Genomic DNA, 272,388 nt, shown 5'->3' with positions numbered 1-272,388 from the left:
GCCTGACAATTAGGGTCACTGATGAATGGAAAGGAGGGGTGTTTAAACTCTTCCATGACTAGCTTTCCAACAGACTGAATCTTTAATCAATGAAACTGACAAGTAGGCTTGTAAATTAAATAGTGTAGGCTGGGAGTTGAGTCAGAGAACAAGAATCTGTCTGTGTTTCTATTTTTTTTGGTTGGTTGATTGAACCTACCAAAACCCAGCCAATGTATTGGTTTTATGTTTATATTTAAAGTCCAAGCATGCAGTCTGTATTCAAGAAAAAGTCAAAAGGGAATTTTGAAACAGCAAGAGTGGGCCCCTTAATTACTGATTTCATCAGCCCCTTCCTGCAGGAATGTTCCACATTGAATGAAAGGTCTGGATTTAGCCTCAATGTGATAAGCACAGGTGGGGGAGTTCAGCACATCTTTGTCTAAAGGTTCCCTGTCATCTATTTAAAATGAACTGTTTATGGGAGCAATGAACATCTTGTAAAAGGTATCAGTGATAAAAGTTTAAAGGGGCTCATACCATGAGCTCCTGTACTTGTAAATTCAGAGCGGGTGAGTAAACTAATAATTAGCCACTGTGACAATATTGATAGAGTCATAATGTTGATGATTACACTTTCACTGAGATTAATGAAAGTGAAATGGATTTATAATATTTGCTACAATCATTACTGTCTACTTCTAACACGTAGGGGCCGATCCAGTGCCCTTCTTAAGGTATACTTAAAAAATATTATGTATGCCAAAAGTAACCCACTTGTCAGATTTTTACTGGGTTGGACACCTTTTATTTGAATAATATACTAAGGGGTTCACATTGAAACTTACTGTATATAAAATTAAGGCAAAGAATATCAGTAGGACAGTAAACTTGGAAAAGCTGTAGAATAGCGTAATGCTGAGGGCCTAAATCATCCCAACTGAAGTCAATAGGGGTCTTTTCATTGACTTTAGGACATTGGATGAGGCTCTACTAATATTTTAGTTGTCAAGGACTTCCAACATAGAAAAAAAGGTATGCAACCTGACTATATAGTTGACAACATTTTATGCTGGGTGTTAATTTTGTAAACATATTTCAGAAATGCAGAGGATAAATATTGAGGAAGGTAACATGGCAACATCCTATGTCTTTCAAAAATAAAACAAAACAAAACCTCCATTGTACTTACATTGTTATTTATCTTTGATCTCAGTGTGTGGCAATAAAATGCATTTAGGTATAATTAAAAAGGCCTAAAAAAGGCATTAAGAAGGTTTTATGTCTCAAACACAGGATGTTATTTGTGTATTTGGCAGCCTTCTAAAATATTGCCTGGACATTTTAAAAGAACAATTAGCATCGTGCTTAGATGTTTTTAAGATATGCTTAGAAGCTTTTAGCTGTAAACTTTAAAACAAGCTGTTCCCTTTTGAGTTTAAAAAAAAAAAAAAAAAAAAAAAAAAAGGGATGATGATGCTTCCTTGTGGCAAACCTTGTCAGGAATCTACTGATCAATAAAAGTAAACTGGCGCCTTCAAGATCTGATTGAGCTGGAGAAAGTCTGAATAGGCTTCTCAGCCATTAACAATCCCCCAGGTAATGAGAAATGGAAGAATTACTCAGGTAAAATTATTAACATTGCAGTGGCATTTAAAAACATGCTCACAACAAGATAAGTAGGCAGCAAACCTGCTACCTCAGGGAGACTTAGTAGAATGTGTATACTCTGCTGTCTTTTTAAAGCTAAAGAGGGGAATGCAATTCATGTACAATGTCATTACCTTTGTAATTGCAATCACATTCCTAAGACATGCTCTGCATTGGATCTCCTTTGTTAAGGAGATCTGACAATGTTTACAATACCAATGGCTTTTATTTTTAAAAATCCCCATGATCCCAATCTTTTGTGACACATATTGGGAAGAGGGAGAGGACACCAAAACAAACTTCCAGCCACTAAATAACAAGCAAGGAAAGAAATTAGGGTCATTATGTCACTGCTTTGTTCCCCAACATGAAGCTGCAGTTGCCAAAGCAGCTTCCCTGTATCTGCTGGTAATTACAATCCTATCGGTTCTTCTGATCTGTTTGTTAATATGGACATTTAAAAATCATCATTTAATTAATAATTATATTGACAAAATGGTCATTGAAAACACTTCCTTAGAGCTGGAATTTGTCTGACTGACGAAAACCCATTATGCATTTAAGGCACAACACCACAAATAAAGTCCTCTTTCTTTATCGTGTCTTCCATTTACTTTGATCCCAGAGGGAGGGGAAGTGGATGCATGTTTCTTTTAAGACACAAGAGGGACATCTAGTGACCATTGGTGGTATTTTCCTTATTCCACCACCAGCTTAAACACTCCAGTCACTTTCAGTAAGGGCTGCAGCATTTTGTGGCTCATGGCATGTTGCCTTTCTCTGAAGCAACTCCTCCACGCTGCTTGTAGGGGATATTGGAAAAGAGATTTTTGTCTTTAAAATGCCAGACATGCCACTAAAATAGTGCTGATTGGCAAAGTGTTCCATTAAGCCTGTGACATTCCTTTCGCTTCACTGGGATTGATAAGGAACCTGTTGGAACCGTTTTAAGTAATGGCCCAGCATTATGGGGGGGAAAGCACACAGAGAGATGGGAAACCGATAAGTGAGAGAGCTCAGAGGACTTTCATTTGGAATTAGTGACATACATTTTTTAAGGACCTATATTCCCCCAGGACCCATGCTGCATAATGCAGCAACACCTCTGCTCCCCTCCCCCATCATTCCATCAAATCAGTTAGGATAACCTGGGGGGAGGAGGTGTTCTGGTTTTACATATTTCAGCAGCTCATTAACTTGCTGGATTATCATCTCTTAATGCATGTTTTTGGTCCCCTTTCTATTCCTAATAAATGAATTAGCCATGTTGTTTCTAGACAAGAATGAGCATGAAAATTTTCTTTTCCAACAGGAACCTTTACCTCCATTCAGCAAAAGCAGATTTACAAATGGGAAAGCCGACTGCCTTTGGACATCTGAACGTTTCTGTGGTATGGTGACCTATACACCCAACTATTAGCCTGACTCAGCCCTCACACGCCTGCTCTGTTCATCTCAACTCCATTCCAACTCTCTCCACATAAGCATCATCCACTGACTTTGAGTCCCCTTCAGCAGGGACGCCTGGTGGTCTTTTGGCCCTTCTTCTCCCAGTGTCTTCAGAGGCAGTCAGCCCCCTCTCCCATTTCCTGTATTCAGAAGACGGAGCAGATAAGTCTGCCTTTCCCAAGCCAACCAGGTGCTTTGAGGGTCTCCATCCTGCCTGCACTCCCATCCTACAGCAACAGGACCCCAAGACATATCCCAGGCTTGTGAAATGGGGAGAGGAAGACTACCCAGCTCCCAAAAGATGTTCTAGCAAATCTCTCCTTCCTAAGGATTGGCACAGGGAGCAGTCCAGCCAGCTATAAAATTAATATCAGCGGGACACCCCCAGCCCTGAAGATGGCTCAGAGTAAATGGTGGAGGGGAGCCCAGTGATTGCTTGGAAATTCACTGGGTTATTTTCTTCCCTTCCCCATCAGGCCAAGGGAGTGGAAGCCCGGCCTGTGGGGATGGGGACAGAGTGGAATCTTCACTCAAGGAAGGCCAGGGGGAGAGTGGTGGAAGGAGGTCCTCTTTTGCTACCCCTTCCCCAGCCTCAAAGGACGAGATCTTTGTTCCCCCTAACCTGGTCTCCAGGAAGAAGAGCTGTGAGTTATCATTGAGGCCAGAGAGAGAGGAGTCAGAGAAGGCAGATAGAATATCTCTGCAATCAGTAAAGCATTTAATACTGTGTCTCACACAATCTTACTTGAAAATTAATTCTGATCACTTGAATAGTGTCATGTGGATTCAAAACTGGCTGAAGGACCATAAACAAAGGGTAATTAGAAACAGGGGGAGGTGTTTATGGGGTACTGCTGGGATCTGGGTTAGATCTCCTCTCATTTAATACCTTCATTAATGACCTGGAAGAGGGAGTAAACAGCACGTTAATGAATTTGGCAGCTGATACTAAATTGGGAGGTGTTGTGAGCATCAGAGAGTACAGGGCATTAACACAAAAGGGCCTACAGAGATTAGAAACATGGGCAGGAAATAATAAAACGAGATGCATCTTGGACAAATGCAAGCTAGGGCAAAAACTCCAGCACAGCTATTCAATGGGAGGGAGAAAGCCGGGAAGGATAACTGTTGAGTGAGAGTTAGGGAACACTCCTACAGAACTCCCATTGAAGCCAGCTAGAGCACTGTGCAAGAACATTTAGGAGGATCAGGCCCTTAAATCCAATAATGGAGTGTAGATTAGACACACAAGTCTGCCATGCATTAAAGCAGCAAGGAAACAAACAAGCCACTGCAGTTTAGGGCTGTATCTCAAAATGCATCACCTCATAGTGCAATGAGGTTATAGTCTGTATGTGGCTCAGATGTGACCACACCTAAAATATTATGTTCCGTTTGGGGCCCCTCAGTACCAGTAAGGGACAGATAAATTGGAGAGTGTTCAGAGAGAAGCAATAAAAATGATCAAAGGGCTGGAGAGACTGGCTTATGAAAAAAGATTAAAAGAGTTAAATATATATGGAGAGAGCACTGAGCTAGGAGCTCTCTAGGAAGAGATGAAATTACACTCGTAACCAGATAATGGGAGGAACTACTGAGAAGGGAGGGGAACTATTTAGTCCAGTACAAGCGGGCATAACTAGAAGTAATGACATTCAACTGAGAAATGGAAAATGTAGGTTGACTCTCTAGCAGAACCCTCTTGCTGGGGAGAGCTCTGAGGCTGTGGAGAGGTCTTCTTAGGGAAGGGGTGGAAGGTCAGTTGCTTGGGATATATAAAACCAAGGGGACAAATCCCTACCAAACGTACAAACAGGGTCAGTGCATTGGCAGGGAGAGGGACTGGATGGGACCTAACACTAACTCTTTTTTCCTTGTTAAACATTTCTTCATTGAAATGAGCATAATTATAAAGAGTGATATCAATTATTATGTATATTACAACAGCACCTAAAGGCTCCAACTCAGATCAGGGCACCATAGAGGTAGGCACGGTACAGACGCACAGCGAGAGACAGCCCCTGCACTAAGAGTTTATATTCTAAATGGACCACACAAAGGGAGATGGGGTAAGAGGGAGGTAAAGTGACTGGCCCAAGGTCACAGAGCAGGTCAGTTGCAGAGCTACTGGTGCCCTGAGTCCCAGGCCACTGACCTAGCCCCTGGGCCACATGGCCTCTCCAAATTTCTGCTATCACTGGCAGGACCATCTTTGTCATCCATAATTTGTCTGGTCTGAGCCAGAGAAGCACTATTCAGCCCCGTGGGTGAGCAGAGAATCATACGGTAACATTCAGTCAGACAAATAGCACAAATATTCATGGCATTCAGCAAGGTTATTATTTTACACTCCCATCCCTAATTTTGGGTCCAACATTTTATTTACTAGAGGTATTGGCTGGATCCTTTAGCACTAAAAACACTTTACTTCCCAAAGCAGATTTAGTGGAGTCAATTCAAATCCCCACCCATTACATCTCCTGTCTCAGTGGAAGTCAGAAAGTGCTCTCAGCAAAATGGATTCATAATCCTATTATCAGTTCAGATAAACAAGGGGAGGAGAACACACCACATCCCAAATATTTCATAATGGGCTTTTCAATCTAGCATAGAAAGGTAAAACATGATCGAATGGCTGGAAGTTGACGCTAGACAAATTCAGATTGGAAACAAGGCATACATTTTTAACACTGAGCATAATTAACCAATGAAACAATTTATCAAGGATTGTGGTGGATTTTCCATCACTCGCAATTTTTATCAAGATCGGCTGTTTTGCTATAAGATCTGCTCTAGGAATTATTTTGGGGAAGTTCTATGGCCTGTGTTATACAGGAGGGTCAGACTCAATGATCACAATGATCCATGGTCCTCATGAAATCTATGAACTAAAGCATGCACATTAATGATGCCACATGTGGGCTTTGAAATTTAAGGGCCTCCATCCCTGCTCATTGCAACACAAGTAGCTTTGCCAAAGCCCAATACGAATCACATTGTACCTGACACTTTACTCATCATTAGGTCTTTTTAGCCTAGCCTGCTTTGGGGGATGGAGGGGGGGGGCAATACCTCCTTTGCTCTTCCTCATCCTGCTTGGATTTCAGTCACAGCTGACAGATGCCAAACTCCGTGCAACTACTTTCCAGCAGTAGCATCTGCAGTAGCAACCTGCTCAGGCAGTTGAGTGGGCATCTGTGGAGCTGCCGTTGGGCCTGTCATGGGGGAACAGAACCAGTTTCTTCAATCCCTCTTCTCTCGTGCCCTAATTAGAAGGCTCCTTCCACGCATCGACTCCCCATGAGATGCTCTTTTGCCTCCCATTTCTTTCTTTACTTTTCCGCCTCTGCTCCCAGACCTCTCAGCCAGCCCATAAGGTGTGGGCATCCCACACCTGGCCCCAGTTTTAAAGCTGCATTGCCATTGCACAGGCCAGAGACCATGTGATGTTGACCCCCTAGGGAGCCAAGCTCAACTGATCCTGAGGCACAGCAGCAGGTGCTGGAGGAACTGATTGTGTGCAGCCAGGATTCTGTCCAGGCTTTCCTGCACCAGGAAAAGGAGCCCAGCTTTCTCTTGGAGCCCAAGATCCAAGGCATCCTCCAGGCAACCATGTCATCCACAGGGCCAAGGAAGGAGCAGCCAGGCAACTGCTCAGTGCCCTATTGGACTGCTCCCCTCGCTCACCTACTTCCCCACGCAGGAACTGGACTGGCTAGGCTTCTCCAGCTGCTTGTACCACAGGCTCACCTGGGTAGAGGCGTATTTCCAGCCCAGTTTCAGGAAGTCCATCCAGAGCTGCAAGGAGACCGTGCTCAGGGCGATCCACCCCAAAAGGGAGGCGAGTCCCCTCCTGTCCACATCCCTAGGAGACCGAGGGGCTGCTGCACTGAGCCACACACCCTGCTTTTCTGTGGGCTGCAAACTGGATCATGGAAGCTGGTGTTGCATTAACACTGCCTGCGCACCCCTCTGGCTCTGGTCACCTAACTCCACAGTTTAGAGCTTAATCCTCACATTACTATTCATTTATTATTTTATTGCACAATTTTAAAAATACCCCTAACGTTTTTGCTCTTGCAAAACCTGTAACATCCATCAGTGAAGGTAAACAGCTACAGCCCAGTGCTTGTCTCTAAAGTGACGAGAGCTTGCAGAGTTTTCACCTTAAGTATGCTTTGAGTTCTCATTGTTTAGTTTAATTAAATGTTCCAGGCTATTTGCATGCTTGTACACAAAGCTATATTTCATAAAACAGTGTATTCAAGAAAAAATGTGACATCTCTCATCTCAAGGTGTCTTGTCCCTCATTTCACTGGGGCGCATTGCAGAGTCCAGGGGTTGGGTGGTGGCTCAGGAAAGGGGGAACCACATGCCGCGGGTACTATTTGTACTTCCCTGCCTGGTTCTGCCCAAAACATTATCCAAGACCATCATGAAAGGTCCCCGAGCTGCGGTACACTAATGAGCAATGGCAGAGTAATAGCGGTGATACTCACGAACTAGAGCTTTACAAACATTAACTGCTCAGTCTTCACAAAGGGCTCGAGCCAAAGCCCAACCGAACAAAACCAAACACCCTTGCCCCGCCCCTTCTCCTAGGCCGTGCCCACTCACTCCATCCCCCCCTCCCTCTGTCGCTCACTCTCCCCCACCCTCACTCACTCACTAATTTTCACCGGGCTGGGGAGGGTCCCTTTTTGACCAGGTTGAAAATCAGACCCCTGGCAACCCAAAGCCTCTTATCAGGAAGGACTCAAGAGTGGAGCAGGGAGGTTAAGACCACTGATTTTGGGTGCCCCCCCTCAAGATGCCTTAAAAGCAGAATCACATCTAAAATGGGGAACCTCCTGATGTGATTTTTACCAGACTGCCTTTCTGATTGTGCTGGCACTTACAAGAACCCGATGGCCATGAAGAAATGGCTACCTGTCAACTGGAATTACATTATCTGGGCTAGCACTAAGTATTTAGATGCCAAAGGCATGCTGGCTAGGCCGGCAGCACAACCCACAGCATTGCCAGGGCAACTGGAATTAGGCTGAAACAGTAAACTCTGAAAAGAAGGCAGAGAGAGCAGTACAGGGAGGGCACAGACAGCGGAGGTGACAGTAGTGGCAGAATATCAAGCCGGCAGGGAAGTCCTGCACCTTATTTTACAGTCCCATTTAGTCAGAACGTTTCAACTAGCTCCGTTTGGATCACTTAACTATCTAAGTACTGTACCTTCTTTGGCAACACAATCAGGTACTTAGGTGGCTAACTGATTTGAGAATATTTGTCGGTAAAAAACGGTGCCAGCTCTTAGCACGTAGCAAGGAGGCAGGAGTCAACTGTGTCAATCTGACCTTAAGACTATACACAGTGTCTCTGCGGTCCAAACCCTAACTGTAGCTGCATGAATATAAACAGTCAGTGGCATTGAGTAGATGTTACCAAGGGCAGAATCTGGCCCCTCTCTATTCCAGTAGGGGCTAGGGGTAGCAGAGAACACATATCTTAGCTCTATGGAATTAGGTAAACTCTGTATCACTCAATAGTTTAATTCAATTTTACTAATGCAGCAACGTTCATCAAAGATAACAGAATGCTGAATAATCAGGAAACATAAAGCCAGACAGGCAGATGTACTCAGATTTAAGGCCTATATACACAAATGACAGGGGGTTAGGGCTAATTCTCCTCATTCACACCAGCATCAATCCAGAGCCACTCCAGTGGAATTACTCCAGATTTACACCAGCAAAATATAGCCCCTTGGATTAGATACAAATCTCTGATGGATGCATCTGCGCCGCAGGAGGTCCGAGGGAACTCAGTGTGTGCTCTGTGGTGTGGCATTATACGAGGAGAAAAACTAGCAGCCCACAGAAGTGAATTTAATATGGGGAACATTCAATTGGTTCTAGGAGAAGGAAAGAAGAGAATGGGCAGCATGATAGCTTGAAATTGGATCTACCAGCACCTTCAGTTCAATTCCAGCCAAAGCATCAAAGGTAAATAGTAAACTCCTCAAATCAATGCCTCGTGAAGGGGGGAGTCAGCCAGGAGAGCTCACATGGGAGCACACAGGATCATATTTTTTCAAGCTACCTAACGAACGCGGCAGCTGCATTCTGTATGAACAAAGGATGATGCAGGGAAGCCTGCACAGCCCAGACAGAGCAGCAGTGTAATAGTCTAAATATGAGTGGATGAGGAATTCAACATACATTCGCTCTAACCAAGGGCACACTGGGCAATATTCATGCAAATGGAAGCAAGCTTGATTGCCCACTATGCTTACAGTACATTCTGTTAAGACACAGAGCATAACTGCTACACAATTCAGGGGAGTAGTAATGGGATATGCAGCCTTTCACCCCTGGGCTTATGGCTTAAATCCAGCCCAGGTTGGTAGCAAGTATCTATTATCTGATGGCTACTTGATGGCCTGTGTAAAATGAGCACGTTTGTTCTTGGGCCAGGTCCCAGGGGATACATTACAAAAAGCTCCTACTATAATTGGCATCTCAGTTGGGCTTCTCAGCAAAAAGGTTAAGGACTGAATGGGCCATGGAGTCTGAATGTCCCTTCAGACCCTTGAAAGGACCCAGTTAGGAAGGAGGCAGGGTAGGAAGTCTGCACTGCCTGGTCTGTGGATCCTCAAGTCTCCCGTCATCATGGCTGTCAATCCATGACCTAACACAAGCCATACACACACAATGGAAAAACCATGTGAAGCCACAGAACATTATCCAGACATATGTCCTGGCCTCAGACCACGTACAAATAACTGGGGGCAAATGGATCAATGCAAAGTCTGTAATTATCGAACCAGGAAAGGGGCAGAGTTAGAAAAGATTTGACTAAATCTATCCTGTGAAAACCTATTAGCTCCTCCCTTGTTTGATCTGTTCCCATCATATGAGAATTAGGGGCCACTCAATGAAATTAAAGGCCCGTAAATGGATAACTAATAAAAGAACATGGGCAAAATCCTGGCCCTACTGAAGTCAATAGCAAAACTCCCATTGAGTTCAGCGGGGCCAAGATTTCACCTCATATTATTAAATTAAACTTATAGCCAATCTGTGGAACTCACTGCTGCAACAGTAACATCAAGATAGAAAGTTTTATGACCACTTAACCTACATAACAACAAAGGTTGAGATAATGATAGAAGTGTGATCGAATCTCAGGAGAGAAGCAGAACTGAACACTTAAGGGCCCCAAAATAATTTCCATCCTAGGGACAGCATTGGGCAACTGGCTAAATGTACTGCAGAAGCAGAGATTGGAGGCTCTTTGGGCACCGACTATCTCTTATGATGTGTTTGTACAGCACTTAGCACAATGGCGCCCTGATCACTATTGGGCACTACGAAAATACAAATGTAAATAATGTAATAGAGGAAGGAGCTCTGCTTCCTGTGAAAGAACAGATACCAGCTACAATGGAGATAAGACACTGTACTACGAAGGAACACTAGTCTGATCTAGTATGCTGAGATGGGGTGTCCGCTCCAGATGAGGCCTGAGTAGGGAAAAGGAGCCAATTAACTTGATGACAGGCTGCACCTGGAGGAGATTCAAGGCCGATAAGGTCTAATGACGACGAAGCCCAGCTGGGCGGGGCAGGCTGAGCTGGTATAAAAGCAGGAGGTGGAAAGTAAAAAGGGGGCTGCAAGACGGAACTCTGTAGTCACTCACTAGAGAGGAGGGGAGTTGGTAAGAAACAAGGAGTCCAACAGGGGAATAGGCCCTGGGATCCTGCCTGGGAATACAGACTCTGAAAAGAACCCAAGAGAGGGCGAAATAACCACAGGGACCAGAGGAGGCTCCACTTGTAACCCAGGCATGGGCCAGAAAACAGATAAAGAAAGGTGGGAAAGAGCCCAGGGAAACAGTGACAGGGTCTGAGATTGGACCGACCGTGGTTGCTGGGGCACAGGGTTCCTGGAACCTGGGGTAACACATGGGCCCGGGTTCCTCTTCCAGCCATTGGGGAAGTGACAAAGTTTGGGCAGAGGATCGGAAAACAGCCTGAGACAATTTGTCCAGAGGGAGTCTGATATCCTGGAAGAGGAAAATTATGGTGACCTGGCCAGAGGGCCAAGCCACGAAGAGGGAGCAACTGTGTCCAGAGAGAGACACACCACAGGGCGAGCAACCAAAGGAGGGGGCACCCAATTGATGGAGAGCTAATCCCCAGATGAGTCACAAGGAGGTTGCCCCAGGAGTGAGTAGAGAACCCTGTGACATATGGCAATCTAAGAGAAAAGGACTGTGAATTTAAAGATGGTGAAAAGAAAACGAATGCAGTGTAAGCCGGACTGAAATGTCGATAAACGGCTGCTGCATATCCAGAGCGGTATGGCTCAAAATACAGCTTTAAAAAATAGAGGCCAAGAAAATGCCATTCTTACTTGAGCATTAGAGCCAAATATCCTCAACAGAGATTGACCATGGAGCACTCAACAGTTACATCAGTGGGTCAAAGGAAGAGGGTGAAAAGAAGCAAAGCCACATCTGCGAGGAATATTAGAAGTGTTGGCCAGAAATTTTCCATTTAAGGAAACCCACTATGCATACTTCTCAAACAGGAGAACCCTCCAACCAAAAATCACAGCATATAAGAGTGCTTAATATTATCTATGGCAGATACTGAGCTCTGTGGTTAACACAAGCCCCAAACACACAGCAAGATATGCTAACAGCGCTGCAACTGCACGCACCACAACTCTAGCAAATATAGAGGTAGTGAGACAGTAAAGGACTAACAGCAATGAAAATGTAGTCAGTGACATTTGTGTAGGTGCAACCGCAATGTCAGGACAGAGAACTACCGCAGTGCAGTTCAGTGCACAATTGTGTGTTTGGATTTCAGGATCACATATTGGATGCCAGCCTGGATTTACAAACTGTGTGAACAGTTACAAGCACAGGCAAAGAACAGACGGCCCCAGGGTTTGCAAGTCAGCAACACTATAGATGAATTAAGAGGAAACCATACTACTCACTGCAGGAGATCCACCTGCTGGCCAAGGTTATCCTAGGTCGTGAAGGAATCACTGTACCCTACCCACTCTCCCTGCATAAAGGATGCCTTTTCCTCTTCAGTCTCTCCAATGGAAAAATTATAGAGGTGTTCAGCAAGCAGGGACCTGGGAGATCTGCACTGATAGTGGAGAAACCTGGAGAGCATCTGGGCTTTGTCCAGTGATTCAGAGAAACAATCCAGGGCAACTGCTCTGGTATTATCCACGTGACAGGTAAGACAAGGAGGTTAGTGAATGTTGCAGATCAGCTAGAGAAGCAGCCATTACATCACTGGAAATGTGTCATTGGCATCTAAATGTAACACTAACCAAGTCACTTAATGTATATTTCCCCTCGCTCCCCAAGAACCCCTTTTATTTTAGCAGACTGGAGGGTGTGCTGCAGACCATACAGTCACAACAAGAGGAAGTCACTATACTGTTGTCAGCAGAAACTGTCACCTGATCCCAATCAGTCCAGCCTCCTCTGGGGAAGAGGCAGCTAACTATGCCCCAGGTGGGGCTGATTGAACTGGGCTGACTAGCCCCAGACCTCCTTGCCCTAAAAGGTGCAGGCCACCATGATACTCTGCCATCAAAGTGTCACGGTCTCTCTGGATTTAACAGTCAGTGAGGCGTACCCACAGGATGTTATGATTCAAATACTGTCCACCTGGATCCCAAAACACTCAATGCCAATTCCAGCTCCAGCACATTTGTCTCTCCTTCTCCCCTCCCCCCTCGCTATTTCTGCAATTACAGATGTGTGAAAACCACAGCGCACGGTATGTATACACATTAGAAACCCAGCTCTGTACCCTCCCTCTGTGTGTGTGGATCGTTCTCACCATCAAACTGAGTTTCACACTTTACTGAACCCCATCTGTTACAGACCCAATGTTCCCAAACAATAGCACGGGCTGCCTATTGGTGTGCTTGGGCAGCGCATTCTGAGAGACCGGAGTGTCAGGGGAAACCAATTTGTCACAAAACATTACCTACAAGAGAGGGGAGAAAAGGTTAGAAAAATGCTCAGCAATGGCTGTAATTATAGCTTCTTCAAATGGCTACATGATGTCAGACACAGAGCAGGGGGGAAGAGCTGGCATAGCTTAGGATGACTGAACCGAAGGTGGATCTTGTTCCAAGCCAATGATGAATTGTCTGTTAGGATTTATTTTGGCATCCCTGAATGTAGCATCTCTGAGAGATGCCAGATGGACAGCACTGGAGACAGAATTCCTCCAGTTACCACAGAACCAGGACAGCTCAGGTATTGGCAATGGATGATGCCAGAGCTGGCTGGGCCTTGCAGGCAGAACAGGTGTTCTAGGGCAGCACAGTCTTTAGCCCTTATTTGTGTGGGTATGTGCATGCTGGAAGGGGCAGTCACCTGCCAGAGTCCAAGGGCAATAGGACCCCTAGAGTTGGGGGATGTTACAAGCTTCCATGCGGCTCCCTGCAAAATATGCCTCAAACCTAACCTGGAGGATGGATGGGAGGTCTGCGGAGGCTCAAAGCCCATTTAATTCTTGGCCTCCCTCTTTCTGAAGTAGAGGATTATACAGCACAGCAAGGAAAAGGTTAAGTTGGTGCCCCCCATTTATCAATTCTATCTTCAAGTCAAATTGTGAGACGTGGAATTTAAAGTTGCACATCACTTCTAACAGAGTCAGAAGTTTCAGGTGCAAGATCTCCCTCCTATGGCAAAAGCCAATCTTTTTCTCCTTCAACAGACCCCATCAATGCTGGCACCACAGACTTTAATCCCACTGGCATTCAACCTGCATCAGTGGTGTGCGGCAGTCTGTCAGGAAGGAGAAGACATGAAGTTTGAACCTTACAGGGCCCATGGCTCACCACCAGCCACTCCACTGAGCACCCAAATCAGTGGACCATTTGAGGTGTTTTACCAAGGACAGACATCTGTCTCCTGGTGCAGAGAGGGTTTTCCTGCATGTATGGATCACACCATACTTGAGCCAATATATTATTCCATTCCAGACAGGATGCTAGAAACAATGTCCTGAAGATGAAGACACTGAATGGGGATGTAGCTCCAGTGGTATTGACAACATCAAATATTCACGTCCCAACTCTCTTGGGATGCAGCAGCCATTGATATTGGCTACCTACCTGATCAATCACAAACATCTCAGCCTCTATAGATTTCCAACAGGAGGTTAAGAACAAGCTGGGCCACAAGATTCATCATTTCCTAGGTTGAGGCAGACAGGGATTACTAATTCAGTGTTTTATTAACCATAATGGATAGCTGTGGTCAGTAAAATAAGTCATAACCCTGTTCAAAGATTCATCCCTGAATTGCACTGCATTACTGCCAATGCTGCAAACTTTACTCTCCCGGGGGCCGACCAAGTTCTTTCTTATATGCAATCGGGGCAGAGAATCAAAGAGCTTCACTCTGACAGAAGCACCATTTTTAAGAACTGGAGAAAGTATGACAGGTCATCTGTAGGGTCCTTCCATCCATCCATCCATCCGCACAGCGACCTCCCTGACTTTCCCTTCACCTCAGCTCAATCCATCAAACCTGCTATCCCAAATCACATTTACCCTGCCTGCCATGCCAGCTCCAGCTGGGGATCTTTAAAGGGGCACACTTTAAAGGGGTGTAAACTGTCGTCGCTCAATGGGAAGGAAGGGAGATATGACAACGTACACCACCAGCAGATCTGCCCCATCTACTGCTGTTTAGAGGTCATCTGTAATTTAAGGTTTTAAACAGCAACAGCTGTATCTGTTCCCTGGCTCCAAACTGTTACTGACTAGCTGATCCTGCTGGGCTTGTTTTCCCACTGGAGAGAGCACAGATAACGGACCCCTTTTCTGGACCATGGAATTTCACACTTTTCCAGGCAGCTAGGGCATTCGCTGTAGCTACAGTATTGCGGGTTCTCCACAGTGGAGAGGCTGGAAAAGGCCTCCAGAGAGATAATGGATCATATGTGACATGAGAGATGCCTTTCAAGCAAGACCTGCTCCAGACTGTTATGCGTTCCAGAGCAGCAAAGCATGCCCCATCGAGTTTGTCACCAGCTTTCCTAATGACAAGACATGCCACTGCCAATACTCCAGCTAAAAGCTTCTGAGCAGTGAACTGCAAAGATCAGATACAGTGTCTGAGCTTCAGAAACAGCAGCAGGGGGGAGACAATGATATGATGCGCAGAGCTGAGTATGAGAACCAAGACTGCAACGGAAGGCCTGAGTTCCTGTTTGCAGACCCTGACCAAAGACTGAAGGTGCAGCCAGGATGATCGGAGACAGACCTGGAAAAGCCTTGAATCAGTGAAATTCTAGCTTCAGGGCCATCTGAACTGATTGCACACATGGGGTCCCCTAAGCTGGGGAGAAGATACATGAGTCAGAAGCATCTAGGGCTGTGGTCTAGGAGACCTCAAGGTACATCAGAGTAGATCAGGTTGCAAACAAGAACTCAGGGGTTGGGGTGGGAAGTTAAAAAACATCTGTTACAGAGACTGTGCCAAAAGCCGTTCCATAGCAATGCTACACTATATCGTACTCTGTCTGGGCTGGAGAGAGAATCTGAATTAGAATCCTCCTCGTGCCATGAAATATCACTTAGGGCATGAACAAAGCTCCTCTGTCCTTGTCTATCCTGGGTTTCTTTACATGTCCTCTACAGGTATGTCTACACTGCAGCTGGAAGGTCTGAGTCCCAGGTGGGTAGACAGGCTTACAGAGGCTCAAACAGAGCGAGCACACTAAAATAGCCGTGTGGACATTGTTGCAAGGTGGTAGCTTGGACTAGCTGCTTGAGTCCGAGGCCACCTGGTCTCCTGTGACCAAGCTCAAGGTGGTTAACCTGAGCAACCATCCATGCTGCAATGTCCACACTGTTATTTTTTGCGCACTAGCTCGGCTCGAGCCAGTGCAAGTCTGTTTACCCGCAAAGGGCAGCTGTACCCCAAGTTGCTAAGTCCCACTCAGTGTACTGTTTGACAGAGGTATTCTTCCAGATGGCCTCTTTTACATGTTCATCCAGCTGCCCAAAGGCCTGCCTGCCCCTGGCAGATGCTCTGGCTTCATTCTTAACACACATCCCATATATTTCCACCTTCTTTTCTGGACAAGGCTGTGTATTTGCAACTTAGAGATCACTTCTATTCCCATTCTAGAACAGTGGTTCTCAGCCTTTTCCACACCATGTTATAACAGCAAACATTACCCCACCCGCCTCCCATCATAAGGTCCTGAGGGCAGGGACTGTCTTTGTGTTATGCATCTGTACAGCACTTAACACAGATGGGCCTTGGGCCACATTTGGGGCCGCTGGGTGCTACCACAATGCAAGTAATAGTAACAAGAAGTTTAAAACAAAGTTTACCTCCCACTTTAACTTTCCCTGTGGACAGAATACTCAGGCTATGTTCCAGACTAGGCCACTGGGGGAGCTGTTTGATGCGCCATATGAAAAGTGGAGGATGGGACTCAGTAGTTCCATTTCCTAGTAGGGATTAAAAAAAACTGAGCATATCATCACAATTTACACAATTAGAAGTCTCATCAGCCCGGGGGACAAAAATCGGCCTGTGCTGTGGAGAGCCCAAACTCTCCTCTCACCCCTAGAGGCAGGGTTGAGGCCTGTTGGCAGGGAAGCCCATTTCCACTGCCCATTCTACATCTATTCAGTCTCCAGTGCTGTGAAATGAGCGCTATCCCCACACCTTGTCCATATTTAACCTTGTGGGGCTGCAAGTTTGGGGGGTTTCTGATGTGCTGGGACGATGCAAACTACATTAGCCCTAGCAGAGAGCACTTCTGGCGATGCCGATCTTGGCAGAGGGGTTAATGCTTTCCTTCTGAAGCCATCCAGTGGAAAGCCTATTCAACCCGGAGGTGTGATTAGAGATCACATTTCAGGCACTGACTAATGGAAATGAAGCTAGTTGAAATTCCACATTCCTCCACAAACAAACAAAGGCTTTAGCGGGCTTCAATCTTAATCTCCGGGCCATTGCCGGGCAGCTTGGAATTTAGGCCCAGGGCTCCCCTTTGTAGAGCACCTGCCTTAGCTAATGGATTGTACCCTAGTATCAGAGAAGGGAAGCACTCCCTGAACCTCTGTCAGCTCACACTTTCTCCTCAGGCCAGCACAAAGCAAACCCTGGCTAAAAGCTCCTGCTTTATCTAAATGGGTTCTGGCCATGCCGCTGCTCAGCCTGCTGTAAACAACAAAATAAAATGAAATCAATAATAAATAGGTATCTTGCAATGCACACATGCCACTGGGGCTTTCTTCTTTAGTGCCTGCTGTTTCGTCCCCTGGGAGCAGCGCTCACACAGGCCTCTTTGAATTTTGTTTTCTTATGAGTCTATGGTTCTGGCTGCATCGCTGCTCTCTTTGACTAGCCCCTATCTAAGACCAGCAGCACATCTTCATTGTCTCCCCACCACTCTGTCTACTTCCAGATGCAGATATTCATTTGTGTGCATAGAAAACCCCACTCACTCATGTTCAGAAAAACTATATCCTTCCACTAAAAATATAAAATAAAGCATAGCCATCGACAGTAACCTATTCCATTTAAGTGACCTGGCAATTACCATTAGTACATGAGCGCTTGAGTGATTTATGGGATACCAGAGACCAGAGCGAGAATGGATAGCACTAGCAGAGTGTTTATAGCAAAAAATTTATTGGGCAAATTTAGCACCTTTTTCAGTTAATATTCAAACATGCTTGGATTTTTACAGGTGTATAGTTTTACTGGAATACCTTTCAGACTCTGGATTGTTTACAAACTATTCAAGTACGGTAAGTAAACTATTCAAGTATTGTAAGGAGAGTGGTCACTTTAGATAAGCTATTACCAGCAGGAGAGTGGGTTTGGGGGGGGGGGGGGGGGGGGGGGGGGGGGGGGGGGGGGTGGGGGGGGGGGGGGGGATGAAAAAACCTGGATTTGTGCTGGAAATGGCCCAACTTGATTATCATACACATTGTAAGGAGAGTGATCACTTTAGATAAGCTATTGCCAGCAGGAGAGTGGGGTGGAGGGAGGTATTTTTTCATGCTTTGCATGTATAAAAGATCTTCTACACTTTCCACAGTATGCATCCGATGAAGTGAGCTGTAGCTCACGAAAGCTTATGCTCAAATAAATTGGTTAGTCTCTAAGGTGCCACAAGTACTCCTTTTCTTTTTGCGAATAGAGACTAACACGGCTGTTACTCTGAAACCTATTCAAGTACTATATTTGCAAATCAATATTAGCAACGTGTGATTTGATCACTCAAGCAACATGGTACTGTTTCTGTGCCTTAATTGGATAATTCTTAAACCCATAAGTTATCTTCAATGGCCCCTGAACACTTCCAGCTTGAATACTTATGAATCCATATCCAGATAAGTTTTCACGGCCCTCCCTCTTTCTATCAGCATTCCTATAAACAAAACTTCAGTTGTGAAAATATTTCCTGGGAGTACATGAAAGGAATTTCAGATGGAGCCCACGTGCTCCTTGGTACTCACAAGTGGAGTCAGGGCGGACTGGAGTTATGTGGGGGTCTGTGCACATCTATCAGCATGACAAGGGACATTTGTTCAAATTAGCCAAAGATACATGGGGCCACGAGGGTCCCAGCAACTAAAATGCAGTGTGTGAATTTTAGCACAGCAGCTCAATAGTATTAGAGCTCATTATGGAAATCAGTGATTTCACAAAGCCTTTGGAGAAAGCTTAAAGGAAAACTCCCGCACATTCCTACCAAATATTGCATAGATTAGGAAGATGTGCACACAGGAGTTCACCAACCAGCAGCTCCCTGCAGGACTAGGGCCCTGAGATACGTCTCTCTTCCCTGCTTCTTCCACCCAACACTCTACCAGGAATATGGCTTCCTCTGGCAAATGGTAAGTTTAAAAAGGTCTTGGCTGACATGATAAGACAGGAGAAGTATGCTGAGACATATGACGCTAGTGGGAATTATGTATCTGAAGGGAGAGAAGAATATTGGTGTTAACATCAACACTGTGGATCTGAGAAGAAAACTCTGCCCTCAATGTTTAGCAGGGTTTCAAATTCTTTGGTCCTCTGCTCTAATATTCCGGCAACAATCCCAACAATTTCTGCACACTGAATATTCCAGACTCATTGTAAGAGATTTCTTTTATTTCAAAAACATTGCACAAGCCCAATTCATTTCAGGGTTTACATGGAAACAGGCAGGAAGGCAAGACCATTACAGGCCATAAAGAAATGCACATACCTCCTGATTGCGCGGCACTCTTCAACAGACCAGCTCTGTCTCTTGTACTTCCCTTTGTTTATCCTACTGGGCTTGGCTGAAATTAAAATTGACAATACCAATTTCTACAGATCAAGTATGAAAGATAATGAAGGTGGCTGCTGTATATGCTTTGCTGTAGAAACCTAGGGCTACTCCTGAGTTCTCATCTTGTTACTTGTATGGTAGCGCTGAAGTGTGTGGAAGTAAAGCACCCAGCTGCAGTGGGGAGATTCCCCTGCTAAAGCCCAGGAAAAAACAAAGATGGATCCAGCACAGAGATCCATCTTGCACATACTATGTCGAGAAGGAGATTTGTTGTATTTGTGATGAGGGTTTTTTCCATATGCAAATAGAAATGCAAAATAGTCTGCTTAATTAGAAAAACATATTTGGCTAAAATCTGAATAATTTTCCAATAAAGGAAAAAAAAAATTTCCCAAAGCCTTCTCCACCTGCAGAGCTGTCTCAGGCCAGGAACTACAGTGTCCTTTTCATGACTCGGCCCTCTGGCCGTACCCCCATCCATGCCTTCACCCTTCCGGGGTGGGGGGAAGGGGGTTAAGAATCTCCCAGTTCTATAGTTCAGTCAATTCCTCAATGGCAAGTGGGGGGACCCAGGCCCTCCCTCCACTCTGGGTCCCAACTCAGGGACCCTATAGGTAGCAACCTCCTGCTGCTGCGTCTCTTTAACGCAGCTCCATGCTGCTTCTCTTCCCTGGGCCCCTAGCACCTTCTTCGCCCTCTGCTCAGGGTTTCCAGTCCACAAGTCCTAGCAGTTAGTTAGGGGCTCTCTCTTATTCCCCTGGTCCCTGCCAGCAACTGCACTGTCCAAGGTGCTACCTTTCGGCAACTCGCTAGGAACACAGTCCTCTCTCCTTGAGCTCTCTGCAGCCACTGACTGTCTCTGGACAGTTTCTTTTATGTAAGCCCACTGGGCCCCAATTGGCTGCTCCGTGCAGCCACTCTCCCATTGGCTGCTCCCTGTGCAACCTCCACAGGTTGCTTTTAACCCCTTCCTTTCGGGTGTTTGATAAACACCCCATCAGACCATCCAATCCAGAATTCCTATATAGGTACAACTCCCATCAAATTCAATGAGATGTCTGCTTACATGAAGACTACAAGATAAGGCCCCTATTACACACACTTCACCCAGCACTTAAATGCAACCAACTGCCTATGGCATAATAAGGTGCAACTCAATGGGAGTAAGGATGTCAAAATCTACCCCTTAAGATGGAAGGCAGCAGCTATTTAAGGTCCCAAGTCAGCAAGTGCCTGTGCCCAGGGCCAGCTCTAGGCACCAGCAAAACAAGCAGGTGCTTGGGGTGGCACATTTCTAGGGGCGGCATTCCAGCGCCAGCCATGCCTTCCCTAGAAATGTGCCCCCAGCTCGCCTCAACTCCGCCTCCACCTGCTCCCCTCTGCACGCCGCAGCCACTCCGCTTCTCCTCCCTCCCTTCCTCCTTCCCTCCCAGGCTTGCCGCACGTAAAAGAGCTGTTTGGCGCAGCAAGCCTGGGAGGGAGGGAGGAGAAGCCGAGCGGCGGCGCTCAGGGGAGGGGGCGGTGGTGGAGCGGAGGTGATCCGGGGCGGGGAGAGGTTCCTCTACCCCACCCCATTACTTCCTGCGCTCCCCCCCACCTCGCTCACCTCCGCTCCGCCTGCTCCCCTGAACGCGCTGCTGCTCCCTTGCCTGAGAGGGAGGGGGGAGAAGCGGAGCGGCGGCGTGTTCAGGGGAGCAGGCGGAGCTGAGACAGAGGTGAAAGTAAGCCGGTATGCCTTGGTACGGTACGCCATACCGGGACCGGCTTTCCCAGACGGCAATTTAAAGCCCTGGGGTATCAGCGGCGGGGCTCCGGCGGGGATTTAAAGGGCCCTGGAGCTCCAGCCCCCGCTACCGCCCCAGGGCCCTTTAAATCCCCGCCGGAGCACTGCTGCCCGAGCCCTGGGGCGGTAGGGCTCCGGAGGGGATTTAAAGGGCCCCAGGGCAGTAGCGGTGGCTGGAGCCCTGGGGCCCTTTAAATCCCCTCCAGAGCCCCGCTGCCGCTACCCCAGGGCTCAGGCAGCAGGGCTCGGGGGCAATTTAAAGGGCTCAGGGCTCCAGCAGCCGCTACCACAGCAGAACTCCAGGCCCTTTAAAACTCTGCCAGAGCCCTGAGGTAGTGGTGGCAGCCGGGAGCCCCCAGGGCTCCTCAGTGATTTAAAGGGCCCGGGGCTCTGCTGCGGTAGCGGCAGCTGGAGCCCGGGGCCCTTTAAATCGCCCCCGAGCCCCGGAGCTCCCAGCCACCTCTGCAGCTGGTAGCTGGGGTGATTTAAAGGGCCCCGGCTCCCAGCCACCACTACCACAGCTGGAGCCCCAGGCCCTTTAAATCAAGATTTAAAGGCCCGGGGATTTAAGGCCCTGCCTCTTCCAGTTAAGGCCACGCCTCTTTCGGTTGAGGCCATGCCCCCTGCTCAGGACTCCGGCATACCAGTAAATCCTCTAACTTACTTTCACCCCTGAGCGGAGGTGAGCTAGGGTGGGCGGGTGCGGGGGAGCCGCAGGAAGCAAGGGGGGGGAATGTGGCACACCCGAGGGAGGAGGCGGAGCCGGGGATTTGGGGAAGGGGTTGGGAAGGGGCGGAGTTGGGGCGGAGCCGCGGGAGGCATGAAAAAAAGCAGGGGTGGCCAAAAAATTTTTTGCTTGGGGCAGCAAAAATCCTAGAGCCGGCCCTGCCTGTGCCTAATTTTAAGCACATTAGAGTCAATGAGACTACTCACGTGCTGAAAGTTAGGCCTGTGCTGATGTCCCTTGCTGAATCAGAGCCAAACAGTGAGATCACGTGTATATTCAGGCCCTGGAGCGCTGCACCGTTTGTTGAAAGCTGGGAGGAAATTGTGTAGTGCACAGTCACAGCGTGCAGTTCTTTAAAGACTTGGGACTTTGATATGTCTAAATCCAGTTTCTTCAGACGTGTTAATAGCACAGGGCCTCTTTTCTCCGAGACGCATGAGCAGAAGCACTAGTCCCCACTGAATTAAGCTGAGGGCAAGTTAGAAGTTTTTAAAGGAGATTTTGGGGGGGTTGGTTTTTTAAAGCTGAGAGCTCAAAAGGGCATCAGAAAAACATGAAGCTGTGGGAAATGCCATTTACCCCTGCTGGGATAACTCAAACAGCTGAATAAAACTGTACCACATGTTCCTAACAAATGTCCCCATAGGTCGAGAAAAGGCTGGAGACGTGCCGCCCCAGAAGAGTTTAAACTGTTTCTTTAAAAGTTATTAGCACCTGCCAAGAGAGGTTTTTAAACAAAAGTGCTTCTTGGAAGTGCGATACCTTCATATGGGGAAATGTACGGAAAACCTATGGCTGCACAAACAGGGGGGTTTGAATCATGCAGGTTACATGACCCTCATGGTTGGAGGACTGCTTTTTGGGGGCTGTGCTTGTTTGCTATGCAGCTAAGTTTCCCTGAAATCAGCCTCAGTTCTCTTCTCCATGTGTCAGCTGTACACAGCCAGCTTCCCATGCCCAGGGGACACCTACTTACCCATGATATCTTGGGCAGGGTGAGTAGCTTGACTTCTTTCCTCATTGCTGCCTTCTGGAGCTATTGGGCCTCTGCTCTAGAGTGTTCAGGACCTGCCAGCTTGCCGCTCCCGCATCTTTATGGGCTTCCCTGCGGGGTCACTGCTGTTTCCTAAATCTCCAGCAATGTCAGGAAATGGCCTGGATAATTCCCCTGCATCATCACACCACCGGGATAGCTAGCACCCCAGTGCCCTGGCTGCCCTTTCTGAAGACACTGGAGAACTCAGGACGTAGCAGGGTCATGTCGCCCCTGCCCTTCTCCCAACCAAAGATATGACTGTTGAGTAAGGAGAACCCTGGGGCCTGAGGAGAGGGAAAGTTGGAGAGGAGATGGGGAGTTCTATGTGGGAATCAGGGGCCTAGACCCAGACAGCGTAAGGTAGTTAGGTGCCTGCCTCCCATTGAAATCACCTAAATACTTTTGCGGATCTGGGCCCTGATCTCCACAAACTGCACTCAGGTTGGCTGAGCGTTTGCTGACCAGAGCAGACGTTTGCGGCTCTACTAAACATGCCCTTCTTTGATCTTGCTGAAGGGTTTTCGCAACCCAAATGAAAGGGCACAAACACCAAGATGAATAACTGGACTCATCATATCAATCCTTGAACAGAATTTAACTAAATAATAAGTCACTGCTAAAAATCAAAATCTTGCTTCTCCATAGGAAGATCAGGGCTTCACAAAGCTAGAGGGAGAGATACAGGATATTAACCAAAATGAATTAGACAGATGGGTACTTATACTAATTCTACATTAGGGGCTAGATGCTGATCTCACTTACAGTGGTGAGAATCTGGAGTAAAACCACTGAAGTCAGTACAGTTACCCTGGATCTATACCAGGGTAAATGAGATTAGAATCTGGATCAATTTCTGGATTTACATCAAGATAAATGAGATTAGAAGCTGGATGGATCTATTACACCTAGGTAAACAAGACTAAAATCTCTATCAATCTCTGGATTTACACTGGGACAAACAAGATTAGCATCTGTATCAATCTCTGTAATGATTTTATAACTTGTCACTGTATGTTAGGGAGAAAAATTCTGCATTCAGCTAAAGGGGGCTGCCCCAGCATAAATGAGTGGAGATGTCAGCTCTTTTGTGTTCAGTGTGTTCATCAGACATGTCATTCACATGATATATTTATTGTTTCCTATAATAATGTATTTAAAATTCTACCGCATGCTCCACCAGCATTAAAATAAAAATAGCTATACCCCCGGACATGTATTAAACATCAAAACAAAGTTTTAAGAACTGGAGTAAGAATTCACCCAACTCTTCATTTGTCTGCTGATAATGAGACTCCACAAATCATCACAACAAAAGCAGAGACCTTCCCTAGTAACCAGATGAATGTGCACATATGGAACAGTGCCAGAGGGGCCAGCAACACAGTTCACAACCTTCAAACTCTCCTAGTTAGACCAGAGCGGTTCAGATGGTGGAAACGGAGGGAACAGCATGCAGTCTGTTTTGTAAAGCAGGAGAGAAGAAAGCACATCATCGAAAGGCTCTTGGTATACAAAGAGAATTAGAAATGACTCGTGATGCCACTTGCTTGACAACTTCTGTAAGAATTGGCCAATGCGATATGACATTTTGGTGTCTGGTATGGGGGACGTGGCTTCTTTATCTAGACCTTGCTAAACTTTCCTGGGATTCTGAAGGGTCTGATGATAATAATTACTGATTGGTTTTGTGTGAGCTGCTTTTTATGCATTCCTGACTGTAAGTGCTAGGAAGAATCAAAGATTTAGTCAACCTTCTGGTGGCTTTAGGGATCTCAGTCCGCTGTAAGCAGGAAGGCTATGGGAGAGCTCTCTCATGCTGTCTGAAGTTTGCTCCTCCGTAGGGATTTGTGGCATGTGAAAAATTATTGCTGTAATATAAAAAGAAAAGGAGGACTTGTGGCACCTTAGAGACTAACCAATTTAGTTGAGCATAAGCTTTCGTGAACTACAGCTCACTTCATCACGAAAGCTTATGCTCAAATAAATTGGTTAGTCTCTAAGGTGCCACAAGTACTCCTTTTCTTTTTGCGAATACAGACTAACACGGCTGCTACTCTGAAACCTGCTGTAATATAGACACTGTATAATATTAGCAAATAAGGAGGTTACATGAAGCTAATGGAAACATGCTAACCCCTTTAGCAATGGTACAGTGTAGTGCCTGGGTAGTCAATAAGCAGTCCATGGGTCAAATTCAGACTGCCAGACACTTTTGAACAGACTCCAAAATTTTTATTTACTTTTTATCATCAATGTTGTTATTTTTATTCTTATTTTCTCTGGAGTCTGGACCTTGACTGTACCTTGACCAACGAAAATAACTGGGCTCCCCTGGTGTAGTCAATAAGCAGGACAGGATACTGACCTGCCAGTGGTCTGGGAGGGGTCTGAGCCCAGGACTAGGAGCAGGGACTCTGGTATTCTAATTCCAGCTCTGACCTGGACTTCCTCTGCATCCTTGGACAAGTCACTTTGCCTGTCTGTCTCATTTAGCCCATCTGAAAAAGAGGGACATTATGGTTGAAATTTTAAATACACAGATGATAAGAAGATATTCAGTTATGGCTTGTGTGGAGACCTCAGCTCATACCTTTGTGTACAGATAATATTTTAATTCTGAATTTGAGATTAATTTCTATACCCTCTGATGTGCAATGTTGCTGAGTTAGGCTGCATTGGGGCTGCAGTGATCATGACTTTTCTCTTTTGGGTCCTTCTCAACCAAAGGATCGAATCCTGCACTGACTTACCACCTGAATATTCCTGTTAAAGTCAGTGAGGTCACACGGGACATAGGGCAGCACAGAACTGGCCCATAATATTGCTTGTATGCCTGTAGAACTTCCTTTGTCTCCCAGATAAGACAGAAATTGGCCTGAGCCATGGAGTTTGGATCCCAATCTGCAAGTTAAGAGTGCTCAGCTCTGGGGCCTTGATTCAGCACATTACAGACACATGGGCCAGCTGAGTCCGGATCTGAACTCCTCCAAAGTCCTGGGGTGTTTGCATGGGCGGCGTGTGAACTGCCCGTTTGGGGAGGCGAGCCCCTAGCTCCACCCCTTCTGCTTAGGCCCCCGCCTCTCCCTCACCCCTTCCACCCCCTCCAGCCACCACCAGCCCTGGGCTGGCCAGCCAGAGTGCCCCCGATCCCCATGCTGGCCAGCCGGAGCACCCCCCCAGCCCTAGGCAGCCCCAGCGCCCCCAGCCCTGGAGCGCCGGGTAGCTTGAGTGCCAGGAGGCCCCAGCTGCTCCAAGTCCTGGGCTGCCAGCTGGCCCCCCCAGCCCCAGCCCCAGCCCCTGCATGTTTCAGGGAAGAGGAACAGCCTGGGCTGGGGCCACAGGGAAAGAGTAGGAGACAGGAAGGGACCTTGGGGTGGACCATGGACGGGGCCACACCTGGCTTTTTGGGGAGGTAGGCCAGGGGAGGCTAAGAGATACCCGCTGCCCATGGGTGTTTGTACTTCAGGGCTTGGTTTCGTTCATTGTATTGATCAGACAGCTTGCTAAATCTGGATCAGAACCAGGTTTTGATTTCAAAGAGCCTCAGAGTTTGAAGGTGTTTAGATTGAAGGGTTTGATTTAGATCAGTGTCCAGCAGGAATCTGCGAAACAAAAGGAAGAAAATGAAGGACTAAAGAGAGTACACTTCCTCTTAAATAAGGCAGAGAAACACTGTGTGGACGGTGTGAGGCCGGTAGCGGCCCCCGGCGCGCCGGGACTGGGTCTTCTTGGAGTTGGGTTGCTTGGGAATGCAGCCCAAAGCTGGTGGTAAACTCCATCTAAGGCTAAATACTGGCATGAGACCGATAGTCAACAAGTACTGGGGGAGGAGAATATTCAAAAACTATTTAACCCCTCTTGCTAACACTTGCAATACACACGCCATATGTGTCTCTCAGGAGATTAAAGGAATTGTTTGCCCTCTGTACAGGTGCCCACAGTGCTATGGGAACTAGATGCCTGCCCCTTGCAAAACATTCTGCATCAAACTGCCATCAGGTGGGCTGGGCTGGTTTTTTTGTACATTTGTTCATTGACAGCAGCTACGTTTGACACTATAGAATGTGTGAAGAAACTGGATTAAGTGAAACCGGTTTAGTGGACTAAGTAGGAAAAGAATTGACACTGTGGCTGCTCACCAAGATTGGTGTGTATTCATTGCAAACCTGTCCCAGCAGAAAGTGACCAAACTCCCCGATGGTGGCTGTGGCAAAGTGACATTCCAACTTGTGGCTGTGGCATCGCAGGGTCCCGCCACCCCGTTAGCAAGGTCCACTGGTGGTCCCCTTCGCCTTGTGACTTGACCCCCCAGCCAGCCAGTCACAGTTATTCTCACCATATTCAGAGTAAACCAGGGTTTTAACCAAATAGTCCCAAGACCTCAGACCCAGCTAGCTCTCTTCCCTGGCCCATTCTATGCCAAACACCGGGTCAGGGTGCAGGGACTGAATGGGCTCTAACCCTAGAGCTGGTTCTATGGGGCCCATTGACTGAATGGTGTGGAGAAGGTTCAATTACCATCGCTCATGCTCTACCCATTCTCCGGGTAGACTGAAGTAATCATTCTCAGGGCTGTCCAACCGGCACCATTGCTGACAACTAAATTAGCTTAATTCATGTAAAAGGAAGGTCAGAATGCTGCAATCGCCTATGCACGGCACTATCTCCCCTTCTACGTGACTTTACCTTTCATATTGTGGATCTAGGACAATCTGAGTTCCTTATAGCATTCTCCTGTCTGTCAAGTATCAATGTGGGCTGGTCCATCAGTGGCACTAAAGTGTAGGTGACAACTCCGCTGATGGCCCATCAACACACACCATCACTTTCAATAATTACAGCTCCTCTCAGCATTGAGTAAATGCGCTGCTAACAGAGCCAAATGCATCTCCCGCCAACAATCACAACTCGAGCACCTTTCAAGAACAACATCCATTTCCCCAGCAAACAATTCCTCACCTTAAAAGGTTCACTTAATAAAAATCAGGAAAGTGGCACAGGATAAATATGCCAAGGGGAACAGCGAGTATCCCACAGCAACGTTATTATACTGCCACTGCAGCTTGCTGTTAGAAAGTTCACCCCCCATTTCTTTCAGGTGAGGGGATGAAAGGATCAGGAAACCTGCTTGAATGCCCACAGGTCTATCGAGGGAGGGGCCCAGCTCTTAAGAAGCATCATGGCCCCTCCCTGCAGCTCTGGGGAAGATCGTCTGCATGGCTGGTCCACCAGGTTTTGGATGGGAGTGAACAAAAGCCAGCTGGGATTGGAAGGGCTCCAAGCCCTGGGAGTCATGCTGACCCTGTGGGTGTTTCTTATTTGGCTCAGGGCCCCATTGTGCTAGACGCTGTCTGAACACAGAGTAAGAAACAAACCCTCAAAGGGCTCACCATCCAAATAGAGGAGACAAGGGACAGAACTCAGGGCTTCGGCACGGGAGGGGGTGGAAGGGGTGAGGGAGAGGCGGGGGCCTAAGCAGAAGGGGTGGAGCTAGGGGCTTGCCTCCCCAAACGGGCAGTTCACACGCCGCCTATGCAAACACCCAAGGACTTTGGAGGAGTTCAGATCCGGACTCAGCTGGCCCATGTGTCTGTAATGTGCTGAATCAAGGCCCCAGAGCTGAGCACTCTTAACTTGCAGATCGGGATCCAAACTCCATGGCTCAGGCCAATTTCTGTCTTATCTGGGAGACAAAGGAAATTCTACAGGCATACAAGCAATATTATGGGCCAGTTCTGTGCTGCCCTATGTCCTGTGTGACCTCACTGACTTTAACAGGAATATTCAGGTGGTAAGTCAGTGCAGGATTCAATCCTGTGGTTGAGAAGGACCCAAAAGAGAAAAGTCATGATCACTGCAGCTCCAATGCAGCCTAACTCAGCAACATTAGAAAGATTATTATCCCCATTTTACAGCTGGGGAATGGAAGCATAGAAAGTTTAAATGACTCACGCAAGGTCACCCACGGAGCCTGTGGCAGAGGATTTGAACCCAGATCATCTCAGTACCAGTCCAGTGTCTGAACCACAAGAGCCTCCTGGGAGCCTCCATTTGTGCCTTTGAACCCTGTCAGAGGGATTTCTCATGGCCAGGCCTGTACAGAGATGAAAAAGCAGCATAGATCCACACTACAATGGGGAACAGGGTGTTCCAGTATAGGCCTGTCCCTCTGCAACAAGGCCCAGGCCCTCCACAAGGGAGACCACAGGACCTGTAAAAAGAAAAGAAGTACTTGTGGCACCTTAGAGACTAACCAATTTATTTGAACATAAGCTTTCGTGAGCTACAGCTCACTTCCCAGAGATCGTGGGATATCTGTGAGGTTGGACAGCCATGCCCCTTGTTCCCGGTTGGGGTTGTTATACGCCTCCCAGCAGAGGGGTTGGAGCAGAGGAAACCTGACACTTCTTACAAGCCGGCAGGGATCTGGCTTTTTTCTGTACAATGTTTTTTCACACAAACCATCGCCCAAAGCACCTGGCAGAGAGATTAAGAGGTGCAGGCGGAGGAGAGCAGGGATGTGTTCTGGGCAGACGGGAAGAGCGCTGGAGAGGGGAAGTGGAGGCTGTTTCAGAGGGCGAAGGGAGAAGATGCTCACACCAAATATGGTGAGATGGAGGAGAGACCCACACAGCAGGCCTGGTACGGCTTGCCACTTAAGGTGTTTCTCTATTCAAAAATTCACACCTGGGTAGTTCAATCAATTTTTAAATCACTCTAGTTACCCCAGATTAAGCTAAACCACTTTGAGTGCAATTTAAAACTGATTTAACTGTATTTACATTAGACATTTGCACCAGTGTAATTAGGTCAAGTGACACAGAGAAAACATGGGGAGCGGGAAGAGAGAGACAAGCCCCCCTGTTTCACCCCGACAGACGTTTAGAAGCTCTGCACAACCACAGCAGAGCCTGAAGCCAGCAGAGCCATGCTGCCTGCCAGGGGCTGGTCACCACCATGCCAGCTCTTAAGGAAAGTCTTTAAAGAGCGTAAAAGCTTCAAATCTGAAAAAGCCTCTCTCCCCATCTGTCCGAGAGGCAGAGAGAGCCACTGAAATTAGCTGTAACCTGGCCTCTAACCTCCTCTCATCCAGCTATATCTAATCAGGGCACAGCACAGCCAGTGATCAGAGTGACTGGGATCCAAACCCCAGTTCAGTGTTCCCAATTCTTGCAATTTTACTGTGAGTCTTGCAGTATTTGGTGTTTTCCTTAAATCCCCAGTTCCCGGAGAGAGGCGATTATGGGAGAATCTCAGCTGTCATTTAGACCAGGAGTCTCAAAGTTGCAGCCCGCAGGCCATCTGCAGCCCGTGAACCTCCCCAATGTGGCCTGCGGGGCTCCAGTAGTTTTGGGGCTGAGTCTCTCCCTTCGCTCCACCTGCCACCCCCGGGCGCTCCCCAGGCAATTTACAAAGGCCTGGGGCCCTGGCAGTGCAGCAGAGCTGAGCAGCGTCTGCCTGCTCGTTCCACATGTCTGCCGGCCCCTCCCTGCGGGCCTGGGTCAGGGCTGTGCCTCCGCGGGCTGTCCCCGCCCTGAGCGCCCCAGCGGCCAATGAGAAGCTGCGGGGGCGGTGCCTGGGGGCAGCAGCGCACAGAGGCCCCCTGGCCCGCCCCGCCTTGGAGCCCCAGGTATGCACCGCACCTCCCAACCCCCTCCCCAGAGCCTGCACCCCCACCCCCTCCCCACACGCCCCCTCCCACCTCACACGCCCCCTCCCTCCCAGAGGCTGCACCCTTTCCCCTTCCCACACACCCCCTCCCAGCCCCAAACTCCCTCCCAGTGTGACAGATTTATGTTACCAATTTGCCTGGGGCATTAGGTGATTAGGCTGAGGCCACAGGATTTTTAGGGGAGAAGATGAAGAAGCACACCAAGTGACTAAGTTTTAAAGCTTTATTAATAAAATAACAGCGGTGAGTGCCCACGTCACTCAGTGGAAGGAAGAAAGCGTTAGTGCCCAAGCCCTCACCCACTTTCATACTCACACACGCACAACCCCAGGCTGGCCAAGCCCAGGTGTAATGTAAGAAGAAGAGGGGAAAGGGTAGATGAGAGTTCTGTCCTGTGCACAGGCCGTCCAGGGTCCACTGTTGATTTCCGACTTGCTTGGCTCTTGAGAGGATTTTTAAGCCCTGGGTTCTTCTGGGGGCTTTTTGTTAGGGACCTTTGTCCCCTGTGCTCCTTGTACCAGTCCAAACCGGCTTTCTGTGGCTTCCTCAGCTTTCCCAAAACACACCGGCTTCAGGGACGCAAGACTGTTGTTTTCCCACTCGCTCACCTTCGCAGTCTCACTAGTTTTTACAGCCCCTGCAGTTCTGTTCAGCTTAATTGTCCTTTTTCATGGCTGGTCAGGGTTGGAATCCAGGCTTCCATCTTTCTTGGCATCAGAGAGTCTGCTTGTGTGCATTGGCCTTGGGCAACTGGAGTAAGCTTCTTATCTTCAGACCTAGTTGGATCATTGAGTTAACCCATTCCTTTCTCCCTTCCTCCCCCTTCGGCCTCTCTCAACCTGCAAAGGAATCTTTCCCTCCATACTCATGCCTTCAACCCCTCCCAAAATCCTTTCCCATGCATATGCATATAAAGGCGTTAGCGATATACAATGCTAGTGCTTACCCAGGGGACCCCATGGGGGGCAATTTTACTGTGATTGGGACATTCCCATGGGGCAATTTTACTGTGACTGTGACACAAGAGCCTGCACCCCTCCCCCCTCCTGCCTCCCAGAGTCTGCAACCCCACTCCCTCCTCCTGCACCCCCACCCCCTGCCCCAGCCCAGAGCCTGCACTCCAGACCCCCTCCCCCACCCAAACTCCCTCCCAGAGCCCAACCTCTCACCCCTTGTTTTTCTCAGAGTTTTGGGGGGGTGGAGTATTGGGGGGCGGGTTCTGGGCAGCATGAGTGACATTATTGGCCCGCTGGGAGGATTTGAGGACTGGCACTGGCCCTAAGGTAAACTGAGTTTGAGACCCCTGATTTAGACCTTTCTAGTCCTGGCGGTTGCAGAGAAACACTTGAAACCATGAGCCCAAAAGGGTCAAAAGCCAGACAGCACATAAAAAGAACCCGTTTATTATTTTTTAAATCTCATGACTGTGCTGTCACTTTGATGATTTTGAGGGTCCTGCTTTATGATTTTTGACTTCTCAGGGTTTGCAGTTTGTCCAGCAGAAAAGTTTCAGATACGTTGGTTTAGCTTCCTCGTGATTAACAGCACTATTCCGGTAGCGCGATTATGCTGTGCCATGGGAGGTATTCTGGGAGTTATTTCAGAGAGCTTTCTAGTGCGTTCCTGGTTGTCTCCCTCCCAGAGTCCTTTAGGGTGAAGAGTTAGAGCCACTTTCAAACAGCTACTCGGCCCGAGCCCTTGGGGGAAGGACAGAGAGGGGTGGGAGGGACAAGGTTGCTTTAAACCACCTTTGCATTCCCTGCATTCGGAGGTGATGGTGTAAGATAGAACAGCCCTAAGGTTGCGTTAACCTGCACTCGCCTTCCCATGGCCCCCCATGAGCCCTGGGAAGCAAAGAATAGCCATATAGTGCAGTGTATTCTGGCAACACCCCGAAAACATCTACAACCTGCCCCCTACAGCAGAGCCAGGGAAGCTGAGGGGCATTCTTAGGGACCTTTTCTGCCCCCTTTCAGACCAGAGCAAAATACAGAGGTCTAGGTGTAATGGAGACTCAGAGGTCCTCTGCTGCAGAGAGCCTGTATGAGCAGCAGAGTTTGGAGAGAGATCCTTCATGCTTTGGGAAAAGAGGAGATTAGCAAGGATGATTTCTCCTCTCTGTCATTAATCTGACATAATTTCTTTTCCACTGGTGGCTTCCAGGCTCAGCAGGTTTGTTACAAAATTCATTATCAGCTATTGCAATTGCAGTCACCTTTATTGGACTCTGCATTTACAATAATTAGACCAATAAACACTGATTTATAAAAATGACAAATGAGTGCCCAGTAAGTAGGAAGAATGGGGTTTCTTTATTGAACATTTTCTCATGGAAAAAAAGAAAGAAAAGAATATGCAGAAACCAATCATCTTAGTTTATGACAAAATTAAGCAGTTTTTCTTGGGAGCTTTCACTTGACCCCTCAAAAATAGAGACAGGCCTGGAAGAAAAATCCAGGAGCCAAATAACACAAAGCACAGTAGCATGATGGTCAAAGGGGTCCTGTGGGTTCCTAAGGTAGCCTTCTCTCTGACAGTAGGGGAGGACAAAGCTGATCTATTACAAGTTCTCACTGCTGTGAATGCTAGCATGCTGTGAACATTAAAATGCATGGGAGATTAGATAGACGGGGAAGCAGAGAGAGATAGAGTGATGGCTGAGCTAAACGTAGCTTGAGAACAATGGGTGATGCCAAGAAATAATGGTGGGTGAGGGTGCAGGAATGAGGGATGGAGGGGGGGAGAGTGAAAGGATGAGAAATGGACAGAGGGAAGGAAGAGTGTGGGGAGAAGTTACAAGAGAGACTGGCTGGGAATTAGGAATGAGAGACAGAAGGAATAAGAGAACAAGGAAGATGGCAGAGAGAAGGAAAAAGTGAGAGGAAGGAGAAATCAAGAGGACACGGGGGAAAGAAGGGGAGAAGCAACAGGGAAAGCAAGGGAACAAGAGAGAAGGATAGAAAGTCAAACTAGGGGAAACACTGAAAAAGATGGAGAAAAGATCCTGCAATATACAATAGAAGGAAGAAAGCTGAGTGGTAGAATGGAGTGGGGACGAGAAATAGAAGCAAGAGAAACAGAGAGTTTCAGGCCAAAGTTTTACAAAAAGACTAAAAGTACATACAAAATGGTTTGTTTACACAAATGCATTATAAACATAGTAATGCACATTGGAAAATAATAATCCCAACTATATATATAAAATGATGGGGTCTAAATTAGCTGTTACCACTCTAGAAGGGTTTCAGAGTAGCAGCTGTGTTAGTCTGTATTCGCAAAAAGAAAAGGAGTACTTGTGGCACCTTAGAGACTAACCAATTTATTTGAGCATAAGCTTTCGTGAGCTATGAAGTGAGCTGTAGCTCACAAAAGCTTATGCTCAAATAAATTGGTTAGTCTCTAAGGTGCCACTAGTACTCCTTTTCTTTTCACTCAAGAAAGAGATCTTGGAGTCATTGTGGACAGTGCTCTGAAAACATCCACTCAATGTGCAGCAGCAGTCAAAAAAGCAAACAGAATGCTGGGAATCATTAAGAAAGGGATAATGCACACACCTTGAACTCTATATAAATCCATGGTATGCCCACATCTTGAATACTGCATGCAGATGTGATCGCCTCATCTCAAAAAAGATATATTGGAATTCAAAAAGGTTCAGAAAAGGGCAACAAAAATTATTAGAGGTATGGAACAGCTTCCGTATGAGGAGACATTAATAAGACTGGGACTTTTCAGCTTGGAAAAGAGACGACTAAGGGGGGATATGATAGAGGTCTATAAAATCATGACTGCAGTGGAGAAGGTAAGTAAGGAAGTGTTATTTATTCCTTCTCATAATACAAGAACTAGGGGTCACCAAATGAAATTAATAGGGAGCAGGTTTAAAACAAATAAAAGGAAGTATTTCTTCACACAACGCACAGTCAACCTGTGGAACTCTTTGCCAGGGGATATTGTGAAGGCCAAAACTGTAACAGGGTTCAAAAAAGAATTAGATAAGTTCATGGAGGATAGGTCCAGCAATGGCTATTAGCCAGGATGGGCAGGGATGGTGTCCCAAGCCTCTGTTTACCAGAAGCGGAGAATAGGCGACAGGGATTGGATCACTTGATTATTACCTGTTCCATTCATTCCCTCTGGGGCATCTGGCATTGGCCACTATTGGAACACAGGATATTGGGCTAAATGGACCTTTGCTCTGACCGAGTATGGCCATTCTTATGTTCTTACACATTCTATGTACACATGCATATGCACATACTGAGTATGTAGAAAAGGGAGATTCTACAGTATCTAGATGTTTTGAGACACAGGCAAATCAACATAGCTCCACTGACTTTAATCAAGTGATATCAGCTGCAGATCTGGAACATAATGCATGTCTACAAATACACAAAGATACATATCCTGGATGTGGTGGTGAGAGTCATGCTACTATCAGTGCAGCAAGGTCTCACCTGGCTCGGGAACTCTGCAGGAGAGGGGATTCTAGGAGCCTGCTGAGAAAGGAAATCTCAAAGGTAGACCCTCTGAGCCAAGCTCTTGGGAAGGCAGAGCGAGAGGGAAGCGTCATAAATATAAAGGGCAGGGTAAATACCTTTAAATTCCTCCTGGCCAGAGGAAAAACCCTTTCACCTGTAAAGGGTTAAGAAGCTAGGATAACCTCGCTGGCACCTGACCAAAATAACCAATGAGGAGACAAGATACTTTCAAAAGCTGGGAGGAGGGAGAAAAACAAAGGGTCTGCGTCTGTCTGTGTGATGCTTTTGCCGGGGACAGAACAGGAATGGAGTCTTAGAACTTAGTAAGTAATCTAGCTAGATATGCTTTAGATTCTGTTTTGTTTAAATGGCTGAGAAATTAAGTTGTGCTGAATAGAATGGATATTCCTGTCTGTGTGCCTTTTTGTAACTTAAGGTTTTGCCTAGAGGGATTCTCTGTCTTTTGAATGTAATTACCCTGTAAGGTATTTACCATCCTGATTTTACAGAGGTGATTCTTTTACTTTTTCTTTAAATTCTCTTTCATTGTTCTTAAGATCCAAGGGTTTGGGACTTTGTTCACCTATGCAAATTGATTTTTATCAAGCCTTCCCCAGGAAAGGGGGTGTAGTGCTTGGGAGGATATTTTGGGGGGGAGATGTTTCCAAGTGGGCACTTCCCCTGTTCTTTGTGTAACACTTTGGTGGTGGCAGCGTTTAACCTAAGCTGAAAAATAAGCTTAGGGGGTCTTTCATGCAGGTTCCCACATCTGTACCCTAGAGTTCAGAGTGGGGAAGGAACCTTGACAGAGCTGTTGGAGGATCTCCTAAGGAGCACACTGGACGAGGCTTGGCTCCAGCGGAGTAGTAGCCAACATCTCCCTGTTGTGTATACCCTGTAGATAGGGGTTCAATGGCTGACACTTGGCTCTAGGTTCAGGTTTCAAACCTTGTCAGTGTTCAGGGCTCTCTGGATCCAAGGCTATGGTGCTGTAAGGGGAGGGGCCATTTGCGGAATTTGGCTGCAGAGCTGAGTTTGGGTTTTAGACACCTCCATAGTTCAAGTGTGCTGAAATCCAGCACTGCAGTTCTGTATAATCACACCCATAAACAGAGGGAAAAGACGTTAATCTGTTTTTATAATCGCTGTATGTTTCATAATACGTGGCTCTCTAAAGGTATCTATAGTGCCTATTGCTGCAGCAATGGTAGCGTGCTTTTGACATACCCCTGTGGGGTGTAACTTTTGTCTGGAATAAGCACGTTCCTTTTTCTTATTTTGTCTTTTCTCCTGGCAAAGCATCACCTTGGAGTGACTCGCATGCCATAGTAACAGGTACAAACCCACAGCCAGTTCTGGGCAGGGTGAGATCTTTAACAAGATCCCACTAGATGGCATCACTGGGCCAACAACTGATTCACCTTAGTCTCTTTAATTAATATTTGGTGCTTAGTGCCAGTTAGATGGGTGAGTATCATTGTCCCCATTTTTCAGATGGAAAAACAGAGACAAAGAGAGAGGGGAAGTGACTTTCCCAAAACTACACAGCAAGTTAATGGCAGAGCCAAACTCAGGAGCTCCTGAGAGTTAGCCCTACATCCAGTCCTCTTGTCAGGCTACCTCTCCATCCCACCCTCACCCCACTGGCCCTGCACAATTTTAATTCCCTTCTCGTTCTGTCAAATAGACAAAGGAGGAAGAAATCCTGTATATTCATGTAACCCCCTGGTCAGTGCATGTTCCATGCCCTCTCCTTACCAGATCCACTCGAACAGCACTCAGCTGGACACAGTCGCTGCTGAATTGGCCATGCTGGTCACACTTGCAGGCTGTGAACAGCTACAATGAAGGGAGGGTGAATTTGATCCAAGACCTTCTCATGGGGCATCTTTGAGAGGATCTTACAGCATGTCCTACACACTCTGCAAGCCGAGAAGCCTGATTTACACAGTACGATGGATCAATAGGTACCAATGACGTAGGGAAGGATAGGAGAGACATCCTGGAGGCCAAATTTAGGCTGCTAGAAAAGAGACTGAAATCCAGGACCTCTATGGTGGCATTCTCAGAAATGGTTCCAGTTCCACACGCAGGGCCAGGCAGAGCTTCAGAGTCTCAATGCGTGGATGAGACGATGGTGTAGAGAGGAAGGGTTTAGATTCATTAGGAACTGGGGAATCTTTGGGGATAGGGGGAACCTATACAGGAAGGATGGGCTCCATCTAAACCAAAGTGGATCCAGACGGCTGGCAGTTAACATTAAAAAGTTTGCAGAGCAATTTTTAAACTAAAGAGATGAGGGAAAGCCGATTGCTGCAGAGGTGCACGTGGATCAGACAGAGACTTCTCTTAGAGGAGAGTCTATTGATAGAGATTCTCTAGGGTTTAGTCAGGAGGAGAGGATGAAAGAGGACAAAGAATGGGCCAGATCAGACAAGAAACATTCACATAAAGAATCTGACACATCAGAAATGGGCAGACAAATAAACAGTGACAAGTTTTTAAAGTGCTTGTACACAAATGCTAGAAGTCTAAATAATAAGACGGATGAACCAGAGTGCCTTGTGTTAAAGGAGGAGATTGACATAATAGGCATCACAGAAACCTGGTGGAGTGGGGACAATCAATGGGACACAATCATTCCGGGGTACAAAATATATCGGAAGGACAAAACAGGTCGTGCGGGTGGCTGGGGTCAGGGAGTGGCACTATATGTGAAAGAAAATGTAGAACCAAATGAAATAAAAATCTTAAATGAATCCATGTGTTCCACAGAATCTCTATGGATAGTAATTCCATGCTCTAATAAGAATATAACAGTAGGGATCTATTATTGACCACCTGACCAGGACAGTGATAGTGACGATGAAATGCTAAGGGAGATTAGCAAGGCTATCAAAATAAAAAACTCAATAATAGTGGGGGATTTCAATTATCCCCATATTGACTGGATACATGTCACCTCAGGATGAAATGCAGAGACAAAATTTCTCGATAGTTTAAATGACTGCTTCTTGGAGCAGCTAGTACAGGAACGCACAAGGGGAGAAGCAACTATCGATCTAGTCCCGAGTGGAGCGCAGGATCTGGTCCAAGAGGTAACTATAACAGGACCACTTGGAAATAGTGACCATAATAAAATAACATTTAACATTCATGTGGCGGGAAGAACACCTCAACAGCCCAACACTGTGGCATTTAATTTCAGAAAGGGGAACTATGCAAAAATGAGGAGGTTAGTTAAACAGAAATTAAAAGGTACAGTGACTAGAGTGAAATCCCTGCAAGCTGCATGGACGCTTTTCAAAGACACCATAATAGAGGCTCAACTTAAATGTATACCCCAAATTAAAAAACACAGTAAAAGAACTAAAAAAGAGCCTCCGTGGCTTAACAACCATGTAAAAGAAGCAGTGAGAGATAAAAAGGCATCTTTTAAAAAGTGGAAGTCAAATCCTAGTGAGGTAAATAGAAAGGAGCATAAACACTGCCAAATTAAATGTAAAAACTTAATAAGAAAAGCCAAAAAGGAGTTTGAAGAACAGCTAGCCAAAAACTCAAAAGGTAATAACAAAATGTTTTTTAAGTACATCAGAAGCAGCAAGCCTGCTAAACCAGTGGGGCCCCTGGACGATCAAGATACAAAAGGAGCACTTAAAGATGATAAAGTCATCGCAGAGAAACTAAATGAATTCTTTGCTTCAGTCTTCACAGCTGAGGATGTTAGGGAGATTCCCCAACCTGAGACGTCTTTTGTAGGTGACAAATCTGAGGAATTGTCACAGATTAAAGTGACGGTAGAGGAGGTTTTGGAATTAATTGAGAAACTTAACAGTAACAAGTCACCGGGACCAGATGGCATTCACCCAAGAGTTCTGAAAGAACTCAGATGTGAAATTGAGGAACTATTAACTATGGTTTATAACCTGTCCTTTAAATCAGCTACTGTACCCAATGACTGGAAGATAGCTAATGTAACGCCAATATTTAAGAAGGGCTCTAGAGGTGATCCTGGCAATTACAGACCGGTAAGTCTAACGTCAGTACCGGGCAAATTAGTTGAAACAATAGTAAAGAATAAAATTATCAGACACATAGAAGAACATAAATTGTTGCCCAAAAGTCAACATGGTTTCTGTAAAGGGAGATCATGTCTTACTAATCTATTAGAGGTCTTTGAGGGGGTCAACAAACATGTGGACAAGGGGGACCCAGTGGACATAGTGTACTTAGATTTCCAGAAAGCCTTTGACAAGCTCCCTCACCAAAGGTTCCTATGTAAATTAAGTTGTCATGGGATAAGAGGGAAGATCCTTTCATAGATTGAGAACTGGTTAAAAGACAGGGAACAAAGGGTAGGAATAAATGGTAAATTTTCAGAATGGAGAGGGGTAACTAGTGGTGTTCCCCAAGGGTCAGTCCTAGGACCAATGCTATTCAACCTACTCATAAATGATCTGGAAAAAGGGGTAAACAGCAAGGTGGCAAAGTTTGCAGATGATACTAAACTGCTCAAGATAGTTAAGACCAAAGCAGACTGTGAAGCATTTCAAAAAGATCTCACAAAACTAAGTGACTGGGCAACAAAATGGCAAATGAAATTTAATGTGGATAAATGTAAAGTAATGCACATTGGAAAAGATAACCCCAATTATACATACAATATGATGGGGGCTAATTTAGCTACAACTAATCAATCAGAGAACTATCCACGATGACTCCAAGAAGACGTCCACGCAGTGTGCAGCGGCAGTCAAAAAAGCAAATGGGATGTTAGGAATCATCATCAAAAAAGGGATAGAGAATAAGACAGAGAATATCTTATTGCCCTTATATAAATCCATGGTACGCCCACATCTTGAATACTGCGTACAGATGTGGTCCCCTCATCTCAAAAAAGATTTACTGGCATTAGAAAAGGTTCAGAAAAGGGCAACTAAAATGATTAGGGGTTTGGAACGAGTCCCATGTGAGGAGAGATTAAAGAGGCTAGGACTTTTCAGCTTGGAAAAGAAGAGACTAAGGGGGGACATGATAGAAGTATATAAAATCATGAGTGGTGTGGAGAAAGTGAATAAGGAAAAGTTATTTACTTGTTCCCATAATATAAGAACTAGGGGCCATCAAATGAAATTAATGGGTAGCAGGTTTAAAACAAAAGGAAGTTCTTCTTCATTCAGTGCACAGTCAACCTGTGGAACTCCTTGCCTGAGGAGTTTGTGAAGGCTAGGACTATAACAGGATTTAAAAGAGAACTGGATAAATTCATGGAGGTTAAGTCCATTAATGGCTATTAGTCAGGATGGGTAAGGAATGGTGTCCCTAGCCTGTTTGTCAGAGGAGGAGATGGACGGCAGGAGAGAGATCACTAGCTCTTTACCTGTTAGGTTCACTCCCTCTGGGGCACCTGGCATTGGCCACTGTCAGTAGACAGGATACTGGGCTGGATGGACCTTTGGTCCTATGTTCTTATGTTCTTTATAGACGGGCTAATGCCAATGCTTTCTGACTCGCCTCCTCTCCTTTATTTGGGCCAAAGGCTGCTTAAGCGGCATAGCTGTTTGTCAGAAAGGACAAAGGAAAGACATGGATTAGGCCTAGCAAACAACATTGTCAAGTTCATCTCTACCAATGAACAAAAGAGGCCATGGAGAGACAACAAAAATAAAAGCCGCTGAACTCACATAGCACCTTTTACCCCAGCATCTCAGCGCCGGAATGGGGCGGCTCTGCAGGTTTGGAATGAGGCTTCAGGCTGGTCAGAATGCTTCTGAGAGACTACAGTGGAGAAGACAACAAACAGCACATTTACCCTTAGGAGTCGCTGAGCCAGGAACATCTGGGATCACTGCCTAAAGGTTTTGGGACCACTAGGGGAAAGGGTTTCCTCTCCATTGGGGGGTAAAAAACAGGCCCTAGGATGGGCCAAGTCACAACCCTCCTGCCCGAGACACACATACTTGGAGCCCTTCCTCCCCACCCCACACACACATGTGATCTTCTTCCCCTTCTGCTGCTTGCAGGTCCTTCTCTAGGCTGGGGGGCCACATGGGAGGCAGGTCACATGAGAAGCTCAGGCAACTTGAGGCAGAACCAGCAGAGCAACTCCATGCAGGGAGGGAAGAGGGCGAACCTAAGGCCATTAGCCCATGGGACACATGAGGATAGACATCAGGTTACTAGCATGGGCATGACTATGCTAGTTCCTGTCTTCAGTCTCTTAGCATGCCCAGTTGGAATTAGGGCTTCCAGAAGCCTGAGTAGACTCAGGCTGAGCCCAGAGCTCGTGCCATTAATAAAAATGTTGGCCTGCTCTCCTGAGTGCCTGTTAAATGTTGCAGGAGGAGCAGTGTGTCCTATAGCTGGGGGAGGGGGGACAGGGGGTCGGGCAGGGCTGGGGGGCCAGCTAGGAACAGGCTAGGTAACTGGGAGAGATCTCCTGTTTTGAGGGGAGGAGGAGGAAGACATGGCTCTTGCAAGGGGGAGGATGGAGGAGCTGGAGTACAGAAGAACCTGAGTAAGGCCAAATATCATGGTGCCTGTGCTTTTGTTTATCACCACATGAGGCCAACTGATGGGGGCAAACATCACACGAGCTCCTCCCAGTATCTAGCTCCTGGACAAGAGCAATGGCACACAGCAACGCAGCTCTCCACTTACTGATGCCACACAAATGTCTCCCGGAGAGGTCGTCCAAAGCCCTGGAAACACAAACCCAAGGACAGAAGCAGATTCCTTTACAGGTTCTCTTCAGCTCTCCAGCGCAGCTCTCCAAGAGGGGCTCGCACTCAGCATCCAGAGGGTTAAACTATGTCATTTCTAATCTCCCAGGGAATCCAAACAGATCCTGACCCCAGCACCCAATCCGGGCTCTCCACTTAGCTGTGGCAGTTTTGTTTGCTCTCCAGTGAATTTAGTGTTTTTGAATGCTGCTCAATCCACACTTCAGCAAGGAGATGAAATCCAGTTGAGAGCAGAGATGTGGCTTATAGGGAAGCAGCAGATAAATATCCCACTTGGCAGATAGCTTGGGAGAGGAGGTGAAGGCAGCCGGGCTGGGGAAGAGTGACACATGGCGGAAGTATATAAACACAATACGAAAGGCAAAGACTCACCGAGTCAAAGCGGAGAAGGAGATGAGCAGCGATCGCCCCGACATGTGGAAGAAGAGGAATCAGAACGACTCAACCTACATGCTGGGCTCCAGCTTGGCAGCATGGCCCACAAGGGAACCCAGTTAAAGAACTCCTAAAGAGATGTCTTCACCACACAGTTAACCCAGGCTCCTGCCTGCATTTGAGCTCCCATCTACACACAAAAACCCCTGACCTGGGTTTGGAGAGGCTTTAAACCTGGGCCTGCTTACCTGGCTCAGGTAAGGGGCGGCAGGTTTGTATAATTTTTCGTGGTGCCCAGTACGGGTCCAAGTCCCCCCCATACACACACTTGCCTTGTAAGATGATATATGTTTTTTAAAATAATGTAAAAATGGACTGGAAACAGCAAGCATTTAACAGTTTCCTTAGACTGCACAATGTGGGGGTGGGGGGGATGAGGGCTCTGGCTGGGGGTGAGGGCTCTGGGGTGGGGCTGGGGATTAGGGGTTGGGGTGTGGGAGGGGCTCAGGACTAGGGCAGAGGGTTAGGGTGTGGGGGGTGAGGGCTCTGGCTGGGGGTGAGGGCACTGGGGTGGGGCTGGGGATGAGGGGTTGGGGTGTGGGAGGGGCTCAGGACTAGGGCAGAGGGTTAGGGTGTGAGGGGTGAGGGCTCTGGCTGGGGGTGAGGGCTCTGGGGTGGGGCTGGGGATTAGGGGTTGGGGTGAGGGAGTGCAGCGCAGAGTAGCAGGGCAGTCGCCCGCTGCTCAGGGCGCAGTCAAGGACGCTCTGGGGGAGGCACGCGGGGGCGGTAGGTGGGTTCAGGGGAGAGACCCGGCCCCGAACATTGGTGGAGCCGGGCCCCAGGGCCCTGAATATTGCTGGAGCACTGGCACCACAGGCCCATATAACTCACCGCCCCTTATAGTGTAGAGCCTGGGCTTTGCTTTAACTCAGCCTGGAACCTACCCACTTTGCACTGAGGACACAGGCTAAATATTCAAGAGCTTGAAATCCTTCAATGCCTTCCCACAATTCCCCCAAAGGCCAGACAAGTTCTCCTGCAATTGACACACTTGACTGGGAAAGGATCCGAGAGTGTCTCAGCACTAAGAACCATGGGATATGCCTCCAGACATGCACAAGCAAGTGCAGAGACAGTGAGCTTTGCAGAGGGGATGCTCACACCTGTGTTAAGCTAACCCAGGTGCTCAAACCCAGATCACCTGGGCTACATCTGCAGTGAAGACACATCTGAGAAACATAGTGATAGGATAGGAAGTCATTTATGGGGGTAACATCTAAACCAAAGGACCCACATTGAATTGTCATATAAGATCCCCATCTCTTTCTCTATGCTGATGGAAGACCATTCAGAATTATCCTGATGGCCGCAAAACAGCAGCTGTCTCAGGACAAGCTGAACTCAAGAATTCAAACAACCATGTGTACTCACCGCACTCAGTGGGGCCCAATGCAATGTTCCTTCTGGTGTGTCTTCACTGCAGAGTTAGCTGGGTGATCAGCACCTGGCTCTGAGCAGCCACACTCGTGTTGCTGCATCCAGCACTTACCTGTGTGAGGTGGTAGGACCTCTAGGTGTATATCTCCTGGTTGTCAGCACTGCACTAAACTGCACCATGCTATGAATACTTTCACAGTGTATGGTGGGAGAACTGTCTGGCATTCTGGGTCCCTGGGCAGAAGCTCTCTTAGCCCCACTGCTAAACCACTTCCAGCTTGGCATGCTCTATACTTCTGTCTCTGGCCATCATTCCAAGGCATGGATCCAGCTCAAGACAATGACTGCTTCCAGCTGTTGGCATTAATGCCATGCCCATTTCCACAACCTGTATCAGAGAGCATGAGACATGGTGGAGGGCCATTTGGCAGCAGCTTATTGCTCTGAGAAGGCAATGATCTACCTTGCTCAGGGGATCACGTTGGCTGCATGCAGTCATGGAGATAGCAGACACAGGTTTAAAGGCCAGAGAATCCCCCTCTGGAAACAGGTGGTTCTGAGAACTTGTGGGACCACATACTCATGCAGACATGGGTCGACCAGCAGTGGGTCCAGAACTTCCACATGAGGAAAGCCACCTTCCTGGAGCTGCCGAGGAGCTTGTCCAGGCCCTTCAGCACCAAGGCCCTCAGATGAGGGAATCTGTACCAGTCCTGAAGCAGGTTATTATTCCACTTATGTCCCCAAATGATTGCAGGCCTTGTGCGAATGGGGTTCCAGAGCTGAGCTGGAGCCATCGATGGCACATGAGCCCATGGTCTGCCCCCCATCCTCCTACACAAGATGCACATATCAACCAGATAGGACTCCATCAATCTTGAGCGCCTTCAAAGCAAGGTTCATAGGTACCAACACGGGATGCACCAGCAGGGTGCACAACAGCAGGGCATTCCAAGAGGTCCAGCCATTTCAAATTTGGATAAGTTGGGACTTTCTTCCCACCCAGTGATATGAATGTCAATGGCGTATTATTTTGGGAGACCCATCCTATCCCGTACTGCCCTAGCTTAGGAAGCCCAACCCTGGTGTGAGAGTATCTGTTAGAAGAAGGTTGAAGAATATAATGAGCAACAGCAGCATGATGGTGGAATGGGCATTAGGCCAACTGAAGGCAAGATGGTGCGGCCAACAAATCCATTGGAACTGCAGCATGTATGATGCCACTAATTCATGAGACTGGGGTGAACTGTACTCTGCACAGCATAGGTGAAGGGAAGGAGAGTAGCTGGGCCAGAAGTAGGCCAATGCTTGTGTTGCTTTACAGGCTCAGAACAGACAGCGTGTCTCTAATAGCTGGGGCAGGGTTCAGGAGAGCCAGGGAAGTCAGGGAGGCCTGGTGTGCCCACATCCTTGCTTTGGAGGGGGAGATGTAATAATGTGACCATGATCACATATGAAGTGAGTACCACATGAGTGCACTGTATCAATTTACCAGTGAGAGAGAATAATGTATTGTTAATCTGAAACTTTACTTTGAACTTCCTGCCTCTCGTCCTTGTTTCCCAACCTCTCAGACACGCAGGGGTTGGACAGCAAAGTCAACAACACAGGCAGGCCAGCTGCCACAAACTCAAGAAAGTGCAGGCATAACCAAAGTGCAAAGAAAACAGGACATGAAGTCAATCAGTGTAATGTGCCATGGAATGGGACTGCACAGGGCGGAGCACACGACTGGGCACATCTGCTCACGTGTGCTGCAGGACATGGTTGTATGGAGGGGAAGCCATTGTAGCAGGCTGGAGCAGGACTTGGGGCTGGGCTGGCATGTTTTGCTGGACATTATGTCAGGCAGCCACCTGAACAGCTCCTTTTACTGCTGCCATTCTTCACATTGCAGCTGCATCACCTGGTTGTGCTCACTGCAGTCCATCATCATCCTTTCTCCATCTTCAGCATGGTCTGGGCTGCAGCCCGGATCAGGTGATCCTGCTCCAACATCTGCCTCAGCTGTTCCGGGCGCTAGTCTGACTGGCTAGCAAAGCTCTTCTGCATGACCCACAGCAGGTCATCCCTGGCCTTCTTTCTTCTCCCCCAGAGTTCAGACCCTCTGGCTAACAGTCAGTGCCCTCCTGGGCAGTTGCCTCCCCTGCACTGGGGTAGATGAATGAAACATTTCATTATACTTCTGTCCAGGGGGGAACAAAGTAAAGTTTCTTCTCTTTGACTTTCTGCCTCAAGCAAGGGAAAAGTTGTACCTTTTCTCTCCCAGGCCCATGTTCTCCGCCATCTCTGCCCTGCTCTGCTCTGATGCAACTACTTCCCCATTTCTCCACACCAAGACAATGGGAAGTGTTTTACATTAATTATTAAAAAAATTAAAAATTGGCTTTTGTGCGCTCGAATGTGTGGAGAGGACAGGTCAGGGACCTTTTACCAATGATGGTCTCGACATTATTTCAAGCTGTGGTGGCACTGGAAGATGGGAACTTGCTTCCGATCTCAGAACGGAACAGAGAACAGCTATTCCAGGCCTCTATTAGAAAACTATCCATCTGTGCCATGCAGCTCTTTCATCACCGGGTGTCTGATGGGCAGATTAGTAACTAGAGGGGACTAGTGAGCTACACAGAGAAGGGGAGGGGGGAGTTTGCTCTGCCTAGAAACCTGACAGACTGTTTAGAGTTCCTGCTTCATGAGACATTCTTCTGCATCATTACCCAGGAGTGAACTGAAGTTCAAGCCAATATAAACAAGATACTGAACGAGGCTGTGGCAGCATACAATCATCAGCACCACCACCAGATGTGCCTTTGCAACACCTCCCACTCCACCCATGGAAGGTGCAGGTTTCCATTGAGGATGAGGACTGAGAGGTCAGATATACAGTGATCGCCTTTCAAAAGACACGCCTGGAAGCGTAGGTTCATAACTTTGCTAGACACTTAAAATCATGGACTGAATAGAGACACTAGATGTATGGCTTGTTACAGTAATCTATAACCCACTAATCCCTCCCCCAGTTTTCCATCCCTCCATGACTGGAGAGGTGTTAACAAGCCACTTCACCTTGAACGGTTCCTTGAAATATGTGTTAACTACCTTTGCTGAACAATCTGTTCCACATTGTATTTAGCTGTGACACTTGGAGTACCTTTCCCAGACCTCTGTGGAAACTCAAAAGCTTGTCTCTCTCACCAATAGAAGTTGGTCCAGTAAAAGATATCACCTCCCCCACTTTGTTCCCCACCTTATTTCCACTTTGCAGTACACTTAATATATAAAAAGAAAAGGAGTACTTGTGGCACCTTAGAGACTAACAAATTTATTTGAGCATAAGCTTTCGTGAGCTACAGCTCACTTCATCGGATGCATTCAGTGGAAAAACATCCGATGAAGTGAGCTGTAGCTCACGAAAGCTTATGCTCAAATAAATTTGTTAGTCTCTAAGCCCTGGTCTACACTAGGACTTTAGGTCGAATTTAGCAGCGTTAAATTGATGTAAACCCGTACCTGTCCACACGATGAAGCCATTTATTTCGACTTAAAGGGCTCTTAAAATCGATTTCCTTACTCCACCCCTGACAAGTGGATTAGCGCTTAAATCGGCCTTGCCGGGTCGAATTTGGGGTACTGTGGACACAATTCGACGGTATTGGCCTCCGGGAGCTATCCCAGAGTGCTCCATTTTGACCGCTCTGGACAGCACTCTCAACTCAGATGCACTGGCCAGGTAGACAGGAAAAGAACCGCGAACTTTTGAATCTCATTTCCTGTTTGGCCAGCGTGGCAAGCTGCAGGTGACCATGCAGAGCTCATCAGCAGAGGTGACCATGATGGAGTCTCAGAATCACAAAAGAGCTCCAGCATGGACCGAACGGGAGGTACGGGATCTGATCGCTGTATGGGGAGAGGAATCCGTGCTATCAGAACTCCGTTCCAGTTTTCGAAATGCCAAAACCTTTGTCAAAATCTCCCAGAGCACGAAGGACAGAGGCCATAACAGGGACCCGAAGCAGTGCCGCGTGAAACTGAAGGAGCTGAGGCAAGCCTACCAGAAAACCAGAGAGGCGAACGGCCGCTCCGGGTCAGAGCCCCAAACATGCCGCTTCTATGATGAGCTGCATGCCATTTTAGGGGGTTCAGCCACCACTACCCCAGCCGTGTTGTTTGACTCCTTCAATGGAGATGGAGGCAATACGGAAGCAGGTTTTGGGGACGAAGAAGATGATGATGAGGAGGAGGTTGTAGATAGCTCACAGCAAGCAAGCGGAGAAACCGGTTTTCCCGACAGCCAGGAACTGTTTCTCACCCTGGACCTGGAGCCAGTACCCCCCGAACCCACCCAAGGCTGCCTCCTGGACCCAGCAGGCGGAGAAGGGACCTCCGGTGAGTGTACCTTTTAAAATACTATACATGGTGTAAAAGCAAGCATGTGAAAGGATTACTTTGCCCTGGCATTCGCGGCTCTCCTGGATATACTCCCAAAGCCTTTGCAAAAGGTTTCTGGGGAGGGCAGACTTATTGCGTCCTTCATGGTAGGACACTTTACCACTCCAGGCCAGTAACACGTACTCGGGAATCATTGTACAACAAAGCATTGCAGTGTATGTTTGCTGGCATTCAAGCAACATCCGTTCTTTATCTCTTAGTGTTATCCTCAGGAGAGTGAGATATAATCCATGGTCACCTGGTTGAAATAGGGTGCTTTTCTTCAGGGGACACTCAGAGGAGCCCATTCCTGCTGGGCTGTTTGCCTGCGGCTGAACAGAAATGTTCCCCGCTGTTAGCCACAGGGAGGGGGGAGGGTTGAGGGGGTAGCCACGCGGTGGGGGGAGGCAAAATGCGACCTTGTAACGAAAGCACATGTGCTATGTATGTAATGTTAACAGCAAGGTTTACCCTGAAAGAGTGTAGCCAGTGTTTTATAAAATGTGTCTTTTTAAATACCGCTGTCCCTTTTTTTTTCTCCACCAGCTGCATGTGTTTCAATGATCACAGGATCTTCTCCTTCCCAGAGGCTAGTGAAGATTAGAAAGAAAAAAAAACGCACTCGAGATGAAATGTTCTCCGAGCTGATGCTGTCCTCCCACACTGACAGAGCATAGACGAATGCGTGGAGGCAAATAATGTCAGACTGCAGGAAAGCACAAAATGACCGGGAGGAGAGGTGGCGGGCTGAAGAGAGTAAGTGGCGGGCTGAAGAGAGGGCTGAAGCTCGAATGTGGCGGCAGCGTGATGAGAGGAGGCAGGATTCAATGCTGAGGCTGCTGGAGGACCAAACCAGTATGCTCCAGTGTATGGTTGAGCTGCAGCAAAGGCAGCTGGAGAACAGACTGCCACTACAGCCCCTGTGTAACCAACCGCCCTCCTCCCCAAGTTCCATAGCCTCCACACCCAGACGCCCAAGAACGCGGTGGGGGGGCCTCCGGCCAACCAGCCACTCCACCACAGAGGATTGCCCAAAAAAAAGAAGGCTGTCATTCAATAAATTTTAAAGTTGTAAACTTTTAAAGTGCTGTGTGGCATTTTCCTTCCCTCCTCCACCACCCCTCCTGGGCTACCTTGGTAGTCATCCCCCTGTTTGTGTGATGAATGAATGAAGAATGCATGAATGTGAAGCAACAATGACTTTATTGCCTCTGCAAGCGGTGATCGAAGGGAGGATGGGAGGGTGATTAGCTTACAGGGAAGTAGAGTGAACCAAGAGGCGGCGGGTTTCATCAAGGAGAAACAAACAGAACTTTCACACCGTAGCCTGGCCAGTCATGAAACTGGTTTTCAAAGCCTCTCTGATGCGTACCGTGCCCTCCTGTGCTCTTCTAACCGCCCTGGTGTCTGGCTGCGTGTAACCAGCAGCCAGGCGATTTGCCTCAACCTCCCACCCCGCCATAAACGTCTCCCCCTTACTCTCACAGATATTGTGGAGCACACAGCAAGCAGTAATAACAGTGGGAATATTGGTTTCGCTGAGGTCTAAGCGAGTCAGTAAACTGCGCCAGCGCGCCTTTAAACGTCCAAATGCACATTCTACCACCATTCTGCACTTGCTCAGCCTGTAGTTGAACAGCTCCTGACTACTGTCCAGGCTGCCTGTGTATGGCTTCATGAGCCATGGCATTAAGGGGTCGGCTGGGTCCCCAAGGATACATATAGGCATTTCAACATCCCCAACAGTTATTTTCTGGTCTGGGAATAAAGTCCCTTCTTGCAGCTTTTGAAACAGACCAGAGTTCCTGAAGATGCGAGCGTCATGTACCTTTCCCGGCCATCCCACGTTGATGTTGGTGAAACGTCCCTTGTGATCCACCAGAGCTTGAAGCACTATTGAAAAGTACCCCTTGCGGTTTATGTACTCGCCGGCTTGGTGCTCCGGTGCCAAGATAGGGATATGGGTTCCGTCTATGGCCCCACCACAGTTAGGGAATCCCATTGCAGCAAAGCCATCCACTATGACCTGCACATTGCCCAGGGTCACTACCCTTGATATCAGCAGATCTTTGATTGCGTGGGCTACTTGCATCACAGCAGCCCCAACAGTAGATTTGCCCACTCCAAATTGATTCCCAACTGACCGGTAGCTGTCTGGCGTTGCAAGCTTCCACAGGGCTATCGCCACTCGCTTCTCAACTGTGAGGGCTGCTCTCATCTTGGTATTCATGCGCTTCAGGGCAGGGGAAAGCAAGTCACAGAGTTCCATGAAAGTGCCCTTACGCATGCGAAAGTTTCGCAGCCACTGGGAATCGTCCCAGACCTGCAAAACTATGCGGTCCCACCAGTCTGTGCTTGTTTCCCGAGCCCAGAATCGGCGTTCCACAGCATGAACCTGCCCCATTAGCACCATGATGCATGCATTGGCAGGGCCCATGCTTTCAGAGAAATCTGTGTCCATGTCCTGATCACTCACGTGACCGCGCTGACGTCGCCTCCTCGCCCGGTAGCGCTTTGCCAGGTTCTGGTGCTGCATATACTGCTGGATAATGCGTGTGGTGTTTAATGTGCTCCTAATTGCCAAAGTGAGCTGAGCGGACTCCATGCTTGCCTTGGTATGGCGTCCGCACAGAAAAAAGGCGCGGAATGATTGTCTGCCGTTGCTCTGACGGAGGGAGGGACGACTGACGACACAGCTTACAGGGTTGGCTTCAGGGAGCTAAAATCCACAAAGGGGGTGGCTTTAAATCAAGGAGTAGTTCAGGCAGGAGTTCATGGAGGGTTCCAATAAGAAATGGTGCACCTAAGTTATTGTTCTTATTGGAACAAGGAGGTTAGCCTGGCCTCTGATTGATACATGGCTAGATTTAGCTCGCTGCACCTTCTCTGTGAGTGACTGCAGTGTGACCTAGAGGAATGAGTCCCCTAGACAGGGGAAGAGGCAAATGAGTACAAAACAAATCTGGTCTATTTCTTGTTTTGATCCACTCCATCTATCTTTTACATCTTTGGCTGGCAGCAGACGGTGCAGAAGGACTGCATGCCATCCACATCTCATGGCTGCTCGGCAGAAGATGGTACAGTACGACTGCTAGCCATCCTCATCTCTTGCCTGCCTGGCAGAAGATGGTGCAATATGACTGCTAGCCATCCTCATCTCTTGCCTGCCTGGCAGAAGATGGTACAATACGACTGCTAGCAATCCGTATTGCCTGCCTGATCACCATAAGACGGTTCAATAGGACTGACTGCAGGACTAAAGAGAATGACCTGGTCAAGTCACCAAAAATTTAGTCCCTGCGCCCATGTCTGCCCAGGCGCTCCCAGCCGACGTGGCCAGGAGCACCTCGGACACGACGAGGACGGGTAACAGTCATACTGCACCGTCTGCTGCCAGAAGGCAATGGGTTGCTGCTACTGTGTAGCAATGCCGTACCGCGTCTGCCAGCACCCAGGAGACATACGGTGACGGTTACCTGAGCGGGCTCCATGCTTGCGGTGGTATGGCGTCCGCACAGGTAACTCAGGAAAAAAGGCGCGAAACGATTGTCTGCCCTTGCCTTCACGGAGGGAGGGAGGGAACGGGGGCCGGACAATATGTACCCAGAACCACCCGCGACAATGTTTTAGCCCAATCAGAGTGCTCCATTGTGACTACTCTGGACAGCACTCTCAACTCAGATGCACGATTGTTTGCCGTTGCTCTGACGCAGGGAGGGGCGACTGAGGACACGGCTCACAGGGTTGACTTCACGGAGGGTTCCAATAAGAAATGGTGCACCTAAGTTATTGTTCTTATTGGAACAAGGAGGTTAGCCTGGCCTCTGATTGATACATGGCTAGATTTAGCTCGCTGCACCTTCTCTGTGAGTGACTGCAGTGTGACCTAGAGGAATGAGTCCCCTAGACAGGAGAGGAGGCAAATGAGTACAAAACAAATCTGGTCTATTTCTTGTTTTGATCCACTCCATCTATCTTTTACATCTTTGGCTGGCAGCAGACGGTGCAGAAGGACATATTGCCTACCTGCTCACCATAAGACGGTTCAATAGGACTGACTGCCGGACTTAAGAGAATGACCTGGTCAAGTCACCAAAAATTTAGTCCCTGCGCCCATGTCTGCCCAGGCGCTCCCAGCCGACGTGGCCAGGAGCACCTCGGACATGACGAGGACGGCTACCAGTCGTATTGTACCGTCTGCTGCCACAAGGCAAGGGGTTGCTGCTACTGTGTAGCAATGCAGAACCGCGTCTGCCAGCACCCAGGAGACATACGGTGACGGTTACCTGAGCGGGCTCCATGCTTGCGGTGGTATGGCGTCCGCACAGGTAACTCAGGAAAAAAGGCGCGAAACGATTGTCTGCCCTTGCTTTCACGGAGGAAGGGAGGGAGGGAAGGGGGGACTGACGATATGTACCCAGAACCACCCGCGACAATGTTTCAGCCCCATTAGGCATTGGGATCTCAACCCAGAATTCCAATGGGCAGCGGAGACTGCGGGAACTGTGGGATAGCTACCCACAGTGCAACGCTCCGGAAGTCGACTCTAGCCTCGGTACTGTGGAAGCACTCTGCCGAGTTAATGCACTTAATGCACTTCTGTGGGGACACACACACTCGAATATATAAAACCGATTTCTAAAAAACCGACTTCTATAAATTCGACCTTATTCCGTAGTGTAGACATACCCTAAGGTGCCACAAGTCCTCCTTCTCTTTTTGTAACAAGAGAGTGATCACTTAAGGTGCACGTTGGCGGAAGCACTCTATGTAGAAGTCCAATCTGTTGTTTCGAATTTTCAGGCTGAAATTGTGGAAAAGCAGCATCACTTGCCCCATAACCTCAGCCATGCAGAACACAATGCCATCCACAGCCTCAGAAACAACTCTGACATCATAATCAAAAAGGCTGATAAAGGATGTGCTGTCGTCACCATGAATAGGTCGGAATATGAAGAAGAGGCAGCTAGGCAGCTCTCCAACACCACTTTCTACAAGCCATTACCCTCTGATCCCACTGAGGGTTACCAAAAGAAACTACACCATTTGCTCAAGAAACTCCCTGAAAAAGCACAAGAACCAATCCGCACAGACACACCCCTGGAGCCCCGACCTGGGGTATTCTATCTGCTACCCAAGATCCATCAACCTGGAAATTCTGGACGCCCCATCATCTCAGGCATTGGCACCCTGACAGCAGGATTGTCTGGCTGTGTAGACTCCCTCCTCAGGCCCTACGCTACCAGCACTCCCAGCTATCTTCGAGACACCACTGACTTCCTGAGGAAACTACAATCCATCGGTGATCTTCCTGACAACACCATCCTGGCCACTATGGATGTAGAAGCCCTCTACACCAACATTCCACACTAAGATGGACTACAAGCCGTCAGGAACAGTATCCCCGATAATGTCACAGCAAACCTGGTGGCTGAGCTTTGTGACTTTGTCCTCACCCATAACTATTTCACATTTGGGGACAATGTATACCTTCAAATCAGCGGCACTGCTATGGGTACCCGCATGGCCCCACAGTATGCCAACATTTTTATGGCTGACTTAGAACAACGCTTCCTCAGCTCTCGTCCCCTAATGCCCCTACTCTACTTGCACTATACTGATGACATCTTCATCATCTGGACCCATGGAAAAGAAGCCCTTGAGGAATTCCACCATGATTTCAACAATTTCCATTCCACCATCAACCTCAGCCTGGACCAGTCCACACAAGAGATCCACTTCCTGGACACTACGGTGCTAATAAGCGATGGTCACATAAACACCACCCTATACCAGAAACCTACTGACCGCTATGCTTACCTACATGCCTCCAGCTTTCATCCAGACCACACCACATAATCCATTGTCTACAGCCAAGCTCTACGATACAACCGCATTTGCTCCAACCCCTCAGACAAAGACAAACACCTACAAGATCTCTATCAAGCATTCTTACAACTACAATACCCACCTGCGGAAGTGAAGAAACAGATTGACAGAGCCAGAAGAGTACCCAGAAGTCACCTACTACAGGACAGGCACAACAAAGAAAATAACAGAACGCCACTAGCCATCACCTTCAGCCCCAAACTAAAACCTCTCCAACGCATCATCAAACATCTACAACCTATCCTGAAGGACGACCCATCACTCTCACAGATCTTGGGAGACAGGCCAGTCCTTGCTTACAGACAGCCCCCCAACCTGAAGCAAATACTCACCATCAATCACACACCACACAACAGAACCACTAACCCAGGAACCGATCACTGCAACAAAGCCTGTTGCCAACTGTGTCCACATATCTATTCAGGGGACACCATCATAGGGCCTAATCACATCAGCCACACTATCAGAGGCTCCTTCACCTGCACATCTACCAATGTGATCTATGCCATCATGTGCCAGCAATGCCCCTCTGCCATGTACATTGGTCAAACTGGACAATCTCTACGTAAAAGAATAAATGGACACAAATCAGATATCAAGAATTATAACATTCAAAAATCAGTCGGAGGACATTTCAATCTCTTTGGTCACTCAATTACAGACCTAAAAGTTGCAATTTTTCAACAAAGAAACTTCAAAAACAGACTCCAATGAGAGACTGCTGAATTGGAATTAATTTGCAAACTGGATACAATTAACTTAGGCTTGAATAGAGAATGGGAGTGGATGGGTCATTACACAAAGTAAAATTATTTCCCCATGTTTATTCCCCCCCTCCATCCCCCCACTGTTCCTCAGACGTTTTTGTCAACTGCTGGAAATGGCCCACCTTGATTATCACTACAAAAGGTCCCCTGCCCCCCCACTCTCCTGCTGGTAATAGCTCACCTTAAGTGATCACTCTCTTGTTACAGTGTGTATGGTAACACCCATTGTTTCATGTTCTCTATGTATATAAATCTCCCCACTGTATTTTCCACTGAATGCATCCAATGAAGTGAGCCGTAGCTCACGAAAGCTTATGCTCAAATAAATTGGTTAGTCTCTAAGGTGCCACAAGTACTCCTTTTCTTTTCGCGGATACAGACTAACACGCTGCTACTCTGAAACTTAATATATAGGCTACCTCTGAAAATGCTCTAATGCTAATGCCAGTGTGGATGGATAGATAGATAGATAGATAATGTCACCCATGTGCGTGCGTTTGCAGGCATTGTTCGGCCGTACTAACAGCCCCTGCTTAGTACGCATGCAGAAGTGGCTGCCACAAGAAATGTTTATCATTGTTTCCCCCAATTTAGCCTCTATCTTGGATTGCATGTGCTGGGGGGGGACGGGGGGAAAGAGACGGAATGGAGGTTCTTCCACTCTCAGTTGAAACTTTGCACGAAAAGCCTCACCCACACACATAACAGCCCCCATCACAGTAATGAGACTGGCTAAGCCTTATGTTGCAATATCCTCCATAACAGTGACAAAGATGGAGGCTTGCATCTTACCCAGCTGCTGCAATGCTGGTTCCTCCCTGGTCCTTTCCCCCCTGTCTTCTCCCCGAAGAGGTGCTGGGACTCCAGCCCAAGGTCATCCTAGCTGTGCTCCATGCTCTCCAGTTCCAGTGCTCCCAGTGGCTGCTCCAAGTCCTCTCGTCCCCTCTGCCCCCAGTTGAGTACTAACACCATCCAGAGTCAAAAGCCCATCCAGCATGAAAGCAGGCACCATACTCGGGGCGTGAGAGTGCTCAGGGCCGGGGGAGGGTTCGGGGCACCCCATCCATCTCCATGTAGAACAGGCTCTGGTGTCAGCCTCTGGCCAGCTGGCAGCATGCTGGGGGGATGATTTATCAGATGCCATCTCTTTTCAGGTGCTGTGCAGCAGAAACATAGCAGAGGTTTGAATGCCAGGCCAGTATATAGAAACTGGTAGGTGATTTCTGGTGCAGGAGGGAGCAGACAGAGGGCAGGAAAATATGGCCAGGGGGAATTGTGGGAAAGCAACAAAGAACGATCAGCAGTTAACGTGATTAGCGTGTGTCCACAATGCCAAACGGGTGGGTTACCAGCCCGAGTGAAACCCTGCCTCAGATGCTAGCCTAGAGCTCCAGTCTGGCTAACTAGCCTGGGTTGAAAGCAACACTAAATTTGGGTCAGAGGGTTTTGTATTTGGGCAGAAGGAGGCTTAGGAGCATCACCCAAGTAAAAGGCTAGGTTGGCTGCAGTGTTGCAGCAAGACCCATGTATAACTTGCCCTCCCACCTGACTGGAATTGGGAGAGCCCACAACACAATGGCCTTCATTTTTCTTAATGTATCTGTTAATGTGGGGCACCCCATTTTGGGGTGCTCAAATTGAGACCTGTTGGAACTGATTTCCAGAGGTGCTGAGCAACCGCAGCTCCCGCAGAGCTCAGATGGAGTAACAGTGCTCAGCATCTCAGATGAATCAGGTTCTGGAGGTCGCACATTGAGCATCCCAAAAGGGAGGCACCCTTAATAAGTCGACACTTCTGAAAATTTAGGTCAACAAGTTTTACAATTATTCATATTCCTCCAGAGCTTTCCAACATTTTGTTCAAATTGGAACAGAGACAGGTTTCTTTTTGAACAACTTTTGTTTTTCTCAAAGCTCAAAAGGGTTCATGAAACCTAAAAACACTCCTCCAAATTCTCCAGGCCCTTTTTAGAATATTCCCAAGAACCCAACACATTATTATTACACTTGCATGTGTTTCATGAAAGGCCACTAGATGGCAGCATTGCACCTGTCAGGGTCCTTGTTTCTCACTACAGAAAAGGAGGACTTGTGGCACCTTAGAGACGAACAAATTTATTAGAGCATAAGCTGTAGCTCACGAAAGCTTATGCTCTAATAAATTTGTTCATCTCTAAGGTGCCACAAGTCCTCCTTTTCTTTTTACGGATACAGACTAACACGGCTGCTACTCTGAAATCTCCCACTACAGTAGAGGACAGCTTCAGACCCCATCATCATTTTGCTAAACATCGTAAAAAGAACAACTCAGAAGCTAAGTCTGTCACAGTGAAATCACAAAGTCACAGCTCTTCCTTACGTAGGGCAACATGGAGATCTGCAGGAAATAACCTCTGAACATTGGTGTGGGGGTGGGACAGGAACGACGACAATCCTTGGTACTTTTCATCTCAAATCACTTTACTAATTAATCCTCACCAATCCCTTGGGAGATGGGTAAGAGAATAGATCGTTATTCCCACTTACACACAGGGAAAATGAGGCAAAGTGGCAAAGTGATTTGCCCTAGGCTATGTACCAAGCTGGAATCATCACTCCGAGTTCTTGTCTCCCAGGTGTGTGCTCTCAGACCACACCTGTCGGCACTCAGGAATATCACCCGATCTTTGCTCAGTGGATGCTGCTCTCAGAGCATCCCCGGCTATGCCTCAGAAAGAGGCCAGCATGATACCTGAATAACCTAGAGACACAACGGATTAAGCAGAAGAGCATGTGGGGCAATGGGGGGAAGAACAGGGAAGGTTGATTGCTGTAGCTTCAATTTAGTGAAACTAGAGATGGATGGGAGGTGAAACTCCAGAGCCACCCACTACCCCAAGCCTTTGGGAAAGCAGGCTCTAGATCCAAATTTCATCGCTCAGGCCCATCTCTAAGCAGAAATCAATGGCTGGGTAGTGAGGTGTTAGCTTGAGAAAGAGGATCAAGCAGATGTCCCACCTGATGAGCTCTGAGAATGACTTAGAATGGCTGCAGAAACCACCAGACGGAGGAGGCCAGAAAAGTCTGCAGGACCTGCCCCTGCCAGAGAAGCAAATACCCTGAGCTGCTTCCTATCTGCTGTCCCCAGGGATGGGGCAAGACCAAAGACAGCCCAGACCAATCTCACAAAAGAAGAGGCTGCTAGGAAATATTGGTGGGGGCACCATCGACCCTACCTGGAGCCCAGACAAGCTGATCCGTTCAATCATGTCATAATCTGCTGCTGCTATGCCAAGTCAGAGAGCTGACTTCACTCAGCACAAGGCACTGGAACACAATCAGGTGCTGCAAGGACTCACGGACTCACCTATCGCTGGTTCATTAGCCATACCCGGGATGGAGTAGGGAGGCAGAGCTGTAGGGGTGAGATCTGTACTGAGCATGCAGAGTGGCCAGTGTTACTGGCCAGCAGCCTGGGCTCGGCTTGCCTGGCTGAGCCCCTGATGCCGTGCTGAACCGGGTACCTCCTGAGCCTCACCCTCCTCCAGTGACATTAATCACACTGCAGTCACCCAGAGATAAGGGAGCAAGCTCATTTTCATTGGATGCAATCTCCTTAACAAAGGCTTTCTCCCAAAATTGCATCCTTCTAGTAATGGGAAGCCATCCTGAGGGCCTATTAATATCTGCCTTACTGACCCCTGTCTCCGCAAAGATCATACTGCCGGTGTTCAAGCTTTTCATACTAGACCTTGGTATCTGTCAGCCTCCCAGAGCTCCACCTCCTGGCACAGTTTTGCCATGGAGCAGAGCACTGGGGCCTTACAGCTCAGTCTCTTACTCCGCTGGCTCTTATTCTGGCAGCATGAAGACAATGGGAGTTTGCCTGAGTGAGGACACCACGACTGGGCCCTTAGTTACCAATCTCCTATTGCTTTGCATTGGCTACTCCCGCCCTCGTTAAAGAGCAAAGAGGGGCTGGGGGGCTGTTTGCTAGATTTTAAAGCCCATGATAAAAGCCAACAGGATGCAGCGTTCCATGGTAAGCGGGGTGATTTAGTTACTGTCTGTGGAAGCACCCAGTCAATGTACTAGCCACATTAACATTACACCTCATTTTTAACTTTACTGCCTCCGTTGTTCTAATTTCGTGCCGCTCAGAGATGCTGCCGCTGACCGTAATGAGTTTTTTCATCAGAACAAAGAGCAACACATTCAGCACGACTCACTTTCTGCTGTAGGTTTCAGAGTAACAGCCGTGTTAGTCTGTATTCGCAAAAAAAAAAGGAGAACTTGTGGCACCTTAGAGACTAACCAATTTATTTGAGCATAAGCTTTCGTGAGCTACAGCTCACTTCATTGGATGTATACTGTGGAAAATACAGAAGATGTTTTTATACACACAGACCATGAAAAAATGGGTGTTTATCACTACAAAAGGTTTTCTCTCCCCCCACCCCATTCGCCTGCTGGTAATAGCTTATCTAAAGTGATCTCTCCCCCCACCCCCCAAAAGAGAGTGACCACTTTAGATAAGCTATTACCAACAGGAGAGTGGGTTTTGGGGGGGGGGGGCAGAAAACCTGGATTTGTGCTGGAAATGGCCCACCTTACACATTGTAAGGAGAGTGATCACTTTAGATAAGCTATTACCAACAGGAGAGTGGGGGGTTTTTTTGGGGGGGGGGGAGAGAAAACCTGGATTTGTGCTGGAAATGGCCCACCTTGATTATCATACACATTGTAAGGAGAGTGATCATTTTAGATAAGCTATTACTAGCAGGAGAGTGGGGTGGGAGGAGAGAAAACCTTTTGTAGTGATAAACGCCCATTTTTTCATGGTCTGTGTGTATAAAAACATCTTCTGTATTTTCCACAGTATGCATCCGATGAAGTGAGCTGTAGCTCATGAAAGCTTATGCTCAAATAAATTGGTTAGTCTCTAAGGTGCCAAAAGTACTCCTTTTCTTTCTGCTGTAGGTTGCTGCCCAGACCCTACTGCTTTGGGGGAGCTGCTTTTTATACAGAGTCTAGCGAGGGCCTGGATTGAATTTGTTGGTTAAAGTTTCCAGACACACAGATTTTACACAACTCCCATCAGATTTATTACTGGACTCAGAGAATGGGTTGCAGCAGCTGTCTAGATTATGGATGTGATAGGTTTTCCAGGGAAGATTAGAGTTGGCCTTTTATGGCGCAAGAGGCACAGAAAACCTTTGGAAGCACCAACCAACGGCAATAAGATGAGTCTCTTATTGCCCTATATGAAAATCAAAAGCCCTTTGACCACATGTGATGTTCTTCCAGGTACGGATTAGTCACACATTAATCTCAGAATTGCATCTTTTCTTTAGTTCAGACCAGACTAAATTCTCCTCTGTTATATGGGTTCATCCTCATTGGCTTCTAGGATAATTTGACTCATTTTCTATTTCCAGTGTTTATTGCTTCTTCAGCAGGGCTGTTTGAAATTTTTCCATCTAAACCGTTTTTTAATGGAAAATTGGATTTTCAGCAGAACACATTTTGTCATGAAAACTGTCAGCTTTTTGCAGAATATTTCAATTGTTTTGTCAAAAGCCTAAGTGCTGAAAACGGAAATATTTCAATCTGAATATGCAACGGCAGTGCCTCATGGGAGCTGTAGTTCATTTGCCTCATGTCCCCATTCTCCTCTATGATCTAGGGTCCCTTGGGGGTTGCTGCCAGTAGGGTTGTCTGTGGGTGGCACTTCCCGTGGTGCTCAGTGCCCTAGGATTTATAGTGCATGGACTACATCTATCCCGGTGCACCCCAGCCAGGGACTCCCATAATGTTCCTTCTCCCATTTTCAAGGGGGAGACCACCGTGCACCATGTCCAACCAGAGAGCCCGGCCTATAGAAGAGAATGGAAGGACAAGGTGCCCAAACTACAACTCCCATGAGGCACCAGATGACATGTCATGGTCCTTGTTTGTTTGTTTCCAGCCAAAAATGGTTGGTATTTCAATTTTCAACAAAAAATTGAAATTTTCCACAAGAAAATAAAACATTTTTCAGGATTTCTTCGTCCTTCCCTGCCCACAGGTGTCTCTCTTTCTCTGCATTAATTTTCCAGTTGACACACAGCACAATTTCCATGCACACAACTGTTGACATAAATACATTTTCTGGCCACACAGGGGGTTTTTTGTTCATAGAAACTCATAGTTCAGGACTGGCTATTAAAAAGCCTCCAACTTGCTGTTTACTTGGGAAGTCTCTTACTGGAGGGAGTCATTTTAGTGGCTATCTCTGAGCTCTGGGTTTCAAAATAGATTGTTTGTTCCAAACAGCAAGTGTTCCTTAGTCAGGGGAGTTCAAAGTCCTGAGCTGGGCTCATGGGGTTAGGAATTGTTCCTGAAGTCCACAAGCTCAGCATTCATTTCTCAGCCAGCATAAATCAGAACACAAGACATCCTGCCTGAGATCTCTTTGGCCTCCCAGCTGGTTTGACTCTCACAAATCAGTTTAAACCTCATGCCAACAGTCATACAGATTTCTTTCCAAAGGGTGTTTTTGGACACTGCCATTTGAGTAGTAAAAAGAGACTTCCCCAGGGAACTGTCTGTTGACACTCCCCAGTCCCTGTTTCTCCACCATGATGGCAGTTCTGAAGGGGCCCTGCTCACTTATGTCACTGACCCTGTGGGCCAGATCCTCAGCTGGTGTAAATCAGCATTGCTCCATTTACACACATGGGGCTCTGCTGATTTACCTCAGCTGAGGATCTGGCCCTGTCTCAGTCTCTAGAGAGCTGAATGTAAGCTGTGTGAGACTCCTACTGCTCACCTGTTGCTATGTGTTCACATGGCAAGTGGTCATACATTTTGCGCTCTGTGCAATCAGCTGGGTCCCATCACCCTGACTCAGATGCTGCCCGCTTTCCACCTTCACTGACCTCCCGATCACCAGCCAGTTTATTCCCAAGGGCTAGCACCTCGCCCTAAACCTCACCAAGAACTGACAGAAACTGAGTCCATTTATTATGCTTCATTAACTTCGATGCTTGTGAATCACTCACCTCTTGGTGCTAGTTCTGATGCTCAACTCATGCTGGAGCTACAGTGGTTGCCATGAAAATAAATGACATTTACCTTGTAACCATAATAAAATAATAACGCTTAATTCCCTTTATTGATGCTATTTGCTGTTCATTAATCAGAGTAAAGCAATGACAGCTTGTTCAATGGCACCCACTATACCTCCCTCCCAAATCAAAGTGCCCTTTTAATAGAGCCTCTCCAAAGTTTTTCACTGAAACGTTATATTTGACAAGGGGACAAAATGGCTTTTTGTCCAAAACAAACATTTGTGCAAAAAATTTCATTTTGATTGAAATTTTTCAGTTATTCAATGAAAAACAGAAAAAATCAAAATTTGGGGAGTACACATTTTCAATTTTCGGCACAATATTTAATGTTTTGATTCAGTTTTTGGTTTAAAAAAATCCACTGGTTATTGAAAAGTGAACATTTTTACCAAAAAGCATTTTTGAAAGCCAAAAAATGTGTGTTTTTTTACTAAAAATGTTTTTTTTCCCCAGTAAATTAATGTTTTCCCCAATGTTCCCTCAAAAATAAGTGGTACTGACCAGTTTAACTGGTTAACATCATCCCCTTTGGGTGCTGACCACTCTTTTCAGATAAAAAAACCGAGCCTACTAGGCCCTGAACTGACAGCCCTTGAAATTTAAGGAACACAGTTTCTATACTAGGCTGCACAGCCCATGGTTAAGTGTATATATGGTGAAGCCCACCTCCAGCCAGTAAGCCCTATTCCTAGATCTTCACTTAAAAATATAGAGCCAAGTTGTTACAATAAATAGCCTCCTATGAGCTTGTATATGCTAATACTCACGCCCACATAAACACTCACTCTCTCTGGTATTTTACAAGACAACCACTCTGTTCTGATTTATCTTCAGGGTGCTGTCATGCTCTCAATACCATGTTGAGATGATTTTACAGTTCTGGAAGAAATAAAGAGGGGAAGGATAATAAAATTATTAGGATGCAACCACATTCAAAACATTGTAGGGAGGGGGATAGGACCGAGGGTGAGAACCCATGAATGAGGCCCTGAAGCTACATTGAGGGGGGAGCACACAAGAGAATGGTTCAGATGTTCCCCGCCTAACCCCACTGAGAGGTTGCACTTATGAGTTAGGCTACTAAACTAAATGGACTTTAAACATTTTGGATGAGATTCACAGCACCCCTCCAGCCCCTTTATACCAAAGAAAGGAGTTGGAGCAGCATAAAGGGGCTTTACAAGCCCCATATCCTGCCGGGAAGAATTCCTCAGGACAAGCACTGCAGAAGATGGCTGCTAGCTGTCCTCCAAAACCCCTTCACAAGCCCTGCACACAGGGCATGGCTGTACATGGAAGGAAGATGTGTGGGCAGGGCTGGCCCACAGCACCTAATGGTGCGGAGATTTTGGGAAATGCTGCCACCTGTAGGGTGGCCCTGGTCTGAGATGCTGTGGTAACTTGCACAGGCCCCCAGGGCTGTGTTACGCCAGGGACCACTGCAGCTCCCCAGAACAGCCCAGATATGGGAAGGCACAAAGGTGGCTTAAAGCCTCCATAGCCCCCTCTCCCTCGGCTGTGATTTTTGTGCTATACCTCTTAGATGCCCAGCTACACGCTGTCAACACACACTGCCCTTCCCACCTCCAGTGTCTTCAGTGAGGCACTGCTCCGGCAGGAGAGAACAGCCCAGTGGCATTATGGGTACTTCATTGCCCCCTGGGAGCAGGAACAAAGCTCTCAACTAAAGAGCCAGCTAGAGTGGAGGAGGGGGCTGGCGAAGGGGACAGCAGGACATGGGTCAGTGGTGAGGAAGGGGATGTAAAGAAACAGGACATTGTTTTTTCTGGAAGTGACTAAATTTGTGCTCCCCTGACAAAGGATAGGGAAGAAAGAAGCAGACTCTCTTCTCCTTCCCAGGTGAGGTACGGCAGCAGGCATGGAGGATATGTCTACACAGCCTGCAGAAGTGAGCCTCCCAGCCCGGGTCACCAGATTTGGGCTATCATGGCTCATGCTAGCGCTCTGAAAATAGCCGTGTAGATAGTGCTTTGAAATTGTGGCTTCAGGCTGGAACTCAGGCTCTGAAGCCTAGGGAGAGAGGTGGGCATGCCCACATACAGGGCTCAGAAACACCACAGAACCATTGAATAGCTTCCCTAGCCTAGTCAGGCTCCTATACCAGACTCATCACCATGGTATCTGATTGCCTTCCAGCGGTGTGGTAAGCCAAGTAACCTGCCTCAACCAGGACGCGAGCGGTCTGGCCTTGCAGGTAGGACCAGGAGTCAGGCCTAGTGGTCAGATCAAGAGTAGGGCCTGGTGACTGGAGCAGGAGTCGGAGCCAGGCATCAGAGCCAGAGTCAGGGACTGAGGGGTCAAGCCAAGGATCAGAGCCAGAGAACAGAGCCAGAGTCCAAAGCAGGGAACAAGCACAGGGTCTGCTGTACCAACAGCCAAGGTACTGCCAGGTTACACAGATAGCGTCCTGGAAGTCCCTCCATTCATGAGTATTGCACCTGGACCAATCAGAGGTCATGGGGGTTATTGCCAATAGGGTCATCTGTGAGTGGAACTTCCTGTGGTGCCCAGTGCCCTGGGACTTATAGTGCATGGATTGCAGCTCTGCTGTGGCTGCCAGCATGGAAATATTCTGCAGCTGAAGCCCTGCAGACTTGGGTCCTAGTTCTCCTGACCCTTCCATGGCCCATCACCTGCAGTTCTTTCTCCTTTTCTCTCCCCGTCCCCGGTGCTCAGACTGCGTGTGGATTTTTTAAGGTAACTTTAATTAATGTACGATGCACTATAGGGTTTTATTAGTAAAAGCAAGTTGGAAAAGTGCTCTTGGGAAAGAAAGTGGAGAGGCTGGAGGTGGTTCTTAGCTGCTGGAGGAGAGAGATCCATAGCTTTGGATCAGAGCCCTAGGAAGGCTCTTTTTTTGCACATTGAGCCAAAACAGAGGAACTGTCAAAGGCAGGCGTGGTCCTGGCACATGGGGTGAACAATCCTAGAACCCAGAGCAATAACAGCCATGGCTACAGGGACACGGATCTTGAAGCTGACACACTCATCTATGTTGGGGTCCAATGGTTAGAGCAGTAGCCAAGATCTTGGGAGATCCCACCAATTCCCTCCTCCACCAAAGACTACCTGGGTAACCTTGGGAAGTGCCAGTCTCTCTGCCTCCCTTCTACACCTGTACAATGGGGATAACAGCATTTCTCTACCTCACAGGGGAGTTGTGAGGATAAATACATTAAAGAGTGTGAGGCACTCAGATTCTATGGTAACGGAGCCAGGTAAGTATATAAGGTAGATTGAATTTAGTGTGCAGAAAGCAAATTTGGTACCAAAGGATCTGCAGCTAACACACAAAGGATCCTGCAGTGCTCATGAACAGTAGCGGTTCACCCACTGGGGCATTGTCCCCTCCAGAATAATGGGGGAAATAAAGTCAAAGTAACATTAATTGATCTTTGTCCCAGTTCTGTAACAAGCATGTCTCCACCTAGTGGCCAATCCCAGGAACTAGAATAGCCCACTGCTTACTCAAAGCTAAGGCTACGATTTAGTCACAGAGGTCACAGCAGTCACGGAAGTCATGGATTCTGTGACTTTACTGGACCTCTGTGACATGTTCAGCTTCAGCTGTCAGCAGCTGGAGTCGTGGCAGGGGTGGGAGCCGGAGCTATGCTCCTCACATAGCCCCGTGGTGTGGGCCACAGCTGGCCGTGCACCCTTGCCCTGCGGCTTCCGCCGGGGCCATGCACCCCTTCCCCACGGTGGGGGCTGCAGCTGGGGCCATGCAACTCTGCCACGGCTTGTACTGTTATTTTTAGTAAAAGTCACGGACTCCGTGAATTTTTGTTTGTTGCCCGTGACCTGTCCGTGACCTTTACTAAAAATAACCGTGACAAAATCTTAGCCTTACTCATAGCTAAAAGAATTTCCTACAGTGCAAGTGACAAATATGCCTGTATTTGGGGCTGAAAGTCCTGTGCTCCCTCCCTGCTGAAGACTATGTATGTATTGTAGTATATGTAAGACTAGTTTGTGCCTTGAGTGTTTTGTACTCAGACCTTTGCAAAGTAGCTTCTGAATAAAGAGAGACATTGCAGGAGCTCAGGTGTGGTCTCCACGACGGATCTCTCTCCAGCCTCTGCAGTCAGGCATTATTAGCCACTCACACCCCTTGCATGGGCAGAAAGGTGAACAACAACACTACAATGAGTTAAAAGCACAGCGGACGTGTGTTTTAATAAACTTTTTAAAATTATTCCTTCCCTGCGGAAGCGTCTTGGCACCTCCTGCTTCACTGATGATATCCCAGAATGCATCCTGCTGTGAGATCACACCAAACACGGATTCAATAGGTCTGGTGGGGTACGTGAGGTCACATGCTGGGCCACATTCTGGGAAGCAGGACGTGTCAAGAAGATTTCACAGAGGAAGATACAACTTCAAAAAAGAGGTAGTTAAAACTTGTTTCTATACTGAATGCCCGAAGCTGAGGGACTTGGGGGGAGTGGGGCCATTGGTGCATTTTGCCAGGCTTACCTCCATTTTCATGTTTGCTTTACAGTTCAGCATTCAGTGCCTAGCCGAAGCAGGTGCCCTTTAAAGTCAATGGAGCTCCGTTTATTTACACCAGAGTTGAATTAGACCTAGTGCTTCCAGACGAAGGATCCAGGAGAGGCAGAGTGCTACTCTAGTGTCCTAGACGCTGTAGTCATTCCACTGGGGGGCTCCAAAGCAACCGGCAGCCAGATATCAGCGAGGGCACCCCCATTTCATCTCCCAGCTCCACAGCCGCAGCAAAGGACCAAGGGGCTGCTTCTGAAGTGCCCTTAATAAACACACATGCAGCTAGCAAGGGCTACGGTACCTCACCGCCAGCTCTGATCCAGAACCCCACCGGCTGGCCCTGACTGGTCTAGTTAAGCAGCTCACAGAAGACCCAGGTGTCAGGAGGGAGAGAGTTAGAACGGGGTGGGAGGGGCAACATTAGATTTACTGAAAAAGCTGATGTGAGGCACAGCTGGAAAGGTGAAACAAAGGGAGAAAGGGGGGGGGGTGATAGGGCAGAACTCTTTGGCTGCCCAGTTTTAGTAAGCGTATAAAATGCTTATCCACTGCCTCTGTAGGTACAGAGTGAAAGCTGTTGTATTATAGCTCACCCTCAGTCACTTTCCCAACCCACAGGGCAATCACTTGCACCCCGTACACCTCAACACCAGCACAGATGCAATAGGCACCCACACACATATACACACTTTGACTGGTGCATTATAGACTCCTGTCGTAAAGCAGGCTTCAGCATGACACATTGGAGTCATTGTAGCACAGAGTTTCTCCTCACTGGCATGTGCAGTCCTGATCATTTGTAACTCCACCTCAGCAGTGGTTTCTCCAACCTCTCTACACACACAGAGAGAGAAGGAAATTTTACTTCGAGATCATGGAAAAGAATTCTCAGGAGAGCCCCGAGGTCTGTCACTTTCTAGATGTAAGTTAATGATTTTCTTTACCATTGTAGAATTTCCCATGTGATATTTATTACCTAGAGCATAATAGCTGTCTGATATATATGTGTATTCAACACTCCTTGGAATGATAAGCAGACCACTGGATATTGCTGTTTTGTAATTAATTAGGCAGAAGCATCTAAGACAAGAAAGAAGATCTGCAAAAGATACAAGATCTGTGGATTGCTCTTCTGCGTACTGGTGATTTTTCTTATTCTGATATTTTTTGGTGTCAAATATTTCTGGAACCCGTCACCTAAAAAAGTAAGTAAATATTCACTGATCCAGTATTTTAGTGTGTCAATTCTACACAGTGAGATCAAGCAATCTTTCTACAATATTACATCTATCAATACTGCTAACTGCTCACTCTAAAAATCCATACAATATTGTGATAAACATTTCTTACACTACAGAATATTCATGCTGACCTTTTACTTTTCATTATTCAGATCTAGCCTTTAGTGTTTTTAGTGGAATATTTTCATAATTAATAATTGCACCAGATGGGATCTCAGCTATAAAGAGTTAAAATTACTTTATTTCACCAGCAGCAAATTTTATGACAAGTACAAAACTATTTTCCATTTTGTTTCAATTATCTTACCATAAACTGGTGGAAAAGTCATTATGCCATCACATAAAGAGGAGAGGAAGCTGGAATCCAGAATGATTGATTGTCATGATTTATATTTCTTACTTTAATGTGTTTGCAATGTTAAGGGACGATGAGACAGACTTGCTTTCAGAGGAGTTTCTGCTAACTGGATTGTGCTCATTTATTTTCAGTTCCTCAGCCTGTAGTCCTCTTATCCCCATTGTGCATATCTAGAGTAGCACAAGGTAGATTGAAATAAAACCACATCAAGGGCCAAAGTGTAACTCTGCTGACTCCACTACCTCAATATTTCTTGGTTCCTTGGGGGAATTCCACTTTTATAGGATCATTATCCTTAGACACATATTTCCTGTTTGATGAGATATTCAAATAGCAGCAATTAGAAAGGCATGTATTTTGGAGCCAATCTACATGTGATAGGCTGGGTACCTTCCCCTCCAAACCTGAACCTCCTCCCGCACCATCTTCCTACCCCACCAGTTAGGAGCATAACAACTAATACACCATCACAGGTCTCTGTGGTCCATAGAGTCCATTATCCTGTCTACAACAGTGGCCAATGCCAGGTGCTTTAGATGAAGATCTGCTTCATGGAGGACCCCAGATGGTGACCAGTTTATACCCTGAAGCACAAAGACTGCAGATCTTATAATTTTTTAATAATAATTTTATTAGTTTTACAATATGCAAAATACAAAACTATAGAGGCAGGAATGTTATTATATGTGTGCATTAGACACCTCTTTGAAGGAGAATTGCAACATGTTTGATGGGCATTAAGGTTTACAGTAAGGGGAAGTCCTTCTTTTTATTCTAGCCAGTCTATGGCCCCAATTCAGGCCTCTCACATCTTAAGCAAGATTGCTAACCTCTAAGCCAACAAGCTGTTTGTGCTTTATCCTTGCCCCCTTGTGGGGAGGAGTTTCTATATTAGGCATTCTCTCAAAATTGGATAGGTACCATAGCTTGCAAGACTGCTCCCCAGGCTCACTCACACCGAAAGCCGGACTCATACTTGGAACCACAAGCAGATGGGTGTCATGTGTCCCACTGAGAGGGGTCTGTCTGCCAGGCACAAGTCCTGACCTCAGACGTTGAAAAGATACCACTTATCACAACCCACGTAAACACCTAGCAGGGAATGTAAACCCTGAAGCAAGAACGTGGACCTCGGCACCAACAAGCCGCTTTGTGCCTGGTCCTTAGAATCATAGAATCATAGAATATCAGGGTTGGAAGGGACCTCAGGAGGTCATCTAGTCCAACCCCCTGCCCAAAGCAGGACCAATCCCCAATCAAATCAATCCCCTTGCCTTCCCCTGTCCTTTTGCCCCCTCCCACCAGGATTCTGTTTGCAGATAAAGTCCCAGTACAAACAGCCTGGGGTTGGAGCTCGCTGAACCAGCTATCAGGAGCTGCTGTCTTGAGCACAATGTGGGAAACCTGGGTCATGGGCTAGAAGCCCAGCTCTCTCAGACTCACCCTGTGGGCAAGATTCACCTCAGCACAGAGGGCCTGTGCAAGACCTAGGCACTGCTTGAGCCGCCCTTCAGTCCTTGCCCCAGGGCTGAAGGGGGATTGCAGTGGTACCTACACAGGCCTCGCATCCGCTGTGCAGGGCTGAATTTCTCTCTGCGCAGTAAGGGGTGGTGAGAGGAGGTTCAGTCGGGGGATGCAAGGGGCTTGATGGGAGGAACTCTTGTGATCTGGCTCTGGTGCTGCATGTGTGGGCACTTGCAATGCTTGTGTCAGCTCTGGGGCTGCCTGGAAGCCTGGTCTTGCCTCTGTTACTTTACTTGACTACATCTGTTTAAAATAAGCTGCTGTGATTCAGAGCCGACATCTGGTAGAGATATTTTCATTCCAATCATCTGCGGCCATAAGCCCATTGCCAAGCAGTAGGTTTGTAACCGAGTACGGCTGAGAGTCCTGCTATGACAGCATTTGTTTGGGCACAGAGCTCCTGCCTGGGGACATGTGGATCATACCTCGAACGCCATCGAATTGTCTGAGCTCGGGAAGAGCTAGCCTCGGCTGCTATGCTGACCTCCAGGGAGCTACCTAGCTAGCAGTGGGCAGTGAAAGGGACCCCGGCCTAGTCAGCCAACAATTGCCGTAGCAAAGAGCACTATGAACTCATTGTGACACAGACTCCAGCAGAGATATAGAGGGGGCAGGTTGCACCACCCTTAGTCAGGGGCCACTCCCTGCTGCAAGCTAGGGCTGCCCCGAGGATTGTCCTAATTTGTGCCCATATTTCAGGAGCCTTTGTGGGGCTTTGCAGAGGTGCATAATCACCGGGGTACTAGTCCTCCCCAGCCATGTCCCCTCCCACCACCAAATCTACCTCCTTCCTCTCCTGCCCTACCCACAACTTGCCTCCACCCTGGTCACAGCCACCCCACACACTCGGCGCTGCGGCAAGATGGCAAACCAACTTACACCTGTCCTAGGCCCAGAGGGGCCCAAGGGCAACAGTGAATCAGGCCCTTTGTCTAGCAGACGAAGGAGAGGATGAGGACTTCAATCACGTCACTCACCAAAGTTCCTGACATAGCAACTGATTTGGAGTGCAAGAGGCTCCAGGTCAAGCCCCAGCAGCAATAGATTAACCTCATCCTGACACTGATTTCCAGTGGCTTAGATGTGACAGTTCGGTGAAGTGCATAAAGGACTCCGTTAATCTTGTAAAGGCCTGGAGAACAATAGACCTACATGTGTCGTGGTACTAGAGGCCCCAACCCTGTAGATGCATGCCCAGTGCAGCTCTCTCTCCACAGGGATGGGTCTGGCTGACACAGGTCCAATAAAAGATATTACCTCACCCACCTGGTCTCTCCACAGATCCAAAAGGCATTGGTCAAGAAAAGACTCCCCTTTAAACACACCTAGCTTTACAGTGTGAAGACCATTTTTTCAAAGCACAATGCACTTTTAAACTGTCAAACAGTCCAGGCCCCAAGTGTGATCGTTCTATTCAGATAGGAAGTGTCCCACTTCCTGAAAGTTTATTTTCTTATCATCAAAAAGAAATAAAAGCCACACACACATCTCCAAGCTGCTGCTGGGACCTCACAGAGTCTCTACTGTTCCTCTAGTTACACAAAGCTTGCCAGCCACACAATGGGAGCACAAGCTGTTAACCCTTTCAGGAAAGGTCTTCACCACGCTTAAATGAAAGCTTACGGGGGATGGACTGCACAACATAAACATCACTACTGTATCTCACAGCTACCGCTGCACAGAGAGGCAGGGGTAAAGCAAAAGTAAGGGTGCAATGTTACCCAAATGCATAAAGGCCAAGCTGCCAGGGATGGAAATATTACTTACAAACATCTAGGAGACTAAATAATAAAAAATAAGGAAATTACAAAGTGCTCAGGAGGAGCCATTTAACATTACAGTGGAGAATCAAAAAGAAAACATTTTCTAGCAGGAAAGACAAAAGACCCCCGTCTTTTAATTATTAAAACAGAAGTGGCCAGCAAAGAAAAGGAATGTTGTGTGTGTGCCCTTTGGGCTTCATTGTAATGTAAAATGAAAGCCGGAAAAGTTTGGGGGGAGTTTCCTACTTGTTTGGGTTATTTTAATGTTAGAAGTATCAGCTCTTGATTTTGAGTTTGCTGGAGAACTTGAGACTAGTCCTCAATTGAAGGGGGATGCATTTTTTTATCTTTTGCAAAGAAAGATTTTTTTTCCCAATGATTTGGTAGATGTTGAAGTAACATGTGTGTTAACAAAAGCAAAGCAGATTTAAACAGCCTGACCAAACATCCTTTCTCCTCTCAACCGCTCTGATTCCAGTCGCTAGTGATCTCACGAGACAACTCTTTCTCCAGCAGTCCATCAAGCCTTCCTGGAAAATCAGGGTATGCAAGGGTTGAATTTCTAATGTTAAAAAAAAAAAAAAATCAAGAGTAACAAAACCCATCTGAAAAAACAAAAAAAAAAGCCCTTCTGAGTCTCTTCATGGGACTTTAAGAAGTAAAAAGTAGCAACAAACCAATTTTCCCCTTTGCAATTTTCCTTTGGAGCCATGCACTCCACCATCATACATTAACACTGAAATAACCTGAACCTGCCATTTAGTAGCATTACATGGACAAAACAAAGATGACAAGATAACAAACCGAAATGATTAACACAGTGTGGAGAGCTGGTTCCGCATACAAATTCTGAGATGACTCTCAAAACTATCAGTATCTCTTTAGCCCAATTAAAAATTTCACAACTCTCCAAATAATGTGCAGCGAAGCCAAGCCTCCGAATGGGTTACTTGGCCAAACTCACAGGAAAAATCATTCCCCTGAAACAGAAGGGGATTCTAAAGTAAGTCTACAGTATGGTTTCAGATTCTTTCGTGGATGATTTAAAGCACAGCCCATATTTTGTCTCTCTGAGAAGGCAGCACTCCAACATTTTCTAGCCTTTAACCTAATTTTTCCATACAGTGAAATCTAACAGCGGGTATATTTTAAAAAATTCTGAATCTAGCTATCGAGAGATGCTCATGATTGTCAGGGAGACACCGAACATTCTTAATGCATTTTAATTTTTAAAGTGAGAGGCAGTGCGGTTGGAGCATTGGACTGGGACTGAGGATAGCTGGGTTCTATTCCCTGCTCTGCCACTGATTGCCTGGGTGACCTTGGGCAGGTCATTTTAACTGCCTTGTGCCTCAGTTTCCCCATATGTAAAATGGCAATAATGATACTGACTACCTTTGTAAAGGGCTTTGACCCTACAGACAAAAAGCACAATATAAGAGTTAGGTGTTGTTATTAATAAAAGCCCTTTTCCTGCCTCTCCGAACAGTCAGGCTGCCCGGGCTTAGGATTTGGCTCCATGAGGATTGTTCCCTTGATAGCCCTGGAGACACAAGCTTCTGTTTATCCACAGAATGAGTACAACCCAGTGCAAGCTCCCATCATCCCCACCCAGTCTTTGGCCTCTGCTGAGAATGCCAACAGGATGCCAGATCCTCCCAGCTGTGTGTGGACACATTTCTCCTGGGAATTGGATGGAGACCCTCCAATCTCACTTCATACAGGCCACTGGCCAGCCACAGGGTGGTGAAGACTGGCTGCAACTTGTCAGTCTGTGGGGGAGGAGCTGTGCAGCCACCCACCAGACCCCTGAGCCAGCTTTCGGTCATTCATAAGAAAGGATAGAGAGCTCCAGAAAGGCACCTATAACAGCAGCCCTGGAGACGCAAGTGCTACTTTTATCCAGAGAGGACATTCCGCAGCGGCAGCAGTGAAAGCTCCTCGGATTCCACCCCATACCCCCTGTGCCACTGACCTGCCCTAGAAGGGCTTTCTGCAGGGATAAGAGGAGCGTTTGCCTCCCCAAACCATGCAGCCCTCCACCTTGCTGCTGAATTAGAGAACAGATTGCGTCCAGGCACCGGGAGTACTGTCTTTTCCCCTCTTGGCTCTTCAGGGGTTTCTGTGTGCTTTGCTTGAGGACTCTCTTTAGAGAGACACTGTTTTATCCTTGAAGGAGAATCTCGAAGACAACTCACCTACTTTAACTGCTCCAGGAGGATCATTTGTATGCTTCAAATAGCATCTTCTACTATTCAGCCCTTAAGAGTCAGACAACAACAGAGACAAGAGGGCTGCCAAAAGCTGGCAACAGCAGCAAGCAGGTACCTGTGAAGAGTAATACAGATTGTATCAGAGATACACGTCCGATGAGGTGAGCTATAGCTCACGAAAGCTTATGCTCAAATAAATTTGTTAGTCTCTAAGGTGCCACAAGTCCTCCTTTTATTTTATTAACTCTCTGTTCGCCCATTTCAGCACAGGGAGGGTACAAGGCATGTAACATATGGTTATGCTGGAAGGTGTTCATAACTGCCTTCTATAGACCATCACAGACCTTTCTACACCCTTCTTTCAGGCTAAAAGGAAAGAGCAATTAAGCCCCTTTATATGGAGTGATAACTGGAGACAATAGATATGACTGCCCATTGGGCTGTGGGGTTTCCACAGGACTAACTACAAACCCAAGGGCTAGGGGGTTGCTTTTGTGTGAGAGGCAAGAAGCCAGCAGACACAGCCAGAGATGCAGTGGTGAGCATGGCTCAGAAAGAGAGCAGAGACGGAGCTCCTTGGGGCACAGGACAGGCTTGAAAATTGTGAGAAAGGCAACTGCCTGCTGCAGTTTGCTCCTGATATGTTCAGGGCCACAGGACTGAGAGCATGTGCTCTGTAAATAAATAGGATTGCACCACAGAACATACCTGATGCATATCATCCATTTCTCCTTCTGACAGAAACAAACCCACAAGGCCCCAGTATTGGCTAACTGCTTGACCAAAGGGACAACAGTACAGTGCCCATTCCTCCAAACCTCACGCATGTCATTGGCCCTACTTATTAAGATTCTTGTACCCCATTATCTAGTGCACACCCTTAGCTATGGGATCACCACCATGACATCTCCGCCTAAGATTCCATTCCCACAGTGCCAGTGTTTCATCGTCTTCCTTATGGCTGGACAGAGGACAGACAGACACAACAGGAGCTGGCAAGGATTCTGCAGGCTTGGATGGAGCTTACACACCATTTAAAAAGGAACAAGATGAAAAGGACACCCTGCCCCTGTAAAGGCCAAGCACACACAGAGCAGGGCTTCCCTCAGCTAAAGTAATGGGGTAAGGTGGGACTGGCTATAGGCGAGTCTAAGGCAAAGGGCTAAGGTATAGCCAGCTTCAGGCACCTTCTGAGGAGAAGGAAGGAGCCTCAGGTCTGGCCTTCTTCCTAGAGATCTTTCTACTCTGACCTCTTCCCCCAGACTCACCCCCACTCCAGTCTGTCCTTCCTGTATAGCACTGCACCTCCCTCGTTTTCAGGGGTAGCTGAACCTCCATCCCAGCATACTGTGGGTAAGGGAGGGAGGTAAGCGGAAAGAGAGGATGAAATGATCTGGCCCAGCCCTGCTGTTCTGCAAATCCCTACACTCAGGGCAGGCAGCTGTGGTTAGGGTGACCAGATAGCAAGTGTGAAAAATCGGGACAGGGGGCGGGCGGTAATAGGTGCCTATATAAGAAAAAGCCCCCAAAATTGGGACTGTCCCTATAAAATCGGGACATCTGGTCACCCTAGCTGTGGTCCCGCCACCAGCCAGAGTGAAAGGGTCCCTGCCTACCTCCATGGCCGGTCACAAGGCATTTGCTGCTATTTAACAGTCTGCTGTCTGCAGTGGAAGGGCTCAGCTTTAACAGTTGGTCAGGGGGGAAAGAGGCTACTGAACTCCTGCTTCTGGGCCCACACCAGAGGGAACCTTCCTAGCACAGAGCTGAGCCCAAGGGTTGGGGAGGAGCATCTCCTGTTGCTTGGCATTGGCAGTGCCCCCTCTGATTGATACAGCATTGGTGTCAATGGGCCCTGGAGGAAGCTGTCGCAAGTCTTATTCAATCTGCATGATGCAGAACTTGAGGCACAGGTGAGCCACAGGTTCTCTCTGTGTGCAACCTCAGTTGTGCCAGGGGGATGGAGTCCCCTTGGGAGCACAGGGCCTGGACTGGCCAGTTTGCTAAATCATCCCTTAAACCACCACTGCCTTGAGAGTGAGAGGACTGAAGTGGAAAAGCGTGTGGGAAGATGAGGTTTTATCCCAGCTCCTAAACCCTGTCTACATTAGCACACCCATTGTCAGCCAGGAGTAGGCTATCGTGGCATAGAGTTGAGAACGGGTTAGACTTGTCTACACTAGCACCTGAACAGTCAACATCAGGTAAAGAATGTTGGGCTTGTCTACATTCAAATTGCAAGTGCTGCACCACTGTAGCGCTTCAGTGTAGACACGACCTACCCCCACGTGAGGGGTTCACCTATTGGCGTAGGTAATCCACCTCCACGAGAGGCACTAGCGAGGTCAACAGAAGAATTCGTCCATCCACCTAGCACTGTCTACACTGAGGGTTAGGTCAGCTTAACTATACTGCTCAGGGGTCTGGATTTTTCACACCCCTGAGCGATGTAGTGAAGCCAACTTTATTTTCTGGTGTAGACCAGGCCTGTGCTAGTGGAAACAGAGTTCTAGAAGGTGTAGGGAGTCCCCTAGTGGGGACTGGAGTGAATAATGAATCTAGCATTACACCAGGAGCCAGTGGGGACACCCTGGAATTACTTTAGCTATAGATAAAATCTGCCTGTCCCACAACATCATTATATAAAATACATGTGCAGCAACAGCAAACAGAACCAATATCAACAAGTCTTTCTTCACTCACCCAGCCCATTAACCTTCATCATTCCCCTCCCATTAATCTACTTACCTGACTTACCCATCTTCTCAGAGGCCCAGGAGAATAACTAGGCCTTGCCAGGTGCCTGCAGGTCACCTGATTCCAGCTGTGTTGGAAAAAGGTACATTCTAGAGCGAGATGCCTCTGACTGAAGGTGCGTGACAGAATGAAAAGGCTATTTCATGAGATCCTGTTTCACCCCTCTCATTATACAAGAAAAGGGTAACATTCAATCAAATTAAAAGGCTGCAGATTTAAAACTATTACACTAAATTTCTCTCTCAAACAGCGCAGAGTTGACCTGTGAAACTCACTGCCACAAGATCCTACTGAAGCCAAGAGCTTAGCAGGTTAAAAATACAATCATACACTGATACAAAGAATGAAAACATCCACTCTTACATGAGATAAAATTTACAAAATAAGAGATATAAACCCTTCAGACACAAGCCAACTGCTAACTAAGGGAGTTAGTGAGAAACTTTCCCTCTGGATAAGTTATTCTAAATTGTCCATTTGCACCTTTCTCCAAAGCAGCAGGTTCTGGCCTATTGTGAGTTAAAGGACACTAGACTAGTCAGTTCTGGCAGTTCCTAGTAACTTTGGAGAGCTTGAAATCCAGATCTGGATTCAGTTTTTGCAAGTAATCTTTATCTGTGTATTGGGCCAAACCAAAACCCGGGTCAACACTTTGTGGGATGATTACTTTTGAAGTACACCCATTACTAATACATGAATGGCCTGAGGGTCACAATCCTGGCTCATGTTAAAGGCCATCTATCTATCTTCAGTTTTTCTGTAACATCTGTCGCCACTGTATGCAAGCATGGAGGTTTAAGGTATTTTGCTGGGGGTGGAGTGTAGGACTGAGCCCAAGGTGAGCAGAGCAGCTGTAAAAGCAAGCAGCAGATACTTGAAAGCAGAGATAACCCCTGCTCCAAAGCTCTGGCCCTTTGGCATTGGTGCTTACGAACTTTTATAACCATCTGCAGAAATTGTGGTACAAAACCAGTGTAACACAACAGAGGGTTTTTTTTAATTGCTAAATCAACAAAAAATAAAACATTGGGATGGACCTGACTGCCTCTGCATATATTTCTTGTCCTCCCAGATATATGATCTGGAGCACACGTTCTTTAGCCATGGGGAGAAAAAGAAGATTCTGATGGAGATAGATCCTCTAACCAGAACAGAGACATTCAGATCTGGTAATGGCAGTGAGGAAATTTTAGAAATACATGACTTTAAAAATGTAAGTATGCCCGCTTTTCTAAACCTTCTACAACGAGGCAACCAGATGGTCATGACACAGTGGCGGTTTTATCTGTAAGCCCTCAGTGAGTGATTTAAGGGCATTATTACCATCAGATGGGTTTTCGGGGGCCTGCGGTTTCAGTCCAGTTTCTTGTAGGAAAGTGTCAATATCATAACTGGCACCACTGTTCATAGTCACAGCAAAGACGCCCAGTGTGGAGGGGGAAAACTTACTGCTATCTATGCTGAAGCCACTTCACACTGCGTATTTTCTTCTCTAATCAGTTCTCTTATGTTAAGCAAGGATAAGACTGGACAAATAGTTGGATAGGACACCTCCACAAATAAGAGCTGGGAGCTAGAGAATTTTCACTGAGGATCTCCAAGTATTTTGCAATAACTGAATAATAACCCCCAGAGGTAAATACAATTACCCCCATTAGACAAATAGGAAAACTGACGCATAGACAGGTTAAGTGACTTGTCCAACACTGCCCCGCATATCAGTGGCAAAGCCAGAAATAGAATCCAGATCTTCTGATTCCCACTTCTGCCTGTACTTTAACCACTAGACCATGCTCTCCCATATATTAACTATCACACCCTATCCAAATTCTTAGTCCTATTGTTCCACCCTTTTGAATTCCCTCTGCAGTTCCATTGCAGAGTTAGTGTTCACTTACCCTATGCAAGCTTGACTTCACTGTAGCTAATAATGTGCTTAAAATTAAGCACGTGATTAAGATCTTTGTTGGATTAGGACTCAGGGAGATCAAGTCCTAAAAGCTGTTGTGTGATGCTGCTCGAGTTAGCCCCATTTCATTGGCTGAGTGAGTGATGCCGCTCCACAGCGTACTTTGGAGATCCTTCATAAGGAAAGATGCTATTCTCCCATTCACTCTTAGGGGCATTTAATACTGGAGCTCTTCACCGTGGGGATGGTGATGTTCCATGAAAACAAGATCTAGTCATTGGATGTATCCTTGCAAATGAATGTGACTGTAGTAAATCTACAAAAAAATGGCATGTTTGTCTGTCAGGAGAGCATTAAAACCTCATGACAAGATAATAAGATCAATATGAAACCTAATTATAATTCCTAGGGAAATACTCCGTTCAGTGACATGTCCTGAAATCTTCATCTAATCATCTAGCAAGAGTTAAAGGCTGAAGATTCATATATTCAGAATGGCCAGATTATACTTTATTCATTTATTTGTGATGACTAAAGCATGTGATAGTTACAAAGAAATGGGTATCAGGACCGCGTTTTATTAATCCCTTCCTTTAGCTATTTGTAAATAGCACCATTCTCCAAACCCTTTAGGAGATCTTTTTAGTACATCTTAGCACCATTGCTGAAGAGAGTTTGCACAAAAACTAACAAAAAACATAACTAAACTGTGATCCAGTGAGATTCTCCTTGTGCTGCTATTTAAACTTTCACATATCACTTGCCTGGCTGTTGTTGCTTTTAGGGAATAACTGGCATCTTTTTTGGAGGACTTCAAAAATGCTTCATCAAAACTCAGATTAAAGTAATACCTGAAACTATGGAGGCTGAGATACAGGAACCTGAGGTATGTAAATAAAATAAAATAAAATAAAAATCTGCATAAACCACCCCATGTGAAGCTGACTTTGCTAGTTTCATCTAGGAATCAGAGCATGTTCTCACTGGAATTCCATCTGCTCCGTCCTTTACTGACAGTTTGCTATTATGGAAGAATGAGCGTTGCGATGGTTTCATAAAATTATCCTGTTTCAGAGGATTGTTGGTAAAAACGACAATTCAAAGAGACAGGATCAGACAGAAGACAGACAAAATCCAATCAGTACAATACCAAGAATCAAGAACAATAATCCTGTTGTAGTTAAAAGGCCACATGGCAGCTCAGGATTAGCAGACGCTAGCAGTCAGTCTAATGAGTTCTCCCAGAAAGATCTGCCTAGTGCTCTGTGAGAGAATTATGCAAAGGTCATTAAATAACAAGAGCAGCCACATTTAGGCAACAGTGAATCAGTAAGGCTGTGATTCAGGAAAGTACTTACGGATGTACTTAAATCCCATTGTAGCCAACAGAATTTAATCATGTGCTTAAAATTACACATGTGCAGAAGGGCTTTCCTGAATCAGGGCCTAAATTCTGGGTGGCATTCTCCCTTTGAGTTTTCAATCACAGATTCTTTGGATATTTCGTGAGAATCTAGTAGAGCTTTTGGGTCATCAAATAACTATGATTTTTTAATCTTTACCGAAACAGGATTTCCCAGGTTAGTGAAGAGAAAGGAAAAACCCAGTGTGATAAACTAAGATTTAAGATCTAGTAATTTCTTTCTGTGCATGGCTGCATAGCTAAGAAAAACACACACTTGGATACTCTGATCAGCAATCATTTCTCTCCTCCACCCAATATCCCAATAATAAATAGATGGTGGTTAAAGCAGATCAAAATCTGAAGGGGAGCTTAGCCCCTTTGAGGGCTGTTGTGATGGGTTTTGGTGTAGTTTAGCAATGGTAAATAATAAATAGCATGCCAGCATTCTGCATACATGTGGGCATTTAGTAAATAGCTTGGTGCAATCCAATGCAATACTCTTTTCTATAGCCTCGTTCATAAAATCTGCATGCCAAAATACAGTACAGAATAATGTAATAGGAGACACATCTGGTATAAATGACAGAAAACCGTTGTGCAAAGGCATCTTGTGAGGAATAAATGAAAGTGCTTGACCACAAAATCAGTAACAGAAGGAGAGAGAATTTAAGAGGAATGAACAAGGGAGAAAGGAGATGTTTTAATCTGAGATTTGAAAGGAGTTGAGAATTGAGGAATCAGGGAATACAGAAGGCTGTTCCAAATGGCAGTAGTTGCAGAGGAGAAGGCTCTTGAAGCAAGACTGGGTACGTCTACACTGCAATCAGAGGTGTGATGTGACTGCAGCACACGTAGACATACCCAAGTCAGCTTTGATCTACCAAGTTCTAATAACAACAACAGTGGATCTGCAGCAACACAAGCGGCAGCATGGGTTGTACGAGCCCATCTGGGACCCTGGGCATGGAGTGGCTAACCCATACTGCCATAGCTTTACTGCTAGTATCATTGGAGCAAGCTACCTCCAGGCTAGCTCGGGTATGTCTACATGTGCTGCAGTTTCACCTCTGGACTGCAGCGTAGACATACCCACTAAGTGACTGGAAAGAAAGGAGAACTAGTGTTAGGCTTAGTTCTGTTGGCTAGGAGCGTGAAAAAAACCACATCCCCTAGCCGACAGAGCTATGCTGGCAAAGCATTCGTGGCATAGGCAAGCCCTCAGATAAGCAAAGGAACTGCAGGAGGCATAGAAAGAGACAACGTCCCTGATTATTCTGCTGTCACGTCCACAGGTGTAAACCAAGAGTAACTCCATTAAAATCAATGGGGCTTACTCCATGGGGCCATGTCTACAGTACACATGCTACAGCTACGCAGCTGTAGTGTAGACGCTTCCTGCATTGACGGAAGGGGGTTTTCTGGAGATGCAGGTAATCCACCACCCCAAGCAGCAATAGGTAGGTTGATGGAAGAATTCTTCCAGCATCTACGCTGGGGGTTAGGTCAGTTTAACTATGGCACTCAGGGGTGTGAATTTTTCACACTCCTGAGCAACTCAGCTCAGTTGGTCATAACTTTAAGTGTACACCAGGGCTAGAGGTCAGAACTGGGGCCCTAAACTGTAAGGCAAAATCCATGGAGCTTTAAAAACAGGGAGTGTATGTTTTGCACTGTTTTAACAAGTCATGTCTTTAGCAAAGGAATCTGAGGAGGGGTAGAAGCCATGGAAGGTGGTAGGGTCTATGCCAGCACACCAGGGTAACACCTCATTCTTCTTTCAGGGAGATGAAGTGATGACAACCTACTTTGAGCAATCCATGGTCTGGATTCCAGAGGAAAAACCTATTGACAACAAAGAATTCCTAAAGAGCTCCAAAATTTTTGACATCTGCAAAAATGTGACCATACACTGGATCCACCCAACTCTGATCACAGGTAAAATTGCCTTTTCCCTCACTCCTGCAGACTCCCACAAGAGATGTCATGTGTTAACCAACCCGCATCTCCGGGAACAGCTTTGCAGTCAAACGAACAGTTCCCATCTTTCTCTCTGAAATCTTGTATGCTGCAAGCTGGCCCAGAACAAGTTTCCAAAGTGGAGTTATAAATCAGAGAAATGAATGTGGACAGATCCTTTACTACTACCACGAGAAAACAACCCATGTAATATAACTAGCTAGGCTTTTTCCCTGCAAAAAGTCAATCTGTCCTTCATTATCAGCCCTCAATCAGCCTGCCCTCTGTCACAGGAATAAAGAGAAACATTTCTTTGGCACCTGAAAGGAAGTCAACAGTGTCTAGAACAGATGAATGGAAACAAAGACAACTAAATTCTGTCACTGATTCACTGCGTGACCTCAGGCAAGTTACTTAGCCGCTTGGTGTCTCTTTCCCCATCCGTAAAGTGGTGATAACAACACTTACCTTTCTAAAGCAGTGTCGAGAGCCTGTGATGAGAGGTACTAGAGTAACGGCAAATACTGTTGTATTATTGAAAAGAGAACTGTGACTGTTGTGTTCGGAGTAATAATTGTCAAGAGTGTGGAGGTCAGTTAGAAAGACAACTGCTCTGTCGTGAAGCTCAGTTAAAGTGGAGGATCAGATAGTTGGAGTCTCCTGCTTTCACCAGAACTCCACCCTCAGGCAGGGGTGGTGGAACCAAAGTGCGCTTGGGGGGACAACAGTGGATGGATCACTCGATAAATTGCCCTGTTCTGTCCACTCCCTCTGAAGCATCAGGCACCAGTCAGAAGACAGGACACTGGGCTCAATGGACCATTGCTCTGACCCAACGTTCTTACAATGTTGGGCGTGGTTTAATGCTGTTTTGGGTTTAGTGGGGCCTTGTGCCATATTATGCTAGAGGTGAGCACGCCACCTGCAACTTGTGTCCCTGCAATCTCTCCAGGACAGTTGTTTGTAATGATTGTTTCCACTGTTCCTCTTAGCTCCTGAGCTGCATGACTTTGAAGATGGAGGGGAAGATGATGTCCAGTTCCTTGTGACCAAACAAGACGGGGCTGAAAGACAGAATGAGCACCATGTGGATAAGGATGCAAGGCCAGGAACCAAACGCCGGGCCCGGCAGCTAACTGAAGAGGATCTTCCCGTAAATGACTATGTGAGTCCTTGGGGAATAATTATTGGGCAACTGTCAATAATTCACTCTCAGGCTGAACTTCAACAGCAGGAACACTCTCAAGCTACATCATCTGGCCTACGTGATCACCTTTTTCTGACCTCTGTCTGCCCCTGACATGTGACTCTTACCCACCTTAGAGGGTATTAAAGCACTGCATTAAAACAAGAATCCCAATAAATGATGACATTAGAATGGCGTGAAACGGTCATGCCAATTAGGGGGTTTGTTTGAGCTAATGCCCATAGTGTCCCCAAAACATGGTTAACTCATAGCACAGCATAACAGCTGCAATCCTTCTTCATAATAGGAGAGGCCACGGTTCTTTGGTTGTAATGTCACATTTGACCTGCCTATGGAGAACTAGGGCAGATTCATAGATACTAAGGTCAGAAGGGACCATTATGATCATCTAGTCTGACCTTAATGGTCCCTTCTGACCTTAGTATCTATGATAGCATGGTCTAGTGGGCAGGGCACTGGCCTGGGACTCGGAAGACCTGGCTCAACCACAGACTCGCTGTGTGACCTTCGGGGAGTTCAGTAACCAACTTGTGCCTCAGTTTCCTGGCTCTACAATGAGGATATGCTTCCTTACCTCCCAGGGATGCCGTGAGGCTAAAACCCATTCATGACTGCAGAGTGCTCAGATATTAGTGATGAGGGGTGAGGAAGTACCAAACTCAACAGAAAATGGTGCACTACAAATGGCAATTTCAACCAATGCAAAGACTTGGTGGGCCACTCAAATTCCAGAATAGTCACCTCCAAATGTTCGCGTTGACTCTGTTAATTGTGTGCTGTGCTCATGCCCTCCTCTATGGAGCCATGTTATGACTATCCCCCCAGCAGCAGCATTACCACCTGCTCCTCTTCCCAAGAATTACCCAGTTCTGGTGAATAACTCAGGTAACCACTGGGTGACTTTACTAGATTCTCACTGGATCTTGTGTGGACAACAAAACCAATATAGCAATGTATAGCATCAAAGTGCTGTACACATATTAATTAATCCTCACTGCATCCCCATAAGTGAGGGAAATATTATTAGTCACATTTTGCAGCTGGGGAAACTGAGGCATGGAGCAGTTAAATGGTTTGCCCAGCGAGTTGGAGACAGGATTGCAGCTGAGAAATCCCTGGCTCTCAGTCTTGTGCTCAGACTATGAAGCAGCAGCATTTCTAAGACAAGCTGTCCATCTTGCTTTGGGTCCTGTTCCTTCTAGGGCCAAAGAGAACCAGATGAAATAAGAACTAATTCAAACCTCTATCCAAACCTGGAACCATGCCCAAAATGAACCTTCAGAAAACCCGGATTGTCATGGTCTCACCTGCCTGGAGAACCAGGGGAAAGGCTGTTCCTGCTGTGCTCCAGGCACTGGAATCCATGAGTGCTTTAGTCCAGAGGGGTTCGGTTAGCTCAGATCTAGCATCCGAACTTTGGGGTGCTGCCCCGAACCTCTGACCCAACACTAGTTCCATTGCCAGCCAGCAGACTGCTCAGAAATGCTGTCAGATCTCAGGGGTCTCCCAATATTCAGAGCCCCTCCCCTGAATTTAAGCACTACTGAATGGGCCCTCTTCCCCTTGTCACTCACGTACTATGACCATCCCAACCCACACTCTGCCCCCTTCCCCAGTCCCTCATGGCTCTGCCTCTCTTCCCATTCCCAAGCTCCCAAAGGTTCTGCTCCTCTCCTCACAGGATCGTCAGGGACTTAGTGGCTTTCCCCAGCCTGCTGCTTCTCTGCTATCCCTCCTGGTACCCTCTGCTGCTTCCCCACAGTAGGCCCATTGGAAAGAAGGGGCAGAAGCACTTCTTGGAGCATGGCCCCCTCTTGGAGGCAACAGGAGGACTGGGAAGGAAAGGGATGGGAGGAGGCTGGGGTGAACCACCAGCCAACAAGCAGAAAGTGAGGTCCAGGGTTCAGATTAGTCAGATGCCATCACGAGTGTCCAGGGGCTGAGCTCTGAGCTGGGAGAGATCTGGCTTGGCCTCCCAGCCCTGCTGCTCCTGGGGCCTGGCTGTGCTCCACTGGACTGGGGTATAGGTGCTGGGTTCATCTGACGGCGGCATTTATGGCAGCATAAGCATCCCCCAAGCGTTTGTGAGGGCTAGTACCCCGGCGGCGCAGCAGCAGCAGCTCCCCATAACTGCCCCCAGGTTTGTGCTCTGCCCCCGGCACTTTCTCCCTCCCACCCTCTCCTGGTTGTTTTCTCTTCCAGACGGAGAACGGACTTGAGTTCCACCCCTTGTGGGATGAACGAGGCTACTGCTGTGCTCAGTGTCGCCGCGCCAACCGATACTGCCAGCGGGTGTGCGAGCCTCTGCTGGGCTATTACCCATACCCCTACTGCTACCAGGGAGGAAGGGTTATCTGCAGAATCATCATGCCGTGCAACTGGTGGGTGGCACGCATGTTAGGGAGAGTGTAGGGCCACACAACTGCTGAAGCAATGGAACTATAACCAATGTATGCCCTGGCTGTATAGAGGGACCCTATTGCACGCTGCCGCTCAGCTAGCCTCCCTGTATTACAAGCCTGTAAAATGCAGGCTGTTAACTCCTTGATTCCTGCTGCGTGCTCCAGCCACTCCTGGCTGAGCACCCCGCCTGTCCTGCTGTTCTATTCTGTTCGATACCGCGCCGGTCCCTGCAGCACCTGAGCGCCTGCTGAGCCGGTGCGGCCTAATGCTTGCGGCCTAACACTTGCTTGCGGCGAAGTGTTCATGGACAGCATGCAAAGGATGAACGGACAGGATTGTATCTGTGTTTAGTCCTAAGAAATGAGCCAAACAATAAACGTTTTCTATGAGCAATTGCAAAGGAAAGTCATTTAGACTCAGTCTGTGCTGCTTAGTGGGTCTGACAAGGAAGCTCACTGTGCAGCTCCAGAGCCAGCTAACACGTGGAGCTCAGGTGGCAGGTCCCTCGCTGGGCTCAGCTAGCTACGGTCATACAAAGGCGAGTGAGGGTTACAGCACAGTATCCATATCACTGTTTGTGCGAGATCGCATACAGATTGACGACACTGAGCTGGCCATTCCCTCAGCACCTCTCTAGAGACAGAAACCCTCCCAGGACTCCCTAGGCACTTAGTTCATCAGAAATCCAGGTGCTGAGGGGGTCGCATGCTGGAACTCTTCCCTCCGAGTCAGCATCTCAGCGCAATGCTAGGGGCTGCGATAGATGCCTTCATCTGGCTGAGATACTGGAACAGGTATCCCATTTGTAGTCATTAAAATAGCCCATGACACTTCTCACAAGTCCTGGCCAGTTTCCTGCTTGTGCAATTGCATTCTGCCTTCTCACATTCGCCCTGCCTTTCCAGCTGAACACAGTAGTCTTCACTTCCATTCCTAAGGAAAAAACTGCCCCCACATGCAGGTTACTGCATATTTATCCACTATGGCGGCTGTACACTTTCCTCCAAAGCATCTGCTGCCTGCCACAGGTCATGAGGCTAGATGGACCATGGATCTGACCAGGATGTAAATTCCTACATTCTTACTTAAAAACTGTTGTGCAGCATCGCTGGTGCAGAATGACTGCCTCCCTCCACAGCCCAGGTGGCTGTGAGGCCTAGAAAGAGTGCAGGGTACAGATGCTACAGTAGCCATATCACTGGCCTAAACCACAAGCAGGTGCACAAGGAGGAATCACGCTGCATAGGGAAGCCAGACACAACCAACTAAGTGCTTTAAACAATCAGCAGCAGGTTAGATCTGCAGAACAACGATAGGGCATCTACATCTGCCAGGGCAATTACAAAGAGGGGTAACCTGAGTGCTGAGAGGTAAAGAAAAAACACTTGAAACTGCTGTCCCACCCTGAGCAGATTGTGGATGGGGGATCACGGAAGAGGCAGACAAACTTCCACACATCAGAGGCTGCAAGTTAGGCAGTACCTACTCCAAGGAAGCTCTCACTAAATGAGGGCATGGTAAGCCAATACACGGCCCCATTGTCCATGTAAAGAGAGGTCACCAAAGAATAATACTCAGTACTACATAGCACCTCCCATCAAGGAGCTCATCCCCTTTACAAACATCAAGGAATTCACCCTCCCAGCCCTGGGAGGCAGGGATGTATTGCCTGCTCCAGTGCTTTAAATCACAATGATACCACCTAGTTCTTAAATAACCCCAGAGATCACCAAGTAGTTTACCAGGGAAGTCAGTATCATTATCCCCATTTTACAGATGGGCAAACTGAGACACAGAGAGGTGATATGACTTGCCAAAGGGCACAGTTGGTTGGAACAGAACCACGTCTCCTGAGCTGCAGTCCAGGGCCCAATCCACTTGACCACCCTGCTTCTATAGGATCATCTCTCCTCTACACGCAGATTGCCTAGCAACTTGGATGTCCCCTCTACAGCCTTCAAAGGAACAAGGCCCTATAGATACAAAACCAAGTACCTTGGCCACCTTCCTCCCTGTCCCCATTGACTTCAAAGAAATAGATACAACTTTTAAGCTGTCAGGAATAACCACATACAAAATCCATTCGGCGTGTAGCAGTGGTATGGGTTAACAGTCAACAGCCCTTATTTTTTTTCTTCATTTGATTTTTTGTTTCACTCTTTAAAGCACTTGTTTTAGTAAAAGGAGGAGTGTTTTGACCACAGGACCGGTATGGTAGAGGATGGGTAAATGGGGATAGAGCAATACACCCTTATAAAGTAGGAGAGACTAGCATACACTCTCCCATGCTTCATTTTTTTGATATAAAACCTTGAAGCTACATTACCACTGTTCTTTTTCACAACAGTTACTGAATTTGCTACAACATAAAGTCTCACTTACTGCTGAGAAACCTTAAAAAGTCTAGTGGGTCCGTTCAAATGAGCCTCCAAACCCTCAGCTCCACATCTCTTAAGCTTCTCTAAATCTCTTTGGCCTACAGACTGGGCTGCAGGTGTCAAGAGATTTCCACTGAGCTAGAGTTTTATACCACTTTCATTTCCATGGCATCCAAGCACCTAATTCCTGGTCCCAGGTGGACCGGAAATTCCATGAGACTGGCCTCCACCATGGGCTTGGCCTAGACTTGGGACATTTACAAAGATGTCTTACACCATTGCTCAAACATTGCAGCTCCATCAGTGGTAACAAGGTTGGAAGCCCTACAGTAGCCAAGCAGCAGGAATGTTAAGCATCAGCTCGTCTATCCTCGTTCACAGCAGATCTTATCAAGTGTACTTCAAATGCTGGCAGTGGCAGCAGTCAGAAGCTCTTCCACACGAGGGCTCCCAACATTAATAACCTCAGGGGAGCTGAACCAGTGTCTATTACTGTTATCATTTGTATTGCATTAATGCCTAGGAAACCTAATTATGGACCATTGTGCCAGGCACTGTACAAACAGAACAAAAAGATGCCCCCTACCCCAAGGAACTTACAATGTAAGAGAGTGGGGCATTTTTGAAAAACAGTATAGCCAGAGATCTTTCAGAGTTTCATCTGTTTCTTAATTTAGTCGGGGACCAGAAGTGAAGAGGCACGTGCAAACAAAAGGGAAACAATTGCTAAACTTTTCCAAGCCTCAACAATGTTTCAGTTCAAGTTTGGAAGATGGTTAAATCAGTTTATATTACTTTTAGCCAGTTCACCCATCCATAGGCCTCATTTGGAGGCGTTTCTTTCAGATGAACAAAGACATGGAACTCATGCCAAGATGAACAAAGACATGGAATTCTGTCATCAGGCTGATTCTGTCTTGCATTCCCAGGACAGGCTGCGCTTCTCTCTTGGATTTTTCACCCCTGCCTTGCATAAAAGAAAGAAAGAAAAAGCCCTTTCATTGTATCATCATCATTGTGGACTCACAATCCCCTTGCAAGATTCTGAGTCATGGCAATGATCAGTCTCTAGCTCTCAGAGAATAAGCTGTTCTCTGTCTGGGCTGCTCAGAGCTATTTTGCACTGATTTATGCAACTCCCAAAAGAAAATCTATCCCAGAGCTTTGTGTCAGGCCCAGGGTCTGGCTGGACATAGAACTGCTACCTTGGCTCCTGCCATCTGAAGGGCAAATCTTAATGAGGTGTATCTGGGTGGTCTCTGTTCCAGTCACATTGTTCATGTCAGGGACTATGGGGATCCTTCTGTACCCTGGAGCAGAATTTCTTTATTCCTTTCTTTAAATTCTATTTATAAGCCTGTGTGGTGCTGTCAGACAAGTGTTTCCATCAAAGGAAACCCCAGGTATGCTGCTCACTGCTCTAAATCTCAAGGAAAGTCATATCACAGAGTTAAATCCAGAGAGCAGCTTGTTAACATCATCACTGGTGCCACACATCAAAGAGGGACGAGCAACGATAAACGGCCTCGCTGGAGCACTTACGTTAATAATCCAGTGCAATCCCACAATGCCTTCCCAACGTGACTTCAAGTAAGACATGATACTGCGCTTGAATCCTATTGAAAATTTTGGGGCTCACTGACATAGCTCGCTCCTGGGCACAGCACAGGCGCAGGAGACAAAGGTGACTCTGAGTCACCCTCCAGCTTCCCACAATCCTGGCTGTAGCCAGGGGCCAATCAAATTAGAGTGGCATGAAGGGTGCTCTAATTTATGTCAGCTTGTAGTCGGCTCCCCAAGGGACTCTTACGTCAATGAGGAATCTCAGCTGTCCCACTGGGGCTGCTTTCCAGCTAGTTCGCATTGCCCATGCAGCACAAAGCAGCCAGAAGTAGAGTGAGGATCTACCCGCTAATTATTTATTGCTGAATGAGCAACTCAGAATCTGGTGGATTCCTGAACAGAGCGGCCAAGCCAGAGCTCAGCTGTAAATTAAGTGAAAACGCACAAGGCTAGCACAGGCATTGAGGGGCATCAACAGGAAAACAAAAAACTGATGGGGAGTAGGGGGAGCAGAGAGAACACGTCTCCTTCAGACCTGCCAGGGCTGCACTTATGAACCAACTCTCATTTCGGAGACCAGCCTTCTACTGTGAAACCCTGCTCCATGCTCAGAGTGTGACCTTACCCCCTCTCTGTACCTTTTCCTTCATCTGGAAAATGGAATCCCCATCACCTCTGCAAAGTGCCTGGAGATCCTTGGAGGAACAAAATACAACATATTCCTTATTCTTCAGGTGCATAAAGTGCCTGCATTCTCCCTGCACCCCACCCTCCATCACATAAATCTAGTATGTTAGCAACACCTATTCAAAAATAAAGTCTTTCTGCTGTGGTACAAGTTGCCTTTAACACATTCTGAGTATTTGAGCGACGTTGGCCCCTGCTTAGATTATTAAGCTCCTGGAGGCAGGGACCACCTTTGTGATGTGTGTTTGTACAGCACCTGGCATGACGGGTCCTGCTCCACAGCTGGAGATCCTAGGAGCTATGATGATACAAAGAATAAATAATAATTGCCGCATTCAAGTCATCCATCCTGCTCTCATGCACTATGTTTCTATTACACATTTTAATGATTAGTCTAAGTATTTATACCACACTTGTTGGCCCGGCATCTGAGCACAGCATCCCTCGTTAGCAAACCCACAAGATGAGGAGGGGTGGCTGGGGTTTCCCCCTCTGGAGAGGATTCAGAAAGGAAAGTGGGAGAATTCCAGATGGACAGGCTCTGAAATCAATATGCTCTCTCGGTGCTGCTCTCTGCTGGCCATGGAGTGGAGCTGCAGCTATTTCAGAAACTGAATTCAGAAACCTTTCCTGACATATAAATATTGTATGGAAAAACATACCAGCATATACAGACCCTATATCCCCATCAGTTACACCCCATAACAGGAGAGCAAAGGAAAGACTGCGATTCAGAAGTCAGCCGGGGCAGGAGTTTGTGCAGGAGACTAGCCCTGTGATTTGCACAAACTCATGCTCAGGTGGCTCTCCCTGGAGTTGAAGTCAGAGCTGTTGCCAAAAGGCCAAGTATGCAGAGTAAGAGAAGACAGCAATGTCAGGGGAGAGTGCTCATGGCTTATTTATTGCAGCTACATTCAGGACAAAGGAACAACATGTGAAAGCCACCGTGGAGCGAGATAAGGGGCTCCTTCCTTTTTTAACTCACCTAAGCAGCATTAGCATACGCTCTCACCTGCAACAGCTGTTACAGCAGCTTCTCACTAGCGACCCTTGATTGCTACTCAACTCCTGCTGCTCCCTGCTTTGGACCCCGCAACAGAAGGTTTTAAAACAGGCAGGAATGTCGAGCATCCTTGTCGAGTCACAGCTTCCACAACCTACCTCAGTGCACATTTCTAATGCCCCCATCCCCAAAGGTGCTTGGCACTGTAAACTCATCAGTAGGATTTCTGAGCCAGCTGAAACCCACTGTGCATCAGCTGATTTATGACAGGTCACCAGCAGCATCCTAACAGAAGGAGGAGAAGCAAGGGTCCAGCATGGCGGGATCGGTTCTGATGGGTCCGGAGAGCGTGCTCCAGAGCTGGAACCCCAGCAGCTGACATTGCCTGTGCTCTTCCAGTGTGAACACAGGCACGGAGCCAGGCGAGAGGGGTATGTCACATTGATCCTATCACCAAAAGGAGGAAGTCTGGAAGGTCTCAGGTGAGTAACTTCAACAGGGCCAATTTTTTAACATGAAATGTGTTTGTGGAAAGTACCAGAATCCAGCAACACGGGGTGTGACACAGGTAGCACAAAGACACACCTCTGTAAAAACATACCTCAATGCTGGCCTTGAGAGACTGCCTCTAAAGCTTGTAGCAGGTCACACTCCACATTCCTGCAATCCTAAGTGTCTCTGCTGAGACTTTCCAACAAGAGGGCCGGTTAGTGCCGACTGTGGTGGTTTAATCATGTGGCCACCTGGCCTAAGTAAATCTAAGAACCACATCATCATCGAGGTAAGCCACAAACCAGCCGTCAGATCACAGTGAACGTCAATCAGCAGGAACTTTATGGCAAAGGATAGCATGAGGTGATTAGCACCAAATAGGATCCAGTGTGTGGCAGGACTTTAGATATAGCCCCCAAAGGGACCAAAATAACTTGCACCACTTGAGGGCTTGTCTCGCTGAATAGGTAAGGCGCAGCACGCTGGAGCGTGAATCTGCCCCACGTTAGCTAGTGGACACTGCTACTGCACACTAACACTTCCCTGATGCCTTTTGATCCACTCCACTTTGAAACGGAAGCAGACCAAAGTGCACCAGGGAACATTTTAGGCATGACAGCAGGGTCCACGTGGATAGTGAGTGCGCAACAGGCTAATGCACTGTCAATTTAACAAGCAGCAAGATGGGATGCAACTGTTCATCTACACAAACCTGTAGATTTTGAACCAGATTAAACTAGGGCTGCACTTATTGGCCTATATGGCACAGCACACAAGCCAGCTGAAAAGGAGTATGTGCAGGCTCATTTGTCTTTGCACAGGCTTTCCGATGGACACAGCTTCAGTTAGACACGTCCCTCCATTAGCATGTTTTTATCCAGCCTGTCCAGTCGTTAGCTGTAATTGGACAACGTCTATATTGTTACGTTAATGGTCAAAAGTGCTAATGCACTTTGCCTTGCCTTGAAAACCCTGGAAGCTTTTTAACAAAACCATCTGGGAACTGACATGCAAGAGTTTGATTTATTCTCTGACACTAAATGGGATATTAAGTTTTGTAGTCAGAAATGAAGCCAGTTTAATGGGCTACCGCTAACAAAAGAACTAAAGAGCTGCCATACCAGGTCAGACCATGGTATCCTGTCTCTGGCAGTGATCTGTAACAGAGCTTCAGGGGGTGTACAAAACAGGGCAATTATGTTCTGCTGGAACACTGATGTAGTTCTGCTCTTCCATTCAGGCTTTTGGGGCCAGGGCAGGCTGCCTCTCAGCAGCACTGGTTTTGGTGACAGGAAGGGCAGGTTAATGGTGTGAAAAGCACTCTCTGCATCAGGGTGGAGACCCTTTGTTATTGTCCAGTAGCTCAGCCAGCCCTTTCTAATCCCTCCTCTTTTCATGCTCCTACAGTGATTACTAGAACAGTGCTTGGCAGACTGTACCTCATCCCCCTCTCCGACTTTCCTGAGCATTAATTCCCAATCCAGTGCACAGCACTCGTCTGACAAACCCAACCGTGCACCAAGCTCAGGTGAAGGAGGAGGATGCTATTATGTCTTCAGGATAGAGGGCCTCACCTCCGTGTGCTCCGTTATTGGAGAAAGGTTGGGGACTGTCAATGGATTTGTTCACAGAAAGCCAAGACGACCAAATCCCCCTTCCTACAGGGGCAGAGTACCCTTTCCTCTGAAGGATCCCAAAGCACTTTACAGAACGTGCCAAATTCAGCAACAAAGATAGCAGAGGATGTACCTGCTTACAGGAGGAATGAACTTTGTCCTGCCTAAGGTTCACTCAGCAGAACTTCACCTGCAACATTCCATGCCAGGAGTTGGCGGTTCTCCATCAACAATGTTGCACGACAATTTTTAGAAAGAGAATACAAATAACTTCTCTAATTGAAATTGAGCCAACACACTGATGGATTAGAGAGCATATGTGCTGCTATGCTACAAGGGTTATGGGCCAGGCCAGAATGGGGACATGAGTGGCAAACAAATCTATGCCTCCGGTAGATTCCTGCACTGAAATCAAGGTGGAATTTCCTGGAGACAAAACCCAACCACGCTGATATTTTAGAGTAAAATATTTAATATTTATTGTGTTTCAAGACAAGAGGATTTCTATTTAATACAAAAAAAACAAGTTAAGGCAGAACATAATACTGATGATGAAATCATGCCCAACTTGGTGGAGGCATACCTACAAAGCTATCGACACAGACAGCTACACCACCGAACCTCATGCTACAACTTATGAAAATCACTACAACCTGATCAGGAGACAGGAACGAGGCCCTTTAAAAAATACAATTATAAAAAAAGTGATATAAAACCCTTGATTGGGAAGAGAGCCTGGAAACAGATGCTATTGAACACAGAGCCTCAGACAGACATGGCAATGCATCTGCATAACATGATAGGACCAGCCAGTTGCAACAGTAGGTGTTTCAATGGATCACTGACAGAGTGTGAAGTGAATAATATAATTTAAATGACCAAAGGCAGAAGAGAATGCAATGAGTGCTTCGTTCCTAATGCATACTATACACCTCCAAAATTAATGGTGCATTCCAGTTAAATAACTAGCAGAAAGTATAAGAATGACATAAGAGTACTGTCATATCATGCTACTTCATTGTGCAATCAAACTGAGGAGGTGGGGGCCTGGAGGAATGTAGTTATTATAACTACCTTGGGTACACTAATTACCCCATTCAGTGTTACAAAAGAGTAGTGTTTTGACAATTCCCTGACTGCGACAGAACAGCTGGTACACTCTATTCCGTGCGCTGATTCTGAAGAGGATCAGTCAGTTCAAACATGATTTCAGCAGGCTGGGACCAGGTGAAAACTGGAGGTCATGAAGTGCTCTCCAAAGGAGGGAGATCAGAGGAAATTTCCTAAAATTCAGAAAGCAAAGGGTTAATGAACATATTTCCCAGCTCTAGAGATCAGGATTCCCACAGAGCTGAAGTCACACAGTGGAAGCAAGTTTGTGGGTCGCATGCTACTCCACAGCAGATACTGGTCCTCACTGCGAAATGCACCACCATTCAACATCTTCACCCCTGCTCTGAAAGGCCCAATATGGGATTAGCGGGGGGGCTGCGGGTTAGATTGAGGTGCAGAAGCAGAGCAGTGTGGTGAACAAGAGGAGGAGAGGCAGTACTAGAATAGCAGGGGGCACTGCAAGCTAGAACTGTAATGCACTAAAAGAGCTGGGAAGAAGCAGAACTAGTACCATAGAGGGAGTGATGGGAAAGGTGGTCTAGGTCTAGGGTGATGGGAAGGAGGTCTAGGTAACTAACCAAGGTGCATGAACACACATGTGTAGGAGATTCAACAGCACCTGTCTGCTCTGTTCTTGCACATAGGTAGATCCATAAAGATTTTATTTCACTTTAAACTTTAAGTGTCAAAGAACTGCTGACTACAAAATGTGGGTTCTTCTCTCTGCTAGATGCTTATAGAAGAAACACAGATTTGAGCAGACCCTCGCACATCCCTGAGTGGGTGGACCTGCACATGGGTGCGCATGTTTCTCTGCTCAGACCTTCCTGTGCACATATGCACACAGCCTTATGAAAGCGCAAGCCTACAAAAGATCTCCCTCATCCCTAGATCTGCAGACAGGCACACCGTTCAGTGCACAGGTATATGAATACACACACACACACCCCTGGCACTGCAGGACAGACATACCTTAGTCAAAGGCTGGCTTGTTACACCATCTCGTACTGATTGTTTGTGATGTACCGGGAAAGGCAGCAGGCGAGAAAGATCCCAACCAACTGAAATGTGAAAAAATAAACTAAGTATAGGTCACCCAAAACCGGACATCCAAACTGTAATGATTTGGATACAATGCAACCGAGATCTGAAGCACTGGAGACTGTTTTGATTTTGTAAAAGCAAAATCTGGGCTCCTTTGCTTTAGCGTGGATAAAGCTGAGCGTCAGAGGATCCTGGCAGCCATCAATGAGAAGGCTCTCCCTGTGAGAGAAAGAGAACGTTGCTTCTTGTTAGAATTTGCTTTATGAACCATCTACTGTTTTATGGTAATTTCACAGAGATTATATGGCTCTCAGGAGCATCACAGCCCATTACACAACCAGTAGAAAATATCAACTGCCTCTCCCCACTGCAAGGACAATGATGGAATCAAGGTTGGTGTGTTTCTGATGTGAAAACACTGAAGGACACACATCAGTTATGACTGTTGTGTGGGCTCCAGGCAGCTGTTTTCTGTACCAAAGGCATTTAGGACCTGATCCTAAAAGCACTCATGCATGTAACTGGACTCACAGGAGGCAAAGTTGCAGAATTGGGCCTTTCACTTGCGTGACACAACAAAGTTCACTTGAGAATAAATCATGAAATGTTTATATGATTCTAAGCCCCAAACAATGACACGTTCCTCAATAACTGCAACCGCTACAATGCGGTTACCTGCCTAGAGCTGACGAAGGCACATGGGCCCACCTACTTATTCATCAAACTCCAGATGTCCTGTTTGGAATATAGATGTGGAAGCTGTAATAAGTAGAGTGTGATATGTACATCCCAGGAAGGAGGGAGGAAATGGATAGCAGCTGAAAGAGACCAACTGGCTCCAGCCCTAGGAAACTGACAACAAAATGCAATGAAGACAGTTTGCAAATGTACCAGCTGCAAGATAAAGGTCTGTGCTCCAACCTCTCCCAGTCCTTGCTGTGTGTGTCTGTTACAGGGAACAGCACAGTGACAAACGAATATCAGAATAAAACAGGCTGGCCGAGATTCTTCTCTCTGTGCTTGTGCTATTACATGTTAAACCTTGACTCGGACAAGATGTGCCTGTGTACCTCACAGGCAGCTTTCAGGCAATTTCCTTCAATGAAGAGTAAATTAAAGCTAAAATAAATCAAGCAATCAATACACAATCTCACTCTGCCAGTCTCTTCTCTGGTTTTGAGTCTGTGTACTCCTTTGCCTCAATCTCAAGCTGCTGTTTCTTCATACTCTTTACTCAAAAGCAAACACGCTTTAAAGAAAATAAGGAGTTCTGCCATTTGGAATTGATACAGAGATCTGTGACTCTGTGTTCGAGAATTTCAGAAAGAATGGAAGTCGCCTCGAAACAAGAGTCAAGTCAAGTAATGAGGCGTAGTTCATCTGTGTCTTTGTCTCTGTTGCCACCTTCCTTGCCGACTGCAAGGTGTTCGAATTCCTAGAAACAATCACAGCCAAACATCACAGAACACAGGCGATTTCAGCAAACCTAGCAGCTGCAGCAGAAAGACTAAGGGCTCAGACCACAACTGAGGCACTCAGCAAGACCTAGGCAGTACAGTAGATGATCTTACTTGACATACTATGCACACAGAAACTTGTTCAGATATCTGCCCTGTTACGTACCAATACACACTGATGTGCTGTCGCAGTATCAGCATTCTGGGAGAGCCCGTGGATAAGGAAGATCTGCACCAGCTATCTTTTAAATTCTCCCTAAGACGTAATACTCTGACACACACAAGAGTGAAAGATGACCCTACAGAGATGGTGAGAGCACATGCCCATGTGATAAAGCCATGAAAGAAACACATGCTAAGGGACACCATTTTGATCACCTTCTCAGATGACAGAGACTGAACCAAACGTGTCAGGAAGCTCCATCAGCCAGAGAGACCCTATATGAAGGCAAAACCTGCTAACCTTAGCCCACTAGGCAGGCTTTCAAGTGCTCAGGAACCAGAATTGAGGTCAAATTTTCCAAGCAGCTCAACTAAATATGGGCCAGATTTGCAAGAGTTCTCAGCACCAAGCAACTCCCACTGGGACACTTATGATCACATTTTCACAACTGCTCAGCACTCAACATGCACCCAATGTAGGGAGCTCTTCTGAAAGCCCACTTCAAAATGTTCCCCATGCACACAAGGAGCTCAGGCCAGAGGCCTCTTGCTTCCTACTGAGACAAGGTTGGTCAGATTAGGAGACACTAGTTCCGTTGCTGCTTGAGACATGATGCTTCTTCACCACCAGGATAAAACCTCAGGTTGAAGAATCAGAGGGAGAGGAAGAAACAGCAAGGGGAGAAGAGGGAGTCTGTAATATTATGCACGCTGTTCTGCAGTGTGGCTAACAGAAGATGGTGTCATTGTATTAACTGGGTCTGAATTTGAGAGAGGCATTTCAGGCTGTTTTAGGTCACCTACAAGCACTTTAAGTTAGTTAAACTATCATCCTGAAAGGGCAGCGGAAGCAAGGGTGACAGTTTGTGAGCTGGAAGCAGTAATTCAGACAGCTAACACTGCATCAGAACAAGAGAGGTTTGGTTGCACTGGCATCTCTTAGAAGTTGGCCGTTTCCAGAGTGAGCTGTTCTCAAGCCATACGCAGGCTTGCTGGGAGGAAGCTGGCATTTTCAACCCCAGTTTCGGAGATGGGTGACTGGGTGGCACTTAAGCAAAATGGCAGGAGAATCTGCAGAACGGTCGACCACTTCCTCCTCTCTGAAATATGCTGTGCCTTTACATATGTAAGAAAACATTAAAAGACATTAAATACAATTATGAATACAAAAACTAGACTCAGAGCTCCTCAAGGACCATAGAAGAACAGCAAGGGAGAGTTTACCTGGAAGCAAGCGATGCCAAAGGAGATACCAGCCACAATGCCCATTTTGGACTCCATAACTGTTGTTACCAGACTGAAACAACCCTGCAGAAAAAAAGAATTAGCATGAGAGTAGAGCATGGACAATTCCTGGCCGCCAGACACCAAGTGTACATCCTTCCAACCCACAGACACCACACAGGCAGCTAGAGGGGTGAACAAGCTCAGGAAGGAATCCAAGTAAAGGCCTGGGAGTCAAAACGTCCTGGGATGTGTGCTGAATTCAGCCATTTGACTTGCTGTTTGATCTTGGGCGAGTCATTTAAAGCTTTGTACTTTGCACCTTTCATCCTGGGCACTTTGCCAAGGTGAGCATTAGCCTTGTTTTATGAATGGGGATGTATAGGTACAGAAAGGCAGCATGATTCACTAAAGGTCACAAGCACGTCAGTGTCCGAGCCAGGAGCGGAACTCAGACTTCCTAGTCCCGGCTTAGCCACTAGGTAACACTATCTGCCTCGACATTTCTATTCATTCCCCTGTATACTTTCTTCACAAGGGAGCTGTGAGGATTAAGTGCTACAGGAACATAAAGCATTGTACAACAGTATCTCACACACAGGGCAAGTGATACACTGCAGGCAAGATGCAGACACAGATGCAGACACAGATCCTTTCCCACCAATAGGGAATAGCTGAGACTTCCAGATAACTTGAGAAAAAACACTGGAGATAGGGGAAAGATGTGTAGAGAAACTATCAGCAGCAACATGGCCTTCACCCCCATTACTGCATACAAGTTTCCTGTGGCCCAATAACCCTCTTTCTGGAGCTAAGTTCCTTCTCACCTACAGGACTTGACTCTCTACCAGGGAAAGAAGATCCAAGTATCCCAGCTCTCCCCTCCCCACGCCTGCTTCCAGGACACACAGAGGGATAGTCTCTGAGATTCACTTACATTGCCATACACCATAGCCTTGGCTTTATCCAGCTCCTTCAGATCACTTTCTGTGCAGTTTTGGAACTTGCAGCAGCTCAGAGGGATTCCCTTCTGTGCAAAGTAGGTAGTGTTCACCCAGTCAAAATAGTTCTGGACTCCACAGCAGTGTAACTGGGGAAATCAAGTTTTAGAACAGTAAGGAGTAGTGCATGAATCCCAAAGTACCACATCTCCAAGGCTACACCAATCACTGCAAGCTCCCCAAATTTTCCCCCCTTGGCCTCCCCCTACGTCCCTCCTCACTGCAACCCAACAGCCCTGTGTAGACACCTTCCCCCACCTCCTGCCCTTTACCTCTCACCTCCTCTGAACAGCGCATAGCAGCTATTTTTCTTCAAATGCAAATGCTTTCAGACAGTCTCAGGGATACAGATATATGCAGGACAAGGACAGTGTCTGTACAGGGACAAGCACACTCTAGGCACTCAGATAAGATCTGCATAGCACATACCCTGTAAGGCCGCCTGTGTGCACACAGCCGCCCTCTATGCTGTCCATCATAACGGCTGTCCCTCACATGCCTGAGAACTGGGAACATTAAGGCAATACTGCTCCCCAGTATTCTGAGCCAATCACATGGGGAATGAGGCAAGGGGAGGCTGCAGCACACTCTCCTTCTGAGGAACAGCTCTGGCAGTAGCAGAGAAGGCATCTAATGTTTAAGGCCTCCTGGTAAAACAGGGCCTTCCTTGCGTTGTACTTCGCCCGTGCATGGGAGTCCCAGCCTCAGCTGCTGCACAACACAAGTATCGGGGAGTCCTAAGCCATGCATCTGGAGGATACAGGCTTCCCCACCAGTTTCTTTAGACGGAACCAAATATGAGCACTCACAGTTCTCTGGATGGTATCCACCGCGTCGCTCTGGGGATCTATTGTTGCATTGTAGTTCCTCAGAGCAAGACTATAGTTGCTCTGAAAGTTGTTCTTAATCTGCAGAGAAGGGAAAGATTTTCATAAGCTAAGCCTCCGAAGGCTACAGGTCCCAAAGAGTTCCCTGTCACAAGAACTTCTTTGCCTTAAAAACACAGCTCCATCAGAAAGAGAACCAGGAATGGCTTAAACCATGTTAGAAAGTCATTCCTGTTACTATCCAGATGTGAGACTGGCTATGAAGATGAACTGGGGATTAGGGAAGGGAGCACTGCCCCAACTGCACCAAGCACTGGAACGTAATTCTTGCATTTACAGGCAAACCTAATCACTGTGACATCACAATAAAATCATGGTTTGTGTGGGCCATATTTATGGCCAAAGACACTTGCAAAATCAATCTGACTGGCACGTTTCAGATGAAGGATCAAACTCACAAATTAAAAAGTGTGTTTTTTATAAAAATGTGCATATCTGTCAAGCTTAGTAGGAACTAGGGAATGGTCTTGGTTTCCACTTTACAGTCCTTGAGGGAGATGTTCGAAGGCACAAATGGGAGGTAGGTGTCTAATAGCCATTTATGCCTTTGAACATCTCCCCCACCTCATTACAGTCAGGTTATTTCAAATCACTGAAATACTTTTCTACACGATTTAAGGCACTTTAAGGGATTAGTGACTAAAATTTCTCTTGGGCAGTATAATGCACCCATTGTGATTATTTCTAGGCACTCAACATATAGTCTCTCTAAATCCCCATTGATGTTAAATACTGGTTAACTTGGTAGATAGTGTTACAGTTGTATTTCACAAGTACTGAGTTCAAGTTTAACTTTAATTTTATCTTTGCTAATATTTTGATTAATCATCAGCAGTACAACTACAAATTCATTCTTGTGATTCAAATATTTCCATCCCAAACATGTCACATGTATACAAAAGTTAGAAAGAGGCCAGCTATGATTGGTTATGGTATGAGATTTGTGAAAAAACATAACCATGCTGGCAAATGGAGTAAAGCTAGTTATTTAAAGGTTGTATCCAAAAGAAAACAGTTCAGATTTAGTCCCCACTCCCAGTTCAGAACCCAAACATGTGGGTCCCCCAATGTTGGCCCTAAATTTCTCTCATTTAACTTGCCTGTTCAACTGATTAAACTTTTCTGATGTGGCTTTCTTTTTTTTAAAGCAGTTTTTACATCTTTATATGACAAAGATTTTTCTTATTCAGCTTTTTTGTGCGTATTGAACATCTGGAATCAGAAACTGAGCCAAATTCTGTTCTCAGCAACAACATTGTAAATCCAGAATACTTCAGTGAAGTCAAAAGGATTACTCCAGATTTATACCTGAATAAAAAGGAGCAGAATTTGGCCCTCAGTATGCAGCAACTAGGGGATTACACGAAGTAAGAGGAAACAACATGTAAGTGAGAACTCTGTCCTGAGCAGGGGCTGCAGCCAAGTTCTGGCCTCAGGCTGCCTCAGGAAGAGGAGGGAAGGGGTTAAAGTACCAGAGAGATAGGTCACACCTGGACTCACCTCATGTCTGAACACAAATCCTACAACAGCAGCCACCAGCACAATCAAGAAGATGAGAGACAAGAACATGGCATACTGTGGACAGAAAAGAAGAGAGAGTCAATGAAACCAAAATACATTCCAGGGCTAACACAGGTACACAGAAAAGAAGGCTGCAGGGAAAGAATCTATTAAGACACATCCTGGACTCAACCTCTTTGGCAAAGCTGATGTGCTCGGATTTGTGGCTACGTGAGAAAGTCAGCGAATATATGGTTCAGTACTTAGCACTGTACAAAGAGGGGAGAGAGTGTTTCTCGAGGCAGACACACATACACAGCACAGCACAAAGGAGGAGCACATGCAGACAGCTGGTGAAGTCCTGGGTTGTAGAAGCAGGTATTTGATTTATGAGCCTTCTGGTAGTCAACGCCCACTTACCAGTTTTAACATCCATGTGCTTCCCCGGCAGGTGGCGAAACAGCCAAAAGTGCCCAGAAGGATGACAACAGTACCTGTGCCAATGAGTACGTAGGGGACATTGGTGGCCTTCTCATTTAACAGGGAGAAATACACCTCTAGGCCCACCTTGCCCCAGATGCCAACTGCCAGGAGGATAATGCCAGAGATCTGGAGAAATCAGAATTGAGACTCAATCATCCTGACTCCACTTGTCACTTCAAAGCACTTTACTTAGCCATAGTCACTTAAACCCACACACTGAGAGACTAGGAGACACAAGATACTCTGGAAGTATGCAAAAAGACAGGGATCCCACGGGAGAGAAATGGGAGGCTAAGGACAGATAAACTGGGGATGGGAGGGCAGCGTGAGCAGAGGGGTTCCAGGAAAGACTGCCTGGCAGAAGTCCTTGAAAGTGGGCAGTAAAATCATTGATGTGAAATCATTTTTCAGAAAGGCAGTGCTGGGAATCTAGGAAGCACTTGTATAATCAGAGCATTTCATCTCTGAACTTCAGTCCCTCGGGCATTGTATAAACAGGAACTCAGATGAATCTGCCTTTGGGAATTAAATTTCCACAGGTAGAAATAGTTTGCTCTGTTACAAACATGCCCATGGGTGCCACATTCCAGACCCCGTCATGCACGCGCGCACACACAGAGGGGAGAGAGGCACAGAGAAGTAAATGGGGGGCAGACAGGCCGGCCCAACGCTAATGGATCGGACACACTCACCTGCCAGAGTAGCCTGGGGAGCAGTGAAAGGAAAGGGACAAGGTTACGGGGTGCACCCCACCCAGCACTGCTGTTCCCCCGAGGCTGCCATACCAATACTGGGCATGGACGGGCACGTCACCAGCCACACAGGTGCCCCTCGGGTCACACACGCCTGTGGACGTGCTACATGCAGGGCCATGACGCGGGGTGAGGGGAGCCCCGTGATGGGCACAGACTGCCGGGGGGGGGCACCTGGCCAGAGGGTCCCTACAGGCCGGACAGGCGACAGAGGAACCCCTCTGGAGCCTGGGCCCTGCCCCCGCACCCACCCCTGGAGGGGTCCAGCCAGCCCAGCCCCCCAAGGTCCTCTCGCCTCGGCCCCCACTCTCCTCGGGGCCCCGCCCCGCCTCCCTGGGGACCCCATTACCCGCCAGGGGTCCCCACTTCTCCCCAGGCCCCTGCCCCCGTGCCCCCAACAACCCCCGGGACCCCTCCCCCAGGTCCCCATTACCCACCAGGGCCCCCACCCCGACACCCCCGGGCCCGCCGCCCGCCGCCTCACCCAGAACACGAAGCTGTAGGTGAGCAGGACGCTCTTGAGGCAGGTGATCACCGGCTTCGTCTGCAGCCTGCGGGACGGGGGCGCCATGGCGGCCGGGCCACGCTCGGATCTCCGCCGCCAGCCCCGCCCCCGGGCGGCCCCGGCCGAGCCTGGCCGGAAAGCGCTGGGACGGGCCGGGCCGAGCCGGAAACGGCCGAGAACTACCAAGGCCTGAGCCCCCTCGCACGTCCCCTCCCCGGCCCGGCTCGCCGCGAGCCCGCCCCTCGCTCCCCCCCGGAGACCGGCTCGCCGCGAGCTCGCCCCTCCCACCCGTGCCCCCGAGACTAGGCAAAGCTCCCGTTGCTCCGCTGGGTCCCCCTCCCTGTGGGCGGTCGAATCACACAACTCCCGATTTCACAAACATCCCCAGAGGTTTGCAAACCCTCCCTGCAAGCTGCGCTCTTGCAAGGCTCCCCCGTGTGCCCGGGTGAGCCCCCGCCCCGGGGGCCCTTGGACCTGCTTTTGCACCCCCACCCCGCGCCTTAGGGAACTAGGCCCTGCCAGTGCCATCTTTCACGTCAAAGGCAGCCAGCTTCATAATCAAGTGGGAGGTGGTTGAAAAGAAGGGTTATTTATTGTGGCAAAGGATGGCTGGATGCAGCCCTCGCTATGGGCTAAAAACAGGTTTCAGAGTAGCATCCCTGTTAGTCTGTATTCTCAAAAAGAAAAGGAATGAATGCATCCGATGAAGTGAGCTGTAGCTCACGAAAGCTTATGCTCAAATAAATTTGTTAGTCTCTAAGGTGCCACAAGTCCTCCTTTTCTTTATGGGCTAAAAAGTCAGCCGTGGTGTGAGTTCAGCTTGGTTTATTTCAACTTTAGCCTGTGGTGAACTCCCCTTCCACCCCCCGGGTCCAGAAAATAACTCAACTTGACTAGCTGTTGTAGAGCAGACCATCACTTAATTATAAAAAGAAAAGGAGTACTTGTGGCACCTTAGAGACTAACCAATTTATTTGAGCATGAGCTTTCGTGAGCTACAGCTCTCACAAAAGCTCATGCTCAAATAAATTGGTTAGTCTCTAAGGTGCCACAAGTACTCCTTTTCTTTTTGCGAATACAGACTAACACGGCTGTTACTCTGAAACCATCACTTAATTATAACAGTTTCCAGTTGGGGCACAGAGACGAGAGGAGGAGGCAGAGAGGCTGCAGAGGAAGCGGTTGGCACCTACAGGTTCCTGGCTCACAGTACTATGCCCTGCTAGTGAGAACACGGTGAGGCAGCTTCCCTAAGCATCACCAGTGGGACAGGGAATTCCAGTGTCTCGTGGGGAGCTGGAGATGAAGAGGCCACCGTTAACTTGAACTAGTCTATGTAGAGCTCTCTCTGTTTCATCTGGTAAGCAAATGGCAGCGAGTCCAGCGCACATCAGCCTACCTCCTTCAGATGAGGGGGAGAGCCCCTCTGGACGAGCTGAAGTTTCCAAGGGACTTTCGTGTTTAAGCCTGTTGTTATAGTTCAGCTGAGAGGTCACAGTGGCATGGATGATTGAGGTGAGATCTGCATTTGAGAGGAGGGGGCACAGTGTCTTTGCTGGCTCTCAGTGAGACTGCTGTTCTGGTGACCAGTGCAATCATGGAGAAGCTAAGAGCAATGAAGGCTCTAGCAATAGCGTTGGACCACAGACCATCCCAGGTGTTGGAGTACCTATAGGCTTTGGTAGGTCCTCTAAATACTTGCCCTTGCTGATCAGCATCAGCTGTATCTTGTCTGGTTTAAACTGCAACCAGCTGGCTTTTCTGTACATCCTAGTTTCTGTCAGGCATTGGGTAAGTCTATCAATGATCATCATGAAAAGGAGACCTAGAAGTGACAATTATCACCAGCATAGGATGACACTGACACCAGCACTTTCCCACAGTCCCAATCAGTAGCTTTATGTAGATGTTGGAAAGGAGAGGTGACAGGTTTGTAACCTGTGGGTCCCCATAGTTGGGAGCCTTCAGAGAGGAGAAGCAGTCACCCATCACTTCCCCTCTGGGATCCTTTGGAAAGCATTGAGTGGAACCACTCTGCATGTACTCTTTCCACCCTGCCAGATCATTCAGCCATGTTAGCAATACCCGATGATTCAAGAGCACTGAAAAAAATCACGCCATGTCATAAAAGACCTGGCTTTTGACCACTGCCCTGAGGAGATCATCAACCACAGCAATTTCCCCTACTTTGTCTATGAGTTTGTTTATACCACACTCATCATGGTGGAATCTGAGCACCATTTCTGGGCTGTGGCCCACTCCTAAACTGAATTGGATAGGCTCTAAGGATCCTGGGGTTTTCAAATATTGTTTCAGTTGGCCTAGGGCAACCTTCTCTGAATTTTCCCAGCAAGGGAGGTCAGAGACTGGATGACGGCCGTTTAGTATACTAGTGTGCTCACAGTTGTTTTCTAGAGCACATCTAAACTGTAGCTTGTTTGAATGTTGCTGGCAGCTTGCTTTCTCTGAGAGGGACATTAATGAGTACTTTCAGTAAAGTACCCATACATTTCCTGCAGCCTTTCACCACATAGGATGAGCACAGGGCCTGATTACATACCACTTGCAGCACCACAACATCTGACTGGGACATTGTTTGAAATGCAGCCAGAGTCTGTGGCACTTCCACTTTGACTCTGTCACCCTCCAAATTCAATCAGCCTACTCTGTGAAGATTGCAGACTACTCACAGCTAGAAACTGTTACCTCCAGAGCCAGCTGGAGGCACTCTGAGCTAGTCAGCAGACTTCTACGTGGAGGAGTTCCATTGGTTAGGATTTGCAGAGGAGAAGAACATCTTACTGATCATGGCTATGAAATAATAGTATAGAAACTACTTATGCTGCAGGTGACTAGATTCATTTCTAGATATCTGCCAGCAGCCCGCTAGTCTCCTCTTCTCTCTCTTAATTTGCAGCAGTGTCATGCCCCTCTGAGAGTAGTTCAGGGGCCATCATATTAATGGTTGTGACTAGTAGACATTTGTAGTGTCCTGTCAGAGCGTCTGCCCTATGCCCTGGATTTATAAGAACCAGATTGATCAGATGTATTCAGCACAGTCTAGTGATCTGAGCACAGGACAGCTGGGAGCTTCTGAATTCCACTGATGCTCATGTCCTCCATGGCTTTGGGCAACTCTCTGAGGTTTGTCCATCTGTATAAATGGGGATAAAAATGATCAAAGTAACCTACCTTGGAAGGGCATGTGGGAAGTGTTTCGAAGCTGCTAAATCTTTAAATGGCTCCAATGAAAAAAGTCTTGGGGCCAGCTTTTCTGCTGGTGTAAACTGGCATCAATTTACACCTGCAAAGAATTTGGCCCCTAGTGTACAAAAGGTAAGCCGCAGCCCAAATGGTTACATGAAATGGGTTAGATCGCCCAACCCAATATCAGACACTCAATGCTTTGGAAGCCTGTGCTCCTTCCACCCTGATCCTTAGCTTTGGGCATGGATTTGAGAAGGGTGCAGCCAGAAGTAAAGTGGCTCCCATGTGGCTTTCCCTCTGTGGAGCCTATGAAGTGTTGCTCTGCTGTACCCTGGATTGCAGAGCCTGCTCATGCTGAGTCATGAAATCTGCAACCTTTAGTATTCCACATCCTAGACTCAGGCTTAGCTACAGTAGCTATTGCTCTATGGGCTGCAGGCCAAGGAGAGAGGCACCATCCTGCCCACATTTGGTCTTCAGTGGGTAGATTAGCTGCTTAGATCTCTGCATAGGGTGACAGCCCTTCAGCCATGATTCAGGGCCTCCTCCCTAGCCTTCTCTCTTTTCTCCCCCTCGTCTCTGGGGGACAGTACAGCTTTAAGGAAACGTCTGGCAGATGCAGACAGCAGAACATCTGGGCAGTGTTAGCTGAGTCTCGGAGGATGCAGGAACAAACCACACACTTTGGGAAAGTTAAAGCACAAGTTTCCTGAACAGGCTGAGAGGAGAGAGAAGGCAAGGAGAGGGAGCAGCAGTGAGGCAGGTAAGATCTGCTTTAACCAGCCATTTGACTTCTATCCACAAGGGAAAGGGACACAGGGAGTGTGGACACAGAAAGCTTTTCAACTAAGCTACACCGCCTATCAGGCTTCCCCTGGAGCTGAGGATAGACAGATGTTCCTGCATGCTGTGTGACAAGCCTCCCTCCAGGCACCTTCCTCCAGCAGAGGCAGGGGAAGGATCCCAGGAGTTGGCTGTAAGACTCTCACTAATATAGCAGGCGGAGACTTAGGGGACACTGAACTGTTACCAGTGACAGGACAGGCTCCTCTATATAGAGAAGGCTCCAGAGGGGCTCAGGTATTATGGTGATGAGCATGGTGGAAAACCCTAGAGCGATATGAGCTAGAGGGAGGACTTGGAACAATAGAAATGTGGGGGTGGGGAGTATACAGATCAGCATCACCAACAGGGAGCGGGAATTTCTATCTTGTTTTGTTTTTCTACTCAAAAGCTGCTTGTCAATCTGCTGCTCAGTCTGCCTGGCTACTTCTCTGTGTTTGTTAGAGGTTCCTCACCCAGCCAACCCCCAGTTTCTGAGTAAAGATCTCCTGGTAACCAATCAGTCTGTCTGTGTGTGTGTCTCTCCCCCATCTCATTCTCTTTCATTGTCTGCCCTCCTTCCCCTCCCTCTGTCCTATACCCCGGTTTTCCCTCCCACATGCATTTCCCTTGCACTTATTCTGTTGCAATAGCACTGACCTGAAGCCACAGTAAATAATGAACACATTTTTTTTCCCCCCATGCCTGTTCCAGTCAAGCCGTCTGTAAATAACATTTGCTCCTCTGTCTTGGCCCTAACACCTGCCCTCACTCACTGGATCTGCCTTCAGGCTTTGCACTGACTGAATCCTACTGAAAAGAAAAGGAGGACTTGTGGTATCTCTAACTCAGACAGCAAACAAACCTGGAGAGTCAGTCACAAAGAAACTCTCCCCACGCTGCCTGGAGCAAGGCCCTTCTCCAGAAAATCCCTTCTTTCGTGCTCTGGACAGATGTGTTACTAATCAGTATATTTAGCTGGCCTCTTCTCTTGAAGGTTTATCCTCCCCCCTCCCATACCCCACATTTTTCTGTCTGTTCATATGGGGCCTGATCCTTTGCCTGGTGCAGTCCTTCACACTAGCACCAAGCGGATGGATGTTAAACACTCACACTCTGTTCCAGTTGCCTTTCCACTCACTGCAATGGTGCAAATGATCACACAAGCTGTAGGGCAATGGTGAATTGGGTCCTTTGATTCCAATAAATAACATCTGCATGTGCTCTAGATTTTGGTGAATTTCAGCTAGAAATGGGCCCAGATTAGAGTCACTTATCAGAACCCTGGGGCCTGGTCTCAAACTACTCACTTTGGAGTTAGCAACAAGTTTTACTCCTTTCTAATTTCAGCATGAGTTTCCTCCACATTAAACAGCCCTTGACTCAGTGGAAAACAGTGTTGCCAATGCTCATGATTTTATCACGAGTCTCATGGTTCTGGGGGCATTTCTGAAAGCTTGGGGGATCCAATGAGAACTTTCCCTTTCATTTTTTTAAAAGGAAGTTTCTAGCCCTCCTGGTTGCAGAGAAAAGCTTGAAAACATGACTCCCTGGAGGCTCACAAACCCCAGAAGGCACAAAAAAGGGCCCAGAATTTATTTTTCAAAATCTCATGATTTTTAAGCGACTCATGTTTGCAAGGGATCTGACTCAGGATTTTTGCATGCTTAGGATGGACAATACTAGGGAAAAATCTGGATCTGACCAGCATGGACTGGAGAGCAAAGCTAGGGGAGAATACAAGAATGTGTGGGTCAATAACACACCAATGGCCAGGGGTTGTTCTGTTTTAAACCCACTTCCCTTTATTCTAGGTACCAATCTACAGTGCTGCCTGCTGGGCTCTCCGGGCTGCAGCCTGCCTGCTAACATCAGAGTGCACTACCAGGCAAGGTGCTAGCTCCTGTGGCCCAGGCCCACCCTACACGCTAGAATGGCACAAGGAGAAGCACCACTCCTGCTGCTTTTCCTCACCAGGCTGGTGTCATCAACATGGTATGAAGGTCAGTGTCTACCCAGCACAGGAGAGTTAGTCAACAGCAGCTGGTGCTACAAGGAAGTGAGGAATCAACAGGGGCGAGCAGGCCTCTCTCAGGGCACAGGAGAAGCTGCTTTTCTTCTTTGTGGTGTCTATGAGTAAATGAGTAGAGCACAGGGAAGCAGGTGCAGTTCATAGCTGGGAACACTAAGGGAGTTTGGTGAAGGGGGAAGGGAGCGTGGTGGGAAGCTCTGAGTTTGCTGGAATAAAGGATTGAGTTCAGCCTGGCAGCCAAATCCCAGGACCCCTTTTCCTCTAGGCACCCTGGGAAAGGTGACCCAGTTTAGAACAGGTTAAAGGCCTACTGATGCAGGCCAGAGGAACCTCAGCAAGGTGCGCTCTCTCTCCTTGTGAGGGTGGCAGGGAGAGTCAACTAAAGCATCACTTAACGTGGACCTGCCCTGAGGGCAGCGGTTTGCTGAGTGCCAGGGAGCAGGTTTGGGTTAGGAGACGAGGGAGGAGCTGGATAACAAAAGACAAACATACCCTGGGAGGTTGACATGATTGCTCAGAGAGGGCCCTGGCATCTCTCTGCAGGAGGTGGGGAAGGGAAGAGACAGACCCAGCGCTGGGGTTAGGAACATATCCAGAGAGGAGTACATAAACTTCTGCCATTCCAGCCACGGTGGCAGGAACTGAACTTTTCCACATGCCCTCAGCTCCTTCAGGAGCCTTTGGCAGGCGATTGTTTGTCTGGAACAGCTGCACAGACCAAAACCCAAGCTTCTTCCCATCCTTGGCTAACCTGCCCACTTACAACCCCTCACCTTGTTTGCTATAGAAACCAAACTCTCTCTCCCAGCATCCCAGCTACAAACCATTGCCAGGTTAGCATGGGAGGGGCTCTCAAGAGGCCCAGACCTCCCCCCCACCCCAACACTGTAAAGGCCTCTGCAGCCCCCTGGAGAACTTTGACCCCCCCAAATGCATTAGACTGGTCTCAGTTCCCACCCCGGCTCATCCTTGCACCGATAGATCCTCCCTGTTTTGTTGTCTCAGCCTCTGCTCTCTGCCTGATTCATACTGAGCCATGATATCACTGAATAAATACAGACTGGGGATTCATCACTCTCTCCTGGAGGGGATGGGTCTGTGGCCTCAGCATCAGGTTTATAATAACAAGACTCCCTGAAACCACACATTCAGATCCCAGCAGGGCTAAGTCAGCCCATCCTTCCTATGAGGTAGATATATTGAGTTCCACGCGCTTTGCTGTGTGTGAGCCTTAAAAACTGAGGTACTGGCTGCATAGGGTGGATGTCAAAGATCTCACAGCACTTTGCAGCATAGTAGGTGGTTTGTCTCAATGTTCTAGCCACTGTCTTCCCCTACGGAGGCTCCCTGCATGCTGGTTGGGTACCCAGAGATGGGTGCATTTCAGTGGCACTACATGTATGAAGTGGGTGAAGGGCTCTGTAGAAATGAGTGAGTCAGAGAAACAGGGCAGTTTAATTGGAGATCAGGAAGGGGTAGGGGGAGTTGTATTATTATGGTTCATAAAGTTTCCCCCAAAATGGAGGCTCTTCAGAGGGGCTGGTGGATGGAGTGCGCTGAGGTGACAACCCCTTTCCTTTCATCCCCCACCCATCAGCACTGCAGCAGGGGAGGGAGAGCAAAAGAGAAGGCAAGTCTCTGGATTGAGTGTGGGTCAGTGGAGGGTATGAGCGGATCTCAGTAAGACTTACCCTGCTCCCCTAGAGCCTGTAGAGCTCCTCTCCTGGAGGCCAAGGCAATGCACTCTCCCTGGTCACTCTGAGCTGGAGTTTCCTTTCCCCGCTCCTTCCTCACAGGATCCTGCATGCCGAACTTGTACATGTGGGATCCTGCTTAGCACAGACATTTGGTTTTGAGGCTAATACAGAAACGATGCATGGGGCACAGGCACTAAAAATAGGAGCAAAATCGAGCACGCTCACATGCAGTCACTGGAGTGGAGAGGGAAAGAGAGAGTCAGGAATGAGAGGAAATCCAGCTGAAAGGTGAGCTCACAGCTCAAGAATGCCACTAGTCAGCCCATTTCATTCACTGGGGCTCAAATGCATCCACTGCTGGCCATGGCTAAGAGGGAAGTTCGGTCTCTGTGTTCATTCAGCTCTGGATGTCTGCATGTGCCCCAGCCTGGCATGGTGGGGGCTCCCTTTGCTGAGTCGCACAGGAGTGGGGGCCCAATCCTGTTCTTCCCATCACTAGCCTTATAACTCCGTGGCAGGGGATGTGAGAGGGAAGCGATGGGAGGGACTTCCTGGAATTTTGTTCATGAAAGGACTGAGTTGTCCCCTGTTCAGCTGTGCTCTGCTCCGACACCCGCTTCCTGTCATTAATGAGCCTGGCACACCAGGCTGTTTAGTCTGCTGAACAGTGCCAGCCGCACAAACCACGTCACTGCCAGCTGAGGGCAGAGCTTTCTGCATAGATGTGCTCCCTCCTCAGCGTTTAGCTGGGGCCCTGTCTGTGGAGGAGCTGGGATAGGGACTGGGACAGAGCGAGAGAATCAAGTGTCAGCGAGAAAGGAGCACAACCCCCAAACTGCTCCAGCAGCCAATCCATGCAGGACTCTAGGCCTGCTGCTGATGCAGCCGTTTACCCATGCACGGTGGATGTAATACATGACCACTGTCATCTGATAGCACCCATGGCTGCGCACCCCTCAGACCTGATTGTCCCTGGCCCTGCACCTCAGGCAGTTGTTCACACCAGTGCAGAGTGGGTGTGAAGTGCTACCAGCTCTGAATGGCAGTATTTTACCTCCCTGGGCTGTGGCAATGCAGGCCTTCCTGCTCCTCCTCGCAGTCTAGTGTCTGCCTCAGCACACCATTCTCAGGTACCAAGGAACCTAAGAGGAGATGGGCATTTCAAGTTGCCAGGGGGATGGAGACAGTAACTTAACAAGGGCTGTGAATGCTGAGCAGGAAGCCAGGGTCCATAGATGTTTCCCCTGAGGGAGGCCCCACACTGGCAGGCATTGCTGTAGGAAGCAGATGTTGCCCAGGGAGCAAGTCTCTTTCCAGGAGTTCCAGAGAGGGATAATTCCCTAGAGCCCAACATCAATGCAGCTCCTATCACCATTTCTCTGCAGACCCCCAGCACCTCATATGCTACTCTGAGGGAGAGTCGGGGTGGGATGCAGAAGCACGACGCTCAGGTTGAGACCCCACCTCACCATTTTCTCCTCCCACTAGGTTCTGGCTACCATGCTACTGAGAGGTACAACAATGAAGTGTATGTGGAAGAGGCTCCCCAAGCTCCTGCCCTGGACTATCGAGGTAACAGTTGCACACTGACTTTCCACCAGGCCAGGGGAAGTCATCCCAAGCTTTCCCCATGGCTCCCCAGATGCCCATAGAAGGGTGCCCCTGACCACCGGGACTGATGCTGGGCTGCCCCTCATCTGGGCCTCATGCTGCCTCAAGACCCTGAAAGTGAGGCACAGTTTGCCCAGCTAGACTAGCCCATCTGAATATTTAGCAGCAACATCTCCCCTCCTTTCTCTGTCTCTCCTTAGTTCCCCAGTGGTGCTATCCATTAAACGTCCACCACGGAGAGGCGACCTGCTACTCCCCCAGGGGAGGGAATTACCGCAGCAGCCTGGGGACGCGCTGCGAACTCTCATGCGATCGAGGCTTCCGGCTAATAGGGCGGAGGTCAGTGCAGTGCTTGCCGAGCCGGCGCTGGTCTGGCACCGCCTACTGCAGACGTAAGTCCTGCATGGGAAGGGGGCGTGCATGAACGTTCCAGTGTGTGTGAGCATGCTGTCCTGATGGTGACTAATGCTGGGCTACACGACAGAGGCAACGGGGAGGGACTGTTTGGTGTCTGTGCTGGGTGCAGCACTTCATGTCCATTAGGACCTGATCTCTGCTCGCTGCCTGCTCTAGTCTCTTGCTTATTTGCTGCCCACCCCGGGGCTCTGGTGTTGCATCAGTTGCAATCGCATTTCATTTTACATCAAAGGAAGAGCCTGCTGAAGCGAGACATGAAGCATCTGCGCAGGGGGCAGGGTGAAGTAGGGCTTTTTAAAATTGCATTGGTCAAAACCAAAGCCTGGAAGCCCTAAAGGAGTCCTGACCTGAGCTGTCCTCAACAGGAAACTGCAGTGACAATGTCGCTGACTCTCATGATTTTATCACAAGTCTCCTGATGTTTGTCTTAAAGCCGCAGCTCCGGGACTCGTGTGACTAGGAGACACTCTCAGCTTTCATTAAAAACATAGGGTCCCAGCCCTCCTGGTTGGGGAGAAAAGCAGCAGAACGTGACCCAGGCACACTCTTAGGGCTCAGGAACCAGTAGCTATTATTCTTTTAAAAGCTCTCATGATTTCTAAGCCAGACTCATTTCTGAATGCTTGGGGTGGCAATACCGCATTGGAGACTGACAGATGGCACCTGCTGGGGCAGCAGCCCCTCTACCAGGCACCCAGAAAGGCTCCAAGCAACACCCTGGACCATACGCTGAGAACCACTGCAGTGCGCAGCTTGTAAAGCGCTTTGGGTTCTGTAGAACAGTGACTTAGTGGCCAGTGCACCCACTACATAGGTCTCTCCTTTGGCACTCCTGCGGTGCTCGGCTTCTTCTTGTGGCTTAGCCTCCCCCAGGTCCTGTTCTGGGTAACAGAGTCAGTGACAATAGTCCAGCGACCTTACAGCAGGCCTTCCGCCCTGACTCTGGGCTCAGTCTTTCCACCCCTTACCTCATGGGCTTTCACCCCACCTTCCTTGGTGGCTGGTAGGGGAACCTAGACCCTTCCTCTACTCTGGGTTCCAGCACAGGGATCCTGAAGCTGGCAGCTAAGCTTTGCTTCCTCAGCATCCTTGTTGCCTCCCTGGAACTTCTTACCTTGGCTTGGGTCTGGGCCCTGTCCTCACACCTTCCTGGGCTCTGGAGAGTTCTTTCTCCCTGGACCCCCAGCTCCCACCTGCCTCTCCCTAGGCTCTCTGTGTCCATGTCTCTTTCCACCAGAAACCTGACCCCAGGTCCTACCTCCTTGGGTCTGTGATGGTTCTCAGGGTGCCCAGGACTGGGAATCACCTTTTTACTCCCCCTGCCTGCATTGGGAGGGAAACGTGCTTGGGCTTAACTAGGTGCCATCTCCCTGTTACCACCAGCCTGTCAGCCATCCAAGCACTCTCCTCCAGGCTATACCAGCCCTTACTTTGCCTGGCAGGCTAACAATAGGTGTACCCCAGTCCTTGAACCCCTTTGAAGCATTCCCTTGTGGTGTCCAGCTCTTCCTCCACCGAACGCTCACAGAAATACCAGGTCTGCTGCCTCAAGGGAACAGTGCACACACTAGCTTGAATGATTCAGCTCAGGATCAGCTACTTGAGCAATACCCCAGCACTAAGATATATTGACAGTGCAAACAATGATAAGTTTACCATCACAGATTCAAGAGCCAAGAGATAGTGAGTGAGAATAGTGGAAACAAAAGGATTACATATAAAACAAAATCTTAACTCGATTTCTAGAGACTAAATTTAACTTAAACTTCTTTAGACAGAAGATTAGTGTGTTATCTCACCCTGAATGTTCTTTGCAGCCTTTCAGCCAACTTGGGTTTGGATCTAGTTTTCACAAATGTCATCATGCTGCCCATTACATCCTAGGTACAGGATCAAGGAGTGTCTTCCTTGCCTTCTCCTTATATCCCCAAAGTTCATTGTCTGTGCTAGAACCAGGATAATCCCAGTGGCTTGTTCTCCCACGTACTACCTCCCTGTTGATTTCACATCCCCCTCCTGCCCCCCCTTGACTTTGTATGTAAATAGCGCTTCCACTGTGGTGGCTGACAGTGTTTAATTCACATGTCTAACAGAAAGGCTGTTTGCCAACTCTGCCTTGATACAGGCTTTGAGAATGTATTTTCAGCCTATATAAGATATTTCACAACAAACTTAATGACCATCATGGCCCTGGCTATCGTTTAAGACCTGACCTGGCAGAAGGTACATACCAGAATCAGGAGATTCCTGTACACCCCCTTGCTAGCTGGGATGGAGGGGTTCCTGGGTCACAGAATCATGGAATATCAGGGTGGGAAGGGACCTCAGGAGGTCATCTAGTCCAACTCCCTGCTCAAAGCAGGACCAATCCCCAATTTTTGCCCCAGATCCCTAAATGGCCCTCTCAAGGATTGAACTCACAAGCCTGGGTTTAGCACAATGCTCAGACCACTGAGCTATCCCTCCCCAGTTTTGTCCAGGATCACTCCAGGAGCTTGCTCCTCTCCTGTGGCTTCCCACTGTCTCTCCTAACCCTCGGCTAGGCTCCCCTCTGCAGAAAGGGCCCCACTACTGTTCTTTCCCTGGTCTCCTGCCTTAAGCTTCTTTCTTTCTTTATTACCCAGCTCCTCTCAGCTGGGCCAGATGCAGCTGGAGCACTAATTGCTCTCTGGCTCCAGTTAACTCTTTCTTTGCCAGTGTGGGGATAGACATGCCATTACAGGCTCTTTCAAGATCACCCTACCTAAGTCCTACAACCATCACTAATGTCTGAGTGCCTGGATGGAAGGCCCTTCATTTCCATGTCCCGCTCTCCCTCCTGCAGCTTTCTCCTGGGGTTTATTACCCCACGTTAACAAAGTTGCATGAGGGCTGGAATGGAAGAAAAACTCAGGAGCCCTATAAGCCAAGCCACCCCAGGGCCCAGAGCAGCTGAGCTCAATGCCACCCTGGCTGGTTCTGTGTCATTCCAAACCCTCCCCAGTCCTGGTGCTGCAGTCCTGAAGCGTGTGCTACCCTGCCAGAGGGATTTCCACACTCCTGTGTCTGCTGAGCGGATCTGCTCGTTCTGTTACAGAGGTCCGATGCCATGTGCTGCCGGCAGTGATGAGCGGCTCCTACCAGTGTTCAGCTGGGGTGCTGCTGGACTCTCACTGTGATTACTCCTGCCTCCCCGGATACCACCTGGAGGGTGACCGCAGCCGGATGTGCATGGAGGATGGGCGGTGGAGCGGCAGCGAGCCAATCTGTGTAGGTAAATCTCACCCTGCTGTCCTTACCGCCAACCTGGCTCATCCTGCACACATGCCCTAGAGACTAGGATTGCCCAGAGTTTCTCCTCAGTGCCTGCTCTGTGAGGATATTACTGCCCTCATGGTTTATCCCTGGTCCCCTCACCCCCGGGGATTACAAACCCCAGCTAATCCTGAATACCTTCCACTGGGGACTGCTGTACCAAGATTACTTCCCATGGTTTACCCTGCTTACATCCCCCCACAGAGGGGCATTGTATTCCCCTTGGTTTAAGGTGATTGCTTGGCTCATGGAAGGAACGACTCATATCCCTATGCTTTGTTCTAGTTCCCTCACACTGGGCATGGCATCTCAGTGGGTTATTCTGGGTCTCTGCCCCAGGGGGCATTGCTGTCTGCATCGCTCACCCTGGCTAGCTTCCCTAGGGAGGGAACTATTGCATGTCTCTGTGCTTTCTCCTAGTTCCTTGCCCCGTGGGTTTTACTGCCTCCTCCCAGGGTTTATTGCTGAACCTCACCCTCCCTGTACTGTGGCCCTACCCCACGTGGTTCCCCTGGAGTTTCTCTCTGCTTTGCTTGGGCAGATATTGAGCCCCCCAAGATCCGATGCCCGGAGACACGAGAGAGGATGGCGGAGCCAGAGAAGCTGACGGCCACTGTGTACTGGGACCCACCCCATGTGAAGGACTCTGCTGATGGCATCATCAAACGGTGAGTGCTGAGAGCTGTAGGACCCCCATCCCAGACAGGGTCCGATGGCTTCGTTGCCCTGAAGTCACTTCGTAGGGATTAAAACAAAGGCCCAGCTGGGAGAAATGCACTTCACACTGAAGCAACTCTGTCTTTTGGGTCCAGAGTGACACTGCGCGGCCCAGAACCTGGGTCTGAGTTTTCAGAGGGGGAGCACGTTATCCGTTATATCGCCTACGACCAGTCCTACAACCGAGCCAGCTGCAAATTCATCGTCCGAGTCCAAGGTAAGGGACAGGTTGCCTGCTGCACCTGGGACCCCAGCTCCCTCACACCTTGGCTGGAGGAGCTGATTCTTCCCCTGTGTGGGCTCAGGAGCTGCGCTCACACCAAGGATGTGTGGGAACAAGTTTTGGTTCCTGCACATTGTCCCCCATGTGATCAGTGTCACCTACAGGTCCTGTGCTTCTGCCATCACCAGAACCCTGCTAAACCCAAGCCACTCCAGGACACCTGGCACTTTCTCCCACTCTCCCTAACCATCTCATGACCTCTGGCCATACCAGGACACAGGGTGCCACCTCCCCAATCCTGCATCCCTGGCTCTCTTGGACCTTGGAGCTATGGGCGCTCGGGTCATTCCTGGCCCGACTCCCCCTAGGGCCTCCAGGCACCTTGGCTAGCCCACTCCACACTCCTCCAGCACTACAGCCAGTGCTAGATCTAGGCGTCCCTTGTCCTTGACGTCTGCTCTCCCTTTCGCAGTGAGACGCTGCCCTGTTCTGAAGCCGCCGCAGCACGGCTACCTCAGCTGCACCTCTGAGGGCAATAACTACGGTGCCACATGCGAGTACTTATGTGACGGGGGCTATGAACGCCAAGGGATCCCCTCGCGCGTCTGCCAGTCCAGCCGCCACTGGTCGGGATCCCAGCCCATTTGTGTGCGTAAGTGTTACGGGGAGAGTCGCTGGCGCGGTTGCATGCATGCAGGCTGAGGCTATAGCCTGGAAACAACTCCTTGTGCTGAACTGGGTCTGTTGTGTCTCCAGTTCCCAGGAGCTCATCAAATCAAAGCCCTGATATTCTTCAGTGAGCATACGGCTTTCCTGGCAGCATCTGCACTGCCTGAGCATCCCCCAGCCAGCCTCCCAGCGAGAGACATCCCCCTCCATCCAGATGTGGAGCCTCCTCCCTTCTATGATGGAAAATCACTTATGGTGGAAACAAGAAATGGCAGTGCCGAGACTTGGGAGCCATTGGCAGACAGGGATGGCATCCCACAATGGTCCTCTTGGGTCTCTGGCCCAGCCGGTCTCACCTACTGCTGAGCATGTGACTCTGAGCCCCACTCTGGGCCTGATTCACAGAGGGGATGAGTCTGTGATTACCTCAGAGCTTGAGCTCAAGCTGTAGCTGCCTGTGCTTTTAGCTCTGGAGGTGTTCAGCCAGGATGGCAGCTGTCACACGTGTCTTCCCCATATGGGCAGTGGCAGGTTGAGCAGCTTGCCTCAGTCCAAGCAAACTCCCCGAGCCTTGTCCCAGCCCACCCCTCGCTTGCTGACAAACCTGGGATGGGATCATCCGAAAGGCCCTCTTCTCTGGTGGTTCTAACGCGCTAGTCAGGAACATGGAGGGGACGCCCCCTAGGCCATTACGCTCTCTGTGCATCACCTCCCCTCAGTGTAGCATGTGCTGCCTTTAGGGGCTGGTTGGATGTTCAGATGAATTAGATAAGAGAAAGGAAGGAGTACAGTGCAGCTGTCTCTAGCATCCCTCACAACTCCTCCATCAGAGCTGGATTTTCCCAGCAGCCCCTCACCTTGAGTTCACTCTTATTTTCTTTCTCTCTTTGTTGATATCACCCAGCCCTGTCCCTGAGATCACTTTGGTACTGGTTGTCAGGGAGCCTGCCTGGTGGCAGAGCTGGGGATGATGCTATTCTTACTGCCCTTGTCTCAGATACACACATGGGCCTGAACCTAACCCCCACCCCAACCCCCTTGCCCTTTGGGGAAGTTGGAATCCAGATCAAGACTTCGCAGCTGACCCCTCTCAGCGCCGTGTGCCAAACCAACCCCTGGCTCTGAACACCACCCGCTTCCAGGGCGGATTGGATCCAGATCTGAGCCTTGTGGTGTAGGCCCATGTCAGGTTGCACTGGAATCCCAACACCTGCGCTGCATAGAGAAAATCCCCCTCTCCTCTTCATAAGTACAATTTAAAAGCCAGGAGACCCATGGCCATGGGCATGGTACAGGAACTGAACCCTGAATCTGCTGCCCTCCTTAGACTGGGCTAGGCAAAGGCTCCCCTGCAGCACCCCCTTCATCTTGTGCATACCATTGTTTATAAAGCCCAAGATTTACCGCTCCTCTCATCCCAGGGCAAATCAGGGGTAGCGTCACAGAAGACACTGGAGTTCCCCAGCATAAGCCCGGGGAATGGGGAAGAGACTCAAAGCTGTCCTGTTTTCAGCCATTCATTAAAACAGTCACAAACACCATCCTTAGGTTATATCCCCTGGTTAGTCCCCATCTCCTGCTGACCACTCCTAGAGCAGTAATGCAACATAGCTGGCTAGGCTGCCACTGTGAAGTCCCCAACCACGTTCAATGCTGAGATGGAGGTCTGGTCTGCTGAGGCACTGGGTCCCTCCTTGATCTGTGTGGTCTGGGGCATTGTCTCTCTCAGGCTGATGAGATACAAGCCATGGGCTTCTGGCCACTTTCAGATGGGTGAGGCGCAGACTCCCTGGTTTATGTGACACTGGGGTGCGGCTCCCCTGGCATATTTGCTGCCCTCTGCTGGAGAAGCTGGTGAAATGGTTCCTGCTGATGGAAAACAGAGAGCCCCAATCCAGGCGAGACATATCAGCTTGCTGGGAGAAGGGGAGAGGCAGCTGACTTCTGGGGTAGGCCACACTAGGATTCTGCAGACAGAGTAGGGGTCAGAAGCCCCCACCAGCCACCTCCCTGTTTGTGCTCACGAGCTCACCTTCCCACCTCAGCCATGCAGATCAACGTGGACGTGAACTCGGCCGCTGGCCTCCTGGATCAGTTCTATGAGAAACGCCGGCTCCTGATCGTCTCTGCTCCCGACCCCTCCACTCGCTACTACAAGATGCAGATCACCATGCTGCAGGTGAGCGCCTCCCCCATGCCTCCTCCAGCCCCGATCCCAGCCAACAGCATCTGACTGGCTCTTCTCCTGTCTGCAGCAAGCCACCTGCGGGCTGGACCTGCGGCATGTCACCATCCTCGAGCTGGTGGGGCAGCCCCCCCATGAGGTGGGCCGCATCCGTGAACACCAGCTCTCGGCTGACATCATCGAGGAGCTCAGGTATCGGGGCAGTGGACAGCCACAATAGTTCACAGCAAGCGGGATCATGACCCCCAGATCAACCTGTGGGTGCGATACACTGCTAGGGGTGGGTGGCTGTCTCCCTCTTGGGGCAGCTCCTAGCAAGCGTAAGAGCCTGCTCCTTAGAGATCCTGTAGCTGCTACTCTAGCTCATGTAGTGGGGAGGCTTGTGCTTTTGGGGCTAAGTGTCCCAGCTGCAGGTCAGCTACGGAGTCACTGGAGACACCTGCTCGCAGGAAAGGCACCCATTCTCCTGAGTGCTGGCTGCTTGAATCCTGTCACAGGGGCAAATGACAAACCCTACTGCCTGTGCAAAGTGAATGCCAGCCCTGCCACCTGCCTGCAGCGGGCACGGAGCCATCCCCACAGAGCAGCAGGGTGGTGTCCATGTTGCTGCCATGCACAAAGCAAGCCAAAATCTACTGGGATGCCTAAATTATCCTGTACAGGCCTGTGGATAAGCCAGAGGGTCCCACAAAATCCAGCAGTCAGTAACCCAGCTCTCAGGGGTTGGAGTGCTGGCAGTGGGGAAGGGGCAGGCTGGGGCCCTGACTTCTGAACCAGCTGGGAGCTGGGCTGTATGCATGTAAATGACGAGGCAGCTTCCATATTAGAGAACAGAGGCGCAATGCTAGTAGCATGAGAGAGTCCTCCATCCCAGAGCTGCTCACTCAACTTGGGAATGGTGTGCACAAGCCCAAGGAGGCAGCCAGTGCAGGAGTGGGTGTGACAGGGTCTGTAAAGGGGAATTCAGCAAGGTGGGCCCAGCTGCTGCCAGTCTCTGTGGGCATAGCAGGCTCTCAACTACCCACTCATTGCTTCCACAGGCAATTCCTGCATGTCACCCGCTCCACTTTTAACATGGTGCTGATTGACAAGCAGGGCGTGGACCGTGAGCGCTACATCGAACCCGTCACCCCTGAGGAACTCTTCACCTTCATTGACACCTACTTGCTGAGCAGCCAGGAGGTCACCCAGCGAGCACAAAGCAGGGACATGTGCGAATGAGCGACTGCTGCACGGGTGGGGGCAGATCCCTGCAGCCCAGGAGCCAATGCTCCCACCCCTTTACATTCAGAACTCCACAGCCTCAGAGGACAGAGAATTCCCTTTCCGCATCGTCTTGGGCCAGCTGCGAGAGAGGAAACACTGTCAAAGGTCACAGACTTTCCGGTGGAGCCAGCTGGGCCAAGCCGATGTCACACCAGCCTTTCACTGCACCAGGCCAGCAGCAAGGTTAGGAGAAAAGAGGAGTTTGGGGGCATTATCTTTTTCCCCACCTTCCCCCCACCCTCAGCCTCTGCCCAGGCCCAAACAGTCACTAACAGACCAGCAGGGGGTGGCTGCAGGTCAGGAAGGATGGAGCACAAGCCCAGCAGTGTCTGAGCTTAGGTCACCCGCCTTGTTATTTCATTCCCCTCTCTTGTAAGAAACAAGCATCTTCTAACAGCAGTAGGGTTCTCAACCATGCAGTATGCCCCGCACTCCCCCAGGCCAGGTTTGCCAGGCAGCACTAGCACAGCATGCCCTGCCCGTTCTGCACTAGCCCACTGGCAGAGGACTCATGCCTCTAGCAATAGCACTCTTCCCCCGCACACCATACAGATCGTGCCAAACACATCAAGCACGTTTGCATAGCCACCGGAGGTGGAGCTGTGATGCTCTGGCAAAGGATGACAGGAGCTGCCCAGAGCAGTCTATGAATCCCTGCTGCATTAGGCTTGTTCCCAAGAGCTGGACGAGGGCTAGGCCGGCTGCAGCCCACCACCACAAAGCGCCTGACACAATTCTCCGGGGGAAGATGGCTTCTCTGAATGCCAGAGCAGGAACAGAAGATGTTTGAACGACACACTCAACTATAAAGGCTGGGCTTTGTTTAGACCCAAGCAGGCATGAGGTAAGAGTCGCAGAGTACAAAGCAAGCCACCCGGGGAGCAGGCCCAGTGCAACTACACAGGGTTCTAGGCAACCTGTCTCAGATAGGGCCTGAAGCTGGTGAAGGCCACTCCTTGTAACTTTCCTCAGACAACAGGATCTGGCCACCCAGGAAGTTTCTTTCCTATTTTAAAAACAAGGTGGGGAAGTGCTTGGTTCATTAAGAGCAAAACCACCCCAGCAGCCCAGAGCCCCCAGCTTCCCTGCACACTAGGGCCTGGCCAACAGTCTTAGGGCCACAAGCTTATTCTCCTGCCTCAGTACAGGAATCCACTAACCCTTACCTACTGGAGAAAGGCCACTAGTATAGGGGACAGGTTTGTAACCATAGTGTCTCTTGCCCCTATCCATCATTCCCCTTCTCCAAGGAACATGGGGATGGGTAGTGAGGTAAAACAAGGACAACACACAGGGCAGAGTGCAGGTAGCAGTGAAGGGTTGACGGAGCCTGCCCCTACTGTGCCGCTCAGCCAGTGGCGGAGATGGGCCCCTTAGCTCAGCAAACATCTAACTGCAAGTTTCAAAGTCTACCTCTTCCTTGGAGCAGCCCCTCGGGGACACACAGCTCCAGGCCATGCTGCCACAAAGCAGTGCTAAGACATAGCCTGACCACAAGCGGAGAAGACAACCACCTGCAGTGGAAGGCAGCCAGCCGGGGCAGACGAGATTCTATTCTCATCACAGTTAGGGACAGCAGCTTTTCCCTTGTCTCTATATGCAGCTCCCTGCCCTTCAGACCAAGCTCCAGGAACTCCCTCCCAGAAACAGGGATAAGTCAGTCGTCCCCCCCCCCGTCCCAACAGCCCCTGTGAATGACTACAGTCCTGACACCAACAGCAACAGCAAGAAAACCTTTATTAAAACAGATAGTCCTTTGTGGTGAGCCTTGACACAGTAACCAAGCAGGAATCACAGTGCATCTGCCAGTACAAAGACTGCCCTCCCAGACAGTTGTTTGATGTGGATTTTAACTCATGCCGTAGAATTTGCTTTTCCTTTCCTCCAAGAGGGGCTGTTGCCCTCTTGTTGGCCACCGTTTTGACCCCCACAACATTCTGTATTTTAAATGAATAAATCTGTGTAAGAGAGCTGGAGCAGGAGTGCTGGGAAGTTGGGAGGGCTTGGCGGGTGGGAGGGGAAGCAGCAACAGTAAGGACTGCTATCTCCACCACAAATTCTGAACAACCCCCAGCATAAGGGGAAAACAGACCACCGCCCCACCAGAGAAGTCCTGCAGCTCTGGCATGACTGATACCCAGCTAGCCTGCTCGTAAGAGGAGACAGCATGTGGATGTTTGTTTCAAAGCCACTTCCCCCAGCTGAGATCGGCACAGAGCTCTCCTAGCTGCTTTCCCTTCTGCCAGTGAAAAACACCCTACCCTAATCAGGGCACAGTACTCTAACAGGCATGGGCTTGTTTCTTCCTTCCCCCACCAGCCCATGTCTCAACAGCACTGGGTATTCTCACATTCTACATACCAAATATTGATTGCTTATGCCCATGCAGCTCTAGTTTGTAGTGTCTGATTCTATCTGCACCATCCCAGGAGGACAGAGGGAAGGGGAGACAACAGTGGAAGCTGTAGGTAGGGCAATCAAACAAACTACATGGGAGAGGGAGAGGTGAAAACGCTAAGAAAAACAAGTTTTAAAAGCACTTAGCCCCTACAAGGGGGGAGACCCTACGGAATTCAATTCCAGCCAAGTTAAGAGAAAAAAACCCTTTACATAAAATAAGCTGCTGCCAAGAACAGGCTGTTAGGCTGAGCCTGCTGAAGACACAATTAGCTTTATTACTACACAGGCGAAAGCCAGAGCCTGCTCCCACTCCATTAGATCCTACATGCGGCCCTTGCTGGTGCCGTGGTTTCAGTTCGGTTGCCTCCGCCTGGTGCTGCCTTGCTAAAGCTGGTTTCAGGCCCAGCGCCCAGGCTATGGCTATGGCTATGCTCTTGGCTTGGCCATGGTGGAGCGGAGCTGTAGTGTTCCTTCTGCCCAGGAGCCCGGGAACTGACGCATCTTCTGCCACAGGCTCACCTCCTCTCCTGTGGAGTCCATCCAGTCAACCACCTGGTCCTTACTCATACCTGAGGGAAGCGGGGCAACAGAGGTGAGTTTCTGCAGTGCACAGCCCTGTTCCCAAGCCCTGGGCACACAAGAGCAGCTTCCAGCCACACAGAAGGGTGCTGGGAAATGGAGCAGCGGTAGGTAATCATGGGGACTGCTGGATGTGACGGGGAGCATGGTGCCCAAGGGATTTCATCCTTCCTATTAGGCATCCAGCTTCACTGGATGGGGAATAGGGTACTCCAGGGCAAAGCTGGGATGGGGCGGGGAGAGAACTTGGGTGACCCAGCCCACCCATTACACTCTGCTACACCCCCCAGGAGAGCAGGGGCAGCCCCACCCAACAACTGAGACCAGGGAGCACCTCACCATTCCCAATTCCCAGCCTGACTCCTCCCAGGAAGTCATTGCTGGACAATGGCTCACGGTCCCAGACAGTCAGCTCCAGACAGATGTGCTGCAGGTCCTCTGGGCTGATGCCATTGTAGACAAAGGTGTGATTGTAGTGAGGATTCAGGGTCTTCTTCATCACAGGAGTCTTCCTCTTGGTGGCCTTGTTTCGGAGCGGCAGCAGGTAGCTGTGGGAGAGGCCCTCGTTAGCAACTCCCCCTCACAGTGCCCCCCTCCGACCTGAGCAGAGGAGAGACTGTGATGGCTCAAGAGACTGGGAATAGGCTGGGGATCTCAGACAGTGGGCCCACCAAGGCAGGGATCAGCTCTTCTCTAGAGCTGTAGAGGACCCAAACAACTGGTCCCAATTGGGGTTGGGGTCCCAGACTACAGTAAATACACCCAGTGCCAAAGGGTCAGCTTTGGATTTGTCCAAGTAATTTGCATCCAGTAGTCGTTCAGTGACCCTAGGGAAGAGGCTGTGTGATTTCAGTACAGCTCCAACACACGGGAGTCAGTTCTGGAGCGTGAACATAAGAACAGCCATAATGGATCAGACCAATGGTCCATGTAGTACCATATCCTGTCTTCCAACAGCAGCCAATGTCAGGTCCCCCGGAGGGAATGAACAGAACAGGGCAATCATCAAGTGATCCATCCACTGGGGTCCAGTCCCAGCATCTAGCAGTCAGAGACCTAACCATCTTGGCTACGAGCCATTGATGGACCTCTCTTCTATGAATTTATCTAATTCTCTGTTTGAATCCAGTTATACTTTTGGCCTTCACATCTCCTGGCAACAAGTTCCACAGATTAACTTCGTTGGGTGAAGAAGTGCTTCCTCATGTTTTAAACCTGCTATCTATTAATTTAATTGGGTGACCCTGGGTTCTCGTGTTATGAAAAAGGGTAAACAACACTTCCTTATTCACTTTCTCCACATCATTCATGATTTCATAGACCTCGATCATATCCCCGCCCCTTAGTCACCTCTTTTCCAAACTGAACAGTCTGTCTTTTTACTCTTCCCTCACATGGAAGCTGTTCCATACCCCAATCATTTTTGTTGCCCATCTCTGTACCTTTTCCATTTCTAATGTATCTTTTTAGAGATGGGCTGACAAGAACTGCATGCAGTACTTCAGGTAGGAGCATTATATTTGGTCTTACCTATCCCTTTCCTATTGTTCCTAATATTGTTAGCTTTTTTTTTTTTTTGGACTGCCACTGCACATTGAGCCAATGTTTTCAGAGAACTATCCAGAATGACTCCAACCTCGCTTTCTTGAGTGGTACCAGCTAATTTCAAGATCATCATTTTGTATGTATCGTTGGGATGTTTTCTGACATACATTACTTTGTCTTTATCAACAGTGAATTTCACCTACCTTTTTCTTACCCATTCACCCAGTTTTGCGAGATCTCTTTGTAACTCTTCACAGTCTGCTTTGGACTAAACTAACTTGAATAATTTTGTATGGTTTGCAAACTTTGCCATCTCACTGTTTACCCCTTTTTCCAGCACTGGCCCAAGGACAGATCCCTGGAGGACCCAGCTATTTACCTCTCTCCATTCTGAAAACTGACCATTTATTCCTATTCTTTGTTTCCTGTATTTTAACCAGTTACTAGTCCATGAGAGGACCTTCCCTCTTATCCCATGATAGCTTACTTTGCTTAAGAGCCTTTGGTGAGGCTTGTCAAAGGCTTTCTGAAAGTCCAAGTACACTGGGTCCACTCGATCACCCTTGTACAGATGCTTGTTGACCCCCCCCTCAAAGAATGCTAATAGAGTGGCACAAATCTATTGCCAATAGATTTTACAGTGTTGACTCTTTCCCAACAAATCATGTTCATCTATGTATCTAATAAGTCTGTTCTTTACTATGTTTTCAACCGATTTGCCTGATACTGAAGTGCGGCTTACCGGTCTGTAATTGCTAGGATGACTTCCAGTGGTGCTAGAGCTAGGGGTGCTGCTGCACCCTCTACCTGATTTCCATCAGCCCCCCCCACTATAAAAATTGTTCCAGCACCCCTAATCAACTCTGGAGCCTTTTTTAAAAACTGGTGTCACATAAGCTATCCTCCAGTCATCTAGTACAGAACTGATTTAAGTGATTGGTTACATACCACACTTTTAGTAGTTCTGCAATTTCATATTTGAGTTCCTTCAGAACTCTTGGGTGAATACCATCTGGTCGTGGTGACTTATTGCTGTTTAACATATCAATTTGTTCCAAAACCTCTTCTATTAACCCCTTGATGTGGGACAGTTCCTCAGATTTGTCACCTAAAAAGAATGGTCAGGTGTGGGAATATCCCTCATGTCCTCTACAGTGAAGATCAATGGAACGAATTCATTTTGCTTCCCCGCAATGACCTTGTCTTCCTTGAGTGTCCAGTGGCCCCACTGATTGTGTGGCAGGCTTCCTGCTTCTCATGAACTTATTTTTTGAGACTCTTCAAATTCTTTAGTGGCCTGACTAATTATACTTTTACACTTATTTTCCTCAGTAGGATTGGACTTCCAATTTTTAAAGGATGCCTTTGCCTCTGTCAGCTTCTTTTTTTGGTACTTTTACTATTTTTTAGTTTGCGGTATACATTTAATTAGAGCCTCTATTTTGGTGTTTTTAAAAGTTTCCATGCAGGTATTTCACTCTTGACTGTTGCTTTTAATTGCTGTTTAACTAGCTTCCTCATTTCTGTGTAGTTCCCCTTTCTTAAATTAAATGCTAATGTGATGGGCTTTATGGTATTTCCCCCCACCACACACACGGATGTTAAATTTATATTGTTCCACTATATTCACCTCTTGGACCAGATCCTGTGCTCCACTGAGGACTAAATCAAGAATTGCCTCTCCCCTTGTGAGTTCCAGAACTAGCTGCTCCAAGAAGCAGTCATTAATGGTGGCTAGACACTTTATCACTGCATCCCCTCCTCAGGTGACATGTTCCCAATCAATAGGGGGATAGCTGAAATCCCCCATTATTATTAAGCTATTTATTTTTAGTCTCTAATCTCCCTAAGCATTTCACATTCTGGTCAAGGGGTCGGTAGTATATTCCTACTATTATATTCTTATTCAAGCATGGAATTTCTATCCCTAGACATTCTATGATACAGTTTGACTCACTTCAGAATTTTACTATGCAGCAGAACCCCATTTATTCAACCCTCCATTATCTGCCTCTGTCTTAAATGAACCACCAACACACAGATCCAAAAGCAGGTGATCTCTTCTGTGGCTGCTAGATGGTGCTGCAGCCTTGCACTTTCCTATTCTCTGCATTATCCAAATTTTCGATCATCCGATCTGGCCTCAGTCCCAATCAGATCAGATCAACAGGATTCTGCTGTATTTGACTCTACGCTTTCTTTTGCGCATTGTGCCACTCCCCCACCAGCACAACATTCTGTCATTTCTATATATTTTGTACCCTGGTATTAGAGTCCCAGTGATTGTCATCATTCCACCAAGATTGTGATATTATATCGATAGCTTCATTTAAATACCAGGTGCGCACCAGTTCACCCATCTTAGCACTGAGACTTCTAGCACTTATAGAATTTGTCAGTTTTTAGTTGTCTGCCTGCACGTGATGTAACTGAATGGGACTGTTTCTCTTCAGTTCCTGCCTGCACTTCATCAACTTCCACCCTCTCCTCTTTACTACATATGGAGAATCCCCATTAATAGCTCCTCCCTCCCCCTTGAGAAGTCTGTGTGGTTATATTGGCTTGTGACTTCCATCCAAGCCCATGAGCTGGAACTCGCCGCTGCCTCTTCTAGAGGACCCCTCTGTGTCCAGGCACTGGGAGGAAGCTTGTGGACCATGCTGTGCTTCTCTTGGCGACAAACCAGATTTCAGCTGAGTTGTGGATGCTCAGCACTTCTGAAGCACGTAGGGCTGAGCTGCTCCAGACCCCTCCCATCAGCATTTAAGATCTTTCACCACAACAGGAGCACAAGCTCATCAGCATAAACACACCACCCCCAACGCCCATCCCAACAACAGGCAGCTGGGAGAGGGTTGGGGACAGAGAGGCACATTCATTCCCAGGCCCCTGGGTCACTCCACTGCAAAGCATTATCCAGGGCCATTGTAGTGGGGAGGGCTGTTCTGTAGGTGCCATCCATCTCCCCTGAAACTGGCATGTTCGACACACTCACCCCTTGACAAAGCTGTCAGAGGTCCCTCCAGATTTGGCAGCTATGAGGTTCTTGGCCTCTTTGATCCAGACCTGGAGTTCACCTCCTTCCTCCCGTTTGCCTGGAAGAGACAAAGTCTGAATCATACACGTTTTCAGCCACAGCTTTTCTCCAATCATGGGATGCGACCCCTCTTTGCACCCCTCCACTGGCATCAAACATAAGCCACTTGTCTTCGCTTGCAAGGCTTCAGCGTTAAGCTTTCATTTGCTATCGAGCCATCAATCCTCACCTGCGGCTGGACCATGTGCCAGCTTCCATCGCCCACTTGTTAAATCTGCAGACAAGCCCTTAAGTGCATTCTCCCATGCTGCCCCTCCTGCTTGGGAGGTGCTCTCTAAACATCTGCAAAGCTACTTCATTGTCCTCCTTCAAAACCTATCTTAAAACTTTCCTTTGCTGTGATGCCTACAGAAAACCTGACACTGTTTAGGCTACTAGTGTGCAAGGACCACTGGCTATTATGTGGACTCCTTGTACTCCAGCTATCTGTATCCATCTATTGTCCCTCGTCTTATACTTACATTGTCAATTCCTTGGGGCAGGGAGGGTTTGTGTTGTGTGTTTGTACAGCACCTAGCACAATGCAGGCCTGGTCCACAACTGGGGCTTCTAGGCACCAAGGTAATACAAATAAAAAGAACTGGTGGCTCACTGAGTCTCAGAGAGGCTGGCCCACAGACATCCTCATCTTTAGAGGTATAGGTCCCAGCATGCTGTGTTCTATTTGCCCTATCATGCTGTGTTCTGAATTGCCTGGCCCGATCCATGCTGGGTCCTGGATCTTGAGAGAACTGTCCCACAACACAAGACAAGGGCAGCTGATCTGCTCCAGAAGCAAACTGGATGCGGATTCCCAATGCAGCTCTCTGCTTGGCAGAGTTCCAGGAACACTGCTCTAGCTTGCCTCAAAGCTTTACTGCAATAGAAGCCCATTCCCACTCAAGCTGAATCTGCAGAGAAGAAAAGAGCAGCTAGCAGCACTGTTGAAATAACCATGGATCAGAGCCACATTTCAGAGCTGAAGGTTAAAATATTACAGCTGCTTGGTCCATTAATGGATTAGCTTCCTCCCGAAAACATGACAAGCGGTTCCTGTTCCCGGATGAGCTCTGGATGTTTGGAGACTGGGATTACATACTGGGCGCCAGTGTGGGTTAGCATCTGCGTCGGTTTTCACATATTACCTTATGAGCTGAGGTTCTGCAGCAGCTCAGACACTCACCCTTTTTCCCATTACCCGCCCCTGGGTGTTTGGAAGATGGGATGTACTTCATGGAAACCACCAACTCTCCTCTGTACTGCTGGGAGCCCGCAGAGTCAGCATCAGCCTGAAATTGGGTATCAGATTTTTAAGGCCACACTTACCTAGTAAATTTTAAATTATTACCACTGCAGTCTTGTCTATACATGAATGTGCCACAGTTCAAAGAGTTTGTTCTTTTAAAAACCAGTTTAGTTAAACCAGCGCAGATGTGTGTGGACTCAATATGATTTTTACCAGATTGATCATAAAGACAGACATCTAGCCGGTGCAAACCCCACAGAAACACTTCTTTTGTTTAACTATAGATAGGTTCCTTATATTGATAACCAGTGCAAGCTTGTGTGTAGACAAGGTCTTACTGAAGGTGTTGCCACTCAGACAAACATTCTCAGGGTGGGGCTCTCCCAAAGATCCCAGAGATCAAGGAGAATGGGACTCGTGCAGAATTCCAGACAGCTGGAAGCTCAGCCACCTCTACTGCTTGTGCAATCATGAGTTTGCCATGACGGCAGCTGTTGCACAGTGCCTTACAAATGGCACTCACTGGCCTGCAACAGGATTTGGATCGGGTCCTCAGAGGTCCATGGGAGAAAACAGTCTCAGAGCTTCCCAGCAGGAGAGAGGATGCCAGAGTGTTGGCACCCTGCAGTGGCAGGAATCCACACCACCTTATGCATGTTTATGGACTCCTCTGTTGTCACATAAGACAGGTGTACTACGCAGACCCAAAAAGCCAGACTCAGTCAGAAGGATTTTATATGACTATGGACATACTGATTGACTTGTTCAATAAGTCCAGATCTCTGAAGGTTTATGTGGCAAGTGTCTCACTTTATAAAATAACTAGGGTGTCCATCACCCTCATAGGAAGCAGACTGCCTGCTAACGTTCATGTCTATATACAGACTGATGGCCCAGGGTGCTAAGACCCCCTGAGTACGTAATCGGATGGCTACCTCATATGGCTGTCTGTGTCACTCCAGCTACACTGCTTTTTTTCCAGCGCTCTCTCGAGTGGAACTAGCACATGTATATCTATGCAAGCTGGACACCACCCCCAGTGAAGGATCTGTGTCTTTATGTTAGAGGAAAGAGAGCATCTCCCACAATAAAAGGCACTGGTCGGGGGAACTTCACATCTGCTCCAGAGCCACTTTCCTTACTGGGAGGAGCTGTGGTAGATTCCTAGGGTAAGTCAGATGCAAGAGCTACAGGGACCATACCTTGCCATGCAGGGGGACACGCTCTTCCAGCTGGCTCTCAAAGTTCCAGGAATCCATCGGGATCTCCACCTCCCCCAAGAAGGTGTTTCGGCCAAAGCGATCATGGTGCCAGACTGAGAACTGCAAGGTTCTTGTGAGCAGGAGGGACTTGCTGATCTCATACTGTGAAGAGACAGGACCATAGAGCCAGGTGAGTCAGTGGTGGCTTCCCAGAGCAGCTAGGACCATATCTGAAGCTTTCACTGTGAGATGGCAATGCCCCTCGGCACTCCTAGGAAGACTGAAGTCTTCCCACCTTCTCCTGAGAGCCTAACGGGTGTGTTTGACTATTGTCACATACTCCTTTTCTCTTCAGGGTTTCACGCGCTGTGAGGAAGGTACCAGGCAATGGCTGCCCAGCTGCACTCCAGGAGTCTAGCCACACAGAGGAGGCATGTACTCTGGGTCCACAGCAGGGACTCCAAAAGCTGCCCATAGAAAAGGGAGGGCAGATTCTGGGAAGCAGCCACAGGAGCTTAGAGGATTTTTATACCGAGACTCAAGTTTTCAGTAAGTCTCCAATATGTAGGACTAAGGTATGTGCACAGATGCAAGTGGGCTGGACATCTCACTACCTGCTTTGCCCAGGCAGCTTCAGGTGTGTACAATTGCTGTATGACCAATCTAAGACCCACGGAGGAGCTGGGCCTGCACACACCCATTCTAGGGACTCTCTGCACTGGGCAGCCCTGGCCTCCTGGGGGAGTGGGAAGCACCTTCAGGGTAGAGCTCTGGAAGCTGGGGAGCAAAGAGCTCTGCTCAGTCTGTCTCTGAGCACAGGCCTGGCCTCAGGCAGGCATAGTGGAATTGCTCACAGATTTGGGGATGAAGGTTACTGAAACAGGAGGGTCCAGAAACCACTGGAGCATTCTGGATTCCAAAGCTTTAATTGCCACCCTCCGTCCTTTGTGCTCCCTGCTTTTACAGCAGGGGAGGGGGGCTGCCCCTGGCATTTACTCATATGGCCGCAGCATGAACTCTGCAGTGGAAGCCAGTAAGCGAAGCATGCATCCGGCAGCATTCCCCCTGCTGGATCCATACGGCTTGGATTTAGCTGGCTCCCTGCTCGAGTGACTGTACTGCCTTCTGGTGACATCGCTGCGGCCAGGAGGGGCCACAGAAAGCAACGTTGCACTCTGAACAGGGCAACGCCCACCCTCCGGTGATGGCGGCAGGATGCTAGGCGAAGCAAGCAGAGCAGGAGAGCGATGTGTCTGCAGGGAGGTCATGACATCCCGAAACACAGTTCAGGGCTTTAGCTATGCCTGGCCCAGTCACCATGGCAACAAGGCTACAAAAAAAATGCAGTGACATCAGCAAGACAGCCCTGCATAGAGACGCTGTCAGTTATCCTGGCCCCTGACCCAGTGCTTGGAGCCTCCGGGAGGCACTGCACCTGCCTGCAGGATTTTCAGAGCTCTGACTCTGGTCTACAGGGGAGATCAGCGTCCCTCTCCCTCACGGCAGCCCCAGCCAAGGTACAAGGAGGAAGGGGCTGTTTTCACTCCACCAGTGAAGCAAAAGGATGAAGGAAGGGGACATCTGGCGGTGAAGCCTCCCTGCCCTGGGTCTTATGACTTGGGCCAAGCATCTGCCTCCCCAACTGAGCTTGTGATGGAGCTCTCTCTGGGGTGGGTTGGAGATGGCCAATAACCCCTGCCTCACGGCTCACCTTGAGCAGCTCATTGTACAGCGGGTTGACACTGTTGCGTTTGATGGTTGTCTTGCGTTTGCCTTGCCGGGATTTATCAGGCAGGAGGTAGGTCTTCACATATCTGGAGGAGGCAAGCAGGCAGTGTCACCCATTTCACAAGCGTCTCCCCAGACCTAGCACAGACTCCTGCTCTCTGCCCCATCCCCCACCACACCGCCGTTCCTGGATGGTAGCTGCCCATCTCAGACTCCTAGCACAGGAGCTTTCCTAATCAGTATGCCAGCACCTAGTGCAGGACAAGTCCAGCCCCCCCTCAGTAAGGTCAGCACCCGTGGCAGGCAGCCCCCATTCGCCCAGCCCCATGCCCATATCCCATGCCAGAGACAACTTGCTCAGCACTCACGGGTTGGAGCGCTTCTTGGCCTCGTCGGCATAGGCCAGCTGGCGACACTCCTTCACGTGGATGAACAGGGTCTGAGTCTTGTGCTCGTAGCTCAGAGAGAAGGCGATCTCTCCCGTGACAAAGACGTTGCCGAAGTCACCAGCCTCGCTGTAAATGCTGACCATGCTCCCCAGTGTGCTCTGTAACACACGGTCCTGGTAAGATTTACGCCCCAACTGTGCACAGAGAACTAGCATATCTCCACTTCCTCCCCCCATGTCTTCCCTCCTGACCACTGGACTGGAGTCCCCTTCCCCGAACCAGTTTGCCGTGGTAAGTACTCAGCACCTTTCACCCAAGGACCCAAAAGCCTCACACCCCCTTACGAGATCTATCAGAGAGAGAAGCTCAAGCTGCAAGTCCAAGACAGAGCTCGGCAGGGTACCTAGCTCTGCTAACCCTGTGCTGCCTTCCTGCTTCCTAACCCCAATCCTCACTCAAGCATTTCTTCCTGCAGGCCCAAGGGTGGTGGTGGTGGTGGTGGTGTGAGTAGCAGCAGAGCCAGAGGGGGGATTTGATAGCAGCCTTCAACTACCTGAGGGGGGTTCCAAAGAGGGTGGAGCTCGGCTGTTCTCAGTGGTGGCAGATGACAGAATAAGGAGCAATAATCTCAAGTTGCAGTGCGGGAGGTATAGGTTGGATATTAGGAAACACTATTTCACTACGAGGGTAGTGAAGCACTAGGATGGGTTACCTAGGGAGGTGGTGGAATCTCCATCCTTAGAGGTTTTTAAGGCCCGGCTTGACAAAGCCCTGGCTGGGATGAATTAATTAGTTGGTGTTGGTCCTGCTTTGAGCAGGGGGTTAGACGAGATGACCTCCTGAGGTCTCTTCCAACCCTGATATTCTATGACTCACCGAAGAGGTGCCGCTGTACATGCTGCTTCTGGCTGTCCTCCGGCGATGGATCTCCACCAGGTTGTCAATGTCTTCCTCCTCCTCATCCTGCAACGAGGGATATGGCCATCCGTACAGGCCAGAAAACCAAGGCAGCTAGATGCTCTGGCAGCAACCCTGCCAGGGAAGCAGCCCCAGCCACTACTGGTACACCTACACAGCAGTGAGTCCCAGAGCCTGGGTCAATTGACTCAGCTCCCGCTGCAGGGCTAAAGATAGCCATGTAGACATTTGGGCTCGGTCTGGTGAAACCCAGCAAGTGGGGAGGGTCTGAGCACCCAGGCTCTGGACCAACCCCCAACATCTACATGGCCATCTGTAGCCCCACAGTGCAAGCCCAAGTCAGTTAACCAAGGCTCTGAGATTTGCTGCTGCGGGGGGTGATTTTCTGTGTAGACATACCCGAAGGTTCCTTGCCCAACACCTGCTCCCTTCAGGTGTACTCGCCTTGGACTGGGGGAAGACGCCCTGAGCAGGCAGGCCAGCACAGAGGAGAGCGGTGACCTGACTAAGTTCCTCCCCCAGAGCCACGGACAGCTCATTCAGACAAGATGAGAGGCTATCGCTGGAGACGCGCAGATGTGCAATGGGGTCTGCGCTTCCTTGGGAGTTTAGGTAACAGCATGGTAGCCTGCAGCTGAACTGAAATGGAAGGAGGCTGGGTGGGGAGCAACTCCCCTTCAATCCCATGGGCCTCAGAGAAAGGCGGGGTGAAGGAGAAGCCTCCCTATGTTAAGCAAACAAGTTGATTCAATGCAGCTCGATAGGCTCTCACCACTTCAGTGTTGAGACCTGGAACCGACTTGCTTCTGTCTCCCATGGAGCCGCTTTCACTTCCTAGCTCCTCCGGGCGCAGATCAATCACTGACTTTGTGTAGTCTGTGTCGAAGACAGGAAGGTGAGATGCCTCCAATCCCAGCCGTTACTGCAGTGCTAGCAAGCTGTTACGGGTGTATCTAGCACTCACTCATCCACTGGTCAAGGTTGTTACGGAAGTGGGTAAGCATCGCTATTCCCCTTTTGTGGGTGGAGGAACTGAGGTGGGGTGAAGTGACTTGCCCAAGGTTGCCCAACAGGTCAGCAGCAGAGGCAGGACCAGAACCAAGGTATCCAGACTCAGCCCTGCGCTTTGTTTCCCAGAGCACAGCTGCCAGGGTCCCCAGAGGGCGACTCACCTGCAGGCCTCAGGGTTCTCCGGGGATTCTTCTTGAATATGGTTTCGTTCTCATCTGCGGACACTACACCATGGCTCCCCACACGAGCTTCCTTTGAAGGGAAAACAGACTGTTCAGAGAGGGGTAACTAGACTGTGTAACCCCCAACCCCAGAGCCCACACAGCAGGAGAACCCGATCACTGCAGCGGTGGTAGCGGACACATACACTTTCTGAGCTGGAGGGAGTAGTGTCTCCGGAGTGGGTGGGGATGGGGAGGGTGGATACATTGGAGCCCACGGGACCACGCCTTCGCTTCCCCTCTTGAAAAGTGACAGTTTTATCCAGGGAATTTCTCCTGCAGACAGTAGAGGAAAAAGTCAGACTTGCTTTGTATCCCTCCAGTATGAGAGCTCTTTGATTGGGGGGGCCGGGCAGGTGGTTGCTAGGCAGTCTCCCTGAGTTAGCTTACCTGACAGCCAATATTTTGACACTCTCAACAAGCACTGAAACAGCCTTCTGAGTGAGATTAGAGCGTCACAGTCTACCAGCACCATGTGCTAAAGGAATGAGCAGGGGAAGACATGGGGGAATCCTGCCTACCCAGTGTAAGATTTAAAGACAGTAAAAAAAAACCTTTTCCCCCAAATACTGCATTCTTATGCAGTTGCTACTCTGCCTGTCCTCTGCATCACAGCCAGCTCGGAGTTACCTACTGTTTAGGCAGCAGCAGCACTGCTCCCAGTTCTTCTCATGGCTCCAGGCCTCCTGTGGTGTATCAGGACTGTACAGGCAGCTGGGCACCAGGCTGTTCAGCACACAGATCGGAGCAGCCATGGGCTCAAAAGGGGCCAGGGCTTGGGAGACAGCTGTAGCTGTTGGAAGGGGAGGGGAGCAGCATCTGGAGCAGGTTAGGGCGCCATCTCCCCATCGGTGTCTCAGTTAAGCGTTCCTGGGAAGTGGAGACGGGGTCCCAGCTCACCTTCAGAAGCATCCCTAAAGCGTGCCCTTTTCCTCCTACTCCAAATCTTTAAAGGACCCTCCCACCTGCCTTTTGAACCGTTTACTTAAGGCAGGGGGAGAGGGAGAGGCAGGGAGAAGACAGCAACACAGGAAGCGGGAAGAGCCAAGTATCTGACCGCTTCTGTTGACTGTTTTGGGGCACAGGAATCAGTCCCTAACCTGGAGCTGACACCTGTGCCAGTGGCGTTGGGTCTGTACCCATCCAGACTCATGTTCTCCATGGACTCGGTATCACTCTTCCCATCTCGGGGGTCCAAGGCTTCAGGAGGCATTCTGGGAAAAGAAATAGATCTGTCCCTATGGTAGGAAGGGCAGTTCCAGACTGCAGTGCAGGAGGCCCAACCCCTCCTGAGAGACCAGGAGAACCAGGGTGTCAGCCACTCTGCTGTATGGCAACGGGCAGCACTTTGATTTTTGCCGCACAGGGCCTAGAGGAAGATACCAGCCCCTGAATGCAGCTGTTTTATTTACAAGGGCAGGAGATGGGTTTAAGATAAGCAGAGCCACATGGTGGATTTGTAGGTCAATAAAAGAAGAGTTTGATCAGATTAGACCTGCATCAGAACACCTCCACATTGATCATGGGAGAGCTGGATTGGCTGGGAAACCTACTGAAACTCTCTGGAAAACTCCACTGGAGGGTTGGGTTACACAACAGCAAATCCTCCTTATCTAACAGCATCAGGAAGGGGCCTGGAAAGGAGCATCAACAAGCTGAGGGAGCTTTAAAAAGGCCTGATCTATTTTAGCTGTACATGGTCTCCATAAGCCAAAGTGGCATTACCAGACAGCCACCGTAATTTACATTTTCATGCCATCACCCAGATGAGCCACTTTGGTGCCAGATATCAGTCGTTTTGGTGCCAGAAAGCATAATGGGCTGGGTTAACACCCATCTCCCATGGTTCCTCTTTCGGGACAAGAGATTCCAGCTCAGCACCCCGTGGCCAAAGGATGGTATCATTCCCACAGCAGGAGGACATTGTTGACCACATGAAATGATACAAGAGGCAGAATATCACACAAAGCCCATGGGACACAAGCACAGCCAGCTGATCAAGTGCCACCAACAAGCACCAAAGCATCCCACCAACAAGGGGAGGATATCATGCTGGGGGCCTTCTGGCTGAAGGAACGGGGCAGCAGCGACAGCACCGGTTTAGCCCTTCTGCAGTTCATGGCTCTTGGCCATTCTTACATCACATCTTGAAGTGATTTTCTAATATGCCCATCAGGCATAGTATCTGACCAAGTCTGTGTGAGAAAAACTGGAAGCTACAGACAGTCCTGGTCCTCTGCCCCAGGGCAGGGAGGGCAACTCAAGTCATCAAGTTTTAAGTGAGGAAGGGATCTTCCCCAATCTATTTGCCAAGGCCTAGAGATCCACAGTCATCTGCTGTAGCATCCGACAGCAAAACTCAGTCTGTGCCAGGGGTTCTCACAACAACTTTTTTTGAGGACCTCAGAGTGCAGCCACCAATTCTTGCTGGTGGCCACTCTGACAAACCTGTTTCTCTGTCCCTGCCTTCCACAGCCCTTCAGTGAGAGCCCACCCCGGGGAAGGTGGGTCGGGAACTCACCAGCTGCCTGCAGAGTTCCAGGCTCCCCATGCCCCAGCCTGGCAGGAACGGAGGAGCTGCCTAAGGGAGTGCCCCAGGGACCAAACGCCGCAGCCACCTCCAGTGCCATGCGCACTGACCTCATGTGTCTCCAGATGTGCTGCCCAGAGCCCCCAAGGAAGTTACGCGGTGCAGGGCACTGATCCCTGCTGGTGGCACCAGCACATACACCAAGGCAGCGCATCTAACTGCCCCTGGTGCCACCTATTCAGGAGCAACAGCTGGGCACTGCAGGGAGGGGTCACTGCTTTGCCCCCACCCCAATCTCCACCCATGGTTTGGAGGCTGTCATGGCCGCATTTGAGAAACACTGGTCTATGCTCTCCGCAACTACCAGCCCTCTTCCCATAAGAGAGCATATCTTCTCAAAGCCCATTGCTCTGCCCAATGCACATGCATTTCAGGTCATTGCTTCCCTGAGAGATCTGAGGTGAACGCAGGGAAGGTGGGATGTAGTTCCCTCTCTCTGCGGAGGCTCCAACAGAGGACACCTGCAGAATGGACTTAAGGCTCACCTGGGCTCCTTCTGTCGCTCCTGGAGACTCTTCTGCTTTGCCACGGGCAAGTCTTTTGGATCGTTCGGCTGTGCCTGCTGGAGAAGGGTTTGCCCCACTGTTTCCCTTTTGTTGGCTGGAAGAAAATTAAAAATAATGCTAAGGCAACCAAGATGGCAGGAGAGCAGCCCAGCAGGGGCAGCCTGCAGAGACCTCGGGCACCTTATTTCCCAATCCAAGTGCTAACTCTGGCATCTCCATGAGCAAGAAAACAAGTGCCTCCATCTGACCTGGAGGCCCCCCTAGGGGTGAATTGGGCCCTGTGTCCATGGCCTCTCCGCATGGAGGATGCCAACTAGGCTGCGACCCAGAGGTGGTTTTCTGGGATAGGGCCCCTCCCACCCAGAGCTTGGCTGGTCCTACCTTGAGGTTTGCGCCGAAGGGACATTCTCACTATGTCGATCCCCAGCTTGTTTGCAAAGCGATTGACTCTTTGGTCATAGAACCAGTCACCGGTTGTCTTCTTCAACTCTCTGCAGGGGAAAGAGGCAGTGAGAGGCCATTCTCACCCTGTGTAAGGTCAGTGCTCTCTGCTTCCTTTACTCTACCACCCTGCAGGAGGAAACACTGTTGGAGCAATGTAGATGAGCATGGCAATTTTAGGATGCAGATGCATAGAAAGACAAGATCCCAGCCCCAAAGAGCTGACAGGCTAGCCCCGGGCATGCAGTCTCAAGAAGGCCTGCACACACTGTCAGCAAGGAACAGACGCAGGGTGCCTGGTGCACAGGCAGCAGGAAGCTCTCCCGGTGTGAGCAGCAGTAGGAGAGACGCTGCGAAGCTACAAGTGGGAGAGGGACAAGGGACACACGTAAGGCAGGAGAGGAGAGAGGGGTCTGTTTTTTCACCACCGAAAGCTTGCATACTGCCAGCTTGGTGCACAGAGAGAATGGGACGAGGGGCGTTGGAGGTGAAGACTCATAGCAGAAGTGCTTGGAACAGACTGGGAGGGAAGAAGAAAGGCTGGACTCCAGGGTAAGTGGAGAGTGGAACAGCTGCAGCAGGAGATAACCAGGACAACCACCAGCAGCAATGGAGAAGGACGGATGGGTTTTAGAGATGCCAGAGGAAGCTGTGAGATCTTTGCAAGAGCCTTACTGTGTGTGGGAGCAGAGAAGAGCAGAGCAGGATGGCATCCAGATTGCAAGCCTGGTGACAGGGAGGATGAGGAAGGCAGCCATGGTCTGTGCAGAAAGAGACACTCAGCCTGAACTCTCCCCAGGGAAACACTCACGCTTCCTTGGTGCAGACTTTGCAGCGCCAGGTGCTGTTGATGCTGTAGGAGCGGCAGTCCCGACACACCAGGTGGTTGCAGCCACGGCAGGTGTTGGCCTTGGGGCTCACCCGGCCCAAGCTCTGCTGGCACCGGGCACACGTCCTCTCGCTGTAGCGCTGGCTGCCCCGCTTGGCCCCTTTGCGCCGGATCTCCAGCAGCTCATTCTTCAGTCGCCTGTTCAGATGCAAAACCCAAGAGCAGTGAAAACCCACACCAAGCCCTGAGTCGATGCTGCCTCTTAGAGCAAGTCAGGACAGGGCAGTGATGCCTGGGCAGCCACCACCACTTACCTCCCCATCCGGGAGGAACAGAGCACAATTCCAGCAAGGCAGCTAACTACAAGACCCATGTCCATCCCCACCCTGCCATTTACAGGCAAAACCCTACCGGCCATCAAGGAAGCAGATTGCAGTGGAAGACTTTGAAGGAAAAAAATCTCTCCCCCACCAAGGCTCTCACCTGACCCTTCTCTCCTCAGCCTTGCGGAGCTCTTCATCTCGCTGCAGGACTTGCAGGATCATATCCCTCTCCGCCTCCGACAGGAAAGACAGGTCCACAGCCTCCGACATGGTTTATCACAGGAATTGCCTGCTCTTTCCTGAAAGCAGCTGGATTCCTCAGAGCCGGAGGCAAGTTAGCAAGTTAGTACAGTCAAGTGCAACGCTCCTGGGTTCTTCTAAGCCCCTGTGCATTTGCATGAAGCAATAACTCATTGATTCTCCAGGTGGCCATCAATTGCCCCTGTATCTACTCTGTGCCTCACTGTACTTTGTTGGTCCCACCTCACAGCAAGGCTGTGGGGAGTCCCTGCATTAGTCACTAAAGCATGATCAGCTTCATCCCTGCGCCCGGCTTAAGAGCATGCTGCCTCTGCTGCCCTCATTACACACCCTGTTTAGAGAGAGTTCAATGTTTGGAAGCTCTTGGCTCCCTGGCCTGCATGTGGCCTTAATGAGCCTCCATGGGAACATCCAGTGGCTGAGTCATTCCACCAACACGCTTGGAGTTTCCTGCCTGCATCCAGCACTTGCAGACAGACCCAGCCTGGAAAGAGGTGGTGGTGAAGAGAACAAAAGGATGGACTGGAGTTCCGAGTTACAGCGCTGTGCCTCCCCTGCTGACACAGGCCCAAGTGTCCAAGTACAGCAATGGCCTTCTGAGCCGCAGACCTCCCCAACCCCAAGGAAGCAGGGCTACTGCAAGAACCTTGGAAGCACAGGGTATAGGATCTGGCCTACGAGGCTCCCCTCAGAGCCCAGAAGAGAGGAGAGCAAAAAGATTAGGCCCATCAGTAAGCTGCCATGAGCAGCTGCTTGTAGTATTTCTATAGAGCTTGGCCCATATCTAAGTCACTTCCTGTCCCAGCTCAGCCTATCGGGGTCAGGCACACCACAAAAAGAGCGCCAAGCGTCCCTCCCCCATCTCAGGAACAGGCTCCTCGGGGCTCTGAAGCACAGAACGGCAAGCATACGCTGCTATCAAAAGCAGCACTGCCCCTGCCTTGTTCACCCAGAGCCTTGCAGGTTCATTTCCTAGTCTGGACTGCGGCTTTCTCCAGGGATGCATTTTCCCCTACCGCCAGCAGGAAGTTCACACTCCCGCGATGCTGCCCCTGAATGACCATCCTGTCTTCTAGATGACATCACACTCCATTGTTATGGCTACAGATGTGCTGTTACTTCCCAGAACAGTGGGAATCAGGGATTCCCTAGGAGCAGGAGGCCAGGATTCCCAGAAGGAGGTCGAGAGTCTCATTGAGTTCTAGCTCAAATGTGTTCGGGGTTTTTTTTTTTTTAAAATACAAAAGAAAGCCAACCCGGTCCTTAGTATTTGCCTATGAATGAACTCAAGAGAGCACAGATCAAGACAGAGCAATATATTAACCCCTGTGCTATTTTCAAACTGAAGACACTAAGCAAAAATAAGTTGCACTATTGGAATTTACTGTACCCAGTGTGACAAACTTCTAAAACTTGTTTATATAGAGAAAAAACCTGCACCAAAGATCAACTCTGCATAAATAACCTCATCTTGTAAACCGCCTCTTTAGGGTACTTAGGTTCCAGGTTTTGTTCGACCGTTAGTTAAAGGGCCACCTCTACTAAGCAACTCATCTTTGCTGGTTCCTTAGTCCCATTATCAGTCTATTTAAGCAAGATTTTGTGTTCTTAAAAAAGGCACACCATTCCCATTGTGATGGGTGAAGTGTTAAAGACAAAAGGCCAAGGGATTTGGCCCCAATGCTTTGTTTCTTCATAAAAAAAGTATTTTCACAAGATTCTGAGATGACTAGAAATACCACCTGGAATGTTTAAAAAGCATCACCCTCTGTTTTATAGTACTGTGCTAATCCATGTAAGAACTGGAAAATGAAACTGATCAGCTGATCATTGTTCAAGCAGAATGACATGAAAAACCGTTAACATTAGATTTTTAATAACCCAAGATGTCCTTTATTTAGGTTGCTAAGAAAGGTAACATATGAATTTTAAACTGCCCATGTTCCTTTAAATGGCCTTGTTCTACAAACATGCAAGAAGGTAGAATCTGGATTCCAAAGAAATGGAAAAAAGAGTAGCAGTAAGAACAAAAGCAATGGGGAATATTAGTAGGCTGATTGAAATCACTTCCAGTACTTTATTCAGATCCTGTCTGAAACAGTTCCTCAGCCCCATGTCAAGGAGTGAGATGCATTTCTTACTTCATGACTTGCTGTAAGCTGGTTACAAGTCTTGTCTGGATACCACAGTAACCGGCACTTAGAAAGACCATCCAGGAGCAAACAAAGTAATGACAAGTCTCTCTGCCAGCACCCAGTTAACATGCTTATCTATGCCAATTCACTTCCTACTCAGTCACCATTATCAAGCCCTACCCAGAATATCTTCCTCAGACTCTTAGCCATAGAAATAGCTTTCCATTCCTAGCTCTCCCCATTCCTGGAGCTCCATGCTCCTGACACATTCCACTGAGTCTTTATCAGCTGCAGGGATTTTAGCTAAGAAGCAGGATGCAGATTTGAGACCTCTCTAGAATCACATCTGTATTGGCCACTTCCACATTTTCTGTAGCATAATGTTCTGGGGAAGAAGGGCTCACTAGGACTGGGTGAACATCTGGAAGAGACAATATCCTCAACTATTCCACCATCAGTAGGCTTTGGTGATGCCCTCATTTATTCTCTCCCCTTTTAACTTCACTGTAGCACTTTTCCTCACAAATAGGATCTGTTTAGATGGGTATCTAGAGTTCTAGGCCTGAAGAAGAAAATCAACAGTGAGCAGCTTCTAAGGTAGTTGGAGCACCAATCGGGCTGAGAGAAGAATGGAATTTGCTAAGATTCTGTTTGTTTAGAATTGGCTTTTCTAAATTGCCAGCCAAATGAATGCTTAGGCATCGTAAGGCTGGTCTGCAGAGGGACAAGCATCTTCCCTTTTAGTTCTGCATTCAGGAGTATCCATTTTGGACTCAATACTTAGAGGGACTGGTCAGGTCTTTTCTCAGACTAACTTTTAAGTTCTCAATCATGCATCCAGACAGATGAATGTTGAGACATTTCTTCTGAGAAGTTCGACAAGCTATCTCTTTAGTGCAGCCACTCTGGAAGGGGCTTTCGTTCCTGTAGGTAACACCTGAAAGCAGCCACTCCAGTGCACTCATTGTGCGGGCCTCCACAACCCAGGGGTTAGAGCAGGGAAGGGTTACCACTTGAAGATGGAGTGTCCACACTCAGTCTAGGGGAAGGACCCAGGACAGTGGAGGCTGTTCGCAGATGCAAGAAATATTAGCCCAGGAACTACATGCAAAGAGATCAGCTCCACTTTGCTTCTCCCTGTGCAATGTCCTCTTGCACCCAAGTGACCATGAAGAGAAAGAATGAAGCTGAACAGGTTGAGTAAGCTCTTGTTTCTGACAGAGTGAACTGGCCTCCCAAGGGAGCCTCACCTCGCCATGTTTTCTCTGATCACTGCACTTCCAACTCCCCCCCAAGGCTTTGCTCCTTTAGTGAAGTGGGGAGGGGCTGAAGACAAGGGAGCCAATCCTTCCTTAGGAACACTGCACCCTCCAGGACAGTGCCAGAGCAAGACTCAGACCCGTAAGTACCCACTCACTTCCACCTCCAAAGAGCCAAGAGCCCTGCGATCCCAATCCAGACTCGGAGGGCCACTGCTTTTTATTCTCTTGTAGAGAAATAGCCCTAAGGCTACAGGCTGGCTTCCTTCCAACCCAGGAGGAAGCTAACCAAGTATTTAGCAGTGCCTGACTTCCTCAAGGTCTGGGACTGTCTGGCTTTCCTGTATGTGTAACTGCATAGGAAAGGCTGCCAACAGGCACCCTGCAAGAACCCTTCCTGACCTAGCTATCACCTACCTGTATCTAAGAAGTGCATAAGCTCTGGACCAACTCTAGTTAATACAGAGTGAGTGCATACCTCATTAGATTACACCTTCTGCTAACCCACTCTGCGTTACACTAGCTGGACTCTAAAGTCTCATTTCCCAACATGTCACCCATATCCCTAAGAACATAAGAATAGACCATTGCTCTGACCCAGTATGGCCATGTAGCCCACCATCCTGTCTTCCAACAGCAGCCAATGCCAGATGCTTCAGAGGGAATGAACAAAATAAGGCAATTTATCAAGTGATCCATCCCATCATCCAGTCCCAGCTTCTAGCAATCAGAGGTTTAGGGCCACCCAGAGCATTGGGTTGTGCCCCGACCATCTTGGCTAATAGCCATTGATGGACCTTTCATTTTTGAACCCAGTTATACTTTTGGCCTTCACAACATCCCCTGGCAATGAGTTCCACAGGTTGACTTCCACAGTACTTCCTTTTGTTTTAAACCTGCTGCCTATTAATATCATTGGGTGACACCTGGTCCATGGGTGATGTGAAGGGATAAATAACACTTCCTTATTTACTTTCTCCACCCCAGTCATAATTTTATAGATCTCTCACATCCCTGCTTAGTTGTCCCAGTCTTCTTACTCTCTCCTCACATGGAAGCGGTTCCATCCCTCCACCTTCGCCCCCCATCCCCACTATCTCTGGATTGGGCCCCCAAATTAAAGCTGCCATGCCAAAGGTCAGAATAAAGGAGTTAGCACAGAAAGCAACTGCAGGGTGTGAACTGAAGCTACCACCGCCTTCTCTAATTTAGACCTTCTGGCCACACAGGTTACACCAACCACTCTCTCTCTCAACTGTACATGTTAACAAATCCACATTGCATTTTCTTACATAGTCTGGAACTGGCCTGTCTCCAGTGCTCCACGCACACAGGAGCACCTCTGTAAATGGAAGAGAAAGTATTTGCAAATGGATAAAGGCTTTAATTAGGAATAAGAAAAGGAGTACTTGTGGCACCTTAGAGACTAACCAATTTATTTGAGCATAAGCTTTCGTGAGCTACAGCTCACTTCATCGGATGCATCCGATGAAGTGAGCTGTAGCTCACGAAAGCTTATGCTCAAATAAATTAGTTAGTCTCTAAGGTGCCACAAGTACTCCTTTTCTTATTGTGAATACAGACTAACACGGCTGTTACTCTGAAACCTGTCATTAATTAGGAATGTGACTCACAGATGAAGGTTAGCAGGATCTAACAAGCGGAGAAGGTTTCAACACAACAGTCCCATAGCTATTATTCCACATGAACACCAAGCAACGTCCAAGCGTATAAGAGAAATACAGCCGCTACCTAGGTATAATATAATAGGTATTTATAAGTCCCCTTCCTTCATGACAGGAACAGCATGTGCGCCTCACCGAAGAAAACGACTGCATCCTCCCACCACCCAGATGAAGCAGGAAACTGAGTTATCAGAGTCCTGGTCCTTTCCTGTAGCAGGAAGCCTAGGACTGCTGTGCAAGGCACTAGAAGGCTCTTGAGCAGATCTGGAAACAAACTCTCCCTCCCCACCCAACACAAGCTGCAATCCTTCCTCTCTCCTCCTCACTGACCTGAGAGCTGGAGACTGAAGGCTCAGGAGTAGGAGCAGATTCCTGCCCAGCTTAAGCAGTGAACTGCCACAGCATCAGCCTGACCCAGACACCAAACCCCTCATGCCCGCCACATGACAAACACCAACCATGTACTACTATGCGGCACACCCCCAATCTACCCACCACCGCACAGCAACCCCAGAGCTTGCTTACCCCACACGCTCCAGAACTGGCATCTACACTCTGCCTGGGCTGTCCAAGCTGTGCCGCTGGATAGGAAACACGTCTGTAATACGCCAGGCTCTGCTATCCGAAAGACAAACCTCTCCAGGAATGCCAGGAAGTCGGGATCACAACCAGCAGCCCGTCCCAGCGAGCTGGCCGGGGGCCAGCACCCCAAACAACACACAACTCGGCGACGTCCGGGCTCCGCCGCAAGGTCAGGGATCGCTCAGCCCTGGAAAGCCCCTGGCAAGGCAAGGAGAGAGTCAGGCCACGGCCAAAGCAGCAGCCCCTTTCCCGCAGCCCCTGAACACCAGCGCTCCAGCAATTCCCCGATCACGCCGTCCGCGCCCCGGGCTGGGGGATGCCGCCGCTCCGGCACAGGGACCTGCCGGCACCCACGTGTCCCCGCTGCCCCCCAGGGCCGGGCAGCGCCAGGACCGGGTGCTGGGGCCCGAGACAGGAGTGTCCAGGCCGCCCCCTGCCCGGCAGCGCGGCTCCTCGGGCTTCACCGTCCCGTAGCCCCGGCCCCAGGCCCGCCCGCAAGGACCTGCCTGTAGACCCCGCCCCGATCCGCAGCTGCTCCCGGCACCGCCCACTCCCAGCAGCCGCAGGGAAGGGGGCTGGGCGGAGCCCGGAGCGATACCTGTAGCGTCTCCCGGCCCCGCGGCTGCACCAGGCTGAAACTTTCGCCGCGAGTGGGCGGGGCCGGCTCCTTAAAGGGGCCGCGCCCCCTCGCACCTGCTCCCGCCCTGAAAGGGACCGTGCCCAGCCGGGGAGGAACCGGGGAGCGCACGGGGCCCCTAGCATGGGGGAGGGGGACAGGACACCGCCCCTCCCAGGGGCCTCCCCATCCTGAGCCACCGCCTGCCCTGTTCCATCCTCCCAGCCCTAGTAACCCCCCTCCTGAGCCAATACCTGCCTTGTTCCAGCCTCCCCCCCCCCGCCCTAGTAACGGCCCCCCATCCTGGGCCAGCGCCTGCCCTGTTCCAGCCCCCCCATCCTCCTGAGCCAACACCTGCTGTTCCAGTCCCACCTCCAACTCAGCCAGTGCATCCGGCCATGACGATGCAGCATCCCCTGAGAGTTTCAGGGGTGACATCGCTTGGCATCAGACATCAACTTGGCATGGCTTTACATGAAGAGGTGACCATTCAGGTGCCCTATACCCCCCTAATGCAAGAACAAGGGGGCAGTCAATGAAATTGAAAAGCAGCAAATTTAAAACTGATGAAAGGAAATACATTTTTACATGATGCATAATAATCTGTGGAACTCACTGCTACAAGATAGTAAAGAGCTTAGCAGGGCTAAAAAAGGACTAGATATGGATGTGGAAAAGGAGAGTATCCAATTAGATGAAAGGATTAAATAAGTTAAGGGATATAACTGAAGACATAAACCAACAATTAACTCAGTTTGTTGGTGAGAAACTTCCCCTCTGGGAAGGCTATTCCAGAATTGTCCACTCTGGGGCTTCTTGCACCTTGCCCTGAAGAAGCTGGTGAGGCCAGTGTTGGTGATAGGCACTGGACAACATAGACCCCAGTCTGGCACTGCCCAGGGTTGTGTGTGGTGATTTCTGCAATGTTTCTAAGCACAAATGTTTCTACGCACATGCAAGGAACTATGTAACTAATTTTTCTTCATGGTCTGACCTGAGCCAGAGCTGGACCCCAGTCTCCAGAGGTGAAGAGCTGCCACATTAACACACTACGCAACCTGAAACTAACTCAGTCACACTGAGAAAGACTTGAATGTTGAGTCCCTGTTGGGATGTTCCCTCATCCTAGCAGTAATGAAAATGACTGTGCTGAGGACCCAATCCTGAGAGGTGCTGAGCACCTGCATCTGCTGGGGTTTGGAGGTACCCAGCACTTCTCCGGAGCAGGCCCTAACATGGCTGCTCAGTAAATGTTTGCTAAGGTGACATAGCAGAACTTCCCTCTCACATCTGTTCCCCTGAACACCCACCCTGCTGTGATGCAGCTGCCTGAACAGCCTTGCATGAGGTTGGCTCTGATGAGCTATAGGGCTTTGTGATGTTGAAGGAGCTTGACAAGCAGGACTTGTCTGGAGTCAGACATAAATCAGGCCAGCCAGGTGTCAGTTCTGACACACACACACACACAGCATTGCCAATGCACCTCGCTGCTGATCTCCAGTTACACTGTTAATCTAGTACTGGGGCCCGCCCACAGCTCTCTCAAACCATCTTAATCCTGACCTGCGGCGTGCTCCCACCTCGAGCCACAGTTGGGTAATCCAATGTAACAAACACAAGCCAATACTGCTAGCAGTGATACATTTTTCCATGTTGTGAAGTGAGCAAATGCTTCCACCATCCTAGTCGGAGAACATCAAACTCAATGCATGGGTGATCTGCATAGTGAATTCTAACCCTGGGAGGTGAAAAGGTAGTATGCTGACCCAATACATTTACTAATGTCCTATCTTGAAAATTTAGGACTTTTCCTTTTAGGAAAGGACATGCAGTTTAGTCCGTAAAGGAAGTTCAGGTTAGTGCACAGCCAGGGTGCAACCTAAACAAGACACAGTAAGTGGCTGAAACAAGCAGAAGTTTAACCGAGGAGACATTTCTAGTATTCGGAGCATTAAATCTACATGGGCTGAACCACTGCAGCCTAACAGGTCACACCCTGTAGGTAGCTGCCTGCTCCTTTATCTGGGGACTGCTGCCTGAGAGTCAGCACAATGGCTGCACTAATCAATCCCACACTGGCCTCGTTTCTCTCTGTGCCACCTCCACATAACACGCGAGTCGCAACATCACCGCCCAGCCCTCAAGCTTTGCACTGTCTTCTCTGAAACGTTTCACTCTCTCTCTCTTTGAAAAATCATAGGCAACTTTTCAGTGCTCATGCAGTCGGTGGCTGCTAGCAGTCACTACAGCCAGTTACAGTACACAGTATAGGTGGGTGACCATGCAAGCTGCATGCCTCTGACAATGCACTTGAATCCTGCTCTCACAGCATCACTGCAGTTGCAGGCCTGGGCCTACACACAGCTCTGCTGGCACATCTTACTTCTGACATGCAGCAGCCCAGAGAGTCCTGTGTTGACACCTACATACACAAGCGTCTGCATGCACAAACCAGTGCCCCCTGCAATCTCACACACCTGAATTCTGCTCTGCAGCCCCTTGGCTAGTGCTTGTAAATGTGCAGTCGGTGTGAAAGGGGAACACTAAAGGACTTAGGGATCATGGCAGAGAACAGAAGCTCCCCAAGTGATGTTATGGGTAAAAGGACTAATGCAATCCTTGACTGGGGGATTATCAAGTAGGAGTAGGGAGATGATACTGTATTCAAGTCTGATCACCACCCTTTGAAAAGGATGTTGAAACATTTGAAAAGGTCTAGAAAGAGCTACAAGAACAATTCATGGTCTGGAAAACCATCCTTTCAATGAGACACTTAAGAAGCTCATTTTATTTGGTTTATCAAAGAGAAGGTTGAGAGGTTACTTGCTCATAGTCTTAGAATTACTCACAAAGGAAGAAGACAGACAATACTAGATGGCTCTTTAATGTAGCAGACAAAGGCATAACAAGATCTAATCGCTGAATATTGATGTTAGAAATATTCAGTCTAGAAACAAGGCAGATATTTTTAACACAGAGGATAATTAGCCACTGGAACAGTTTACCCAAAGGATGTGGTAGATTCTCTGTTCTACTTGCACCACAAGTTATTTAGCCAGATGGAAGAATTACTGGGTGAAATTCTCTGTACAGGAGGTCAGACTAGATGATCCTACTGATCCCTTCTGACCCTAACATCTATGGGAGGGAAGGGACAGAACTCCTGGATTTGGTTCAGCTCAGAGGAGCAACCCTGTGTGAGCCAGATAATAGTTGCATGTGCAAATGAATTAGCAATCAGTTTGCAGGTTAGCTCTTGGCTGGCAGATTCTGTGATTTTTACATGGTGCGTGCAAGTGAGATGTGCAGAGATGAAACTGGCTCTCAGCCACTGCCCCACATTGCTAATGAATTCTGCTGCTGCTTCTTTTACTAGTAAAATTTAACAACAAAATGATCACAGCCAGTAAATAAAGATCAAAACACCAAGCAACACAAGGGGAAAAGAAACAGAAGACAAACCTTAATGGAATCAGTCCCTAGGATGTAGGGAAGAAACACAAAACATGATATTAAGCCACTGCTCACATTAAGACTTCCTTATACTTCCACCCAGTACGAAGGGCAGGGAACTATACAAATCCTTGTTTGTTATGATTCCAGTGACCACACTGTTAACGCAGTCAGCTGGCATCTGTATTTGCTCAATAAGATCCAATTTTACCCTCCAGTCAATTTCAGGTTTTACTTTATCCATGCCCATTGGTCATTCTGGGGTAAGTGTATTTTTGGCAGCATGCCAAGATCTATATCCAGGAGTTGTATTATGTCCTTAATGTACCTCAGCCCACTGAATGCCTCATCAAAGCATTTAAGAATGTCTTTTGCCTCTTATACTGTAGCCAAGTTAAACACCTCTTCGATCATCTGCATTTGCAGGTTGCTTTTCAACCCAAGGGCACATGGGATTTGTTCTTCTCTTTCAAACTCTTCTGAGTGGCATGTCCTTTTGCAGGCGTGTCACGATGCCTTAGCCACACGGACTCATTTTGAGCACAGGATATAAAACAAGCTGAGGCTTTGATTATAACAGGTGACATATGTTAAGGATATAATACAACTCCTTGATATAGTTTTGACAGGTGGTGGTTACTAATCTTGCTTGCTGTGATTACAGGCCACGCTACTGGCTAAAGTAATTCAGGCTATAGCACCACAGCAGACAGTCTTAGAAGAACCAACCACTCCTTTTTTTTATTTAGGAGGAGAATAAAATCCCAATTGTTTGTGTTGCTTCCCAGTGCTCAGAAGCTCATGGGAAGGCTCTTCAGAGGCTGCCCTTAAAGCGTGGGAATGAAAAGGGCAAGGAGACTCCATCCCCTCCTGTCTGAACACATCTGCATCGGTCACCAGCATTTCCTGAACATGCAGAGCTGACTGGGCCCCTTCCCCTTTCTCTGAACTACTCAAATATGCCCCATAAGTGCTTTATCTTGGATTCCCAGGATTGGTTTCTAGAAGGGCCCTGCATGCTAGATTTGGAGGTTGTTTTGCACTGGAAAAGGGCCTGAGCAGCACAATACATTTCTGGCTTTTGGAATTCTCAATAGTTGGGGTTGTTTGAGTCCAGGATGTTGGTTCAGCCCATTACAGAAACAGGGACCTGGTGTGAAACTCAGTTACAGATCCTGTTCAGGTCCAGTCTCCTTCCCCGCAAAGTGTGGGGGCAGTTAGACCCAAAGGTTTGGCTTAGGTCACTCTGTGCTTTGCCCTGGTCACCCAAGTGTGTTTTGCTATAGTAGAGCTTGTGGTTTATTTGCATGAAGGCTCCTGCAGCATGAGAGATGGGGAAGCCAGCTCCGCCCAGAGAGCACACACACAGAAACTGCTACAGTAGAAATTAATCTGGGTGGGGTCTGATTAGTTTGCAAAGCTCTCCCTCTGCAGAGGGAAACAACAGGAACATGCAGAACTTCTTGACTGAACCCTCAAAAACCATGCCAGCATCACCTGGGTAAATTCCTTCCCTCACCCTGACTGGCCCCCTCTGCTGCTCCCCAGAGCTCCCTAAAATGAATCCAATTGCTACTCTAAAGGCACTGCTCTAGATTCAGTGACATCCTGTGCTGTGGGGAGGTGGCTCATAGAATATACATGAGTCACCATCATTTACACTCCGCTCTATCTCTGTGTTATAAAGGAGAGCCCTAGGTGTGCACATAAAACCACCCTCTTGGGAGTTCTCAGCCTCTCTGCTATTGTCCTTCAGGGAATAGAGATCAGAGGCAGAGGGAAGCACATAAAGGCAATGCTGTATCTGGAACAAGCCAGAATTAAAAGCACAACGAGAGACTTCTTTCCACACACTCTCTTTCTTCCTCAACCAGATCTCAGGGCTGTAGGGTCACCCCAGCACAGATACACAGTAAGGGTAGTTTTCAGAGTAGCAGCCATGTTAGTCTGTATTCGCAAAAAGAAAAGGAGTACTTGTGGCACCTTAGAGACTAACAAATTTATCTGAGCATAAGCTTTTGTGAGCTACAGCTCACTTCATCGGATGCATTCAGTGGAAAATACAGTGGGGAGATTTATATACATAGAGAACATGAAACAATGGGTGTTACCATACACACTGTAAGGAGAGGGATCAGGTAAGGTGAGCTATTACCAGCAGGAAAGCGGGGGGAGGGAGGGGGGAAACCTTTTGTAGCGATAATCAAGGTGGGCCATTTCCAGCAGTTGACAAGAACGTCAAGTAAGGGTAGTGTGAATGGGACATGAGCTGGAGTTACAGGGACAGTACAGCAGGACTGGGGAGATCTGTGAGGACCTAAGACAGGAATAACAGAAGGACAAGGTGCATTCCCAAGACAGAAATAGCCCAAAGTGCTGTAGGCCAGAATTGAATTTGCACTGGCAGCAGTTTACTGATACATGCACTGCTGCATCTCAGGATCAAGCTTTGTTAGCAGAACTATTTGGTGCCCAAGACTGTGGTTATAGCGATGCTCTGAGGCCAGAATTCAGGTGCACTGTGCAGCAGGCGTCACACCCATCTGTCCTACCTAACGGAATTGGTTGTAGTCAGTGCTATCAGCCCCTCACTCACAAAGCATGAATAACTACTCCAGTTATTTTTAGAGAGAGAGATTGCCACATTTCAAAGAGGACAGTGAAAAGCTTTGGAGGCTGGCAGTGGTTGGTGGGTGGGTGTGTATGTAACACCTGGGCAACCCAGATCACGGCGCAGCATGGGTACACACAGAGGAGGAGACTGCAGCAGCTATTAGGCTATCTCCAGGGCAGCAACTCACAGACAGGCAAGAAGGCATCTAGCTGCCGGGTGTGACCTGTTGGGCTGGATTATTTGGCCCATGTGAATGTAATGCTCTAAGCTCCAAATAGTTCCTGCAGTTGTACACGTTTCAACCACTTCCCCGTCCAGCTGGGGTTGTTCATTGATTGTTCACTGTGGGAGAAACTTGTGTTATTGAATAAGTTGCGTATCAGGGACATGTTTCATAATTTCCTTTGTTTGCCTGCATCTACTTGAAATGAAAGGCTCTGCCATTTGGATGGCATGGTTCTCGTGACCAGGGACATGAAGGTGTGCAGTACAGCTTCGGGTCTGCAATCAGAATTCAAAGCCAAATACACCAACCAACTGCTCTGTTTCCTGCGCAAGGGCCAACCTCTACACAGAGTACCTGTGATCTTGGTATATTGCCAGTCACAAATAAGTACTGGGGCAAGGGAAGAGGAGCAGATGAGAATGAGGAGTAACATGTGATCTCTCAATTCCATGCATTTTCTGTGGGTACCAACTAGAAACTACCTAACAAAGAAGGGCAGCAGCTGTCTCTCAAGGGCATGGCCGTAATTTGTTTCCCATTCCTGACTGTCTACCTCCCATGGTGACACACCGGCTTGTGACACCATTGGGCTCCCCCATCAGCTTGCCTTCCCAAAACTATGTGCCTAGCCAACAAGATCCCAAGGTGTAGAGGGAGCAGCCCCTTCAAGCATAAGAACTCCACAAAGGAACAGCAAATGACATTTGGAGGAAAACACAGAGCTGACCTGGAGCAGCTAAGGTAGCTGATTCTTGCTGCCACTCTCCCCCTTTGCCAGGGCTCAGCGCACACAGCGACCATCTTTGATTTGGGCAGGTAACTCAGATGAATCGGGAAAGGAAAAAGCCACTCAGTCATACTTCTTATTCAACCACTCGCTCAGACACACAAGTTTGGTTACATTTGCAGGAGATAATGCTGCCCCCTTCTTGTTTACAATGTCACCTGAAAGTGAGAACAGGAGTTCCCATGGCACTGTTGTAGCCGGTGTCAGAAGATTAGCACATCTGGCATGTAAATAAGATTCAAATGTCCCTTCATGCTTCAACCACCATTCCCGGGGACATGCTTCCATGCTGATGATGGGTTCTGCTCAATAACGATCCAAAGCAGAGCAGACCCAATACATGTCCATTTTCATTATCTGAATCAGATGTCACCAGCAGAAGGTTGGTTTCTTTTTTGGTGGTTTGGGTTCTGTAGTTTCTGCATCGGAGTGTTGCTCTTTTAAGACTTCTGAAAGCATGCTCCATACCCCCATTCCTCTCAGATTTTGGAAGGCACTTCAGATTCTTAAACCTTGGGTTGAGTGCTGTAGCTATGTTTAGAAATCTCACATTGGTACCTTTTTTGCTTTTGTAAAATCTGCAGTGAAAGTGTTTTTAAAATGAACATGTGCTGGGTCATCATCCGAGACTGCTATAACATGAAATATATGGCAGGGGACATACAATTCTCCCCCAAGGAGTTCAGCACAAATTTAATTAACGCATTATTTTTTTTTAACAAGCATCATCAGCACGGACACGTCTTCTGGAATGGTGGCTGAAGCACGAAGGGGCAAACAAATGTTTAGTATATCTGGCACATAAATACCTTGCAATACCAGCTACAAAAGTGCCATGCGAACACCTGTTCTCACTTTCTGGTGACACTGTAAATAAGAAGAGGGCAGCATTATCTCCTGTAAATGTAAACAAACTTGTTTGTCTGAGAGATTGGCTGAACAAGAAGTAGGACTGAGTGGACTTGTAGGCTCTGAAGTTTTACATTGTTTTGTTTTTGAGCGCAGTTATGTAACAAAAAAAAATCTACACTTGTAAATTGCACTTTCACGACAAAGAGATTGTACTACAGAACTTGTATAAGGTGAATTGAAAAATACTATTTCTTTTGTTTATCATTTTTACAGTGCAAATATTTGTAATCAAAAATAAACACTTTGATTCCAATTACAACACAGAATACAATATATATGAAAATGTAGAAAAACATCCAAAATATTTAATAAATTTCAATTGGTATTCTATTGTTTAAGTGCGACTAAACCTGCGATTAATTGTGATTGATTTTTTTAATCGCGATTAATTTTTTTCGTTAATCGTGTGAGTTAACTGCAATTAATCAACAGCCCTAATCCGGAGCCTTTCACCTCTCAGTCACAGGCCTGACTGCAGCCTAGGTCAGTAGCAACTGGAAGAGAGATCCGGAGCCTTTCTCCTCTTAGTCACAGGCCTGACTGCAGTCTCGGTCAGCAGTAACTAGAAGTCATTGCCACTGCATGGCTGCTGAGCAGTAGGTTATGTGAAATCAATGTGGTGGTTCCAGTTCAGTTCCTAGTGAACACGTGGCCCCTTTGAAAAGCCCAACATCCCAAATAGCTTCCTATTTGGCAGTTTCTATATCAAGGCCAAGGATTAAATGGGCAGCTACCCTCCTAGCATTAATCACTGGAGAGGAGGTGGCAATGAATGGTATTGAGAAGGCAGGTCAGGAGCTTTTCTTCACCCTCTCTCACCGTAGAAGAACAAGGGGACACAAAATGAAAGCAAAAGGTGGTGAATTAAAAATTGATAAAAAGGAAATACTTTTTCCACACATTACACAATTCATCTGTGGAACTCACCGCCACAAGATCTCACTGACCTCAGCAAGGATTGGCATCACAAGTTAGAATGGTGAGGGTTACAAATAATGCAGAGATTTGGAAGGGATTTAAGACCTCCTGCTTCAGGGCACAAACCAGCCTCTAACATACAGGGATTAGGAAGCAATTATTATTGTGGGCAGGATATTTCATAACTGCTTTCTGCAGGGTTTCTTGCACCCTCCTCCGCAGCAGCTTGCATTGGCCACTGTTAGAGATGGGAGACTACAATACACCACTGGCGTGACCCAGTTTGGCAGTTCCTATGTTCCATCCAGGGCAGGAGTGAGGCAGAATTGCTGGGTGGGGAAATCTTGCACTGACTCTACACCTGTTCTGTGGGGAGAGGCTCTGGTCTCCAGGGATCTCAGTTTGGCACCTTTCAGTAGCACTACATTCATTCATTTCTCACTATTTTAAACAGAGACAGGCCAAAAATCCCAAGAAGTAGCAGAAGAACTGCTTGCCTGGGCTTCCTGAAACTTGTGGGCAAACATCATAGCAACTTCAGATCCAGGCTTGGAACAAAAGCATGAACATGCCCGCTTAGATGCTAAGAAACAGGAAAGTTCATACCTGTTGTGATAAAGTACATAGGGCCCGATCCCACAATTGGCTCCACACTGAGCCCCACTTATATCAGTGGGGATCTGCCTGTACGGGGGCTCACTGCAAGATCAGGACTGTAGTGCGGTAATTAGGAATAGACCAGGACAGCAGTGGAGGGAGCAAGGTCAGCTCACAGGGACTGCACTACATCCTGGAGCTCTTCACATGTCCACAACAGATGAATACCACGAGCAAAGCACTCAGCGTTTTCTGATTAGATCACAAAGGGCTCAGCCTAGGCCCTAGTGGTCACAGAGCCACAATTTGCCCACAGCCTGGCACCAGTGGCAGTCTCTGTGCAGGACTGAGATGCTCTCTGGCTCAACTGGTGAATCTGAACTCAGACATTCTGCTAAGTTTATATGCCCAGGTCTCTTGCTGGAATCAGTGGTGAGAACAGAGTTTGGAGCTGAGTGCTGGAGAACTCTGCCATCCCGCTGGGAAAAACAGCAAGACATGACCCATGCAGATAAAACTTACAACAAATGTTTTACCTGGTTGCAGGAAATGGAAATAGAGTGAAGATCACAAAGAGTAGGGAATGCACCAGCTGCAGGGAGCACCATGATGGTCAGGTCAAGCAGTTACACGCCAGTCTGGAGAGATGAGGGGTTCCAGGAGACAAAGGCAAAGACCAATGTCAGACTGAACCAGTTCACAGGGTGCCAGCTGGGAGCACTCAACTCTGTGTAGGCTTTGTGCACTTCTCAGGCTTGGGCCCGGAGTTTCCCCTGAGTGTTTGCTATCAGAGAGGGCGACATTCCTGGGGATCTCAAGGGTGCACTCCACTCTCCCCCTGTGAACTAAGAGAGGGGGCGGCACTCCAGATCCAGGACTATGTGATACACATGGGGTGCGTAGGATTTCACTGGCTCAATGTGCAGAATGTTTGTCCTCCAAGGCTTCCCATGCAGCTGCTGAAGCAGAACCCTGATTCGCGCTCCCGTGGTCTCTGCCCACCTCTGCCACTTGGCCCTGGTGGCAGCTGCCTGGGTCTCCCTCCCAGAATCCATGATGTCAGCATCCTTTGGGCTCCTGCGGTTCCTTTGGCCCATTCTGTCCTCCTGCCTGTTGGATACAGCTTGCTCTGGACATTGCTGCAGCTGCTGCTCCTCCAAGTGGCCACTGTGCAAATGAGCCTTCGCTGGGAAGGACTCCACGTTCTGGTGGATGTGGAGAATGCCCCCTGTGCCCTTCCGCAAAAGCTGGCAGGCGATAGGCCAGCCCTCCTCTGAGCTGGGGAGCAGCCCCAGATTCACCCTGTTGGCCACGTCCTGCAGCTCTAGCTGGAAATGACACGGGGAGGTGAGGAGGATGGCATGGTGAAAGGACATACACCACAGAGGGCCCCATGTCAGGGAGGGGAAAATACACCAAGCAAGGCACTGCAGACCATGGAAAGTTTCTCTTTCCCTCAGGGGAATATAACAGTATATAAAGGTTGCCACAGCTCTGTCTCTTGCCATCTACCATAGGAAGGGGGTGGGTGAAAGTGGGCACTGCTCTCATGCTCTTACTGTGAGTTGAGAGTAATATATAAAGTTTTCACCAGAACCATGAAGCTCCACCACTGCCCTTGTATCTCCTCAGAGCCACCTCCAGCCCCTGTCCTACCTGAGAATTAACTAGCATCATTGCTTCTGTAGGCTGAGCTCATTGCACATGCTCCTTCCATCCCTCCATTTTCCTCTACAAGCTCCCTGTGTGCCACCTTCCCATTCCCCTCTATTTCAGGGACTCCCTGCAACCCACCCCCACCTCCTCCCCCAAGTCCGGGGGCTCGGTGTGCCCCCCAGGTCCTTCTTTTCCCCCATTCCTGAGTCTCCCATTCTCCCCATGCCAGGGGCTCGTTGTGCCCCCCAGGCCCTCCTTCTCCCCTATTCCTGGGTCTCCCATTCTCCCCATGCCAGGGACTTGGTACCCCCCATGCCGTCCTTCTCCCCCATTCCCAGGTCTCCCATGCGGGGGGCTAAGCGCCCCCACATGCCCTCCTTCTCCCCACCATTCTCATTTTGTTGTGTCATTCTGACACATTTTAAACTGTATTGAAAGGCTGCACAGAGGTGAGCTGAGGATACTGGCTGCCATCAAATGGCTCTTTGATCTACAGACAATTACATTGAGGCTGAGAATATTCCCTGAAATTTGAACTGCTTGACTGCAGCATTCAAAAGTTATTGTGTTACGGACAGACAGAGAAAGGCATCAAGATGGATTGAAGGCTCTTTGTTTCAGGGACCATCTGTGTTTGTGCAGCAGTAGCACGTGGGGGCCCCAGTCCCTGGCTAGGGCTGCTAGGCACTAAGGTAACATAAATAATAATAATGAAGTTGAGTGTCGGGCCTGATGTGGCCAGAACAACTAGTAAGGATGTAGCGGGGTCTGATAACCAGAGGCAAGTGTCTGACATGTGAGAGTTATTTAGGACGCACATGGGGATGTCTCTGACAGCAATAGGATGAGCTGGGCCTGCTGGCTAACCATACAGGAGTCCTGACAGGAAGACAGATCTACAGTTTCCTAAGGGAAGGATGTGCAGCCCCATTGCTTGGGGCACTGGACACCGCCCAGGAACACTCTCCAAGCCCTCCAGGAGATGAGACCTATTAGGTTCTTCTCGTCTCTGAGCTCTAGAACTATCGAGTCAGTCTGACCAGACCTCAGTGCACCAGGTCCCTGTCTCCTACAGTGTGCAAACATAACAGAGCCCACCTCTCCCACACAGACTCTTTGGACCTTTGCTCCCATCTCTTGTACCATGGGGAAGAAACTCTGCCACATCAGAAAGAGGAGAGGATGGGGGGAGAAGAGCAGTTTCCTGGGAAAGGAATTCCTCTGACATCTAGAGCCGGCTTAGAGTTCAGAGGCACATCACCCCCCTTAGGGGGTCTCAGCAGCATGGGCTGTACCCTTGGAATTCCCCTCCCTAAGACTCCATTGTGCCCCCTCAGCTGCAGAAGGGTTGTTCTCTGCTCACCTGCCTGTTATCCCCTTGGTGGATTTGACACCGATCCTGCACGCCATTCAGCTCAAGGTTCTTTCTCAGGGCCTCCACAGCATGGGGATTCCACTCACAGGCATGGACAAAGGCAGCACCGGCATGAACCAGATACGGCACTGTGAAATAGCCAATCCCTGAGGGCACAGGAGACAGGCATCGCTGGCAGCACAGTCCCGAGGCATCCACAGTGCGGGAAAAAATGCTCAGGCTCAGGGTTAAGGCCTCATTCGCAGCAGCAGAGAACGACTGGATTGAGGCTGTTGGCAGAGCGTAGGGGGAGAGGGAGAAGGTTCCAGGGGCTGAAGCTGCTGTTAAGCACACAGCATTGGCTACTGGACAGATACTACAGCAAGCATGGGGTGGAGGATGCCACTGGATGGATAGTGCTGAGCAAATAATGAACATTGGGATGAACTGAATTCTTGTGATCAACAGGGCAGCCTATGTTATCTGGGGCCGGGGGTGGTTCCAGACAGGAGGATGGGGAGCAGTAATCCACGGCCCACAGGCTCTGTGGTCAGAGCCCCAGCAAACTCCTCAGAATTACAGAGAGGAGCATGATTCCCAAAACTCAGAGGAGGAAGCCAGCCCTTTCCCATGGCCCCAGAGACAGTTACCTGCATAGAGATCCACTAGCACTTCCCCGGCACATGGCAGCGATGCCGCCCGCAACTTCTCTGTGATGTTTCCAGGAGAGAACATGCACCTGGTCACATCGAACGTGTATCTGGGAAAACACCATAGGGCCAGTGAGAGCCACCAACATGGGGCTGGCCAGTGACCCCTTCCTAGGGGCATCTTGGCTCGACAGCCCCTTCCTGCTTCTTCCGCCCCTACCCCATCCCCCCCTTCTACCTGATTCCATTGTCCACATGCTCCACCCAGCCATCCTGCCCCAGCAACAGGGTCACTGTGGGGGATCGTACCCCATCTGGTGATATTCGCCCTTGTTTGGCTATGCGTCGGGCACCCAGAGCAGAAGCAACTGTTTCCCAGAGCTCCAGTCCTGGAAGAGAGCCCCAAGCAGGTGGATTAGAGGAGGCTGGTTCAGTGCATCTTGGAAGACAGAGCCACAGGTCTCTCTTACCCAGTTCCTTCCACAATGCAGCCCTGAAGCTATCCTTGCTCAGCAGGACAAGGTCTCCATGCCGCTGCCAGAAACGAGGGAGATCGTCCTCCAGCTCATCTGACCACCTGCCCCCAGAGTCTGACACTAAACGCTGCAGCTCCCTGCACAGCTTCCGGGCGGGCGACTGGACTCGTGCTGCCTTCGAGGGAAGGGGGTTCTGGGAAAGAAACACAAAGGAAAAAACTGATGCTGAGATAGGCTCTCTCCCTCCCTGCGCTGTGACAGGATATGTGTGGGAGGAATCTCCCTACCACAGCTGCTGTGCTGGATCATTTCCCTTTACCTCCCGCAGGGACTGGAAAGTCCAGCTTGCCGGGTGCGATTCTTCCACCATACTGGCTGCACTAACCCACAACAGACTGAAGGGGCTTCAGGACCCATGGGCCACATCCACCATCTCCAGATAAAGTCCCTCAGGCTGGAGCAGTTACTGTTCTCTAAATAAAGGCAATGAGTTACCCATCGCACTGGCAGCTCCTGGAGACTGTGATGGGCCTGGGGACCCTGCAACGAGGGCACAATCTCCTCCTTTTAAAGCAGAGAGATTTGTCTGCTTGTTTAATGCCGCAGGAATTTATTCCTTTTGGTGCTGGGTGTTTTCCCAGCCGGCTGTGGGGGAAGCACCTAGTAAGCCCTGTGCAAACAGACACGGGAAAGCAGCTAAAATGGAATATTACTGCTCCCTGCAATCCCATCTCCCACAGCACTAGAGTGAAAGTCTTTGCTCCATCAGTGACACATGAGGTCCCTGCCAAGGAGACCCTCAATTGAGACTTAGGAATTCAATCAAACCCTGCTAGGGAGGAGTAGAACTCAGGATTGCTGAACTCAGACAATCCCAGCACATGCTCCCAACCTCACAGGAAAAAGGGACCTGATCCTGAGGTTCCAGGAGCTTCCTGCAAGCTGCTGAACAGCCTCATCTCTCACTGATTTCCACAGGAATGGAGCACGCTCTGCAGCTGGCAGGACTGGGCTCTAAATAAAACACATAGGAACTGAATCAAACTATAAAGTGAAACTTGCTTTCTCTTCTACCTAGCCTCCATGCCCTCCAGAGCTCCCTGCCAGCGCCAGGCAAGGCTAAGATAGTCCCAGGGAATTTCAGTCAAATTCCCCTTAAGCTGATGGCAGAAGGGGACAGGAAAGAATTTCACTGTCTTCAAGTTATGTATTGTACAAATGGCTACGGTGCATTATGGGAGGGGTTGGCATGCCAATGACCCCTGAGGACGCAGCCATTCGCAGAGACAGGATATGGGGCACAAGAGCCTGGCACGGTAAATCCTACCCCTGATTCTACTGTGGGAGCCAGTGCTTTACTGACCTGGATGCATGTCAGTGTGCATGTCGTGTCAGGGGGCAGGCTCTCCCGCAGCTCCTGCAGGTGCTGCGCAGTGAGTTTCTCTCCCAGCACAGGCAATGCCACTGTGCCATCCAGGAGCTTTTGCACACGATGGCAGACATCCAGAATCCTCTCTCTCTCCAAATACCCCCTGCAAGTCCAAGGATGTATTCAGGTATTTATTCATCTGACATTATACCCTCTAGGTTTTCTGCAACCCTCTCATGTAAGCCTGAGCAGAGCAATGCTCTATACACATTGTTCAATCCTGGTCTGATTAAATCACCATCTCCTGGAGTAACAAACTGCATGGTCTAGTGTCAGGAGAGCTGAATCTATTCCCAGCTCTGTGAACGACTCACTGAGTGACCTCCGGCAAGTCACTGCATCCCTCGGTGCCTCAGTGTCCCCTCTGTAAAATGGGGATGATATCCACCCACCTTTGTAAAGGCTTTGAGATGTCATTGCTGACTTGAGCAACCATAGTACAGGCAAGTGCCAGCTGTGCAAGCTCTGTATCTCATTTCTGCCCTCATCACCCTGGCCTGACTATGAATGGGTACCAGCAATCATTCCAATTTACAGTATGTGCTAGTTTTGGGAAGTGGATCAATGCCCATTAAGGATTGGGCTGAGATCAATCAAATGGTCCATCATTTGTGAAAGTGAGAATTCCACTGCAGCCCCTAATGCTCTGAAGCTGGGGCTGTGTGTTGATATAAGCAGATTATTACTAGTAGTGATGCACTAGTCTGGAACTATGAGTTCTGCTCCCACTCAAGTGAGCCCAGATCCACAGGATAGTTTTTTTTATTCTATTTTGCCATGTTAATGACCATGTGTTCAGCTCAATACAGGTACAACAATGTCTTTCAGCTTTCTCCCTCCATCTGCATGTCCATACTGCACCTGAACCGCTGGGCAAACTGTGACTCAGTAATAAGTACAGAGATGGGACCAGAATTCAAATTCTTTGCATCCATCTTGCCAGAACCTAGAAGAGAAGAAAACATCACCACCCAGTTGTCTGGCTTGGCAGTAGGCAAAGCTACTCAAACCCATGTTTGGCAATTCCAAAGAGCTGCAGACTGAATGTCTCTCAGCACCCAAAAACTTCTCCCCAGAAGAGTCACTGAAGATGCAAACTGCTGCAACCTATAGTCCTGATCTCTCTGCTAAGGATGCCAATAACAGGACCGAGTGTGATGTGGACACTTATATACTAGGAGATAGATCAAGAGCAACGAACTCATTTCACACAGGCCACCAAATAGCCATCAGATCATGGTGACTTTTGATTACTATTGACATGGGCTGGATTTTTACCTTTATGGAGGCAGAAGTCTCCATATCCCCATTATCAAAGCCCTGCATAGCACTGCATGCTCTGGGTGTGCACCTCAAAGCTGCGTCGCAGGAGAGCACCACACACCAGCAACCCAATCAGTGCTGTGGGCGCAGCTTTATTAACATGACCTATGCCAGAAATGCCCAGAAGTCTCCCTTTGGAAAATGGGAGGTGGCAGAGAGAAATGCTGCTTGTTAGCACTACAGCACCTCTTGATCTGGATTTCACAGCCCATGTGGTAACCGGACTGGGCTTTGATGGATGTGTGGCCGGTGAGGCTGCCACCTCTGTGAGTGTGCTTGAAGGGCAACGTGAGGATGCTTCATGGCCCTGGAAGTGCTTCGCGGGCCAGCGACTGGCCACCCTGTTACAAGTGGGACAATCTGCAGAATCCCAGGAGAAGTGGCAACCCTAGAGGCGCATTTCCTGCCTCCCTCGAGGGCACGGAGAGTGGCAGTGCCAGCAGGATTAAGCAGGAGCAGCGACACCATTTATTTACAAATCACAGTGAATTCATAACCCTCTGCTCCAACCACCGCACAACATCCTACGCATCCGCCCCAGCACAACCTCCTACCCTCCCCACCGCCACGAGCCCCTGCCTCCCGCCCCTGCGCCCCACTGCCAGGTGCCCCCTGCCGCGCACCCTCGTACCCCACGGCCACGCGCCCCCTTCCTCCTGCCCCCTTACCCCACTGCCACGCGCCCCCCGGCCCCTCACTGCTTGGCTGCCCCGGCCCTTGGCTGGATGCGGCTCCCTGCCCCGCGAGGGAGACTCCGAGGCACAGACGTGCGCGGAACTACAGGGGCGGGGTTAGTGTTTCCCACCGGAACGGAGTCGTTGTTGTTGTTCGGTGCCTGCAGCCGCCATCTTTTCTGTGCACCGGTCGCCTGGTTACGGCGGCAGAGCTCGCTCTTGCCAGCGCCGCTAGACTCTGCCCGCTGTCCGGAAACACCCTGGAGCCTTGGCGGGGCTCGAGCGGAACGGAAGTGGCTGTGCTTGTTTCCAGCCGGAGCACGAGGGTGCCGGAAGCGGGGGGGGGACTGGAAGCGCTGCAGCGGCGGTGGGTGAAGGATGGCGGGGCTGGCGGTGCGGGACCCCGCGGTGGATCGCTCGCTGCGCTCCGTGTTCGGTGAGGAGGAGCCGGGGAGAGAAACCCCGCCGCCCCCGGGACAGAGACCCCAATACTCCCTCACCCAGCTACGTCACGGGGGGGGGGGGGCAGCGCCCGGGACCGCCATACCGGCTCCCTCCCTCTCCTGCCCGGCTCCTGGGACCCCTCCCCTCACCTGCGCTCTTATATCGGCTTCCCGGACCTCCCGCCCGAGATCCGCCCCGATCCCGGCTCTCCCGCCTCCACTCCCCAGAGCACGGAATCCCCCCGGAGCCTCCCTCTGCCAGGTTCCCCCCTTCCCTGGTGCCCTCCCACCCCCGCTAAGACCCACTGCTCTGGAACAGAGACACACACACACACACACCGGGCTTTCCCTCGACAGAGGCCTACAGAGTAGCCCTCCTACTCTGCTGGGTGCAGAGATCCTTCTCTGCCGCTTCCCCACAACCAGGGACACTTCACTCACAGAGGCCCACACTCTCTTTCTCTGTGACATCACAGCAGCTTGCTGCAGTGATCATGGTGATGTCACAATGCTGGTGTCAGAAATGGACCCCCAGAAATAAACAATACCTATTTCTGAGCAGAATGAGTTCTCAATAAAACACTTCTCAAACCTATGTTTGTGCTATCCGTGACTCACCAAATACAGGCTGGAGAGAGAGAATGCCCATAGCAATGTGATCTCCTGCCCCAAAGCCTTCCCTGGGGACTGTTGCAATAGGTGGGAGTAGCACATAAGAGACCATTGCCTTGGGCATCACATGAAAACTTAGGGCAGGCAGTAAAAGGGAAATGAAGCACACAGTGCAGCCTTGCAAAACAGACATGAAAGTCTACCAGCTCAGACACTAAAACTCACCTGTTCCTTTCTGTAAAGCTGACTTAGAAAGCTAGAGATGCTTTACTTACCCTGAGCAAGTGGTGACTAAAGTGTTGCAAGTGCATAAAGACGCTAAAGTGTCTATGATGCTTTTTTCTGCTGTACTACCTCTTGTGTACAGCTGGTAAAAATTTTACGATGAAAAATAATAGCCTTCTTATTCAGTTTCCAGGTTGTCTGCCTGGCAGGGAATTTGGGATCCCCTAAAAGCCAGGTAACCTAGCAGCCTGCCAGTTAGGCACACCAGGCAGCCAGCGATCCTAGGGAGCTGGGAAGCCAGCCCATCTATAAGGCAGGGAGCTTGGCAGTGGGAATGTTTCATTGTTTCCAAAACCATTTTTGGGGAATTTCAGTTCTTGTGAAAAACTTCAAGATTTTGACTTTTTGTTTTGAATTGGAATGAAAAAAACTTGGAAACTCTTAAATTTTTTGTGGGATGGAATTTCCATATTCCAGACAGCTCTGTACTTATGCATGTCACCTGCATGGTGATGTGTCATAAGCATCCCTCTATTGTGGGGTTGGTACAGACTGTCTGTGGGTATTATATCAAACTGTGGTGTGTTTTTATTTGATGTAGTGTATCGAGTTTGTATGGACCAAAGAGAGGCAAGGATGTTGATAAATTGGTATTGTATAAGCGGCTTATGCATATGGAAAGCTTTTAAAAGCTATGATTATTTAATCGGGACAAGGAAGAATTAGACAAGACTAGAAGGGGTTAGCGAAAATTACAGTACCTCCTTTGTCTTTCCCAATATAAAAGAATGGGTCACTCAAAGTCATAGCAGGTACTCTTGGAACAAACTAAAGAAAATGTCTTTCTGGTGCACAGAGTCAGCCTCTAGGATTTGCTGCTCCGGAGTGTCATGGAGTCACATTGTAGAGGAGTTTTAAAAGGGGCTGGATAATTGTAGGAGATATTGGTTGTTATACAGGCTGAGATGAAGTAATCACATCGCATACTTCAGGTCACAGAATAACTACCTGTAGGATTCCCCCTTCCCTCCCTCCAAGTGATGCGCAGAAGTGTGCAATCAGTCTGGTGTATAACAGGGTTCAGGAGTTGCATTCCTCCGAAGCATCAAGTACTGGCCAGTGATAGTGGAACTGATGGACCAGTGATCTGCTCCTCTATGAGAAATCCAATTTTTCTACTCACGGAGGGTGCAGGCTGTCTCTGAGCCTCTGCCATGTCATCCTCCTCAGAGCCTTTCTGTGTTTACATTCTTTGGACATTGATGTGATGAGTGGAGTTAAAAAGTATACACACCATTTATGACTATTCTGCACTGATTAAGGGCCCGAGCCAAAGTCAATAGACATCAGTAGATTTTGGATTGGGCCCTGGATGCAGAGGCACCTTGGTATGCGGTGGGAAATCATAGCACTGTCCCCTTCACCTTCCTCAGCATGGGCCCTTCATACTCCTCAGGCAAGTGGAAATGGAGTTAAGGAGCCACCAAACCTGATTAAACCAAATATTCCACCAATATTTTCACTAAAACAGATAGGAAAAGAGTGGCAGAAAAAACATGAAATGAGACCTGCCATCCCTCTAATAAAGGGTTAGGAAGGTGTCCCAGGCTCGCTGTAGTTCCTGTATTGTACATACCTATGTCCTGCACTGATTGATACCAGCATGGTAGTAAAAGTGGGGAGAAAGCAGGAACTTGAGCCAGTATTGCTCCACTATTCTGTGATTCACTGACCCAGTATGTGACCCACTCATCTAACAAATAAGGTCAGATCTTTTCACATGGTGATTTCTAATCTTTTCAGGCAGCTCTTCCTGTTTGGACTTCAGCTGTACTAGCCAATGCCTGCTATCTCCTATTGGATTATGCACAGTCTAAACACTCATGGAGCTCTTGGACTGCTCTTAATCCAACTCTCATGAGCACTTTACGCTCCATGGTGGGTTAGGGCAGTGCAACTGAAAGGGAGGCAGGCAGCTTTGGCATTCTGGAGACCAGAGGCTTATTATTAAGCTTGGGGTGGGGAAGAGCCTGGTGGAATAGTCCACAAAATCCTGAAACATAAGTGGTGGTATCCAGCCCATAATAGGGAACCATTATTTTAACAAACATTAATTTTATTATAACTGCCCACTTTCCTGCAATTCCTGACCTGTACCTCGGTTGAGGCACATTACCAGAGTCCTAAAATGTGCCCCAGCGTGGATTCCATACCAGCAATGGGACACTGCACCAACATGAGTATCAGGAGGAATGATATATACACAAAAGTCTGCAGCCCTGCAGCGGATTCCCAGAAACCTGTCTGTGTGTGTGTGTGTTCACACAGCCATCCCTGGGTTTTGCCATCCCTGGGTTCATTTTTGTTCTTTTGTTCTTTTGTTCTTTTCTGTCTCTTCTTTTCTGGAAAAATGTTCATGCCTGTGTTTTTTCCTGATACTCGATGTCTGTACTAATACGTTGCTCCCCTCCCCCATAGTGGGGAATATTCCATACGAAGCCACAGAGGAGCAGCTAAAGGACATTTTCTCAGAGGTCGGACCTGTCGTCAGTTTCAGGTGAGAACTGTTTCTCTTTTTGACATCTCCCATAAAAAGACAGGTGATCTTAGCTGTAGTCGATTCTGCACTCATCAGCACTCCAGCCACGAGCAGATGGGTCTCAGGCATACGTGGCAGACACAAAGCTTTGAATGATGTGGTCCTTCTTCCTGTTAGGGATTGAACGGAGGGTGTGGAGATGGTGTTACCAGTCTGGAAATGCTGTGGTATTGTGTAATACTCTCCCTGTGTGCCGTACTGCATCTAATGCCTGTGATTCTTTCTTCTCTGCTATCCAGGTTGGTGTATGACAGGGAGACAGGCAAACCAAAGGGATATGGCTTTTGTGAATACCAAGACCAGGAGACAGCACTCAGCGCCATGCGGAACCTGAATGGGCGTGAGTTCAGCGGGAGGGCATTGCGTGTGGACAACGCAGCCAGTGAGAAGAATAAGGAGGAGCTGAAGAGTGAGTCTGAACTTTGGGTTGAGGGGATTAATGCTACTATAATGTTTGGCCTACACAAGCCTTACAAATCTGTAACAAAAATCTACTAGCCAAGGCACAAAATCTAGTACAGTAACTCCTTGCTGAACGTTGTAGTTATGTTCCTGAAAAACGCAACTTTGAGCGAAACAATGTTAAGCGAATCCAATTTCCCCATAAGAATTAGTGTAAATGGGGTGGGTGAGGGAGGGGGTTAGGTTCCAGGGAAATTTTTTTCACCAGACAAAAGAGTATATTATATATATGTATACACAATATAAGTTTTAAACAAACAATTTAATACTGTACACCGCAATGATGATTGTGAAGCTTGGTTGAGGTGGTGGAGTCAGAGGGTGAGATATTTCCCAGGGAATGCCTTACTGCTAAATGTTGAACTAGAACTCAGCTGAGCCCTCAAGGGTTAACACATTGTTGTTAATGTAGCCTTATACTCTACAAGGCAGCATGAATAGAGGGAGGGGAGACAGCATGGCAGACAGAGGCACACACACTGTGTGTGTGTGTGTGTGTGTGTGTGTGTGTGTGTGTGTGTGTGAGAGAGAGAGACACGCACTGCCCCTTTAAGTACACTGACCCAGATCAGGACCCAGCTTCTGCCTGCAATTCCCTCCATCCAGAGCCCTGTCATGTCCTACCCCCTGCTCTATGGAGATAGGGTAAGCGGGTGGCTGGAACAGGGGGGAGGGGGACACCCTGATATTAGCGTCCCCCCCCCCAGCTCCCCCTCCCCCCCCCCCCCCCCCCCCCACACACACAGCAAGCAGGAGGCTCCTGGGAGCAGCTCCAAGGCAGAGGGCAGGAGCAGCACATGGCAGTGGGGGGAGGGACAGCTGAATTGCGGGCAATTGATAGCCTGCTGGGCCGCTGCCGCACAGGGAACTAAGGGGAGCAGGGAGCTGATGGGGGGCTGCCAGTCCACCCTGGTTCCAAGCCCCCACCAGCTAGCTGCAAAGGGCTCCTCTTTCTGCAAGCAGTGGACAAAGCAGGCAGCTGCCAAACAATGTTATAAGGGAGCATTGCGTTACTTTAAATGACCATGTTCCCTAATTGATCAGCAACGAAACAACGTTAACCGGGACGACTTTAAGTGAGGAGTTACTGTACCCCCACCCAAATCGGGGTGAGGTTGACAGTGAAAAGTTTACAGATAGCTGATGTGCTGCAGGTAAGATAGCAAGTAGAAGTTTTCAGGGGGATTGTAATTTCCTTGACCAGACAAACCCCTACCCTTACCTGCTTTTTTGTGACTAGTGAAGCTCCACATTTGACAAAGAGGTGTATGAAGAATGGCCACATGTATGGTCCTAGCTCATGTAGCTCACGTAGGAGACTGTATTACAGATCTGTGTGAAACAATCTTTCTAATGAACCATGGCACAGCCCTCAACTCCTAATTGACTTAGTAGGAATTCTGGGCATGTTTGGAGCCCAGACTTTTAGTCTGACCCATATACTCTCCAACTGCAGAATGGTGCTCCTGAATCTGTGTTTCAAAAGTACATTTCCCTCCCTCCTGCTTGTGAAGATGCAGCTGTGACTACATCATCCTTGACTTACTGGCCTTTCAGCTGAAGGGGTCAGTGTGAGAAAGCACCATCAATTGTGCTGGCGACTCCTGTGATGTGAAAAGAGACCGAGACCAGCAGCTTAGGGTTCCCAGGACACTTGTGTGTTTAACCTTTCCTCTTTGTCTTCCCTTCTCTATCCCTGCCAGGCCTGGGCACAGGTGCCCCTATCATAGAGTCACCATATGGAGACCCTATAAATCCTGAAGACGCCCCCGAGTCTATCAGCAGGGCAGTTGCCAGCCTGCCACCTGAGCAGATGTTTGAGCTGATGAAGCAGATGAAGGTGAGTGGGAGCGAAGTGGCTGGACCAAGTCACAAACTTGCAACCGTGGTTTTACAGTGCAGAATAACCGCACCCCCATCACACGAGAAACCGGGCAGCAGCAGTTCCTCACTCACAACTCTGTGACATTGTCTCTGCTGTTAATGCCGCGTATGTGCCACGGCTGCTGCAGGGTAGAGTGGTCCGGAGGGTTAATCAGTATCTTGGGTGCTGCCATGAGGAATATAAGCAAGTTGGACGAGGACGTGAGCTGGTCTAACAGCAGGACTCGCTGTTGTGGACAGTGAAAAGCAGGCAGGGACTTTGGGGGAACCACAGCTGCTCTGGGGCGGGGAGGTGGGTTATTTGTGTCCTACTGCCCTGTTAGCACTCCTGTGGTTTGGCTAATACTGTGGACCCTGGAGAAGAGGAGATGATCATGGACAATAGGATGCGGATCAGACACATTTTTATGAGCAGCCTGAGCTGTGTGATTTCATTATTAGCTGCCCTGTGTTTCAGACAGTCCACAGTATGGGTTTCTCAGGTGCATTATTGGTTGTTTTATTAACCATGCCAGCACTGTGTAACGTACCAGGCAAACGAAGCAAAACGCTCCTGCCCTTTGAGATGTTGCCATTCCTGCATTTCCAGGAACATTGCTGCCCCCATGGGATTGCAGCAACAGTTATCAGTGAAGGACTTAATACTGCGCAGCAGCAGCGAGGCCCACTGAGAGCTCTGATCTGTGTGTTGCTCTTTAGTTGTGTGTGCAGAACAGCCCTCAGGAGGCACGGAACATGCTGCTCCAGAACCCTCAGCTGGCATATGCCCTGCTGCAGGCCCAAGTGGTGATGAGGATCGTCGATCCAGAGATTGCTCTGGTATGTATGATCCCGCTCCTCAGTCTGGGATCGACGGGGGCACTTGTCTGGAGAGTTGGGGCTGTGGGTGGATTCCAGGAATGGCCGTTTCTAGTTGGTGCATGCACAACTTCTCTCTCCTCCCGCTTCTGCCCTTAGAAAATTCTGCATCGTCAGACCAGTGTTCCACCTCTGATTCCAGGCAACCCACAGCCAGTTCCTGGGCCTGGGCCTGGGCCTGGACCCGGGCCCGGGCCTGGTCCAGGTCCTAATGCACAGATGAACCAGCAGAATCCCCCATCGTCCCAGCCACAGCCCATAGTAAGAATTTGTTTGTTCAACCCACATTATTGAGATGGACATTAAGGGTGTGACGTCTCCGTGTGGAGGATGTAGGTGTGTGTTGTTGAGAAGGGTTCTCAGTGTGAAATCCTGGTGTGTGGGGGAGCGTTGTGTGTACATGTTGGTGAGGAGGGGTTCTCCACCTGCAACTCTGGTGCAGGGGACAATGCTTGTGTCTGTTGGTGAGAAGGGATTCTCCGCCTGCAACCCTGGTGCGGGGGACAATGCTTGTGTCTGTTGGTGAGGAGGGTTCTCACTGCGATTTCTTCCCTCTACAGGGTGGCATGCATGTAAATGGAGCTCCTCCTCTGATGCAGCCTCCTATGCAGGGTGGAGTGCCAGCCCCAGGACAGATGCCAGCCTCCGTAGCCGGCCCCGGCCCCTTGGCTCCTGGAGGTGAGCTCTGTGAGCGTGTCTGAACTGCAAACTGTAAAAGTTGCCCAAAGCTTCTGCAGGGACAACATACCCCATGAGTGCGGGGGTCTTGCAGGTTTTTAAGAGGGGCAGTTGCACATGTGGAAGATTTGAAGCCTAGGGAGTAACTCTTGGGTTAGCCAACTGGACGGGGTCACTCTGTCTCTACAGCCTGTTAGGCCAGGTGGAAATCTGTCTGTCAGTGGCAAGGTGGGGCATCTTTATAGGAGCAGAATAGTGAGGGCTTTGGGGACAGATAATCAGAAAGAGGGGTTGTGAGTTCTCTGCTCTCCCTCCCAGGTGGAATGCAGCCTCAGGTCGGGATGCCGGGAGGTGGACCAGTGCCCTTGGAACGTGGACAAGGTAAATCAGATGTCAGTTAATCTATGTTTGATGCAACGTGTCATAGGGATCCCTACTTCCAGGCCAGGACGTTGAGACTTTCAAGGCCACGTGCCAGGGGAGTTGTTGACAGATCAGGGAATTCCCCCCCCCAAGCTAACTGAATGTGTAAAAGTTTTCTCAGCCTGTCTGAGAGTCTGTGTGCACCTGTCCTTCTGTCTGAGTGTGTGTATAGTGAGCAGGGAGAGTGAGGCCTTCTCCAGTAACTCTCTTTCTGGTACTTAGCATGTCCAGGTGTGGGCGAGCAAGCCTGTTGCCTGCTATTGGTTACTATTGAGTCTCCTGTGCTTTTTTTTGTATGTCCAGGAGAGGGAGCAATAGCTTTTCTTTTGCACAGAATAGTGATGTGTGTAGAGTGGTGATCAAAGCAGAGAGTGTTTCTATGGAGATGTTTTGCGTAGTCCTCCCTCCATATGTGGAAGGCTGTACACCAGTGTCTTGGAATGATATTTAATGCAGTTAGACAGTTAAAGTTGGGGCATCTTATTGTCCAGTGGCCCCAGTTTATCACAACAAAGGGATCCCTGTTCTTTCATATTGTGGGATGTGAGGGGAGTGAATATCCTCCCTCAATCTTCTAGCAGAACATGGTAAATTCCTTTTGGGATCTCATATTTTTACATACCTTAAAAGCAGCTGAATCTGAGAGAGGCTTGTGATTTCACCTTTGGATCCTCCTCCCCCATGAACAGCCCTAGTGCCTCCCTGCTGCTCAGAGCTTTGCCAAGAAGCAACCACGTGAAATAGATACAATTCTTAGCAGCTTCCCTGCTCTCTGCCCGGCTTTGAATAGCAGTGATGAAACTGAACCAGATTTTTGTTAATTTCTGTGTCTGCTTGGGGAAGCTCTGAGCAGAGGCAATTGAGCTGTCTCTGTGCACTCAGGCACAACCTGACCCCCTCATGCTGCCACCCACTTACAGAAGGTTATTCTGAAACTGTAAGGCCTACAAATTTAATATATTTTAAATTAAAGTGTAAATGCATCAGAACTTGATGGTGTAGGTCCCCGTCCCCTGCGTGCCGCCCCCCACCCCCACCCACACACAGTGACCAGGCAAAATAGTGCCTAGGGGAGTGGATTTTTCAAGCCATGCAGAAGAGGCCATCCTCATCACAGGACTGGCATTGGATGGTCTCCGTCCAGTGTCATTATTGGGAAGATCTGATAAAGCCAGGCCTGAAAGATTGGTAGCATCTCTTTAAAATATGCAGTCTGATTCTGTGGGAGCCTGCCTTATGAGGAATGAGCTCACTCCATCGAGGGAAAGGAGTTGGTGCAGCACCGGTGGGTCTGTGGTATAGGCAGGCCTGTCTGTGAGTCTGTGCGTGCGTGTGTGCGCGGGCGCACGCTATTTATGTGTCTGCTCTTTTCCCTCTTTTCCTGCTGCGCACCCAGGAAACCTGCAGCTCTCGCCCGTGGGACCTGCCAGGCCTGCATCTATCGAGCGAGTTCAAGGTATCCATGACAGCTGCCAGCTCCCTTTGTCACGGGGCTCAGTGTGGAATGCATGGAAAAAGCCTGGACTTCAGCACTAGGGTTCCCTTCACTTGGGGCCGTGGGACTGTTCTGTGTAGTCTGCCCAGTGTGGAAGTGAGCACTTGTCAAAGGCAGAGCTGCCCCCTGAAGTAGGAGGAGAGACTAGCCTAGAGTTCTGCACAGAGGGTAGGAGATTAACCCAGCACATGAGGAAACAGACGGGAGAGAGGAGGCTCATGCTCAGCTTTTGGATCTTATGGAAGTGGGGTGACTGGGTTTGATCTGGGCTGTTTAGGCTCACAGCTGACCTTGTGACTCACGCTGGATGTGACCAGACTTGTTGGTAGTTATTGTGATCTTGGTTCTCGACTTTTGTCAACAAGCCACAGCAGTCGCTGTGGGGGACAGGAAGGGCTGAACTTAGCACTGAGGGCACCCGCTTCTGTGAGCTGCGGTGTTGTCTGTGGGAAGACTTCCTTCCTGTTTGTGGTGCATCACTTCCAGCCATATCATGGACAGCAGTGTGGACTCTGTCCAAAGCCAGTGTGTCTGTGAGCTACAGGGAGCACTGAGGATGGGGTTCAGTTGCATCTCACTGCCAGGGGCAACAGGAGTGGTGCTGTCTCACAGGAGGACTTTGGTGTGATTGTTCTTGCCAGTGCTTGACCTCAGTAATTTCCCTTGCTTGCCTCCCTGGCAGTGCCCATGCCAGACCCGAGGGCCCCTATGCAGCGTGGACCATTACCTGCTAGCGGCCCACCTCCCCGGGGCCTTCTGGGAGATGCTCCAAATGACCCACGTGGAGGGACCCTGCTCTCAGTCACTGGAGAAGTGGAGCCCAGGTGAGTGGTAGCAATTCATCCTCTGGTCCAATCTGAGCCTTTGAGGCTCTGACTCCCTGCCTCTTGTGGTCAGAGTGATCGTTAAGTGGCACTACCTGCCAGGTGAACTGCTGAGTCCCATGCTGGCTTCTCAGAGTGATGTGTGCTGGTGATCCAGGTACACACAGCTGTGCAACGGGAAGGGAGGATGGTATTTGTGGCCACTCAGACTGACTGGGCGAGGTGGAAACATTAGCATCCATCCCTATGTACCAAACTCCACCACTTTCTGTGCACCCGGCTTTGTGCGGTGGTCAAAATACTGTACCTGCTCGATGCCAAGCTTGTGTCTGATTCACACTCTCACCTTTCTCCTTCTGCTCTGTTTTTCCCCTCTCTCTACAGAGGTTACCTTGGGCCACCCCACCAAGGTCCACCCATGCACCATATGCCCGGCCATGACAATCGTGGTCCACCCCCACATGAAATGAGGGTAGGACCAATGGGAGAACCCAGGCCACTGATGGGAGAACCTAGAGGGCCTTTGATGGATGCTCGAGGTGAGAGGCCATAAATGAAACGTGAAATGACCAAGAGAGGAGCCGGTTAGCCAGGGATGTGAGGAAAACGTGAAGGTGGGACAGTGCAGCAGTGAAGTGAGATGCAGGGAAAGTTACACAGGATTGGAGGGAGACACTGGCAGGAGGGAGAGGTGTAGTTACACAGGGCAAGGGGAGGAGAAGTTCAGATTTGTCATTTACCAAAAGCAGGTGCCGTTCACACACCATCCCTGACCTGTCTTGGTTTTCTGCCAGTCATTAAACCAAAGGAGGCTTAACTTTCAAAAGTGGGTGTGTGTCCCCAATGTTCTCCGACACAGAATTCCCTTCCAGTGGTTTGCTTATGGCATGTTTTTTCTCTGCAGGTGGAAGAGATCCCAGGGGCATGGAGCCGAGAGGCATGGAGCCCAGGGGCATGGAGCCGAGAGGCATGGAGCCCAGGGGCATGGAGCCAAGAGGCATGGAGCCCAGGGGCATGGAGCCGAGAGGCATGGAGCCCAGGGGCATGGAACCGAGAGGCATGGAGCCCAGGGGCATGGAGCCCAGAGGGATGGAACCCAGAGGCATGGATGCCAGAGGAATGGAGCCCAGGGGCCCTGGCCCCAACCCAAGGGGCCCAATGCCTGGTGGAATTCAAGGACCTGGGCCACTTAACTTGGGAGCAAGTGGCCCTCAGGGACCTAGACAGGTACACACAGCGTCTTCTTCTCTAGTCTTAATCTGATAGATAACAAGCACTTAGTGGCAGGGTTCTAGGTGATGTCAATTCTTTAACAGCCTGCATCCCACTTGTAATGCTAACCAGCTGACCAGGCCTACCAGCAAACCTCAGGGAATTGATAGCATTCCCCCTCCCAAGGGATCCTAGGTCAGGGCATCCCCTGCTAGCTAGCACCATGGTATTACCATGTGGGCTGCAGGGACCTGAGGCTGCTGGCTCTTGTCCTAGCGATGACATGTGCCAACCTGCATCAGTCTCCTGACCTCTCTTGTGTGGGAATCCCAATACATATAAGTGAGGTTTGGAAAAAGCGTAGGGACCTCCAGGCCACCTCTGCCCCCCCAGCCTCTTCCTATGACTTACCCTCCCCTCTGCCAGGCCTAACCACGGTGCACTGGGTAGGGAGGCATGTTTTCTATTTTCCTCTTCTTGCTCTGCCCCTGCCATGCTTCCAGCTCTGCTAGCTTGAGAGAGCCAAGACATTTCTGCAGGGAGCAGTGCCTCTGGGGAGCAGACCAGCTCGCCTGCACTCCTCAGGCAATAGCAAGCGCCTCCCAGTTGTTGACAGATTTCTCCTCAAATCGCTGCTGTGAGGTAGGGGAATGCAGTCCCATTCCACAAAGAGAATTGAGGCACAGGGAGACTAAGGGCCAGATTTTAGAGGTGTTTAGGTCCTATTGATTTCAGTGGGAGTTAGATGCCTAAAGACCTGTACAAGTTAAAAAGCGACAAGTTTTTAAAGTGCTTTTTTCAGATGCTAGAAGTCATAATAATAATATGGAGGAACTAGAGTGCCTCATATTAAATGAGGATATTGATACAATAGGCATCACAGAAACTTGGAATGACGATAATCAATGGGACATAGTAATACCAAGGTACAAAATATATCGGAAGGACAGAATAGGTCGTGCTCGTGGGGGAGTGGCACTATATGTGAAAGAAAGCGTAGAATCAAATGAAGTAAAAATCTTAAATGAACCAAACTTTACTATAGAATCTCAGTGGATAGTAATTCCATGCTCTAATAATGAGAATATAGCAGTAGGGATATACTCCAACCACCTGACCAGGATGATGGTATGACTGTGAAATTCTCAGGGAGATTAGAGAGGCTATAAAAATAAAAAACTCAGTAATAACAATGGGGGATTTCAGCTATCCCCATATTGACTGGGTACATGTCACCTCAGGATGGGATGCAGAGATAAGGTTTCTTGACAGTTTAAGTCACTGCTTCTAGGAGCAGCTAGTCCTGGAACCCACAAGAAGAGAGGCAATTCTCAATTTAGTTCTAAGTGGAGCATAGGATTTGGTCCAAGAGGTGAATATAGCTGGACCATTTGGTAATAGTGACCATAATATAATTAAATTTAAAAATAAAAATAAAAAATCCCTGTGGTGGGGAAAACACCACAGCAGCCCAACACTTACTGTAGCATTTAATTTCAGAAAGCGGGAATATTCAAAAATGAGGAAGTTAGTTAAACAGAAATTAAAAGGTACATGCCAAAAGTGAAATCTCTGCAAGCTGCTTGGAAACTTTTTAAAGACACCATAATAGAGGCTCAACTTAAATGTGTACCTCAAAGTAACATAGAGGACCAAAAAAAACGCCACCCTGGCTAAACAACAAAGTAAAAGAGGCAGTGAGAGGCAAAAAGGCATCCTTTAAAAAGTGGAAGTTAAATCCTGGTGAGGAAAATAGAAAGGAGCACAGACTCTGGCAAATGAAGTGTAAAAATATTATTAGGAAGGCCAAAAAAGAATTTGAAGAACAGCTAGCCAAAGACTCAAAAAGTAATAGCAAAACATTGTTTAAGTACATTAGAAGCAGGAAGCCTGCTAAACAACCAGTGGGGCCACTGGACGATTGAGATGCTAACGGAGCACTCAAGGATGATAAGGCCATTGTGGAGAAACAAAATTAATTTTTTGCTTAGGTCTTCACAGCTGAGGATGTGAGGGAGATTCCCAAACCTGAGCCATTCTTTTTAGGTGACAAATCTGAGGAACTGTCCCAGATTGAGGTGTCTTTTGGGGAGGTTTTGGAACAAACTGATAAACTAAACAGTAATACGTCACCAGAACCAGATGGTAGTCACCCAAGAGTTCTGAAGGAACTCAAATGTGAAATTGCAGAACTACTAACTATAATTTGTTAACCTATCATTTAAATCAGCTTCTGTACCAATTGACTGTAGGATAGCTAATGTGATGCCAATTTTTAAAAAAGGGCTCCAGAGGTGACCCCAGCAATTACAGGCCGGTAAGCCTGACTTCAGTACCGGGCAAACTGGTTGAAACTATAGTAAAGAACAAAATTGTCAGACACATAGATGAACATAATTTATTGGGAAAGAGTCAACATGGTTTTTGTAAAGGGAAATCATGCCTCACCAATCTACTAGAATTCTTTGAGGGGACCAACACGCATGTGGACAAGGGGATCCAGTGGATATAGTGTACTTAGTTTTTCAGAAAGCCTTGGCAAGGTCCCTCACCAAAGGCTTTTAAGCAAAGTAAGCTGTCATGGGATAAGAGGGAAGGTCCTCTTACGGATTGGTAACTGGTTAAAAGATCAGAAACAAAGGGTGGGAATAAATGGTCAGTTTTCAGAATGGAGAGAGGTAAATAGTGGTGTCCCCCAGAGGTCTGTACTGAGACCACTCCTATTCAACTTATTCATAAATGATCTGGAAAAAGGGGTAAACAGTGAGGTGGCAAAATTTGTAGATGATACAAAATTACTAAAGATAGTTAAGTACCAGGCAAACTGTGAAGAGCTACAAAAGGATCTCTCAAAACTGGATGACTGGGCAACAAAATGGCAAATGAAATTCAGTGTTGATACGTGCTGGGATCTAAATTAGGTGTTACCATTCAAGAAAGAGATCTTGGAGTCATTGTGGATAGATCTCTGAAAACATTCACTCAATGTGCAGCAGCAGTAAAAAAAGCAAACAGAATGTTGGGCATCATTAAGAAGGGGATAGATAATAAGATAGAAAATATCATAGTGCCTCTATATAAATGCATGATACGCCCACATCTTGAATACTGCATGCAGATGTGGTCGCCCCATCTCAGAAAAGATATATTGGAATTGGAAAATGTTCAGAAAAGGGCAACAAAAATTATTAGGGGCGTGGAATGGCTGCCATATGAGGAGAGATTAATAAGATTGGGACTTTTCAGCTAGGAAAAGAAATGACTAAGGGTAGATATGATAGAGGTCTAGCAAAGTGTTATTTACTCCACATAACACAAGAACTAGGGGTCACCAAATGAAATTAATAGGCAGCAGGTTTAAAACAAACTAAAGGAAATATTTTTTCACACAAGGCACAGTCAACTAGTGGAACTCCTTGCCAGAGGATGTTGTGAAGGCCAGGACTATAACGGTTCAAAAAAGAACTAGATAAGTTAATGGAGGATAGGTCCATCAATGGCTATTAGCCAGGATGGGCAGGGATAGTGTCCCAAGCCTCTGTTTGTCAGAAGCTAGGAATGAGTGACAGGGGATGGATCACTTGATGATTACATGTTCTGTTCATTCCGTCTGGGGCACCTGGCATTGGCCATGGTCAGAAGACAGGCTACTGGGCTAGATGGACCTTTGGTCTGACCCAGTATGGCCATTCTTATGTTCAAGTCTGGCCCTAAATGACTTGCCTAAGATCACAAGGGTGCGGTGACAGAGCTCGGAACTGAACCGAACCACCCTTAGTTCAGTCCAGGGTGTTAGCCACAAGGCCGGTCTTCCTCCGGCCTTCTGCTGTTATTGCCGGGGTTACATGGACTAAGGTCTCTTGAATTTGGGGGGCCTATTTCCTTGTTCCTCATGGCACCCCACTCTCAGCCCCCATCTGGGCATAGGTATCAGTCTTTCATGGTGCCAGGGACTTGTTACCTGCTTTACATTCTAGTGGGTGCATTGTGCTTTCCATGACTGTTCAGACTATTCACAGTTCTACAAGAGCAGAGGGGCCCAGCTCATCCCATCTCTTTTTGTCCACAGGTTCCCAACATGCCAGGGGCAGGCATACAAGGAGGTGGCATGCCAGGGGCAGGCATACAAGCAGGAGGCATGCCAGGGGCGGTGGTACAAGGAGCTGGCCAGCCAGGTGGCTTTAGCCCTGGGCAGAACCAGGTCACTCCCCAAGATCATGAGAAGGTGAGTGAACAAAGGGCAACTCAGGGTTTGGAGGGAGGGGATGGAGGCTGGATACCCTATTGCTGTGGGAATGAACTCAGTGCTCCTTCTCTCTGGCACAGCAAGAGTCTCCAGCGTCTTGTAGTTTCTGTGCTGGGGCCAAGTCAGCCTGGGGAGTTAATGCTCCTGCAGCTTTCCAGGAGAATGTTCCTAAGCAGCAGCAAGGCAGGTGGTTTGAAACTTTTCCTATGGGTGTGGCCAGTGAGCCAGGTCCTTTCAGTTGATGAGAGTTTATACTGCTCCTGCGCTTTGCCTTCGTCCTGTCTCCTCCTTCCCTCCCTCCAGCAGCCTGGTCTCTGGATAACTTCCTCTTTACTGGCTTTTCTGTAACCCTTTGCTGCGCCCTTCCTCCTGGGAAATTGCTCGTGCACATGGTGTTGCAGATCCTCCCCTCTCTCCACAGGCTGCCCTGATCATGCAGGTTCTCCAGCTAACTGCAGACCAGATCGCCATGCTGCCTCCAGAGCAAAGGCAAAGCATCCTTATCCTAAAGGAGCAGATCCAGAAATCCACTGGGGCTCCATAACAGGTGAGATGGGTGGAGGCCGCATTACTACAGCCAGGGAGGGGCGAGGCTGAAGCCAGAAAGGCAATGGGACAGCTTGTATGAACTAAGGGGGTGGGGGGAAGTATGGAGAGCAGTGTGAAATGGAGAAGACCCCCTAACCATGCCATTGAATTTGATGCCCGATGGCCTGCCCTGGTTAGGTGCCACATGTTCTCCCATGCGTTGTAGCAGTGGTTCTCAACCAGGGGTACCCAGAGGTCTTCCGGGAGTACATCAACTCATCTAGGTATCTGCCTAGTTTTACAACAGGTTACATAAAAAGCACTAGCAAAGTCAGTACAAACTAAAATTTCATTCAGTGACTTGTTTATACTGTTCTATACACAGAAATGTAAGTACAAAATTTATACTCCAATTGATCTATAATTATATGGTAAAAATGAGAAAGTATGCAATTTTCCACTACTAGTGTGCTGTGACACTTGTATTTTAATGTCTAATTTTGTAAGCAAGTAGTTTTAAAGTGAGGTGAAACTTTGGGTATGCACGACAAATCAGACTCCTGCCAGGGGTACAGTAGTCTGGAAAGGTTAAGAGCCACTGCATTATAGGGTTGCCTAGTTAGGTGTGTTGTAGGGAGGGTCACTCCTCTCTCTGATGCATCTCCAGTGATTTCTGTGTCAGGCAGGTACCGGGCTAGGGCTGGTCTGTTCCCGTGTGGCCAGCCTTGTGGCACTGTAGCTAATCCAGCCCTGACCTTACAGCTTCCACAATAAACACGCATACTCCTGTAAGTGAGAGATGGGGCATGGCCTCGCTTTGCCTCTGACTCACTGTATGACCTGGGGCCAGTCACATCACGCTCTGTGCCTTAGTTTCCCCTCTGTAAAGCAGGGTGCTAGTTACACCCCCCTAGTATCACCCAATGAAAGCTGGTAGCAGGTGAAGCTGGAAGCTACTGCCAGCAGACTGGATATGCCGACTCTCAGGTAGCCCTGTGCTCTTTCACTCTCCCCGAGGTTCTTTGGGCCTCCCCAGACAGGCCAGGCTCAGCTTAGCCGTTACAGCTCTAGGGGACGGGCCCCAGTTAATCCTGCCCAGGGAAGTATATGGGCTTCACTCCCTGCTTGTGGCGGGAGGGGAGGCTCAGAGTGCTCCTGCAGCTGTTGGGTGGGAAGGACGCTTCTGTGTTGCATATCATATGGGAGGCTGAGGGCTAGACCAGGCAGTGGGATACGTGTGTGCATTGTTGGCCTGTATTCAGCTGTCCCGGAGAGAGCAGCAACAGTGGCCAGTGGTGCGCAGCAAAACCCTGCGTCTGCAGCCACTGCGCTAAATTTCTTTAAAGGACGGGCATCTCCTTTCACAAGGCTGTGGAAATGCAGGAGGGTTGGTCCTTGAGGAGCTGCCCTTTGTGGTGTAGGAAATTCCCATGGGCTGGGCCAAGGCCTTTAAGGACACACTCCGTTATTTCTCCTGGGAATCCAGAATGGCCTGGTGCCCTCTTGTGCACTCCCCTCAAGCATCCCTCTTTATTTTTGCATGGTTTAGAAGACACTTGGTGACCCTGGCAGCAACCCTGAAGATCCAGACCTGTGGGATGGAGGAGGCACCCAAGGCAGCAGCTTCACCTCATCACCATCTGACCTGGTGCAGCCATCAGGGGAAGGGTGCCCCCTTCTTCCCACTCAGCATAACCCCCGTACTTTTCATTCTGTGTTTTGTGTGTGTTTTACAGTATTTGAAATAAACTTGGAGGAGGATTTGAGTACAGGCCACGGCTCTACCTGAAACCGCCTCCAACGGGCACCTCTCTCTGTGCCTGACTCAGAAGCCCTAGAGATGGCAAAGGCCTCTGGGTCGCTTGTGTGAGCCCTTCACCTGGCCAGGCATGATGGCCTCTCTCCAGTATAGTCAGGGAATTCCTTCATCTGCTGCAGCATGTCCCGGCTCCAGGATTGATCATTAGTCACTTGGTTCCTGCAGACACTGAGCTCCATGTTTCCCAGCCTTGTTCCCTTAACCACACAGGAGGTTTCTAACAGGCTGATCTGTGCTCAACATGTCTCTTCCTAAAGGGGATGAAGGGAGAAAGAGATGGCCCCTCTAGGCAACTTGTTGCTATTTGCTGAACAGATGAGATGCTGCTGTTATTACTTGCAGTTTCTGGCAGGAGATACTCAGTAAACTGGCATGTCTGGAGAAGGCTGGTGCACTGAAATGGTAATTTGGGGAGTGTGACCAGGGTTAGTTAGGCCAGCCTGACCCCTGTGGTGGGACAAAGAGCTGGGTCTGTATTATGTTTGCTCTACTGAGTTTCATACATGTGGCCTTTGAGGAGAGAAAGGGGCAGGAGGTGAAGATGTCCTGTTACCAAGAATGTCCCAGTTGATCTGGACACCTTGCCAGGCACCAACTGGCCCCATTGAGAATGCCCACATCTGTGTCATTTTTCTTTCATTAACAACTGCGTGAGCTCGCTCCATCAGTGAGAGAAAAAACATTTCAAACAGTTCATAGCAACCCCCCATTTAAGCGGTAAGATCTTTTGTGATAGCAGGCAGGTGGGAACACTTGAGCCACAGGCACTTTGGCAAGATTTATGAGGCACCCTTGCCAAAGCACCTGTGATAAAAATGTATCGGCTGCACTTGTCTGATTGAAGTTTGTCTTGAGCCTTTCTTTCAGTGACTTGTGTGCTGGTGTAAGACAACTGAATTACAGCACTGGAGTGCTCTGCCCACAACTGCGTGCAGCATAGGAAGCTGTAGTGCAGCTGTTCCCACAACAGCCCTTACACTTGTGTACATCCTTCTGTGAAAGATCTCTTATAGGGCTGAAATGGGTAGCCCATCTTTCAGTCACTACCAATCCTGACATGAAAAATGTAATAGTGGATTGCTAAGCTCCCTTGCTCTCAGCTGGCAGATCAGCTGTGGCTGCTGTATCATTTAAGATATCTTCCATTCCTGGTAATATGTTTTTCTTCTTTTCTGGATATATTCAAGCAGGTTTTCTCTCTGTGAGTCACTCTGAATAGGGTTGTTAAACCTTTCTGCTGTGGCTACTGGATGACAGAATATTAAATGGTTCTGCTCACAGTGTCAACCAACAGAACTGCTGTGATGGGAGAGAAGGTGGCAATTTGACTTTACTACCCTTTGTTTTTTACAGTTAGTGCGGACAGAGCACAGGTTCAACAGACACAGTCAGGCACTAGGTAAATGCTGTGCAGTTGCATCTTAAATTCAACAGAATGGTTCACCTGGGTTGGGTTTTATCACAAGCTGTTTACAAGAGAAGCAAGTTTTGTTTATTTTAATATTCATTTACAGAAACATTTATTGGAGAATATTTCCCCTTTGTGATGGATCAGCTACAAACGACCTCTGTCCTTCTTCCCAGCAGATTTCCCCCAAGCCCATCATCCTGGAATTCCTCTATCTATGTCCAAAATCAAGTTTAATCATCAATCTCAGCCTTTGTCAGTCCCTTGTGCAGATGCCACAATCAAACTTTAAGTTCATGCTAATTGCACCAGAAAGTCCATTTCAACTCCCATCTGCATGTGAGATCACTGTTGACCTCTAGTGACGGAGACCAGTCCCCTCCCCTTCAAAGGAGATACAAGGTGGAAAACTCAAAAGAACACTTCCTTCAGAGGAATGCAGTGTTGTTTTGGAAGCTCACTACTTCCTCGTGTTTAATAGGTAGTAGACATGGTTTGAATGTCTGTAGTTCCCAGTAGTGTCAGTCAGCGCATCCTCAGCAGGGCCAGGTTGATTCAGTTTTAAAAGGAGCTGTAGAGGATCAGATAATTACTCTCTGGGAGGTTGTGGTGTCACACCGTGTAGTCACCATGTTCCTGCTGCTTAGAAGTTCTCCTTGTTGAAGTAAAATTTGACCTTCCTAGGGTCCAGGCTGGAGTACTGAAGGCAGCACTTCTGCAGGCTTTTTGCCAAAGCTTGAGGCCCACAGAGGAACACTCCCACCACAGACCTGCACAGAACAAAGGAGATGTTAGTGCTGGGGAGAAATAATCTGCCCTCCCCAGGCTCTGTCCAGGGCCCTTCACCATCTGTGGGCCTTCACTTGCCTCCATCTTCAGAACACACCCCCATCCTAGTCATTCATTGGTCCCTGCTGATGGGGCAGTGTATCAGATGAATTACATTGCATGTATTAGCCCGTAGCTCCAGAGACCACTTAACTCCTAACATCCCTTACGCCCATCACCCCTACCTCAGAGGAGACTCCAGTCCTCTTTACAGCGCTCCTTTTGAACAGCTGTGTGTGGAAGAGCCATGGAGAAGGATTTTGCTGTGCAGGGTATTTATGATCAGTGCAGGAAACCTTCAGTTCTTCCCAGTGCTTCCCTGAAGGAGACGCGTTGCCATCATCCTATAGCACAGCGGTTTTCACCCTGTGGTCTAACGTCATTCCAAAGGGGTCTGCACCTCCATTTGAAATTTGTTAGAGGTCCACAAATGTGAAAAGGTTTGAAAACCACTGCCATAGAAGGTCCTTGAATTTCTGGCCTTGGGCCCAGTTTTCATAGATGCTGTGCAGCCATGACTCCACCTGAAGTTAGTAGGAGCTGTAGGTGCTCTGCACCTCTGAAAAACCCAGGCCATTAGAATCCAATAATCTGAGAGCTCTTCAGTAATTAACCACTGGAACAATTGACTAAGAGTTATGGTGAATTCTCCATCACTGGCAATTTTTAAATCAAGATTGGCTGTTTTTCTAAAATATCTGCTCTAGGAATTATTTTGGCAAGTTCTCTGGCTTGTGTTATACAGGGGATCAGATGATTACAATAGTCCCTAACTTATGAATCCAATTGTTCTGGTGCTGTATCATATACAGCTCATTCTCAGTGTCCTTACTCGGCACCTGTGCTTACAGAAGCAGCACTAGACTTGCTGGGCATGCAGTCGGAGGAGGAAGAGGCCAGGCAGTTTGAAGAGGCATTTCCAGCTCTGGCAACCTGGTCTCCAGGACACTAGACACTCACCTGGGGTGGGCAGTTGCCACTACAGAGAACTCATTGCTCCACATGGGTCTCCCAAAGGAGGTTTTCTGTTTGAGACCTGTCACCACATCCGTGTCTTTATCAAAGTTGAAAGCTGCTTGGCCAGCCTAGAGTTACAGGAGATGAGGAGTGAGAACAGGCAGACGTCCTGCCAATGCCTGGAACCCAACAGACGGGCTGCAGGAGCCCTCATTCATGAGGCCTTGGCCTCAACTGTTGCCAAGCTCCCTGAGGGGTTAAATGGCAGAATCCCCACTCTGGTGCCTGTGTTCATCTTGTCTAGCTTTTAACATGGTGTTCTCCCCTCCTAGACTATGACACATCTCCTGCCATCAGGACCGTATAGTGTGCGTGACTCACAATGCTGTTGTCCCAGCCTGTGAGGAAGAGTCTGTAGTTCAGGAAACCTGCTTTGCCAGATTCTTCCATCTCTCGCTCTAGGGAGGCGAGCAGGTCATTGAACCAGGCAAACGCACCTGTATCCCGGCAGAGCCAGTAGAAGTAGATCTGGGATCCAACAGCACAAAGAGAAAGAGAGATGTTACTGACAATGGGAGAGCTGTGCACTGCAGTGAAGCAGAGGAGAGTCCCCATTACAATAAGGACAGATTCAGCAGGAAGGCTGTAGCTTCGCACTCTACGTTAGTGCTGGGGATGGTGGGAAGTTGCACTTTAAGGACACACGAGGTTCCTGGGAATGAACCAGGAATGAAGGTCAGACAGGCAGCTGTAGGGCCAGCCTTTCCCCCATTTCACTGGTTACCTTTTTGGTTTTGAGACGCTGGTCTGCATGCTGGAACTTGTACCAGATTGATTTCAGTACAGAGGCAAAGGGCGTGACCCCGATCCCTGCTCCCACCAGCATGGCAACCTCATACTGGAATACGTCTTCACTGGCTGTGCCAAAGGGGCCATCCACCTCTATCCTGGTAAAATAAGGCAGGACCCAGGTAAGAGGTCGAAGCCACCTCCCTGCATCACTTTGTATCACAAAACTCTTCCCAGGGGTTGAGTTCTATTGGCTTCCTGACTCTAATGCCACCCTGGCCTACCTGGGTGTCTTTGGTTTCTGCTGCTGAAAGGTATCAATTAGATTCTCTGTCCAGTCCCCTGCTGCCCGGATGTGGACGGAGAAAAAGTCTTCTTCTGGTGCAGAGGTCAGGGTGAAAGGATGCCACTCCAGGCATGAGACAGAGGGACAATTGATGAAAATATACTGGCCCACTTCCATGCTGAAGCCCTTCTTGTGCATCTGTAGTTCCAATACTTTTGATGGGTGCACGACAGCCTGTGGGAAAGGCACATCCACAAAGCATGAGTATGTCCCACCCAGCTGCCACTACAGCGTCACCACTACTTGGGCTGAGCCTGGAGTAGCTCGGAGCACCCCACACAGGGAGCCTACAGTGACTCCTGCTGGGAAAGAATGGGATTGGAGTGGCTAGGAGCTCCCATGGGCAGTGCTTCTATCCCATTGCCTACAGTGACTCCTGCTGGGAGAGGCTGCACTGGCTGTGCCGAGACACCCCTTACCTTTGTAACAACGACCCTCTGCTGAGAACGCCAAAAGCGTAATACCCGCTCAAAGACATAGAGAAGGATTGGGGCCAGCACCCACTGCCAGGACTGTGGAGACAGAAGTGAGTAATACATTGTGAGAGCCTTTCCATCTCTGGAGGAGCTGATGGGCACTGAGGGGAGGTCTGGCAGTATAGGACACTGATGTCCCTACAGGGTAATTCCCAGCTCAAACGTTCTCGCCTAATGTTTTGGGAAATGTCTTTATGACACAGGAGACATGGCTCCATGCTGGTGCAGGGTGACATGGGCGCACCAGGATTGGCATTAGTACCTTATACCTATAGAGTACTGTCCCACCCACTCTAATTCAGGTGGTCACATTGCTCCCATCACCAGGGCGTCTGGGCAGAGGGTGAGAGCCATTGCTCAGGATTTGTCCCTGCAATCCATGCCAGCTTGGCACAGAGCTCCCCTGGGTGATGCTCACTAGTGCAGTGTGGGTTACAGTGAGTGAGGGGAGGGTATTTCAGTCTAATGTCAATTCAGAGAGCAGGAGAAAAGCTGGGTTTCCAAGCCCCTCTGCAGAGGGCTGTGTATATTGTTCATGTCATCCCCTCTTCTTAACCTTTTCGAGAACTGTCTACTTCCCAGCTGGATGACACTGAGGGCTACCCCCAGAGCAGCAGGTTGGAGCTGCTCTTGCCTGATAGGAGCCTTTCCCTGTACTGTTGCCTGCTGCCATTTCTCACCCACCCTGTCAGGCTGGGAACCAGCAGGGAAGAGGTGGGTTGGCCAGGAGCATACATTGCGGGGGACGGGGCTCTCTTGGCAAGAAGCACCTGGAAAGTTGAACAGGGCTGAGGCAGGCTGTGAAGGGCCCCCTGTGGGATACTTGGCATGGAGAGGCTTTAGGGAGGTGGAAGGGAGCTTGTTCTATTGGGAGGCCTGAGTGACAGGAAGGGGAAGGAATTTGGAGAGTCAGAGAACTCCTCTCCCATCACACCATGGAAAATGAGATTGTGTCAGTGGCTGTGCTGCACCCTCCTGATGAGACAAGGGTGAGGTCTGTCAGTCAGCTCAGTGTGGTCTCCTGCCAGCTCATGTCTGCACTGGAAGGACTCACCTCAGCTGGGATGCTCCCAAACTCGGGCTCTTCACAGTGGGAGTGTTTGTTTTTTCTTCCCCAGTGTGTAGGGTCCTGCGCACAGTGCTCGGGGTTGTGCTTATTCAAGCTCTCTGCTGTCTGCCCACGAACAAGACCACTGGGAAAGGAGAGAAATGTCACCACAGCTCTCCTGATCCAAGCCTGCCTACCTCCCTGCTTCACCTTCATAACTGCTCAGCAAAGGAGGAAGGGGAGACGCAGGCTTAGAGATGGGGAGCATGTGATAGCAGGAGGTTCTGCTGGCAAATGGGGGAGGGTGGAACAGTCAGAGGAGGGGGTTGGGTAAAGGGAGGGTGAGACAGGCGCTTGGCTGGGAAGCGGGGAGGGTGACAGATGCTCCACGGTGCTAGGGATGTGGTGTGAGAGTCTCATGCCAGGGTAGGAAGTGGGGAGTGCAGGACAGATGGGGAGGTGGACAGGGCTTGCCAGTGAGATGCCATTTGGGAGTGACGTGTGGCTGCTGTGTGGTGCCTTACGCGATGCCATGGATGACAAGGCCAGCGAAGTAGATGATGAAGAGATGGTGCGTGTACCAGAAGACCTCGAAATAGCTCCTGCGGATGAACTCCATGGAGGAGGTAACCATGAGGATCAGCGCCACAGTGATGATCACGCCTGTCAGGCCCGGGATGGTAGTGAATGTCACGTACGCTGGAGTCTGCAAGAGAACACAGTGAGGAGATGGGGATGGTAACATAAAGTCAGCACAGAATGAAGCCATGGTGTCCTGTGGCAGCCACCCTGGGGCTCACATCCCCACAAGGCAGGCCCTGGGCACTCACCGTGCTGTTGGAGTGGATGGGGTTTAGCCACTTGTTACTCTCCTCATCTTGGTGCAGGTCGGAGAGAATGGAGGAGAGGCTCCCATCCGCAGCTTGCTGGCTGTCATTGTACCACTCAAAGTTACACAGGTGGGCGATGATATGAACAGCTGAACATCACAGACACAGAGAGAGAGAGATTGGAACCTACACCCTAGGAGTCCATCACCCAAGGCATATCTACATTGGAATAAAAGACCTGCAGCACAGCCATGGCTGGCCTAGCTTAGCTGACTTGGGCTGCGGGGCTAAAATTGCTGGGTAGACATTCGGGCTTGGGCTAGTGCCCAGGCTCTGGGACCCTCCCGCATTGTGGGGTCTCATAGCCTGGGATCCAGCCCGAGCCCAAATGCCTACACAGCAATTTTACAACCCTGCAGCCCTAGCCCTGGGAGCCCAAATCAGCTGACCTGGGCCAGGCGCAGGTATTTAATTGCTGTGTAGACGTACCCTCGGAGATCTGCTGCAAGCCAAGGCAGCACAGCCTGCGCTGAAAGGGGTAGCACCCCGCCCATTGCCCTCTTGGATATAGAATACATGCTTGCCACATGGAGACCGGGCTCAGACCCTGATCAACATCCTACTGGGGAAGGCCTGGGCATCTGCTCACTCTGCCCCCAGTAGGGTGCCAATTTTGGTAGGATGTATTCCTGGAGGTTTCATCACATGACATAATGTTTAATTCCTGGACACTCCAGGACAATCCTGGAGATTTAGCAACCCTAATCCGCAGGCCAGGGGGAACCTGAACCAGCGACTGCTGGCTGGTGCAGCATTTTCCTGTACTGGGTGACGGTTCATGTGCAGTGAGGTGTGTGCCTGAGTTACCTGTGAACAGGGCAATTGTGTAGGCCACAAGCTTGTGGAAGGTGAGGTTGTGATCCAGCTGCTTCCTCATTGTGCGCCTGCAGCACTGCAGGGAGGAGAGGAAATGGTCAGCAAATGGAGAGCTGCTTCCAGACTGTGGGGGCAAGAGGGGCAGGGCCAGCCCCTCTCTGTGTGGGGGTGGAGGGGGCTGGGGGCAGAGCAAGCCCCTCCCCATGTTGGGCAGGGGGAGGCTCTAGGGGCGGGCAGGCAGGTACATGGACACACAGGGTCAAGGGCCATGTTGTGCATTGCATCTAGCTGTAGCCAATGAGGGGACCTTGACCTCAGCTGGAGCCACTTGGGCATTGGTGTTAGCAACCCCACCCCTGTGATTAGCAGCTTTCCCCCTACGCTGCCTCCTGAGGAAAAGCAGCTGATCAGAGCTGCTGTAGGAGGCACATGGAGCCCTCCCCGCGTCCTCAGGATCCAGAACACCTTTTGGGTAAGGGAGGAGATGACACCATTCTCAGAGTAGGCAAGGGGGGAGGTGTCCCTTCTCTCCGCCAAGCCCTGGGTCAGTCTGTTCCCTGCCCCTCTTCCTCCATCCCTGCAAGATGCAGAAGGGGTGAAGAGCCCCTGAAGCTGCCCCTCTGGCCTAGGAAAGGGGAGGAGGGGACCGTGCTGCTGCCCCGCAGGTCCTGGAGAGGAGGCTGCAGAACCCCAGAAGCTGCAGGAGGAGCAGCTGCAGGGTGGGGGGTGGATAATTAATTGCTGGGCTGAGGGAGGGGCTGTGGGGGGACACAGAAGTAATTAATGGGAACTATGAGCACTGGGGAGATTGGCGGGAGACCTCACCCAACCCTACCCCATCGAGCAGCAGCAGTAAAACCTCCTCACACCGTACATGTGGAAGTGTTGGAAGCACTGATTTCACACACACACACACATAGCCTGAGCCAGGGGGCATGCAAAGGCCACATCACAAACACAGTAGTATTTGTAAATGATTTTGGGACTAATCTCCTGATGTTTTGATGTCTGGCTCATTCTGTCACTAGTGCATGACCCTGCTGGGTGTGACTGGCCAGGAGTGCCCGGTGAAGCCAGAATCAGTCCCGGTCCTGGGTGAGCGTTTGTGCGGTGGGATGAGGAGCGATGGTGGGGCAGGGCTGGTCACTCACCGAGCAAGTGCCCCTCAGGAAGGAGAGCAGGTTGCGACACACTGGTAACAGGATCAGCATGCTGTTAAAGTTCAGGCATTTTGCAGAGGCCCGGGCCCATGCCAGCGCAGACTGGGGAGGAGATGGGGATGTGCAAAGACTGGGTCAGTCTCACTTTGTGGGTGCCCACCAGTAACCAGCTATCACTGTATACACCACACTGCATTTGGCTTTAATGCAGGAGCCTGAGGCCCTTCACACACCCCAGGGAGCGGGGGATTTTTCCAGCCTCCCCGCACTGAACAGCAGTGGGTGCTACTGTATGTCAGTCACTACTGGCTAGTGTTCTGCCCCAGCCAGCACTAGGCTACTACTGTGATGAAAGCCCAAAGGGGTCACAGCCACAAACAGCCTCCCTGGTGTAGAACAGAACCAGCAGGAAATGGGGGGCAGGGAGAGTTTACACAGCTGATCCATCTCCAGCCTGAAGGGGGCTGTGATGGGAAAGGCTTCCTGTTTCTGAGATGGGAAACACTCCCAGCTGATAAGGTAAGTATTTGGCAAAAAGGGGGGCAGGGGAGAGAGAGAGGGGGAGACTGTCCTTACCCCAAGTAGCACTCTGGTGTAGTAGAACTTCTTATCCCTGTCAAACAGCAGGAAATAATATACAAACAGGAAAACATTCAGGCCCAACCAGGCTGCCTAGAGAGGGGGGAGAAAAGACAGTTAAATGGCAATTGAAAGACCCCACAATCAAACAGGGTGTTAGTGTGTCTAAGGGGAGGAGGCAACAACAAAAGAATTGTGTCTCCTTTATTTCAGTGAACCTTAAAGGGAAATGCTAGTGTACCATAAAATTCAGGAGGGCCAGATCCTCAGTTGCTGTAGCTCTACTGACTTTAGGGGAGTGAGTCCAATTTATACCAGCTCGGGATGTGGCCCACGGGCTGTAATCACTGCATCTAATTAGAAAGCAGAGTGATTACTTGCAACAGCACTTTCAGAGAGGCCCACTGATTTTGGTGCCCATTTTGAGACACTTTGTGCCTGATGTTCTGAGGTGCCAGGACACCCTTTGAGACCAGTAGAAGCTGTGAGAGCTCAGTACTGTGCTGGTGTTCCTGGGAGGAGTTGGCCCTGCAGCCCTAGAGGGTTAAGGCCTCATTTTCTGAAGTGAGAGCACCCACAGACGGCTCCTATTGAAGTCATGGGGAGCTGGATGCCCAGGAGGACGCAGAGCTTGCCACACTGAAGGAACTTCCATTCCCAAACGCTCCTTGTATTGGCAAACCTTAGCACGGCAGACGAGTTCTCAGCAAGAGTCCAGGGGAACTGTGGTGGAAATGAAAGGAGAATGTCCCTGCTACTCCCCATTATCTGAGGTTATTTGGCCTGTAGGTGATGAGGGAAGGACCAGACTAACAGAAAGTCCATCAGCTGGTTCTGTTTGTATCACTGTTCCCAAGGGTCTCACCTGTCATCTGGCTTTGGGGGGCTGTTCAGAGCCCGAGCTAGGACTACAGTAGTGCTGCTCAGTCACTCAGTGAGAGGGGTTAACATCTCCTCTTCCCCCCCCAGGAGCGTGATGCTGTTCATGGACAGTTTCCATTCAGCCCGTCGGATCAAGTCAGCAACATGGTCAGTGACAGGACAATGGGTATCTGAGGGCTGTGTCCTGGCCTAGGTTAGAGGAGTTGCTGGTTCTCAGTTTAGCTCCCAATGGAGAAGTGCCCATATTACAATCCCCTGGCATAGCTGGCACTCTGTCTCAGCAGAGAGGCCAAGGGCAATGCATAAAGTGATCTGAAAAAAGTGGCAGGACTACCATATTGTGGGAGCAGCAGCTTTGGTAAGACCATGTTTAAAATGCACCCCTCAGCAACCCAGGTCTGTGTTTATATATTTATTTAATATGTTGGGTCTGTGACTCCTTGCAAACGCAGCCTTTGCCCTCCCTCAGCACGCACACACACACTAAGCACTGGCTGAATGGGCCATGCAGACAGAATTCCCCTCTCATCCCTCACCTCTCCAGCCAGGGTAGCAGCTGTTGGGAGGAAGCCAGCCCTGCCAGTATCTAAACTGTCCGTGGTCTGTGGATAAGTAGAGGGCTTCCATCTCCAGGGCAGTCAGGCCAGCATCTTTCCCCAGCAGTAGCAGCACTTATCAAACGTCAAGAGAGCCAAAATTCCTCAAGCACGAATCCCACATCAGATCACTGTGCTTCTATGGTAGCTGTTGGCCACTGAGTTAGATTCTGATCCTGCCGCTGGCTCCATGCAGGCAAACCCCTGTGCCCAGCCCATGCAGAGTCCACTGATGCCAAAGCAGCAGGCATTGCAGATCTTCCAAGATATTTAGATGCCTAACTCCCTTTGAGCATTTGGGCCAAATTCCACTTTCAGTGACAAGGTGTAAATGCAGAGTAACTACTAACTTCTGTTCAGTGACTGGCTTTACACCCCTGTAACTGAGAGCAGGATCTGACCCCATTTCACTAGACACTGTAGATGATTTCTTTCATCTTACACCATAGGTTAGCTTACTTAGTAATTTAGTAGGTGTAGTCACACAGTAATCCTGGGATCAACATGGCTGCAACACCACTGCAAACAAAACTGTCCATGGAATTTAAAGTGTTCCCACTAAGTCAGTGTGTGCGAAGCTGTAACTCAAAGGGAAGCAGAAGGAGGCATTTAAATAATCTAGGAAATTCTTAGCAAAGCACGCAAAGTATTTACTATTGAATAGATGCTACCATGACACTAGCCAGCCAGAATCCTAATGGGAAATACGGAAAGAACATGCATTTATTGTTTTAGAATGATTTTTTTATCATTACAGTGTTTTTATTTAATTATGTTATTTGAACCAAATTCAGCAGTCCTTATCGAGCAAAAGTCCCATGGACTTTATTAGGAGGTAACTTGGGCACTTCAGACAGAGCTCAAAAAGGTACTTAAACTCGTGCCTAACTTAACTGTGGTATGTAACCAATGGCTTAAATCAGCCACTGTACCAGCTGACTGGTGGATAGCTAATGTGGTGCTGATTTTTTTTTTAAAAAGGCTCCTCAGGTGATCCTGGCAATTACAGGCTGGTAAGCTTAATTTGAGTACTGGCCAAATTGGTTGAAACTATAGTAAAGAACAGAATTATCAGACGTATAGATGAACATGGTGTATTGGGGAAGAGTCAACTCCCTTTTGCAAAGGGAAATCATGCCTCACCAATTTATTAGAATTCTTTGAGAGGGTCAACAAATATTTGGACGGGGGAAATCCAGTGAATATAGTTTACTTGGACTTTCAGAAAACTTTTGACAAGGTCCCTCACCAAAGGCTCTTAAGCAAAGAAAGGAGTCCTGGTTGAAAGATAGGAAACAAAGGGTAGGAATAAATGGTCAGTTTTGACAGCAGAAAGAGATAAACAGTGGGATCCCCCAAAGATCTGTATGAGAACTAATGCTGTTCAACATATCCATAAATGATCTGGAAAAGGGGATGAACAATGAGGTGGCAAAGTTTGCAGATGACACAAAATAACTCAAGATAGCTAAGTCAAAAGCAGACTAAAAGAGTTAGAAAGGGGGATCTCACAAAACTGGGTGACTGGGCAAAAAAATGGCAGGAGAAATTCAGTGCTGATAAATACAAAGTAATGCACATTTGAACACATAATCCCAGTTATACACACAAAATGATGGGGTTGAAATTAGCTGTTACTTCTCAAGAAAGAGAACTTGGAGTCATCATGGATAGTTCTCTGAAAACATCTGCTCAATGTGCATCAGCTGTCAAAAAAGCTAACGCAATGTTCGGAATCATTAGCAAAGGGATAGATAATAGGACAGAAGATATCATAGTGCTACTATATAAATCCATGGTCCTCCCATACCTTGAATATTGTGTGTAGTTCTGGTCACCCTTTCTCAAAAAAGATACGTTAGAATTGGAAAAGGTTCCCTTTTAATGATTAAGGGTATGGAACAGTTTTCATATGAGGATAAATTAAAAAGGCTGGTACTGTTCAGCTTGGAAAAGAGACAACGGAGGGGAATATGATCGAAGTCTATGAAATCATGAACGATGTGGAAAAAGTGAATAAGGAAGTTGTTTATTGCTTCACATAACACAGGAACCAGGCGTCACCCCGTGAAATTAATAGGCAGCAGTTTTAAAACACAAATAAGGGCACATGGCCGCCAGGTGAGGCTAACCCCGCACCCTCCCCTTCTGCCCCCCCTTCTTCCCCTTTAACCTCCCCCTCCCCTGCAGGAGCCCAAAACACCCCCACCACAGCCCCAGCCTCGGTGCGCTGCAGCCTCAGGTCCCACAGCCCCTGGGCGGTGCGTCCATAGTGCCTCCAGCCCTGGTGCTTCAGGAGGCCGGGCAGCACGGACGCCGTGTCCCCAGCCCTGGGTATCTGGGCAGCATGGTCACTGCAGCCCCCAGTCCAGTTGCTCAGGCGGCTGGGTGATGTGTTTGCCGCGCCCCCAGCCCCAGGGTTGGGTGGCCGGGCAGCGCGGTCGCCACACCTCCAGCCCCAATGCTCAGGCGGCACGGTCGCTGCACCCCCAGACCGGGGGCTCCGGGCGGCCCCCAGTTCCAGTGCTCAGGCGGCCAACCCCGGAGCGCCGAGCAGGCAGCATGGCCCAGCATCAGCGTCCCCGAGTCCCTGCAGGAGGCACACTGGCCTGGGGGTGGGGCCACGGTAGGCTGTCTGGGGAGGCAAAGTCTCTCCTTTCCTAGGATACCCACCACCCATGATAAGGAAGGTTTCAGAGTAGCAGCCGTGTTAGTCTGTATTCGCAAAAAGAAAAGGAGTACTTGTGGCACCTTAGAGACTAACCAATTTATTTGAGCATAAGCTTTCATGAGCTACAGCTCACTTCATCAGATGCATTCAGTGGAAAATACAATTCTGAATGCATCATTCGATGAAGTGAGCTGTAGCTCACAAAAGCTTATGCTCAAATAAATTGGTTAGTCTCTGAGGTGCCACAAGTCCTCCTTTTCTTTTCATGATAAGGAAGTTCTTCATCACACAACCTATAGAACTCATTGCCTGGGGATGTTGTGAAAGCCAAAAGTAAAACTGGGTTCAGAAAAGAATTAGACAAGTTAATGGAGAATAGATCCATCAATGGCTATTAGCCAGTAAGATCAGGGACACAACCCCATGCTCTGGGTGCCCCTAAACCTCCAATTGCTAGAAGCTGGTACTGGATGACAGGCGATGGATCACTCAGTACGTTGTTCTGTTCCATTCACTCACTCTGAAGCATCTGGCCACTGTCAGAATACAGAATACTGGACTAGATGGCCCATTGCTCTGACCAAGTATGGTCCTTCTTACTCTTTTATGTTTAAACATATGAGTCGTCTAATTAACATCAAGGGGACTACTCGCATGCTTAAAGTTAGGCACGTGTTTCAACACCTGTCTGAATCGGAGCCTTTATTATTTAAGTATTGCCAATCTGTATAACACAAGCAGATAGTCCTTGTCCTGAAGATCTTACTGTCTAAAATGGATTAACTATTTAGGCCTTGATACTATAACAAGCTTTGCACTGGTATAATATGGGCCCTGTGAAGGAAGAAGGGGTCCACGGGGTGTGTGACCCTAGTAAATCAGTAGAGCCCTGAGTGATACAAAATTTGTATCGGCATCCGATCCGCAAAAATGATCCAGATGCGGATATCTGTGGATATAAAGCAGATATCCGTGGATTTGCAGGGCTCTATAGATCAGTGCCTTAGGTACAATGCTGTCTTTCTATCACTTCCACTGTTTCTTTCTCACAAAGGTGATGAACTGGATTCCACAGCAAGCAACTATGATGTAATATATAAGAGATCATGACCTTAGGTTGGGACTAAGCAGGGGAGCAGATAAATTCTTAACAAAATTATGCTGTTGTCATTCCTTTAGCTATAAAGAATGAGGAAAGGGAAATAGAGAAAATGTTTGACATGGCAGCAGGGTTTTGTAGTTTTCTCTGAAGAAATCCTTAAATATAATAAAAGTTGAACTGACAGAATGGTGGGGGGGGGATCTGTGAATATTCATTCAAATTGAAAACCAGATTTTGATGTAACTGTGTTTGGCCCCATCTTTTGTTGCTTTTGCTTTCCATGAACATTTGAGCAGCCAGGTTTTACCAGTGCAAATATTCCCAAAAAACAAATTTGAAGCCTGAATATTTCCCAAAAGCAACATTTCAGATTGTGTATTCAATTACAATATTCAGCATTCTAAATGTGTGATGTGTTGGCTAGTTGCACCAGTTGTCCAGTCAGGAGATAGAAACAACACTTAAGGTGACTTAAGTGACTGAGGAACAGAGACTGAATTTTACATTTCGAATATCAAACATTTGCAACACCCTGATTCTGAGTAGAGCTGATTGCAGGTTTTCTTGCAAAATGATTTTTCAATGGGAAAAAAATACTTTCCACAAAATCAAAAATTTCCAGGGGACATGTTTAATTTTTGTTGAAATGTTTCAGTTTTCTGTCAGGAAAATCAAAATGAAATATTGAGTTTTGAGACAGTTTGACCCAGATTGAAACATTTAGGTTTGTTGAACAGAGTTGAAACATTTTGTTACACAAAGTAAAACTAAAAAGAAAAGGAGTACTTGTGGCACCTTAGAGACTAACAAATTTATTTGAGCATTTGTTGGTCTCTAAGGTGCCACAAGTACTCCTTTTCTTTTTGCGAATACAGACTAACACGGCTGCTACTCTGAAAAGTAAAACTATTTCCCCATGCTTATTTCCCTCCCCCGTGCCCCCTCCTCCGACTGTTACTCACACCTTCTTGTCAACTGTTGGAAATGGGCCATCCTGATTATCACTACAAAAGGTTTTTTTCTCCTGCTGATCACCTTAATTGATCACTCTCCTTATAGTGTGTATGGCAACACCCATTTTTTCATGTTCTCTGTGTATCTTCTTACTGTATTTTCCACTGCATGCATCCAACGAAGTGGGTTTTAGCCCACGAAAGCGTATGCTCAGATAAATTTGTTAGTCTCTAAGGTGCCACAAGTCCTCCTCGTTGTTGTTGCAACATGGAAGTGTCACAGTGCATCAGTGGAGTGGTAGTTTTGGGTGTTTCATGCCCCCTCCTCCCACATTCTATTCTATGGCCTGTCTTCTTGGCCTGAAGTACATCTCTTCTCATGACCAACAGTACATGGTGCATGGTGGGAGGTGCACTGCAGCTAGAGAGCCTGGGCCCTAAGGAAGAATGATGGCATGATGCACCTGAACTACAATTCCCATTGAGGCACTGCAGCACCATAGGCCAATGAAGTTTAATATCAAACTGGCTCAACACAAAAAATTTTGATTTGTTTCAACACACCAAAACGAAACACTTCCATTGTTTCTACTGAAAATATCAAAATGAAATGTTTCAAATCGAAATTTGCCAGCATTTTCATTCTGTGAAAAAATTCAGTATTTTGACTCTTTGTCCCAATGAGGGATGATAGCAAGTGTCAAAATATTGGAATTTCCCATGCAACGGAAATTCCAACTTTTGCTAAGCTCTGTTTGGGAGCTATTCACATTGGGGGTAATATTTCATGAAGAAAGTCACTAATCAATTTGGATAAAAATATCTGGCAATTTCACAATCTGATCATTAAGTTTTCTTTAATGGAAAAAGAGGGGAAATTCAAGGAATAAATTATTTGCTTAGTAATAAATACTTTAGATTTTAATCAGTTAGTTTGAACATAAAACAAAGATTTGAGTGATTATTTAAAAAAAAAATACAGATTTTCAAAAGACCTCAGGCCAAATGTATTCCTGGTGTGACTCATTCCAAGCCAACTGAATCATGCTATAGATTATTTTTTCCTTTCTCTTTCCTGTTTTAATACCTTGTCTAAGTAGCCAGCCTATTTATCCTCCTTCCAAGCAAGCCCCAGTTGTGGAGTTTTGTAAGGACCCGATTCAGGGCAGCATTTTAGCATGTTCTTAATGTGTGCTAAAATCCCTGTGCTTACAGGTAAGAATGTGCTGAGTTGGGGGCCTAAATCTTTTTAAGTTCATAAGTCTATTTCATTCAGGTTTATTCAGTAAAGCTACTGGTAGTTGTACAAAATGAACAGTATTTGCCATTTCTCCATGACCAACTAGTGCTAGATATCTTTTTTTTAAATGTGTCCCTCATGATCTAAAAAGAATCTCTAACTGGATATGAATAAAGAGTCACTTACGATCACCACAGCTGGAAACCAGTGGTTCACGACCCAGTTTCCCATTGGTGTTCTACAAGGCTCTGTGCTGTTGTCACTCTTCTCTGGCTGCCTGTGTGTCCAGATAGATTCGCCTTTTCTGTCTCTGTATCCCTCAGGATCTGTTTGTGATTCGGTGTGTCTCTCTTTTAACTTGTTTCACCTGTTTTATATGCTTGGCAGGAGATCTGGCCCATGACACTGGAACTGCAGGGGTTTTCCCTGCTGGACTTCCATTAAGGAAATGCTAAGCATTATTTTTTTTAAACTCTAACAGATTCTCTTAGAAAGGGCCTGACTGCTCTACTGAGAAACACCTATGGCAAAACACCAGCCTTGTCTATCCAGAATAATATTCATGAGCCTTTATTCATTTATTAAATGCACCCAGGCTAGGGCACACCCAAACCAGGGCGAGTTTCACAATACTTGGTGTTTTTCTGCAAGCCCCAGCTCCTGGAGTCAAGTGGTCTTGAGAGATTCTAGCCCACATGGTTGCAGAGAGCACCTGGAACATGTGACCTGCGTGATGGCTCAGAAACCAATGTTTGGGGCCGGGTCTCTCCCCCGGCTCCGCCTGCCGCCCCGCCCGCGCCTCCCCCAAGTGTCCCCCGGCCCCCACTTACTGCCCCCGCTCACCTCCCCTGGCCCCGGAGCCTGCAGCTCACGCTGACTCTGCTCTGCCGGCTCCCCGCATCAACTGCTGCCGCAGGGTCCTAGTGCCCCCTATTCCCCCATGGTAGGGCAGGCTGCCTTTACCCTGCCGTTCCGCCCTAGCCCTGAGCCTCTCCAACGCCCCAGGCCCCTCATCCCCCCTCACCCTAATCCTCTGTCCCAGCCCTGAGCCCCTCCCAAACCCCTCATCCCCAGCCCCACAGCCCTCACCCCTTCTATCCCCAAGCTCCCTCCCAGAGCCTGCACCCCCTCCCCCTTCCCACACACCCCTCCTGCCCCCAAACTCCCTCCCAGAGCCTGCACCCAAACTCCCTCCCAGAGCCTGCACCCCAGACCCCCTCCCCCACCCAAACTCTCTCCTAGAGCCTGCACCCCTCCTGCACCCTAATCCCCAGCCCAGGGCATGCACCCCAGACCTCCTCCCCCGACTCAAACTCCCTCCCAGAGCCTTAGGCAGGTGGGGGGCAGAGTTTGGGGGGGCAAGTTCTGGGCACCACCAAAATTTCTACGAACCTGCCACCCAGCCCTCCCCTATATTATTATTTTGAAAAATCTCATGATGTGCGAGGGCCTGACTCATGATATTTGAATTCCTGGGGCTGGCAATACTGGAGATGGATGTGTAGGGCTGGTGTCTGTGTGCATGTATCAGAAATGGGTGTGAACTAGGAAACTCAAATCCAGATTTGGATCCAGCTCAGAGGTGTATGGAATCAGAGTTCTGGTTTGGCCAGTCATAGAGATGGTCCTGAACAGGGGAGTTTGCAGCCAGCTTGAACTTCTCCAAAGATGAAGTGCTTGAGATCCATCTCCAGAGTGGTTTCAGAACTCTGCAGGGATAGATGGTGTTGTCCCAGTCAGCTGTTAGAAAGACAGGAGAAGAAGTATCAGGGGGACTAGATGGCTCAAGTGACTGTTAAATGGGATATGCTGCCTTTCTCTCTGGGACAGCTCAGGAGCGACAGAAGTGTGTTACAATCCGGTGGCTGTTTGGTGATCCATCCAGAATGTGTTTGGCCTTTGATTAGTTCTTAACTCACAAGTGTTTACATCACAAAAAAATGTTCCCTTGCTGAGTGAATTCATCTCTGTGTGGCGGGAAAAGGGGGAGTACTCTCCAAGGCTAACTGATCTTTGGGAGTGGAGCGTGTTCTCACATGAGTCCATTTCTGAGGGAAGTGGGAGAATGCGCTCCCTGCTCCGTGCAGAAAGGATTTCCCAGAATTGGCCAGGTGCTGCATGGGGCTTTTCACCGTCCTCCAAAGCAACGGATAACACTGGAGGCAGGCAGCAGATTCAGTAGTCTGGTTTGCTAGGCAAATCCTGTTCCCCATCTGCCTCCCCGCACAATCCCTGCCACAGGTGTTTTATGAGAAAAATGCAAAAGGGAGGGTATGACTGTACAGTTCAACTAGGTAAGTTGTAACAGTTTAATTTAAACGGTTTCAGCTTTGCTACTGAGGGAGCGGGGCTTGGAGTCAACCTGCAATCCTACTACCTAGGATAAGAATCAGGAAGCAGTGTCATCTAGGTCTGATTTGCACACCTGCTGAGCACCTGCAGTTCTCATTAACTTCTGCTGGAGCTAAGGGTGCTCAGCATTTCTCAGAAATCAGGCTGACCGTGATCAGGACAGTGGAAGATCAAGAAAGGGAATTAGTATGCGTAGGGTACCAAAGTTGGAATCAGGACACCTGGGTTCTATGCCTGCCTCTGTCACTGATTAGCTGGGTGACTTTGTACAAGTAATTTTTCCTTTCTGGGTCCCCACTGTCTATTTAGATTGTAAATTCTTTGATACAGGGACTGTCTTTTACTATGTACAGTAGAACCTCAAAGTTATGAATACCTCAGGAATGGAGGTTGTTCATAACTCTGAACAAAATGTTATGGTTGTTCTTTCAAAAGTTCACAATTGAACATTGACTTAATACAGTTTTGAAACTTTACTATCCAGAAGAAAAATGCTGTTTTAACCATCTTAATTTAAATGAAACTAGCACAGAAAGTTTCCTTACCTTGTCAATTTTTTTAAACTTTCCCTTTATTTTTAGTAGTTTAAATTTAACACAGTTCTGCCTGTATTTGCTTTTCTTTCTTTTCTTTTCTTTTTTTGGTCTCTGCTGCTGTCTGACTGCGTACTTCCGGTTCCAAATGAGGTGTGGTTGACTGGTCAGTTTGTAACTCTGGTGTTCGTAACTCTGAGGTTCTACTGTATATGTACAGGTTTCAGAGTGGTAGCCGTGTTAGTCTGTATTCGCAAAAAGAAAAGGAGTACTTGTGGCACCTTAGAGACTAACCAATTTATTTATATATGTACAGTTCCTAGCACAAATGGAGCCCTGATCCATGTTGGGGCCCCTTGGTGCTAACATAAAAAAACTAATAACAAAATCCAGGTGGATGTTACTGGATGTTGAGTGGGACAACAAAAGCTTCCCTGTAAAAAGGGAGCTCCCTGCAATGCTGCATGGTACTTGGCCAGTGTCCCTTTCACTCCAGCATGCGTGCGCACACACACACACACACTCACTCAGCAATCCCAAATCAGCTCAGAGCACTGCCTTGCCTGTGACACAGGTGCCAGCAAGTGCATAGCTGGGGCTGGAGCTGGCAGCTAGAAAACACTGTAAAGGGGCCATGGCCAGGGGTGAATATTGTTTTTCCCCAACGCTCCCTTTACTGTAGCATGCCCTTGCTCCTATTCTGTGAGGGGAGAATATGACAGAGAGGGGAGGAGAGGAGAGTATGATGGGCCCTGTTTCTTTTCTCTCTCCCTCTCAAGGGCAGTGCCCTCCTATTCCCACCCCTGCCTTACATCTCCCATGGAACTATCCCCCTCTGCCAGTCTGGCCTGCCTGTGTGGGAGGCAGCTGATAATCATGGGGCTGAGGTGGACTCACCAGCAACCACACAACAGAACCACTAACCCAGGAACCTATCCTTGCAACAAAGCCCATTGCCAACTGTGTGAAAATATCTATTCAGGGGACACCATCATAGGGCCTAATCACATCAGCCACACTATCAGAGGCTCGTTCACCTGCACATCTACCAATGTGATCTATGCCATCATGTGCCAGCAATGCCCCTCCGCCATGTACATTGGTCAAACTGGACAGTCTCTACATAAAAGAATAAATGGACACAAATCAGACGTCAAGAATTATAACATTCAAAAACCAGTCGGAGAACACTCCAATCTCTTTGGTCACTCGATTACAGACCTAAAAGTTGCAATTCTTCAAGAAAAAAACTTCAAAAACAAACTCCAACGAGAGACTGCTGAATTGGAATTAATTTGCAAACTGGATACAATTAGTTTAGGCTTGAATAGAGACTGGGAGTGGATGGGTCATTACACAAAGTAAACTATTTCTCCTATTTTCCACTAAATGCATCCGATGAAGTGAGCTATAGCTCACGAAAGCTTATGCTCAAATAAATTTGTTAGTCTCTAAGGTGCCACAAGTACTCCTTTTCTATTTCCCCATGTTTATTCCCCCCCTCCACTGTTCCTCAGATGTTCTTGTCAACTGCTGGAAATGGCCCACCTTGATTATCACTACAAAAAGTTTTTTCCCCCCCACTCTCCTGCTGGTAATAGCTCACCTGAAGTGATCACTCTGGTTACAGTGTGTATGGTAACACCCATTGTTTCATGTTCTCTATGTATATAAATCTCCCCACTGTATTTTCCACTGAATGCATCCAATGAAGTGAGCTGTAGCTCATGAAAGCTTATGCTCAGATAAATTTGTTAGTCTCTAAGGTGCCACAAGTACTCCTGTTCTTTTTGTGAATACAGACTAACACGGCTGCTACTCTGAAATCTGATCCCCAACACTTGTGTTTAGTGGCTCTAGGAAGCACAGGTCTCCTCTACACTGGGGATTAAACCATCAGGGACCACCTGATGATATAGCTGCACTGGCACAACCCCCCAGTGTAGACAGGCAGCACCCCTGTAAGAACAGGGAAGGCTGCACTGATGCATTTTCATAGCCAGTCAGCACTAGGGCTATTCACTAGTTCAGCCATGCTAGTGGCTAGACACCAATACCTGGGGCAAACCTCCACTGTGGACTGGGCCTTCGGCAGTAAGTGGGGTAGCATGCACCTCCCATGTGGGAGAGGACCTTAGAATGCACCTGAGTAGTGGAAGTTAACCCTTAGGATGCTGCAGCGCAGGAGGCTTATGCACATGCGCTGCCCTCTATCTCTGGGGACAAACTTGTCATTTTGTATTTGGTGCCCAGATGTTTAGGATTTATACCGCACCTTAGGGTAGGTAGGGACCATGGCGATGGGCGTATCAGAAACAGATGGATGAGTAACCTGCCTTCTACAAGAACCCAAACTCTCCAACCCACCTGCTGTCATCTGGGAATGAAAGGGTGGCCTAAGGTCTGTGCTTGGTGAATGTTTGTGATGCCATGAGGACTGATTCAGTAGGGAAGGGACTAGCCTGCAGGGTTCTGTTTCCTCAAGGGCCTTCCTTCCCCACTGTCACACCCACCTGCATTTCCCGGGTCTGACGTTCCAAGCACAGCAGCTCAGGGTTGGCTGTGGAAAATCCCCTGTATTTAATTAACTGCTCTAGCCTCTGGGAGAACTCCCACCATGCTTGCTAATCAGTCTTCTCCATGCTCAACTGATTTTGCTGGACCAAACTATGTTGCCCCCAAAGCTGAGACTCAACTTCTGTGAAATACAGATGACTAAGGCAGATAGTCTGTGCAGCACTCGGCTGCCTGTATAGGCTGCCAGCCTTTGTTTGTTTGGTGTCCCCATGCTCAAAAACTGGTTATGCAGGTTAGCAATTCCTCCACCCGCTTCTGTAGCAACACTTCCCTTCAGGGTTCCCTGCGTTAGGGCACTTTCAGGGAGAAACCTCCTTCTCTGGCTTAGATCTCCAGGTACTACCTGTATTTCCATCTGGTGGGAGTAATGTCCTGCCTGCACATGAGCCCCATCAGGAAAGCTTCTACCCCTGCCACAGCTGGTGCAGAACATGTTCACAGATAAGAGTTGGAGCCTGCTATCCCTTGTTCTCTCCTGGCTGTGCCTCTGGAGAGGCTAAGCAGGTTTGGGTTGCAAGGCTGGTTTTGTTTGCCTAGCCCTGCTTTCGACATTTCCTGCCCACCAGCTGTGAGGTCCAACTTGAGGGCCGATATTCATAATGCTAGGTGAGAGCATTCATAATGCTAGGCAGGAGTGGGGTGTACTCCTATCCTTCCTTTTCAGAGCTCTAGTGCAGTGGTTCTCAAACTGGGTCAGGACCCCAAAGTGGATCACAACCCCATTTTAATGGGGCTGCCAGAGCTGGTGTTAGACCTGCTGGGACCCGGGGCTGAAGCACAAGCCTCACCACCCAGGGCCAAAGCCGAAGTCTGAGCCCTACCGTCCAGGTGCAGAAGCTGAAGCCTGAGAGCTTCAGCCCTGGGTGGTGGGGCTTTAATTACAGGCCCCCCCTCATCCCCCATCCAGGGCTGAAGACCTTGGTTTCAGCTTTGATCCCCCAACCTAGGACAGTGGGCTTGGGCTTTGGCTCCGCCTGGGGAGTGGGGCTCAGGGATGCTCAGCCTTTGGTCCCCCCTCCTGGGGTCGTATAGTAATTTTTGTTGTCAGAAGGGGGTCACAGTGCAATGAAGTTTGGGAACTGCTGCTCTGGCCTCCAGGACAGCTGCTGTCTAAGCTCAGGGCTATACTGCCATGTATATTTAGACAAGACCCTCCATGCACCCAGATACTGGATGCTGTGCTCTGAGGTATGAGATGTGGTACTTCATCTAGACTCCCCTGCTGGGCCAGGGACAGAAATGTTAGCATTTGCAGTTATCTCCACTGCAAACATAAGACTGCATTCCCCACGTCTCCCTGGAGAGGGAGCTCTTCCCTCCAGAGATTTGTTTCACAAACAGCTAGAGGAGGGAAACTGGTGTTGCAGTTGGATGTGGGTGAGACTGAGGGAAGTTTGAAGCCAGACTAGAGTTCCCCAGAATTCAGGGGCCTATCAGGCTGACATCTTGGAGATGAGCCAAGCTGTTCAGATCTGGATCCAGGCTTTCCCAGAGGATGAAGGGGCAGGATCCAGTGTTCATTTTGGACTCAACTAGCATACACTACCACAAGCCACAGAGAGAGGAATAAACGCACACCTAACTGGGGCACTATTGAACAGTTAGGGCCCAAGAGCAGGGAGGAGGAAAATTCTCCGATCTCCACCCAGTGAGCATGAGTCGTTGGAGCTCTCAGCCTCTTCAAACCCAACTGCATGATGCTGCCCATGAAAAACCAGAAGAGACAAAAGCCAGACCCAAAATGGCATCAATTCCTTTAAAACACAGAACATTTCCCACCATGTCAACTTCAAGATTCATCCATTGTGAGTTCAACAAATGTACAGTAATAACCAGAGAGAGAACACCGGGAATGGGGAAGACAGGGCACAATCATGAACAATGTCCCTTCTGCTGAGGTACAGCTGAGAAGTGCAGTGCCAAGCAAAGGCACAGGGCAGCAGGGGTGTCCAGGGATGCCTGGACTTACTTGGAGACAGAAATCTCCTTTCATGGCAGAGAAGGGTGGCCCCTGCGGTCCAGGTTGTGGTGTGCAATTGATGCAGTGTATTGGTGGGGAATGGAGCTCTGGAAGAGCAGAGAGTCAGGGACTGGACTCCCCTCTGACCCCAAACAAGGGCTCTCCTGACAAAGTAGGAGGTGGGGGTGGGGACGAGTGCACACTTTACTCATGCAGTGTGGGTGTCATAATGAAGACTGAACTTGCCGCTCCTGCTGGACACTTCAGCATGGAGCAGCAAGGAGAGGTGGGATTCTCCTCTCCCATCCACAGCCTACAGGGGGTCCACAGGCACCAGACTCCCCCATGACATCAGAGTGCCGAGATCTGCAGTGTGGGCGGCACAGGAGAATTCTGGTCTTGGTACCTGTTCAGCTTAGACCTGCTTTGTGCTAGTGACTGGTGATGAGGCCCCTTGGGTCCAGCCTGGCTGCTCTCCTCTTCATAAATCACAGCTTTGCTGCCTGGCTGCCCCCCCAGTTCGGTCTGTAAACAGGCATGTGTCACAGCTAGACACCTGGCAAGAGCCAGGCAAGTGCTTTCGATCGGTCATTGACATCAGCAACTGCGTCACTTTGGATGTTTTGGACCTGCCCCCTCCCTCTGCTGTGTGCGTCAGACGATACTGTGCCTCACGCCAGACTCGCAGGGTGCATCGAGTTGTGTGGGCCTGACTGGTGCACACCGCTGGCAGCAGACGCACTGCAGGAAGTCAGAGACATTGTGCTGGAAGAGCTGGCGGCATGGGTGCAGGTACTGGAAGAAGAGGAGCATGAAGAAGATCGCCAGGCAGTAGCCCACCAGCAGCTGCAGCACCAGCAGTGGGGCACAGATGTAGTCAAACACATCTGTCTTGAAGAGGTACCAGAGGACAAGCAGGATAGCATTCTCCACCAGTCGCACAGCATAGTATGTGGTCAACCGGCCCCAGTTCTGTGCCTTGTCTATCAGGTCCCGGTCAGTCAGGTTCAGTTGCACGGCTGACCAGCAGAATATGTTGATGCCAGCATACAGGAGGGTGAAGGAGCACAGCACCACCACGGTGCCCACCCAGCTAAAGTTCTTCTCAACATTGTCAGGCAGCTGGGCACCGCTACGCCAAAATTGCACCCATGGCAAGAAGAAGAGGATCAGCAGGTTGGCGAGTATAATGGGGATGATCCAGTGCTTGAAGACGCTGCAGAAGAGCACCAAGACGGCCACACGAGTGGAGATCTCCAGGCTGCGCCACAGGACGATACAGATGAATGCCAGCGGCCGCAGCTGGACCTTGTAGTCATCGTATTTTATCTGGATGGCCAGGATGTTGCAGATCAGCGCCCCATAGGTGACTGATATCAGGCAGATGCCCATCAGTACTGCTGCACAGGAGGGAAGAAAGGTGGTGACCATGGGTGGTTAGAGGTTACACAGGGCAATGCACACATGCTGCTCTAGTCCATGCGTTCCCCTCTGCCCCACTCTCCAAGCAGACTCTGGGTCAGGCACAAAGGTCTCGGCGTGGACAGGGTACTGTGAAGGGACAACTCATGCCCAATTCAAGCAGGCATTTGGGAGGGATGACTCATGGAGGGTGGGAGCCGGAGTTTGGAACTGGCTCTGGGGCAGAATGGCTCACAGTGGTATGAAAAGGAGCTGAGAATGGGCAAGGGGCAGGGGAGGTATAGCTTGTGGCAGGCGGCATCAGGAGCCTTCAGCAGCTGCAGGTGAGGGACAGAAACAGTCTGGTTAGCTAGATCCCAAATGGGAAAGGACTGTCCCAACCAAGAACAGCCTGGTGAAGACAGTATGTCCTGCGTGCCCTAAATCAGCCCCAGCAAGCCGCTTTCTTGTTCCTGTATCTGTAAGTGTAGCCACCCAGGACCCTCTTCTGCCCAGAGTAAGTGGGAACATTTGCATTCCTTCTTTCCTGCTGGGTGAGTGGGTGCCCAGCAATAGGTTAATGTACCATCTACCCCTCACCCCACCTCACTAATTCAGACAGCTAACAAACCCCATGTCACTCCAGAAAGGAGATTCAATTGAGCCCAGATGCCAGCAGGCCCAGAATCATGGCTGCCCCTGTGTCAGCTAGGCCTGAATTTGGCTTAAGACCTCTGAGTTAGGGCAAAATTCTGCTCTTGGCTGGGGTTGTGCAGCTGTAACTGGGAAAGATCTGGTGGCCCATGTGCTCAAATACAATGGGGACTGGTGTGGTATAAGCACCTAGGTAGTTAGTGCAGTAGCAACGAGGGCAGGAGGCAGGACAGCCATGAATCCTGCTTGGCCCCATTCCCTGCTTCTGTCTCTACAACTGTAACCCACCCAGGCCCTATTGAAACTGAGGCTTGTAACTGCATTGGAATCAGTCATGAGACACAATTATGGCTGTGATAGTTTGCATCTGCACCTAACATAGCTATAAACTAAGCAAGAAAGTGGCCGCAGACTTGCCACGGGGCAATCTCTGACACAGATTCTGCTAGGAGAGTTATGTTTAAGCAAGTCTCTGTCCACCCGTATTTAGTGACTAATGTCCTATGAGCCATAGCAAGTCAATGCAGGACATACTTTGTCTCATGTTTCAGCAGTAGCCAGGCAAAGGATCAGATACTATGATATCAGCGTACTATAGTACATGTGGGAGGAGTGAGCTTTTGTCCTCTGTGTTACAAAGTCAGCCTTTATATACAGGAAACGTAGCTGGTCACTCTAGTTCAGCCTGGACTGGGAAATTGTGCTGCAGCCATAAAGGAAAATTGCTTCTGATCTCGCGTGTAGAGAGTAAATGATGTATTTACTACTGTGGCATGTAGATTCAAGATGTACAGACAAGCTCCCTCTGCAAATCCCTGAGCTAGGGTTACTTTCCTGCATCTATTGCTGAAATGGCCAGAGGTTTTATTTCAGAGCTTCTCAAACATTTTTGTAGCGTGGATCACACCTTAATGGAGACTTTCTAGGGGACCCTTTCCCTCACATTCATGATCACACAGCATCCCTGGGCAACTATGGCACTGGCTTATGTACAAAAGTAATACTAGGGGGAAAAGGTGCTTTTAGCTGTCCTGCAAGGAAGGCAGGCTAGTCGACTCTCCATGAACCACCAGCAAGTCCCCAGTAATGCATGGACCACAGTGTGCGACCCAGAGTGTTTTACAGTTACAGAGGGTACAGAGTGTGCAGGTAGACCCTGGAAGGGCCTCACGGAATGAAAAGGAGAGTTTCTTTCTGTGCTTTGTGAATAATCTCTTCTTTCCTAGAGACTAGTGCATTATTTGTGACCTGGAATACTGCTCATTGCACGAAACCTTAAATTGCACGTGAACATGAAGGTCAGTGGAAACTGGGTGTCATTCTCCTATTAATTCACGCCCCTTTGGGTATGTGCCATTCTCCTAATAATTCACGCCCCTTTGGGTGTGTAGGTCTTCACTACCCACCAGATCGGCAGGTAGTGATCGATCTATCATCTAGACACAATAAATCGATCCCCAAACACGCTCCCTATTGACTCTGGAACTCTAGCTCACAAGAGGGGAAGCGGAGTCACGGCCAGGTAAGTCGACCTAAGATACGCTATTTGCGTAGCTGAAATTGCGTATTTTAGGTCGACCACACCCCCCCCCCCCCCCCAGTGTAGACCAGGGCCAAGTGTTTAGCAGCTTAAGGCATATGTGAAATACATAGGAATGGAAATCTCCACTTTCTGAACTAGTAAACTTTTATGTAAACTAGTGATAAACACCAGTTTTTATATCCTAGTTATATAAGGACAGTGGTTCTCAATCAGAGGTATATGTACCCCTGGGGGGTAATGCAAAGGTCTTCCAGGGAGTACATCAACTCATCTAGATATTTGCCTAGTTTTATAATAGGCTACATAAAAAGCACTAGCAAACTCAGTACAAACTAAAATTTCATACAGACAATGACTTGTTTATACTGCTCTATATATACACACGGAAATGTAAGTACAATATTGATATTCCAATTCATTTATTTTATAATGCTATGGTAAAAATGAGAAAGTGAGTAATTTTTCAGCAATAGTGTGCTGTGACACTTTTGTATTCGTATGTCTGATTTTGTAAGCAAGTAGTTTTTAAGTGAGGTGAAACTTGGGATATGCAAGACAAATCAGATTCCTGAAAGGGGTACAGTAGCCTGGAAAGGTTGAGAGCCACTGCATCAGGAGGTTACATTACATACATGAGGAACTGGAAAGCTTGGTTTACACATTTACTGATTATATGCCCAATCCTGCTCCCAGTCAATGGAAAACCTCCCTTTGATTTTAACAATAGTAGGCTTAAATTGTACTAAATTAGATACAATACTAATACTTTGTGCTTCTAGAGCTTCTTCTATCTGCAGATCTCACAGCGCTTCACAAACATTAGTTAATCTAGCCTCGCCACACCTGCAGGAGGTAGGTACATGCTGTTATCTTCATTTTACAGATGGGGAAAACTGAGTCACAGGTTAGAGCTTACTCAAGGTCACAAAGAAAATGTGTGTCAGAGCCACACGAGGACCTAAGTCTCCTCCCTTCCTGGCCTGCACCTTACCCATGAGATCATCTTCCCTACCCAAATCCCATTTACTTTACCAGTCCTGGGCCAGGTCCATGCTTAACTTTACTCATGGGAGCAATCCAGTTGAAATGTATGGCCCCCATCCCTGGATAGTGAAATCAACAACGCTGCTAAATCAACGGGGCTACCATGAATTACACCAGCCAAGGATATGGACCTGTGGGACTCACTCTGCCTGAGATTCTGTGCTGTGCCTCTCAGAGGAGCAGCATGAACTTGCAGCCCAGGGGAAGGGGGACTATGGTGGTTTTAAGCCACTTTTGTGCCCTCCCTGTCCTTGGAGTAGACAGCCTCTCTTAGTCACCATAGCTTCCCCCAAATCTCCTCAGTGATGCAAGCTGTGGCCTCACCTCGGCACACCCCTCCTGCCCCAGCACAACCACTACACCACAACTTGCAAGGGGGTCCTAGGAGGTAACCTTATCTTCCACCGTGCCCCTTCCAGGGGAATCCTTCCATGCTGGAAGCAGGGCATTTAGGGCCTCTTTACACTGCTCCTGCCCTTTTATGTAGCATGAATGGCTTAAAGCACGAATGAGGCGCTCACCCTCTAATTCTATTAAATGAGACTGAGACAGTAGCTCTCAGGATTTTATAAGCAGAGAGTCACTAAACACAGCACTCATTGTACATTAGGAATAGCAACTGATTGGATAAAACCCAATTTCCTCATCATCATTTATACTATTAGCTTAAATTAAGGTTTATTTTGGTTTGGAGTCTGTTTCCTTGCCTGGATCCTAAGAGCTTTAGTGACTTTTTCCATGGACGTCATATGAACTTATCTAAGACGTGGCTGCACCAGCAAGACCAGACCATATGGGATGATTTAAACGTGACTACGAAAAATTCTTTTAAAATATACGTAACAGTAAGATGAGCTCTGGAATGGAAGCAGCTTCCAAAGGAGACAGAGGCAATAGTATCACATGAAGGGAGATGTTAGAGCCCTACCTCACTATGCCCCTAGAGGAGATGGGGATCTACGTTTATGGCCTTCAGCACCACGGTACCAGAGCACCTCACATTGGTTCATGGATTTTAGCCTCCCAACACCCCTATGGGGTAGGGAAGCATTATCCCCAATTGACTGTTGGGGAACTGAGGCACAGGGTAGATTGTGACTGTAAGGTCACACAGGCAGTCAGTGGCTGAGACAGGAATTGAACCCAGGTGTCCTGAGCCCCACTCCAGTGCCCTATCCACTAGGCCATCCTTCCCTCGCCTACAGGGGTTTACTCTATGAGAGAGAGAGAGTCCTGCATGGAAAAATAAGCCAGGGACTGAACTAGAGATATTTCTTTTCCACCCTTTTTGCGTGATACATCAAGTTTAGAAGACTCAGATCTTAGCTGTACGAGCCAGTGCCTAACACATCCTATTCAGTGGTGTGCTGACCTACTTGCCATGGAGCTTTTCTCTGGTATGAAACAGGCTTCACAAAGATTTTACCCACAAGTCTGAGTTTGCTACCTAAACATTCCCCTCTAGTGTCATTTGGATACTGCATTGCTCTTCACCTGCTCTCCCAAAGCACGGTGAAGCATTGCTATGTGCTATTAAACATCTGTCACCTTCCATTCCAGAGGTGGTTGAACTAGAGGACTAGCCTGTTCTTAGGAGACTTCAACTGTGCATTTGCAGACCTGACAGACTTGGATAAGCACTCAAATTTCTGGGCCTGCACCTTGAGCCTCATGGGTCACTATTCATGCTGCCCCATTCCTCCTTTACCTCTGGCAGTGGGGACATACATCTCAATGATGCTGATGTACAGCTGCAGTGTGAGCTGCGGGGTGGAGCCCAGGAAGGCCTGGATCACTGCTATGCGCTTGAAGGCATTGCGGTGTGTGACCAGCTTGCGGATCGAGTGGCCGACCTCCTGCTCCAGCTCCACCTCAGAGCCCTTCCTGAGCTTCTTCTTGCGTGTTATGGTAACGTATGGCTCCTCCTGCCGACCCGAGCAACAGTAAACCACCAGGGCCTCCACGCACCTGCACAGAAAAAGCAGCCCATCAGCTCAGCCAACCCCCTCACCAGGGACCCCGTCATGTTCCTCTGCAAGTCTCTCCTTGTCGGCATCCTCCCCAGCAGGAGGTTGTTGATTCCACTCAAGCAGTTTAGCAAGGAGGTGACCAGTGAAGGAGAGCTTGACAAGGCAAACAGCGCCCCTGTTCCCAAACCAGGGGCAGGGCACTATATTTGCATTGTGGAAAACATGCACCCCAAAACACACTTTGCTCTGCTGAAATGCTTGAAAAGAGCAGGAGAGAATGTGAGTGTGTGAGAGAGAGAGATTCCCTTCCTAACCTGTTGGCATGATAGCTCTAGCAGCATGGCCTTTTCCCCAAAGGGCAGCATCGTCCATGCATTTTGTTTGATTTACTTCAGCCCAGAGAGCAGATACCCTGAAGTCTTTGCCTTAGCCAGGTCCTCACTGGCCCCCTTAGAGTAAGTGAAGGGTTGGGGGAGTGGGGAGTCCTTCTACTTATGCTGTATGTTGTAGTTTATGGTTGGTTTTACCAACACTGGAGATCCTTCTTACGCCATCCATCTCTGAAATATTCCAGCACTTGGTTTTCTTTGGAAATCCCCATTAGGTTACTCTCAGCACTTGGACGGGTCAGTTCAGTATTTTGAACTCCAGCCCCTCCAAGTCCATTGAACCCTCCAAATCCATCAAAATCATTGGGGCAGGGTAAGTATGAGAGAAAGAGAAATGGTTTGCTGAAGAGAGGTAACACCTAAATGTGTTTAGCTTCAGCTTGGAAACCAATGCGCTCTGGGACCGATAGTGGAAAACTTTATTAGGACAATCAATGGTACAAGAGAAGTCACCATTTTTCAGACCAATTGGAATTAAATCTCTGCACCACTTCTCTTATGGGACCCGAGCCTCGCCTGGTTACATGTTGTGTTGTAAACTCTGAACTGAAACCACATTCATCCTAAAGGACCAGTTTCCAGTGAGCCCAGAGCCAGTGTATGACTCAGTGAAACCAGGTGAGATTCAGTGGTTTGGACTCCGGGGCTGCACCTGAAAGGGTTTGCAGACAAGTCTCTCTAGAACATTCCGAGGCTCCTCTCAGTACAGCCACGTGCTTGCAGACATCATAACAGAAGGCATTACAGACACTCTACATTTGGCCTCTTGCTGCTGAAATGGATGGGGGCCATTTGCAGCATCATCCCATTGTAGAGAGATCCGGCTGTGTGCTTTCACGCAAATAGAGTCTGCACAGCGAGATGAGTTAGCCATTTGGTGCAAGATGTGGGATCAGAGAGACCCTGCAGATGGCTTCTACTCACTGATACAATTTATGCTACTGTTAGAACTGGCAGTGGAAATTTAGCCCTAAAATAACTCTCTCATCCTGATCAAATGGCCTGATATAAGTCCCCCAAAACCTGGATATTCAGTCAAGGACAGCATTATCCCATTAGAGCTGAAGCACCACATGCTGATGGACACCCTGATACTCCTTCATTCTTTGCTTCCTGTCAGAGGATATAGCAGCTCTGAATCTCTGGGGGTTTGTGGTTTCCACATGAAGTGGAGGGCTCGGAGTTAGTTGTTTAGATGTCAGCTAGATACACCATATTGTCCTGCTCATCTCCTTCCCAAGAATTCTCCATGGAGACACCTGAACACCACCTGCATCCCAGGGCCACTGACACCCTCACAGGGGGGCAGGCTGGAAGGGACACACCTAGCCTGTTCCTCAGCCCAGCTGAAAACAGAAACTGGTTTTAAAAGCCTTATTATTTGTTTTAGCGAGCTCTGATGCAGCTAGTGTGGCTTTCCCACAACCTAGGTTTGTGAAAATAGGCTGTCTTGCTGGAGCAGACAGAGCTTACTTGGGGAGGGGTGCATTCCTGCCTGGAAGGAGGCATCACTGTCATTCTCTAGGAATGAGACCTAGGCTTCTTCCCTTCCTGTTTACTGCACCCAGCTCCTCCTCTCTCCCTTGGGCCTGCGGCTACAGCAGCCTGGGTGTCTCCCCACTCCTACGATTTTTCTGTTCCAAAACTCACCCATTTGCACCAATGCTCTTCCATTCCTTGTCCCATGTCTCCCCATCTCTTCCTTCCCACATCAAACCCAAGGTGACAGCTGCCTTCCCTCAGTCAGACACAGGACGCCCAGCCACACCTTATTCACATCTCAGCTCTGAAACAGCCCCAGCAAGAGAATTCACACACACACCCCTCCGTGCCCTACAGCTGCAACTACACAGACTTCATAAGCCAATTCCCTGTCTCTCTTGGCCAACTAACTCAGAGGGGACAAGAAGTGCAAAAAGCAATCATGAAAAAGGAGCCTTTGTTAGACAGCCTGGGTGCTGAGAACAGTTCACTGCAGACCTCCCCTTACGGAGAGGCAGTAAGCATTTAGTCTGGATGGGGCGGGGCAGGAAGCTGCCTGAGTAGGTTCCAGTGGCCACTGTCTTTGTGGGAGATGGCTGGGTAGGAAGCTCCTGTGGTTTATTTCCATTGGGGTTAGGAGGAGAAGAGGAAATCTCCAGGGCTTTATTCTTCTGAGCCTGTCCTTAGGTAAAGATGGGAGAGAGAAAACAGGAACTATTTTGAGATAATGAACTGTCTTAGCCTCATGAGGTTTTGCTAAGTTACAGAATCTATTTTTTTGTAAGGCAGCTGAATCCAAGCCTAAAACTGGTTTGTTTATCTGACCTTTCATAACTACTCTTGCCTTGCTGTAGGCAGGAGGAAACAGGTTGCAATCTCCTGTATAATGCAAAAGAGAACCAAATGCAGTATATCTGAGCTCCTAGCACCTATAGCTAGCATGTACCACAGGGAAGTATCTAGGAACTACCCAACAGTTCCTACACCTCTCCCCACAGGGACTGGGACAGCTAAGAACTTACCCAAAGCCAGAGCTGCTACTACACCACTCCCAAGAGAGCCTCTCTAGTAACAGTAATATTAGCCCTCATAATGCTTTCCACTGGCAAAGCACTATCCAAACAGTCACCCTTAGCAGGGTTGAACTGTAATGGTGGAGAGCTCTACCACAGCCAGTACTCCTGCATCATCCCCTACGAGAACTCTGTACAAGAAGCTTCCCTGGTCAACACAGTGTCCCTGGGACTGACTCAGTGTGCAGCTGGCTGACTCAGGGAACAGATCATCTCATTCCTAGTTCATTGGGGCTGGGGGGAGGGGTATGTATTACACTGGGGGTGGGGAGGTATTCATGCTGCTCACCTGATGACAGGCCCCAACTGTAGAATGTGCATCAATAACACCAGTGGCTTGTCACTGGTCAAATCCCTGTGGACAAAAATGAGGGTCAGCTGGACCATGATGGATGGATATAGCATGAAGAGAATGGTCATCGCAAGCCAGAAGTGATCATCAGAGTGACTGTAGGAGGAACATAGGAATCCAGCAGCCACGCACTCGCCACAGAAGAGAAGCGTGGAGAAGATGATACTGAATGGTGGCTTTGTCTTGGGGGATACAGGGGGTTCCCCGGTTTCTTCTTCAAGTGGGGGCTGGTCTGAACATTCCCCGATGGGACCCTCGCACATGCTGTCCATCCTTGGAACCCCAGCCCCTCCAGTCTTACCAGCTCGGAGCTATTCTCCCCTTCCTCGAGCCCCAGAAGTGTTTAATGCAGTGACGAGTTAACCCTGTTCAGCCCAGGAGCCTTTAAGAACCATCCTTTCTCAGTAGGCGCGCGCTCTCTGGGATGCAGCCTGGTACGAGGGGCAAGGTGTGGTGCGTGTTGAATCAGTCTACAAAAGAGCATCGGCTGTACAACTTCCTCCCTTTCAACCCAGAGCTAGGCGGCTTCTACCGGTCACACGGCAACTGCACCCTAGATAAGGACGACAGCGGTGGCTCCGAGCGAATGGTGAGCCGAGGCCAATGAGGATGGCCTGGAGAGAGCGGTCTTGAGTCTGTTAAAAAAAAAAAAAGTATCAAATTCAGGCAACTGAACTGGTGTCTCTTCCAAACGCGGGCAGGAGCCGCAGCCCGGGGAGGGGAGCTGCGGCGCAGGGACCGGCACATGGGCTCCCGCCGGCGCCGAGAAGTTGGGGAAGGCCGGTCCACGCGGGGAAGTTGCGGATCCGGGGAAGTTGCGGATCCGGGGAAGTTGCGGATCCGGGGAAGTTGCGGATCCAGGGCAGGGAGGTGCCCGTGCTAGACGGCGCCGTGCAGGTGCCCCTGTCCCGGCGCTGGGGGGCTCGGCACACAGCGGGCCCGGCTGGCAGGCTGCGCCCCGCTCGCAGCAGCGCCGGGCGGGCTGTCCGGGTCCATAGCGCGCTGCCCGCAGTCAGGGGCTCCGGGCGCCCCGGCGGGCGGCGGCGTCCTCACCGGAGACGGGCTGCGCTGGGCTCTGCGGAGCGGGAGAGACGGGCTGAGCGCTGGCGCGCACGGCAGGAGCCGCCCGCCGAGGGCTCCGCGTGGGCACGGGGCGGGGACCAGGCGCACGCGGGCACCTCGGGCGAGGCTGCCCGCTCTGCCCCCCTCGCGGGCTGGGCGCGCTCCACGGCCAGGGCAGCGTCCGCCGGGCCAGTTCCCGCTCCCCCACCCCGCGGGGCTCGCCCCAGCTGATGTGGCCGAGCAGGTGTGAGCGCTTCCGGGCGCCGGCCCCCCGGGTCCTAGCGCCCGTCCCGGTGCGGCGCGTGCTCAGCGCCTGGAGCCTGCTGCCGTTCGGACTGTGGAGCCCCACAACGAGTCCCCTCCCCAGAGGGTCTCCCAGTGGCGTTAACGGGGGTGGCACAGGCACAAAGTATCCCCCATCATCAGCCTCAGCGCTATTCTTTCAGTGCCTTGTTGCATATCCCCCTCCCCCACCAGGCAGAGAGGACCTACACTCGCCCTGGGACTAGTGCTCGTCCTGCTCTTTCTTCCTCCCCCTTTTCTGTTTCTCTCCCTCCCTCCTGCCTTTTCCCTCTGCTTTCTCTCCTCTGCTTTCGCTTTGCTGCACCAGCTCCGCATTCCACCTCCATGGGCTTCAAATCCCCCTACTAAAATGATCAGCAATGAAATAGTTAATGCCGATCTGTAAAATGTAAGCCTCTGAAGGCTTTAGTGTCAATCCCTAGTGAAATGGCTGAAGGATGGGGGAGTTCCCACCTTTCGGTCATTGTGTCAGGCTGTCTGCAGACCCAGGAAGTTCACGCTGCATTGGTTACGCTCCCTTTGTGTTTGGAAGGTTTTCTTTGGAATTGTGAGGGCTCGAAACTTTTTAAAATGAAAACTGAGATTCTGCAGAACCACCATAAACTGTGCAGGCCATATAAATGCATCAAGTAGCCTGGATATGGTCCCTGGGCCAGGTGTTTGGCACTGTTGTCCTAGACATTATGGACTAGATTTTCAATAAAGTTTAGCATGTTGGGTGCAAAAAGCTCCTTTCAAAATCTGGCTGTGATTATCGCTGCTGACTGAGTGACTCTCTCCAAGTGCATGCTGCTTTCCTTAGCTAACTGCCCCAGTGCTCCCCGGAAGACCCTACCTAGGCCCTTGAAGTTAGATTCCTCCTACTCTCTGCCATTCTCTGCACCCCTTCCTTTGCTTTGCAAAGGAGGAAGGAAGATAACAGTGATCTGCCCACAGAAGCTAACATGTGAGGGGAGCTCAGCAGATCACTCTCAGATCTTTGTTCCCACCCACCTAGGACCAGCCTGGGGGTGGGGAGGTTGCTTGCTGCCTAAGAAGCATAAATTGTGAGGCAGAAAAATGGGGATCCTTCCAATGCACAATGAGATCAGACCTATTTCCAGAGTTAGATTCTTGGTGAGGGGAAGGGTTAAGTGTTAAGTGTGTCTGGGCACAGCTTTTCTCTATGTAAGGGGAGGCTGTGTGGGAATAGATGTTACTGAGAAGTCATGGCTGCAGCCAGCATTTGGGTAAGTTGAGGTGGGCTAGAGCACCTGACCTCTGCAATGGCATGTGAATCCCTGTAGTAAACAAAGCAGGTATTTTCTTTTATTCTATAATCTAATGGGAAACATGGGAAATTGATGAGATTTTAAAACTCTTTTGTCCTGCACCCTTTCCTAGCTATTCCCATGAGCCCTAACTGAACCCCCTCCCCTAGCCTATTGATCAGGGTATTTTCCCTTGTATCTCCAGGGTCTTTATATGCCTGTGAGCTGGAGACAAGTGGGATGACTCCTCGTCTAACATAGGGGGATGAAGATTTGAACCAAGGAAACAGAATAGACCTTTCCGTCCATCCTGCAGGTCACAGGCCGCATATTCTTGCAGTCAGGGCTTGGAGCTATGGACACTTCACAACTGTGGATGTGGGAAAGACTTGGCGACCAGTCGGCATCCCTGAACAATTCCCCAATAACATCAATAACCAGCACTCCTGAAGCATCTGAAGAAGTAGGTTTTTACCCATGAAAGCTTATGCCCAAATAAATATGTTAGTCTTTAAGGTGCCACCGGACTCCTCGTTTCTACCAGCAACCCTGTCCCTGACCTCAGGCAGGGATCATTCCTTATGTTCCCAAATATCTAACCTCTTTCTGAATGCATGAGCACTGATACTGCCATGGGCTAGTCAATAACTGTCAACAGGTCCTCGGAGCCTGTATGGACTCTCATTGCCAGAATTCAATAGCTGTCTATGATCATATACTGACAGCACCTATTAGATGTGACGCAGCCATGGAATGCTTGTGATTGGCCAGTTTTTCCTATTTTAGGGAGACCCAGAAGCTATAGATAGCTTTAAAAGCTGCTTGCTAGACAGTCCCTTTGCAACTAGGCTGGCTTGAAAGGCGCTGATCCAAACTGTGCTGTGTCCACTGCTAATACTACCTCACCTCCTCTGTAGCAGCCTTCATCCAATAGCCTCCCTGTGCTTTGCAAACATGAACGCTTGCAACCCTTGTGAGGTGTGGGTCTTATCCCTGGTCTACAGAAGGGAAACTGAGACATAGGAAGGCTGCCAAGAGTCACTTAGCATATTAGTAGCAGAGCTGGGAATAGAATTTGGTTAGATGTTTGGGGCCTTTCTCTCCCAGCAGAGGCTTTCCCTCTGAAACACACAGAAACCAGAGTACTTCATTATTGTGCTCCTTTCTCAGGTGGTGTTCAGTAGGGCTGTGTAGTAAACAATTAGCAGTAAATATTGACTATTAGTGGTAAATATGCCCAGTGGCCTGTGATGGGATGTTAGATGAGGTGGGATCTGAGTTACTACAGAGAATTCTTTCCTGGGTCTCTGGCTGGTGAGTCTTGCCCACATGCTCAGGATTTAGCTGATCACCATATCTGGGGTCGGGAAGGAATTTTCCTCCAGGGCAGATTGGCAGAGGCCCTGGGGGTTTTTCGCCCTTCCTCTGCAATGTGGGGCACAGGTTACTTGCCGGAGGATTTTCTGCACCTTGAAATCTTTAAACCATGATTTGAAGACTTCACTAGCTCAGACATAGGTTAGGGGTTTGTTACAGGAGTGGGTGGTTGAGATTCTGTGGCCTGCATTTCTGACCAGTCGATCATAGACGATCATAGACGATCGTAATGGTCCCCTCTGACTTTAAAGTCTATGATTCTAAGTAATTATGCTTTCAGAAAGTGGTCAAATGTTTTCTCCTCTGCCCCTAGACAGTACTGTACCAGGCTGCTAATATGAGGTGCTATAAGCATGAGGATGTCAGAAGCCCCAGAAGGAACTATGTTCTATCTGAGAGAAGAAGAAAGGGAAGGCTGGATGGGACCGTTAGTGTCCTAGCTTGCAGCTGCAATGGTCTATAAGAGTAATAGTATGGGAAACTGCTGTAGCATCTGCGTATCTGCCTCTAGACCTTACTGGGTGACTCTGCTTTCCACAGGCCTCTGTAGGAAACAGGATAGCTACCACCTGCCTTCATTTTTGTGGGACAGTTAGTAGTGATAGATCTATTCTCCAAACAGAGCTGAAATATTTTCAGGGGCTGGTGCAGCATCACAGTACAATAGCATTCATGCCACATTGTGACATAACTCATTCATCCCCCAGCACAAAGCAGTAAATGTGCAAAGCACAGCTGGCGTCCTCTTCAACACACAGGTGCAGCCTGTGGACATGACTGGTCCCAGCATGCAATGCACCACCTTCATCTGAGCACTAAAGAAACATTGCATGCTGGGGCTAATCATGACCACACCTTTTCATTAACCATAAAAGCAACTTGTAGTCTGCTCTATTTATGTAAATTAAATGCAACCCTCTGGATTCTGGCAAGCTGCCAGTGCAGCCTGCCTTCAACTGAGCAATGCTTGAGCTCTCCTAATTCAACATAGTCATAGATTCTTAATTGTATCTTTCCATATTTACTGATAAATGAATTAAATATAATTTCTTAAGCACATAAGCACTCTAATGCTGCCTTCTGTACAAGGATCTCAAAGTATTTCACAGGAATTAACCATTTAAGCTGCATAACTCCCAATGTGAGGCTGGTATTATCATCCCCATTTTATAGGTGAGGCACAGAGAGTGATTAAGGAATTGCCCTAGTTCACATAGCAAGTCACTGGCAGAGCCAGGATCAGAATCTGCATCTGACTCTATCTTGTGCTTTAACAGACAGATCATAAAACAGCATTGTAACCCAGGATAAAATCTCAAGATGAATTCTGCTCTCAAATCCACTTAGCACTCCCATTAAAATCAATGGGATGGGCATGCATGTATCTGCTCAACTGGGCCTGAGGTTACTATGGAGAAGGCCTTGAACTCTCAGTTTATTGCAGAGCAGCAGTACAAAATAGGACAGAGGTAAGCAAGGAGTGACTGTGCAAGTAGAGGGAGGGAATAGAAATAAATCATTCTGTGTGAAGCAAGAGTTAGTTCCCATCTGGAAAGCTGTGTGCCATGTTAGTTGCCATGCCTCAAAAGTGGTCGCTGCCTCTAAGAAGATGAGCTTAGTGCCAGATGGCCTGAGGTAATGGAGCAGATGAGGGAGTCTCTTATTTCCCTGGAAAAGAGGTGACCAAAGTTTCCTAATAGAAATTACAAAATGATGATAAAGAAAGTTAGGACTAAAAACCAGGAATAACTTAGAATTGCTCTAAAGCAGCTAGGAGAGAATTATTTGTGGATGGTCTCTAGGAAAGCTTCCCATATTCTTTTCCAAAGACACTAATTATAACTTGTTTGTATCACAGTAGCACTTAGAGCCCTATTATGCTAGGCACTACGGGCCCATAGTGAAAGACAGGCCTTGCCTTGAAGAGGTTACCGTCTCAATAGATAAGACAGACAGCATTAGTTCCATTTTACAGACAGATGAAGTGGCTTGTCCAAGATCAAACACTGGAGTCTGCTGCAGAGCAGGAAACTGATCCTAGACCTGGTGAGTCCCAGTCTTGGGCCTGAACTACAAGGCCATCCTTCTTCTCCACCAGTGTTGCCAACTCTTTTTGATTTTCACAAATCTCACAATATTTGGCACTTTTCTTAAAGCCCCAGCTCTCTGAGTCCTGTGATCATGGGAGAATCTTGGCTTTTATTTTTTGGGAGGGAGAGGGGGGAGTTTCTAGCCCTTGTGGTTACCCAACATATATGTGTTCTGCTTTTTCCTCATGCTCTTTGGGCCCTGACTCATGATCTCAGAACATTTTGGGATGGCAATACTGCTCATCCTAAATATAAAATCCAAATACAGAATTCACTGTATGAACTTTACTTTCTCTCTATATAAAGTTTGGTGAAATGATTTTATGGGGGTGGGGGAGGAAGAAGAAGCTCCATGCTTCATGGGCTTCTCCTGTTCAAAATATTCCATGCCTAGCAGTTTAGCTTCTGTAAATGGAGAACAGAAACTGCTCTTAAAGAGCTAAAAGACCAGAGAGCTGAGCACATGCTGCTTGAAAACAAGTCTCTCTCCTTTTCTTTGGTGTCTGCCTGGAAACACTGTTGCATTAGGACCCTGAAGAAGGCATTACTGCTGGAGGAAATCACTGGGTCATGCCAAGAAACAAATTGCTTCCCAAATATAGTCATGCATGGGGGTAGAAGCAGCTGGGTCTCAGTGGAGAGACAGGCAGTTATGGTTCCCCATCCCCCGATTTGGATCAGGAATCTCTCTGCAAACAGAATTTGCATTGAGGAATGACTAAATATGTAGCTGTGGCCTGATGGAGGGATGTTTTAAAACCCTCTTTCCACTCCCTTAAAAGAAGCAAAATGCAGCTCAGAAGAAGGGAGCTGGATTAAATGGGAATCACCAAATATTAACAAATTAAACATTCAACAAACAAAGGAAACCAACATTTAAACTCTGGGTTCAGAACAATTACAGAGAATAGACCAGCTAAACTGGTGGCTAAAGGGATAATGTAGGTTCAAAATCATTTGCAAGTCAGAAACTCCTTACCCGTTTTGCAAAGCAACATAGTGTAGATAACTAAAACTGAACAATTATTTTTTAAAACCCAGACTGGATTTTTGTTGCTTTTGCATTTCAGCATAGATGTGTCAGTTTTACTTTTGCTTCCATTTGTTTTCAGCGTAAGGTTTCCCTGTGCTAAATAATGCTGTAATATTTGCAGTGCAAACACTTTTGGGGGGGTGGCTTTAGAAAAATGTTTTGATATGATTTTTCTTTCTGACTTCCTGGAGACTTTTGTATTGCTCTTTTTTGTCTTGTACAACATTAGGCCTCAATCCTGTCATCGGATCTGTGTTGGGCAGAACCCTGCACCTGCACGGAGTCCTGGGATCGGAGATTTGATGGATCTAACTGCAGCAGCTTTGGGCCTGCACTTATAAAAAGCAGCCTTTTGTGCCGAGTGTGGCACAAAATATTAGATACTGAGCAGATAACTTGGTACACACTTAGGTGATAGTATGTGGTCATCTGAGAGTTGGTAGTGTTGATGGGGATTTCCTTGCTTCTGTGGTAGTAAATCTCAAGCATTAGGAATGTTACTGCTGCTTGTTTGCTGAATTGCCTTTTAAAAGAAATCAAGAAATGTCTATTATTTTGGTGGATTTATTTAGTGTAATTCTTTCAAATTCTGTCTGAGTTGTGGCAATTCCCGTACACACAGCAGGTGACACTGTAACAATAAATCAGGTAGTAAGAGTTTGTCTCTTTAATTAAGAGATTCACCTGGTCCCTGGAGGTTTAACCTTATGTGGCCCTGTTAATGCACTGAGCCAGCCAGAGCGTGTCTGTAAGTGACCTGGCTGAACCAGGCAGGGGCAGGGCCACATCATCATGCTTACCATTGTTACTGCTGCAAGCAGCATGAGGAGGCTTCTAGGAATGGAGCCCAGGCCAGAGTGGAAGTTAACCCTCTCGTGCCCAGGAACCCTTCAGGTCCAGCACTGCTGTTCAGAATCTCTGTGATCAAAGGTTAAGAGAGGGATATGCCCCATGCCCAAATGGAGAGGCACTGTGGAATGGTGTCTAGTGTAGAGAAATTACATGCTAACTTCTCCCTGTGTGGGAAATGGGAAAGAAAGGGTAACAGACAAGCTAGAGGAAAGCATCTAGGCCTGTCTCTGTCATGGGCTTGCTGTCTTAATTGAGGCCAAGTGCCCCAGTGAAACCCAGCACAAAAACTGGGTAAAAAGCAAAGGTCTCCCAGAAAAGCAAGTGCTGCATCCAAGGTCAGCTTTCTTGTGAAATACACTACAAAACTCCTGGAATGGGAATGGCATGGGAAAACTGAAAGCCCCTGTCCCCTAGCAGCAAACTGCTATGCAAACTAGTCCAGTTACGCAATGGGAGGGATTGCAAGCTTTACAGAAGGCTGCTCTTTATGGACATTCTCTCCTCTCCTTGGAGCAAAGGTTGGAATTAATTCTCCTATTGCAACTGAAACTAGCTCAAACAAGTATCTATGTATGTCAATCACATAATAATCATTCCTGCATCCTCAGGGTGTGAAGCCCTAGTCCAGATGGGTGCATCACCCTAACCTGCCCCCCAGGAAATCCCAATGGAATAAAAGAGAAACAATCAGGCTCTTCCCTGTTGTCTGTTTCCCCATTCTGGGGACTGTTTGCCTTTCCTCTTTCAGGCCTGTCTGTTTTCTTACCCATCTCATCACTATGTGCTTAAATGTCTTTGTTGCATAAGAAATGAACAGGTGTTTGTGCAGTGTTTTTCAGATGTTGCATATGAATATACTCTGGGAAGCTGCTTATCTCTCTACACTTGATTTCACATCCCTGGTTTCCTTCATTCCATGGGGTTAAGAGAACTGTAGTGTGTGAGCTCAAAAGGAAAATTTAACTCTGCCCTCCCAAAATGTCTCAAAAAAGCTATTGACTGGAAAAGAGAGCTCTGTTAGCCCTGTTTGACAGCGTGCCAGTGCCAAGCTGGGGAACACACCAGGACAGGGTGCTGATATCCAACAGCAAGCTGAACTTTAGTTAGTGCCACGCACAAAGTACATATAGTTAGCAGGGGTTAGTGACAACATTCCTATTACAGCAGCCCTCAATCAGGCTTTTCCATGTCAACTAGCATCTGGCTGTTGAAGGCCCTTGATTCATCAGCATCTAATTTTCCTCAGAAAAGGCAGCAGTTATCTTGTGATTCCAGTCAGACCATGTGGTGTTTGTGTGTAATTAGTTCTCAGAGTCTAAAGCCCCCATTATCCGACTTATCATTAGCAGCCAGAGCTGTGCTGGAATTTAAAGGGACAGTGTGGTATTTAACCACACATGTTTGCCAAACAATTTTGCTTTGATTTGTTGGCATTTATTACAAGAGGTACTTCAAGAAAATAACACTCTCTCCCTCTGAATGTCACAGCTACCATCTACCTTGCCAGTATTGGAACCATAGGAGGCAATGATGCCCACCGCACAGCAAGCAGAGCTCATAGTGAGTAGATCCCACTACTCTCTACAGATCTTATGAAAGCATCAGATGGATCCCTTGAGAACAGATCTCCATTTTCCACTAAGCAAATTGGGACACAGTCACCCTTTCCTTTATGTTGTCTTCACTGACCTACCTGAATCTTAAGAAATTCTTAAGCAGTGCTGACTGTAATCATCACAAATTGGTGCCAAGTAATCCCAAGCCTCACTGATTTTAACTGCTAATCCTCATTAACCCTCCTTCCCAACTCTAGTCAATCCCATCTTGTTCTAGCAAATTCCCACCAAGTTGGGCTAGTCCTAGCCAGTTTTCATGGATCCCAGATAACAGCAAATCTAGCCCATCCTCGCTCATACTCACAGTTCTTAGGCAATCCCTGTAAGAGTGAATTGCCAGTGCCTCCCCATCCTCACGGCTCCTTTTCAGTTCTAAGGATGTCACAGCCGTCCTTGTTCACAGAACCTCAGGGAATGCAGCGATGTACACCAAGATTTTTAAAATATGTGCTGAGTCTTAAGGGACTTGTGGGCTGGGAGTTTAAACAGCTCCTGAAGTTTCCAATGCCAGCATGCTCCTTCGCCTGCCTCTGAATCTATCACACAGTTGGCAATGACAAGGGGGAGAAGCCCACGGGCAGCCACACTAGATTCTTGGTCACTGTGTAGCTTGTTAGCAGCCCTAATGGAGAATGTCTTCTGTTATCAACCTGGGGACTAAATTCTACCTCCCAGTCTCACCTGGCAACGGTAACCAGGGAAACCTGGAAGTGCTCCTACAATAGAAGAGAGTTGAAGCCCAGAGGCCTCTCTCTGGAGGCTGAGGGAGAGATTCAGCTCTCGCCCACTTCAAAGTAAATCGGGAATAACTTCACTGGCTTCCCTCCAGTTACTCCGGGCTTACGCTGGGGTAGCTGAGAGCAGAATCTGGTCACGAATAGCTACGCCCTGTTGAAACCAAAGCTGGGCTGAGGTGTTTATCCCAAGGCCAGGACGTTTGACTGTGTACCCTGACATAGACTGAAGCAATGAGCCGAATTCAGGCCAGTAACAAAATGCCCATTGACTTCAATGGATTAGGATTTGGCCCTGGAATTTTAGGGTCACTGATGCAGTTTTGCCAACTCTCTGATTTTTATTGTGAGTCTCGGAAAAATGCAGGGGGAGGAGTTAAGGGTTCCCGTGAATTGCTGGTATCTGCCTTCAATCTTGGGAAGGCTTGTCCTTATTAAATATGGCCACCATCTTCCATTACTCGACAGAAGCCACAGGCCGTTCTGAGGGGAAATGGTGGCCCTTTTGTCACTGTGTGTGGGTCTGGCAGGGGACAGGAGGACATAGAAGTGCTGGGAATGGGGCTCTGGGTACAGCAGGTGGGGCAAGAGTGCTGAGAAACAGGACAGTAAATAATGAGGGGACAAGTGGGTAGGGGGGATGCAAGTAGCAGACAGAGGGGAGCAGGAGGAGACTGTGATGGGCAGGAGACTGGAGGGGAACATGAATGTGGGGGACATGTTGTGGGGGCCTGCAGGAGAATGGGTGGGGCAGCTGCCTGTCTTGTCTCCTTGAAAAGGAGCTAGAGAGGGATAACATGGCAGGTCCCTGTGCCTATGGGATATGAGTGTGTAAGTGGTGTTCCCTCCAAGCAGCAGTCAGGGAGACCTGTGTATGTGTTTCTATGAGCATGTGAATGTATTTAAGGTTGCATTTTGATCCCGAGATGATCCCATGCAAACTGGGGATAGGCAGCAGTAGCTTCCCTGAAGGTAAAAAAAAGTCAAGAGATGGGTACAAAACAGTGTGCTTTATTTGGCTTTAAAAATCATGAGATTTTTAGAAGTCTGTCTCATTATTTTTGAGACGTCCTTGTGGCACCTTAGAGACTAACAAATTTATTTGGGCATAAGCTTTCGTGGGCTAAAACCCACTTCATCAGATGCATGGAGTGAAAAATACAGTAAGCAGTATATATATCACAGCACATGAAAAGATGGAAGTTGCTTTACCAAGTGGGGGGTCAGTGCTAACAAGGCCAGTTCAATTAAGGTGGAAGTGGTCTATTCTCAACAGTTGACAAGAAGGTGTGAGTATCAGCAGAGGGAAAATTACTTTTTGTAGTGACCCATCCACTCCCAGTCTTTATTCAGGCCTAATTTGATGGTGTCCAGTTTGCAAATTAATTCCGGTTCTGCAGTTTCTCGTTGAAGTCTGTTTTTGAAGTTTTTTTTTTTTGAAGAATTGCCACTTTTAAGTCTGTTTTTGAGTGTCCAGGAAGATTGAAGTGTTTTCCTACTGGTTTTTGAATGTTACAATTCTTGATGTCTGATTTGTGTCCATTTTTAGAATCATAGATATTTATTCTTTTGCGTAGAGACTGGCCGGTTTGGCCAATGTACATGGCAGGGGAGCATTGCTGGCACATGATGGCATATATCATATTGGTAGATGTGCTGCTGATATATGTGATATATGCCATCATGTGCCAGCAATGCCCCTCTGCCATGTACATTGGCCAAACTGGACAGTCTCTGTGGTCAATGGGAGCTCCTCTGACAACTCAGGCAAATGGGTTGTGTCTGTGGTTAGTTCCTATTGTGATTGGCTTCACCTTCCCTGGGTTACAGGTGGCTGTGGTTTGAGAGAGAGAGGCTAAGGGAATTAAAATAAAATGTTCTTGTAGTGGGTCACACCACCTATCACCAGCTCTATGGGAGGCTGCTGCTGCTGTGGGAGGTCTCCATTCACGATAAAAGTTTTGTTGGATTTTTAGATAATGTGGTCTGCCTTCTTTCCTTTGCACGCCTCTACTGTTACACTGTAAAGAGCACTATCTCTTGGCATACGACAGTCTGTACCAATATTTGTAAGTCTAGGTTAGGTAAAATTGTTAACACTGAAAAAGGCTGCCTGACCCAGAAGCGCTTAACACTTAGCCTGGGAGTTTGCAAGCAGGCCTATCTGGTGCTTCCCTGGCTGAAATCTTGACTGCTCTGTAGACAATACAGGAAGGGAGAGTGTTACTTAGTTCAATGAGTGTTTTGGGTGTTTTTTAAACATCTCCTTTGCCATAATTGCTCTGCTCTGTTTGGTTGCTGGTGGTCAGACACAAGAGCAAACTTAGCATATTACTGTTGAACCCCACTGTCGGGCTTGTGCTCAATTCAATGAACGTTGCAGCCAAGACACGCTGGCCCTTTGTGGTGTGTAGGAGGCTTATCCACCAAGTGAGCCAGAAGGGAGAGCCTGGAATGGTTCACCTCACATTATCTTGAGACAGAAGTGGTGTATTTTGCCATGAATTTCCCACTGCAGGCATGCATGTATGTGCACACTCCTACAAAAGCTTAGGGAGGCTTAGGCAAGTCGCCTGCAGCCACACTTTTAAAAGAAAAGGAGTACTTGTGGCACCTTAGAGACTAACAAATTTATTTGAGCATAAGCTTTTGAGAGCCACAGCTTTCTGTTGTGTGGTTGCTGGTGAGTATTTGCTTCAAGTTAGGGGGCTGTCTGTAAGCAAGGACTGGCCTGTCTCCCAAGATCTGTGAGAGTGATGGGTCGTCCTTCAGGATAGGTTGTAGATCCTTGATGATGTGTTGGAGAGGTTTCAGTTGGGGGCTGAAGGTGATGGCTAGTGGCGTTCTGTTATTTTCTTTGTTGGGCCTGTCCTGTAGTAGGTGACTTCTGGGTACTCTTCTGGCTCTGTCAATCTGTTTCTTAACTTCAGCAGGTGGGTATTGTAGTTGTAAGAATGCTTGATAGAGATCCTGTAGGTGTTTGTCTCTGTCTGAGGGGTTGGAGCAAATGCGGTTGTATCGTAGAGCTTGGCTGTAGACAATGGATCGTGTGGTGTGGTCTGGATGAAAGCTGGAGGCATGTAGGTAGGCATAGCGGTCAGTAGGTTTCCGGTATAGGGTGGTGTTTATGTGACCATTGCTTATTAGCACCGTAGTGTCCAGGAAGTGGATCTCTTGTGTGGACTGGTCCAGGCTGAGGTTGATGGTGGAATGGAAATTGTTGAAATCATGGTGGAATTCCTCAAGGGCTTCTTTTCCGTGGGTCCAGATGAAGATGTCATCAATGTAGCGCAAGTAGAGTAGGGACATTAGGGGACGAGAGCTGAGGAAGTGTTGTTCTAAGTGAGCCATAAAAATGTTGGCATACTGTGGGGCCATGCGGGTACCCATAGCAGTGCCTCTGATTTGAAGGTATACATTGTCCCCAAATGTGAAATAGTTATGGGTGAGGACAAAGTCACAAAGTTCAGCCACCAGGTTTGCCGTGACATTATCGGGGATACTGTTCCTGACGGCTTGTAACATTCAAAAACCAGTCGGAGAACACTTCAATCTCTTTGTTCACTCGATTACAGACCTAAAAGTTGCAATTCTTCAACAAAAAAACTTCAAAAACAGACTCCAATTAGAGACTGCTGAATTGGAATTAATTTGCAAACTGGATACAATTAACTTAGGCTTGAATAAAGACTGGCAGTGGATGGGTCATTACACAAAGTAAAACTATTTCCCCATGTTTATTCCCCCCCCCTCCCCCTGCACCGGCCACTGTTCCTCAGACCTTCTTGTCAATTGCTGGAAATGGTCCACCTTGATTATCACTACAAAAGATTTCCCCCCTCCCCCGCCACCCACCCCAGCTCTCCTGCTGGTAATAGCTCACCTTAAGTGATCAGTCTCATTACAGTGTGTACGGTAACACCCATCGTTTCATGTTCTCTATGTATATAAATCTCCCCACTGTATTTTCCACTGAATGCATCGGATGAAGTGAGCTGTAGCTCATGAAAGCTTATGCTCAAATAGATTTGTTAGTCTCTAAGGTGCCACAAGTCCTCCTTTTCTTTTGCGGATACAGACTAACACGGCTGCTACTCTGGAACTTTTAAAAGAGGCCACTAACGAGGTGCTTTGGTTTGATGGGGCCTAACTTGATACCTTCTGCCTGACTTTTAAAAACACTGCAAACCATGCACAGCACTTCATGTCAGTGGGAGTGGCAGGCACTCTCAGCCCCTTTGACAGTCAGACCCAAGCGGTCGCAAAACGAGGCACCTGAACTCAGTGGTAACTTCTGAAAATCAGGGTGCCAAGTTCTGTAGCCCCCTTTTCCCAAGAAGGTTCTACTCCTCCCTCTCGCCAAGCTGGTGTGAGGTGAGGCTAAATAGACAAACATCTGTAAAGCACGTTGCTGTCCTTGGAGAGAAGGGACTAGAGAAGGAGAAACTATTAATTATTTTGATCAGGGTTTTTATTCAGATAAACTATTTTAAAATGAGATCAGGGCTTTGATTCAGTTTAGTCCTCTCATCCTCCTGTGCTGGTGCACCTGTGGCGGTCCAGGCAGTCCAAAACAAGCCGTCTGTGCTAGCGAGAGGCCCACTGCTAGGAGAAGTTAAGTAATGGCAGCTGAACTTTGAATTCCATTTGGAAACTGCTTTTATGGACTTACCTGATCCGTAGTGTTAATTGAGGGGAGTCCAATGAACAGCTCAGGGAAAGTGGGAGGTTCTCCCTAGCATTGCTCACTCACCATCCTCCTGGCAGACCCGAGGAGAAGCAGTGAGGGGTTCAAACCTCCCTCTGCCCGAGAGGAGCACTGTGAAGTGGGGCTGTGTGAGGAAGGTCCTGAGGGCTGTCAGAGGGGCCTGGAGGATGCAGGCAAATGACAATATCCAGCACATTGGCTATACATCCTTGCAGCCAAGTCTTAGCCCTAAGTGATGGGTTATTGCCCTCTCAGAAGGGTAGTTCTCACAGTGGAAGTGCTGACACCACCTAGCCCATGAACTGTAGCGCAGCAGGCTTTCAGCCACAGCCTTATCCCCCCCTCTGGGCTGGAGCAGAGTCAACAAGTGGGGGAGGGCATCACATTTCCCCTGGTTGGTGACTACACTGTCCCTTCTCCAGGAGCTACATGAAAGAAGCAGCAGGAGTTTCTAGTGGATGTTTACTCAACCAAAGAGTGTGTGTATATGAGCGCTATTCAGCAGCAACATCCTGTTGGAAACTGCCTGTGTTCCTTATTAACCACCTACCCACTCACTACATGTACATGATCTAGACTCCTGACCCATTAAACAGGGGCGCACAGCAAGGTGTGTGAGAGGAAGGATGCTGGGGACCCTGCAACACACCCAATGTATAATGAGTTACATACAATTTGCAGATTAGTGGTCAAGGGATAAAGCTGACCATATGTAGCAAGCAAGAAACATATATCTGTTGAACAGGGGGGTTGTTTACAAAGGAACAATGCCTGTTCTGAGCTTTGATTAATAAGGGACAGGCTGAAATGTATTTCTTTGTGCAGAGGCCAGCTTGCTGAAAAGAGACTGAAGATAGGCCCCCAGCCTTCACCACTAATCCCTACTTAGTCCCATTATCACTTAGCCCCATTATCACTTACCTGCCCTGGTGGCCCTCCTGCACAATTTCCTAGAGTCCCTGTTCTGAGTCCCAAGTGTTGTCGTTTCCTCCCCAAAATCTGCTCTTCTCCCTCTAGAGCTGGTGAGTGTGTGTCACTGCCTCATATCTCTGGAAGTTTGTCCCAATTCCTGCAGTGCTTAAGAGAGTTTGTTAGAAATATGGAAACAACAAATCTCTAAACTCTTCAACTCTGGATTTCCACTGTGCTCCGTTAGCTGTGTCTGAGGTTCTTTATGTCCACGTTTTCTGTGCTGAATACAATGTTGGCATTAAATATTAATTAACAATAACTTTTTCTGTGCCTGCTCTGCTTGCCTCACTGATGTCAGACAATGCTACCTGGATCACTACTAGCAGTCTGAAATCTGTTCTCAGATTCTAGCTAGTCCTCTCCTTGTCCTTGCCTGCAGTCTGCTCATTAGTTCCAAAGCCATTCTACAGATTCCTCCCCAGGATCAGCCCTAAGGAAACAATGGAGTGAGGACTCCAATGGATCAGCCCACATGATCACAAACACTGATAATTTCCCAGAGCAGCTGTGACAGACTGATCATTTCCTCCCATATCCTGAATGAATTTTACCGAATTAAGTTAAACCTTATTGAATTAGGGTTAATACTTTTAGGGTCCATTTGTATTAAAAATGCGATTAGTGTATGTGTTTTGTATGTAACTTCTCTAGGAGGAGGGGGATGCTAATGTAATTCCTCTGGTTATCAGTCCTTTGAAGTCACCCATGGAAAGATACATGTATACTGGTTCAGAGGTGGAGGGAGTCCAGGGACCAACAGACAAAGCATTTTTGGATAAAGAACCTGGTTTTAAACTGGTTCTTCCTGATCCAGCAAATGGACAGGACCCCGGTCCACAGCGGGCCTCAATATTTAGTGAAGTGATGGAAAGATTGGGCCTACTGAGACCCCAAAAGACTGTGATTGTTCTGAGCTGAAGCGGAACTTGAAACTACAAGGATACTCTTTCAGTGGGGTGCTCCTGCCAGAACCCCTGTTTGGGTTGGGGTGATCTCTGGTAAGCTTATTAGCTGGTGTGCAGGTTCTTTTTCTGTTTTGGGTATGTTTTCTCTGTCGTGCTTTTTACCTTCAGAGAATAAAAGAGGCTTGCACAGGAAGTGTCGTATGGTAGGTAGCTATAACTGTGGGCAGCTGCACTGTTAAGTGTTTTGGAAGAGAAAGCAAGCACATCTGCTCAGATTGTCTTTTGCTGGGCTAACACAGTGAAGGCAGGGAACTCTGCAGCCTGGAAATACCAAGGTCAGAAAGGAGAGAGATTTGGGTCTCCACCCCAGAGAGGTGACGGCTGGGGAGCTGGAAGCCTGACAGAGGGTGTCATTGCTAGAGCACTGGGGGGAAATACTGGTGCAGTTGCCCTGAACTGTGATGTATTTCCCCTTTCCCCTGGTTCTGTTGGCCTATTTCTCATTTTAACCATCTGTTTTAGTAAGTAAACCCCTTAAGGCAGGGATCTTGCCTGGTTAGCGTCATGCACTGTGATGAGATCTTTGGATGAAAAGCAAAAACCCTAAGTGCTAAGAATTATTGGGCTATATCCTCAGCTGGAGTAAATCAGTGTTGCTCCATGGATTTCACTGGGGCTATGCTGATTACACCAGCTACAGATCTGGCCAATTGCTATTAATTTACCAATATCAGAGCAGCTTGAAAACCATCAAGGTATTCATAAGAGGCAAGAAGATAAGAGAGCTGGCAGGTGCCACAGGATGGGTTGCCCCCTGGAAATCAAAATTTGCATGCCATGGTGTACACGATGCATGCTCCTCACCGTCCATGCCCTCCACCTCTGCTGAACTCAGCAGTTCAAAATAGCATTGCTGTCTTTAAACCGCTTATGTGTATCATTCTGATCCCTTCCCTGCTCTCTACAAGATGACCCTTCTTCTATCCATCTGGTTTTTGGCAGATCTCTATCATTTACATCCCCCTAACCCTACACGTTCAGTGGCCCCTCTTTGGTCCCAGCAATATCCTCCCTAACACAAAATGGCACCAGGAATACTCATGATATTCCAGATGACAGTGGGGTCTTTGGTACTTCCCCATCGCCTCTAGACTCCCATAGCCCTGTATATCGTGCAGTCAGTCACATCTTGGGCTGAATGGCCTTCACATGATTTCTAATTAATATTGCCCCTCTCTCCGCAGTGCCCCTTCATGTCTCCTGCTCTGTGTTCTGCTTGATTCTATTTGTCCGCTTCCAGACGCTGCACTGTAGGAGCCATGTATCCAGCCCACAGATTAATCTGTCCAAATCCCTTTCAGTTTGCTCATGCTGTCCTCTCCCTTTGCTGCATCCTCATCCCTGGTGCCCTCCCTCCTGTCAAACAATTGAGCTACTGGGAAAATTGCAGCTTAGAGCCTTCTCTAGTCCTTTGTCTGTAGAGGGAATAATAGTTTTAGGGGCAGGAAGCAGGGCTGTGTGGCAAAAGGAAACCTGCTGGGGAGAAATAAGAGGCTGGGAGTTAGGAACAAGCAGCCCCTCCTGTTTATCACACCTGCCAGCCCCATCGCACTGTGCTTCCTATTCCTAGAAAACAGCTTTCAACCCACATCCTCCTGTGCTTTTAAATGCATTGTGAACAAGTCTGGTGCATAGGTGTGCAGTATCCCATGGAGCCTGAAGATCTGGTTACCCTCCATCTATGCAGTTAGTAATGTAGTCCAAGGATTGTAGCCAATTTAATGGGCTGATTGCCCCTAAACAGCCCTTTCCCTTCTCAGCACTTTCTTCCCACTTCCTGTGTCAGGTTTGCAGATCTGGATTCCCATCAGTGTTCCCTGGTTTCCTTCTGAAATGGGGGAACATCAGCTTCTCTTGCTGACCCTGCTGCACCTAGCTGGGTAGTAAATTGCTTTAATCATTTCAAAAAGCATCCAGTGGAAAGTGCCAGATCGGCGGTGGTACAGCCGGAAATAGTCCATTTATCCACAGAACACATGCAGGAAAAGTAACGGCTGCATAAGCCTCCCCGCACTGCACAGCCAAAGGGTCTCAGACATAGTTCAGGCTCCATGGCCATTCAATCGCTGGCCTCTGGTTGGGCACCAGATGAGGTTGCCAACTCGTGCCATCTATGATGGTGGTGTGACCCCTACACGCACCCAGTAAGAACTGCACTCCTACCTGCCAGGTTCATTTTACACAGGCCACTGAACAGCAGCAGCCAGATGGTAACAACTTTGGTCACACTCTCCTCCTTCCTGCAGCATTCAACTAAATCTAATCTGAATTTAAACTAGTCACTACATGTAGCCTTCTTAATCTCAGGATGGGTTCAGACCAGGCGGTCTGTGCATTATGGGAAACGTAGTTCTGAAGGCTTTGCCTCTCCCATTGCATTTTACAAGGCTGGAGGGAGAGTTGCTTTATCCACAAGGCCATGTGTATGACCACTGAATAAAGCAACAATCAGGTCCATCTCTGTTTTTAAATGGTCATTTCAAGCTTAGGCTGCTTATGACCTAGTTATCGCTCACCTGCACTATCCAGCCTCCTTCCCCCATCTGATTCCATCTAAGTAGCCATTTCTTCTTTGCCGCGGTGAGTTTGAACAGTTTCTCTCCAAGGTTTTATACTTACTGGCCTGCATGTTCCAACCATGTGATCAGCCTCACCCTATTCTCTGGGTGACACACTTTCGCTGGCTGCTTTCAGAACATGCTGTAAGGCCATGTGTTTTGGGTAGACTGGGTTCTACCATACAGCCTTTGCTGTATTTTGGGCTCCCTTCACTGATTAATACATAACCCATTTTCCTTAATTTTTTGATATCACTTGGGAACTGTTTCCTTGCATTTGCCTGTGGGCTCCTGGGTTTTCCCCTGTCCTGGGTCCTTTGCTTCTGGCTGGTGGTCTATTCGAGCTGGTAGATCTGAGTTGAGTAATATGTCTGACTTTATCATAGAGTGTTCAGATGTTGCCCAGTAGGTGCCTTATAAAGGTATTAAATAAAAGCAAATACTAGTGGATTCACAAGAGTCAGTTATAACTTATGTTTAAAAAGTGGGGGAGCAGCAAAGGCATCTCTCCCCAAGAAAGGATGCCACATGAGCAGTGAATGACTGTTGCTCTTTGCAGGTGCTACAGGGTATGAATAGTAATTGGGAGATTAGGCCAATGGGTGATCTGTTACAGCAGATACTATCTTTGTTGGAAAACTGTGGTGGCCAATCCGACTGCTCCATTTCTCCAAGCCATTTAAAAACAGAGATGGACCTGATTGTTGCTTTATTCAGTGGTCATACACATGGCCTTGTGGATAAAGCAACTCTCCCTCCAGCCTTGTAAAATGCAATGGGAGAGGCAAAGCCTTCAGAACTACGTTTCCCATAATGCACAGACCGCCTGGTCTGAACCCATCCTGAGATTAAGAAGGCAACATGTAGTGACTAGTTTAAATCCAGATTAGATTTAGTTGAATGCTGCAGGAAGGAGGAGAGTGTGACCAGCAGCCGGACAGCAGAGGCTAACTGGTGAGAGACTCTGACGTGCACTCCTTTATCATGAGATGGTCTTGTCTCCTGGCTGGAATTGGGGCTCAATTCTGAGGAATTCTTAGCTCAGGAATATTACATGGATTCTCAGGGTGCTGCTGAGAGGGGTGTTTTTTCTCTTCAGGCCTGGGTGGCTGTGCTGGGAGTCTGTAGTCATTCTTTGGGCATTGAAAGAAAGTTCAGGGAAAGATGGTGGCATTTGACTTCAGAAGTCTGGCTGAGGCAAAAGCCAGGGCTGGTTCTACCATACAAGAACAGGCAGTTGTTTAGGGAAGCATTGTGTTAGAGGTAGAAGTATTGTGACTGAGGGGTTGTTGGGGAATGGTTACACCTGTCTGTCCTCAAAAATCCCTAGATCCATCGCTTGAGGGGAGTGGAAAAGGTCAGCTATTATTTCTCCCCCCCAAAACAAGTTTCCTTTGTCTTTCTCTGCATCCTCATAGGGACCCAGGAGCAGATTTCAATGTCCTTACACCAAGTAGTACCGTTCTCCCTGAATACACCTAGTAATCTTGGTGGAGTGAGGGGTACTCGGGGTGTCTGAGGGTGCTAGAATCTGGTGGCTGAGGCTTCTTATCAGCAGGTCACTGAGAACTCCGTTCGGTGATGGGAATTACTCTGCGTCACAGCGAGTGGGTTGGGGGGGAGTGGCTTTGCTTCACTTGTGCTGCTTGCCATCTCCAATGAGAAATGTCTGATCAGCTGCTGTTTGTTAGGAAAGAAAAATAATGACACACAAAGCTGCAGTGGAGTTGTTGTTACTGTTATAGTAACTATTTAATATAATAGAAATTATAGTTAATATCATTATTAAGAAATGTCTGTATTATTTGTATTTGTATTGTGAAAGCACCTAGAAAGCCCACTCATTGGGCAGGGCCCTATTGTGCTAGGCACTGTACAAAGAGACTTGCAGCTAGTTCTGGTTATTTGGTTATTCTGTGCTCACAGGACATCAGTATCTGGTTATTCTGTGCTCACAGGACATCTTATTTAAAATTCTGCAATAGAGCAGGAGTTTAATTTTGACTTTCTTAGATGTTACCCTTCCCTCTTGCCCTTTCCTCTCCCCATTCTCCAGACCTCCCTGCTTGTCCCAGCATCCGGTCAGGTCAGCTCTTAAACTGGTGGAAATCAGTGATTGATTTTGGTGTGGTTATGCTGATTAACATCAGCTGAGAATCTGGCCCTGTGCTTAGAGGGCAGAATGGTAAGGGCAGCAGGAGAGGGTAGCATTATAGCCCTGGTCTACACTACGAGTTTAGGTCAAATTTAGCAGCGATAGATGGATTTAACCCTGCACCCATCCACATAACAAAGCCATTTTTATCAACTTAATGGGCTCTTAAAATTGATTTCTGTACTCCTCCCCGACGAGGGGATTAGAGCTGAAATCGACATCTCCAGGTCGAATTTGAGTTCATGTGGACACAATTCAACGGTATTGGCCTCCAGGAGCTATCCCACAGTGCTCCATTGTGACCGCTCTGGACAGCAGATGCACTGGCCCGGTAGACAGGAAAAGCCCTGCGAACTTTTGAATTTCATTTCCTGTTTGGCCAGTGTGGCGAGCTCATCAGCAGAGGTGACCATGGAGTCCCAGAATCACAAAAGAGCTCCAGCATGGACCGAACAGGAGGTACTGGATCTGATCACTGTATGGGGAGACGAATTTGTGCTATCAGAACTCCGTTCCAAAAGACGAAATGCCAAAATATTTGAAAAAATCTCCAAGGGCATGAAGGACAGAGGCTATCACAGGGACCTGCAGCAGTGCCACATGAAACTTAAGTAGCTTAGGCAAGCCTACCAAAAAACCCAAGAGGCAAACACCCGCTCAGGGTCAGAGCCCCAGACATGCCGCTTCTATGATGAGCTGCATGCAATTCTAGGGGGTGCCCCTACAGTTGCCCCACCCCTGTACGTGGACTCCTGCAAGGGGGGAGTCTCATGCAACAGGAATGAGGATTTTGGGGACTAGGAAGATAGTGCTCACCCAGGCTAGCGGAGATTCCGTTCTCCCCGACAGCCAGGAACTGTTTATCATCCTGGAGCCAATACCCTCCTAACCCGGGCTCCCACACCTTGAAGGTGGAGAAGGCAGCTTTGGTGAGGGTACCTTTGTAAATATAATACACGGTTTAAAAGCAAGTGTGTTTAATGATTAATTTACCCTGAAGACTTGGGATGCATTCGCGGCCAGTACAGCTACTGGAAAAGTCTGTTAACGTGTGTGGGGATGGGGTGGAAATCCTCCAGGGACATCTCAATGAAACTGTCCTGGAGGTACTCCCAAAGTCTTTGCAAAAGGTTTCTGGGGAGGGCAGCCTTATTGCGTCCTCCATGGTAGGACACTTTACCACAGCAGGCCAGTAGCACGTAGTCTGGAATCATTGCATAAGAAAGCATGGCAGCATGTGGTCCAGGTGTTTGCTGGCATTCAAGCAACATCCGTTCTTTCTCTCTCTGTCTTACCCTCAGGAGAGTGATATCATTCATAGATTCATAGATATTAAGGGACCATTATGATCATCTAGTCTGATGTCCTGCACAATACAGGCCACTGAATCTCACCCACCTACTCCTGCAATAAACCTCTCACCTATGTCTGAGCTATTGAAGTCCTCAAATCATGGTTTAAAGACTTCAAGGTGCAGAGAATCCTCCAGCAAGTGACCCGTGCCCCACGCTGAAGAGGAAGGCGCTTAGTGCATAGTGTGGGGACACACGCAATCAACTGTATAAAATCACTGTCTAAAAAATCGACTACTATAAATTCGACCTAATTTCGTAGTGTAGACATACCCTAAGAAAAACCCAGTCACAGATTTCCATTAACTGAAGAATTGGCTTAGAATATTGACTATCCTGTCTTCTCAGGTGGACACCCAGTGTGCGGTGGCTGGCTATAGACAAACTGCTGGTGGTTCAGTTCAGAGAAACATCCCAAAGTTTGGAGGCTGCTCTGAACCACTTGGGCCTGCAAAACCAGGCCAATTATTTATTACTTTTACATTGCAGTAGCATCTAGGGGGTCCACTCAAGTACCAGGAGCTGTACAACCGCACAACACAAAGATGATCCCTTCCTGAAAGAGCTTACAGACTATTTCTTGCGGCATTTTGACCCTTTTACACATGGCTGGAAACAGGAGATTTTAGGGAGAGTGAGGCTAACACGACTCTGCTACCCCACACATGAAAAGGGGAATTTCAGACCAGCATGACTCTTCCCAGAAGAGAGAGGGGAGCCCAGGCCTGTTTGTGTGCAGGAGACGGAAGGTTCTAGGGATCCTGAGAAATCCCAATAAAGCCTTATCTACAGCCCAATGGGTGGTCATTCTGGATAGATGAGCATTGCTATAGCTGGGAGGATGAAGCACAGCACAGTAGAACTGGAGTCTCTGGTGGTTCCGTCCTTGTATCAGTGACGACTCCTCCCTTGGTTGCTGTGCTGGCTGGCACAGCAGTAAGGAGGGCTTGCTGTTCACTTTCTCTGTTATTCCTAGGTACGGAGGCAAGGGGCTCTCCCCTCTCTACAGAGTATGTTCCAGCTCCTCTCCCACTGCTGGTCATGGCTGCAGGCAATACAGGAACCAATCAGGTAATCACCCAGGACCCAGTTGCCTCATGACATTTTGCATGTTAACTGCCAACAGCTTTGCATTAGAAATGAATCAGTGACTTCTCTGGATGGGGCGGGTGGGAAGTCTGACCCTTTGCTTTGTCTGGAACAGGGATCTGTATCGTGTCATGCACTCTGAGGAACTTTGTCCTGATGCTGGCCCTTTGTGTGATTGTTTAATAAACTCTTTTGGATGCCTGGTACCTGGGAGAGAGCCCCATTTCTCCAGCCCATAGGACTGTCCGTATTGTCAGAGACGGAGCATGCTGCATTGTTGTGTTTCCAAGCTCTTTGCTTTAACCATCAAAATAGTGTTAATGTTAAAATATGTTAAAATCTATAAAGAAAATGTTATTAAATTGAAAACCAGATGGGAAAAGATTTAAAGGTCCTATCTCACTCCTGAGCTGGACTGGCATGTTCCCTATGGTATGCATGCAGAGGACAGAAATTCCATTTCACAAAAGATTTCAAAATCTGGCGTTGTTTCAAATAGAAACAAACCTGAAAATTTTAAAATTCTCCACAGAGGAAAATTCTGAAGAATTTTCATTTCGGGTTGATTGACCTGTTTCATTTCAACCAAATCCAAAATGTGTCAATTTTGACTTTATTTTATAATATAAAATAAAAAAAATTCTAAACAAAGTAATTTAAAAATGTAAAATCAAAATGTTTAGTTTGGAAAATGAGAGAAAGGGATGTTTTGTCTTTGTTGGAACATTTTTTGTTTTCTCTCTGAAATGAAATTTTGGTGAACAGGACATGATTTCGTGAAGCGTTTTGATTTAGATGGAATTGAATCTTCTGATGGAAAATGGTTCTGTTGAAGTTTTTCTGACTAGTCTATTGTCCAGTGTTTTGTTTAGTTTTAGGCTAAAATGACCAAGCAATAAGGTTTTCACCATTTACACTGGGGAATAGCACCCCATAAGAAATAGACCTCAGTGCTGGCATATGTTCTCTGCTATTCAGCCTTTGCTCAATTTCATCCCATTACTTTTAATGGGAGCTGAATTCTGCATTTTGTGATAGTATTAGGAATTCTGGGATTCTTGCTTTTAAAAAAAAAAATGTATGCAATGATGTGCAACCAGTATTTTAATTCAGGGGTCCCACAAGTGTCCCTTTAGCCTGCGATGAACCCTGTATCCCCAGCCCCAGGAATACAATTCATTGTTTTTCCCATGTAAACAAAATCCCTGTCTCCTCGCCATGGAAGGAGACAGCTCCACTGGACCAACAAACTGGTTTGAAGCTGCACTTTGCTACAGCAGGGGTCACCAGGTAGCACGGTTACACATAGTCTTACACCTTTTTTTTTCTTAGCATGTGAGTAAATGTTCAGCCTCTGAAGAGATGTCATTGTTAGTTTTGTTGTTGCAGGTTCTTTAGGGGAGCTGTGGAGGCAGCAGGAGGCTTTGCCCTCTACCCTCATGTAACTAGGCAATTGTTGAGGCAGAGTTGCTCCCTGGGAACTAGGAATTGGGTCGTGGGCTGAGATTGCTGAAAGAAGGGATTGCCTGCATGCTGTTCATGAGCCCTTCTGTTCCAGAGCTGTCATATAGGTGTAAATAAAACCAGTTACACATAAAATATACTCAGACTCAACATCACTGCTTTCTCCTCCATGGGGAAGCCTATGTGCAAGGCCCCAGACATGCTACTGCTCAGCAGAGGGACAATTCTTTGGGCCGGATTCTCCTTTGTCTTACACCTTATCTAGTTATTTACACTTGTGCAAAGTGGATGTAAAATGCTCCCAAATCAGAATGTTTCCCTCTCACACATCAGCAGGAACAGTTTGTATGCAGCCTTGCAGAGGTGCAGATGCCAGCAGAAGATGCAGGGTCAGAAGAAGAAGGCCTTTGTCCCTAATACAATAATTGAATGTGGAGGGCTGGGGACTCCTTCCCGTAGGAATGTTTTTGAAAATATCTGTCATTTGGCACTATCTAGTGGGTCAGTAAGGAAAACACTGAGCTCCTCAACAGGATCTTTGAGCCCCAAGGATAAGTAATCTCTGTCAGGGGGCATTAGCAGTGTCAAGTGAAGGGGTGAGCTTGAGCAGAGGCAGGAGAATCGCCCAAACCTCCTTCAAAATTAGTGGCAGTACTAAAACAAGGAATCCCTTTGAGCCCCCTCCAGGTCATTGCTTGGTCATCATAGATCTTGGGAAATTTCTTGTCTGTTGGGACAATGGGTAAAGAAGAATAAAGCTCCCCAGCTTAGGCGGCTGTTGGCTCAGGTCTCAGCATCACGGGGCAAGGTGGCATTGATGCATCTTGGGGTTACAGCACAAGAGGAGAAGTGGATCTGACAGGCATTCCTGTGCCTAGGGTGCTGTGTGTGATGTATGTCTGGGGACAGAACTTTGTCAGGGCACAGCCCTGGTGGTCCTTACCCCCATTCCTATAAATGCCATTGTTTCAACTCTCTCAGGATGGATGGAGACTCTGCACTGGTGTAAGGGGAGGGTCCAGGAGAGAGGGGCTCTGTCACAGGGATTGGCCCTTTCAAGGGAGTCAGGGACCAGGTACCTGTGACAGGCCTGTAAGGGAGAACAAGCCAACCGAGACCCCTTGGCAGTAATTACATTCCTAGGTGGCTGGTTGGCAGCTGATTAGCTAATGAGCCAGATAAAGGGTTACCAGAGCTCAGATGAGGTGGTTTCTAGAGACAGGAACTTCCAGCAGAGTGCGGGCCGGCCTGGCAGGTGTGTGCCAAGGAACAGGGCACTCCCAGGCAGTGGCAGGAAGCCTTAGGCTGTCATGAGTCCCCAGAGGAGAGCTGCAGGAGGCAAACCCCTGGCTCTGGGGAAGGATTCTGTCCAGGTAGTGGCAAGAGGCCTTGCTCCAAGGAAGGAACCCAAGCCAAGAGAACCCTGCTGAAGGGGACAATCCTGGGCTGGCCCCTAGGGAACAGACTAGGGCAGGGGTGGGCAAACTTTTTGGCCCAGGGGCCACATTGGGGAATAGAAATTGTATGGCGGGCCATGAATGCTCACAAAATTGGTGTTGGGGTGCGGGAGAGGGTGCAGGCTCTGGGGTGGGGCTGGGGATGAGGAGTTTGGGGTGTAGGAGGGTGCTGTGGGCTGGGAGCAAGGGGTTCGGAGGGCGGGAGGGGGATCAGAGCTGAGGCAGGGGTGTGGGAAGGGGTGCAGGTTCCAGCTGGAGGTGCATGCTCTGGGGTGGGGCTGGGGATGAAAGGTTTGGGGTGCAGGAGGGTGCTCTGGGTTGGGATTGAGGGATTTGGAGAGCGGGAAGGGGATCAGGGCAGGGGGTTGGGGCATGGGGAGAGGCTCAGGGGGTGCAGGCTCTGAGCGGCGCTTACCTCAAGCGACTCCCGGAAGCAGTGGCATGTCCCTTCTCCGGGTCCTATGTGGAGGCACGGCCAGGCGGCTCTACACACTGCCCCATCCGCAGGCATCCCCCTGCAGCTCCCATTGGAGTGCATAGGAACTGGAGCGGGGCCATGCCGTGGCTTCTGGGAGCTGCGTGGTACAGCCCCCAACCCTGCACCCCTGCCGAAGCGCCGGAGTGGGGCCAAGCCACGTGGTGCAGCCCTGACCCAGCACCCCGGCTGGAGCACCAAAGCAGGGCTGAGCTGCTGGTCCAGTCCACCCCTTGACTAAGGGTATCTTTTCTGTGTTACTCTCTTACCCTGCCCTTGTCCTCAGTTATCCACTCTATGTCCACAAAGGGCCAGCTTCCTCCCTGCTCTAACCCCATGAATTCAGTGGAGTTATACCAGGGAGAACTAGACCCAATGAGCCCTTAGGATAATTGCTCACAAGATGGCTGTGATGACCATTTCAAGTCAGAGACCACAGTCCCATTGCTTGGAAGGGAGAATATCTCCTCGGTGCAGGCTAACTTTGTTTTTCTTCCTCATCAGGAAAGTGACCCTCCTTGTCATTGGCCTGGACAATACAGGGAAAACCTCCCTCATAATGGAGATACAGAGAGGTGAGGAGCCAGCTGTCTCCAGTTACTGCTGGAGTCTGGGGATATGTCTATGCTGCTGTCGGAGGCGAGAGCGGATGTGTTGACATATCCGAGCGAGCTTTGGTCTAGCTAGCTCCAATAACAGCAGCACTGAAGCCACGAGCAGCAGCATGGACTAGCAACTTGTGTACATAACCAGGGTCTCGGACAGGGCTGCACAGCCCGGGCTGCCACTTGCAGTAGCTCAGCTTTGCTGCTGTGTCTACCTGTGCTGCAGTCACACCCTGAGTCTCAGCTGAGCTGACAAGATGCCAGAGGCAAAGAGTTTATTGTTCTTTGCAAATAACTTCAAATCTCCCCATCGCTGAGGGGATAAATCTTTCCGTGCTTCCAATTATTCCACTCCATCCTCTGCAGGAGGCAGCATTGTAATAATCCTGTGAGGTCAAAATTGGATCATAATTGTGTCTTTATGCTCTGGCAGGGGGGTTTGACTTTCTCATGTCTGTTTGGTAACTTTATGTAGCTGACATTGTTTGTCCGAGTCCAGCATAGGGGATGTAGACTTGGACAGTCTATATCACTCACTCTCCTTGGGACTTGAGGACCAAGCCACTGCTGAGCATCAGAGATCTGAATTCACTGCATCAGGCTGTTACACAGGATGCAGGCATACAGCGTGATGCGTCTAGATTTGCAGAGTGTCTGGAATACAATGGCCCCTTCCGCAGAACTGGGATTTAGACGGCCAGGTGCAACAGAAATGTAGTACTGGGTAGCCACTCAGGTTAAACCTAGGGGATAAGATCGCCAGTGGGAAATATGGCTGGGATATCGACAGGCCTCAATCCCTGGGATTCCTGGCAAGCCATTTGGCTACTCTAAAACAATCAACAGAGTCATGATTGCTTTAAGAAATATACTGCTAGGATTAACCTAACCTGCCATTGCACAATAGGAAACAGGGTGGGGCTATTCCCCTCTCCCCCCACGCCAAACCTGCCAGGATTTAGGATAGATCTATGAACAGGGGTGTCACAGAGCAAGGAGTTTGTGCTGCAGTGGCCTAAAGTCATGATGCTGACCAAGACCCACTTAATCACCTACTTTAAGATAGGAATTGGATCTGAAACAGACACAGCCTACAGTGAACACAGTCCTAGGATTAACCTACCTACGGTATTTATCTGGCCCCCATCACTGTGCTATCTGAGCACCTTCCAATCTGTAATGCAGTTACCCTCTCAGTACTCGTGGGAGGTAGGGCCATCCTGTTATCCCCATTTTACTGGTGGGGAATGGAGGCAGAGAGGGACTAAATGACTCACCTGGGTCACACTAGCCATCTGTGGCAGAGTAAGGAATTGGACCTGGGTCTCCTGAGTCCCAGGCTAGCACCCTAACCACTGGACCACTCTGCTAGCTAAGGTCCTGCAATAACCCCCTGGAGCTGTCCATAGGGAATGTAATCCTGGCGTTTCCCAGAATTGCCAGTGTATCCCCTTAAATGAGAACAGGAATGTAGCTGAAGGGGGTTAATGCTAATACAGGGGATCCTTGCTATAAACCATAGCTGGGAACAAGGAAAAATAACGTTCAGTGTTTGTCTGGGGGCTGCGTGTGTGTTACTGTGGGTGCTGTTCTCTCTGCAGTGCTCTCGTGTGAGGTGCTCCCCACAACAAAGCCTAACCAAACAGAACTCAGAGTGGACCGGTTTGAAGTCTCCCTTGTCGACCTATCCGGGGGGCAGAGGTTGCGGGGCATATGGCGTAATCACTACGGTGACACTCACGGGATTATCTTTGTTCTGGACTCCAGCGATGTGCTGCGGATGGAAGAGGCCAGGAAGACCTTGGGCCGTGTTCTGGCTCACCCTAGGATTTCAGGGAAGCCCCTGTTACTGTAAGGCTGCCTTTCCCTTGCATTGAGATGCTCCTTGGCCATTCCAGTAAATGGGGTTGCTGCACATCCGGGCAGGAACCTCAAAGGCAATATTTGGGGATCCCAGTGCTGAAACAGCATGGGTGAGGGGAACCCAGGATTGGAACGAATGAGAAAGCTGAATTAAGAGAGGATTGTCCTTTTGGATTAGGGCTGGTGGGGTGATTAGAAAGAAGCACAGTGCAGGAGAGACTAGCATGGAGTGAAAGTAGGGTAGTTCTGCAGACCGCACTTCTCTTGTGTCCTCTGCAGCATAGAGCTGCGGGTGCCTTAGTGATGATCATTAGTTATGTTGCACAGAGATGTGCCTGGCACGTTGCAGGTGCATAAAGGAGAAGGTCCTTGCTCCATGGAGCTGTCAATCTAAACTGGGTGAAGAGAGAGTAGAGTAGAGGGGAGAGCGTTCTTGGGTTCCTACACAGAGCAGATAGTCCATCTGCTTAGTCTTGTTGGTTGCCATTGGGTCTCGTTAAGGTGTCTGAGTTTTTAACATGACTCAGCAGTTACTGAAGCATGATGGGTTATCTTCGGGAATGAGACAGGTGCAGCTTATCTGGGAGACTCTGCCAAACATTGAGGTGATGGGACGCTCACCATAGGACTCTCTGTGCTCTCAGTTTTAACTGGGCCTGGCTGACATGATGCAGAAAGAAAAGCCCAGCCACACGGTTCTGTTCACATCAGTTTGGAACCGTGGCTTAGTGTTCCCTCAGCTTAGCACATCCCGAACCACTCTGGAAATGGTGGTGGCAACATGTGAACTAATAGGCCCTTGTCACTGAGCCCCTCAGTCCCAACTCATAGTGTCTCCACCAGTCCCTTGTGTTCCACTGGCATGGTGTCTGCACTGCCGGGGTGGATGGGACAAGGCAGTTAGTCTGTGAAGCAGGGGGCTGTGGCAGAGCAGGACAGGGGGTTATAGGGAAAGGGTGAGGGCCCAGGCTCAGGGCTGGGGCCAGTGCTCAGGTGAAGGGGCCAGTCCTGATCCCACTGAGGTGAATGTAATTTTTGCCATTAACTCAAACAGGAGCAGGCCTGGGGTGAAGTGAATGTTAGGGATGAACAAAGCCTATCCCAAGTCACGGTTCTTCATTCGGAACCATGAGCCAGTTGGGGGTTCTCCTGTCCATGTGACAGAGGCTGTGGATTCCATCCCTCTGCTTCAGCGGTCCCAAACTTTCACATGGTCCCCTCCACTCTAGCAATAAGAAGCTTGTGTAACTAAAACCTGACCCTGCCAGGCTTCTAGGGAAACTTTTGGGGGCTTTTGCCAGACTCTGCCAAACTCAAAGTGAAGCTTCTTGCTGCCTCAGATTTGTCTGAGTTTCTGTGGCTGAGTTTGGTGGGTTTGTTTGATCCCATCCCAGAGCTCGGGACAGATGGTCACAGAGTGGTGGTCTAGGCTGAACCAGGCCCTTGCAAGCTCCCACAAGCTCATACGTGAATCTCGCTGGCTGTCTTTGGAATTTGCCATGTTGCCTTTGAATGAACCTCAAACTGCAGGGTTACCAAATCATGCCAACCACCCTGGACAAGCTCCCCACAGCACTAGCCTGGCTCCACCTCCCCACAGGAGTGAGGCTGAAGAAGGACAACACTGAGCTACTGTAGGAGCTCTGCTGGCCAGTGACGTCTTATTCTTTTTTCTCTTTCCTCCCTTCTCATTACTCCCAGGCTGGCCAATAAACAGGACAAGGTTGATGCCCTCCTCCCATGTGAGCTGATCGAATGTCTGTCCCTGGAGAAGCTTGTGAACGAAAACAAGTCACTGTGCCGCATCGTAAGTGTGAGAAGGGCTTGTCCAGCTTGATGTAGTTGGCACCATTCTCACCAGTCTCATAAGAACATAAGAATGGCCATACTGGGTCAGACCAAAGGTCCATCCAGCCCAGTATCCTATCTACCAACAGTGGCCAATGCCAGGTGCCCCAGAGGGAGTGAACCTAACAGGTAATGATCCAATGATCTCTCTCCTGCCATCCATCTCCACCCTCTGACAAACAGTGAGTAGGGACACCTTTCCTTACCCATCCTGGCTAATAGCCATTAATGGACTTAACCTTCATTAATTTATCCAGTTCTCTTTTAAATCCTGTTATAGTCCTAGCCTTCACAAACTCCTCAGGCAAGGAGTTCCACAGGTTGACTTTGCGCTGAGTGAAGAAGAACTTCCTTTTATTTGTTTTAAACCTGCTACCCATTAATTTCATTTGGTGGCCCCTAGTTCTTATATTATGGGAACAAGTAAATAACTTTTCCTTATTCACTTTCTTCACACCACTCATGATTTTATATACCTCTATCATATCCTTAGTCTCCTCTTTTCAAAGCTGAAAAGTCCTAGCCTCTTTAATCTCTCTTCATATGGGACTCGTTCCAAACCCCTAATCATTTTAGTTGCCCTTTTCTGAATCTTTTCTAATGCCGCTATATCTTTTTTGAGATGAGGAGACCACATCTGTACGCAGTATTCAAGATGTGGGCATACCATGGATTTATATAAGGGCAATAAGATATTCTCCGTCTTATTCTCTATCCCTTTTTTGATGATGATTCCTAACATCCTGTTTGCTTTTTTGACTGCCGCTGCATGCTGCATGGATGTCTTCAGAGGACTATCCACGATGACTCCAAGATCCTTCTCCTGATTAGTTGTAGCTAAATTAGCCCCCATCATATTGTATGTATAATTGGGGTTATTTTTTCCAATGTGCATTACTTTATATTTATCCACATTAAATTTCATTTACCATTTTGTTGCCCAGTCACTTAGTTTTGTGAGATCTTTTTGAAGTTCTTCACAGTCTGCTTTGGTCTTAACTATCTTGAGCAGTTTAGTATCATCTGCAAACTTTGCCACCTCGCTGTTTATCCCTTTTTCCAGATCATTTATGAATAGGTTGAATAGGATTGGTCCTAGGACTGACCCTTGGGGAGCACCACTAGTTACCCCTCTCCATTCTGAAAATTTACCATTTATTCCTACCCTTTGTTCCCTGTCTTTTAACCAGTTCTCAATCCATGAAAGGATCTTCCCTCTTATCCCATGACAACTTAATTTACATAGGAGCCTTTGGTGAGGGACCTTGTCAAAGGCTTTCTGGAAATCTAAGTAAACTATGTCCATTGGATCCCCCTTGTCCACATGTTTGTTGGCCCCCTCAAAGAACTCTAATAGAGTAGTAAGACATGATCTCCCTTTACAGAAACCATGCTGACTTTTGGGCAACAATTTGTGTTCTTCTATGTGTCTGACAATTTTATTCTTTACTATTGTTTCAACTAATTTGCCCGGTACTGACATTAGACTTACTGGTCTGTAATTGCCAGGATCACCTCTAGAGCCCTTCTTAAATATTGGCATTACATTAGCTATCTTCCAGTCACTGGGTACAGTAGCTGATTTAAAGGACAGGTTATAAACCATAGTTAATAGTTCCGCAATTTCACATTTGAGTTCTTTCAGAACTCTTGGGTGAATGCCATCTGGTCCCGGTGACTTGTTACTGTTAAGTTTCAGAGTAGCAGCCGTGTTAGTCTGTATCCACAAAAAGAAAAGGAGTACTTGTGGCACCTTAAAATTAATACATTTATTTGAGCATAAGCTTTCGTGAGCTACAGCTCACTTCATTGGATGCATGCAGTGGAAAATACAGTGGGGAGATTTTATATACACAGAGAACATGAAACAATGGATGTTACAATACACACTGTAATGAGAGTGATCAGGTAAGGTGAGCTATTACCAGCAGGAGAGGAAAAAAAACCTTTTGTAGTGATAATCAGTTCCTCAGATTTGTCACCTACAAAAGACGGTTCAGGTTTGGCAATCTCCCTAACATCCTCAGCTGTGAAGACTGGAAGCCGTGAAGCCGTCTCATTCATTTTCATACGTATACAGGAATCACGGTTCCTGGGAACGCATTAAGCTGTGGGTCTTTTGCCATCAGCGTCAAAGGGAATTATGTAGAGGGGAGAAAACATGGGCATGTAGAACATGCAGACCAGCGCTGTCAAAAATGCCCAGTGATTTTTTGGGATGGCTCATTTTCTGGGAGCCCAACTTGAGACACCGTGGGCCTGAGCACCTGTAGCTCCCACTGACTTGCACCCCCATACTAAGGGGGCATAAGCTGGGCTCCTGCCACACAAAATCAGTGGCCACTTTTGAAAATTTTGGCCACAGTATCTTTGGAGAGACCCTTCATGCAGAGCTTTATGATGAGTAGGGGGAGTGATGGGACCAGCTCCCAGGGCGTCTGGGAGTGCCAGGGGAGGAAGATGCGTGGCCCCATGAGCACCTCTGCATCAGTCCCAGCAGTCAGGAACTGGGCTGTGAATATGGGAGATACACAAGCAAAGGTTCCCTGGGAATTATAAACATTTCTCCTCATTTTATGCCACCACCTCAGCATTGGTGAGGACATTAAAGGACGTTATTTATTCGGTATCTAGTGTCCCATCACCAGTATTTAACAGGGAGCATCTGAGAAGCATTGGCCTATGGAAGGGGGTGTACTCACCATCTGTAGCATCCCCTTGTGTCAAGGCACAATGCTGCAAGGGGTCCTCATCCCCAGTGCCTCCTGCTGGATGCCTGCCTCTTGCCAGGTCTTGCGTGGCTCAGCCCTCCAGCCAAGTCAAAGTCCAAACCCTCCAGCGGCAACAAAAAGGTCCAAACAAAAGTCCTAACAAATCCAAAGTAGTAATTCCTCGGTCCCTCTTGGGCCAAACTAACATCTACCTCCTCTCCAACAGGATTCCCCATGCAGCCTCTCTTCCCCAGGGACTCTGGCAGGTTACCTCTGGGGTCTCCAAGTTACAAGCCCTGTCCCAGAACTCCTCTCACAGGGGTCAAACCAACCAGCTCCCCAAGAGTTTCTTCTAAACATTGTAGGCCCTAACTCAGGGCTTTGCCCAAGAGAGAGTCTGCTCTGCTCCCTGGGGGTTTCTTCTCTCTTATTCCCTTCCCAGAAGCCAGTGTTTACATGTAGACTCTCTGGTCGGGAGGCCAAGGCCGGCTCTTTTCCCAGAGCCTAACGACAGGAACTCCACCACTGTCTCCCTTCTCCAGGGCTCCTGATGGTTCTCTTGCAGCTGTCACTGTCAACGCTGAGCCCTCGTTCAGGGCTCGCCCCCACCCAGGGCTGCTCTACCTCCTGTGGGCTCCTCCCAGCCTGCAGCAGCTGCAGCACCTTGCTTGTGAGCACTTCTTTTTCTCTCCTTTCCTTCTCAGAACTTTTCCTTTACACTGTTCTAGCTCAGCTGCTCCATTGCTGATTAGCTAAAGGGGCAGCACCTGCCTGCTCTCAGGTGTAGCCCACAGGGTCATTGTGAGCCAATTAGGCCCTAATTCTCCTGAAGGGGCACTGGGCCCATGACAGCCTAATAAAAATAAGGCCCAAACCCTAATCCACACCACTCAGGCTGTCTTGAAGCTAGCAGACTGCTCAGTGTGAGGTTAAGATTAGGATTCCACTGGGTGGAAGGGGAATGTCATATACAGGCAGGTGTCTGTCCCCCGTGCCCTCTACTGGACCTGTTCAAGTGTGTGACCATGTTATCAGCTAGTGACCGGAGGTCCTCAGAGGATATAAACACTGCTACAGCTGAGATTGTCCTTTGGTTTACTTGGTGGCGGCCTGTGGTAGTTTTGGAGCAGGATTCCCCATGCTGCCTGTGAGTGGCTTGGCATGCTGGGATGGTGTCAGTCTCTCTGCACTTCTAGATCTTATGTGGGAGAGGAGAAACTTCTTCACATGCTTTGCAACCAGGTCGCTATTTCCTGCTAGCCCTCTCCTAGCCAGGCCATCTCACGTCAAAGGACTCGGTGTGTTTCCCCCAACTTGCCGATCAGGTGATTCTGTCTCAGATACAGAAATCTACAGTATGGCCCCAGGTCTGCAACCTGATGGCCAGACAGTAGAGCTGACTTAATCCTTAGCCTAATTGGGCAATCAGATGTGTGCCCTGTATGTTACTGCTAACCTTGATCTGGGACTCTTGTGAGTTGCTGTGCCAGTGAGCCATACAGGGACTTCCCCCGGTTGCAATAGTAGAAGCTGGGTGGCTGGCCTTCTCCCTGCGGTGAGCTGCTCTCTGCACTTGTTCAGGTACCTTTCCTCCTCGCTGCTTTGCTGTCAAGCTGCTGCAGATGCTGATTTGGGCTTTCTCTGCCCACAGGAGCCATCTTCAGCAACCAAAAGTCTCCATAAAAGCCAGTCCCGGACCATTCTGCAGGGACTCCGCTGGCTCCTGCACACCATTGCCATCAACTACAGTGTCCTGAGTGCCCGGGTGCAACAAGACAGCCCTGACCAGCCAGCCCCCGGAGAGCAAGAGGCTCCCAGGAGAGCAGCGCGGACCCGCAGCCAAACACGGAGGGAGAGGTTTGCTCTATGGAGAGTTAACGTTCTGGGCCATGCCCTGCCCTTGGTCTGACATCTGTGTATTTCCACTGTGGATCTGAGTGCAGACAGCCAGCCTAGAAGAGGGGGATTCATTCTTCAAAGCCAAAGACTGCCCTCCCCCCTCCCCCGAACTAGCACATTTCTCACTGTTCTCCTCTCCCTTACACCGGTGTAAGTCAGGAATAACTCCAGCGAAGCCCAAGGAGTTACACCAGTGAAAATGGGAGCAGAATCAGGCTCCAGGACGACACTGCACCACAACGAAAAGTGCTGCACGGAGCTCTGTAATTATAGCACTGCCCCCATCCAAGAGGGTCCTCACGATACGCAGTAACTAATGCCATTCCTCGTGATACTGGAGTAGCTGTGAACTTCCTCACGCACCTCTCAGCAGAGATGATGGGGGACGGATAGCTCAGTGGTTTGAGCATTGGCCTTCTAAACCCAGGGTTGTGAGCTCAATCCTTGAGGGGGCCATTTAGGGATCCGGGGCAAAAATTGGGGATTGGTCCTGCTTTGAGCAGGGGGTTGGACTAGATGACCTCGTGAGGTCCCTTCCAACCCTGATATTCTATGATTCTCTCTCTCCCAGCAGGGGCTGCGCCAGCATCTCCCCTGGTGTCTCAAGAGTTGGGCCTGTGTGTACAAACCAATGGGGGAGGGGTGGCTATATTCAAAACTGGGAGCATGAAAGACGTGGCCATTTTAGCTGGCATGGTGACAGTGGGGTGGGTGAGGTGCTTCCCTGGGACCAGATTGGGGGAGAGAACTTTGGGCAGGCCCCCCCTTCAACTAAACTACATGGGGCCTCTTGAAAAGTCCTCAGGGAACAAGAGTTGGTGTATGAGGTGTGGCTGCTGCAGGTCCGTGAGCAGGGGAAGTGATGGATGCCTGCTGGGATGTGACAGAAGCACCCTCAGGCATATAGGGAGCTCTTGGTTACATGCTCAGCAGAGGCCTGGGACTGGCTTCGTGGAACGGCTGACTGGAGAGGATGCTACAGAATGTTAAGGGCCTCCATCAGCATCCGGGAACCTGAGCCTCTGAGCTCCTCAACGGGGCAAGAGCCTGGGGACAGAATTTCGCTTGAGGCCTGCAGTTGAGAGGCATCCATGCTCTGGTTCTGAATTCCTGCTGTCTGGTGGTGTGCCCTTCCTTGCCACAGCCAGGCAGCAGGGGACACTGCAGCTAAGGGCTGTGGGAGGAAAAATACTGTGGGGAATGGGGAGTAAATTTGTTAATTTGTCTGTGCTTCCCTGTCGCTAGGGAGTTGCTGGCCAGAAGGGAGAGTTCCCAGGAAGGAAGCGCCAAGATAGGGGAGTACAAACCACTACAGCCCATCCAGAACATCCTCCCACAGGTAACCAGCCCCTCCACTCATTCCTCACCCCTTAATATTGCTGTTCCTGTGACTATCCCCACCAAACAGGGACTGACCTCTGGTAATGGACTTCCCCCACCTCTTCCCTGCACAGAAGGAGGAAGGCCCAAGGGTACCCAAGAGAAGGAAAAAGAAAATGAAGATGAAGAAGAAAGGGTTGGTGCAGTGTGGGAACATGGCTGATGAAGAGGAAGGGAAAGCTTGGGGAGGAGAGAACAGAGCAAGTGCTGCCGTTGGGCTCCTCCACAGCAACAGAGTTGGCCAGGAGAAACCACTCCCCCAGGGGACAATTCCTCTCCGAGCAGGTAACAATATTAGTAGGCACCAGACTGAAAGAAGGCTCTACCAGGGGAGCTGGAACAATTCATTTAGTGGGGGGTGCTGAGAGCCATTGAACCAAACTGTAGACCTACAGATGATGGATACCACTTCAAGTCAGGGGAATCGGAACAGCATATATTGCACATGTAAACACTAACTGTGTGAAAAGTTTAGCTGGAACCCAACACCCACCTCAGGTCAGGATGGGTCCAGCTTATAACCAACCTGCAGACAATCAGAGCAGGTCCATCCAGGGTGTTCCCATCACATGGGGCCCTCTGAATTTCACCTAGCATGTTTTTTTCAGATGGTGGGTCATGATGGTGGCCTGATTCCTGCCCTCTCCTGGGGTTTGTGACCTTCTCTACTAAGCCTGTCCCCCAAATCCTGCAGTGGTATCAAGAAGCACCTGTTCCCCATTCCCTCACCATGGAACTGGGAAATCCTTGTGCTGCAGCCACTAATATAAAACAGGTGGTAGCAGATCCCTATAAGGTTTTAGTGCCATAGCAAAGGAACTTGCTCAGGTTTTGTGGAAGTTGAACCTCCGAGTCAACCTGCATTGGGTGCCTTGGTGTAGGCCACCTGCCAATGAATCTGTCACTGTCTGGTCCATGTGACACAAACTCTACAGAACTTATTCTTCTCTAGTGAGTATTTAGTTACCCCCCCTGAATGCCACATGCTAAGCATAAAAACATAAGAACGGCCATAGAATCATAGACTGTTAGGGTTGGAAGAGACCTCAGGAGGTCATCTAGTCCAATCCCCTGCTCAAAGCAGGACCAATCCCCAACTAAATCATCCCAGCCAGGGCTTTGTCAAGCCGGGCCTTAAAAACCTTTAAGGATGGAGATTCCACCTCTTCCCTAGGTAACCCATTCCAGTGCTTCACCACCCTCCTAATGAAATAGTGTTTCCTAATATCTAACCTAGACCTCCTCCACTGCAACTTGAGACCATTGCTTCTTGTTCTGTCATCTGCCACCACTGAGAACAGCCTAGCTCCATCCTCTTTGGAACCCCCCTTCAGGTAATAGAAGGCTGCTATCAAATCCCCCCTCACCCTTCTCTCCTGCAGACTAAATAACCCCAGTTCCCTCAGCCTCTCCTTGTAAATCATGTGCCCCAGCCCCCTAATCATTTTTTTGCCTTCCGCTGGACTCTCTCCAATTTGTCCTTGTGTAGTTGGGGGACCAAAACTGGACACAATGCTCCAGGTGTGGCCTCACCAGTGCCAAATAGAGGGGAATAATCACTTCCCTCGCTCTGCTGGCAATGCTCCTACTAATACAGGGCAATATGCCGTTGGCCTTCTTGGCAACAAGGGCACACTGCTGACTCATATCCAGCTTCTTGTCCACTGTAATCCCCAGGTCCTTTTCTGCAGAACTGGTGCTTAGCCAGTCGGTCCCCAGCCTGTAGCGGTGCATGGGATTCTTCCTTCCTAAGTGCAGGACTCTGCACTTGTCCTTGTTGAACCTCATCAGATTTCTTTTAGTCCAATCCTCCAATTTGTCACTCTGGACCCTATCCCTACCCCCCCAGTGTATCTACCTCTCCCCCCTCCCCCAGCCATGTGTCATCTACGAACTTGCTGAGGGTGCAATTCATCCCATCATCCAGATCATTAATAAAGATGTTGAACAAAAGTGGTCAGACCAATGGTCCAGCTATCCCAGTATCCTGTCGTCCGACAGCCGCCAATGCCAGATGCTTTAGAGCGAGTGAACAGAACAGGGCAATTTATTGAGTGATCCATCCACTGTCATCCAGTCCGTTTCTAGCAGTCTGGGGTTTAGGGACACCCATAGCATGGGGTTGTGTCCCTGATCATCTTGGCTAATAGCCATTGATGGCCCTATCCTCCATGAACTTAACTAATTCATTTTTTGAATCCAGTTGTACTTTTGGCCTTCACAGCATCCCCTAGCAATGAGTGCCACAGGTTGACTGTGTATTATGGGAAGAAAGACTTCCTTTTGTTTGTTTTAAACCGGCTGCCTGTTCATTTTATTTGGTGACTCCTAGTGCTTGTGTTATGTGAAGGGGTAAATAACACTTTCTTGTACACTTTCTCCACCAATCATGATTTTATAGACCTCTATAACATCTCCCCCTTAGTTGTCTCTTTTCCAAGCTGAACAGCCCAAGTTTTTTTAAACCTCTCCTCATAGGGAAGCTGTTCCATATCCTTAATCATTTTTGTTGCCCTTCTCTGTACCGTTTCCAATTCTAATAGATCTTTTTTAGATGGGGCAACCAGAACTACATGCAATATTCAAGATGTGCGTGTATCATGGAGTTTTACAGTGGCATTATGATATTTACTGTCTTATTATTTATCCCTTTCCTAATGGTTCCTAACATTGTTACCTTTTTTGACTGCCTCTTCACATTTGAGCAGATGGTTTCTGAGAACTATCCATGATGACTCCATGATCTCTTTCTTGAGTGGTAACAGCTAACTTAGACCCCATCATTTTGTATGTATCATTGGTGTTACATTTTTCAAGGTGCATTACTTTGCATTTATCAGCACTGAGTGTCTGCCATTTTCTTTTGCAGTCACGCAGTTTTGTGAGATCCCTTTGTAACTCTTTGCAGTCTCCTTTGGACTTAACTATCTATAATAATTTTATATCATCTGCAAACTTTGCCACCTCATTGCTTATCCCTTTTTCCAGGTCATTTATGAATATGTTGTACAGCATTGGTTCTCGTACAGATCCTTGGGGGATCCTTCCATTTATCTCTCCACTGTGAAAACTGATCGCTTACTCCTACCCTTTGTTTCCTATTTTTAACCAGTTACTGATCCATGACAGGGCATTTCCACTTATCCCATGACTGCTTACTTTGCTCCTTTGCTTTGCTTTTGGTGAGGGACCTTATCAAAGGCTTTCTGAAAGTCCAAGTTCAAGCATAATCAGGGGTTAGCAGATTTCCTGAGCCACAGGACATTTCACAGCATGGTTAGACATCCTGCTACAGGGTCATGTGAGTGCCACTTCTCTGGAAGGTCATAGAAAACTTGATCTGTTCTTAAAAATAGTTACCCGAACCATCCCATTCCATATGCACTGCACAGTTTGCTTGTAGATCCACCCCACAAATGTCTTTTTGGTTAAGAGCATTTAAAAAACACAGGCCTGAAACCAGTACCCCCTGCTTTGTATTACAAGACATTTCCCTCAGGTGCGTTACTAACCCTTGAAGATAGGGAGTGGTAATAGAAATAAAGCTGGTAATAGAAATATAAGTTAGTTTTTTAACATAGAAAACTCTGGTGCCTTAATAAATCAACTCTCTCTGTAACTGGACACAGAAATGTCAGGTACTGCAGATCTAAACAGTGAGTTCTGAAATGTGGATAGTTTAGAGCACCTAACTGAAGTTTAGCTGCATGGGGCAGAGAGGATGGGAGGGGGGAAAGGAAGGGAAGACTTTGCAGAACATCTTTGCCATCCTTGGCAGGTGTTGCTGTGAGAATGAGGAGGAAAATGCTGATGTTCTCGGAAAGCTGTTAGGCAAAGTTTTCCCGGCTAGTGTAATGACCACACAAAATCCTTGTCCCAGTGTTAAATCTAACTTAATTTCATTTAATCCAGGGCAGAGCACAAAGAAGAAAAAGAAGAAAATTAAAAATAAAATCAAGTCCCAGGAGTCCTCACTGGAGCCACAGAACGAAGGCATCTCGGGTACCTTTGGTCAGTATTTCCCAGGTGAAGTGTGTATGCAGGAGGGGATGCTGTACATCTGCTGTCCATGCTCCTGCAAAGAGTGGGAAGGGTTCGATCTGCTATCATCCGTGTTTCTTGGATCAGGAAAGCTTGTGAAATGTTATGGCCCGTATTGCGTCAAGTTACTGCTGGATTTCAAACTGACCATGGGGAAGTATCTTCCCCCAACTTGCTGTTGGCCTGAGGAAGGGTTGGGAATGGTATGTTCAGTCAGCAAGAAGTTGTGAGCAGCATCGGTCTGATTTGTTTTGCAGCACAGCTTATAGCCTGGGAAGGTCCCAGACTGACCAGTGATGGTTATCTGGGTGGGTATTGGAAATCAAGGTTTAAAAGGGATAGCCAGATGTGCCCAGAGTATATATGTACTTATTGAGTGCATACAATGGTTCAAAGCAACTCTGATACTGTGACATACCATCATATAATCCAGACTAGTGGGTCGCTGTGTCATTCCTGTCTTGTAACCTGGGGTGCCTTGCTCCTGTAGCTTCCAACCTGGACTGCTCACAACCAGCCACCAGCAGGCAGGCCACTCCCAGATGTGATTGTGTAACTGCTGCCTGCCAATCATACTCTGGCTCTCACAGCCTGGTTATACTACAGGATGACCCCAACACACTCCCAGTCTTGGACTTTCCCCCAGAAATGTATGTCTTGTACTGCCCAGCCCTCTCTGGGACAGTCCGCAAATATTAAGTTCATTATCCTTTTAAGGAAATAATATACAGCAGCGTATCATGATAAATGAAGTTACCTAGACACTTTAAACACACTGGATTGGATGAAACAATAAAACAAGTTTATTAGCTACAAAGAGAGATTTGAAGTGAATACAAGTAATAAGGCATAAAAGTCAGAAATGGGTACAAGAAAGATAAAATGCTTACTAGTGCCTAATTTAACAAACTGTGTTAGGTTCTAGCAAAATTTCTCACCACATGCTTCCAGCAAGATTACTGACCAAACTCTTCAGGTCAGGAGCCACTCTCCAGAGTCCAATCCCTGTTTCCTTTTGTCTTCTGAGGTGCAGAGAATGTGATGAGCATGGAAAAAGGGGGTCCGTTGGGGGTGTTTGCTCCTCATTTTATAATTTCAGTCCCCCTCTTGAAAAACATTTCCAGCTAAGAACCAGGAAATAGTCTACGTAAAAGGATGTTCCCTGCTGGGGTTTTTTTCCCACCTGTTGGAGTTTTTCTTTGTTTTCCCTTTCCTTCCCTTCCTGATGACTCTGTTTACTACTTAAATGCAAATTAAGGCAAGCACACATTCCTTTGTTTAGGACAGACCTGTTTACTGACTTCTGCTTGGGCGGGGCTGTGCGGTTTGCAACAGGGAAATCTTGTAACTTCACATATGGTGTTGCCACACGTATGTTATCAGGACAATACTGACCAGTGAATTATGAGTTTTCAAACGATGCCTTACAAGGCATACCTTGTACATAGATTATTACAGTAGTGTGTCGGGTGTGAATACAGCGGTGTGTTCCATCACAGATGCCCTCTATTCCTTGGGGTGAAGTCTGATTTGAGGGCTTGAGAGTGAGGCTAAAAAGGAATGGGGATAGGGGACAGCCTGTCCAGAAAGGAGGGGAATACTTCAGATCTTTAGCTGGGACTGCTGTCCTGGGATTGTCAGACATCAAAGTTCATTTGATTTTCCAAAGTTATATCTCAAAAGTCTGCACCGGGTGGGTGACTCTACTCTCTCAGAGAACTTCTCCCCAAGAGAAGGCAGGTGTCTTGTTTTGATGGTGGTGGCTGGTGAATGATATAGATGTTTTTGCATACATTAGCTGAAGTTGATTGTTAATGCTGTTTGGCCTTTCCACATGAGGGATGGCAGAATATCTTTAAGGTTATTAGACTGGGTTTTGGAGGTTATTTTGGCTCAGATGGGCAGTTTTTGCTTAGATGAACAAAGGGCCCCTTTAGTCATCTTCTCGCTGGACTTAAGCTAGCTCTAAAGAAAGGGTAGTTTTATGTGTGGTTGAGCGGTGGCAGCGAGCCAAGCAGGAAGCTACCCCAGCCACTGATGCAGAATGAACTCCTTTTCTAAACCATTCTGCAACACTTGCTGGAAAGAGGAGGAGTTGCTGCTGCTCCTCTTTATTTGAAGAAGGCTGGAAAAAGGAGCGGATAGGGAGTTATGAATTAAGGGTAAGCTCCATTGTCTGGGAAACAAGCAAGGTCTGTGCTCAGCATTATCATTATGGGGGGGTCTCATGCTGTCATAGGGCCTGATCCAAAGCTTATCAATGTCAATGGGAGCCTTTCCATTGACTACATAGATTGTAAGGCCAGAAGGGATCATTGTGATCATCTAGTCTGTCTTCCTGCATAACACAGGCCAGAGAACCTCACCCCATAATTTCAGCATCAAGCCCAGAAATTCTGACCTAATGGGCTTTGAATTAGGCCCATAATATACTGCCCAAGAAAAGGAGTCCTGCATGCTGGTAATCAGTTTTGCCCCAAGAGGTTGGTTGGTTCTTATTGTCTTGCTCAGCAGCAGGATTTACAATCTTTCCTTTGTTATTAATGATAGGTCTTTATTTTCTCTCAGACTTGTATCGAAGGGCAATGCTGGCTCTGAAAATGAGGCAAGAGCGGAGGAAGCAGCCTTCTGCTGTCACTTCCTGAAGAAAAGCTCCATATTGTTGACCGCATAAATGTGGTCTCCACTAGGCATGAGGAGGTGATAGCAGATTGTTCTGTGCTGTTATTGCTGTTGGTGTGAGGTCTATGTTCCCCTCTACCAGTGCAATGTATCTGTGCTCCCACTCAGAACCTCCCAAGTCCCAAAGGGTAAGTGTCCACGAGCACGTGCAGTCAGTATCGGCTCCAGCAGTGAGATTGTCTAACCTAATGGAAACTCTGCTTGAGAGACAAGATTCTCAGGGCTCGTGGGCTACAAAGGTGGAGTCTCAAGCACAAGTCTTCAAAATGTAAAGACCAATTTCCTCATCCTGGGGACTGTGGGAATGTTTGGGATTCACACATGTAAGCTGAAGTGTCACAAGTGTAGCGAGTTCTGCCAACAAACTGGATGTAAACATCTGAATAAAACGAAATGGAACATTTCTACACCTGACTGGTTTTCTGTGTCTCTTCTTAATGTTCTCTCTCAAACTTTCTTACCCTGTGAGACACTTGGGGGTGGGATGTGGGGAACCAGACCAAGTCCCCATATCCAGTAGGCCAGGGAAGAGGGCTGTGCATGATGCAATCTGTCGACCCGGAAGAGGGCAGCTGGTGTCCATACAAGCTTATCCTCACAGAGCTGGGGCTGAGCTGGATAATCATTCAGTCTACATCAACAAACTGGAAGATATTTTTTTCCAGTGACAAGATTAGGAAGGGATTTTTGGATCCCCTGTGAGGGGGGCCTCACTGAGTGTTCAACCATGCCAATTGAGGCTTTGTTTCTGGAGTCCTCTCCCACAGGGGCCAGGTGGTGTAGGATAACTAAAGCTGTGTGTCATCTGCATATTGCTGGCACTTGAGTCCACGGTGTCTGATCAGTTCACCTAGTGGGGTGCCTGTCAATGTTGAGTAGGACTGGAGAGAGAATTGATTTTTGTGGGAATCCACAAGTGAAGGGGTCTGTTGGCAGAGGTGCACTTTACTCTGAGTCATCCCACAGAAATGAATGGGACTAGTCATGGAGTAATGCCTTACTCAACGTGAGCAAGAGTGGCAGAATCTGGCCCACAGTGTTTCCATGGATTAAATTCCTTGGCTAGATGGGATCATAACCCTGTCTAGCATAGCCAGCCGCTGTGCTCTGCAGATTCCAGTGTGTGTATCATCACACATCTTTTACCTGTTGTCTCCTTATGCATCCTGTAACATATTATTGCACATAAGAACAGCACGTATGATGGAGGGGGAAGGATACCTCAGTGGTTTGAGCATTGGCCTGCTAAACCCAGAGTTGTGAGTTCAATCCTTGAGGAGGCCATTTAGGGATCTGGGGCAAAAATTGGGGCTTGGTCCTGCTTTGAGCAGGGGGTTGGAATGGATGACCTCCTGAGGTCCCTTCCAACCCTGATATTCTATGTGATAACAAGCCAGGAGTGTGTGGCTGCATCCAAGACATGCTTGCATACACTATAAATGCATAATGGAGAGGAGTAGTTTTTTGTTTTTCAGCTGTTAGTGTTTCAAAGCTGTGTGTATATATATGCATGGCTCTGAAACCTCTGAAGCCACCACAGAGATGCAAATGCACCAGCTGGATGCTTTTGACATGAAATAGCAACAGCATATTGAAGGCGTATGGTGGTTCAATCATGTTGTGAACAAGGATGTGAGGCACTGGACCAACCAGCCACCAATATCTTCCCAAATGACAATGCTGGTTCAAGTGGCTTGGCCATCTGCTCAGTGTGCTGGAGTCCCTACCAACCCGCCAGCTTTATGGGGTTAATCCAACAAAAGCTGGTTGGCGAAGACCTTGAGGAAGGTCTTGAAAATGCTGGAGGGATGTCGTGGCTTCTGATCTCACCTGCCTCTGCCTTAACATAGACATAGCCATAACATTGGTAGGAGCCAGACTCTCTGGAAACAGGCGAACTGAATTGTGCACTCAGCGCTCCACGAGCAGGAGAGTTAATCAATGACTGCCCGTTAGAGTGTTTGTACAGTACGTTCACATGTTCACAGTTCCCACTGGTTTGTGATCAGCAAGAACTGCTGGGGCAATTCAAAGTGGCCTGTTAATTGGGAGATGAACAGGAGCATTATCTGCCCCCAGTTAAAAGAAAAGGGCTATTGAAGTTCCCTTTGGTCACATGATCTTAATCGTGTGCCTGAGGCGATGTGGGGTCCAAGAGACATTCTGGCAGGGCCTGCACCTCTGATAAATAGATGACATCAGGGCTATCTAACTGCTTATGGCTACAGCCTGGTTGTCTCTGGTACATGACACCAGGGCTCATCCTAACAAACACAGCTCTACCAACACCTGTCTCTCTGATGCAGAAGCCACAAAGCATTATGTTTACCAACATAGCTAAATGTGCTGCATTAGCACCTGGCGCAAGCCAGGGAAAGCAGGTAGTTCCTGGTACCTTATGTCGCTGAAGAATGGGAGCACTAAGTTTGCTGCTGCTCTGAAGGAGGGCACTGAGATGTCTGCTGGCCTCCATGACAGCACTCCCAGCTGTCCGTCAGGGTAGCAGGAGCTGGGCTGTAACATCTTCCACCTGTAAAAAGAATAACTCACTAGTCCTTTTGTTTAGGTTTCCCTGTGTTTGTCTCTCTCTTCTATTAGGGTTTGTTTGACTCCATGAGTTTTAATCTACAATTAATCACTAATGTAACTGACGAACACCCAAACCCAAAGAGCTGAATAAGCCATTTATTCTCTTTGACATACAAGTTCTGCATCTGGTATGAATTTTCTAAGGGGTCGATGGTGATGAAATGTCACTTGTGCTGCTGCATGACTGTGAGAAAACTGTGGATAGAACGCAAGGCACCTTCTTGGGCACTGAATCCCCTTGACTGGGAGTGGTGGACTCTGAAGCAGCCGGCTCTCCTGTGGAGGAAACAAAACAGGGGTATGACATGTCTATAAGAACCATATAAACTGTGCACTCTTGCACCATATTGGCAGCCAGGGAGGCCAGTAATAAACAATGGCCAAACTCTGTATAGACAACAGTGCACTAACTAGCAATTATAGATTTGATGAAATACTGTCGGGGAAAGGCTAGTCAGAGTAAGACGCACGGTCTAGTGGGTAGAACACTGGACTAGGCCTCAGGTAGGCCAGGAGTTCAATTCCTGGCTCAACCACAGACTGCCTGTGTGACCTTGGGCAAGTCATTTAACCCACCCTGTGCTTCAGTTCCCAGCCTGTCAAATAAGGATGATATGTCCCTACCTCGCTGGGGTTCTGAGAGTCTAAAAGCCATTAACAATTAGGATGCACTTAGATCAGACAGTGATGGGGGGTCATATAAGTACCTAGATACCTGTTTTCTCTTCTAATGAGGAGCCTTTATTTCCAGCATCTTCGCAGGGCAAGGCAAACTGCACCATGAGAAGAGTAAAGAGTCAGTGTATGATTCTGTCTCATTCATGCTCTTCAGGGCTATACAGCTACCAAATGAATAACAGGAAGCTCTTAACTGGGATTGTGGGGGGAGTTGTAATTCCAGCTGTGGTTCTGGTGATGTCAGGAATGACAGGAGTGAGGCTGGAGGCACTAGATATAATTATAGCCTCTTCAGCATGCCACAGTTTTCTAAGCAGCCTCTAACCCAAGCTGCTGGACAACAAAAGAGCCGACCTTCTAGCCCAGTGCCTGGATTACTTGATGAGCACACAGGGAGCTTGAAGAAGGGAGGCTGCCATCGGACAGGCAAAGAACAGCACCCTATTGATTTCCTTTAACAAATTCAATCCAAACCATTTCCTGGGGCCATGTAAATATCAGCCCTCCTCACTACTGAACCCATCCTTAAGTTAAGGTGACTACTCACATGAGCTACAGCTGTTGTATTGGCTCCAGTTTCCCCAGGCATTTGCCGCTTTAGCTTGGAGCTTGTGAATTGTTATGAATACCAGACAGGGGTGAAAGCAGCTGAGGGGGATGAAGATATTTTCACTGAAGGATGGGAAAAGTAACAATTGACTCATGTTTTCTACTTTTAGGGTACATTGGACCATGTCTCTGAAAATAACAAGACCTTGTTACTTGACTGTAAGTAATGGCCAGTGGCATGGATCCCTCTGAGTATGTGTGTTTGCACCCATCGGTCTGTGTGTTTGTCTCTTTTTAGGTAAATGAGACCTCAAGGCTGATCTCCACAAGGGCTGTTAATGCATAGTCAGGAGCAGACTGACCGTAAGTCCAAATCTTTCTCCTAGCTAGCAGAGACCTGCAGAGGGCAGAAAAACTGGGGCTACTGCTATTTATTGATTCTTTATGAAAAAGCCCTGAAAGAATTTTTCCAAAAAGATTTCGGTTCTTTTTTCACTTTAGAAATTCAGGCCTTGTCCACGCTGCTGGCAACTGCCAAACGAGAAAAATCATAGGAGTGAAAGTTTAGCAACAGGGAAGGGAAGGGATTTTTAGCCAGACTCAGACTGGTTTTTTTGTTTGTTTTGTTTTACACTTATTTGACTCCCGTGACTAACGAACACTTGGGAGACAGGGTGTTTTTGTTAGCGGTAGCACATCGCCACCCCGTCAGCTGAGGTGTAGAAGCTCATAATAGACATGGACGACCCCAACCAGTTCTGTAGCAAAATCAGAGAAGACCAGGCTAGACATGCCTAATATTTTTAAAGGTTAGAGAAAAGCAGGGGTGTTTATTTGTTTTTAAATAACTCATCCAAGTATTCTGCATCCAAGAGAAAGCAGCAGAAAAGGACACAATCCCAGTGTTTTAGAAAGTCCTTTGCAGCTCACCTTCAGTATAAAGAAAGACTCCAATATCTGGTTCTGTTGCCATTACTAGCCTGTGGAGCCATATCCCATAAGCATTATTGGCATAAGGGGACTTTTTCCTTTTAGTCAGCCCAGGTTTGTCTTATCAGTAGAGTGGAGGGGGGAGCAATCTGTGACCCAAGCTGGCCAAGGTTTATTGAAAAGATGTTACAAGCTTACAACTTGCTGAGCTAACAGCTGGTTGGTCACAAATCCTTCCCTTCTACTTTCTCTCTTCTGACCCCTTTGGATAGGCTTCTCGAATAGCTGTGTGTATTAGAAGATGATGCTGTTGTGCAGATGCATAAAATAAGGTGACTCGATTTTTTGATCACATTTGTTTGGGAGGCGGCACATACAGCCTGTACGGGTATGTCAACCATGTCATCACAGGGTGTGATGGCAGCTCGTGTATACATATCCACGCCAGCTTTAATTAGCTAGCTTGGATACTGGAGCAGCTGTGGTACCATGGACTTCTGCATGGGCTAGCCCCAGGAGTCATTGCCCAGGGTTCCAAGTGGGTTTGTATAGTGGCTTCGCTGGTCTGGGACCTAAGCTAGCTAGATCAAAGCTAGCTCGCGTATGTCAGCTCAAACTGCAATCACACCCCAAGGTTATTCTAGACCAATGGTTCTCACCCACAGGTCCAGGGCCCCCTGGGGTTTCAGGGGGTCTGCCAAGCTGGGCCAGCATTGGACTTGCTGGGGCCCAGGGCAGAAAGCTGAAGCCTTCCTCTCCACCCTGGCATGGGGCTGAAGCTGAAGCTGAGCAACTTAGCTTCATGGGGGCCCCTGTGGCGTAGGCCCCAGGCAGTTGTCCTGCTTGCTACCCCCTAACACTGGTCCTGGCTTTTATATGCAGAAAAACAGTTGTGGTGGCACAAGTGGGCCATGGAGTTTTTATAGCATGTTGGGGGGAAGCAGGGGCTCAGAAAGAGAAAGGTTGAGAACCCCTGTTCTAGACATACCCTACGATCCCTTCCTCCCAGCTGGCCAGTCCCAGTGAGACTCCAGTATTTTGGGGTTATTTTTTAAAAAGGCACAAGTAACACAGCTGCCTCCTTGTACAACTGACCTAGTATGTCAGTGTGACAGGAGTCCCGTCTCTGGCCCTTCACCTGACCGCACGGCTAGTGCTTGGTGGCCAGCACGGTCACAGCAGCACAAGCTGGGGCTTAGACAGTGAAGAAACATGCTTCCTAGAAGAGAGAGGAAGACGGCAGCAATCTGTCTGGGAAAGGTTCTGTCTGACACAGGAGGAAAGGGCTTGCTGATTGTACACCTTTCTGGGGGTTTAACTGCTCCTCTGCAGGTACAGAGAGTATAACAGGCAGCTGTGGGGCCACTGGGGGGAGGGGCTGTAATTCCATCCGGGTCCTGGTGATGTCAGGAATGACAAGAGGGAAGTCGCTAGATGGAATTTTAGCTCCTTTAACATTTAAATATCCATATTTTGACTAAACTGTGAATCCATCCACCTTTGGTGTGGGAACCTCAGCTCCACCCATTTTGTTCCCTCTACTACGTCCCTCTTTCTCAGAATATCCCCAGCTTCTCTGTGCTTCTCCCTTGTTTTCTCCAACTGTCCCCACTGTGCTTCCTTCCGGCCCTCTCCTGCTGGGCTTTCTAGCCTCTCTTGCCACTCCTGATTGGGTCCCCGGCTGCCTGCTCTACGATCATTGCCAAAAGCTGTATACAAGGAGTACCTCTCATGTAAAACTATTTTAAAACAGATTTACCTCAGAGGTCCTTAATGTGTCTTCAGTATTCTGAGCGTGGGGCGTGTTAACATACGGGTCTGTCAACAAGAACACAGACATCATTTGTTCAACCATCTCTAGTTTCTACTTCAAGTTCATATACACTGCATCACTCTTCTAGCATTACCAGAGAGCAGTATCTTGCATCTTTTCTGTCCTGGTGTGTGTGTGTGTGTGTGTGTGTGTGTGTGTGTGTGTGTAAATATAGTGGGGACTGTCTTTTACCTTTAGGAGCTTTGCTTACATTCAGGGGATTTGTTACTTTCGGGGCATGTTTTTACAGTGTCTAGGACAAAGGGGCCCTAGCCTGTAGGTGCTGCCATCATAAATAAGTAACGGTAACAATACATGAAATAAGATGAGGGAACAGAGAAGAATAAACCCATAAAGACCCACTCAGTTATAGTTTATGCTCCATTTCTGCAGGTCATTAGTGGATCTTAATCATAGAAATGATGTAATTGTTTCAAGGCCTGTATCCATTTCAGCAGCCTGTACTGGTGCACCACGCTTATCAAGCACTGTGTTCCAAGGAAGCCAAAACTAATCCCCAGAAGCAGGACGTGAAAAGGAGTTCTTACTCAAACACATGCTGCAGCCGATATGTTCCAAGCAACCCAAGTAAGACACTAGCCTTTGGGGATGATATCAGTCATTTCACTCCCCCCGACCTTTCCAGGTCCAGTCCTTGTACCCTCTGCATTCGATTCCTTCCTCCTTCACTCTGCCGAGGCCCAGCAATAAGGGCATCACAGAACAGGCAGGCTCTGTCTCAGTTAAGTAGGACAAGGAGCCTGGGGAGGTGTGGGGGGTGAAGATGGGAGACAGGCGGACAGGGGGGAAGACTAGAACTGGGAGTAGTCAGTGAATCTGGGACTGGCTGGCCAAGGAGACTGGAACTGGGAGCCAGAGAAAGAAATGCAGGGGAGGGGCTGGGAGCTGGTGGGTAGTTGGAGAGACTGAGATCAGCTGAGGAGCTGGGATGAGACTGAGACTGGCTGGGCAAAGGGACTGGAACTGGAAACCAGTGAGCAGTAAGGCGATGCGGGGAGGGGAGACAGTTCTGATGAAGAGCCAGGGTGCGGGCGAAGAACTGGGACTGACTGGCCAAAGGGACTGGGACAAGAAGATGGGGAGCTGAAGACTGAGACTGGATGAGGGACCTGGGAAGGGAGACTGAGACTGGGAGCTAGTGGGGATAAGGAGCACAGGTGTGAGGGTGATTGGAACTGGGGCAGGGGGAGAGAGACTGATCAGACAAGGAGCCAAGTATGAGGAACGGGGACTGGATGTGAAAGCAGTCTGGAGACAAGAAGCTGGAGATGGATGGTGAGGAAACTGTGAATGGCAAGCAAGGAGACTGGGTCTGGGAGCAGCAGGAAGATTGGGACTGGGTCCAGAGTGGGAGACTGGACCTGGTTGGGCAATGAGGGATGAGAGGTCTAAGGAGAAGAGACTGGGACTTGCTCCGTGAGGAGAATGGGACAGGGCTGAGGAGCCAGGGGTAGGGAAGAGACAGGGCTGGGACAGGGATAGATTGGACAAGAAGTGATAGATGAATCTGCCGGGTAAAGCACACTCCAGAGACTGGAATGGCACATAAGATTTCTGAGTCTCACCATTCCTCTGCTGTCAGCAAATATCTGTGAAATCCACTAGCAAAGTGTCTCCTCCTCCTCTAAGCTGGTCCACATAGAGTATAACCACCTACTATGGCAATTAGTTACTCAGTTAACTCAGGTGGCAAAGGTCTGAGCAGTGGACATAAAAGTTCTAACCCTGCTGATCACCCATGTGGGTGTCAATACGATGCCACATGACAGAATTTCTGTTTTTCCAGTTTGCTTTTTTTAAAAAACCTAGAAAACTCCACCCAAAAAGCTATATTTAAAGAATAGTACTAAGGAACAACCCCAGAGCGGGTCCGTCCCCAGGGATCTTGTGGAAAAAACAGTATTTGAACCTATAACTGAAGACTGTACCATGCATATGCACAAGGGGGGCTGAATTAAAGTCGCACAGGTAACCTTAATTCTGACATTTCCTAACTTTTGAGTGCTTGATTTTCCAACCTTATGTGCCATTCCAACCCACTTATGTGCCATTCCAACCTTAATAATGTTCTTTTAATGTAGTTTTTGTGTGTGCAATAGCATTTTATTGCATACAAAATATCAGTATTCAGATTAAGAAAAAGAAAAAACTTCAAACTCTCAAAAAAGTAAAAAATCAAACATTCACCTTTGTCCTGGGTCTCAGGAACTGGCAATGTTTCTTCAACACACTCACTGAAAAACAAAAGAAGACCATCATTTTGACTATAAATAAATAAATATTTGATACAGAGCTCAGTGCATCTCCATCAGTGCATAACAATTAAGCAATAGGCATTCACAGCACTTTACGCATGTTTTTTGCTCAGTCCTTCAGCCCTGACTCCAGTGAGTATTCCCACCCAAAGGAATCATGCAGTGGTGATCCAGGATTCCTGTGTTCTGTTCTCCACTCTACCCATGGCCTGCTCTGTGTCCGGGGGAGGGGGTCTCTTTGCCTTTCTGTGTTTCAGTTCTCCTATCTGCGTAAAGCACTTTGAGATGTGTGGCTGAAATGCACTGCATAAGAGTTATGTATTATTGGGTGGCTTTTCCAAAGCACCTAAGGAATAAAGTCCCATTGAAACTCACCAGGACTTCCGACTCAAGGAATATTTCCAACATACCTCTGAACAACATCCGACTCAAGGAATATTTCCAACATACCTCTGAACAACATAAGCTATTACCAGCAGGAGAGTGGGGTGGGGGAGGTATTTTTTCATGCTTTGTGTGTATAAAAAGATCTTCTACACTTTCCACAGTATGCATCCGATGAAGTGAGCTGTAGCTCACGAAAGCTTATGCTCAAATAGATTGGTTAGTCTCTAAGGTGCCACAAGTACTCCTTTTCTTTTTGCGAATACAGACTAACACGGCTGTTACTCTGAAACCTGTCACCAGGACTTTGATTCTTGAGCTGTTGACTTTCAATGAGACTTATGCTCCTATTTCACTTAGGTGCTTTAAAAAATGGCACCTCTTATTGCTGACTTCAGGGACACCTGACTGCAAGGTTGGGCATGTCAATTAATTATTGCCTGATAAGGAAGAAGCATGTAAAATTTGCATCAAACTCAGAATGAGGCAGGTGAACAGGAAGAAAACCCACACTCTTTTAAAAACACAGAAGGTTTTCTTTTTAAATTTCAGTTCTGCCCTGTATTTAGAGCCCAATCTGCTCCCTCTCAAGCCAATGGCAAATCTCCCACTGAAGTCAATGGGGGCAGGATCAACCCTTTGTCTACAGGGAGGGCGCTGCCTGGTTATGCTTGCAGAAATTTGCTTCATAAAATTAGTGTCACAAGCAACTGAAGGTGTCAGAGGGTCGCTCCCAGAACTTCCTTTTCATTCCTGCTTTGGGACACATCTAGGGCTCTCTTCTGCTCGGAAACACTGTAGGGGGGGAAAGAGCACTGGGCGTTTCTTTCGTCAACCTAGCAGCAGGACAGGGTTTCAAACACCAGGCTGGGTTGCCCAGCATGGTGCAGCCACTTTGTGCCACACCACTAGAGAATTCTGAATGTACAGCTGATGTATTGAGCCCCAGGAGGAATACCCCAGCACAAGAGGGAATACCCCAGCCTCCTATGCCAGCCCCCATTCTCCTTGCTGATAGCAAAGGAGGCATGGCCAGAGGAAAGGCAATATGCCCAGATTGCCCCTATGCACTGATCTCTAGCTGAGGTTTTGGCTGCTTATGCGTGCTGGAATCTGGTATAAGATAGAGCAGTACTAGAGACTGGTCCTGCAGTCAACAGCCCCTAGACTGGCAGAGCGCGAAGGTAAATTTTATGCTCCTCTACCAATGCTGTGTGCGGTTCAGCCAGACCCCAAAACCTGGCCTGTAATGTTAAACAGAGTTATATACTGAAACCAGCTAGTGCCACTGATAATTCACCATGACTGCAAAGGGGCATTGTCCGACAACTGGTGTAGTCTAGGCCCCTGCATCCTGTGTACCTCCTGAGAAGCGCAGACCCCCTCCCTTCCCCGTAAAGTCAGCTGCAGTTGAGGAAGTTCAGCACCTCACACGAGCAGCCCATGCTGCAGTCTGAAGCCTCTGCTGGAGGTGGGTGCAAGGTGCACCCACACCACGCATTCCAGCTTTGGCCACCATGAGCCATTTTGCCCTGGGAAGTGGGGTTAGGATGCGTGGAGAACATAGCAAAGAAACAGTTCTCAAAAATAATCACCCACAAGCTTTGTCCGTGAGTATTTTCAACGGTGAGCTCTGGCTGTGTATGTTTGTGTGGAGATGGGAAGACAGAAATGAAGGATATTTCTTTAGAATAAATTAACTTTGCCAAGGAACTTAGGAGTCATTGCCATGGAGTTTGGTCCTATTGTGTGGCAGAGTAGCCAGGGCTACTGGTCAGGGCTTCAGAGCTGGTCAGATGAAGAGAGAGTTGGATGGAGCCCTGTGTTACTTCAGAAAGAGCCCCATAAAATCTAGAGACAGCCCTGCCCAGGGACCTCTGGAAACCCCCACCCTCAAACATAGATCCCTCCTTTGTTTTTAGCACCAAAGTAGTTACCTTAAACATGGGATGCCCTTGCTTAGAGCAGACAGCACATCTATGTCTGAGGATAAGCTGGCCACACTCAGTTTCGATTTAGGGCCAGCCAAGTTAGTTGATATTGTTTGTTCCATAATCTGAAAAACAATTACATTTATTTCTCACAACATTCCAATTCCTGGCTCATTCATCTCACCTGCTTCTATTCCTTGCCTCTCTAAGGCCTCTTTTTGTTCCCTTCACGATAAGATCACCTGAATAGTACTGCCTCACAGAGGAAACTCAAGTCAATAAAGGGGAGGTGGATCCATGGGGAGTTCTAATGAAAAGCTAGAAAATAATTTAGGCAACACCTGGATTAAAAAATAATCCAAGGGACAAATAATGAAGTTAGGAATAAATGGTATAAGAGAGGGGAGTGAGATTCCATGTGGAACAAGAAGTCAGGCAAGAGTCCATACCATTTAAACATGTCCTGTATGTTTCCATTGTGTAATATGATGTTCAGCTATATTTGTTGGTCTGTATCAACTTTAAATTCAATTCTCTATTTTCTCCCTCTTCTGATCATGAAGAAGGATTTTAAACAAGACTGGACATAGCTCT

General features: G+C 48.4%; 9 protein-coding genes and 2 long non-coding RNA genes across 45 annotated transcripts; 4 read left to right on the top strand and 7 right to left on the bottom strand.

Moving 5' to 3' along the window:
* The first annotated feature begins 67,156 nt into the window (after nt 1-67,156).
* TNMD (tenomodulin) lies at nt 67,157-85,497 on the top strand. Its single transcript, XM_007063911.4, has 7 exons — nt 67,157-67,292; nt 67,441-67,575; nt 77,299-77,439; nt 78,920-79,021; nt 81,322-81,475; nt 82,489-82,661; nt 84,906-85,497. Exons 1-7 carry the CDS (start codon nt 67,245-67,247, stop codon nt 85,113-85,115), a joined length of 963 nt encoding a protein of 320 aa, XP_007063973.1. The 5' UTR covers nt 67,157-67,244; the 3' UTR covers nt 85,116-85,497.
* Nucleotides 85,498-93,299: 7,802 nt separating this feature from the next.
* Nucleotides 93,300-103,211, bottom strand: TSPAN6 (tetraspanin 6). 2 transcript variants are annotated; one of them, XR_005226781.2, is made up of 8 exons: nt 102,953-103,195; nt 101,654-101,842; nt 101,234-101,308; nt 99,656-99,754; nt 98,783-98,935; nt 97,846-97,929; nt 94,931-97,737; nt 93,300-94,128 (listed from the first exon to the last, which is right to left on the bottom strand). XR_005226781.2 is itself a non-coding variant. In XM_037909001.2 (8 exons), exons 1-7 carry the CDS (start codon nt 103,037-103,039, stop codon nt 94,951-94,953), a joined length of 756 nt encoding a protein of 251 aa, XP_037764929.1. In that variant the 5' UTR covers nt 103,040-103,211; the 3' UTR covers nt 93,300-94,128; nt 94,931-94,950. The 2 variants fall into 2 exon arrangements, 1 of the variants encoding a protein (XP_037764929.1); XM_037909001.2 differs by having other exon boundaries at nt 94,931-95,019; nt 102,953-103,211.
* A 335-nt stretch (nt 103,212-103,546) lies between these two features.
* On the bottom strand, nt 103,547-111,340 carry LOC122461634. The gene is made up of 2 exons (XR_006283668.1): nt 110,726-111,340; nt 103,547-106,127 (listed from the first exon to the last, which is right to left on the bottom strand). It is a non-coding gene; the product is annotated as an uncharacterized LOC122461634 (long non-coding RNA).
* On the top strand, nt 105,737-123,353 carry SRPX2 (sushi repeat containing protein X-linked 2). The gene is made up of 12 exons (XM_007063913.4): nt 105,737-105,821; nt 106,771-106,943; nt 108,817-109,005; nt 112,220-112,303; nt 112,543-112,734; nt 115,836-116,012; nt 116,595-116,721; nt 116,866-116,987; nt 117,466-117,645; nt 119,708-119,841; nt 119,918-120,039; nt 120,888-123,353. Exons 3-12 carry the CDS (start codon nt 108,936-108,938, stop codon nt 121,066-121,068), a joined length of 1,389 nt encoding a protein of 462 aa, XP_007063975.1. The 5' UTR covers nt 105,737-105,821; nt 106,771-106,943; nt 108,817-108,935; the 3' UTR covers nt 121,069-123,353.
* SYTL4 (synaptotagmin like 4) lies at nt 122,834-159,291 on the bottom strand. 11 transcript variants are annotated; one of them, XM_043522237.1, is made up of 18 exons: nt 156,699-156,924; nt 145,983-146,237; nt 140,278-140,434; nt 139,777-139,992; nt 138,906-139,015; nt 138,504-138,618; nt 136,529-136,660; nt 135,575-135,704; nt 135,369-135,459; nt 134,969-135,072; nt 134,155-134,241; nt 133,258-133,436; nt 132,873-132,975; nt 131,162-131,323; nt 129,897-130,002; nt 128,633-128,732; nt 124,432-124,640; nt 122,834-124,082 (listed from the first exon to the last, which is right to left on the bottom strand). In XM_043522237.1, the coding sequence occupies exons 3-18, from the start codon at nt 140,385-140,387 to the stop codon at nt 123,940-123,942; spliced, it is 2,097 nt and encodes a 698-aa protein (XP_043378172.1). In that variant the 5' UTR covers nt 140,388-140,434; nt 145,983-146,237; nt 156,699-156,924; the 3' UTR covers nt 122,834-123,939. The 11 variants fall into 11 exon arrangements, with proteins under 11 accessions (XP_043378172.1, XP_043378171.1, XP_043378173.1 ...); XM_043522236.1 differs by lacking the exon at nt 156,699-156,924 and adding an exon at nt 146,638-146,722 and having other exon boundaries at nt 140,278-140,426; XM_043522238.1 differs by lacking the exon at nt 156,699-156,924 and adding an exon at nt 145,065-145,114 and having other exon boundaries at nt 140,278-140,426; nt 145,983-146,070.
* TRMT12 (tRNA methyltransferase 12 homolog) lies at nt 153,491-163,993 on the bottom strand. Of its 2 annotated transcripts, none has more exons than XM_037909389.2 (8): nt 163,856-163,993; nt 162,589-162,673; nt 161,662-161,830; nt 160,293-160,491; nt 160,061-160,211; nt 159,823-159,932; nt 159,182-159,339; nt 153,491-157,490 (listed from the first exon to the last, which is right to left on the bottom strand). In XM_037909389.2, the coding sequence occupies exons 1-8, from the start codon at nt 163,896-163,898 to the stop codon at nt 157,008-157,010; spliced, it is 1,398 nt and encodes a 465-aa protein (XP_037765317.1). In that variant the 5' UTR covers nt 163,899-163,993; the 3' UTR covers nt 153,491-157,007. The 2 variants fall into 2 exon arrangements, with proteins under 2 accessions (XP_037765317.1, XP_043378181.1); XM_043522246.1 differs by lacking the exon at nt 163,856-163,993 and adding an exon at nt 163,719-163,838.
* Nucleotides 163,994-164,025: 32 nt separating this feature from the next.
* On the top strand, nt 164,026-181,979 carry CSTF2 (cleavage stimulation factor subunit 2). 7 transcript variants are annotated; one of them, XM_043522234.1, is made up of 16 exons: nt 164,026-164,160; nt 167,483-167,561; nt 167,843-168,012; nt 169,769-169,905; nt 170,649-170,768; nt 170,907-171,068; nt 171,368-171,485; nt 171,804-171,866; nt 173,305-173,364; nt 174,086-174,227; nt 174,612-174,766; nt 175,132-175,149; nt 175,225-175,454; nt 179,509-179,664; nt 180,107-180,232; nt 181,763-181,979. In XM_043522234.1, exons 1-15 carry the CDS (start codon nt 164,103-164,105, stop codon nt 180,227-180,229), a joined length of 1,791 nt encoding a protein of 596 aa, XP_043378169.1. In that variant the 5' UTR covers nt 164,026-164,102; the 3' UTR covers nt 180,230-180,232; nt 181,763-181,979. The 7 variants fall into 7 exon arrangements, 5 of the variants coding, with proteins under 5 accessions (XP_043378169.1, XP_037765315.1, XP_043378168.1 ...); XM_037909387.2 differs by having other exon boundaries at nt 175,195-175,454; XM_043522233.1 differs by having other exon boundaries at nt 175,132-175,179.
* A 1,522-nt stretch (nt 181,980-183,501) lies between these two features.
* NOX1 (NADPH oxidase 1) lies at nt 183,502-199,540 on the bottom strand. 4 transcript variants are annotated; one of them, XM_027826368.3, is made up of 13 exons: nt 198,960-199,540; nt 191,327-191,422; nt 190,742-190,852; nt 189,582-189,666; nt 188,715-188,863; nt 188,409-188,590; nt 187,891-188,029; nt 186,780-186,872; nt 186,299-186,534; nt 186,010-186,172; nt 185,607-185,753; nt 185,229-185,353; nt 183,502-184,210 (listed from the first exon to the last, which is right to left on the bottom strand). In XM_027826368.3, exons 1-13 carry the CDS (start codon nt 199,002-199,004, stop codon nt 184,084-184,086), a joined length of 1,698 nt encoding a protein of 565 aa, XP_027682169.2. In that variant the 5' UTR covers nt 199,005-199,540; the 3' UTR covers nt 183,502-184,083. The 4 variants fall into 4 exon arrangements, with proteins under 4 accessions (XP_027682169.2, XP_043378179.1, XP_043378178.1 ...); XM_043522244.1 differs by having other exon boundaries at nt 188,466-188,590; XM_043522243.1 differs by lacking the exon at nt 198,960-199,540 and adding an exon at nt 191,571-191,613.
* Nucleotides 199,541-205,977: 6,437 nt separating this feature from the next.
* Nucleotides 205,978-216,375, bottom strand: XKRX (XK related X-linked). Of its 2 annotated transcripts, XR_006283659.1 has the most exons (4): nt 216,041-216,375; nt 212,546-212,805; nt 206,737-207,595; nt 205,978-206,423 (listed from the first exon to the last, which is right to left on the bottom strand). XR_006283659.1 is itself a non-coding variant. In XM_007063917.4 (3 exons), exons 1-3 carry the CDS (start codon nt 216,373-216,375, stop codon nt 206,850-206,852), a joined length of 1,341 nt encoding a protein of 446 aa, XP_007063979.2. In that variant the 3' UTR covers nt 205,978-206,849. The 2 variants fall into 2 exon arrangements, 1 of the variants encoding a protein (XP_007063979.2); XM_007063917.4 differs by having other exon boundaries at nt 205,978-207,595.
* Nucleotides 216,376-216,527: 152 nt separating this feature from the next.
* On the top strand, nt 216,528-261,051 carry ARL13A (ADP ribosylation factor like GTPase 13A). 13 transcript variants are annotated; one of them, XM_043522228.1, is made up of 12 exons: nt 222,092-222,141; nt 223,448-223,617; nt 225,559-225,630; nt 240,107-240,201; nt 244,120-244,190; nt 245,822-246,071; nt 247,785-247,890; nt 252,294-252,499; nt 253,787-253,880; nt 253,996-254,206; nt 257,834-257,932; nt 260,531-261,051. In XM_043522228.1, exons 3-12 carry the CDS (start codon nt 225,598-225,600, stop codon nt 260,605-260,607), a joined length of 1,242 nt encoding a protein of 413 aa, XP_043378163.1. In that variant the 5' UTR covers nt 222,092-222,141; nt 223,448-223,617; nt 225,559-225,597; the 3' UTR covers nt 260,608-261,051. The 13 variants fall into 13 exon arrangements, with proteins under 13 accessions (XP_043378158.1, XP_037764524.1, XP_037764525.1 ...); XM_037908597.2 differs by lacking the exons at nt 222,092-222,141; nt 223,448-223,617; nt 225,559-225,630 and adding exons at nt 216,559-216,692; nt 218,924-219,181; XM_043522227.1 differs by lacking the exons at nt 222,092-222,141; nt 223,448-223,617 and adding an exon at nt 216,608-216,692.
* A 5,894-nt stretch (nt 261,052-266,945) lies between these two features.
* LOC122461633 lies at nt 266,946-271,903 on the bottom strand. Its single transcript, XR_006283655.1, has 3 exons — nt 271,801-271,903; nt 269,412-269,458; nt 266,946-267,208 (listed from the first exon to the last, which is right to left on the bottom strand). It is a non-coding gene; the product is annotated as an uncharacterized LOC122461633 (long non-coding RNA).
* Nucleotides 271,904-272,388: the final 485 nt, after the last annotated feature.

This window comes from Chelonia mydas, chromosome 9, assembly GCF_015237465.2.
Source record: "Chelonia mydas isolate rCheMyd1 chromosome 9, rCheMyd1.pri.v2, whole genome shotgun sequence".
NCBI lineage: Eukaryota > Metazoa > Chordata > Testudines > Cheloniidae > Chelonia > Chelonia mydas.
This window is presented reverse-complemented; position numbering and strand designations above follow the sequence as displayed.

Bases quoted from the DNA above. Each gene is read 5' to 3' on its own strand.
- CSTF2 (XM_037909386.2), top strand. From the start codon at position 164,103: ATGGCGGGGCTGGCGGTGCGGGACCCCGCGGTGGATCGCTCGCTGCGC. The intron at 169,906-170,648 runs GTGAGTGGGAGC...GTTGCTCTTTAG, and splicing joins AGCTGATGAAGCAGATGAAG to TTGTGTGTGCAGAACAGCCC. The intron at 171,867-173,304 runs GTAAATCAGATG...CTGCGCACCCAG, and splicing joins GCCCTTGGAACGTGGACAAG to GAAACCTGCAGCTCTCGCCC.
- TNMD (XM_007063911.4), top strand. From the start codon at position 67,245: ATGGAAAAGAATTCTCAGGAGAGCCCCGAGGTCTGTCACTTTCTAGAT. The intron at 67,293-67,440 runs GTAAGTTAATGA...GTAATTAATTAG, and splicing joins AGGTCTGTCACTTTCTAGAT to GCAGAAGCATCTAAGACAAG. The intron at 77,440-78,919 runs GTAAGTATGCCC...TGTTGCTTTTAG, and splicing joins AAATACATGACTTTAAAAAT to GGAATAACTGGCATCTTTTT.
- TSPAN6 (XM_037909001.2), bottom strand. From the start codon at position 103,039: ATGGCGCCCCCGTCCCGCAGGCTGCAGACGAAGCCGGTGATCACCTGC. The intron at 101,843-102,952 runs GTGAGGCGGCGG...TGATTTCTCCAG, and splicing joins CCTACAGCTTCGTGTTCTGG to ATCTCTGGCATTATCCTCCT. The intron at 98,936-99,655 runs GTGAGTGCTCAT...TGATTTCCCCAG, and splicing joins TGGATACCATCCAGAGAACT to TTACACTGCTGTGGAGTCCA.
- XKRX (XM_007063917.4), bottom strand. From the start codon at position 216,375: ATGGACAGCATGTGCGAGGGTCCCATCGGGGAATGTTCAGACCAGCCC. The intron at 212,806-216,040 runs GTGAGCAGCATG...TTTTCTGTGCAG, and splicing joins CAGTTGGGGCCTGTCATCAG to GTGCGTGGAGGCCCTGGTGG. The intron at 207,596-212,545 runs GTAAAGGAGGAA...CCTCCTGTGCAG, and splicing joins GTATGTCCCCACTGCCAGAG to CAGTACTGATGGGCATCTGC.
- NOX1 (XM_027826368.3), bottom strand. From the start codon at position 199,004: ATGGGAAACTGGGTCGTGAACCACTGGTTTCCAGCTGTGGTGATC. The intron at 189,667-190,741 runs GTGAGTGACCAG...TCCTCCCTGCAG, and splicing joins TCCTGAGGGGCACTTGCTCG to TGCTGCAGGCGCACAATGAG. The intron at 185,754-186,009 runs GTAACCAGTGAA...GTTGGATCCCAG, and splicing joins AGCGTCTCAAAACCAAAAAG to ATCTACTTCTACTGGCTCTG.
- ARL13A (XM_037908596.2), top strand. From the start codon at position 216,528: ATGCAGCCTGGTACGAGGGGCAAGGTGTGGTGCGTGTTGAATCAGTCT. The intron at 216,693-240,106 runs GTGAGCCGAGGC...TGTTATTCCTAG, and splicing joins GCGGTGGCTCCGAGCGAATG to GTACGGAGGCAAGGGGCTCT. The intron at 246,072-247,784 runs GTAAGGCTGCCT...CATTACTCCCAG, and splicing joins TCAGGGAAGCCCCTGTTACT to GCTGGCCAATAAACAGGACA.
- SYTL4 (XM_043522240.1), bottom strand. From the start codon at position 140,387: ATGTCGGAGGCTGTGGACCTGTCTTTCCTGTCGGAGGCGGAGAGGGAT. The intron at 135,073-135,368 runs GTGAGTCGCCCT...TCTTCGACACAG, and splicing joins GAGAACCCTGAGGCCTGCAG to ACTACACAAAGTCAGTGATT. The intron at 133,437-134,154 runs GTGAGTCATAGA...CGTGTGTTACAG, and splicing joins TGTACAGCGGCACCTCTTCG to AGCACACTGGGGAGCATGGT.
- SRPX2 (XM_007063913.4), top strand. From the start codon at position 108,936: ATGGCACAAGGAGAAGCACCACTCCTGCTGCTTTTCCTCACCAGGCTG. The intron at 112,304-112,542 runs GTAACAGTTGCA...GTCTCTCCTTAG, and splicing joins TCCTGCCCTGGACTATCGAG to TTCCCCAGTGGTGCTATCCA. The intron at 117,646-119,707 runs GTAAGTGTTACG...TTCCCACCTCAG, and splicing joins ATCCCAGCCCATTTGTGTGC to CCATGCAGATCAACGTGGAC.
- TRMT12 (XM_037909389.2), bottom strand. From the start codon at position 163,898: ATGGCGGCTGCAGGCACCGAACAACAACAACGACTCCGTTCCG. The intron at 159,933-160,060 runs GTAGAAGGGGGG...GTGTTTTCCCAG, and splicing joins CATGTGGACAATGGAATCAG to ATACACGTTCGATGTGACCA. The intron at 157,491-159,181 runs GTGAGCAGAGAA...TGTCATTTCCAG, and splicing joins ACCAAGGGGATAACAGGCAG to CTAGAGCTGCAGGACGTGGC.